The sequence below is a fragment of the Parasteatoda tepidariorum genome, chromosome 11 (assembly GCF_982258835.1).
Source record: "Parasteatoda tepidariorum strain Cologne lab strain chromosome 11, Ptep-v5.0, whole genome shotgun sequence".
Lineage (NCBI taxonomy): Eukaryota > Metazoa > Arthropoda > Arachnida > Araneae > Theridiidae > Parasteatoda > Parasteatoda tepidariorum.
The window spans coordinates 15,145,861-15,412,649 of NC_141765.1; the positions used below are offsets into that span (position 1 = coordinate 15,145,861).

General features: G+C 29.3%; 5 protein-coding genes across 18 annotated transcripts; 4 read left to right on the forward strand and 1 right to left on the reverse strand.

Moving 5' to 3' along the window:
- The first annotated feature begins 428 nt into the window (after positions 1 to 428).
- Positions 429 to 15,776, forward strand: LOC107453840 (flavin-containing monooxygenase 5). 2 transcript variants are annotated; one of them, XM_043040683.3, is made up of 4 exons: positions 429 to 559; positions 7,847 to 8,168; positions 10,448 to 10,760; positions 14,642 to 15,776. In XM_043040683.3, the coding sequence occupies exons 2-4, from the start codon at positions 7,849 to 7,851 to the stop codon at positions 15,638 to 15,640; spliced, it is 1,632 nt and encodes a 543-aa protein (XP_042896617.2). In that variant the 5' UTR covers positions 429 to 559; positions 7,847 to 7,848; the 3' UTR covers positions 15,641 to 15,776. The 2 variants fall into 2 exon arrangements, with proteins under 2 accessions (XP_042896617.2, XP_071043921.1); XM_071187820.2 differs by having other exon boundaries at positions 539 to 834.
- Positions 15,777 to 29,873: 14,097 nt separating this feature from the next.
- Positions 29,874 to 72,937, forward strand: LOC107453844 (mesoderm induction early response protein 1). Of its 7 annotated transcripts, none has more exons than XM_016070812.4 (13): positions 29,874 to 29,988; positions 33,120 to 33,144; positions 34,429 to 34,559; positions 38,448 to 38,733; positions 39,436 to 39,509; positions 40,935 to 40,967; positions 45,708 to 45,777; positions 49,780 to 49,836; positions 51,808 to 51,905; positions 51,979 to 52,060; positions 60,049 to 60,161; positions 68,174 to 68,301; positions 71,049 to 72,937. In XM_016070812.4, exons 1-13 carry the CDS (start codon positions 29,980 to 29,982, stop codon positions 71,596 to 71,598), a joined length of 1,656 nt encoding a protein of 551 aa, XP_015926298.1. In that variant the 5' UTR covers positions 29,874 to 29,979; the 3' UTR covers positions 71,599 to 72,937. The 7 variants fall into 7 exon arrangements, with proteins under 7 accessions (XP_015926298.1, XP_015926300.1, XP_015926301.1 ...); XM_016070814.4 differs by having other exon boundaries at positions 60,067 to 60,161; XM_016070817.4 differs by lacking the exon at positions 29,874 to 29,988 and adding an exon at positions 30,094 to 30,118.
- A 36,436-nt stretch (positions 72,938 to 109,373) lies between these two features.
- On the forward strand, positions 109,374 to 212,096 carry LOC107453838 (rho GTPase-activating protein 100F). Its single transcript, XM_016070801.4, has 12 exons — positions 109,374 to 109,675; positions 143,381 to 143,497; positions 155,142 to 155,594; positions 166,969 to 167,274; positions 168,322 to 168,486; positions 169,581 to 169,858; positions 184,600 to 184,970; positions 185,761 to 185,927; positions 189,894 to 190,824; positions 206,188 to 206,348; positions 207,460 to 207,658; positions 211,043 to 212,096. The coding sequence occupies exons 2-12, from the start codon at positions 143,408 to 143,410 to the stop codon at positions 211,165 to 211,167; spliced, it is 3,246 nt and encodes a 1,081-aa protein (XP_015926287.1). The 5' UTR covers positions 109,374 to 109,675; positions 143,381 to 143,407; the 3' UTR covers positions 211,168 to 212,096.
- Positions 203,824 to 229,811, reverse strand: LOC122269098 (ETS domain-containing protein Elk-4-like). 7 transcript variants are annotated; one of them, XM_087155070.1, is made up of 4 exons: positions 229,579 to 229,811; positions 226,698 to 226,887; positions 218,465 to 218,580; positions 203,824 to 208,479 (listed from the first exon to the last, which is right to left on the reverse strand). In XM_087155070.1, exons 2-4 carry the CDS (start codon positions 226,757 to 226,759, stop codon positions 208,418 to 208,420), a joined length of 240 nt encoding a protein of 79 aa, XP_087011196.1. In that variant the 5' UTR covers positions 226,760 to 226,887; positions 229,579 to 229,811; the 3' UTR covers positions 203,824 to 208,417. The 7 variants fall into 7 exon arrangements, with proteins under 7 accessions (XP_087011196.1, XP_087011193.1, XP_087011195.1 ...); XM_087155067.1 differs by having other exon boundaries at positions 229,504 to 229,811; XM_087155069.1 differs by having other exon boundaries at positions 229,331 to 229,811.
- Positions 229,812 to 251,753: 21,942 nt separating this feature from the next.
- On the forward strand, positions 251,754 to 253,607 carry LOC139424845 (dermonecrotic toxin StSicTox-betaIB1i). Its single transcript, XM_071187818.2, has one exon. It carries the CDS (start codon positions 252,162 to 252,164, stop codon positions 253,332 to 253,334), a length of 1,173 nt encoding a protein of 390 aa, XP_071043919.2. The 5' UTR covers positions 251,754 to 252,161; the 3' UTR covers positions 253,335 to 253,607.
- The last annotated feature ends 13,182 nt before the right edge of the window (positions 253,608 to 266,789 follow it).

A 266,789-nucleotide genomic window follows, 5' to 3' on the forward strand; every position in this document is an offset into this window, starting at 1 on the left:
GATTTCATTTTAATAAAAAAGCTAAATTAAATACAAAATTAATGCAAAAATATAAATAAAGAATATGTGAATTTTATCAGTTTTTGCAGGGTGGAGTGATTGATAGTTGTCAGATCAAACGTAGTCCTCAAGCCACATTTTTTGCTTTTCAGCTCGAAAAAAAATTCAGTATTTTCAATAATATCAGAAATATTTTCTAAATTCTCTTTACAATAAAAAACGAACCTAATAAAAACTATCGCTTAAATCAACATTTATCCTTAACAACCCAATATATTTTCACTCAAAATGAGCAAAAAAAAATATTATCAAAACACGCTTTTCTTCCATTATTGAATTTGCCAATTTTAATTTTGTGTTGATATTTATCTTAGGTAACCAAAGTCCCTTTTTTTTTCTTTGACAAGTAAATATCTTTTGATCAGATATTTCATTTCAGAGATAAACTGCTTGCGATAAACGGAAAAATTATATTATCTTTGGTTTAGAGTTTCCAGTGCAAATCTTTCTTTGATTAAAGTTACACAGACATCACTCTCTCCTATTGAAAAGCTATTTGGTGAGTCAGATTTTTTAATGCACATATAATGTTACTTTATCATTTCAGTTTTTTTATATCCCATTTTAACTGCTCTTCAGCATAACACATTTTTATTTATTTTACATATTTTTATTAAACTCTTAAGTGAAGAAACAAGATAGGGTAACTTAGTGCATGATAAATGTTGTTTCTATAATAAACTGCGGAACCATCTCTATTTTGAGAGGTCTTCTAAGCTGTGTCTGTACGTGGAAAATGATTAGGAACTTCCGATTTTCTCCTATATAGTTGATGTAAATATAATTTTTCATTTTTAAATTTTCTTCCTAAAAAGACAGATCATAATATTTTTTCTATTGAATTTTTCTTCAATTTTTTAATTTTCATACTTTTTGTACCCAACATTAGCGGCCCTTAGAAGTCAGTAATTTTGAGTTAAAAAGCCCCACATAAATAATCATCCAAAACTGTTTAAAAATGAAACTTAATTTCAAAGATTTCTTACATTCTATTCTCGGAAGATTACTTTGCAATTGTCGTTCAGCAAAAAATAACAGGGAGAGTTATAAAAACCTCTCTAGATTAATAATTTATATAAGAATTAATATCAATTTCCCTTGTTAAAACAATTTAAAAAATTTAATAAAAGCTGACAGTTTGACAAAAATAACGAAGAAAAAAATATGAATTTGTCGTTGACCTTTGAGAGAGGAGTATCGAAGGTAATAGTGCTAGTAAATTATACATGGAGAATTATAAAAATCTCTCTAGATTAATTTATGTAAGTATTTATATTAATTCCCCTTGTTAAAACAATTAAAAACATTTTTTTTCAAAAAATAAAAGCTGACAGTTAGACAAAAAGAACGAGGGGAAATATGAATTTGTCGTTGACCTTTGAGAGAGGAGCATCGTAGGTAATAGTGCCAGTAAATTTGACAGGGAGAATTATTAAAATCTCTCCAGATTAATTTCTGTAAGTATTAATATCGAGTTCCCTTGTTAAAGCAATTGAAAACATTTTTTTTAAATAAAAGCTGACAGTCAGACAAAAAGAACGAGGGGACATATGAATTCGTCATTAACCTATGAGGGTGGAGTATCGAAGGTAATAGTGGAAGTAAATTTTACAGGGAAGGGAGAATTATAAAAATCTCTCTAGATTAATTTATGTAAGTATTAATAACGAGTCTCCTTGTTAAAACAATTAAAAAAAAATTTTAATGAAAGCTGACTGTTAGACAAAAAGAACAAGGGAAAATACGAATTCGTCGTTAACCTTTGGGAGAGAAGTATCGAGGGTAATTGTGCTGGTAAATTTTAAAGTAAAATTTTCGATGAAAAGGCATTTATTAAATTATCATATTGAAATTAAATGCTGTACAGTACTATATTATAAAAGCTATTTTCAAAGTGTTTGAATAGAAATTTTCTTGATTAGAAACGAATAGATTAGAAAATGATGTTATTCTCTAAGGTTCGTGATCATACCACCCACAGTTCACTTCGCCTACATGGTAATTTCGCTTACACGATCATATCCGCTGAATGATAGCTGATAAAATCGTGTCCTGTCTTTATCTATTTAAGTTTTCTAATCTGAAAATTAGTTTGGTATTTTTTGCTTAGATTTTAAAAGCATTATTTGAATTATTAAAAAGGATGCAATTAAATAACTTACATATTCAATATTGATGAGTCATACGCACAATTATTTTTATTTACTCAGTAGATGTCCTAAGTTCAAAATAAAATACATGTCAATTTTAATTCTTAATTAATTTTTGATGTTTAGAATACCATTGTTTTTCGGAAATTAATTCGAAGTTCTATTCGGAAAAAAATTATTATTTAAAAAAATAACGTTTAAAATATCTAAAAAAGTTTACAAAATAATTTTACTAACGGTTTTGGGATGGTCCGCTGTTTAACATTACATCTGGCTCCCTGCTTACGGTCCTACATCTAATTTTTTCTGTAGTCCTCTGTTTCATTTATTATTTCGTTATTTATTTTTACGTTGTTCATTTAAAATTCTGTCTTTGCAATCATATTTTTGTGAAACACCTCTTTACACCTCATAAGCCACTAGAAGTTCACGCAACACTGGTTTGAAAAAAAATGATTAATAGATAAATAGTTATCTACGCAATGCTGCACAGAAACAAAATATTTAAGCTGATACAGGTTTTTATATCGGTTATACTACAACAAACATATATTAATTCTAAATACTTGAGTAGCAGTAACAACATATGAGATTCGTAAATAATGAAGCTATTCACTTCATTTTTATAAAAGTTTTTTTTAACACAAGACATACAAATGTAGGGCCATGAATGTTATCACATTCAGTTACATTAAAAATAAACAAACAAACAAACGATATTTTATAAATCAAACATTAAATAAAATAAGTGGCATTTCGAACTTGCGAAATTTCTGCAGTTTTAATACAGTGCTCTTACTTGATATTTGGTTTTTCAATTTGTGGGTTGTTTGGCATCTTTGTCAGAGTCCCCACTTCACTCTAAAAAGAAATCTATCTCTAGAAAAGCCTTCCACATGAAAATGTTTCCGAGAGCGGATTATAGGTTTCTTCATAAATAACACTAAGTTTCTATCTTTATTAACATTTAGGAAACTTGTAAATTTAACTAAAACATTCTAACATATATAAAACTTAACCACTTTAATATTGAAGCAGCATAGAAAAAAACTGCGAAAAGGTAACCGGCGAGAACATGCCGGACTGCTAGCTAGAGCCGACGAGGAGAGAGAGCAAGCTGTGGGGAGGCGGCCAAGTTATATCCAAAACATACTGTGCGCGTTTTGCTGATTTCGCCCTTCACGCATATCTCCATTTAGGTATGACGTTTACCTCAATTATCGGCTGCAAGTGACGTAGTCCAACGTCAGAGATTCGTAGTTCGGACTTTACATTTCAGACCGCAACGCCACAAGTTTTCATCAATATTCATATTTTGGATAGCATATTTATTTGAAAGAATATTTTAAATCACCGCAGAATTATGCAAGAAATTTTTAAATCCTTCTCTTTAGAAAAAAACTTAAACAATTAATGAAGAATATTTTCAGGAATAAAACAAGAAATAGACTTAAGAGAAAAGATTTAAATATCAAAAATGAAAATAATCTTGAATTTTCTAATATTCTTGAGACTGATTGCGATAATGTCGGGCCTCATTGTCAAAATCATGTTGACAGAATTATGCGAATTCAAGATAATGAAGGGGGAAAAAAAAGATTCCAAACTTCAGGAAATTTTAGACTATTTTTCAGATATTTTTGCTAAAAATAGATATGATATAGAGACAATAAGAATTAAACCTAAAAAGGTAAGATTAACATCAGACTTACCAGTGTCATTTATTTCATTGAAATAAAAATACTGAGGTCTTAAACTTCAGATTAACGACCATTGTGTCAATTTTTTTTACAGTTTATTTTCAAAGTATGCAATCCTGAATATAAGTTTAAGATTGAAATTTTTTCTGACAAAAAGTGTCAATTTGTATTTTAATTGTGTTAGTATGAGGAATAACTTTATTTATTGTGATTATCAAGAAGGACTGAAAAAACTTATATCACAAGAACTATTGTAAATGAAGATCTAACACTTCAATTTGATGGTAGCGCTACTTCAAATTTTCTTTTTCTTCCTCGAATGCTTTATGAAAAATTTTTACATTGTGTGCAAATGTGTACTTTTTATAATTCATGTTGCTTTATATCTTGTTGATATCACAAGTATTACTATTTTTTTTTCATTTTAATTGTGTCATCATAGGGAAAGTTTTGCAAAGGGTTGATTTTTAAAATTTGTTGATATTAGTTAAACTTTTTCGGCGAGGTGGGATGTAACATAAAAAGCTTCTATTAATCTTTTTATGCTAGTTCTTCACTATAAAACTTAATCCTAATTAATTATTCAAATCGAAATGCTTTCTCACACTTCTAAAAGCCACATCCTGTTCTTAAATCTATTTTTGGCCCAAGTATGCATAAATTTAAGTAAAGACATTTTTCCCTTTAATCTTCGTGGTAATCACTCGACCTATTTCATAAACCAATAGTAATTTCTAATATTTCCCTCTTTTCCCTAAATAGAGACATTTTCGGATTTTTTGCAAGATTTTCCCTACAAGAAAGACTGATTGTCGATGGAGTGAACTACACTTTTTGCTCGCCACTAAACAAAGAATGATATAATAAAATTCTTTTGCTTTCATTAAAATCATGTGTCTGTTTTCCTGCTCCGTACGACTGCATCATTTTATATATATATATATATATATATATATATATATATATATATATATATATATATATATATATATATATATATATATATATATATATATATATATATATATATATATATATATATATATATATATATATATATATATGTGTGTGTGTGTGTGTGTGTGTGTGTGTGTGTGTGTGTGTGTGTGTGTGTGTGTGTGCGTGCGTGCGTGCGTGCGTGCGTGCGTGCGTGCGTGTGTGTTACCGGCAAGTATGAAATCCGGCATTGTATAGAATGTCTAAAATTAGCCGGCAAAGTATGAAATGATTTATATTTCACACATATCCTAAGCATTCTATAGATTGCCAAATAAGAAACCGACAAAGTATAAAATACATCTCCCATTCGTTTCAAATATCACTTGGCAAGGCTCGTGACTTTTAACGTGTGACTTTCAACGCGTGACTCGTGACTTTTGACTAATAACAGAAATTATTTTTTTACTGTGCTACATGGAAATGGAGGAATTTAATGAAATTTACATGGAAAAATTTAATGAAATGTAATTCAAAATATCATTCAAGCCTACCATGTGGCAACAAGTAGGTCAATTTCATATTTTTTACATGAAAATTTTGTTTCCCTTAATAAGAAAGGCTTAAATTTTGTTTTGCATAACTTTTTAATTTCCTTTCCACATTTTGAATAAATGTTTTTTAATGGCACTCTCAGTATTTTTTCAGAATAACATTTTCATTTTTGACAAATACATGTTACTGTGAATGACCGAAATCGGTAGTTTTACATTTATTCGGTATTTTGATACTTACTGACGACAGATTAGAAGAAACATCAGTGTAGGGTATACCGGGCAAATGTATACCGGGCAGTGGCACTTGACCTTAAAAAAACATCTGTGTAGGGTATACCGTGCAAATGTATGCCGGGCAATGGCACTTAACTAGAACTAGTGTGACTGGATCTTTGGTAAATGTCCGAAATTTGAGATCAAGTGCCATTGCCCGGTATACATTTGCCCGGTATACCCTACATTGATGTTTTTTAAGGTCAAGTGCCATTGCCCGGTATACCCTACACTGTTTTTTGAGGTCAAGAGTCACTGCCCGGTATACATTTGCCCGATACTCCAAACACTGATGTTTCTTCTAGTCTATCGTCAGTAAGTATTAAAATATCGAATAAATGTAATTATATCCACGAATAAATTAATATCAAATCGGATGTAATAAATATTTCGGACACTCACCAAAGCGACTATGTGATTGTCAACATTCACCGGTGAAAGTCAACAACCACCATTTTCTCTCATTCACAGTAACATGCGCATCATTTACATAATGACCTCATCAGGACGTTTATTTCATACTTTGCTTAAATAGCATCCGGCATTGTATAGAATACCTAGGCATTCTACACAATGCCTAGGCAAAGTATGTAATACTTCTCACATTTCATACTTTGCCTGAAAACGTCAGGCATTCTATATAATGCCTATTCATTCTATACAATGCCGGCGTTTCATACTTTGCCGGTAACATATATACAATCAAACATTTTTAACGTGAATTTAAAAATGTTTGAACGTGTAACATCGGGAAAAATGACATGTGTTTCTATGCTCCTCTTACATTACTACAATTGTTTTCCGCTGGTATTTATTGTATTTTCTACATTTTTTTTATTTGCTTGAAAATAATATACTTAATTTAAATATAATATTCCTCTGAATTCAGATTTCCCTCGTGACCATTCACATGTGACGTTTCTCATGATCTGATGACACTGATCATGACCACTATAATAAGATTTACAGAATTTCCTTATTCCAAAGAGGAAAACAGTAAAAACTAGAAAAAAAAACTGGTCCCAAAATTATTGAATTGTGATAGTTATCGTTATTCATTACTATCGCTTATGATAATTGTATTAACTGCAAAGAAAACAACCTTAATTCAAAGTTTTTCCGTTCATATTAACTATAAAGAATGAACAAAAACGTCGGAATAAGAGGTCACTGTGTCCTTCCAAAAATTTTTACTTTACTGGAATTTGGGATACTTTGTTTGACATTTTACTTATTTAATTTTGTCAGCTGTTTAGTTTATCAAACGCATCGCAAATGTAACGAGAAATTCTCTGTGATTTAAGCAATACAAATACGTAAGAAAATTACTTTTAAGCAAATGAACTGCCGTTTGACAAAAACTGTTTCTGCTACTATTGTCAATGACCAGTGTTCCTTTATTAAATTGTAATGAGACGATATTGATTTAACCACGAAAATGATAGAATGATTACATTATTACATTCCGTGAATAAGGAATTCCACCTCCCAAAAATATGATCTCGCGGTACCCAAGAGCAGCTGTTCCCAAATGGTGTTCCGGGGTATCCTATAGTTCCGTGGAAGAGTCAAAAGAGCTCCGGGAGTTAAGACTTTTTTTTTTAAATTTTCTTTAAAAAAAAATTTCTGAAATCTGTAATTACAAATTTTTAGCTTGACTAGATTCGTCTCCAAGACTGCGAATCCAACTGTCAAACATAAAACCTAATTGAAGATTATTAATGATGAAACGATGAATAAATTTCATTCATCTTCTTATAAATATAAAAAAGTCTATAAGTCAAAAATAAAGTAGTCTTTTATTGGTTAATAAGTGCAAAGTTGTCTTTATTCACCTTAATTATGAAGTCAGAGTTCCGCCGGAAAAAGCTCGATTATTTAGGGTTCGTATCCGAAAAAAATTACGTGCCGCTGCCCAAGAGAACGAGCAAAGATTTTAATTTTCTACAATAGTTTTCTTTAGATTCTGTTTTTTTTAATGTATTTTTATCTCCTTTGGTAATAATTTAGGAAAGTATTTGGCACGCATTATGACATACATGGCAAATCCTTTCGGAAATCCTATACAAATCCGAAAGGAATTGCTTTTTTTCAATTGCCAATTATAAAAAATCGATGTGTAATGTTTTTCTTTTATTATTGAAATCAATATTATTTTCCCCCTGCACAGGTATGTCAGAACGAAAGAAAATAGCTGTGATTGGGGCAGGACCCAGTGGGTTAACTGCTATGAAATGCTGTAAAGAAAAAGGCTTTATACCTGTTTGTTACGAGAGGAATAACGACGCAGGAGGCCTCTGGAGGTACCATGAAGAGGATATCGAAGGAGTTGCATCTGTAATGCGTACAACCATCATCAACACTAGTAAAGAAGCTGGTGCATTTAGCGATTTTCCTCCACCAAAATCCTTTCCAAATTACATGCACAATAGCAAGATGTTCAATTACTTTATGCGTTATGCGGAAAATTTTGACCTTTTAAGACATATCAAGTAAGACATCAAAATTATTTATAAATTTAAAGAAAGCAATGTGATACTAGGTTAAGGAGAACGTCGGATGAAATAATTTAGTACAATTTCAATTTGGTCTCTTATAACTTGTACACATTACATTAAAATCATCCAATGTTGTATAGCTTTCATTTGTACGCAGACTACTATATTTAACGCAAATTGTAGCCTTCTATAACTTTTTTCAGCGATTTCTTGATTTTTCATGCATTCAGTTCCGGTTGTCAGTAGCAGTTTGCATATTTTGGGAAAATAATACTGATGGTCCCAAACTTGTGGGGCTTTTTCCTTTATGATCCCCTGACCCACAATGAGCTGCCGAGTTAGTGAATTTTTTAGGAATTTTTTTTTTAATAAGTTTTGTATATTTAACTACATTGAATGGGAGGGGATTCGTATAATTTTAATTGCACCGCAATCAGTTTAATTTTTGAAAACATTCATTATGATGATTATTAATTAATAGAAATTAGATGTATACAAATAAAACAATGTTTAATCTGACATTTGACGAATTTTGCGTTTTTATTAAATAAAGCCACATAAATTTATATATTTCTTGCACCATTCAGTACACTTGATGAAATTAGTTAATTTATTTGCAAATTTCAGTTATCCAAATTACTATTTTTGTAACAGTTCTAAAAACTATGTAATTTTTGTAATAAAATTGCACTATATTTTAATTACTTAAAGATTTCAAGATTTTTTACACAGTTCTGTAAGGTTTTGAAAGATCTGTTAGCCATTTGTCGTTCTAGACAGAAAAACTTTCGAACTTCCTCATTAAGTACAACCATATATTATTTTGCAATATGAAAAAATTATAATAAGCAATATATATTTTGTATGACATTATATTTAGGTAATCGAGTTCCATAAATAAGAGCAGAAATTACTGAATTAGTTCTATAAAGTTTCTTTCCAAAGATACAAAAAAGACACAATAAGTAAAAGCATCATTAAAGGGAGTAAAACCACTAATTTACTGATTAAACTATCGTTGCAATATTTTTGAGATGGTAACTACATCCCATATTTTAAAGGACAAGAATCTAAATCCTTTGAGTTTGATCTTATATCTTAATTAAGCATCAGCGCTAATTAATAAGCATATCTTGCGGTGCTCAAACTATTAACATTGTGCCAATATTTTACTACTAGACCACTATTAGAGTGACTATTAACTCAAAAATTATTAAAAAGTAAACTTTTTTGCACTTCTACTATCATAAAACTGTTTTTTTTTTTGTTTATTTTTTTATTTATTTTTATTTATTTATTTTTTTAAAATATGTTGTTCCTACAAGTGATTAAAATATTTATTAGGATAAATGTAAGGAGGATTAATTAACTTAAATCCTTTTCCTAATCATCATCCTGATTTTTTATGTGCATTAAAAAATCTTTAGTATGTATCCCACTTTATGCAACTTGCATTGTAAAATGAAGCATATTTTCAACTCGTCTATTTGATTGGACTCTATAAGCAACTTTGAAACTTAGTTTCAAACCAACTAATTCAATTTTTATTTTATTTTATAACCGTCGTTGAACAGCCGACCCGATTTTTTTGGGTTTACGACTACTAATGTTCAACTCCGTAGCCTTGTAATTTTGAACCTAATCAGAAGACAAGGGAGCTCCTGGATCAAGAAGTGGGACAAATTTGCCTACGTGGAGGACTTTTTGATGGAACTAACCCGCATTTGTGTTACATGGAAAGGAAGATCACGAGAACCTCCCACTGTTAGCCTGATGGCAAAGGGACTCTAACCCATGATCTGTGTACCACGGAGGATATTTCACGTCAGCACTGTGGTCGGTGACAGCCGGAAAAAGAATCGTTCCAACCAGCCATCGCAGGGAATTCCAACCCTGCTCACCTGATTGGAAGGAGAACGCTATTCAATTTTTAGAAAAAATAGCATCGGGATGAATGGCGGTCAGGGAGCTGATTCCATTTCAGAAATGTCCCTGGTTTGAATCCCGTAGAAGGCATGGGTGTCTTATCTGTCCTTCTTACTGTGGGGACAACATTAGTCCAAGTAATGTGATGCCCCTGAAAAAGTGGTCAACAAATCTGCCTTTCTGATAACCGATTGAGCAATAACAAAAAGAAAGAAAAATTCTGGAAGAAACTGTGTTTTCTATCTCATTGTTAATATATTCATTTCAACTGATTTGAATCTATATTTTTTTCTCAAATTTTGTTTCATAAGGAATTTCTCATCGAATGGTCTTATACTCTTTTCAAGGTTTAATTTAGAGGTAGTTAAAGTGGAACCTACACCAGACTTTGAGAGGACAGGTCGGTGGATAGTATCAGTAAAGAGTACTCAAACAGAAGCAGTTACTAAAGAAACGTTTGATGGAATTATGGTATGCATTGGCCATCATGTATTTCCAAATATCCCCACTTTTCCAAATCAAGCCAAGTTTAAAGGATCGATTACACACACACATAGCCTCAAGTCTTGTGATCATTATAAGGGAAAAACCGTCGTTGTTGTTGGAATAGGAAATTCTGGAGTTGATGCTGCAGTTGATTCAACGTTTGTTGCAAAGCAGGTGAGTATTTGAAGTTATAAGCATTAAATTATAGTCACACTCTGCACACCTAAAAGAAGTTTCAAAATGAAGGCTGTAAGAATTCTGCAACAAAACTGTAGGAGTCAGTATTGGATAAGAAACATTGCTCAATGCAATATTAATTTTCATAAAAATTAAAACAGCCAACCTCTTTGAGAAAATGAGTAATGAGATCATTTAAGCATCATATGAGATCATTTAAGCTCTTATTCTTTAATTATTTCATAGTTACCATAATTTAGAAAACATGATCCTAAGGATATAATAATTTCGATTTTCATTTTATTTTATTTCAAGCTAAACTACAGCTGAAAATCGTGACGTTAAAGCATTATAAAACATATATTCTTAGAAAATAACATGTGTGTAACAAAAAATGAGTAATGATAAAAAATACCCCTAAGAGTATTAACTAAGAAATGCAAGATCATTCTAGCTCTTATTCTTCAACAGTTTCATAGTTTCAATAATTTAGCAAACATGATCTTAATGTGTAAATAATTTCGATCTTCATTGTATTTTGTTTCAAGATAAACCACTGCTGAAAGTCGAGAAGTTAACTACTCGGTAATTAAATATTACTTTAAGTAATATTAATAAAGTTAAAGTAAAGTTCATATATTCTTAGAAAATAACATGTATGCAACGAAAAATGAGTAATGAGAAAAAATACTTCTGAGAGCATTAAAAAATAGAAGATCAATTAAGCTCTGATTCTTTAAATTACACTCCTCAAAAGTGAAATTGCAACACCAAGAAATAATGCACGTAGCGTCATGCAAATTTCAGGAGCGATAGTAGTGAGGTGGATATGCAAATGATTAAATTTGCGCACGCATCTGATCACGTGGTGCGCATATTCGGGCTATAAAGGCCAGCAACTTTCCCTTCTCATAAACGGCATCTGAGGTTTTGCGTAGCATTTGCGACTTTCGAAAAAGCGTAGAAAATGCCTCTGAGACGTCGGCGAACTCAATACCATCAGTTAACGACCGGGGAACGTGACCGTATTATCGAACTCCATGAACTTGGTTTCTCGCTGCGCGCAATAGCAACTCGTGTTGGGCACAACGTGAGTACCATCCAACGTTGTGTCACACGATGGATTCAGGAAGGTCTACGTGCACGCCGAAGAGGAAGTGGTGCGCACAGATCGGCGTATTCGCCAGTTGACTATTCGAGACCCTTTCTCCACGGCACGTGCCATCCGAAGACGGTTGCCTTCAGGAGCAGGTGGATCTGTGTCCACCCAAACCATACTCAACAGATTGCATGAAGTACAGTTACGTGCACGGGTACCAGCAGCAGGGGTACCGTTGACCGCTTTACACAGGGCTAGACGCCTAGCGTGGTGTCATCGTACCTGGACCATCCAATGGCATCGGGTATTGTTCAGGGATGAATCTCGTTTCTGTCTGTGGAGAAATGACGGCCGTCTACGGGTATGGCGGCGACCCGGAGAACGCTACGAACCAGCCCATTACACCGAGCGTCACAACGGTCCTACACCGGGCATCATGGTTTGGGGTGGCATAATGTTTGATCGCAGAACGCCCCTGGTACACATTCACGGCAGTTTGACAGCGGACCGCTACGTCACACAAGTTGTGTATCCCGTTGTTCTGCCCTTGTTGCAGGGCGCACCCAACACGGTATTCCAGCAAGACAATGCCAGGCCGCATGTCGCACGGCGAGCTTTTAACAGCCTGACTGGATTTGACATCCTTCCCTGGCCGGCAGCCTCTCCAGATCTGAATCCCATAGAACACCTATGGGATCTCATTGGACGTGGCATGAACAGAGGACCAATGGCGCAAACCATCGATGATCTGCGCACAGCAGTGGATGTGGCTTGGCAAAGGTTACCTCAGGCAACCATCAATGGAGTCATTGATAGCATGCCTCGCCGGATTGAGGCCTGTATAGTTGCCCGAGGTGGCCACATTAGATATTGAATAAATTGCTTTATAACGGTTTTATTAGTCTGTTTTTTTAATCATTTGCATATCCATCTCACTACTATCGCTCCTGAAATTTGCATGACGCTACGTGCATTATTTCTTGGTGTTGCAATTTCACTTTTGAGGAGTGTGTTTCATAGTTACAATAATCTAGCAAAGATGATCATAAGGGTATAATAGATTCTATTTTCATTGTATTTTGTTCCAGGGTATACTACAGTTGTAAGTCCTTTAGTTTAAGAAATAAAAAACGTATTTTTAGGAAATAGAGTGATTCAAATATGACAATAGTATAAGCCTCATTTGACTTCAAATGTATCTTTTCATTAAATTTTATTATTCCAGAGTAATTTTCTCTAACTAATTAAAGGATTTACAATACATTTATTTTTTTTCAATTGCATTTTCAATTTTTTTTTATTTTCAAAAACCTTTTCTTATACAGATTGACGCCTTCAGCATAAAACTACTGTAGGCATGTAACGACCCTCCTAAAAACATGCTGAACGTTTAGTTAATTTAAGATAGAGACATACATAGATACAAGAGTACATACAAGCACGTACGTAGATACAAGAGTACATACAGACACGTACATGGATGCAATAGTACATACGGATACGTACATAGATACAATAGTACATACAGACACGTACATAGTTACAATACTACATACAGGCACGTACATAGATACAATAGTACATGCGAAATAGATTACGTTCATGGATACAATAGTTTATACACAATAGAGGCATGCAGAGATACAAGCATAATAAGCATGCCCATGCATTTTTGCATGAGTGGGCCACTATACTTATAAACGTTTTCCCATTTCAATGAGGTTTTAATACTTAATACTGTTGAATTGACAGTTAATGTTAATTCATAACAAAACGCAGAATTTTACTACATTTTGACCCTTATTCATATCAAGAAGAGAGCCTCCCTCACTCATTTTAAGAGAAATTAAGTGTATAGTATGTGAAAAATTAAATAAAATAAAAAAAGAAAGAGTCAACGAGATACATGTATACATTGGACAATACCCGAGTAGTTTCTTGAAGCCAGTAATTATTAAGTCTTTCATTTATAATTTATTATCCCTTTATATAAGAGGCATTTTATCTTTAATAAGTACGAAAAAATAATATAAATAAACCAAACTAAGTTAAAAAAAAAATACAAAGTGAGAAAAGAATTGAATTTAAAAAATGAGCTAAATGATAGCAAAATAATGTTTTTTTTAATTTTTATTGTTATCTCCATTTTAGCAAAATTTATCTAAAAATTAAAAATCTGGGAATTTTAAGGTTTCGAAAAAATGCACTTGGGTGGGCCTTGCCCATCCCGTAGACATATCTGTGTTTAAAAGTTTTATACAAAAGTGTAGCATAAAAAAGTGCTAAATTTCAAGAAGCACTCCATATATTGAAGATTTTTAATCTGCATTTCCAGCTTAGTCAAAAAAGAAATATTGCTTATTTGGTAGTAATCTGAACAGTATGCGGAACTAAAAATTAAAGAAATTTTAAAAAAAATTACTTGCTAAAAATTCTAACGAACACTATATAGATGGGTTACATTCATTTCACCTTATGGATATATAAGTCCAATGAGATAGGTGAAAGGTTTTCAAACAAAGAACTGACAGTTTTGAAGTTCTTTTTAAGACCCGAAACCCAGCAATTACAAATATATACTAAAAAGTAATGAATCATTAATAATTTAAGTTATTTGAAGAAATACATGGCTTCATTCTGGCGGTAAAAAAGAAACTTCTAAATAATTTTTAGAATACTTTCTATAGTTATAAAATTATAAATCATTGTTAAATTCATTTATATTCTACACTGCAACCACTTCTGAAAACATAATGGATTATAAATAATTATCTTTCAGGTTTATCTAAGCACTCGAAGAGGTTCTTGGATATTATCCAGGGTCGGAACTAAAGGCTCACCATTTGATATGGAATTCAACACTCGAGTAAAAAACTTACTCTTTAGCTATTTGCCATATGATTTAGTCTGTGACAAGGTAGAACAGGATCTTAATTCGAAATTTGATCATGAAACTTATAATTTGAAACCCAAGCACAGAGTCTTTAGTGCACATCCTACGATGAATGATGGCATACCAAATGCTATTCTCAGTGGAAAAGTCATAGTTAAAGGTGATATTGAAAGATTTGAAGAAAATGGTATTGTATTTTCTGGAGAAAATGAGGTAACTGAATGTGATGCAGTTGTTCTGGCAACCGGATATCATATTAAATTCCCTTTTCTTGATAGTAAAATACTTTCAACAGATGGGAATAGAGTTCATTTATATAAATATTCTATCCCACCTCACTTAAAACATCCTACATTGGGCATTATTGGTTTATGTCAACCTTTAGGACCAATTTTTCCACTCTCAGAGATGCAAAGTCGTTGGTTTATGGAAATTCAAGGAGGAAAACTTAAATTACCATCACTAAAAGAAATGGAAGAGGATATTGCTCGTAAAAACGAAGCAAATGCAAAGCGTTATGTTGGCTCAGCAAGGCACACTATTCAAGTAGACTTCATACCATTTATGGATGAACTGGCCGAAATAATCGGTGCAAAACCAAATTTTGTGAAGATGGCAATCACAGATCCCAAATTATTCTGGTATTGCATGAATGGTCCTTGTTTGCCATATCAATTTCGATTAGTTGGGCCGCATGCTTGGCCAGGGGCAAGAGATGCAATTTTAAGTCTGGATGAAAGAGTATACGCTCCTTTAAATAAGGATGCAAAAAAGCCATCTGATAACATATTCTGGAAAAAACCAGCTCTATATTTTGGAGCAGTAGCTGCAATAGGTGCTGCAATTTGCAGTAACTATGAAGTTATCACTCAAAGTTTATACTAATAAAAACCAATTATCTATTATTTTGCGAATAATTATATAGTGCAAAATCAGAACATTTCTATGACATTATGTAACAAAAAAATTTATATTAAATGTATTATGCTTGCTTACACAACAAGATTCAAATATTTGAGAAGTTCATGATATTTTTCTTTCATTCATATAGTTATCTATAAATTAGGGAGTTCTTATCTGCAAAACTGATTTATGTATCTGAGAACTTGATTTTATGTGTCAAGAGAATTTTTTTTTTGTCGAAAAAAAAACTTCTTATAGCAGGGAAAATACCACTACATAATCTCCATTTTATTTAATTAACATCATTTAGTTAGTTTGTATTGCACAAAATGAACTATTTTCCCTTTAGTCCTGCTATAACTCGTTCACCAGGAGTTGGCACCTGTATCATGTGGTATGAGACGATACTATTTCGCTATTTTTGGAAGACGGTTGTAAGCAATCCTGAACAAGGTTGCTTTTTGGCGATCGTATGGCAAAAATATTTCTTTCGCGAACTTTATCTGTATTTGTTTAACATTAAATATTTCATAAATTTGATGATATTTCACACCATTTTTATGATATTTCTCTCTTTTGAGTGAATAATTTATCCTTTTGGAGGAATTTTGCTGGGAAAACAGCAGTTTTTAAATTTAAAATATATTTAATTAGCTAGATAAACGAAAGGTATAATAGCAGATGATAAACGAAGTAAGCGAATGAAAAAAAGTCACTGTTTGTGCTTGGCGAGCATTAAGGGTTGTCTCAATTTCAAGCGCGGAGATGCTTCTCTTCTTACTCCCGAGCTGAAATGAACTCTGCGTCCGAGGAGGTGGAACCAAGTGCCAGCTCCTGGTGAATGAACTATAGTTGCACAAGCTACTTACACATTGTTGATGTTGATATAATTGATTAAATTATATGAATAATGGAAAATAATACTAATAAATACAATTTTGCAAAATGATTTACTAAATGAATTTTCTCGGGCTCAGCCATCCTCCATTACACTGAAAATCAGCTGATGAAAGTGGTCAGTCCTAAAATAATCAACACTAGATTGCGGAAACAAATTACATGTTTAAAAACTTAATATATCTTGTATTAATAAATAAATAAAATATTTTTTTTTGTTAACTTAACAAATATTTCGTAATGTTATTTATTAACTAAAGCACATTACAAGTTATCTTTCACCTTATTTCAAGAACTTAGCTCTTCATCGTGCAAAATTGCCTTTATTAAGGTTTCCTCAAAACTAAAAATATCCTCTTCAGCTACCCTTAAATTTAATTTATAGGGGGTGATTTGATCACTTCTTCAGTATATTAAATGTAGAAAAAAAAACTTATTTCTAAAATATATGAAAACTTCTAGCATGCAAGAATTTTAAAAGATTCTGCATTTAGGGAAGTAAATAATGGAGATGCATAATATTGGGGCTCAGGGCCCAAATGCTATCATAGTAAAAACTACTTATATCTAAATATAAATTTTAAAGAAATTGCAATTTTTTTAATAATATATTGTGAGAGCCGAGGTGGCTCAGGTAATACAGCGTTCACTTCCCAATAGGGTACCCGGGTTCGAATACCAGCGATGGCTGGGATTCTCTGGTCTATACGAATTCCGCGCCCGTCTTGTACTGACCACAGTGCTGGCGTAAAGTATCCTCAGAAGTTGATGGATCATGGGTTGAAATCCCCTTGGAATCGGACTAACAGTGGGAGGTTTTCGTGATTTTTCTCTCCATGCAACGTACAGGTATAGGACAAAATAATAGGAACACCTGTGCATAGCGGTACTATGTACGGGTGTTCCTATTATTTTGTCCTATACCTGTAGATGCGGGTTAGTTCCATCAGGAAGTCCTCCACGAACGCAAATTTCTCCCAATACTTGATCCAAGAGTTCCCTTGTCTTCTGGATTGGTCTAGACAGGGCTACGAAGTTGAACATTGATTGTCGTAAACTCAAATTTGGGACAGCTGTTTAACGACGGTTATAAAATTAAATAGTTATTCCGAAAAGGATTTTAAAAAAAGGAGTGATAAGGTTTTTTCACCGGAAGAAATTCCTCTCCTTACTGAAAAAAGCTATAATTCTTTCCTTACAATGTTTTAGAAGTCTTCCAGGCACCTGCAATTAAAACTAAAAAGCATCTTGCATATTTTATTTGTCTAGGTTACTCATTAGTGGCCCCCTCACCTTCCCAAAATACAACAAAAGGGATATGATCATTTATGTTTGCATGTGCTATTTTTTACCCTTGAAGTTATAAATGCTTTAGGGTACAACTTTTAAATTTCCTTATTCTTCTTGAAATAAATAGTTTCATAGAGTTAGGCGCCTACTGTAATATTTCGTTATAATACCAGCTTTTTTATTATGCATGGTTTCTCAGAAAAAGGCTTACTCAGAAAAGTAGGGTTCATGAACAGAAAGAAGAAATCCGGGAATTCTTTGTTTAAATCTAGAGTAGATTAGGAACAATGGATATGACAATAAACTATGCTGTGGAAATAAACTATGATATGTTGAAAATTTATATTGAATCAATCCAAGTTAGTTAACAAGAAAGAAAGAAAAAATTTTCGTGAAATAATTATTTTTTGTAATAAATCATATTTCGCAAGGAAAAGTCTTTTTCAAAGCATTATAATTTTAATATTGAGAACTAAACATTGACCTACATTCTCTATAAAATAAAACAATCCTTTTATTATTTATCTCATGACTTATCTTTAAAAGAAAATTTTAAGAGTTAGTGGATTCTTCAGTATGCAATTTTTCTTGACACGTAAGTAATTTGAGAAAAAAGTGCTTGATACAAATCTATAATAAAACATATGATTGTTTTTATTACTTAATTTTACCGGGTTGCTTTCATTTCAGCAACAATCACTTCATTGACAGACCGTTTCATCAACAGGCAGTTTTGGTCATTTTTTCGACAGGCCATTTTGACGACCGAGTCGTTTCGTCGACAGTGTAATTTCGCAGATAAGGTAATTTCGTTTACAGGAGAGTTTTCTCGACAGTACATTTCGTAGACTGGGTCGTTTGAAGGATATGATTATTTCGTCGACAGGGACATTTCGCCGACATGGTCATACGTAATTTTAAAACCATTTTTAGGGTTTGTTCATTTAAACGTGACATCACTTGCATTTCTTCGTAATTTAGTGCATTTATGACGAATTTTTTTAAACCTAGCCTGAATCATAATTTTTATGCTATATTATAAAGACCGAAACGAAGCTTTTTTTTTCTTTTTAAGTTTAAAATTGCCTACTCTTTTTGCTTTCAAAACAAAAACGTTTCAAAAACAAAACCTTTGTAAACTTGATGTTTTAGTTTTTTACACATATTTCTAAGATTGTTTGTTATTTTTCTAAACAGAATAAGGCTTATATTGATTGAGATTTCAATGACTGATGAGTTTCAATAATAAATAATCCACTATCATCTTTTTCGATGAGCATGTCAGACATTTAATTAGATTGTGTCTGCTGATCTTAAACACTTACACTTGCGACTCTAATGGAATAAAACATTTTATTTTTAAGCTAATTTCGAAATGAATGACTAAAAAAGTCCACTGTCATTTTTTCGATGTGCATGTTTAACATTCATTTAGGATTGCACCGACTGATCTTTCACACTTTTCACTTCAGACGCGTTTAAAATATTTTATTTATTAGTTAAATTCGAGATGAATTAATAAAATAAATATTAGTTTCGAAATTTAAAGAATTGTAATTTAAAGATGGTATTTTAAAGTTATTTTAATGCTTATATTTAAAAAAACTAAATGTTTTTTTAAAAACCTTTTAAATTGAAACCACTATATTAAATTTATTATTATAGTAAGTGAAATTTTGGTACAGAAAGAAAAATATATTTCCTTTTATTTTTGATTTCTTTTGTCAAATTTTAATAATTTTTTTTAAAACGAATTACAAATTCCAACTATTTTGCTTTAGTTAAGGTCATTAAAAAATTTTATTACAAAGGGTCGATTTAAAGAAATCTCGTACTTAACTTAATGCCGATTGAATAGGGGGATTTTGATTTTCCTTTCTCAAACATAGTTTAAAATCTTTAATAATACCTTGATACTTTTGTAATTAGATATTATGTTCTCTGATATTCAAAATAGCATACTTTGTAAATCGCGAAAAAAAGCGCGGAAAAAAAGCATTGATAAAAAGCACTGAAAAAAAACAACCCAGAAAAAGAGCATCTCTTTAACATTTGTAAAAACTTAATATCCGATTTTAGTCATGCTGTTGTACCTGAATTTAAAAAGAATCAATTAGTCAATCTTAATTATTTTTAAAAAATTACTACTTATACAATGTTTTATTTAAATTTCAAAGGAACTTCTAAGAATTTATAAATTTTTAATACAATTATACGATATACTATTTTAGTATTATCATAAATAATGGGTTCATTAACTATTGTCTCTCAATTCCTTAATTTTTTGAAAAGTTAAAAATACTAAAACTGAGAGGATGTCAATTAAATTTTCTTTAAAATAAAGGTAGTTATAAAAAGTGTAATTTGTATTTCATTAAATCACAGTACAATAATTATAATTGTAGAAGTTTTGAACATTTTTAGAACTGCCTAAATGTCTTAATTTTGCTGAATAATCTGAAGTTGGGAAAATTTATAAATGTTTTTTTTTCGGAATACCTTGCAAAATCTTGGAAAATATTTATTTTCTATGAAAAGTTTTGGAAAAAAATATTGTTAGTTTAAAAAAATTTTTCAAAAAATGAACAAGCTAACGATAAAGATTGCTGTAATATTAACGTAAAAATGTATTCGTTGTACAAAGAGTAGAATCAGTAGAGCCCGGATTTTGATGACCTAAAAAATCCCAATTAATGCCCTTAAAAAGTGCAAAAAAATGCCCTTCAAGAGTGCAAAAAATGCCCTTAAAAAGTGCGAAAAATGCCCTTAAAAATGCGAAAATTGCGCTAAAAATGCCTTATGACATGACTTAAATAAAGTAAAAATATTGAACCAAAACAATGTTTTACTCTTTAAAATTATTATGAGTCATTTCAAAAAGTATAAAGCAATGGAATGCTTGTTCTACGTTCATTAAAGTTTGAAAAATATGTTTTATATCCTAAAATAACAAAAAAAAGGAAAATATATTGACTCCAAAACATTTTCATTTTGTATAGAAACTTTAATGAATATAACAACTTCCATCTCATAATATTACTAAATATCAGAATTACATTGGAATATTAAATTTTTTTTGTTGATATTTTGAAATGTAAACGAGGGTCTCTTGTCTGAAAGTGAATTTTTATATCTGGAGAAGCTTCTTTCAACAACTACTGATATTATTGGTGCGTACTTGAAAAAGATGGTCTCACTTACTGACAATTCTTCTTCAATTTGGAAAGATGTTGCTTCACCTGTTAATATCCTAGAGATTTTCTTCACTGTTTGGAAGCCAGTGTAATAATAAAAAATGATAAAAAAATAATAAAAATTGGAAAAAATTAACAAAAAGTTTAAAAAATGTTTTAAAATGGAAAATAAGCCAAAAAATTTAATGAAAAATGCCCTATAAATCTAAAAAAATGCTCTAAAGGACAAAAAATGTCCAAAAATGCAAAAAATGCAAAAAAATGCAAATGTCATCAAAATCCGGGCCTTAGTGATCAGTAACTTAAATTATGACAATTTTTTAGTAAGTGACAATTGGGTATCAAAACGTGCCGAACTGAAATGCATCTTTTTTTATAACGAAATGAAAAGAAAAAAAAAGAGGGGGCGAGACAGGATTTCAGAACTCAAATGGTTTTGTCATTGTTAGAGTGAAAAAAATATTTTGTTTGGAAAAGTTGCAGAACAAAGAGCAAATCACCGGTACTTCCGACATTGAAAGACTGACCATAAAAAATTCTAAATAAGTTGCCGTCGCAATTCCTAGGTTAGCTTTGCTAATTTATTATCTTCACGACAATTTATGAGTATTCAACTCATCCCATTCTCTCAATACTTTGTTCAAGAAGCGAAAGTGGGTAAAAATTGTAAAATATCATAGGTCCAGTTTTATTTCCTTTATGAGAAAATGAGCTTTCTTTTTAATTATAAACTTTTTTTTAAATATACTTTGATTTTATCAGTTTGTAAGTTTGTTGCTTAAATATTTCTAACATTGATAATTTATATAAATTCAAATTATACTCATCAAAATATAGCCGATTTGAGTACCTTTAAAAAAATGCTGGGTTCTAATACCGTTAAAAGATAGTGGGTTCGAGAACCAACCAAATGATTGTTGGTTCGAATATATCTATGAAAACATCGTAGGTTCTAGTATTGATTAAAAAAATATGCGTCTTCTAAGAATGATCAGATGATAGTAAGTTCGAGTTTCAATAAAAAACTTTTAAAAAAAAATAGTTTGTTCAAATACTAAGAAAATAATAACAGGTTTGAATACCGATGATAAGATAGTGTGAACAAGAACTGTCCAAATACTAGCGTGATCGAGTTCCGAGTACCTATTGTGGGTAAGAGTAGTAGTAGTAGTAGTTAATTTACGTCGCACTAGAGCTGCACAATGGGCTTTTGGCGACGATCTGGGAAACATCCCTGAGGATGATCCAAAGACAAGCCATCGCAATTTTGATCCTCTGAAGAGGTGATGGCACCCATGCTTCGGTAGCCCAACGATCTGCACGTGAAGTCGAGCAATTTACGGTAGAACAGTTTAACGAGGACCAATACCGCACACTCTCGGTCCCTACGCAGACTGAACCAAGTGGTCACCCCCCCCCCGCACACTGGCCGAACCAGTGATGCTTGACTTCGGTGATCTGCTGGGAACCGTGTCTTAACGATCAGTCCACTGCGGGACCGTGGGTAAGAGTACTGTTCAATAAAATGTGTGGTTCCTGAAAACTGATCAAGGATTAAATGTAGTGAAGATGATTTTTGATAAAAAAAAAATAAAAAATAAAAAAAAAGACAGTAAGTTCGAGTAACGATAGGGAGCTAGTGAGTTCGAACTTTAAAAAACATGAATGGATTTGAAAGAAAGTAGATTGAGTGTTAATCAAATGATTGCGTGTTCGAGTTCAGATAAAAATAGTGGGTCTGAGCTTTAAAAAAAAAAAAAAAAAAAGAGTTTCTTCGAGTACTCATAAAAAAGATTGTGGGTTCAATTTTTGAACGGAATAGCGTTGTTTGGAAAATAAACAAAATATAGTGGGTTCAAGTAATGATCAAATTATAGTAGGTTCAAGAACAGATAAAATGACAGCGAGTATGAGCATTCGTAAGAAATGGAAGTTCGAGTACCGTTACAAATAGAGTGAGTTCAAAATTCAACAAAAGAGAGTGATATCGATGATTAATCGCATAATAGTAGGTTCAAGTGCCGATTTAAAGATAATTGTCTTAAATACCAATATAAAAAAATAATAATTAGTTCGAATACCTATAAGTAGACGGTGGGTTCAAGTACTGATCAAATGATAACTGGGACAAGTACCGATAATAAGATTGGCGATCAAAATGAGGTACAAGTAGCGCAGAGCAAAACTCTCTACCTATGGCAAATTTTGCACGCTTTCACTATTCTTCTTCTTGGGCACTACAGCCCATGACAGGCCAAGGCCGTCCCAATAAGTTTTTGCGATCTTGATCTATTCTTTCACCAATAGCTTGTAGATAGTCATAGGCAACTCCGGACGATACTGAAAGCAGAGTTGGCCGTTGATTACAGTAATCGATTACAACTGTAATTGATTACAGATAATTACAGCTATGTAATCAATTACTTGTAATCACGATTACAAGTAATCAATTACTTGTAATCGTGATTACAACTTTCAAAAAATTTTAATTACAGCTGTAATCATGATTACAATTCTGATTACAGTAATCAATTACTTGTAATCACGATTACAAGTAATCAATTACTTGTAATCGTGATTACAACTTTCAAAAAATTTTGATTACAGCTGTAATCATGATTACAATTTTGATTACAGTAATCAATTACTTGTAATCATGATTCCAAGTAATTGCGATTACAAGTAATCACAACAAAAACGATTACGAGTAATTATGATTACAAGTAATCAAAATATATGATTACATGTAATCATAATTACATGTAATTTGATTACATGTAATTGTGATTACTCGTAATCAAACTATACGATTACAAGTTGTTACGATTGTATACTATAGTCAAATTTTTTATGTAAGTATTCATGTGCATTACATTCATTGGACATGCATTGCACCATATGCATAGATGGGGATAGCATGCATGTACACATGTAAAATTTGTGCGAAAGAATTATGCTCAATATATTTATGCACATATGTACTGTATATGTACACACATATGTACATTATATGAACATTATATGTTCATTTCATCATATGTACATTATATGAATATACATCTGTACGCTATATGTATATACATCTGTACAATATATGCATCTCAAATGTGTGTATGTACGTACGTTATGCATGTCGAATGTATGTATGAATATATGTAAAATATAAATACTCCCAATGTACGTACAATCGTACACAAATGTATTGTTTATATTTGGATACATACATTGAGCATGAACATATTATGTATATGTACATAAATACACTGGACATGCATATCATGTACATGTATACATACATATATTATACTGTTCATAAATAAATTGCACATGCATGCATGGGACATACATTTTACAAACAATGTATGTATATTCGTTCAAACACAAGTACTTGTATATACATGCGTACATGAACATAGATATACATTTTACATACACAAATATTTGCATAAAATGAATATATTCATTGTGTATAAATGTACATGTCTACATTGTTTGCACATACATACGTAATCATTATCCATATACATACGTACATATATTTTATACCTACAATATAAGTGTATGTACAAGTGCGTGAAACTAAAATGTCTGCACATATGCGCTAGATAAAATCATATGCACATACATTTTAGTTACATTCATTTATACGTATACAAATACGTACAAAATGCAGTACATGTTAATACGTACAAAATGTATCATTATAAAATACATTCTACTATCTACTGTAAAATATAATCATTTATAAGAATACAAAAGTCTTGTAATCGTGTATCTAGATTACATGTAATCATAATTACTCGTAATCGTTTTTGTTGTGATTACTTGTAATCGCAATTACTTGGAATCATGATTACAAGTAATTGATTACTGTAATCAAAATTGTAATCATGATTACAGCTGTAATCAAAATTTTTTGAAAGTTGTAATCATGATTACAAGTAATTGATTACTGTAATCGACTATGTAATCATGATTACAGCTGTAATCAAACTTTGTAATCACGATTACAAGTAATTGATTACTGTAATCAATATTGTAATCATGATTACAGCTGTAATCGAAATTTTTGAAAATTGTAATCATGATTACAAGTAATTGATTACTGTAATCAATATTGTAATCATGATTACAGCTGTAATCGAAATTTTTGAAAATTGTAATCATGATTACAAGTAATTGATTACGGTAATCAAAAAATGTAATCGATTACATTTTTGGCCCACTCTGACTGAAAGCAGCGCCCTTAACTTCATTTTGGAGAAGGAAGCTAAATTTTAAAAAATAACTTCTCTTCCTTTAATTGTCTCACTGGTGTAATCACAACGGTGTAGAAAATTGCTTTTTATATTTTAAATGAGAATACAATTTCCACCAGAAAAGTATAAAATCTATGTCAACCATAAATGTTGATTTGAGAAGCATATGAACAAGATAAATAACAATTGAGAAATTCAAGGTAAAAAGAGAAAGTCGTTAGTTTAATTAATGAAAATATCTAGAATAAATATTTATTATAGGTAATATTCATAATGTGCATAATCTTTTATGACATCCAAATACAAAAGTTTAAATATTAAAATTATTTTTGTTCGTTCTTTAGCAGACGCAAACAGTTTCAGATTTTTTTAAATGAACTGTTTTTGTAGTTTCCTTTTCGATAGAAATTAGTGACAAGGAATTTAGTCTCTCTGTCATAGTAAACTTATAAATTATGAAGATGGTTTTTAAACTTTGGGATGTTTTAACATTTTTGAGCAATAATTTTACCCACATATTTCTTCATCATTGTTAGAAGATCAATTCCCTGCCCCAGTCTGAAATCTGAAAAGTCAAATACTACACATTTATTTAGTTTTATATTATTTACAGAGAGCCAGATATTGTGAAATTCATTAAAATAAATCGAATGAACTGGGCAGCTCACATTTTCAGAGGAAATGATGACTCAAATTTAAAGAAAATCCTATTACACAAACCCCTAACGAACAGGAAAAGAGGTAGATCCAGGCTGAGATGGCTGGATTTAGTTGAGACTGATTTCCTTACTCTAAAGGAGAAAAACTGGCGAACAAGTGTCAAAAGTAGAGAGAAGTGGATTCGAATTCAAAGGAAGGCACTGGCCCACCCTGGGCTGTCTAGCCAGATATGATGATGATGATGATTATTTTCTGACAATTTTTAAAAATTAAATGACAAATGTTATGAAAACTTGAATTAAAGTCTAGCTGTATGCTCGTATAAACCGAAACTAAAGAACTAAAATTCTAACTAAAAAGAAAATTTAATTATTTTGATAGAAAAAGTTCAATTAGCATGACCGCGCTTGGAAAAAAAACAGTTATATTAGTCTCAAATACACTTGACAATATTGAAAAGTGCATTTCTTAAATTGAAAATGAGATTTTCTTCTTCTTTTTTTTGATATTTGAAAATAATTATTTTTAATTTTCATAAAATAATTACCAGCGACCAGTTGGTCCGCCTTTTTAAAAAATTAGATTTTCACGTATTTCGAGATTTTAAATCATACAATCAAAAATTATGACAACATGTAAGTAAAATAATCTCATATTGCTCAAGTGGGATTGGATTTAATTTGTGTTTCTTTTAATTTTTTACATGATCTTATGGTTTGGTGGTAAATTTGTTATTAAACTGTCTAGTACAACATATGCGAACATAAAAAGAAAATGCTAATAATCTCAATAGTTTCTTTTTTAATATTAAATCTAATTAGTAACCTTGTCAAAATCAAGCTCTGCACTTATTTGCAATTGTTAATTCTAAGCCAATGAAATTCAGTTGTAAGGATTTTTCGCCAAAGCGAAAATAACTTTAACTTTTATAAATTTCTTTTAGTTAAAAGAATACGCGCATCTAAGACAGCAAACCATACATTAAAAAAAAAATTAGTTTAATGGCACTGTTCAAGAACTGAAAAAAAAAGCGTAACCAAGTAAATGAGCCTTTACGATGAGAAGTTAAAATCAGCCTTAACATTTTTTCGAATCAGCAATTAAATTACAATATATATTGAATTAGTAATTTAAATAGCATGTCGATCAGTTATATTTAATTTAAGTTCATACGAAAGATTTTAGCTATTAAAAAGTTTTCTTTTCTTCATATTGAGAACCAGGAGTTAAGACTTAACTGACATAGGTCTTAAATGTGTGTACTCAAATATATTATTTATATACAGGGAACAAAAAAATAAATGGACCACCCAAAATAACTTTTGATCAAATGATCAAATCTTATAAGTTCTAGGACTGAATCTTAATGGCTCAAGGGGGTGACTTCAAATATGCCAATTAATTCGTGAGGACGATATTTTAAGTAACGAAATCAAACACAAAAACATACTTTCTCTGAATAAACATACCTTTTTATTTCGAAAGATGCAGATTTTTGGCCCCAAAATACAGGGGATAACCGCAATTTGGGAAATATATCGAATTTTAAAAATACGACTTTTTTAAAATTTAATTTCTCAGGTACTCTTCGGCTGATTTCGCTTAAATTTCATATTTTGCCTTGTAAAATTATATTCTTTAAAATGATGTCAAAAATTGTGTACTTAAATTTTTTTTTTTTTACTCTTATTAGCTAATATAATAAAAAATATTTATTAAAACTTATATTTTGTATGGAATTCTCTTTGGATAGACGAATTTTTTTAATTATGTACAAAAATTTCTCAAGTCGCTCAAACAGTTATCGGGATATGGCGAAATACGCAAAAAAATAAAACTAACATTAAGGGGTTCAAACTTTGGACAACTCTCCTGACCAAACTATTGGGGCCATATTTCCCAGATAGCGGCTATCCCCTATATTTTTGGTATCCAAAATAAGAATCTATAGTAAGAAGATCTGTCTAATCAGAAAAAGTACGTTTTTGTGCTTGATTTCGAAACTTAAAATATTGTCAGCACTAATTAATTACACATTTGAGGACAATTTTTTTATGAATTTATAAATTTATTTACTCGCCCATAAATAAATTCACTGCTGTGAATATAGTTACTCGATGCTTATTCGCAGATCTTAATGCAATGCTGAAACTTATTACCTTCTTCACGAATTCCATTCTCACCCCTTGCTTGTTAAATGGTTTAGAGAAGAGATGGGGAACTAGGAAATGCCTGGAAAATGGGAAACAAAATGGTCAAAAGATAACTTTTCTGCTCTCTCTCTGCAAACTAACTTATATGTAACTTATATGTAAAGAACTCTAACTGCAAAGAAAGTTAAACTAAGAATATCTGATTCAAAAAATCTATGAATATATTTTTCAAACAAATAATATTTTTTGAAAAGGAAAAATTTATAATTTGCAAAGCATAAATTTAGGTCTCGTTCGGCTCCCTTCGTTTATTTCATGTTCAAGGAGACTTAGCTTGATATATACTGTGCTCAAAATAAAAAGCGAACACTCAGAATAACTTTTGAACTAATCTAATGAACAGATTTTCACGTTCTCAATCTTAATAGTTCGAGGAGTTAACATATATGTTAATAAATAATGCTGACGATGTTTTAAGTTATGAAATCAGATACAAAAAAGTACTTTCTCTCAGAATAAACATACTTTTTTCGTAACATTTTGATCCTTGAAATGTGGGGGAAGGAAAATATGGTCCCAATAATTTATATAGAAGATCCATTAAAAGTATTGACTCCTTCAAATAAATTTCAATTTTTACGTGTTCTGCTTTATCTCTGGATATTGCTAAGCGAATCAAAAAGTTTTATTACACAATTATCGAATTCATTTATCCGAATATAATTACATGTTAAATAATAATTACTATTAGTTATTTTATCTAGTGAAAGGAATTTGAATTGTAAAGTATTACATTGTTGTGCATGTAATTTCTAACGACAAAATACAAAAATCAAATGAAATTGGTTGAATAGTTCTCGATAAATAAAGTTTGTAATTTGTTAACTTGGAAACAATTTAATCTACCTCGTTCAAATTTTTTGTACTTTAAAATAACATAATTTAAAATGATGTAAAAATTTGTGCATATTGCAACTCAAATATGTTTCGACAACTTTCAGATAAAATAATTAATAATTATAATTTCTTTAAATAAAATTAACCTTAGATTAACGAATTTTATAATTGTGTAAAAATTTTTTTTGATTCTCTTAAAAATTTCTCCTGGATTAGCGAAACGAGCATAAGGTGAAATTAACATATTAAGGTCCAAACTTTGGACTGCCCTCTGGCCTAAACTATTGCGACCGTATTTTCCAGATTGCGGCTAACCAACATCCATGTTTTGAGAATCAGAATTTCAAATCTGCGGAAAAAAGAAGATATGTTTATTTAGAGAAAATTTGTTTTTGTGTCTTATTTCACAGCTTATTATATCATTAAATTATCGCTTGTATTGATTAGCGCACTTAAGATTTGACTTTTGAATACATTAAGATTGAGTCCCAGTTCCTGAAAAACCTATAATTTAATGAAAAGTTACTCAGGGCGTTCCTTTTTTTATTTCGCTCACACCCGTTTTCTGAAAATATTGAATCAATTTTCAAAAACTTTATTTTTTCCCATTCATGCTATGATGCACATTTTAAAAGTTTCGATATTAAAAATATATTTGCTCACCAAAAATATATTAGCTCGCAAAAACTTACCAATTTCTCGGTCGCATCTTCCAATTCATATTTGCGATTTTTTCTGTGCAGTGAGAATGGCCCATCAGTTATGAATGATTGACCCTTTTTGTTGCTTTTTATGTTTCACAAACGTTTATAACTTTGCACAAAGTCCTTAAAACTTTAAAGTTCAATCCTTTCCTTAAAGCAAAATAATTTTTTAATGTATTACGAATTTTAAACGACAAATCGGCGCAAAATTTATCTTTACGTTTTGGCAATAATATTCTGTAATGAACTGATACGGAGATATCAACAATGGCGGAGGTAATGTTAAATTATATGACATTTAAATATAAATTTATGTTATTATTAGAAAAAAAAAGTTTTTAAAATTCAAGTAGTATTAAATTAGAGATATGATTTTACAACTATATTAAAATATATTTAAACAAATGTGAATAACTACTACTGTATAAAATTAAGTTTTTGTATTTATAGTTTTGCCGCTTAACTTTTTAATGGTTTTATTATTAAAATTATCTATTTTTCATTGTATATATGTCTAATGGTATACTTCAAATATTATTAATTAAATTGTAGAAGCATTTATGATGCTTATAAATCTTTATAAGTTTATTTTGTTTAAAATATAATTTAATATGTTTTGTTTTATGATGAATCTCATTGATGACAAACGCTTAAGTTGTTTTCCCCCCTTTAAATCTTATAATTTTTCCAAATGTATATTATGTTATCAATTTAAATTGTGGAATTGTCATTGGTGATTATTTTTTTATGCGATGTATCGATACTGTTTAAAACAAGCTCTTAGTTAATTTAGAGGGGAAAAAACAATTTTGCTTTCATATAGTTTTATTTCTATATTTGTATATTGGTTAATCTTAAGTATACCATCAAAGAGTTTAGTGGTAATTAGAAAATAAATTTTCATAAGATGTACTTGACAAACATTGTTAATACCAAACATATAATTCAACTTTAAAGAAACCAATGAAAAACTAATGTTTTTGTTTACATTCTAAATAATTTTTTAACTTTTTTTTGTTAATGGTTTTATAGTTACATAGCTTTTCTTTTAATACATGTATTACTAGCAATTAACAATAGTGGTTGCGGGGAGATTTCCGTATCCTGATCTGTAGGAGAATAATCGCAAAGTCTTGGCAACTTCTGTGCACCCGCCGGCCAGAAACTAGACACCCATCTCAGAAGGAGACTAATTTGTAGAGTATAACTCCTAGCCACCCGTGAGCAAACCTCTACATGTTTTTTTTTCCTTAAATTTTCTCGTTTAAAATCAACTTGGCACCTTGGTGATTGTAGTTGACTTGGCAGAACAGGATATGGGAATATCCCCTTGGTTACCTTTAAATTTTCCCTTTTTGGCATTTTTAATAAACTTCAACTTGTCCAACAAGCTACCATATCTGGTAATATCTAATAAAGGAAAAAACTTAGAAAAATATTTAATTAACTCGAGATCTGTATCTTAAGAATGTTTCAGGATACTTTTGTGATGTGATCATGTCGTAGTGTCTCATGTTGTGACGTTGCAAAAAACCTTGAGAATCAGTACTATAGAATTTATATATAAATTCTTATAATTATATTTATTGAAAAAAAACTATATTTTATTCCACCTTTTTCCTTGGTACCAATTCTCTTCTCAACAGTATTAATTAACTTATTGTGGCAGTCAGTCATCAATGGCACCTAAATAGTTTTATTTTAAATGGTTCAGATAGGCGTAATTTTAAAGTTATATTCTTAACTTTATCTTTATTTTACTTTTTATACAATATTCATTTTCTTATCATAATAGTAAAAAAGCTTTTTCTAAGGATTATGTTGAAAATGTATACACAAACATTTTAACTTGTATGTATATTTTTAAAAAAATATACATACAAGTATACAACACCTAAATCTAAACTAGATATCTTAAAAACAAAATTTAAGTACAAACTTTTCTCCACATTTAAGGATGCTGATTTTGAGTAATTCTCTGTTAATATATATAAAACATATTTACTGCATGCTTAATCAAATTTAGCCAATAAAAACTTAAAATATATGAAATATTTAGATGAAGCAAATCATATCAGTACACTCCAACTTCAAAAATAAAACAGCTAAAATTACTTTCAATAATTTACTTGGTAAAAGAACTAGCTTGACAAATAAAAAGAAATGCATGATTGAAATATGATAAACTATCTCTTCCTTAATGCATTTATTACTTTAAAAATCAAATTTGAAGATGTAAACTTAGATATTTTTTTTGTCTAAGTTTACATCTTCTAATTTGATTTATTTATTTTATTTCAGCTTTATCATGGCAAAAGGTTGCAAAGCCTTTTGGAGGCAATAATTATACTTTCATTTGCAGCATAAACCATCATTTGAGCTACTTCTATGTTCTTCCACGTTTTGAAATGGCTAGTTTTAATCTTTTATTATCCTTTCTTAGCAAACAATGGCACCATTTTCTTATCCAATTAAACTACTTTCAGTCTTAGCCTACTCTGCCTTCATTTCATAATTTTTAAATATGGTGAATTCGAATTACAAGGTTTACAATTACAATATGAGTCGAGATGTGTGAACTTTAAATCATATGAAAATGAATCGCAATGTGATTTTTAAAGCATATGGATATGAATTAAGTTGACTCTATTCTAGACAAACGAAATGAGAAATGCCATTTTCAGGGTGAACAAAACTCAAGGACAGAGACTCAAGCTTATGACCTCATACTCTTATTATAAATAGTTTCATAAATTACATATAATAAATATTCAATTGTAGTTTTAAAAAAGTCATCTGTTAAGTTTAAAATCTAAAATAAGGCATTGGCATTAAATAAAAAATGCTTTTGTCTGATATTTTATTTCACTTTGCAATTTTAGTATATATATTTTTATTTAACTATGAATACACTCTTTTTTATATTGGAAGGTAGGGTTGGGATTTCCTCTGGAAGAAACCGTTTTCTTTTAGCACATCATAAGAAATAAAAAAAAAAAAAAAACATAAAATGGAAGCTAAAAAATGACCAATATAATTTAAAAATTACTGTTAAATGAATAGTTCAAATTTAATTGAGGTTTTACATTTCCATATTATTAAAATTAACTATTTTTGTATTTATTTTAGTTGTATTTATAAATTTTTTTAAAAACCATATGAATTACTATTGCATTATTGTTATGATTTTGAATTTAAGTTATCTTGATTTTCTTAAAACAAGGACGGCTAGTTTCATTTTCTATATCACATCTTCATTAATATATTAAAAATCAATCAATATTTATGTATAAAAAAAAATCTGTTAAATTTTTAAAATGAAGAAAAAATAAAGGAAGATAAAATAAGTATTTATTTGATTAACTTGTTTTCTTAAATAGTTTTTCATGTTATTCTTTTTGTTTCAGCCTAGTGCAAGTGAATCAAGTGCAGGTATGTATATTTTTATGCTAATTTTTTTAAAAGATTTTATGATATGAATCTAGTTATTCATGTCACAAGAATTTCCTTAATTTGATACCTAATTGGAAAAGTAAAAGAGGCAGATCAAAACATCTAGAGAATTTTTTAGGCATGGCCTAACTGGGGTAATGCATTTATTAACAGCTCTTGAGATAACTTTACTGTTGAGGTAACTTAACATCCCCAGCTTTTAAAAGTAGTTTACAAAATATTAGTATTATGATTCAATTATTATAATTTTGAAATTTTTGATTCAGTCAGCTAACTTGATTACTTTTTACATCACAAAGGTTTTATTTTAAGCTATTAGCACTGGATCCCAAGGCACCTACTGAACATTCCACTTTATGTTTTATTTCCTCTTTTTTTTTTCACTTAGTTTATAACAATGTTTGATACACCTTGAGTATGTAATATTTGAGTTAGGTGCAGTATAATTAGGTGCAAATTTTTATACACATTCAAAAATGTTGCTCTGTGCAAGCATTTGAAAATTGGGATGTTATAAAAAAATTACGTACACATGAAAAAAAAACCAAAATCATAATTATACTAATTTTGTACTATGTTCTGGAAATATTTTATGATAACAGAATTTTCAGTTTGTTATAGCTTTTCATGCATGAAGATATTTTTGAAAAGAGCAAATGACTGGTGGCTGAGTAGTTAAATTTTATGCTCTTGTGCCACAGGTCTAAGGTTCTATCCTTGGACCTGGCAAAGGTTGACTCAGTCTTTCATCCCATCAGTGAAATGAGTATGGAGCATGCTTGGGGACTAAACACTGGGGGCTCCATGTTTGGCTGACCACCCAACTGGAACATCTGTTAGTGCACCATAGAGCATAGGAGCAAGAAAATTGGGATAAACATAGTACAACTTGGTCCTCCATGGGCTGTTGTGTCACTGAGTTTAGTTTTTAGCTTATTTTATTTGTGGAAAATTCATTATTAAAGCATATTAGTAACTTTTTCTCTAAAATTTTTTATGAATTCTTTAAAAATGAGGTGGAGTACTGTAGCAATGTTGTGGAGAAATCAATTTTTTTCTTATAAACAAGTCACTAAAAAGAAGTTTTTTTTTTTACATCAAATTGATCTATATTTTTTTTTATAAAATCGACAAATTCCATGTACATTTTTGGTTCTTCCTTTGTTAGAGAAATGTAAATTTGTTGAAATAATGAAGTGGAGGAAAAAAAATTTGAAACTTGGCTACATGAAAAAACGAAATGTTTTTTTTTTTAAATTTCAGACAGCGATCAAGACTTTGATCCCACTGCAGAAATGTTAGTTAATGATTTTGATGATGAGCATACTTTAGATGAAGAAGAAGCTATGGAAAGTGCAGAAAGTGTTACTAATGAACTTGATGATTTGCAACGTGTGAGCATATTTTCAATTTTATTTTTAAAGTTTTCATATGAATGGAGACATGTTACACCAAACATGGTTCTGAAGGTTGTTTAATTTGCTTGCAGAATCTTTTTTTAAAATTATGAATCTATTTTCTTTAAAATTATCATAAAAGTTTTAAATCAGAGGCTTTCTAATATTTTAGAATAATTTTGTTTGTAAGTAAATAGTTTCAATTTTCTGTAAATCCATATATTCAGTCGCTATCAATAATTTACTTATCTGAACGTTTTACCGATGGAGATTTTTGATCAGGCTAACATGTATATAAACCAGGTTTTCCATAGAAGTTTTTTTTCTCTCTCTTTTTCTGAAAAGCCTTTTCTTTTAGTAATGATCATAAAAAGACAAATCCTTACATTACTATTGCAGGAATTAATGTGCTTTAAAAAAAGTTTAGCATGCCAGATTTTTTTCCAGAATTCTAGATCAGGCAGTCTGCTATCCTGGAGCTTAAAAATTATATTTCTATTGCTGAGATTGTATAGTTTTGGAATTTGTCTTTTCCTTCTAATCAAATTATAGAACTTGTGAGCAATAGAACACTTCTTATCTTTCTGTCTGTGTTGAAAAATGGAAATGGGCAAGTAATAGATTTCTTTTTGTTAAATAATTTACAAGAAATGGGTTGTTGTTATGGGGGGGGGGGGATGAGAGTTCTAAACTTGACCTTCATCTTTGGAGATGGTAAACTTTCAGTAGATGATTGATGGTTAAGGAGTATGCTATTTTCTAAAAAAAATCCTGGCGGCAGCAGGTATACTTGATGAGAATAAGGCAATTTTAATTTGGACAATTTTAAGTTTTTTCTTTATTTTTATTTTTTTAAAAAAAAGCTTGAAATTGTGTTGCTGTTCTTCACTGTAGAAAAATTTCTTTTCCTTTGTTAGCTTTAAAATCTTCATATATAATCAATATTTATAATAAAATAATTTTTCTTGAAAAAAGAAAAGTAGAAATTTTACGTTAGCACTTTTTGTTTGGTTAAGAATTATTTTTCCAAAGTGGGTAATTTTTTCGTGATGTTAGCTTTTTTTCTCTGGAAGGTTCTTGCTGTATCTTAGTGTGGCAAACTGCCATGAAAAATAACCAGACTTTCATTTTTTTTAATTTCAACTTCTACTTCTAAAATATCACTTATTAATAACTTGTTTTTCATTCTTTCTTTTTTGCAAATGATTTTTTTTTAAATTTTATTTTTCGGTTTCTCAACCCTCAAATGGTTACATTAAAGTTTGTTGATATTTTTTAGGTATGTGTTTCTATTTACATACTTTCCTTAAACGGATTTCTTTATTTAAATTGGGCTTTCAGTTCTAAAACCAAATTTGCGTTTTTCCTTTTTTATATTTGGTCTTCAAAAATTTTTTTTCTCTTTCCATAATTAGATTTTATTTTGCAAATTTAGTGTTCATCCACATTTCTATTTTATTGACTCTTTATTTTATTGTTTTAATCCATTTAACTTAATCAAAAATTTATTCATGATACAATAGGGCATTATAAAAAAGATAAACTAAATCTATTTACATCAGAAACTTATTTTTTAATAAAAAATTTCGATTTAAAATTTTTATTATTACTTTTCGTAACATTATTCAAAAATGTGAAGAAAATTTTTTTTTCTTCTAAAAAGTGACATTTTATTTATTGTTATTTTTCAACATAAGTTTTTTTTTGGTATGATTGCTACCTTAGCTGTTTGGTTAATTAGACAGTGTTTTCACTACAGCGCGAGAATCTCGCATATTTTTTTCTTTTCTCGCATTAAAAAATTATTACCGCGAGAAATTCGTGCATTCTATAAACCAATTTCAAAATTCGCGAATTTCTCGCATTTTGAAAAAAATTTCTCATTGTGCCATTTAGAATAAAATGCGTTTCACTTTTCTTCCTGGATCTTTCATTATTTTCAACATCTGCCCCATTATCTAGCTTCCCTATTTACCAGTATTGTTCAGAACCTTTAAGAACAACAGAATATCATCCCTCCGAACCACGGAACCTCTTTCAGAACGCATTTCTCTGCAACCACATGTTTACCGTAGGTAAGGTTTCTCCATGTAAGAAATTCAAATTTTTTGCGCATTAATGTAAGATGGACAAATACCTTGAAAAGGCAAGATCTTCTACTCCGAAACGGACAAATGAAAATGAAACAAATGTGGGTAGAAACGATCAGAACGAAACAAACACGCATTTGATCAACCTAATGAGAACAGCTGTTGAAAAAGTAGATGTAGAACATTTTCCATATGATGATGCAACAAAAATATTAAATGCTTTAAAAATTAGAAGATGTTAAAAACGTATTATAATTAAAGAAATGATTTTTTTTTCAAGTCTCTTTGTGTTTTTTTTTTTTTTTTTTTTTACTTTTTAGAAATCTCACTTAACTTTTTGAAATCTCACCCTGTTTTTGAGAAAGGGTGAGAAGTTCTCACCCATTTTTTTTCTGCGATGAAAGCACTGTTAGATCTATTTACATAAGAAACTTTTTTTTCATCAATTAATAACTGATTTCAATTTGAATTTTTTATTTAGTACAAACACAATCACTGTGAAGTGGAACAACTCTATTATGCATTGTCTATTATGCTTTTCTTTACTACTATACTTTTCTAAAAGAAAGAAAAGAAAACCTGGGTAATCTAATGAAATATTTAAATCAACTAGAATTATTAAATATTCGATTTTTCATTTGATTAAATTCAGTTTTTAAAGATATTTGTGGTAAATTTTTTGGTTATTTTAATATATTGTTATATTTGAGTAGGGTAGGTTCTTCAATATCAAAAAGAAGTTTTTGACTCTGGTAAAAGCTTTAAAAAAAAAATTACATTTTTCCTAATGTTATGGTACATTAGACAGTGAATTTCAATTTATAAAATGTATTGATTTTTAAAATTAATAATGGAATTTATATAATGAAATAAGACCTATAAAGGTAGGCAATTTTTATAAATATCATATTTATGTTACTTAAGATTTATGAAATTTTGATGCAAAAATATATTAGAACCTTATACATTGTCATATTTTTATCAACTTTCTTAAATAAATTTTTGTCTAGTATTTTGTCTTTTACTTTAATATATATATATATATATATATATATATATATATATATATATATATATATATATATATATATATATATATATATATGCTTTAAGATTTACGATAACTTTTTATAAGTTAAAATAAAATGAAAATTCAATATCACCTAAGTTCTGGATTTTGAAGAAAGATTTTTGACTTGTCTGTAAAAATTTGGTAATAACTGTTAAGCATCAGAAACTTGCCAACCCTGTATTTAAGTTTATATATTGCATTTTATATTGTGACTATATACTGTGACTCTTAACTATATTATTGGGTAATAAATCTTCAGCCATATGTGTATATATTTCATTTTTTCAACATTTAAATTACTGCTATTCGTAATCAGTAACAAGCATACTGCTTAATTTTAACATAGTATTATAGCAATAGCAAAATGTGTTTTCTTAAGTATTCTGAAAGTTATATTTACTTTTCAGAAATTTCAAAAATTAAATCTTAAGTTTTTCTTAGGGTGACTTTCTTTTCATAAATGATATTTATAGCTTCAATTTTGCATTTAAATAAATTGACTTCAAAAGAAAGTATTATGACTTGAAATTTTGTTTCTTTTCAGGCTTTACTTTTTTTTTTTCATTCTCTATCTTTATTAAAGTTTATGATTAATTTATGGGGTATGATAATTATATTGAAATTTATCATTGTTTCTTTACTTGGAATCTTATTTTTTTTAATTAGGCATTTTAGATGGCATGACACAATAATTTTTTAAATGTTTTACTTATAAATTTTTAGGAAGGTGAAATGCCTTTAAATGAAGTGCTTGCCATGTATGGATATGAATCAGGTTTAGACTTCGAGGAAGGTGGACAAGACGCAACTGAACATGAAAGTGATTCTTCACCAATCGATTCGCCAGAACATACATTAGAAAATCATGACTCTCCACACAGTCTTACTACTCATAGTCTTCCTTCACCAGAATCTGAAAGTAATCCATCTGATGAAAAGATAGAGGACTTTATGAACTTAGTGTTTCAAGAAAATGCAACAATAAGCTGTTCTAGACCTCTTTTAAGATGTAAGCTTTCTAATCTGTTCACTATGTATTATTTTAATCACCTATATTTATGACGTTATTATCTTTTTAGGAGAATAACATGTGTTTGATTGATAATAAAAGTATCAATTACAGTGAAGTATTTCCAATTATACTGTTACAATCTATCTAGAATTACACTTAACAGTATTAACAGGTTAAAATTACTGAAAGATATATGTATCCTGATTATTTTATGACAAATCATATCTTTCTCTCTCCACCAAAATAATTTTTATTTTTTACTGATTAGTTTATATCTTATATAAAACATTCAAAAATAATGAAGAAAATTTTAGAATCATGTTTTATGGATTTTTGATTTGTACCTATTTAAAGCTTCTCCCCAAGAAACATCATTGCCATTGATAGTTGGCATCTTGATATGTTTTTACGTATGTACTTTGCTATGTTTTTTTCTTTCAAAAAATGGCAACCTTGTAGAGTTTTTCTTCTTTTTTTACATTAAAATTTGCTATATAAGAAACAAATACTTATTGCATGTTATGTCTTATATAAACTTTTTGTGTGGGATGTTATAAGAAAATATTTAAAGTATTGAAATTGGTTTACATTAATTTCTTTATACTATCCTGCTGCTTTATAGGATATACAGTGTATCAGAAATTATAATTGCTGATTTTAAATTTATTGTAATGAACTTATTTGATTAAATATTTACAGCTGTTCATCAAGCGAGTGAGTCTTCTGATACTGGGACAGATTACGACTACTCTCCAGATGATGATTGGAGGAAGGTAATTCATTTATGAATAAAATACGTCTATGTAATTTAGTGTAACTGAAATTAGTTATATGCTTTTTTACGTACAATATACTTGAGTTACGTTCAAAATATATTGTGTTAGACAATTTTTTTTTGTAATTTTAAATTTCTTTTCCACAAAATTATTTTATGATAAGAATAAAAAATTAATCTAGATAGTAATAAAGTAACAATATTTTAAATTAATAAGCTTAAGAACTTAATTTTAACCAATATAGTGGCACAAACAAATCTGTGGTTGACACCGCAGAGAATGCTGTATTATAAAGCTGTATTGGTTATATTGGAATATTGTTTGGAAATTAGGCTGTATTATTTTAATTATCACCCAATGAATTTAAAGATTGCATTCTCAAAAGGTTATCTATAATTGTTATACTTTCTAATTTATTTGAAACTTTCTACTTTGAAAAAAAAGAATGTTTTTGCAAATATATTTTAGTGATTTTCAGTAATTATGTGGTTTTAAAATAAAAGATAGCCTCTTGTTTTTAATGATCTTTTTGTAAGCATAAATTACATAACTGATATTTAACTCATGAGGCTATTAATATTATTATTACACAATATACACCTTAAATTGGTTGTGGGTGTGCTACATTCTACATTTAGAGTTGCATACCACACCTAGCTTTTAAATTATTTCTGCAGTTTTAGACGTAAAATAATTGACTATTGTTTTAATGATATAAGAAGATTATATAAAAAGAGATGGCTAAATTAATTTTATGAAATGAACTTTTCACAACTATAAAAAAAAACATCAGTTAATATATTTAAAAATTTTAATTAATCTATAATGGTTGTTACAAGTTAGTGTAGTTTTATAAATGAAACAGTGAAATTAAATTAGAGTTAATTTAAAACCTAATTATACTCCTCTCTAAGATTTAGAGGTGAACAGTTATGAACGATCATGGCTGCAATCCTTTAGTTTTAATTTCTTTTTTTTTTTTGTCTCGTCTGTTAACAGCATTTAAACTAAAAAAAAATCTTTTTGAAATAAGGATATAAACCATGGGCAATCAATCTTTTCCATTTCTCTTTGCTTCTATTTATTGTTGAATTTTCTCCCCACTTACCAGTTTCATTATAGCTTAATTTAGCATGACTGCACAGCGGTAGCATATTTTTAGTGAAGGTTTAATAAAAATGAATAGTTAAATTTATCTCCTTATATAATTCACTTAAAAAAAAATATGGAATCACTACACTACCCTAAACTTTTTGATATAGTCTATTTTTTTGTAATAATTCTAAGTTATGTACAAGGCACTTTCCAAAGACGTTTCAGTTTTGCCTTTAAAATTTCCATTAATTGTCAAGTCTTTATAATTAATAAAATTTTTTTGCAGGATTTTTCGCTATTGTAATTTTTTGGTTTTATTCCTTGTAGCATTCGCGGACGAGCGGTGTGTTTCGCTCTTGTGTATGTACATAAATATTATCTTTGTATTCTTCTCGCTTTTCTTTTTTTTTTTTGTTCTGTGACATTTGCTTGTTTGTATTTTGTATGAGAGAATGTATATTTGCATGCATATCTTTTAAAGTTTTGAATGATTTTTTTTTTTAAGTGTCTAGTTTTGTCCTGTTATGTATTTTTTTGGATTAAATTTAAATGTTGGAGTAATGTATTATTATTTGATATTGTAATACAATTTATTTTAAGATATAATTGCTGTTGAATTTATTTTAAGATATATTTGATGTATGTCTATATCAATTTTTGAAATTATCAAATAGCTAACTTTAAAAATGAGATTTTGTTTTTTTGCTATATATCTGTTTTGTTATCAATGATTTTATCTTTCTTCAGGGAAAACCTGGAATTGTCAGGACATTTTATTATGTTTCTAAAAAGCAGAGAATAGTCGGGTAAAGTTAAAATTTTTCTAAAAAAAAAACTTGGAAAATTCCTGTATAATAGCTGGAAAATGACCAGTCTTGGAATTGTCAGTATCAGTAATCAGTTAGTGATATTTGATTTAAATAATCCTAGCACCTATTAGAATTATTTGTTTTAAAATTTTCATATTTTAGTGAAACTTTCATGTTTCCCTTCTCATTTAATGATGTTTTTTTTATTACAAAATCTAATATTTGACATTACAAATAAAATCAAAGTTTTCTGATGAAAAATTACATGGTATAGATAAATATGATCTGTATTTTCATTGCAATTTTCCTGATATACGTGGAAAAGTCGGGGGATTTTTTTCATGAAATATGGTGGAACCCTATTCTTTAAACAAAATGCTCATGTAATTGTAATTTATTTATTGGAGAAAAGATGATTGACGATGTAAAATGTGCTGGAAAAACAATGATTTCAAAAGGGAATTGTCACCAAACAATTTGGTTAAAAAGAGGTTAATACTTCAGTTCAAAATTCGCTGATCGTAAGAACCTTGTATTAAAAACAAATCGGAATTTGAAAAACCATGTGGAAAGAAACAAAAAATGATAGAAAAACCAGACCAGAAAAGTGTTACTTGCGGTTGTGTTTTTCAGTAACTGGTATTTGATTCTTTTTAACCAGTATTTTGATGCTTGATAATCATGAAATCCCAAGCTGGTGTTAAGTATCATTTTGTAATTATTGTTAAAATATTGTGAAGTTTCTTATAAGATTAAATAAAATTAATTTTATTCATTCAATTTTTATATTGTATAACTGTTAAATAACTAATCCAAACTCTTAGTTTTCTTTAAAAAGTATAAAGTACAAAACAGATAGTGTAATTTTCTGTAAATGAGTCATACTAAAACTATATTCATAGTGAATTAAAGTCCTTATTAAAATCTTTTTTTAATATGTTCATTCGAGAAATATGAAGAAGTACCTGCTTTTTTAAGCTTATCATTTTGTGTTTCTCTTTAATAGTTTTCGATTTGTCTTCAGTTATTCAGAAAAAAGGCTTTTTTTTTTTTTTTTTTTTGTTGATGTTTTTTCTTTACCAGTTGTCATTTTAATATTTTCTAATGTGATTTAGTCCTATCAACATTTTGCACAGTTCAACTTGGTTTTGTACATTGATGACATTTTGTTTTTGCATGTGTTCTATTTAAAACAATATCTAGTTTTTTTATTGGTTGATTTTCCTTTTATATTTCATTGTTGTCACGATAATGAAACTATAGAAATAAAAAAAATAAAATTTGATTGTTTAAAAAACATCACTGTCTTTTGGTACAGAAACTTTTTTCATTGCAAATTTGTGCTTTTTGCAATTTCAGTGTTGCCACAGACAGCTAAAATGCAACTATTTTTGGCATGAGGTGATCTTTGCCTGAAAAGGCTAAAAAAGCAACTATTTTGAGGATGAGGAGACTATTGGGAGACTTTTTTTTTCTTAAAAATAAAAAATGTTGAAAATTTTGAATTGCAAATTTGAGTATTCACTTTTTAATTCATTCTATCTGCAGATTCCTTTGTAAGTCTATTTAATTTTTTCGGTCACCTTTTCAATAGTTATTGCTTCGAAATTTCGCTTGATTTAAAAATAAAAACAATTTTTAATACGATATTACGATGCATGAATTTTGAATTTGAGTAATCACTTTTCAGAATATGTGTGTGTGTATATATATATATATACAGTCAAACCCCGCTATAGTGAACCTTCAAGGGACTGAAATTTCTGTTCACTATAACCGGGAGTTCACTATATCCGTTACGCAGGCAATTTAACTAATGGTTCCCGAACTCCTCCCTTTTATTACACAATATTCAAATAAATGACTGAAAAATATTATGTAGTAGCAAAATAAATGTTTTTTTTTCATTACTCTTTGTCTTGCGTACAAAAAAAAATTAGTAATCTTTAGCTGATGAGCAATCCTCAACATCAGATAAGGAAAAACTTCCCGAATCTGTGATAATTTTTCCTGACTTTCTGTTATTCCGCTTTTTAATCCTGTCTAACTTGCCATTCAAGCACATAAAAGTAGTCTCATAAAATCGCTTAGCAAATTCGGCGACATTTGTCCAGATACTTCGATTGGTGAACCACTTTAGTAATGCTTCTTCAACATCCTTGTGATCTGCTTTTCTCAACTTCTTTCTGCCATCTAAATTTCTTTCATGAGCAGAAATTATTAATTGCCTATTTTTCCATATGTTACAAACTGCAGATTTGGATAATTTATGTTCCCTGCAAATATCAGCTTAAATGCATCCATATTCAATTTTTCTGATTATGCCCATTTTATCATCAATGGAGAACGTTTTACCTTTACTGCTCGCCATAGTTAAATTTGAGACACTTGTTTGCAGGATTTTTTAAACTGAACTGAGAGCAAAAAGGAGTTGAAATAAGGGCCTTATCAGCACATATTAGTGTCCAACCCTTTGACCAATAATGAATAATTGCCCATTCCCTCTGTCAGAAAATGCTTATTGATCCGACTGACACCTTTATAGGGGCATCGTCTGCCTGGGTTGGAAACATCTGCTTTGTTTGTCTAGGGAGGGGAAAGTGAGATAAAAGAAGCAAACAAGAAAAAATGCTTATCGCTGCATTCCCCTCTATAGATGGTTTTGAAAATTGGTATATGTATTTTTTTTAAGTTGAAATTTCAAAATTATTACAAAAAAGATCAGTTGAAGACAGAAAAAAGTTCATTATATCCAACCTCCTCACTTTTTTGGTTCTCTATATCCACAAAAAATAACATTATCTATGTATAGCAAGGCATGGGACCGAACATTTTGTTCACTATATCTGGGAGTTCACTATAAACCGTGTTCGCTATTGCGGGGTGTGACTGTAGATATTTCCTAGATAAATTATTGATTAAAGGGAAAATTGTGTTAGAACCTTAACGTTTATATAAAAATTATCATATTTGCCTCCTATTTGACTAAATGGATCATGGTATATGACAATTAAGTCATTAACAAAATTTAAGTAATATTTTTGATGAATTTTTGTTCTTATTTAGGCAGCTATTTTCATGCTTTAGGCTACTAAAAGCAACAATTTCGTCCATTTTTTTTCTGTGGCAACCCTGCAATTTTCAAAAAAATTATTATAAGTATTTTTTTAAATGAATATATCTTTTAGCTATTTTATAATCAAAATGTTTTAAATATATGCCTTGAACAATTTTGTTTATTTCAAGTTTTACTGCTTTTATTTCTGTATTCAATTTTTGTTTCTAATTTGCTCTTGGAAAGGAAAGATATATTTATTTGTTATTGTTGATGAAAGAGTGATCCTGTTGCACTCTTTTCTGATTTCAAGCCAGCTTAAAATTTGACTAGGTCATTAAAATAGAAAGGTGAGAATACAGAGAATATTTTCAAATAACAATACTTTATCATAAAGTAAAATAGTTAAATTTCAACAAGTATTACTTTCATTTATTTGTAAATATTTTACTTATTTTTTGGACATCAATTTGACAGTTTGCTATAATTATAGATTTAAATCTATTATAGCAAAATTTATTATATTTAGCTTTTATAAAACCCTAATTAATTATGGATGGAATTTATGAAAGGTAAAATTGACAAACATTTAAAATGGCATCTCACCTAATATTCATAAATGTAATACCTGTGTTTCTGAGACAGTTTCCTTTTCATCAAAAACAACAATTCTATATTGACTGCTGTACCAAATTTTTCTAAATTTGGAAATAATTTCTTTTTATTTTTACTCTCAATTTAATATTGTTACTTTTTAACTATACGTTTATCTCTATAGTGTGATGTAACCTTTGTTTATTTATATAGTTTCCTTTTACTATCACTTGCATTTGTCCTATCCATGAAGGTGTACCTTTGTGACATCAAAATTTGTTTAGATTTTGAATGAATTTTACTATTTGTGACTTTAAATATTTCTTGTCAGTATCAATTTTGTTGCTAAGAATTACTCTCATTATTTTAATAACTTTATAAAAACCATTTGCTTTCTTGCCTTGCAAGCATGGTTTTCACAATGCATTGCAGTTAACTATATAAGATTTTGTAGACATGAAAATTTCAATAAGAAATTAAATCAACTGAAAATGCAAGCATGGTTGCCCTTTGCTTCACTGAAACAAAATAATGCATAATTTATTTGTTATTTTTCTCAGTTGTATCATTCTTATCAATATCAGAAATTATACTAATAAAGAATGTGATTAACAAATGCTTTATATTCAATTTTATTTTTAGACAATCCAAGTTGGCTCAGATTATCAAGCTGTTGTTCCTGAAGGTCTTTCAAAATATGATGATGCTCCAGGTATTTGCCACAAAATATATTTTTACAATAATTTTATATCTTTCAACTTGTATAGTTTGACTGTACGTGTTTGTTTTCAATTTTCGTTGCTATTTTTAAAACAACTTTTCAATTGAAAGAAGAAAAAAAAATATTGCATTGAGTAATTAAATTTGAATCCCTCTTTTACTGGACAAATGAAAAAGATGTTAAGTTTCGTTTTCCTAACTGACTTGTATTGATGAGCAAAAGGATCCGAGTTTTATTACTATGAATTTAGAGATTTTATTATTATGGATATGTAACTGAAATTCAATTAAAAATACTTTTATTTCACACAATTATTTAATACTTTTATTCTACACAATGATCAAGGGGATTATGCTAATATCATTCTCATCCATATTTTTAATCTATCTTTTTTTTCTTCGTAACCAGGGATGTGATTCTTCTGCGGATTTCAGATTTTTCCATATTTTCCGCTCTTTTTTCATAAATTTCCACACAAAATTTTTTTTTATGCAGTAAGTGATATTTTGTTGAAATATTTTTTTTCGCGGAGCGAAAGTATTGAAGCCCCCAATAAACCTTTCTTCACAGGTCAATCTGTAGGCTGGGGTAAAAGTGGTTGACCTTGGTAAAACAATGCCGTCTCCTACTCCAGTACTCTTTTATCTTTTGATGACTAATTCCAAATGCCTGCGTGTTTTGCTCTTTCTTCTTTCCCCCCCTCGTCTATTCAATTGACCAATTCCCTACCATTGCAAATCTGTCTCTCCAAACTTCATTTGAAGCTCTGAGAAGTTGCGTTTCGCACGTGTTCTTGAAAAATCATCATTTTTTTTCCCTCAATAATTTTCTGAAGAATTTTTTTCATACTTAAAATTTTATCTGTTGTAGAAGTATGGCCAGCGTTCGTACCAACACTGATGATCAAAAGTCTGCAAAACGCAGTCTACAGATCAGTCATGTTAATGAAAGACCATCAAAAAAATAAAGAACTGATGAGAAAGTCCGCAAAGGTCCTTTGACCATTAAAGAAATTTTTTTAAAAATGATGTGATACATAAAATCGTGCCTATGCATGATTACTCAAAGTTATCTAAATTATTAAAAAAAATTATTTTAATCAAGATTTCATTTAAGAACATAAGTACCATTTATTTATATTTATTTGAATAGATAATTATGTAATCATTATCAGATTGGCTATTGAATTCATATCATTTTTTCTTTTGCACGTTTAGTGCTACAGTTATAAACTTCCTCTTTTTTGTCTTTTTGTCAACCACATCCTTGCATAACATATTATCGATAACTTAAACCATTGAGAAGAATTTTCTTTTTTAAAAATTTTAAATTAAATTGTATAAAATAAGCTACTAAGCTCAGATAAGCATAAATCAACACATTCATATTATTCAGAAGTTATAAATGACTATTATTGTGCTGCCATCTGCCGATGATAGAGAGAATTGCCGTCGGAGATATAGTGAATGAGATAAAAGAAATTTTAAAGGAAAATTTTATAATGGGAGCAAATATTCCAAAACTTTTAAAATTTAAGAAAAGTCATGCCTTTAAAAATTTAATTATTTAGATAATTGTAAATGGGAATTTATCAGTTGTATATATGCCCCATATGTCATAAAGTAGTCAGGTTATATATTAAAAATGACAACTGAAGACTGGCATTTTAACTTCATGTAGTTTTAACAAGGCTGATGGTGCTCCGGCAAAAATCCGGATTTCCGGAATTTTCGCCAACAGTGATCTGGAAGTTTCCGGAGATCGAAGTTTCAGACGTTTCAAAAAATCATTGATCACAAAAGTTTCCGGAAATCAAATTTTCAAAGGTGGAACTTAAAAACAGAGTTTATTTTATTTGTTTGTAACAGAGAGCCAGATACTTTATAATCTTATATTCAAGATTAATATTCATTTTTTATCAGTAAATAGTTATTATAATCATAAACTCAAAAAAGAAAGACATATTTGTAAATTTCAATTACTTCTCCAGGTCATCATAGGTATGTGTAAATGATATAGGTATGTGTAAAATTTTAAATATATTTTAGGTAAACTAAGAAATATTGAGAAAAAGGAAAAAAAAACTTGTTTAAATTATTTTTAAATTTTTTGATTTGAACCTTTTTTTTTATTTAAGAAATTTTCCGAAATTTTGACTTGGACTCGCAATCACCCCTGATGTAGTAAAAGAATTGATCTCATTGAACTTTTAAAAAAAGCAACCGAACATTAAAAGTGTTATTTAATTTTCATTTTATTAATTAGCACTTAATTGATATAAATAAATTATAGTTAAATCTAGTAAAAAAATTGACCTCATTGAATATAAAAAAAGCAACTGACCATCAAAAGTGTTATTTTTGAAAACATAAATAAATAAAAAATCTCCTTCTTTGCATCCGCGGTTGCTCAAACCAGGGAAATCTTCAGGTTAAAAATACAAAAAAAGAATCGAAATTCAAAACAATTAAAATTTAGAAACAAAAAAGAACAGAAATATACAAAATACAGACAAGGAAAACGAAGTAAATAAACAAACACTAGTTTACTGCGCATGCGTGGTTACTCTAACCGAAAATATCTTTAGGTTGAAGTTAGTGAACTCTGGGTTAAAGTAACTCGCAGTTACGTACACGGTGAAATTAAATTTCGGAATCTAACCTGGAGTTGCTCTCATAAAAGCTGTTTTGAACTGTGACTGAGGGTTAGGGTCAATGGTGAATACGGGCGTTAGTCATTTATCTAATTTAAAATTACTGTAATTTTATATTTTAAAATTATTGTTATTTCATAATTTGAAATTGTTTGCATTTCGAAATCATGCTTTTAAGTAGTTAAAATTTTTATGGCTTTTAAATTAAAATAATTGAAATAATGAAGTAGTTAGTGCCAGAATGAAATGCAATGTATTTGAGTCAAGGTATGTAAAGGTAAATTATCATGAACACCTAACCTCTCTTATTAACATAATCACCAATTATTACAATTACACCAGATATTACAATTAAGTAGGTGCTAATAATTAAGTAAATTATATTAGGAAATTTAATATTGTCAGATATTGCTAGAACAATAAATAAATTCAATTTTAAAGGTTATGAACAAAGAAGAATTTAACGACTGAAGGATTTTAAAGGAAATTAATAAAAATTGAAGGGTAGTGTGATAGTTTAGGAAATGTGATTGCACATAAGGTATGTAAACCCAATAGGTTCAGTAGTCAAATTATGTGAGGCTGACAATGAGCAGATTGTTAGCATGAAAATTTAAAAATAAGGTGGAACAAAATAAATTAAAAGTTAATGAATTGTGATAATTAATTAAATGACTGACCATATATAGACAGAAACCATATATAAACAGAAACATTTAAATCAGTAACTGAATGTGTCCAACTGAAATTACTCATGCCTTTAAATAACAAAATATATTCATTAGTTTATTGCAGATATAAAGAAAATGAAAGCATAAATGATGAAATTTTTTTGGACATATTTTATTTAAATTTATTCTTGTATATATTTTTTTTTTATGTCATAACATGTGAACGAAGATATAACACATACTTGAGTCAATTGAAGAGAGTCAAATTTAGGTATGATCCCTAAAAGTGAAGGAGAGTTATAAAATAAGTTAAGATTCTTTTCCAAAAGAGGAGTGAAATTTGGATAGGTAAAAATATTTTATTTTCATTAAAATTTTGTAAAAAATATCACTTGAATATATTGGACAAAAGGATATAAATATCTTAAAATTAAAGATAAATAAAAGGTTAAATAACTAAATGAAGAGATTTAAATAAATAATAATTATAACATTATACAAACTGTAATTATGTCTATTTTCAAATTCTATAAATATTGAACTTTCATTTATCCATGCTTGACTTTCATATATACGAGCTTGATTACTATAGGATTGGCTGTCTTGAGTGAGCAAGAGTCTATTTACTTTATTGCAGTCAATTTTACTGAAGTTGAATTTATTTTTCAGCTTATGAGAATGAAGACAGATTACTATGGGATCCTACAGCTCTTCCGGATGAAGAAGGTAGGTAGAAAATATAAGTTGTTTTAGGGTCATATGGTAAGGTTTATTTTCTTTTTTCGGAAATTTTATTTAAAAATTGCGAAAGAGTTATGTAAGAAAAGATAGATACATTGTTGCTAGGATATATATATATATATAGAGAGAGAGATACATGCTTACAGAGAGAGGGGGGGGGGCTTTTTTAACCGCTTAGATTAAAATATACCATTTGTATGACAATTTTTATAGATGAAAACTTTTAATAAGTTATAAAATAAGGTTATTATTTTGGCTCCTATATTATTCATAACTATATGCATGCCTACTCCAGATCCAAACTATTCAGAGCAATTATAGATTTTTATGTGTGGTTGTAATGCGCTTGGAACAGCTCTCTTTATTGGTCTTGCAATGTTATAACAAATCATTACAGTGTTGTTTTACAGAATAAAAAGTTGTAGTATAATTTGAAATTTTTTTTTTTTGTCATCATTCTCTTTTCATGCCCAGTAATACCCCCACATAAGGTCCTCAGTCTTATTCTCCACTCTTTCCTGCTAGCTGAAGTTACTCTTACTTTTTTCCAACTGATCCATCCAACCTCATTTCTCACTTTTTTCCATCATCCTAGGCCAAATTAGTTTTGACATGTCCTCTTTGTCGTGTTCCCTCTAATGTACAGTTGAAGGTGACACTAGGAATTCTATCTCTATCCAATCTTAATATGTAGCCGTTAAAGCTCCTTTTTCTAATTTTAATTTCTTTATTTATGTGTTTTATTTGTATTGTTATTGGTAATATTTTGTAATTTTCACATGATTTGTTATATTTCTTTTCCGTTGTGTCTTAACTTTTTCTTTGTACACTTTATATTCTAATAAAGTATTCCAATAGAATACTGAAAAACAGTATGTCCAGAATAATGTTACAACCCACTAAAGCGAGGAAATAGTTCCATGGTGAGCAGAAATCTCTCAGAAAGGGAGAGCTATTGCATATGCACATTTTTTCATTTGTGAGTTGCCGAAGAGAATGTAACATAGCATCGCGACACTTTCTATTGAGCTTACTTTCTGAATGACTAATTGTAATTATCATTCACTATACAGCAAAAATTAGATGACACTGCAAACAAAAAGTTTCTATCAATTTCCAATTTAGCATGATTCAGATATATTTTTTTTAATAATTTACAACAATGAAGAAGATGTTTTATTAAACCATGCAAAGATTAAGCTTTAAGAAATAAAATGTAAAAGATATTTTCTGATTTGTTTTTTGATAAATTTGAATTAAAATGTCAGTAATATTGAAACTTATCACAAAAATTACAATTAAAAAATAAATGAATATAAATTACTTGAAGTGTGAACAAAATGAAAAAGCAATAACAAAAAAACTTAAAAAATAAGGTTGAAATGGAGTTTTGCTCAACTCTGAAAAATATTAAAAAAATAGAAATTGGGAGGCCAAACATGTAAATTAAATTATAACATAATAAAAAATTTCTTGGAAAAAATCATTTAATTTTTTTTGCACTATTACTTAAATAAAGGGGAAGATCAATATATCTAAAATCTATACATAAAAGTGCTTAACAAGTTTATAAATGTAATAATATAATTTACCATCTGAAATTTTTGTAACAAAAGTTTGATTTCTTTTCAATATAAAACCAAATGAAGCTTGAAACTTTATTTTATTCTACATAAAATAAACTTCGTTGTGGCATTGTTAAAGAAACTTACAAACCTTTTTCTCTAAGTTAGCAATCATTGAGAAATATTGCTTTTTTTAAAAACTTTCTTTGTGAAAAGCTATTTAAACTGTAGAAAAAAAACATGAAGGTGATGTATAAATCACTAAGCAAATCTATTAGCGAACAATGGGGAATAGTGTTTAAATTTTTAACTAACACATATGTATTTTAATATGATGTTTATTTTAATAAAAATTGAAATGTATATTTTTGATTGTAATTCTAACCTGTAGTTGAAGATTATTTGCGTCAGTGCCGTCAACCCAAAGGGACCAATGGAAGTAATATAGGTACTGTGCCTACAGGAGGCCATGTTCGAGATGATGAGCAGGTATGCATGTTAATTTAAATCTAAAAAGAATTTTTGTTCTTACATTCTCTTATAATAAAAATATTTTTATTAGGCATTATTTCTATTGTTACAATGTGGGCATAACAAAGAGGAAGCTTTAAGAAGGCGGCGTATGCAGCCCTGCCCTGTTCCTGGTAAGCTTTTTTTTTCTTTATAGGACTCGTAATTATTATTTTTGTAAACAGTACAAGTAAGTGTAATTATAGTGGCTGCCCCCCCCCCCTCATGGCAGAAACGCGGTGATATTATCGTAGAGCGTTGCAGAGTTCTTGCAGAAAGATTTTTCTTTTAAAAAGAAAAGAAAATTCCTTTTCTTTTCTACAGAAGTTTACACGTAATATTTGAATCATGCATTTAGACAATCACTTTTTGACGCGCTTAATTTACGCTGATAGTATTGTAAATCGATCATCGATGTAATATTTCGATTGTATTTTTGCCAGTTATTCATATTGATTTTCACGTGGTTTTTAAATTTCTTGATATATTTCGATCAATATGGAAAGTTCAAATCGTGCATTTAAGTATTTATTTTTTAAGGCAATTATTTTATCCATTTTTTGGAAGTTATTGCTATTGATTTCTCAATAGTTTTTAAATCCGATTTTTTTTATACAATATTACAATTATTTATTATGCATTTAAGTTTTTTTTGTAAACGCAGAGCTTTTGTTAATTATTTATTAAATTAAATTAGTAATTATTCATTGTTAATTAGTAGTTAAAAATTAAATTAGTACCATATATGTTAGTTACTATTAAAAGTATATTGCAGAAACATTTTAGTGCTTGCAAGTTTTCGTCGCAGATAGCTTGAAAAATTCTGCCACAGGGGTGGCTGCTATTTTATTAAATTCGCTGATAAGAAAAATATGAAAAATCAAAATGATGATTTGTCAAAATGCTTTAGATTTTTTAAGATTTTACTGCTACTGATTTATGAAATGCTTTTTTAACAAAATTCTATCCTCTTTTGAATGTTAATGTCATTTATGCTAGTGGGAAAAACCTTTTCTATCTATTCTTTAGGCACTATTTAAAACTTTTATTAAAGTGGACCTTATAATTTTTTTCCTCTTACTCCTTTTTTTTACCATGCAAACCTTGATATCACAAACTTTGATAACCTAAATTTTTCGATATCACTAAAAAAAGTGATTTCCCAATACATTGTCTATGTTAGTAATAAAATGGCTTTTTTAGTCAAGTCTTGATGCACTTTTGATTTCGCTAAATATTTTTTGGTCACTTTTTCTTTTTTTTTCTTCCAAATTTCTGAAGAATTTAAAATGTGTTCTTGAACTCCAGTTTTTCAAGGCTGTTTTTGAATAAATTTTAAATCATTTCTTGAACCCTAATTAAATTTGCCTCATATGTTCCACAAGAAGTTATTTGAATCATCAATCAGTAATGAAGTAGACATGCAAGATATATGTGCCTAGATAATAATATCTGCTCATAAGATTAAAAAGAATTTAATGTAATGAATTCAAAAGAAATTAACATTTATGAGGAAGTAGTTATTGTGGGCTGCAAAGTAGTCGTATGTTGTGATTGGAAGAATTGTAAATATTAAACTAAGTTAAAATATTAAAAGATCATTAGAAAAAAAGATGAAACAGAATTTTTGCAAAATATAAAATCAGACAAAGAAGCAAAGATATTGACATCGTTTGAAGTAATTATTTTAAAAGTAAATACTCGTTATACAGTTATTATTATGTTAACTAAAATCTTAAAATTATTTAAAATTCAACTAAAATATTCAATTTTGAGAGTCTCAGACTTTTTGATTTTTCCCTTTGAGTATGTGATATCCTGATTTGACTGTATTTTAAAAAAAAATGCTTTAATTTTATAAAATATGAAAACAAAACAACTTATTCCTTATGTAATTCCTTATTCTAAGGATTGTTTATTTTGCATATATACATTGATTTTATTATAAAAATAAGGTTGCAACAATATAATTGGACATAATATGTACTATGGCTATAATACCTAAAACAAATATGGCTATAATACCTATGCCAAAAGTCAAAAGAGCATATATGCGCTTTTGGCATAGTGACCTGAAATTTTTTGTGCATATCTGTAAGTATATTGCTAATGTATGAGTTAATAATTTAGTGCAGCAGTTCCCAACCTTCTTAGTTATGCAGACCGCATGCACTGTTTTATCATAATTTAATGATTTGATGACTAACTGGACAAGCTAGCCTAATCATTAAATTACTATAAAACAGCATTTTTGAGCCTATTTTAATTGAGCTCTTGACAATAACTAATTGCAACTAATAACTAAGGCCTGGTTGGGCCCATGTCAAAGAGATTGTGGGTTCGATCCCTGCCGGCCGAAGACTTCCGTGTAGTAAATGGTGACTGGCGCACGTCACAATATGTCGGGTCACTAAGCCCTCCATATCCCATAACATATCAAAACCTCTGGGGGTACTGATCTTGGAACTCCTTTGTCTTCTGAATTGGGATCAAAATTACAAGGCTACGGAGTTATACTTTAGTAGTCGTAAACCCAGAATTGGGTCGGCTGTTCAACGACCATTATAAAATAAAATTGAAATAATAGTAACATGGAGCCATGATGACTCAGGGGATAGAATGTTTGCATTCCGATGAGGTGAACCCAGGTTCGAATTCCAACAATAGCTGGTCGATAAGAATTCTGTGTCCGGCTCGCGCTGACCACAGTGCTGACTTAAAATATCCTCAGTAGTAGACGGAACATGGGTTTAGAGTCTCCTTGCCATCAGGCTAACCGTTGGTTTCCCTTTACATGTAACGCAAATGTGGGTCAGTTCCATCAAAAAGTCCTCCACGAAGGCAAATTTCTCCTAATACTTAGTCCAGGTATTCTTTTGACTTTTGGATTGGGTTCAAAATTGCAAGGCTATGGAGTTAAACTTTAGAAGTCGTAAACCCAAAAAATAGGGTTGGCTGTTCAACGACAGTTATAAAATAAAATATATAGTAACATAAAATGAAAATATTTTTGAAAAATAGTCCAAGTTTAAAGGCACACGGACAACATGTCAACAATAGGAAATCACCCCTAGCAGCGTGAGATCACATTTCTGGTCATGGTTTCCTAGGAAATTCTTATGACATGCCCTATCCTCAAAGAAGTTTGTCGCGACATTTACGGGACACCCTGTATATATATATGTGTATAATGTGCACACATCAGCAATTGGAAAAAGATTCTGTGCTAGAAGAACTTTTAAGATAATAACTTTATCGTATTCACTTAGTAGTTCAAACTATAAGAAAACTCAAAAGTGTTTTAAAAAAAACCTTTATGAATGCGGCCTTCCACTAGAAGGTTAATGCACCAGTTTGTATATAATATATATAATATATAACCAGTTATATATATAATATATATATATATATATATATATATATATATATATATATATATATATATATGTATATATGTATGTATACATATATGTATATATAAATATATATACTGTCCAGCTATTGTCTGGTGGAACTAATAAATCTTTCTTTTTTCACTTAAATTTTTGATTTAAGGAAATCAAAAACTAAAACTTGAAAACAAAATTTAACGTTTTATTCTTAAAATTATTTCAGGATTTTTTAAGTTAGTAGTCAAATGCAAATAAAATCAACAGTATGTCAAATGCAAATAAAATCAACTCAATCATTCTTAATTTTTTTGTTAAATTGATTGTGTGTCGAATTCAGAATGAATTAACTGACACAACCAAATCAAATCCTACAGTGCATGTGAGATTAGATTTGAAGCCAAATTATTTATTTTTTACGTATTTATCAATATGATACATTAAATACATAATAAGATGGTGCAAAATTATCTATAATTGTACATTTAGTCAGATCAGGCAGAATTGTCTCTGATATTTAAAGATTAAATAAGAAAGAAAATAGATCACGGCTGTAGTTTTAACATTTTCTGCTTAAAGAAGTTTATCAAAAATAAATAAATATTATAATTATAAATAAATTTCGATTTTTTAATTTATTTATTTATTTTTTGCATTGGAATTTACTGAAGAAATATAATTTATGTTTTCATTTAGGAATTTTTACACAGTCCGATTTTTGAAGATGTTTTTTATTTCGGAATTTGTAAATTATATTATTTTTATTATTTCAAAGTTGATTTAGTCAAAAATTATTATACTTATTATATTGGACAAATTTTGCAAAAATATAATTTAGTCTGTCTTCAACTCAAACAGTTATGTTAATTTTAAAACTAAAAATATTTTGTGGTATATTTATTTTCTTGTTTTTAGAAATTCAAGTGACACAAGACTCTAGAATAATTGATCTGTCATTGAGTATGCCACAATACACTACAGAACACAATCGATGATTATCAATAAATACAAAATAAATTGCCCTGAATAATCCGGAGCATTACTGATATTTAATAATGTTGCAAACTTTCCTCAACTTTTTTCGAAAACTGAGTCACAATCAAATGTATTATTTGATATGTATTCCTATTTTCATAAAGAATTATTTGAATCTTGTTGGAGATTTCATTAGTGTTTCTGAAATTTCATTATTTTCAAATATCAGAATTATGTTTTATTGTATTTATAACAGTTTATGGTATGTAATATTTTCTTTTTTATTTGTTTTATCCTTTTGAGTATTAAAATAAAACTCCCCCTTCAGAAAAAAAAAATTCACAAATGTCCAAGCATTGTTTTAGGACAGCATCTGATTCAAGATGATTTACGAAAATTTTTATAATTTACAAACATGATTTTTAAAGCAAATATTAATTTTTTTAATGGGTTGCAATGCATTATTCTTTTAATTTTATTTTATAAAGTATTTTATCTTAATTTTCTGATATTACATTTTTTACTTTGCACTTTCAGTTATAATTTTGAAGCACATCCTGTTTAATTATTTTTTTTATGAAATACTTTTTTGGCTGTTAAAAATTCAAAAAATCGTAATCTGGGAGACTTAGGTTACTTGATTAACTATTGGCAGTTATTAAAAATTTGACCAGCAAAAAATTAAATTCATTTTTTTTAAAGTTATTATTTATTTATTTATTTTACAATAACAGCAATAAGAATCTCACAAGGCTTGAAAGGTTGACAATTTGATTGCAGGCAGTTGCAAAATACTTATATTAGCTTCCACTTTCATATTAAAATTTGAAAACTAAAATTGTTGCTTTATTTTGTATAGATGTAGTAGAAATAAAGTATTTTTGTATTACTATAAGTAAATGATAAAGCTAAAAAAGCATGGCAAAGTTAAGAAAGTAATTTTTTTTTCATTAATCAGATATGGGTTTAAAAAACTAAATCTACGGCTCCATTTTAATATTCATTTCATATTTACGTTATGATCCATCTTTGACTTAATTACATTTTTAAAAATAAATCTATAATTTTTATTTTATATTGGTTGCTTTTATTAAAACTTGTTATTATCAAGTTTATCATTTCATACCTGCCAAGTCTATTGTTTTTTAAGGAAGACTTCTGTATTTTACGACTATCTCCTGTTTACTTGTATATTCTCAAATTTATTATGCATAATATGCATAAATTATAGCTAGACAATTAGATTATGCTAACTTTTTTTTAATACGAGATGAATTTTCTATACGAGATCTTAGAATGTTATTATTTTAAATGTAGTCGCTAAAATTTTATGAAATTCATTTCTTTGATTTATAATAAATCCCTATCAAATTTTTAAAAAATCCCCTTCTCCAAAAAATTTTTTAAAAAAATATGTAAATATTTTTCTATATAATAAATTCTATTTTTATTACTTTTAATTTTGGGTATCACTTTAAACATAGCTGTAAATGTCAAATAGAGTGCATATAAATGAAATACAATTGTGTACATACTGCAATTTTTGCTAAAATCTAAACAAATTAAATTTTTTCTGTAAATTGGGACATAATCTGTATAGTTGAAAAAATAAAGTCATGATGTATCATTACTACTTAACAACTTTTTTTTTATTTCTTTTAAACAAATTCAATTTTTATTGTATTATTTGATAGCTTCAATACCATTGTGTGCACAGAATAAGTTTTAAAAAAAAAGTGGAATTAGACAAAAATAATTTTTAAAATAAATATGATAAATAATTCATGCTTTAAAGAATCTGTTTACCTCCATCATTCACTTTAGTAATTATCTTGTATTTTAGTAATTATCTCTCTTCTTCCTCTCACTCGCAACATTTTTATATGATCCTTAATACTTATTCCCAAATAATTCACCATAAACCAAGATATTTTTTAGCTAACTGTCTTTATACTGAAGTAAATTTTTGGTCTACAGTGGAGGTTATTATTTTTTAGTGCTTAAAATTTTCAGTTTTTTGGATTACTTAGAAATTACTTTTATTTTAAAAATTCTCCCTTTTGTGTTTTCGTTAATTTGTTTTAACCCTCTTTTCTGATGCATGAACTTCAAGTTTAATGAAGGAAAGTAGAGCAGTTCACTTTTATAACATTTCTTTAAATACAAGGGGAGAAAAACAAACTGTAGAGAATCAAACCTTTCTTACTGATTTCTATTCTCTGTAGTACTAACATTTCCTTATTTTGTTTTTTTCATTTCAAATTGCTTACTAATCTTTTTTTTTTCTGTAAATAAATGCTTTTCTTTTTTGATTCTTAACTTTACATAAGTATTGCATGTTTTTCTTTAGGAGATTGAAAGTAGACTTAATCTCATTTTTTCCTTTCCAAAATACTAAGCTGTCTATTTTTTATGTATTTGTTCCTTTTGTGCTATGAGTATTATCCCCTATATTTAAGACAAAGTTTTATAAAATTTTTAACTGAAGTTTTTATTGTAAGTATTAATAAATATATGATAAGTATATATAAAAAGAAATACTATATAATAATAAGTAATATACAATAATAAGTAATATGTACTAAGAAAGTATAAATAAATGTACCACATCAATCAATTCACTTTCCACATCCAGTAAAACACACATACTTACTCATATTCATGGTATATCTCACTCAGTTTTCGATTAAAAAAAATTATTTTATTTGAAACACATTGGAAAATTAATAATATTAAAGACTTCAATTTAAAATTTTTGTGATTATGGATATTTTCTACATATATAATTTTTTCTTTAATTGCTTTTTCAGATATTTTATTTATCACTATCAGAGTTAGTAATTAGTGTTTGCTGTTCATATTTTACCACCCGAAATCCTATTTTCAGTTGTGTTTTTAACATCATCATCTGTGGATTAAAAAAAATTTTTTTTTAATCTTTTTACTAATTAGTGTTAAAAAAAACTATTTAAGGGGTTACATATTTAATATTACAATCTGCCAATACTTTTTTTCCGAAGTTTTTAATCAATCCCAGTCAAAATTCTAGGCGAGAGCTTTTGGAAACTTTCATCACTAGGCTCAACCAGCCAGGAATGATAATAGAAAAATAGTTTTTTAAAATACTCTATTTTCAATGTAAGTAAATACAACATTTCAAAAACTAACACACTAATATATAATGAAATATTTCATTTTTGAGCTCAACGAATTTTACAAGGTTTTTTTATTTTATCCAAAATATATGTTTACATGCAACTTTGCCAAAATGTACACTTTTTTCTTCAAATTTGTCAATCTAGAAAAAGTGTAAAATTTCAATATGAGCCGTGCTTAGGTTTAGAAAAATTGCATCATCCCTAAAAGTTCTTTTAAAATTCAGTTCCTAATGGATAAATTAAAATAAGCTAAAAGTTTTATAAAATGATGCTCAAACTTACGCTTTAAATTAAATAATTCCTTAGTTACAGTAAAGGAAATTTTTTCTATAAAAATCATGCCCTTTTTTCCTTTTAACAATCACAATTCCCTAACTGCTTTTTTCTTTTTTCAATCCACTTTAGATTAGATAAAAAAAAAAAAGACTTTTTTTAATTTGAAAATTTGACACCCAGATTGATCATGTCTCCTTTTACTTTTTTATTTTTTTAATATCTCTGATCATGACATTTAATATAAAATTTATGCTTATCTCTGATATTTGTTTTTGTTGAAATATTCTATTATACTTTGTTTCTAAGAATGTGTTTTTCTCTTAGTTTGTATTTCTTTTAAAGATACCATGAGTTTATGGTCTGAAGATGAATGTAGAAGCTTTGAAGCTGGAATAAAGCTCTACGGAAAAGACTTTCATTTAATACAGCTTAATAAAGTATGATATTTTTAAAGCATCCCTTCTTTAGTGTTCTGTTACATTTTTATACTGCTAAATCTATGAATAATTAATTGTTTTTGATAATATTGACATTAACAATAAAGTTTGAAATAAATAATCTTAACGTCTGTTAAAATTATTTTTAAGTTAAATTAATTTTTAATAAAATCAGAATATAATTTTTTAATATTACCTTTTAGCATATTTAATTCAAACAGCTTATTGCTGATATATTTAAATTATATGAAAGAAATTGGTTTCCTAATAAGTAATTGCCACATTTGTTATATGACAAAACATTTTATTTACATTTTGAGAAAACGAAGGTAATTTTTTTTCCAAATTAAATGAGAATCTTATGGGAAACTCCTAAAAAATCTCTAAGGAGTCATTGCATTTCAAATTAGTCACCATCATGACAAAAAAATTTTTCTAAAATTTGGTATGAAGTCATGGTTAGCATGGTTTATGAAGTCATGGTTAGCATCTGTGCTAATTTTTAAATTTTTATTATAAAAATCACTCAGATAAAAACATAATAGATCAATTTTTAAAAAAAATGACAAACATGCATAGAAATGGCTACAAATTTTTCTATGAATGTAGTGGTGTGAAAATTCAAAATTTGTTGTAAAACTTAGGCCTTTTTATTCATCCCTTTGTATGAGTTTCAAGATCATTTATAATTTGGTCTTGAATATTACAAAGCATGCCTTTTTTAAAAATTATTGAACAAAAAAAAAATTTTTTTCTCAAATATTTTACACACCTAATATGCTAATTATTTAATTTTAACTCTTAATCAAGCTGCAAACATAAAAAGGTACTTTCTTTGAACTAATATACTTATAAAAAAAAAAAAAAAAAAAACTTAATTATTGACAATGTAGGGGTTAATCATAATCTGGAAATTGTGGATCCCAATGGTTTAGTATGAAGAAAAAATGAAATTTTATGTACTTTAAGGTTTTACTTTTTTTATAAAATTACTTTTATCTTAAAGCTAATTATCTCAATCAAAATATTTTGCAGCCATTTATAAAACTCATACAGTGCACAAAATAAAAAGAAAGAAAAACTCTAAATAATTTATATTCTGTTGATCAGAATTTTTCGAATTACTTACCAATCTTAATGGTTCAAAGCGATGACCTCAAATGTGCTATTAATTAATTCAGGTTATATTTTGTTACGAAATCTGACACAAAAAATTTTTCTCTCTAAATAAACATATTTTTTTTGTTGGATTTTTGACCATAAGAATGTGAGAGGAGGGGCGGCTGCAGTCAGAAAAATATCAATGAAATTTTTGGCTCCTTAATCCTTACTTTATTTTTTGAATATTTTGCTATATCTAGGGATGTTTTTAGGCAAATCTAAAAACTTTTTACTCAAAATTATGAAATTAATTTCAGATAATTCCACGCATAAAATAATTTTCAATAATTGTTTTTTATTTTAATAATGGTTGAAAAAAAATTTGCTCCACTTTAAACTGTACTTATAAATTACAAAATATGGATGAAATTGATCAAATGGTTCTTGAGAAATAAAAGTTACTTCTTTTAGAAGTAATGTCTTTTTAAAATTTTATTGCACCAATTTCATTCAAATTTTATGTTTTGTCACTTAAATTATAGTTTAAAATAGCATGATATGGTATCCTATAATTTGGAAAATTTTCGATCATTTTTATATCAAGTAATTTTTAAAAAGATTATTTTTAATACAAAATTATCTTTAAATAACATGCAAAAAGTGAAATCAACATTAAGGGTGCAAAACTTATCTCAGTTCTCCTGACCAACTCTGGGGACTATTATTTTCCAGATGCAAGCTACCTCCTGCAGCTTTTTGATGTTCAAAATTCCAAATCCTTGAAAAAATGGAGCTTTTAATGTATTATGTGATATTTTGTATCAAAAAATTAATTTCTATGTGAAAACACAGAAGAAAAAACTCAAAATAGTTACTTTTGGATTAGTCAGAAGTTCCATCTATGAAGATTTACCCATAATTATTTAAATTTCCTTATCAAAATTATAGTCTTGCTGTTGAGTAATGAAAATTATGGTTTTTGAGAATTTTCATAATAGCCTGTTTAAAATAAGACCTTTTTACCCTTAACCACTGAGAGTTACGGAATTTGGATCTTTGCAGCTAATCTACAATTTTTTTTCTTCTACTAAAGCAATTCTATAAATAAAAAATGAAAAGCATTTGGTACAAATGAAAGTAAAAATAAAAAAAAGCAAAGAAATGTGCTTTTGATTTCCTCCAACTAATTTATTTTAGATTAATAAAGGTTAAGGGGCAAGGATACAACTAGCATCTGTTTCAGAAGAATGGTTGTGGTTTTATTTTCGTCTTTTCTAAGCGAAGGTTTTGTTTGTTTGTATAATAAGTTTTTTTTTCTTTTAATGCATGGATAAATATTAAAAAAACTTTGAGAATGCTTACCAAGTATGTTAAAAGAATCTTTAATAGCAAAAACGCAAAAAGTTTGTGAGTGGGATTCATTGTCCATGTATTTCTAGGTTGCAACCATTCAAAATAGAGCAGTGGTATAGCTAGAGAGGGCAAGAGGGGACATTTCCCCCCAAGGGCGGTCTCAGAGGGGCCTCAAACTTATGTGGCATAATTGAAGAGAAATTTCTAAACAAATACACTTCTTTCTAATTACAGACCCCAAAGACACTTTAAACGCTTCAGCATTCTTAACCGAAATGCTTTCTCTAACGTTTTACCCGATATACCTAAAAAATTGAATCGAGTAAACCACCAGCCAATTATAGTAGTTTTCGTTGTGCCTAGTTTTTTTAAAAACAAAATGAGATATTGAGAAAATGTATTTAGAATTACAGTTTCTCATATTTATAAAAACCCTAAGTGTAATAAAAACTAAATTGGAAAGATACCCGCTATTAAAAATTCAAACAAAACATATGAAAATTTTTGTAGTTATTACTAACTATGTTTTAAAAAACACCTTTAAGTTTGTAAAGTATGATTCATTTATAATTCTCATTATTCATTTATAGTGGTCATTTTATAATCCAATGCACATTACAGTGAGTTTCAGTTTTTATATGCTATGCAATTTAAAATGGCCTCAAAGAGCATAATCCTAATTTGATGTCACATTGTAAGGGGGTGCAACATCCCTGAAGGATAGTTACAAATATTTGAAACTTAAAAAATGTATATATACATGAAATTCCATGAAAGAGAAGAATTATTGAAGAATATATTGCCTCTTATTATTGAAGAATTTATTGCCTCTTTTCTTGAGTTGTAATACTTTTTTTCAACTGGAAAAAAATATATGTATATAGAATTCACATTGTTTAAGGCAATTGAAGATTTACTAATGAGAAATGTTAAAAGTTTGATTGAACAAACATATAGCAATAGTGCATCTAAGAGTTATTAATTAGGTGAGAAAAAATCATACAGATGTTTGCCCAACTCTTGAACTGAGATTTAATCTTCTCTTTTTTTAACTTAATAAACAATGTTTTTTATCACACCTGTGTCAAGATGAAATTGAGAGGTCAATGCCTCATGGGAAAATAAAGACAAAACGAAGAGATTTATACCAGGGTGCATAGCGTTTTTAAAAAGTGCTTAAAGGTGCTTATTTCCGTTTTTAAAAGCCCTTAAAGGTGCTTTTTCATTGGGTGTTTTTAAAAAGTGCTTAATTTTCCCTTTTTCAAAATGAGATTTTTCCTTTACTATGTTGATTTTCGCTTCGAATTAAGCAAAAAGACAGTTCACATTGTTCTATTCAATGTTTTCACAATTAATTCAACCTCATTCTATATCGCCGTATTGTCAGTCTGTAGCGTATGAAACGCCATTCGTTTTACATGGTTGAAAATTTCATGATTTTTGACAATTGTCAAAATCAATGCCAAAAGTTTTTTTTTTTTTGACATGACTGATAAAACAAGATAAACCGTTAATTGTCAAAAACGTTCCAACCCTGCCTAAAGTCCTTAAAAATATTTTTTGAGTGCTTAAAAGGTGCTTATTTTTAGTTGAATAATTTGGCTATGTACGCTGTATAAAGATGCCTCCCTGCAACCATCTTATCACATTAAAAAAAAAAGCATAACATACATTTAAATATAAAATTACATGAGGAAGTATTTTTAGTGATTCAAATGAAAGATGCTAAAAAGGCAATATGGCCTAATTTTAATTTAACCAAACATTTAATTTTATCATTTTATGATGAAATTTCAGTGCTGTATAATTTTTAATTTAGTACCTTTACCTAAGTGTTACTTTTTGTTAGTATGCTTAATGCTATTAATACAAGCTAATTATGCTTGTATTATAAACTTATCTAGAATTAAGTAATGTATACACCTTGAATTTACTGTAATTTCAATTTCATAAGCACTCGTATATTTCTGTGTTATTGTACTTCTAATTACTAGTATAGCATATTGGCACCTCTGGTTTCTCAAAGGGAGACAAATATTTTATTGTATTATATTTAACAAGTGCCCCTATTCTTAATGCATGCCTTTATTAATTTATCTTCTGCAATTTCTAACTAATTTGGATGAGCCAATAAATGTCTCTTTTACTACCTTTTCTTCTAAACAGCCATTTTTTTAAATCAAAACTGTGTCAAGGTGAGATTAAAAGGTCAATGCCTCAGGAGATAATAAAAAAATAGCAGAAGATAGGTAATGGGCTTTGCTTTTCTTAGAATTATTCACGGTTTGAGGAAAAACTGGTTAAGTGCTAGGAGGCATAGTTCTCTTTTTCTGTGAAGCGAAGAAGGCTTGTTTCTTTACTTATATGTGACATAAGAGAGTATTATTACTTTTATTATATAGAACAGTATTTTGTCATCATATTTCTAAAATTTATTTAAACTATTTTAATTTTATACATATTAAGCATGTTGATGTTGTAATTTTACTACCGAGTTTTGTACCGATTGTAATAAGTACTTTACTATTTGTACTGTTCAACCAACTCCTTAAAATTCCCCAGTTTTCATTAAAATTTATGGGACTTAGTTGGTATTTTATGGTATTCAAGAACCTTTTGTTCAAAATAGTTTGGAAGGGTCATAATATTTTGAAAAAGACTTACTTTAGGGTTATGATTACTTAAGTTTAACTGATATTATTTTATATTTTCTACTTCATGAAGAAAAAAAAAGAAAACTGCAAATAATGATTTTAAACTGAACTCTGCAATTAGGACAGGTGAATTGAAGTTTAAAAATATTTTTTAAAAATTTTATACACATTCAATTAAGAAAAAAGCAAGACAATTAAATCTTGTTTTACCATAAAATGATTTTAGTATTGTTTGAATTCACTTTCTTTTGAAATAGTTTAAAAACCCATTGAATAATAATTAAAAAATAAACTAATTGAGCCCAAAACTGTCTTTTTTAGTTTATTATTATTTATTTAGTTTTGCAATAGGGAATAAGTTATAAATAAAAAGTCTACAATTTTCAAAACATCTGGGTATTAATATTAGGGCTCAAAAATATTATAGACTAAATATTTTTAAGTAACATATTTAGCCTTTCAAAAGAGGTCCAAAATGTGCTATGACATTTTTTGAATTTTAAATTTAGCTCCCACACTAAACAAGCTTCTTTACTTACAATCACTTTAGCTCCCACACTAATGGCCCTTAAAAATTAACTACTTGATATCAGAATTGTGACTTTTTTGTGTAATTTTATACAAAGCCAGATGAAAGTAATTTTCCACTGTATTTTGGATTTATTTACGTATGATAACAATAGAGCAAAAATAACCAAAATAGCCATTTTGGAAAAAGGAAAGATATAGAGTCATTCGTATGTTTAGTAAATTTGTCATTTTATTATAAAATTTTTAGCTTGGGCAATTTTAAAATATAAATCTAAATTTCTTAAAAAGAATTATATGCATACCTGTCATTCTAAATTTCATCAAAACTAGGTCAGATAAGTTTTAACTCTCTTTTAGCACTACCTGAAAAGACACTCTTCTTTCATTCTCTGAAAGAGTGCAAATTCACCGCAACAGAAAAAATCGTCTTGTTTTCTTATTAGATTATTCACTATTATATTCTGCTATTAGTACTATTCTCTATTGTTTATATTGTGTATGTCACTTTAGCAATCTAAAAGGTATAGACTAAGGAATAGGGTGAGCATAAATCTGCATTTCTAAAGTTTTTTTTTATTTTTGAAAACTATTCACTTTTTTTTTGTTACGTAAAAGAATAAAAATAAATTTAAATGATTAATCAATTATTAAAATATGGAAAAAAATTTAGTTTTAAAATATGCAAAAAACATTTGTTACTTAGTTAAATGGAATTTATTTGAAATACGAAAGTAAATTATCCTTTAAATATTATAGTAGTTAAAATTGTGATTAACAGGTTGAATGTGCTTTATGTAAAATAAAACCTAAATGCCTGTAAAATACTTTCCTTATTATGCACAAAAATTTTTGATTTATAATGGAACTTACAAAAGATACTAAAAAAATAAAGGTTGTTAATAAGTGAAATAGAAAAAAAATTTAGTTTCAATTTAGAGATTTTATTTGTCATTCCAACTTAATGAAGATTTAAAAACAATTAATGACCTTTTTTACAGTGACAAAGTATTGAAACTTGAGTTACCTTAAGGTATTGATAAAAAATGACTTGCTGATGAAGATAATATGATGAGCATTAAAAAGAAATGTTCATCAGCATTTTAGTAATATCATGAGAGTTTGCAAGTCATGAATCTTCATAGGATATTTCCTTTTCCAAACAGAATGCAGAAATTCAGAAGAGTAGTCAAATGTGACAGTCCACTATATGTTTTGAATTATAGTAGGAAACATTTTTATTCCACAAAATTAGTAGCAGCTTTAGGTAAAAGTTAATTGCATATGAGATACTCTGCTGCATGCAACAATCAAAACCCTTGAATGTAATATTGACTTTCACATAACGAAATAAGATATGCTCCAGAGTCAATGAACATAAAAAAAATAAACAAAATTTTATTATAGTAATTTTTCATAAAATTAAAAACTTATAAGATGTACCAAAATATTGGAAAATACGTCTGGTAAACATTAGCTACATGCTATCTAGAATAATGGAATTGGTGCACTGGAGAAACCTGTTGTGACAACAATTAGAACTTCTCTGACCATTAATATCAGCTTTATCAATAGTATAATCAAATACCTGTAATTAGGATATATCACTTCTGATGATTGAAGCTCATATTTTTAGTTTATATAACACTTTTCTGAAAAATCGGCACAAATAAAACTAATTTTCAGTGTCTCAAGTGTTGATATTTAGAAAAATATGTACTAAGTAATCGAGGTAGAGGAAAGGAAAAAGTGAATACTTCATTTCACGAGAACAACCACAGATAATCACTGATATTATCATAATATAAATTTTTCAGTAGACAAGTTTTGGCATTCCGTTTATATATTTATATTTTTTTTTCAAATCTTGAATATGAGCAGAAATTCAAATTACCCAAACAAAATTTATCTCCAAAAAATAGTTAAGTAAATTTTTGAAGTAGTTTTTAATAACTATATAAAAAAATCGTAGTCAACTGCATTTGTAATAAAGTAATCACAGTTAACAATCGAAATGTAGTTTTTCGAGCACTGACCAATTGTAATATCCTTTAATAGTATATGGATTATAATGTTGAAATATAAAGAATACCCTAATATTCATACTGTTGAAAAATGTTATGCCTTTTGGTTTTAAAGAGCTAAATGAAATACTTTTATCAGCTGTTGTAAGTTAGGTTCCTTGCTATCGAAAAAAAAACATTTTGTGTTTTTCTTGCTGATTTGCTAGTATGAATTCTAAATTGTTTATGAACTTAACTACAATTGAGGTTAAATTTTCTTTGAGTTGGAATATTTTCCTGTATCAGTTCCATGATTTATTCAAAAGTTTTAATTTCACTTGGAATTTTTAAAATATGTTAATTATCTATTTAGGTTCGAACAAGAGCTGTGAGTGAACTTGTCCAATTTTACTATTTGTGGAAGAAAACAGAAAGACATGATGTATTTGCTAGTAAAAATAGAATTGAAAAGAAAAAATATGCTTTACATCCGGGAACAACGTAAGTTAGCTTTTCTAATTAGATAACCTGCATTGTATTTATGTTTAAATTACTTCACTGTATAACATTTTTGCTGTTTGATAAGAGGTATTTATGCAAATTATTCTAAAGGATAATAGTACAAATGAGGCAAAAAAAAAAATTTTAGATGGAGTTTTGTAGTTTCACTTGTTCATACTTTTGCTTGTAAGTTTCTCCCACTCTCTCGTGTTATTCCTGGTTTTAATGTTTTACCAAATTTCCTAAAATTGTGGGGGGGGGGAAGCATAATTTTTTTTTTCATTTTACTCTATTAGTTATATAATTCAGAATTTAATCAAGTAATATTGCTAGTAATAAATGAGACTTGAGTATGAAGTAAATTTTAAAAAAATTTTCTTTTTTCATTTAAAGTATTATCAGTTGGAAATTTTCTTTTTTGAACTCCCAATTTTTTTTTCATTGTATTATTGAGAACTTTCCCTTTTGAAATAACTTTAAAAATATCTTTTATTAAGAAATTTTTTTAAAGATTACATGTTATTTAAAATTTTGTTACAACTGTCTAAAATGAGTTTAATATATTTTGCTATTGTGAATGTTACCTTTAATGTCTAATAACACTGCTAATGTCTTACAAGTTATCTAATTTCTTAACACCATTGACAAGCACAAAGTGTTGCATTCAATTGCAATTTGTATGTAGTTATTAGTGTAATATTTTTTTTTGTATTTTGTTTTAAAGGAAATTTTGATATTCCCTGTGCATGGTATAATATATATATATATATATATTCATTGCTGCACAATGGTTCTCACATTTACTGAATTTTTTCCTTTGCTTGCTGGGAGTTATGTTTATGCACTGCCTTTGACTATTTTTAGGTACAAATAGAATCAATATCAGAAGCAAAAATTCGTAATAAATTTCAATATCTGGTTTTAAACTATCTTTTCCCTTAACCCTTGGCTGGGCTGAAAAATTTATTCAAAAAAGCCATTATGGTTAAGAAAAGCCATACAAATTGTGGTCATTATATATATGTCCATACTAAAGCCATCTGCTTTATACTTTGAATAGTTTAAAGTGTTAATGCTTATGGTTTTTAAAATTTTTTTATCACCACTATATAAAAATAAATCAAGCATGTCTGGATCATTTTCAGAAAAGTGGTCATTTAATATCCCAGGAGTCCTGAAAACATAATTTTGGAAAAGCAAAATGTAGTCGAAACTATCAATATTATTTAGTTACACATATGAACTGTTACTATTTGCTTATTGGAATTCAAATATATCTTTGATATTTTTTTAAGCAAAATATCATTCCCTCACTGCGTCCTCATTCACTCATGTAAATAAATAAAAATATTTATTTTTGAAATCACTTCATGTATATTTAAATAATTTGTAAATAAAATTTATTAAATATACTTAAATAAAATTTTATCCATCATAGTAACTTTATTTTCTATCCATCTAAAAAAAATTAGAACATTTTTAATTCTGTCTCTGGCAATAGGCATTATTTCCTCACAAAATAATTAATCTGTTTTTATATAATCAGTAAATAGCAGCACATGGCTTATTCTAGTCAAATCTAGTTTGTATAGTAACAAAGAAAAGAGGTCATTTTGTTTTTAATTGGAGTACATTCTATTGTGAATAGAGCATGACTTACAAGTATTTGATTAATGTAAATATTTTTATTGCATGTCATTCCCTCTTTTATTATAAAATTAATGAAAAGAAATAATATTTTTGTTATATTTATAAAAATATGTCTATAAGTATCTATATATTTAGTGTTTGAAAATGCAACTAAGTGTAATAATTTTTTAATAAAATGGTTTATGGTAGACATATATTCTTTCCTCAATTAGGGTTGCCAATCCACAGGGAAAACCTGGAGAATACAGGGAATTTAGAAATCACCTGAAATAATAGGGAAAATGCAGGGAATTTGGAGTTTTTCTTTAGAAACTGGGAAAATACAGGGAATATTGTTTATTTTTGTCTTTTAAAAAATGGTGACCTCTCAAAGCCCAATCTATGGAATATATAAGGATGATATTTCAGCTATACTAAACTATTTCATTTACTATAACATTATTTAAGTATGTTCAGCTGTTCCTTTTTTAGTCTATGTGTTTCGAGCAATTAAAACTAGTATAGTTAGCCCAATATAGCTCATACACGAGTACAGTAATTCGTTCTTCTTAATACGTTGTGTATAATACTTACAGGGAAAACACAGGGAATTTTTTTTCCAGATTTGAGTGGCAACCCTGTACTTTTCTAATTATTAGAAATAATTATTTTCCCAAGAAACTATCTGTTACAGTGTAGTGTTTGCTGTTTTTTATTAAATGTGGTATGTATGGGGAAAATGTTAAAGTTATTATTTTTTTTTAATTAATTTTTTATGAACTATTTTTTTCTGAAAATGAGCCATATATACATGTAAGTATATTTAATCATAGTTTTTTTTTTTTTTTTTTTTTTTGTGCCTTTGGCAAATTAGATTTTTTTTTATCTATTTCAATTATCCTTTTTTCACTACCACTTTGGAAATTTATCCTAAGGACAAGAAACAGTTGGCAGGTAAGTAACATGTGCAATGAATGTATAGGCAAACCAGTTAAGTTAGGAAAAATGTTGAATTTATTTTAAGTTAACAGTTTTAATCTCTTGAATGAATTAGAAGAATGACAATGTATTTTTACTATCGTTTTAATGAATTCTGCTTTTTCAAAATGATTGTTTAGGGATTTTATGGATCGATTTTTGGATGAGCAAGAAAATCCCTCCAGCAACAGAGATAGATCTTCAAGCCCAAGTTCAAGAATTCCCATTTATGATGAAAATAAAAAACTTACTCCTGTCACCAGTCCAGAAACAAATGCTGACAGTTCTACCCCTGAGCTGAGTATGCAAAGTCTTGATAATCTTGATGGACCTTCCAGCACAAGTACATTTAGTACTGGTACAATAAGTAATAGTGCAGAATGTGAAAACTCTCCAAATAAAAACCAATCTGCTAATCCTAGTGACTCAAGCAGAGATTATATAAATGGTGATGATAAGGTATCTAGTACGACACCAGCATTGCCAAAAGAAGGCAATTCAATTTGTCTAAATTTAGAAACTTTAGCTGTTAATGAAAACATACCACAACAAGTTGAGTCTGAGAAAACTAGACAAGTCACGCCGCCCAGTAATGTCAGTTGTTCTCATGTTTTGAATGATGTGTCAAGATTTCATGAGGATTGCAATTTCAGGTTTGACATTGAAAAAGATAATGAGTCTCTTGACTAGAGAAATAGGTTTTGATGCATCATTGAACATTGATTCATTTATAACTAAAATTGTTTCTGTGTACATAATGCTGAAATATTTCACGTTCATCATTGAGATTTTTATACATTGACTTATATAATGCATTTATATATAAAAAAAATGTATATTTAAGAACCTTTTCTGTAAGTAAAATGCAAAGTACATTTTCTATATTGTATAGACATATAAAGAGAAACTAAATCTATAAAGTTTGAAAGAGTATGTGAATGGAGTGGCAAGCCAGCTGAGCATTAACATGCAATAATTGCATCTGTGGTAGAAAATGTATGCTTATATTCTAAAGCTTCAAATCAAACTAAAAACAATGTGCATTAACAAAACCATGCTTATTACTATTGTTGGTTTACATGATATTTTTTCATCTTTAATTATCACAAATAATTTTTTTGTTTTGTTGAATCTACAGAATTATAACTGCAGAGTTTTATTATTTTATTTTAAGCTTTGTATCATTTCACATCACTTAAAGTATAATTTAAAGCATCACTAATTTTATTTTTAATATAATGAAATTAAGAAATACATCAAAGTTTGATTTACACCAAGGTTTGATTTTCACTGCATCTTTTGTTTATGTGAACTATTTGTGTGTTTTAGATTATAACACTTAGATTTATATTATTTTTATACACATTATCATAGTCAGGACTATTTTTAAATCTTAAAAGAAATTTTGTTTTCTTTTTACTGACATTATCTTCCAGGGGTGATTGTATTTCGTAGGTATCCCGGAATTCTGGGTTTTTCATATTATCCTTTCAGGTCTAAAAATTAGGAACAGGACATATGATTTTTCTGGGAATATCGCATTTCTCAAGACCATTGGTTCTTGAACTTTCGCTAATCAAAAACTTTTAATCTGACAAAATTTTCGCTAATTTCCTCTAACAAGACACTTCCATACTTGCGATTCTTTTAGTTTGGTGGATTTTTGCCATTTTGAATATTTTAAACTGCGCCAGAATACGCTAATATCACAATTCCTTTCATGCGGTTTAAATATCAAGCATCAATTTTCGTATTTACCTCATTTAAGTTACACGTTGGGATTTGTATTCACATAGCTAAAAAATCTTACATAGCGATTCGTATTCATGCAATTTAAAAAATTCAACATTGCGATTCATACTCATTCGATTATTAAAATCCAATGTTGCAATACTTGTAAGCCCTGGGGCAAAATGTTTTCGGCCTTTATGCGACAGATCTCTCTAGACCCGATATCTTTCTGCAAGGTACTTATAATAATAATTATTCTAATTAAAAGTGATAAAAACATTGTGTTAACGAAGAAAAATATTCTATTTTTATAAAATTAATTTTACATCTTTGAGGGGGGGAACACACTAATTATTCCCTTTTTTGTGAATCATCACATTAAAGAAAAATTTGTTATAATTCCTCAATTCCGCTGCAGTAACTACCGAAAAAAAAAGATTGACAACGAAATCATGTAAATCGGAACTTTTGAAAAGGGTTACTCATGCATGTTTCGTTTCGAGATTCGGTTGTTGTAATAAATATTGGATTTTAAAAACAAAATGAAAATCAATTTCAACTCTAAAATACAATTAAAACTATGAATTTACGATATTATTTGCATAAATTGTGATTTGCATCAGAAAATAATTATTTAAATGCGTGATTACATGCAGAAATAATATACACTAAGAAATAACTAGAATTTTAAAAAACCTGTAGAAATTGGTATAGCTAGCAATAACTGCTGAAAAAATTTTGAAATCGTCGCATTAAAAGAGCAAATTATCAAATAGGCGATAATGAGTTTCACATGTAATAAAATTGTTTTAAAAAAACGTTGAGGATCTTTTTTAAATGTGGAAATTCGTAGCAATAACTATCGAAAGAACGATTGAAATACCTTATGGATCAACGATGATATTGGGCATGTTAAAAAGTGATTTCTTGCATCCGGGATTCGAACCTTGCATGCCGTAATAATATTGCCATTTTTCAACAAAAAAATAACAAGAATATCAATAATAGTATCCGAGCAATAAAAACCGCAGATTTTATTAAATAAATAAATAAAAAATAGAGAATATAAATTTTTAGCAATAATTGCCAAGGAAAAAAGGGATCAAAACACTACATATATTATTTCTTAAATGAGAATAGAAAAATCATGAGCATTTCTGTCCCCTCTGATACGTGAGAAAGTCACCTTTTGAATGTAATTCTGCAGAGGAAAAAAAAATTCTTTCTACAATTTTTGCAGAAAAGAAAATCATAATTTTTTACTTCACAAAAGAAAAATCTTCCTGCAAGAACTAAGTAACATTCTGCCACACAGCTTGTAACAACCAAGATTTTTCTTAATTAGTTACTATTAATGTGTGATTTTTATCATTGGTAGGTAATTTAATTATAGATTTTATTTTTTTTTTAAAATAAATAAATAAATATGGAAGGTATATAAATTGATATGTATGGTATATAAATTTATATTGATATTTTGCACAGAAAATTTTCAGGGTTTTTCACTTTGTGTCACCAATCACCCCTGATCTTCTTTAAAATAACTTTCTACCTTAACAGGATATGTCTGATTAGATTAGTCACAGTTGAATTAATTTGAGAATCAAGTTTATTTTTTAGAAATTATTTCTAAATCTATAAAAAACAAAATGCTAATGATTTGTTTACACATTTTAAAATTAATAAATGCTATTTTTTTGTGAATGTGTTCAAAAATTGATAAATATAAACAGTGTTAAATTTCCTATTTTCAATATATACTTATATTTAGTTCATAATCATTTTATTATCTTATTCAAATCAACATACTTCATTTTATTATTATATTCAATATTTTTTTACATTTAATTGATTATTATATTCAATATTTATTATATTTAATTTTCATTATATTCAATATTTATTATATTCTATTTATTATGTTCAATTTATTATATTTGATTCATTATACTTTTCAATTATACTTCATCTTACTTTTACCTCATATTATAAAATTTTCCTCATATCTTATTTTTAAAAAACCTTATGCTTTTTAAAAGAGTCTTATATTTAATTTTGATTTGTTGTATTTATTTTTAAGGCCTTAGCGTGCTTTTGAAATACTGTAAAATCTAAGGAAATATGTAACTGATTCATTAATAAAAGTCATATTATTGTTTGTTGTAATAAAATGAATAAACTCTTTGTTATTATATGAATCAACTTTTGTTATTAAATTAATCAGCTTTTTGTTATTAAATTAATCAACTTTTTGTTAGTAAATAATTCCACTTCTGTTATTGGATAAATTTAATTTTTGTTATTTAAGTAATTTACTTATATTCATTAAATGGGTTGTTAAATTGAATGAGCTAAAAACTCGACTGCCTGATGTAAAAATTTGCAGAATTATTAGTACTTGAGTTTATGGAAAAAATTTGATTTCAAAACAATGCTCAATATAATATCCCTTGTGATCTGTGCTATAACAGACATAACTTGAGGTCATTATATTATGAGTGCACTAGAACACTGTAAATATTAACTAATAGCTAAGAAATAAATAAAATTAACAATTGACTAATTTTTAAAAAACATTTCTTTACTTAGGTTTTAATTTGGTTTCTAATAGAAAAGTTGGTAATAATTGAACTTTTCTCTTTCGAATTTTATGTATCTTTTTATAATTTCTCGGATACTGATAAACTTAACAAAATTTTTAAATTTTTTCTGATATTAATGATAAATTATTTTGCATTGTATTGGGGAAACTTTTGTCCTTCAATGATTCTATTGCTTTGAATTTTGCTATTGATACTATTTAATTTTTTTTAATATGTTAATTTTGTTAATGTTATAAAATATATTTAAGTTATTTTTACATCTTGAGTGTCTTAGTGCTAATAAGCCAAGCTCTAAAGATTGTTTTGATCTATGTATAATTTTATTTATTTATTTATTTTTTAAATTGCAAATATTATTTAAAAAATGGTTTTGCCTAATTTCATTAAGCATTCAGGTTTTCCAGTTTTTTGTTGTTGTTGTTGTTCGTTTAGTATTCTTAGACATAGTCTTTTTTTAATTTCTTTTTTATCTATGTAGAGATAATTCAGACAACTAAATGTTTCTGCGTTATCAATTTCTTTAATACTATTAAATATTAAAAAAAATTAATGAAAATAATTAGATTGATAATTTAAAATTATTTATTGACGATTATAAAGGTCACAAATATTTTGCATTGCTTAGAAAAATTATTACCTAACTTTTTACAAAATGTATCCTCTGTATCTTTCTGTTTGAAAAGAATGTCATATTTTGGCATTTATAGTTTATGCTTTTTTTAATGTGTGTTTTCAAATGTTTTTTTTTTAAAGCTTTTTTTATCCAATAAGAATTACTTTTGATGCTTTTAAAATTATTCTAAATTATCAGAGTTGTGTTTTTTTTCCCATGTTTTAAAACATGTTTAGAAATTTTCTGAATTCTGTGTTTGTTTCATTGTTTCTTTCCCCTTTTTTTAATCCATCATTGAAGTATCATACTTTTTTTAATAAAATACAATACATTATTCGTAGCCAAATATAAAATTTGGTTAGCAGATTTCTGTATGAAGAAAAATTTTAACTTTTGACATTGAAAGTTACTTTCTGTTTACTTTTATGGTTTCTAGCTTTGTTTTCATGAAGTACATTTTTTTAAAATGAGTTTAACATATTAGGCTGGTGCAAAAGTTATTGTTGCTTTTCGTTTTACTCATACTTTCTTTCGCATTACGTGTGTAAATCATCATTATCTTGTAAGGAAAATTAAATTCTTATCTCAAAATGCTGGGTGTCTCATTCAGTTAAACATTTGATTCAGATTTATGTGATAAGAAACTACAACATAAAACTAAAAGTTAAAAAAAAAAATTAAAAAAATCTAACTGTGCACCTGAAGTAGATAAATAAAGTGTTTCTTTTATTTAACATTCTTATGCATAAATTATATTTTGTAGTCTTCTGATTACTACCCTTAAAGGTGACAAAATTGAAAGAACCAACAACTCTCCCTCCACACTTATTTGTTCTTTTATAATAATGCTTCATGAGTGAAAAATGTAAATACTACAATATTTAATTATTATTTTTTTTTAAAAAAAAAAGACATGTTTGTTTTTTATAATTAAGTTTTTGCAATGTTTTGATTTTGAAATTAAAAAATTTTCAGAAAAATTTCTGTCAAGACAGTGAAGAAAAAAATAAAAATTGTTTTTGAATTCTGTTCTAATTCAACTCTCAAGAAATTTATAAAGAAAAAAAAATATGTCGTGTGACCTGAAGTAAGGTTTCACGTACATCTATTTTAAGAGAGCATTTTAGACCTTAGATTTTGAGTTCTGACCAAATTTTTTTAATGAAATTATAGTTAACTTATTTAGGCCATAAATTAATATCTGTACAAATTCACACAGCTCTTTTAAAATCATATAACAAGCAGTTGAGAGTAACCAACTATTTTTGCACAAACCTACTAAGTGATTTCCCCTAGTCACTGCTTTTATTCATGTCTTAAACTATTGCTTTCTGTTATAGTTATACTTTCAGTTCATAAAGAAAAAATTTGTTTTCAAGTTTTTGTTAAGCCAAAGAATGCTTTTACCTTACTGATCTGCTTTTAAAGGTATTAATAGATCATCATAATAGGAGTGAAAATGTATTAATAAGACATAATAGAAGTGAAAAGTACTTTACTCATTGTTAATTGTGTGTTGTTATTAATTACATTTTTAGTTCTCATTTAACAGTTCCACTTTTTTTGTCTGGTTTCAGTTACTCTTATTTCCCATGCTATTTAAGTTTCAAATTGCTTTTATGTTTTTCCACTATCAACAAAGCTATCAAAATTATGTCAAATTTTTGGTCTCTTTACTTGCATTTATTATGTACATTTACTGTTATAACCTGCATCATAAAAAAAAGATCACAAATAATCTGTGATTTTATTGTGTTAAAATCTTTGGCCTATTACTTTAAAAGTTAGTTATTGAAAGTTAATTTTACATTTTTAGCACCCCATTACTATTGTTTAGGTTATGGGCGTGCTTATGCCATTTTTTGCCATCATAACTGCTCTTGATAGCGATTAACTCACGGACATCACTGATTCTGTTCTACTGGATAAGAATAAAGGAACCTTGTGTTCGATTATATTTATTATATATAGCAAATTTTATAAATTTAATATTTATTTATTATTATTATTATTTTTTTTGCATACTATTTTTCCCTTACCAAAGCCATATAATGTCATTTGAACTATAAATGCAGATTCAATAGACATCAAAGAGAATTCTAATCATACAAAAATTTGAATGAAATTGTTCAAAAATTTGATACTTAGTAATTATTGAACTACCTAATATCAATTTAGTTTGCTATAGATTTCCAATTCTAATTAATGACAAAATTGTTAGTTAAAACTCCAATTTCAATGTGAACAAAATAATTTACCTCCAAAGTGGAAAAGCAAGGCACTTAATTCAGGCTATAAGTTTTATTTTCTTAGTTCATATTTTTTTTATATATATATATATATATATATATATATATATATATATATATATATATATATATATATAATATTCAGTTGGTAATAAATGTATTCATTAAGATTTAAAAAGGAAATAGCTCATTGTATTTACTAATTCCAACATACATCTTTAAACAGTGTTTTTCAGTTCTCTAATAGAAATATTTCAGCTTTAAGTTTCATATAATTTTTACTATTTACTGTAATGAAGACAGTCTTGTCAAAGAGCATTAAAATTGCTTATGTATACTCTATCCATACATTTGTAAAAATATTTAACCCAGGTTCTTTAATTTTCACTTCGACATATTAATTTAAATATTGTCTTGTGCACATACACTTTTTAATTTAAATTTTTATTCTGTCTCTTAGCAAGAGGGAATAAAATATCTTTTATATTCCCTTGTATCTAGATTAATTTCTGTATCTTTCCTCAAGTTTTGTTTATAACATTAAAACATGATCATATTAATTACTTTATTAGGGTAGTTGATACTTCTATAAAAATAAATAGTATTGATCAATTTATTAGCAATACTATTAGATATCTTTTAGCTTTGCAGTTGATTTCTCACATTTTGTTCATTGAGGGTTATTGATCTAAACAATTGTTTCAAATATTGATAAAATGTGATAGTTAAAAATATGTTATTCCTCATAATAACATAGTGATATCAAGATTTTTTTTAATATTTCTAATTCAACATATGCTTAATGATTCAACATGTGCAACTTGTTAATTATTAAATGGAAGTTGAGATTTTATGTGCTCTGCAGTAAAAAAGTAGATTTTAAATTTTTCCAAATCTTTCTTTTGGAGAGTGTAATATATTTTTTATATATAAAATATATTAATTTTCTTTTAAAACGTGTAATGAAGTTTACCCTCTACTAGACATCAGCCAGTTTTGTGAATGAATGAGATTTTCTTCTGCATTACTTTATAAAAAAAAATTAATAATTTTATTTCATATTTGGATAGTTTGAGATAGCCCACAAAGTAAGTGAAGTTGAAGGTTATGCACAAATTTATTTTAATTTAAAGTAATCTCTTAAGCAAAGCCACTAATGAATAAAATTCTGTGGGTAAAATAAAAATAAAAACCCATTTTTCTTTAATGTCATATATTTGTTTTAGCCTTAATTTTTGCTTCAGTTGCATCTAGTTGACTATAACTTTTCTTATACTAATATTTGTATACACATTCACATTTTTTCTCTTTTGCAATAAATAAGTTGCTGATACAATTTCAGTTGCATCTAGTTGACTATAAATTTTCTTGTACTAATATGTGTATATACATAGTATACACATTTATATTTTTTCTCTTTTGCAATAAATAAGTTGCTGATACAATTTCAGTTATCATCTGAGCTTCATGTGTACCTAATTTATGTATTATTATAATCATTATTATATTGAAGTTTTTTTTATGTTTTCTTGTCTCCCTGATCCGTCATGTTTTTGTCATAACAGCATATTTTAAATGCTAATAAAAATATATTTTCAAATATGGATTGCAACTTTATTGTAGTTTACTTTACTTTGCCAAAATATCTAAACATTTTATTACAGGGATGATAATAATACCGTGTATTATACCAATAAGTCAGAGTTATAAATAACCTGGGTGTTAGTGGTGTGCCGAATGAGCCTATGTGTGTGTGATGAGTATCCAATCAAAAAGGGCATCTAATCAATGATTTAAGACCCTGAAACTTTAATTATATTAATGTATATATGATTTTCAAACAACTTCAAAGTATTAAAATTTATATGTATAGTTTATTTCTTAAAAATAATAAATAAATAAAATTAAAAATATTCCGTTAGAAATAAATTTTTTTTTATACCAAAGAATGATATCTGAATATATTGACAAAAATTATCAGTATAAATTTTCCCTTTTACAAGATTTCTATTCCCTAATTAGAGATTTGCTAAAAATATATCAGGAAACTGTCGGAAATATATTTATATAATAAATTTTCGAATAAAAGGTCACACAATTTTTCTGGAGTGGTTCTTAAATGCGTTCTAAGAAAGAGTTAAAAGGGGTTCCGCGAGTTAATACTTTTTATAACCAAAGATGAGTGCGTATGTAATCTCTAGTAAGTGTTTTTATAATGATTATATTATGATCCAACCAATAATTTATATCTTATTTAATCTTTTGGTTTCTTATAATTTATATCTTATTTAATCTTTGTGAAATTATTATTCAAGTAAAATGCCAATGAATTAGAAATGGCATTTTTTAAATGAAAATATATTTCTAATAATACATTGAAAAAATTATGAAAAGAACAAGCACTTATAAAATATTGCATTAGTATTTCATATTGCACTTTTCAAATCAAAATAACAATTCTTTTAAATTCATTTCGAAGTAAACCATAATTTGGTTTATTTTATTCATTTTCAACTTATGCAAAAACAAGTTCATAACTAGACCAGGAATAACACAAGTATTGAAAATTTAACTGTCCGATATAAAACTGAATTTAAGATTATTGATGATAAAACGAAAAATCTTCATTCCTTTAATTAAAATTTCAAAAATAGTCTTTTATAGGTTAAAAGGTTCACAATTACCTTAATAAACTTTATTTATAAACTCAGGGTTCAAACGAAAGAAAGTTGATTATTTAGGGTTCCGTACCCGAAAAGACACTGTTTTAATTAAATTTACCATTAAGGAAAACTGGTTTCAGTCTAGAAGTCAAGAGATCTACAAGGGCCCTAAAAAAAATTTTTTTTTTTTTGTTAATCACCCAATTTTTTGTGTCTTTTGTTAGTTAGTCATTTTTTGTAACGTTTTTCGCAGATTGTAAATAGCCATTAACGATGACAATTTACAGTGTGTATCTTTGTGTTAAGCTTTTATTTGGTAATTATGCCATTTTACTTTAAACCAGCAATAGCTACAAAAGCTGTACAGACCAAGGGGTTTAGGAGTTCCAATCTCTCTCGGCAGCCAAAAAACTAACGTAACTTCAAAACTAACAGTTGTAATGTTTGAGCAATAATTCAGTATACTTTATTGCTTAATCTGACCTCGCAGTTGTACTTTATTTCCTATATTTTTGAAGGGAAAAAATGCCATAATTTGTAGTACATTTTAAAAAAAATAATAAGTTTTTCCCCTACAGGAATCTTGCTTACGAAAAGCATCCAATATATCTCAGATATGTCTCAGACCCAGAATGGACAAGTGACAAACATATTGTCTCAAAATGCAGAAAACGATTAAACTTACTTAAATATATTGCGGGCAAAGATTGGGGAGCCGATGCAGTCACGTTGAGAGATACCTATTGGACTCTCATTAGACCCATCCTGGAATATGGTTTTCCTGTGTACTGCTGTGCTTCTGCCACTAATCTGGATAAATTGGAAAGGGTCCAACTAAGTGCTGCAAGAATAATTACTGGACTCAGACGTAGTTGTCCTAAAGAAATAGTCCTCTTTGAGGCTGATCTTTAACCTCTCCAAACTAGAAGAAAGGCTAATCTCACAAATTACTTCAACAAACTTTCTAGCTATGGTCAGCACAATAGAACTTCTCTTTACCTTAACAATTGGCACAACAATCAGCGACTGAAGAAAAACAGTCCATTCAGTCATGTAGAACTTCTGTATTTGCCTTCTGAAGACGTTGGGGCCCACTCCTTAAAATCTTGCCTAAATCCTTCAGAGGGAATCCCCAGAGTCCACTTCGGCTTTTCTGCTCCGGTCACAAAGAAAGATCATATTCCAGCTGAACTTAGGCAGCTAGCTTTGGAAATTTTAGGCGAGATTCCCAGTGACGCCGTAAAAATTTACACAGACGGTAGTGGACTGGGAGACCTAGCTGGTAGCGACGTCTTCATTGAAAAATCTGGGCAAAATTACACTATCTGTCTCCGTAATCCTGATTTCACTTCAGTCTTTAGAAGTGAACTAATCGCAATTGAGCAGGGCATCGATGCTATAATCAACGAGAGTGACTTTGGAGATCTTTGGATCCTGTCGGACAGTCGTAGCTCCCTTCAACACTTACACAATTGGACTAAAGTTGGAGACAAAACAAGCATCTCCATTCTCCATTCTTCTTAAACTTCAACTATTTCAAAGTACCACGACATTCATCTTCAGTGGATACCATCCCGCGTTGACATCTTTGGCAATGAGCAAGCTGTTCGGTAGTTATTCAACACCTTCGTCCTCAGCCCTTAGCTACTCAGAGAATCAGTCCAAAATCAAAAGCCATCTATCAAAAAAGTGGAGGATCCCCCCCTCTCATAACTGGTATGCGGCCAAGGAACCGGGCTCTTCACTTGTTCATATAGGTGATAGAGCGTCTCAAACAGCAATTGCCAGATTGGCAAGTGGACACACGAATAGTCTCTGGTACTTCGAAGGAAGAAAGACTTATGCAGTCTGCTCCAAATGTGAAACCCAGCAGGCCTCTGCCGAACATATCCTTGACTGCTTGGGCCTTTCCAAGGAGGACTTATACGCTACTCCACTTCTTGTCATCGACTTTTTGAGGGTCAACAATGTATTGGATCTTGTCTGACTCCGTCAGACAATTGGAGGATAAGGAACAACAACAATAATATGACTAATAATATATAAATATACATAAATAATAAATATATTTTTCTTTGCTGGAATTGCTGATCATTATATGGTGCAATTAAAAAAATTGCACCCAATAAGCATTTGATGATCAATTATTCATATTATCTGAGATAGCTGGTTAATTATTTTTCAATCAACAGTAAATCTATACTTTAGCCCTGGAAGACAGTTGTGTTAACATATTTTCTGTTATCAACAAAAGAAGTAGACTTTCCAATGAATATTTGGAATATTATTCTCATTTTTCCATTTCCACTAACGTGAATCGATAATTTTATTCATTGAATTTTTTTAAACTATTTTAATAAACTGGACATTAAGTTTACAGTATTTTTTTAACAAAGATTTTTCTATTTACAAATCTGATTTATTCAAATGCAAATAATTTTATTTATTGTATATCTTTTGTTGCTAGATATTAATTGACATTTAAATTACAGTAATATATCAATCTTTTTATAAGATAATAATAAAAATTGAAATATTTACTAACAGAGACTTTATTAATAATAATTTACACATTAAAATAGCACAGACAACAGCTCTTCGTCATTTTCCTAGTGAATTTTTTGAAAATACTAAGATATGATTTTTACGCCTCTTAACTTTCAGAAATCTGTTTGAACTTAACTGAAGTATGTTTTCTGCAAATTAACTTTGAAAACGTCAGTTATATTAAGAACCATTTTTTTTAATTGTGCAAAATACAAATGATTTTTTTCATAATTATAATCCAGATTATTGTGCGTAAAAAATGTGTAACAAAATTAATTATTGAAAAGCTTTTTTATTATTATAAGCAGGCACTGTTTATAAATATAATTTTAACCATTATTATTTTATTGAAAGATAAAATTATTTCCGCTATTCAATGTCAGGAAACTTGCACTAATTAAAAAATAAAAGTATATTTAAAGCAATATTATTCGTAAACAGAAAAAAAAAGTCTAATAATGAAAAGGAAAGTTAGCCACTTCGATAATCCAACTAAAGTGTCTCGTAGTTGTGTAAGTACAAGGCAGTTGCGTCTTTAACCCTTTATTAAACATATTTTTCATGCTTTTTCCTCCTATTTTGTATTCAATTATGTTCAAAATAGGTGAAAAATATTATATTCAACATTTTAATAATTTATGGTTATGAAATACTGCATGAAACACTGGCGTCTTTTTTTGCGATAAAAGCAAACTTGTCCAAAAACGGCCGGCTTACTTCTGAACAATAATTGTTCAATTTAGCAGATAGGTACAGCTATTTAGATCTAAGAGAAACAGTTATCACTCATTTGAATTTCTTTAATTTATAAAATCAATTATTGATACATTTTTGAATATGAAGGAAAAAAATCAAATTACTTTTTATACATTTAATATTTCAGTACAAAAACAATTCTGATTATGTCATCAGATTTTCTTAGTAACTATTAGACTGTTCTTTATAGTTAAAAAATATTAAAATATATGCTTTTGCTTGTAATTACAGCTATATATATATATATATATATTATATGACAGATTTTCTTGGGACAAACAAATTATTGACAGAAAAAATTATTTTAAACGAAGTTTTTGTAAATAATACCATCTGCTTATATTCTAGAAATGCTTACACCGGTTGAGATTAAAAAAATTAGATATTGAAAAATTTATGGGAAGTTTAGAAGCTAGTTATTATTGGAAACCTTGTTTGGGACATGCCAGGAAAATGACATTTTGAAGTTCAATTAAACTTTTTAACTATACAAAACAGCCAATGCTTGTGCAAGTCATTTTAAATTGCTAACAGCAATGTAATTTATTAATTTTTTTTAAAAAAAGTTCTTTTAGTATTATTGTATTAGATCTTGGAGCAAGGGGCAGTGAATTGTCATATTTCGTGAGAATCACCCATATATATATATATATATATATATATATATATATATATATATATATATATATATATATATATATATATATATATATATATATATATATATATATATATATATATATATATATATATATATATATATATATATATATATATATATATATATATATGTAATAACAGGTCTCCAACCCTGTTATCAGTGTTGTATTTAGCTTGAAATAATTGCAGTCTTAACAGTCCGCAGTCCGGAACAGCTTATTTGGATCACATCATGATGAAAAGGACACGCAAAACTGAGCGCTCTTACGTTTTATACCAACACAGATTTGAGGTAAAAAAGCACACTTCGTACATTTCTTGTAACCTTACGCATTAAGGAAAATCATTTCTGCTTCCTTATATGGAAGTGAAAAAGGGAACGATTCCAAAAATAACTCTTCCCTTGAAATATAAATCTATTTATATTTCAATGGTATGTTTTCAGCCTTGAATTCCCAAAATAGAATCTCTCTACGCTTATTCTTTAACAAAGACATTTTATGAAAACGAAAGAGTTTTAATTCTTTTATTAATACAAAAGTATTTAATGTTTGTATTACATCCCCTCCAAAAAAATTTTTGGTAAGCCGAAATAAAAAAATTTTAGAATACTTTACATTTAAAATTTTTAGGTTGGTACGAGTGTTTCTTTTTCCCTACTACAAACAACATCTTTTCAATTATGAGAAGAAAAAATATTATTTACAATGACACAAATATGAAAAACATGATTATGCAATTTATCTATTTAGTAACTAAACAGAAAGAAAAATTAAACATTTATATAACTAATCTACTAAAATTTTCAAAAATTTTTCACACAAAATATACAAAATGTTTATGCAAATGAACTGGAAAACAAGTGTCATTTAATCAGAATTTAAGATTCTGTGTGGTTAAATGATTATTTACTTGGTGAAATATAAATATTCTACTAAAATTTTCAAAAATTTTTCACACAAAAATATACAAAATTTTTATGCAAATGAACTGGACAACATGTGTCATTTAATCAGAATTTAAGATTCTGTGTGGTTAAATGATTATGTACTTGATGAAATATAACTATTCTACTAAAATTTTCAAAAAATTTTTTTCACACAAAAATATACAAAATTTTTATGGAAACGAACTGGACAACAAGTGTCATTTATTCAGAATTTAATTTCAACATTTGTGGTTTGTGATATTTCCTAAGCTTTGATACATGAACTTTTTCAAAATTTTGTTTACTTAAATTTCTTTTTATTTATTTTGTTTTTGTAATCAGTTTCTTGGTCATTCTTTCTTTTTCCTATTTTTCCTTTTATTTTTTGTTTTTGTTATTGTTACCCTTTACATATTTTTTCGTCGATATTAACCTGATAATGAACGCATCCATTACCTAGTTCTATCTTCGAATCATTTGAACTTTTTGGACATTCTTTCTTTCTATTTTTTGATGTTTACTTTAACTGAAACATCCTTAACATTCATTTTTTCGATGCTTACTTTTACTGAAACATCATTCTTTTCTTTTTTCGATGTTTACTTTTTTGAAACATCTTTTTCACCATTTTTAACCTTAACATTTTGAGAATTCTGTTGTTTAATATGCAAAGATAAGTTGTCACTTTTAGTATTAGCAGGGATGATCAGTCTCTTACCAAATAGAATAACAACTGGCCCGACACAATCAATAAACAAACAAAAATCCCTGCAAGTCTACAACCCTACTAAAGCATATGGTAAATCAGTATCAAGTATAAAAACTTAGCTGAGTTAAAAATTTCGCCTATCGTAATAAGGGAGACTCACAAATTTTGTTAAGTGTTAATTGTCCGTTTGTTTGGGTTTCACATTTTTTTAAAATAGGAATATTTAGTTTTGACCAAGTCCGAAAAAGTAAAAGAATTGCAAATTTCTTTCATTTTGTTTGAAAACTCTTCATTGTTAGGTTCAAAAGATAGTTTTGAAAAATTTAATTTTTAATGTGGTTAGATCTAGAAAAATCACTTGGAAACAAAAGTTTAAAAACTTAATTTAGTTTGCCGTCACTAGTTTAATTGACGTTTGAACCATATTTTTTTTCTTCCAAAAAAAACATTTTAAATGCACTAAAGAACAATATTATATCATAATTTAAAAAAAACAAAACAATATAAACACTAGAAATGCAATCTAATCATTAATAATATACTATTCCATTATTCAAAATAAAATATTTAGATTACTACTCATATCTAATATTACTAAAATATTTAATCATAACATTGAGAAAGAAACAAAAATGAGAGAGAAAAAAAAATATATCTACAGTAAATCCTTTCCATTTGTCACACTTTTCTTTTGACCTTCCTCTATTTCGTTGAAGAGAGAAAAAAATATATCACTTTTTTTTTCCTTTCGCGCACTTAAATCGTAGCAAACCTCAGCAAGCAACTATGCTGCCGACTTGTAATATTCATGATTAAGATTCGCGCACATTCACTTTTTATTTCACAACTTGAGTAGTAAGAATTGTAGGATCACTCGGTGTCGAATCACTACCATGGATGATGTTTCTTCCAACTTAGAGGCACTATGGACTTGTAGGGTCAGGGGACAATCTCCAGCCATCGTCCTTCCTTCCATCTACATCAGCATTTCAGGCGCGACGAGGTACAAGTAGTACGGGTGGAAAATCGCCCTTCCTTCCTTCCTTCAACGTTTTTTTCACTGCCGATTTTTTTCTCCTCCGGGGGTGATGGAAAATTTCCACGAAGCAGTCAGCCTCCGTTACGCTTAGTTTCTGCGAGATAAGAATGGGTAAACTTCCTCCAAAGGTTTCCTCAGCAAGCAACTATGCTGCCGACTTGTAATAACAGGGCTACAACCCTGTTATCAATGTTGTATTTAGCCCGAAATAATTGCAGTCTTATGCCATCAGACGTTCTAAACAGGTTTAAAATGTAGGCTGGTATTGCTAACAGTCCACGTCCCCACTCCTGCAAAGGAGGGGGAGTGGACAAGACTTCGGACAATTCCGGAACAGCTTATTTGGATCACATCATGATGAAAAGGACACGCAAAACTGAGCGTTCTTACGTTTTATACCAACACAGATTTGAAGTAAAAAAGCACACTTCGTACATTCCTTGTAACCTTACGCATTAAGGAAAATCATTTCTGCTTCCTTATATGGAAGTGAAAAAGGGAACGATTCTAAAAATAACTCTTCCCTTGAAATATAAATCTATTTATATTTCAATGGTATGTTTTCAGCCTTGAATTCCCAAAATAGAATCTCTCTACGCTTATTCTTTAACAAAGACATTTTATGAAAACGAAAGAGTTTTAATTCTTTTATTAATACAAAAGTATTTAATGTTTGTATTACATATATATATATATATATATATATATATAAAAGAGACACCGGTGCAACATCTGCGTCAAAGGGTCAATGAAGTAAGTATTTAAACTAGTATTTAGTATTTGTAACTGGTATTTTTAATCATCATCATATCTGGCTAGACAGTGCAGGGTGGGCCAATGCCTTCTTTTGAATTCGAATCCACTTCTCTCTACTTTTGACACTTGTTCGCCAGTTTTTCTCCTTTAGAGTAAGGAAATCAATCAGAACTAAATCCAGCCATCTCAGCCTGGGTCTACCTCTTTTCCTGTTTGTTGGCGGTTTGTGTAATAGGATTTTCTTTAAATTTGAGTCATCATTCCTTCTGAAAATGTCAGCTGCCCAGTTCATTCGATTTATTTTTATGGATTTCACAATATCTGGCTCTCTGTGGATTTTATACAGTTCAGTATTATATCGTCTTCTCCAGGAATTATTTATTTTATCCCACCAAGGATGGGCCTCAAAACTTTTCTCTCAAAAATGGCAATTTTGTTTTCACCAGCTTGAGTTAGATTCCAGGTCTCAGAGCCATAGGTAAGTATTGGCATAATTAATGTTTTATAGAGTAAAAGTTTTTTTTTTTTTTGATAAAAGAGAGGATTTGAAAAAACGTTTTAAACCATAAAAAGCTTTATTTGAACAAGTTAGACGACTCAATCTTTAATTTTTTCAGATAAAGATCCCAAAAGTTTGACTCTGCATACGGTGTTTGACATGCTTGCTGCTACAAGTCTAATTAGTTTTGGTGGTACTTGAATCTCAACCAGGGCTTCATACAAGCGATTTCTATTAATACTGTCAAAGGCTTCTTTGAAATCAATAAAAAGACGATGTGTGGTAATACCAAATTCCCTGGTCTTCTCTAAAATTTGTCTAAGTGCAAATATTTGATCTTTAGTCGATTTTCCCTTGCGAAAACCACATTGGTAATTTCCAATTTGAGGGTCTATATATTGTATAAGTCTCTCAAATAAAATGTTTGACAAGATTTTAAAGGTGATACATAGCAAACTTATACCTCTGTAGTTAGAACAAACCATGGTATCACCTTTTTTATATATTGGGCAAATAATGGCAGTGTTCCAGTCAGAAGGTAAAATTTCAGCATTCCAAATATCAGTAATAAGATTATAAATTAGTTTTAGAAATACTGGACCATGACATTTTAACAGCTCAGCTGCTATCCTGTCACGCCCAGTTGCTTTGTTGTTTTTTAACTTTTTTATAGCAATATCAACCTCGCCCAGTTCAGGTGGAGGTATATCTTCATTATTCTGATTTTCAAAAACGCCCCCAGAGCAATAGGATTGATCATGTTTACTGAACATTTCTTGGAAATGTTCACTCTATCTGCTGAGGACAGCCTGTTTGTCTGTCAGAATCAAACCATCTTTACTTTTACAGAGGTTAAATGTTTGTTTAAAGTCCATTCGACTTCTATTAATTCGTCTGTAGAAAGCTCGACTTTCATTTATTGTCTTCAGGGACTCAATATCTCTTAGGTTTTCCTCTTCAAAAGCTTTTTTCTTGCTCTTATGTATTCACTTTTCCTCTCGCCTTAATCGTCTATATTCATCAGCATTAAATCTTGTATTCTTTTGAATCATTTTCCTATAAGCAATGTTTTTAGTATTGGATGCTGCAGCACACTCATCATCAAACCAATCTTTATTTGAATTCTTTTCCTTCTTACCAATAATGTTGTCAGCAGCATTACAAATTTTTTCCTTCAACTGTAGCCATTTTGACACAACAGAATCATTTTTAAAGCGTGGTTAAATTTTAAATTGCATTTTTCTCGGAATTTTCTAGCTAGTTCATTTTATTATTTTAAGGAATGAATATCTTAATACCCTTATGGTATACTTATAATATACCAGTTTATACTCGAACGGAATTTTCCAAATTATGCTCTCCTTAAGAATACTTGTGACAGTCCCGAGAATTCATTTTGCATTATACTTGAAAAATTACAAATATGATTACTTTAAAAAGAAAATTTAAAATACTCCAACTGAAAAATACTCAAATTTAGTTTTTCTATTGGAAATTGATTCTACTTAAACTGAAAAAGTTAGTTACAAGCAAAGATCCTGCGATTGAGTTAACGAGCTCTCAGATTCTGAAGATTCAAACTGAAAATTTTAATAAAATGTGAAGCAAATTTCTAAATTTATTTCAGTGCATTCAACAGGACATGTGAGACAATGCAAAAAAGGCTACTATCTCATAAGTTTCTTAGAGAATTCGAAACAGCAAGTATATTATCGAAGTGCTTAAGATGTTGCATCAGTGTCTTTTCAGGATGTTTACAAAATATTCTTTTAAATCGAATTTCAGTCATTTAATTACTATTTCATTATATAGTAGACAATAGTGAACAGCGCTGCTTAGTAAATACTGAATATTTTATTATATTTAATGAGTGTGTCAAACCTTCATGCGCAGTCACGGACTCAATGTTCTGTTGTTCATGTTGATCAATCTTAGAACGTAAATTTAAAAAAAAAGAAAGTAAGTAAGTAAAAGAAAAGTTAAAAAAAGCTCTCTCTTTTTCTCTTTCTAAATAAATAAATGAAAAAAGTCATCTATTGCGCGAATTCTATTATAGGCTTCCTGTTAATAAATATCATAAAAGAATAAATAAAGTATGCCACCAATCGCATCTCGATTTTGAATTTGGAAGTCAAGGAGGACGCCATACTACGGGAGAAACATTTTGTTCCCAAATTCTCTTTCACTTCTATTATTAATTAAAAATTTAAAATATAGAAAAAGTGTGTTCAAGCAAAGGTGAGTAGGCCAGTTTCAGTTGCTGAAAAAAAAAATTCAAAATATCAAAATGCGAACAAATTATTGGAAGAGAACTTCTCCATTGAGTAATCATAAGTTACGTTCTCATAATTTATTTTCATTTACAGATTATAAAGATTTCTTTCTTTGAAACTTCATGGCTTAACTTTCGCAATCCGCATGTGACCATTTTCGTAAATCTGCATTTCGAGTTATGTCTATTTTCGTAACCACGCGTTTTGACCTGTGTTCATTTTCTTAAACAAACATTTCGAGCTGTGTCCAAATTTGGTTTTGGAATTGATGAATCGAAATATAATTTATTAATAAAATACGTAACCAAATAATTTATAATTGTATTGCATTTTCAGGAAAAGGCGTAAGTTTTTCTCTTAGTAGTACTATCCATTTTTTCTTAATACTAAATTAATTCATGTACAAGAAAACTATTACAAATACAGTGATACCTCGAGATACGAGTTTAATTCGTTCCGAAACCTTGCTCGTATGTCAATTTACTCGTATCTCAAAGCAATTTTCCCCATTGAAATCAATTGAAATGCCATTAATCCGTTCCAGCCCCAAAAATACTACCCAAATTGCTTTTGTTACTTGTTTTTGAATAAGAAAAAATTATTTATTAACGACAAATATTGTATAAAATCATAATTAAACATAATAAAACACATAATAAACATAAAACATAATAAATAAAAAAAACTGGTTTTACAAAGTGGACAAACATATTTGTATTCTGGTCACTGAAATGCAACTTACACACAACTTAAATGCTACTGTATGCTTAGTTTTAGTCACTGCTTTTCTCTTCACTGGTCTTTGCTTTTTTCGCCGGATTAAAAAAAAAACTGTCCAAAGAGGTTTGTTTCGTCCTCTTTTTGATAATGTTGCGGAAATGTGCTAGACAAGTGTCATTAAACAGCTCCGATGCACGACCAGTTGCAACTTTTTCGGGATGTTTCTTTTCCACGAACTGTGAAACTCTCTCCCACATTCCCAAGATCTCTTTTATCTCACTTGTAGAGATAGCCTCCTCCACCTCTGGCTCTTCCTCGAAACCAATTTCTTGCAGAACCGCCGAATTCTGCTGCGACTGTAAATCTTGTAATTCCTCGGTCGTCAGCTTCTGAGAGTGCTCCTCGACGAGCTCGTTTACGTCTCTCTCATCCATCACCAGGCCCATGGATTTTCCCAGAGACACAATTTCCTCCTCCACTGGCACTTCGGGTTCGAATCCTTCGAAGGTACTTTCAGCTACAGACTCAGGCCACAGCTTCTTCCACGCAGAGTTCAAGGTTCTCGTTGTAACACCCAACCAGGCCTGATCAATAATTCTGAGGCATATCACGATGTTAAAGTGATCCTTCCAGTACTCTCGAAGGGTGAGGTTTGTGTTCTCAGTCACTTCAAAGCAGCGCCGGAATAGGTACTTAGTGTACAGCTTTTTAAAATTAGAAATCACCTGCTGATCCATGGGCTGCAGGATAGGAGTGGTGTTAGGTGGTAGATAAAGAACCTTTATAAACTTGAACTCTTCGAGGATGTCATCTTCGAGGTTCGGTGGGTGAGCAGGAGCATTGTCGAGGACGAGAAGAGCTTGCATGGGTAGGTTGTTTTCCTGTAGATATTTCTTAACAGAAGGACCAAAAACCAGGTTTACCCACTGCACAAAGAACTGCCTAGTGACCCATGCCTTCGGGTTTGCCCTCCACATAACTTGCAGTTTTTCTTTTAAAACCTTATGTGACTTAAAGGCTCTGGGATTTTCCGAATGGTAAACAAGCAGAGGCTTTATCTTGAAGTCTCCACTCGCATTGGCGCACAGTGCGAGAGTTAGTCTATCCTTCATGGGTTTGTGGCCTGGCATTGCCTTCTCCTCTGCCGTTATGTATGTCCTATTCGGCATCTTCTTCCAGAAAAGCCCTGTTTCGTCACAGTTGAAGACTTGCTGGGGGATGTATCCATTGGCTTCTATTAGTTCGGAAAAAGTTTTGAGGTAATCCTCAGCTGCCTTCACATCCGAACTTGCTGCCTCACCATGCCTGACAACGGAATGAATGCCGGTCCTTTTCTTAAAGTTGTCAAACCAGCCTCGACTAGCTTTAAACGAGTCTTCTGATGCCTCGTCCGTGGAAGTGTGAGGGGTCTGATGCAGCAAATCACCGTAAATCATACGTGCCTTCTCGCATATGATGCCCTGTGTTAAGGTATCGCCTTTAAGCTGCTTCTCCGTCACCCAAACCATCAGCAGTTTCTCCATCTTTTCATGAAGAGAGCTCCGGAGCTTAGAAATTATTGTAACTCCCTTAGCTGTCGTTATACCCTTTATCGACTCCTTCTGTTTAAGCACAGTGCATATCGTTGAAGTACTACGCCCGTACTGCCTCGCCAAGTCAGCTACTCGTACACCTTGCTCATTTTTTTCTATGATTTCACGCTTTAATTCAATAGAAATCATCTTCTTCTGAGCACTGACCTTTCCACTCACTTTCTTCGGACCCATGGTTATAAAAAGAAATGTGATAAAGTATGTAAATGCACAAAAAGCGCAAAGCCCTAGAAAAACTTAACAAAGATGCTTCAACAGCGAGATAAACAAGCACTCCGGGGGAAAAATGTACGTGTGATAATGCGCGATACGCAGGTTGTCGCCGGTGGGTGCTGTTAAAGCGCATGCGCAACTGAAATGCCCTTCCACCCTTTTCAGTTATTTCATCGGCTGGAGAGAGGTGAAGGAGGGTTGCGAGGCGCAGACTAGACTGGTGGGCCGTGTGCAGAGTCACAGCTGGCCGTTCCTCGTATCTCAAATTTCGCTCGTATTTCAAAGCAAAATTTCACTCGCTCGACAGCTCGTATCTCAAATAACTCGTATGTTGGGGCACTCGTATCTCGAGGTACCACTGTAATACATAATTAGTTTTGACTTTTAGCTTAATAAATTTAGTTTTGGAATTTATGAATCAAAATAAAATGTATTTATCTTTTCTAATGCATGCACAGTGTCAATACTAATAATTCTGTTATTAGTATTAATTTATTTATCTTTTCTCGTACATGCAAAGTGTCAATATTAATAATTCTGTAATTAGTATTAATTTATTTATCTTTTCTCGTACATGCAAAGTGTCAATATTAATAATTCTGTTATTAGTATATATATTTTAACAATTTTTATTCGTTCTTTTTCAATCGCTTAGCCAAATATTGGTTCGAAATAAAACTATATATTATAAGTCATAATTTAAATAATTACCGTGATATTTAATCAAGTAATATTTTTGCTCACTTAAATAGGAATATTTGTCTAAATTTTCACAATTTCTATGACTTCCTTTTCTCTTTTAACCTATAGGACCGAACTTTTAACTAACTGGAGTCGAGAAAGTTTTTCCGACTCCTGCGAAATTGTCTTGGGATTCGAATACCCGACTCCAAAACCCTGGTTAGGTCTTTATTTGGTTATAAATTACAACGTGAGGTTTAACTAAAAGAGCGTATAACTCACAAGGAATAATCCCCCCTTAAAATCTCATTTTTTTTCTAACTAAAGGATTTAATGCAAGGGAACATTTTCGGAGAGCTTCGAAAGAAAGAGGGATATCGGTGGTCTCTTAAATGAGGGCGCATCGATTTTGTTGAAGTCCATTTCAGGAGAAGATATTCCCTGCGCTTCTAGTAGAATCGACCGCTCAGTGAATCGCCATTTTATTCTCCTCATCAATATACGCTACTCGAGACAAATAGTTTGGAGAGAATTTCAATTAACATTTTCCCGAACTATTTATAATAAAAAGTCACCCTTCTAATCCACTTTGTTAAGATTTAAGAAGCGATAAAAGTCCACACTAACTTTGAAACGATCTGACGTCCTCCTCAATAACTTACTGATTTGCATTACTATTTCAGTCTGCAAAGTAATAATTAATTCTTATGATCGAAATTGTAATTTAAATAGCTTTATTATAAGCAATAATTTAACTGCGTTTTGATGGTTTATTGGAGCATTTATATCATAAGACTTCAAGTAGAGAAGATACGGTTTAATTGTTAGCTTTTACAAGCAATAATTTTATATCTTTTCGATGTTTTATTAGAGCATTTATATTAAAAAATTTATATTAAAATATTTATATTAAAGCATTTATATTAAAACATTTATATTAAAACATTTATATTAAAACTATTATGCTTTTCGCTGTAGGTATTAAATAGATGAAAATGGTTTAATTGTTAGTTTTAATACAGGCAATAATTTTTCTTCTTTTCGATGGTTTATTAGAATATTTATATTAAAACTATAACACTTTTCACTGTAAGTACTAAGTTGAAGAGAAAACTGTTTAATTGTTTGTTAATTATAATACAAGCAATAATTTTTCTTCCTTTCGATGGTTTAGTAGAACATTTATATTAAAACTATAATACTTTTCGCTGTAAGTACTAAATAGAAGAGAAAATGGTTTATTGTTAGTTATAATGCGAGCAATATTTTAATTTTTTTTCGATTGTTTATTAGAACATTAATATTAAAACTGCAATAGTTTTTTCTGTAAGTACTAAATGGGTGATTCTTTGGAAACATGACAACTCCGAACAAAAAATTTCTTCAAATTTAAAGTCTTCAAAATAATCTAATTTTTTTGTGTATATTTATTTAGTTACATTTATTAATATCTTACAGACAGCAGTGTAGTTTATTGACATTTGTACAAGAAAAAAAAATAAAATAGAAATTCACCAAATTTTGAATGCCAGGAAAATGACATATTAGCTTAGAAATTAAGAAAACAGTCATTTTTAGCTAATAGTAAGTAACTCAACTTAAGCCTTAGCGTTAGATGGACCATGAATTGCTTAAATTAATTCTTTTATCCACTGTAGGAAGAATCAAAAATTTTTTTGTCGCTGCTACGTACAGAATAAAATTGTGAATAATCAATCATTAAATGAAATAAAAAAATAACTTTGATTACATTCAAGCATATTACTATCTTACATAAACTCGGTATTAGGTTAATATTTGCTTTCTCCCTTTACATTCAACTGTTCAAAAATTTTCTGTTAACTGTTTCAATGTCCTGGCATTCATAAGCCAGGAAAATGACAGCCAGGTTAATGACAATTTGCCATTATATAGCATTTAACTTTACTTTAGCTTAACATTTCGGCCAAAGATTTTTATATTCCGCAGAAAACAACAGGATTTCTTGAAATAACTCAAGTAAATCTATGTAGTTTATGTTATTAATGATTTCAATAAGACAGGAAAATGGCAACATAAAAACCTACACACCTAGACAAATTTTTTGAAATAGGTTTTGAACCAGAAAGTTGGTACTTTTTTTCATGCAATAAGACATGTTCAGATAGGATGGTATTCTAATTAATCTATTAACATAAGATATTGATTGCTGGCTCTATCTATTTTGGTTATAAATCACTAAATAAAAGTAGCCAAGAAAATGACAGATTTTCTTGTGACAAACAAATTATTGACAGAAAAAATTATTTTCAACAAAGTTTTTGTAAATAATACTCCCGCATATATTCTAGAAATGCTTACAACGGTTGAGATAGAAAAAATTAGTTATTGAAAAATGTATGCGAAGTTTTGAAGCTAGTTATTATTGGAAATATTGTTTGTGGCATACCAGAAACATGACATTTTGAAATTCAATTACATTTTATAAATATACAAAACAGTCGATGCTAGTACAAGGTCATTTTAAAATGTTAACAGCAACGCTATTTATTAAATTTCTTTTAAAAAAAGTTCTTTTAGTAGTATAGTATTAGATCTTGGGGCAAGAGACTGTAAATTGTCATATTTCGTGAGAATCACCCAAATATAGGAGAAAATGATTTAATTGTTAGTTAATTATAATGCAAGAAATAATTTTTCTTCTTTTCGTTAGTTTATTAGAACATTTAAATTAATATAAGACTTCTCGCTGTAATTACCAAGTAAAGGGAAAAACTGTTTAATTGTAAATTTTTTTATAAGCAATAATTTTACTTCTTTTCAATGGTTTATTTGATTTATTAAAACTATAAGGTTTTACGCTGTGATTGCCAAAAGAGGAAATCTGGATTAGTTTTTAGTTTTTTTTTTCTTTTATGAAAAATTTTAATCTCCTTTATGATGGTTTATTAGAACTTTCAAAACCATACAAGGCTGTGTCTAGTAGAGGAGAACCGGGTTAGTTTGGTTTCTCTATTACATTTTTTTTACTTCCAAATTTTTTTTCTTTTTTCAATTAATGTAAGTATTAAAATTAAAAGACTTATCGTTGTAAGTACCCAATAAAATAGACAATGACTAGCTGTTTAAAATATTATTCTCTTTAATTTTAGGTATTCCCTAACTAAAAATTATATTGCACCATTCAACAATATTTAATTTACTATGCATTTTTTGCACTGTAGATTGCCGACCAAATTCTGAGTTGCGACTATTAATGTTTAACTAGACCGGGTTATCCTGGTCGGTAGGGTGCTGGGCCCATGTGCGAGAGTTCGTGGGTTTGAACCCCGCCGGCCGAAGAATCCCCGTGTAGTAAATGGAGACTGATGCACGCTAAATCTGTCAAGTCGCAAAGTCCTCCATGTTCCCATAACAAATCAATACCTTTGGGGCGGTGGGGTGCCGGGCCCATGTCCAAGTATTCGTGGGTTCGGTCCCCGCCTGTCGAAGACTCCCCGTGTAGTAAATGGTGACTGATGCACGTTAAATCTGTCGAGTCTCAAAGTCCTCCATGTTCCCATAACAAATCAATACCTCTGTGGGTACTGATCCAGGAGTTTCCTTGTCTTCTGGATTGGTTCAAAATTACAAGGCTACGGCGTTGAGCATTAGTAGTCGTAAACCCAAAAATTGGGTCGGCTGTTCAACGGCGGTCATAAAATAAAAATAAATACCTCTGGGGGTACTGGACTGGAGATCGATCGTTCTCTGATTCAGGTCAAAATTACGATCTTTGGATGAATGAATGGATGTATGAATGGGTTCGCGCTATAAACGGGTGTGACGCATGGGTGTGGCAGTAGTCGAATTCTTGGCCATAGATGGCGCCACTGGAAAACAAGAACAATCGCACCTCTCTGCCTAAACAGGCATACGCAACAACAATTTTCAACTCCGTAGCCTGGTAATTTGGAGCCCAACCCATAAGACAAGAGAACTCCTAGATTGAGCAATGGAGGAAAACAAACCTTCAGGACTTTTTGATGAAACTAACCAGCATTTGCGCTGCATGGGGAGGAAAACCACGAAAACGTCCTACAGACAGCCCGGTGGCAAGGGAATTTTAACCTATGATCCGTCTACCACTGAGGATGTTTCATATCAGCACTGTGGTCGGTGCGAGTGATCAGAATTCGTATCAGTCAACCACCGCTAGTATTCGAACCTGGGTTACTTCTTTGGAAGGCGAACACGCGAATTTCATCAGGGGTAGAATCCGCAGATCCCTAATTCAAAATTTAAACAAAAATTTAAATGTTCAAATCTTTGTTATCTATTCTTTCTCAGAAAATACTTTGTGTCATTCCTTAATCACACAATGAAGTGTACTATGTATTAAATAAAAAAGATATCAACCTGATTAACTTTTGTTCTAATGATGGGATTTTAACGAACTAATTGTGGGGGACAGCATTTCAACCTCAAAACCTATATTAGTGCTAATTATTTATTACTTAAGAATAAGAAACAAAACATACTCTCTCTGAATAAACAGACTTTTTTTTTGTGTTGGAATTGGTTTTGAGTTTCAAAATATTGGGGTGGGAGTTAACCATAATCAGGAAAATATGACCCTGATAGTATATAAATATAAATAAGTCCTATATAGTATATAAATAAGTCCTAAGAGCGATCGAATGTTTGAGTCTCTTATTGTAAATTTCGCATTTTTTAAGAATTTCGTCAGATCTTGGACATTTTTTTAACGAATCGAAAACGTTTTGTGCATAATTATAAATTTAGTCCAAAGATAATCAATTCCATGTGAAAAAAAAATCATTTTTAATGGTTTTTATTATTTTTTATTAGTTTTTAATAAGGGTTTAGAAACTTGGAATTGCAAGGTATAAAAATTTTTACATCTTTTTAAATTACATAATTTAAAATGACAAATTCAAAATTTGAATAAAATTGGTTGAATTGAAATCTTCAGGAAACGAATTTTAAACGAATTTTTCAGAAACTATCTAACCAATTTCGTTTAAATTTAGTATTTTGTCATTAAAAATTGCATAGTTTAAAATGATGTAATAAATTTGTATACCGCACAATGCACTATTTTTTTCACCCCTTATTAAATAAAATAATAAACGTGAGATTTTTTTTTACATGGAATGATTCTTGGATTAATGAATTTTATAACTGTATAAGAAAATTTTTCAAGTCGCTTAAGAACTGCCTGAGTTATGACTAAATGCTCAAGAACGGGAAATTAACATTAATGGACCCAAACGGTTGACTGTCTTGTCGAAACCATTTGAACAGTATTTCCCAATCTATATATATATTTCTCCTACACGGCGACAAAAAAAAAACCTCATTACAACTCCCCGAATGGCAGCGCTAGAAAATCCACCAATGATTGCCGCTAAAAATGTCGCATGCCAAATCTAGTTGAGGTGGCTCAACATATAGCGCTTTTAAAAACGGAAACTGAAATAACCAGAGAGAGAATGTGATCTCTTCCGTAATTCACCCTATCATCTGCGACAATCTCATACTATTAAGCTAGGCAGAAGTGAGAAGTCTTTGTCGATAGATCTCTATTTTAGTATTTTGTCGAGAGCGTTTTTTTCACGAATTTATATATTACGAATTTATTTGACGATTCTTGATTTAGATCACGAATTTATTTTTTTTATTATTGTTATTAGTTATTCATTGAAAAATGAGTCTCAGTCGTGCTGCTGCGCTTTAAGATTTTATACTATAGCACATTTCTAATAGGTTTAACGAATTACATATCATTTATTTGAATTCAAATTTATTTTAATGACTTAGCATTTACTAAAAAGATGTAATTTTTTTTTAAAGAAAATTTTGAATGATTGTTTCGAATTCTTAGAATTTTGTGCATTTGTAATGTACACAAGTTAGTAGCGAGCGAAGCGAGCTTGGTTTGCGAAGCAAACCATATAAGATTGTGTAGCAATTTTCGGGAGTTGGCGAGCGTTAGCGAGCAGGGGGCGCAGCCCACTAGTTTACATTTATTCCCATATTTAAATGGTCATGTATCCCGATCCATTAAAAAAATTTATAATTTTCAGGAACAAGTACCTTTTGTTTTTCTTTCTGTAACTGTTAGCACTCAATTACCACATTTCAATTTATTGAACCGATTATGAATCTGATCATTAGAGCAAACGTTATTAAACGTGAATTCTTTTTTCATTCTGCGTATTGCTCATCTCATTTTTAATGCTTATAAGACGATTTGCATTTATTACTTTATTTGATTTGATTTACTACCGACCTAGTTTTGGGTTTGCAACTATTAATATATATTTTTGCAATCCTAACCAAAAATGAAGTAAAAAAGCTTACATATGTGAGGTCATAAATTTATATTTAAACGGGTAAACACAACCGAGAAAGTCCTGTTAAAGTGAAGAGAGGTATACTGCCGTGCAAAAGAAAAATCAACGTAAGCTACAAAAAATTCAAAATTGAGATTTATACATATTTGGCATCCCTGTATGATAAATTATATGCTGTATAAAAAAAAAAAAAATTCGAAAAAAAATTTTGCTTTATCAGTTTTTTGAAATTCCATTTTAGCGTTCATAGTGTTAGCAATAGAAAGAAAAAAGGAATCGATAGAGAAGTACTTTTTCTGAATCGATCGAGAAGTACTTACGTTGTTTTTTTCAATTGTACGGCAGTATAAGACTACAAGAACTTGGAATGTAAAATAGAAAGGTACTTTATTTTTATTTACGTCGCACTAGAGCTGCACAATGAGACGGTCTGGGAAACATCTCTGAGGATGATCCGAAGACATACCATCGCAATTTTGATCCTTTGCAGCGGGAAAGGGTTCCTTGCTTTGGTAGACTGGCAATTTGCGCGCGAAGTCGAGCACGTTATGGTAGAACAGTTTAATGAGGATTGATATTACGCAGGCCTTACGCAGGCTGATCACCCATTCGTTTACTGACAGCAGCCAGTGATGCTTGATGTTTGACTTGATGCTTGACGATGTTCTATTGGGAATCGTGTCTTCACGATCAGTCAAATGTGGGACAACTTGAAATGTAAAGAATGAATAGTTCTCAAACGTTTGGAAATTAAGAAATGCTGAAAAAGCCATTAACAAATTTTTAGAATATGAAATGAATTTAATCCCGTATCTAAATATGAGTTTTGGCATTTTTCAAAATATGGAAGGATTCCTAGAAATCCAGGTAAACAGGAGAGCATTAAATTACATATATTTATTTATTTTTTAAATCAAACAAGCAACCTAAGTCTCAGTAATTTATTATGCGTATCGCTTGCATTCGTGTAAATATTATTAAAATCTTTCTCATTGTTAAATACTTCCAGCTTTGCAAACATCTTGATTAGTTTTATACTTCTGTCTTTCTCTTGATTCTCTAATTAGAGACTGGTGCTAATGCATGTGTATGCTACAGAAAAAGCTGTATTTTTCTTATTGCTGTCCAATATTTATAAATGGTTTTCTACTTCTTTAATATTCATCTGTATATTAAAATAGAAAGCAAAGTAGAATATTTGGCTATCACAAAAATAACCCCATCAGTTTCTTTGGATTTCCAGTTGTATTCTGATTATTTATTTTAAATGCAAAGCTAACTTGATCGGAATTATCTAATTATTTTAAATATTTTTATTACTTTGAAAACTAGTACAGTAGTACAGCAATAAATACAACTTCAGATATCTGAGCAGATATTAGACAGATGAGACAGACATCAAGCAGACACAGGGTCTGAAACAAGTAGGAGGGCACAATTGCATTGGAGTCTATGACTTTCGAGGGCCCTGACATGGTTAATACGCTTTCTTTTTTAATGATACATTTCAAAAATAATCTTTACAACACGATTAATATTATGATTTTTAAAATTTTTTTATAAATTTTCTTGTTAGAAATGACTTGAGTGGTTAATACAAATTTCAGAAATCGTAGATCCTATTTTTCAACGACTAGCAGGCTGTGCTTTATCTTTGATCATCGATTTTAACAAATATCAAAATAACAATTGATTAACGCAGTAGAAATCAAGCAAAGGTAAGAAGCTCCGATAATCTGAGCCCTTGGATAGATATACAGTTAAAAAAAGATTTTGGCATAAATTGGTTACAGTTAAAAGGGAACTTTTATTATTTTAAGCAGTTTTTAATAGCTGTTTTAAAACTATTTCGATAAGTAAGAGCTCATATTTAAAAGCTAGAATATAAAATTAGCTACATGTTTACATTATTAGCCGACATTATAAAACATCAAAGATTATATTCTTTAGGTCTTTATGTACTTGTAAACAAATGTAAACATATATTTTCATAACTAATTTGGATTGTAGTTTTAAAGTCATGAATTATAAGAATGAAAGGTGAGATTATTCAAATGCTGTAGTAAATATTTGCTGGTAGCATTTACTACAAGCCTTGAAATTATGAAACATTAAAAAAATTATACTCTTTAAGTATTTATGCATCTCTAAACGTATGCAAAAAGAAATGTAAATATCTATTTTCACAACTGATTTGAATTTCAGTTTTAAAGTTATGAATTGATAAAACACATGAAGAGATTATTTTAATACTGTAGTAAATATTTGCTGGTAGCATTTATTACAAGCCTTGACAACATGAAACATTAAAAAATTATATTTCTGAAATATTTATGTATCTTTAAACGTATGCAATAAAAAATGTAAACATTTCTTTCCATAACTGATTTGAAATACAATTTTGAAGTTATGAATTGCAAGAATAAGCGGTGAGATTATTTAAATGCTGTAGTAAATGTTTGCAGGTAGTATTCTAATAGATCAACATCGTCCTCCACCATTCTCGTAGGTGCGCTGACGTCACGTAAAATCCCAAACGATCCAGGAGTAAAACGTCACTTGAGCGGGAAAACGGGAGCCAATAATTTTCCAGGAGATTCAAAGCCGAACTGAAAGGACTATGCGCACAAATGACGTCATAGTGAAGCTCTTTTTCTTTTAAGATATATTACCTGGATTGCCAAAGTTGGCGATAAAGCTATTACTTCCTTTGACCTCTTAATGGATTTTTAAACGATTTAATATTCATAATAAAAAAGAGTTCAATTGAAATTAAAAATTAGTTTGAATTGAAATTAGTTTGAATTCACACTTAAATTTTTAAAGAAAATTAGTGATATATTTTTTAAATGTACTTTGGAGTTCTTTTAAAAATGAAGAGTAAAGAAGAGTTTTAAATTCACAGTTTAGGCCCTAAACTTTTAAAAATTATATTTATAAAATTATATTTTACTCGATGTTGGGTGTAATTTGCAGAAATAATTAAATTTTCTTCAATTTAAAATTGGAAATAAATGTAATGAAAAAAAGTATCTGAAATATAATTTTAGTATAAAAGAAAATTACCCAATGCAGTGTTTCTATAATGATTTCTATTTGCCATTTAGAAGTTTCAATTTCTAAAACCTTTAGCTATTTTCATTTCTCAATAAGTTCTAACATCTGTTGACCTAACTCATATTTGACTAGTTTTAAAAGCTTTACTGCAACATTAGTTACTTTGTAACTTGAAAAGAACTTTTAGTTGAAAATTCCACAATTTAATAGTTGTTTAAACAATGTCTATCTCCTAAAAGTTAAAAAATTGGGAGCAAAACTAATCTAAGTTGAAGCTTACTAGAGGAAATAATTTCTTGAATTTGGGGATACCAATCTATTGTCGAAAGATCCTTTAACACTTAACAAATTTCAGATTATATCAAAAAAATCAGATTAAAGCTATATATTTCAGTACTTGTTGATTAACCACACCACTGGGAAAGTCTTAAAATTGAAACATTTGAGTAATTAACAAGTTTACAGAATTTCTACAAGCAAACAGCACTATACATAGATATATTTTACTGGTCAGTTAAGAAACAGATTTGAATAATTACTTAAAATTTTTTATTATTTTATTTAATAAGGGCCGAAAAAAGTTTTGAATTATAAGTTATGCAAACGTTTACTTCATTTTAAACTGAGTAATTTTCAATAACAAAATACAAAATTTAAATGAAATTGGTCGCATAGTTCTTTAGAAACGAAGATTTTTAAAAAAAGTTTTTTGAAATTTTATCACTCAAAAACTATTTGACCGATTTCACTTAAATTTTGCATTTTGTTGTTTAAAATTTCATCGATTTAACCGGCGAAAAAAATTTTACCTTACAATTTAATTTTTTTCAAAAATATTAAAATAGCATGATAAAAATTAATTAATATTTATAGAAAATAGTTTTTTTATTACTCTCAAATTTTGCATTTTGACTTAAAAAATTACATTCTTTAAAATGATGTATAAATTCATATACATTAAAAAATTTTCGGCTATTATTAAATAAAATAAAAAGTAATAAACAATTATTATAATTATTTTCTGCATAGCATATCTTTGGATTTTATAATCATGTGCATAGATTTTTCGATTTGCTTAACGACATATACATAAAAAGTGAAATTTAAATTAAAAGGATCAAACTTTCAACCACTCCGCTAATTTAACTAACATATTACGATGGTTTCCATATTACTTCCTTCCATATTACGATAGTCAAAACTCCGTCGTAATAAAAGGTATGTTTATGCAGAGAAAGTACGTCTTAGTGCCAGATTCCGTAATATAATTAATACCAAGTACTAATTAACTAGCATATTTGAGTTCGCCCATTTGAGTCATCAAAATTGACTTTTTGTAAAATTTTTAGAACAAAGGTTATTTAGGGTGATATCTTTTATTCTGCACACTGTACCAAGCTCTTTGAATTTCCTTTGTTAAAATCTCATTTTATGACATTATTTAATTTTACGTTCTCAGTTTTTTCTATTCTCCAATCCTTTTGTCTTATAATTTAGAATAAATTTTCTTGAATTAACTTTTCATTTAGAGGAATGGGAAATTTTTTTTTCTTATAGAAATTTTATCTGCACATCAATTTCATTTTATCAAAGATTTTACACCTTATTCAGGGATAAATTCGGCTCTCTTTTTCTGCAATGTTGAAAAAAAATGGAAGAAAGATTTTGAAGGAAGTCTGGGACACATTTTTGAAACATCTTTGCAAATTTTCGTATTGTTTTAAGTATGTATACTATTGTATCATACAAAAAATATGCATGAAACACGCAAAGATGAATAATTTTAAATGTTTATAAAAAATTCTACTTCTTAAAGTAATTCAAGAAATATTACGCTTCGATATTTGAAGATTTCGTTTAATTTTGAATAAAAATGACAATATTTTAATTTTTCTTATGCGTTTTTTAACAATTAGAAGTTCAATTTTTTTTTAAAATTACAAAATAGAATAAAATTTTTTTTTTAATTTCTTGGAAACAAACTGAAGCTAAATAACTAAAATCTAGGCATTCCAAATTTTAATGCAATTATCTTTATTCGATTTAGATAATTTGTCTTCGTGGAGGACTTTTTGATGGAACTAACCCACATTTGCGTTACATGGAGAAGAAAACCTCCCACTGTTAGCATGTCGAAAAGGGGACTCTAATCCACGATCCACTGAGGATATTTTTAGTCAGTACTGTGATCGGTGAGAGCCGGGAGTTCGTATCGACCAGCCATTGCTGGAATTCAAACCGTGTCAACTCACTGCAAAGCGAGCACTCTACCCCCTGAGTCACTACGTCTCAAAATCATGAGTTAAAAAATATCACTTCGTACAATAAGCTGTAGTAAACAGTTACCCGTGAAAAGATTGATCCCAGACAAACGGGACAAGGTGCTTGGCTATCGTTGGGTGGTGTGTGTGTGCCCCACTTGGCTAATCTAAAAAGTAGATGCCACAATGGAATTTTTACGTTCTCGAACTTCTTTTTCGATTGTATATTAATAAAACACATAAATCTACCCATTATAAATCTGTCTATAAAATGGCATTGACAACAATATATCAACAGTTTATTTTAGGTACAAATTTTAGGTATTTAGTATAATTGGCGATGTAGTATGATGTAAATACGAAATATCATAATTTATAGATCAAAAATGTCTTAATCGAGAATTATCGGCGAAAAATTGCTCTTTATCATGTTACTTTAAAACGATGCTATAAGTTTCAAATTTATTATTTTCTTATGCAAAGTGATGAGGGTAAACAATTTTGATAATAAAGCAAGCATGACCAGGAGAAAAAAGAATTAACTAACTTTAGTGCTTTTATAATTAAATTCTTATTTATATAATTAAGTTTTTATTTATATAATTAAATTCAGCAATATTTAAGACTTATCAAATATAATCGATTTTTTTTTTCCTGCTCATAAGTGTTAAAACCTTCCTTTACAAAAGAGTAAGATCCCGGCAATCCGGAGCGAGTGGCAAATTTCCAAGACTGCCGGGTCACAACGCAACCAGAGGCAACACATTGATTGTAAATACTCAATGTAAATATGTATTTATTATTTTTAATTTTAATTTTTGATTTTTGATTTTAATTTTTTATTATTTGATTTTTAACCTTTATGTTTTGCTAATTCTGTTATTATATTATTATTCTGTTATTATATATACAAATAGATGTTTATTTTATTATCACAATATCTTCACTTATAAAACTTTTGACTGTCCCCCTTACTTACCAGGTGATTTTAACTTTTTTCAGGACTTTTAATGCAAGATTTAAAGCATAATGCCAACGTGTCGAGATTTTTTAAATTTCCAGCGAAACCTTACAGCCAGGTCAGAGGACACTTCAGATTATCACACCATCGGCAAATTATATTTTAAATCTCATATATCAATAAATTAATTAATTAAATAATAATAAACTGCTAGCAAGAAGCTGTCCAATTTTTTCATTTTTAAAGCAAATAAAATTGTTCTATAAAATAGAGATCTTGTAAAAAAGTAAAGATTTATCTTTTCTATTCTTATTGAAGAACTACAAGGAATCATCTCCTCCATTTTTGAAATCTGACACTTAACACAATTATAGGCTGATTCAGCTTGCATGCACTGCTTCGATAATACAGTCACAGAAACACAAGTTTTTATAATAAGCCCTGGTAAAATTTTATTTGCTAAAATATTCCTTATAAGGGGTAAGACTTTTATGACAAAAAAAGAATAAAGTTATAAAGCTTTCATGACTAAAAAAAATATATAAAATATAATCAACATGGCTAACAGATGTTATTATGGATTGGGAAACCAGTTCAAGTTTAAATGCAGAAGTAGTGAAACAAAAATACAGTAGTACGAGGCATCAGTGAGACCAATAGTTCAATATGGCGATGAATGCTGGACAATTAACAAAGCAAATGAAAAGAAACTAATGACTTTCGAGAGAAAAACATTAAAAAAATTTTTGGTGCAGTACGAGAAAACGGAGCCTGGAGAATTCGTTGCAACCATGAATTACAATCAAAATACAAAGAACATAACATAATAAAAGTTATCAAGGTTTCTCAAATAAGGTGACCAGGGCATGTATTTTGATATAACGATGAAAATTCTGTTAAAAATAACATTCCAAACGCCAGAGGGAAAAAGAAAACGAGGAAGACCTAGAACAAGATGGTTAGATAGAGTAGAGAAGTGGTTAAAGGACTTGGGAGTTAATAGATGAAGAAATATAGCATCGAATAGATCTAGATGGAGTAAACTGACTGAGACGGCCTTGGCCGGTAATCAGCTGTAGTGTCTAAGTAGAACAAGAAGAAAATGTAAAAAAATATTCACTCGGAATTTGATTAAAAATAATACAATTCAATGAAGAATTTAAAAACTTAACAAAAGAATTTGTTTTCAAATACTATGAGGACCACACCACAGCCACTACTAGCACCACAGCTAAGAAAAGGTTTAATTCTTCACGCAGACTTCATATGCACTTTAAATTGTTTTTTGTTCAGCCACCCGTTCATTCGGCTACAATAGGGGAGTTGCATATTTGGCATCTTTTCTTTATCTTGACAACTATCATATGAAACTTATTTATCCAAAGATAATTCCATGAACAAAATTATTTTTAATAATTAAATTTATTTATTGTCGCAGAAATTGAATAGCAAGGTATATAATTCTAATACAAGTTTAATCTACACAATTTTAAATGATTAAAATCCAAAATTTAAAGAGGATTTTTCAGATAGTACGAGAAGCAAAAACTTAAAAATTCGACTTCTTTGAAGTAATGAAATGCGCAAAAAGGGAAATTAACATTAAGGTGTCCAAAATTTCGACCATTTTATGACCTGAACTAGAGGGATCAGATTTTTGAGGCAATCCCCTTATTTTTAAGGGACCACAGTCCAAATCCGACAAATATATGTATGTTTATCCAGAGAAAGTATAACTGATTTTGTATTTCAAAATATCATCTCCTCTAATTAATTAATATATTTAAGGTCAGGGTATTCACTTTTTTTGGCACACTGCGCATAGATACATTATTTTAAACGTTGCATTTGCATGATAAATAAAATGTAGCTAATTCAGTAATTGTGTTCAGCCCAATTATTGAATCGTACGATGATTAATTCCTAATGAATATAGTCAATTCATTAAGAATTAACTTGGACGCTAGAACTTTTGAAAATATTTTATTTAGCGTTATGATATCACTATGTTTAAAATGCTTTTGCATAATATTTTTATCATCCTCTTTACATTCTTGAAATTCACTTCGATTATTTTCTTTGACCGGGGGCCGAAATTGAAATCCAGACGAAAATCCGGGAGAGCCTCAAATGTTCCAGGGCACCTGATAAATCTATTAATATCCCACAATTATTTTGCGGTTCTCGAATCCCACTTCTTTTCTCAATAATATAATATGATGATAATTCAGAAATAATTTAATTAAAAATAATATACAAAGAAAGTTTCTTACAGAGAGTAAATACTATTCTTTATACGAATAATCAACATGGAGCTTAATAATCGTTTTTCCGAACCGTTTGAATCATTATTTGTTACACTAGAGATAAAATCAATTGAACAGGATTGATGAAAATCAAACTTGCCCAGGGAAGCCAAGGGGCGGGCAAAAAAGAACATACACCCCAGGAATTTCAGTAAAAGAAGTGAGTTTTCCAATACCCCACTCCTAAGTAAGATTTTTTTTTTATTCTGTTTGATGTTTGACGGGAAAAGCAAAGTGCCCGGATTTTTCCCGCTGCTTTCCCAGCAAATTCCTTTTTTGGCGGAGTAATTGGCGAGAGGGAATAAGATTGGCAACCCCCTCTCAGTGGAGTCGGCCGATCCAAACGCGACGGGCATGGGCTCGACCCGGTCCCACTAGGCCTGCGCCCTCCATCCCTCTAAATATATCTCCTCTACACAATATCTTCTTCCACATTACTAATGAATACTCCCGCTTTATTCGAGTGCCTTTTCAAAAATACGGATTATCAGCGTTTTTCTTTTGATTGTGATTCTAATTGTTTGTGCGACTGACTATGCTTAGATTATCCTTTAGCCTATCATTAAAGAGGTCTCTTTAGACTTGCGTTGAAGGATTGAATTATTTGAACTAGTAAGTATTGGACTTTATTTAAATAATATTTGGGTCTGATTAACTTGGTACATTTAAATCGCTTTCATTTTAAATAATATTTGTCTTTCGTTTCAAAGTTGAATTAGTTTCTCATTTCCTTCAAAAATTTTATTCTGCCTCTAAATAACGAATTCTGTTGAAATTGTGTTTCGTTCATCTTTATGAAAACGAATCAATGCTTTAATTTAAATCGTTCGCAAAGTATTATTTAAACTTTTAATAATATTTTCAGTCATTTAGAAGAAAATATTTGTAATTACCGTTCTTAGTTTCAAGAGTTGACTAATTGTATTATCTTGTTCCAGTTTTATGTGAGCAATTATCCATCATTCCCTATAATTGGTGGATATTTTCTGGTCAATTTAGTCTAGATATATGGATTTTATTTTGAATTAAAAAACATTTGATATCTATTCTAATTTAAATCTCATTTCTCTTTCCCTCAAAGTTTCTACTCTAATTACATATTTTGTTGAAACGGCGTTTCTTTCATCTTTGAAAAAAAAGGAAACGATTCACTTTTAGTTTAAACTGTTTAAAAAGTCATATATGATTTTTTTAGCAATTTTACTCATTTCAAAAAGATAGACTTTGTTCTAAGTTTCAAGAGTTGATTAGTTGTTGTCTCTTAATCATGTTTTACAAGAGCTCTTATTCATCAAAATAGATTTAATCTAAATTTAAAAAAGTCTAGAGTTTTTTTTTTAATGAATAAATGTACTCCTTGGTTCCTTATTAATCTATATCTAAATAGTGATTTCAAATGTTTTCCTTTGATGAAAATTATTCTAAATATTTAGCTCAGGTATTTGAGAAGTGATAAACATTATAATTGGTTTTGAAGCAAAATCATGATTTTTGATAATTTAACTTGCTTACATTTTTTCAAGTATTTGTTAGTAATAAATTGTTTCAAAGTTTTTCTTGTTCAAAAAAATATACTGCTTTTATTGTAATAATAATATACTTTGAAAAAATGTGTAAATATATCAGTTCTTTCAGATATAGCTTTATTGATTTTAAACACTATGTCAAATGCATTAAAGAAAATGCGGAATGTTAAAATTTAAAAAAAATGGGAGGAGCTTAGTTGCCAATTTAATTGTTTGAATGGATGGTTTGGTTAATTAAAGTATTTTAATTATAAGCCATACTCATTTCAAGGTTTTCTCCTTTTATGGGATTTACACTTGCCAAGAAAATATGGGTTCGAAGAACTTGTGGTGTTTTAATAATATTTCTTCTTCTTATTTATATTTTGAGCCAGATTTAGTTTATAGCGTCTTTTGTAAAAAAAAATTATGTTTGTTATAATATAGCTCTTTCCTACACTTGTGCCGTTAAACTAATCACACAACTATTTTTCACATTAGATTATTTTTCAGTAATAAAATGAAAATCACTGTGAGAAGAAAGTAATACTTGAATTCTGAATTAAAATTTTTTTTCCTTGGGGGAATGTTAAACTCTTAAATATCTTAAATGATTCCTGGTTTTACTTTCTTTTTCAAAAGAAAAATTTTGAAGAAATTAACTTCTGTTAATTGATAAAGGTATGCAAATTTTTCACTGTTTCGAATTTCATTTTCTTGAAGCAAAAAAAAAAAAAAAAAAAAAAAAATTTTAATGCTAGTTACATTTTTTTCATCAAATGAACTTTTTAAATCATTCGACATTTTTGAAAGAACCTAAAGAAAATTTTATTTTGTTTCATAACTATTACCAGACTATTAAATTATTGTTTTTTCTATTTGGGAAAATAACCTAATTAAAGTGCTAAAGGTAAACTAATATGGTAAAATAATGTGTTTAAAGTGCTAAATAATAGAGTTAAAGTGTAAAATATGTAGAAACTTTCAGTCTGTGAAGTAAGTAAGCACTTAAAGTCAGTTACTTTAGTTTCTCTGACAACATAGTATGCTTGCAGTGAATACCTATTTACAGATTTCCTACGTGCGTCAATAAGATAGAGAATAGTAGCTTTTAACAAGTACTTATTCCTGCCGGGCGATAGCTTATTGAGAATTTTTTCTACAATTATTATTTTTTTAAGTTCAAATGCAGATTATGATGAAAATCTGAATTATCTTCGTTGATTCCTTAAACTAATCAAAAGACAAACCTATTTCTACTAATTATTAGTTACTTTTTTTCGGAGTTGATCTAATAGCGAGAAATTGCTTACTGTCTTAACGGAACATTTTATATTCATTTTCTACAAAGGAAACTATGTAAAAAATGAATATAATAAGGTGCTTTATAAAGATCGCCTTTATATAATTCCTTATCAAAAATGAAAAGTAGAAACATTGGGCTCACAAATTAATATTTAACTGAGGAATTAACAAAAATAGACTTGAAATTTGAAAAAGTACATTAAAGAATGGGCTATGTAGGGTTAACACCAGTAATGCAAATTTAGTTGTCCAAAAAATTTATAAGGTAGACAAACTTGAGGGAAAGAAATTGAATTTTACAATTGTATAATCAATGTTAATGCACACATCAAAAATTAGTAATTGCCATCTACTTCACTCTAAAACTAATTAGGTCCATCACCCCATAATGATTAAAGACTATAAGCGATTAGTAAAGATTATGATTAAAGATTAAGATATTTATTATTAATAAAGATTATAATTAACGATTAGAGCAAAAACATTTTTTTTTATTGATGAGCAATTATACTGTCAGTGCATGGATACAAAGCACAGTACAACATGTAGATTAGAAATATCAATTTTTAAATTTCAAATTTTTTGCACCAGACACTCTCAGTTATTCCATTGGAAAAATTTTAAAACTGAAATTTAACCTACTAGTAGAACAATAAAATTAGTACAACATTTTTTTTTTTTTAATTCATGGCATTCGCTGCAACAAACTATTTTTCGTTACAGTTTTGTAACTTCGAAACATATTTCAAGACGACAATTTTGTCGCCTACGCGAATGATTTTAGTGGCATTTGTCAAACATTTTTATCAAGACAATTATTGCCATACTGGCGTGAACCCTAGGCATGTGTAATAAATAACAAAACAGGTTCGATTGAAGATATAAACTTGAAAGGGTTTTTAATTAGCATTTTCAATTTCTTCAGTAATAAAAGAAGAGGCGATTGAAGAGTGATTTGTGAGACTTTGACTATTTTTTTTCTTTCGCTCGTAGAGATAGGTTCCCCAAATGAAAAAGTAAAGGTCATAGTAGTCCCATGACCCTCTCCCTTGTAATTATCCATTTTATTTTATAACTGGCGTTGAACAGCTGACACAGTTTTGAGATTACGATTATCAATATTCAACTCCGTTGCCTTGTAATTTTGAACCCAATCCAGAAGATAAGCGAACTCTTGAATCAAGCATTGTGACAAACTAGCCTTCGTGAAGGGCTTCACTTGGAGAGGAAAACCATGAAAAGCTCTCTCAATTAGCGTGATGGCAAAGGGATTCTAAACCATGATCTTTTACCACTGAGGATACTTTTATTTCAGCATTGTGGTCGGTGCGAGCAGGGAGCACTGGGATTCAAATTCTGGTCATCTCATTGGGAGGCAAGCTCTCTATCCCTTGAACAATCGTGGTTCAAAATAAATAAATAGAGCCTAACTTTTTTTGAAGTTATATCCATTGAAGGAAACCAATAACAATCTAACTTAAAACCCAGTGAGGTTTGGATGAAATGAAGCTTTTGGGTATCAAACAGGTTACAAAATACTAAGAGAGCCCATAAAGAATAGGTTAGATAGTATTCCTCGAGTTCTCCAACACTTTTTTTTTGTTCAAGTTAAACTCCTTAATTCACATAGCATGTTATGAACACTTCCCTTCAATAACGGAGGAGATATTCCTTTAAATTTCTCAAAAAAAAATACTAACATTTTTATATCTTTAGATGTGTTTAGACCATGCAATTTTCAATAAATTTGCATGTTCCACGCATACTTTTCAATACTTATTGCAAGAACATGCATACTTATCAATAAATTTTTAAGCTTTCAGAGATTTAAAGGGCCGGCAATAAATTACAATCAAAAACAAGTATTTTTAAGCATCCTATGTCCCAAAATAAAACAATAAACTTGACATGTATCGATTACTTGGATTATTATTTCCAATAATTGAGTATAATTTCGTAAATCTAGTTTAAATATTTAAGGAATATGGACATTTTTATAAAAAAACAAATTTTTGTCTTACGTTTCTTTGTCATAACTTTTTATCCAATAAAAATAAGCAATATTTTTGGAGTAATTTGTTATGTATATCAAAGTTATTATTTTGAAATTTGAAGAAGAAATTTTTAAATTTGAAAACAAATTATGTGAGATATGTGCCTATAAAATAGTTCTTTTACACTGCGCATGCGTGGAAAAAATTTAAAAAAAATTTTCATAGTTTTGTAGTGAATCTTATTTAGTAATTAATGAAAACAATCCGTTTCGAATATTTTGAAAATTTAAAAAAAAATTTCCAGAAATTTTCTAAATAGTTTTTGTACTTTTTTAAAAGAAAGCTCTCATTGATAAGGGGTTTTTCACAAATTTCATTTTGTATCATAGGAAAAATTAAACGACAAATAATAATACCTTGAAATAATCATCCGTACACCAAAATGAAATGATATAGAAAGAAAGCGTACTTTAATGCGGGATGATCCCCAGCAAGGCCGATGTCAATTATTAATAATTGTTGCTTAAAAATACAAAATAAAATTTCTGAGAAAAGCGCTTATCATTCAGAACTTTTTTTTTAAAAAAAGAGCAAAAATTACTTAGAAAAGTTTTAGAAACTTTTTAAATTTTCATATATTATAATCTGATTTTTTTCATTAGTTAAGAAGCACGCGTCGCTACAAAAGTATAAGAAAAAGTTCTTGATATTTATCCACACATGCAAAGTTTGAAAGACCTACTTTAAATGCTGATATCTTGACGAATTTTCAACGAATTTTCTTTTAAATCTTAAAATAATAAATTTGTAATTAATTTAAATTTGCATCAAAGATTTTGGTTGATTTTATTGAATATTTTTAAATTAATATAGAAGTATATTATATTTTTGAATAATATAAGCATAAAACAAAATGACTACTTTTTTATAAAAATGTCTACATCTCCATAAATATTTTACATACGAAATAATATATTTCATACAAAATTTCGTGCAATTATTGCAAATATCAAACAAAGTAATCGATACAAGTTACAAACTTATTGCTATACTTTCTGGCATAAGGTGTTCAAAAATACTGGTTTTCGTTCGTAATTTATTACCGGTCCTTTGAACCTCTTAAAGTTATAAACTTAAATTGATTTTCTTTTCTTGATCTAGATTTGGAATATATTTTTATTTCTACTAATTTAAAATTAAAAAATAATTTCTTTCTGAGTCATATATTTTATATAACTGACTTTTCTCAATACATATATAAAAACTGACACTTAAATGTTTTCCATTATTTAGAAAACTCATTTTCTTTTCTGTTCCTGATATTTTTAAATGTGGTGGTTTTAATTTTACTTCTTAAATTTTATAAATCTGTACAATTTGAAGCAAAGAAATATATCTTTTTAAAATTTTAACAGCAATTATTTAGATTTAATTTTAAGAAATATTAGTATCAGCAAGCTGACCAGCGTCCTCCCAAAACTACGAAACTGGTAGAAAAATTTCTATGAGGTTATTTAAAGAACTAATTCTTTTACCTTTCTTAATTTAATATTCAGAGAAAACAAATTATTTGCACAGATTCTCAAACTGAAGGAATTTAATTGTAAGGGTAAAGAGGTGATTTTTCGAATGTTCTATTAGAAATTTTTCTCCTAGTTTTTTAGTTTTGGCGAGACTCTGGTCAGCTTAGTATTGGTAGTGTTTTGATAAACTGTAGAAATAAACCTCTTGTTTTAAATACTTTTTTCTTAGTTACTTTTATTGATTTTATAGTAATAATATATCCAAATAAATCTATCCCATTCAAAAACGCTAAAAATTAAAATAAATTTCTTATTGATATTATTTTGAAACTAATAATAATAAAATATAAAATATTTTTTTATATAAAATATATATGTTTTAGATAAATATAAAAATATATAATAAATATATGTTTTGTGTTTTATATAAAATATAAAACACAAATTATGGGCTCAAAAAAAATCGTAGTTAGATTTCAGGATTCAATATCGCAAATATAATGTAATATTAAAAAAAACTAATCTAATCGTTTTTAATTCTCATTGTATACTACTGTAAATGTATTTTTGTTTGTAGTGAATGTTTTGTTTTTAAAAAGATAAATAGATTTTATATCGCTTCCTTTCAATTGTCTTTAGAAATATATTGAAAGCAAATTTCATCTCATTTTTTTTTATTATTAGATTTTTTTGTAATTTTTTTGAACAATAATAACAAAAATGTTCAAAAATCAATTTTTAAAATTTTTTAAATTTTAAAATTATTTAAAAATGACTTAGAAACTTAGAGGCGTTTGCTATATATTTTTTGCATGATATAACAAAATAAAAGTTCGAAACAATGCAAGCATTTTTAAGAAAATTCCAAAAAGTACCTTTGACCTATTTTATATTATGAAGGCACTTGAAGTACAGTAAATTGATCGGGTACCTTAAGGTTACCTTTACTTAAAAGAATGAGAGAGTTAGTAAACTTTATGCACTTAAAGAAAATACCTCCTGAAATTTACACGACGTTACAGTATATTATGGTTATATTGTTTAAAATTTGTTAGAAAAAAAAATTTAAATTATGCACTTCTGATCAAACTTACAATCTGAGTTTATGATTATGTTATATCTTTAAAAAAATATAATTATCCTAAAATACGAATTTTGCTTAGCTTCGTTGCTGTATAATGTTATAAATACATTTTAAAGAGCAGCAATCTTCTCGGGTGCCTTAAAGTAGTAACTTCAGAGAATGATATAGTAAAGATATTATACGCTTCGAACAGATTTTACGTAATGATTTAGAAATGCATTATCATCCAAAAAACACCAATAGTAAGTAACATTGTTGTTGTTTTAAATTATAGATGCATTTTAAAGTGCGAAATCTTCCTGGCAACATAAAGTTACTTCTAACTTAGAAATATATAATAATTAAACTTTTTACACTTAAAGATAATCTCTCCTAAAATTTTATTTGGAGTTTCGGAAGATTATGATCAGCTTGTTTAACAGCTAATAATGAAAAGCATGAAAGAAAATGGCCGATTACGCTCCTCTCACAGATTTTACACTCTATCTCATCAGTTTATGATTATGTTATGATTTAGAAAAGCATAATCATCCAAAAAACACCAACTGTGCCTGCTAACTTTGTTGTTGTTTAAAATTATAGATGCATTTAAAAGTGCGGAAATATCCCGAGCAATCTTAAAGTTACACTAACTTAGAATGGTATAATTAAACTTTTTACACTTAAAAGAAAATCCATCCTTAAATTTTATATGGAGTCTCGGGAGACCTTGTTTAACAGCTAATAATGAAAAGCGTGAAAGAAAACGACCCATTTGAAGAAAAATTATGCGCCTCTGACAGAGTTTATGATTTATCAATGAAATAACGATAATCTCTAGAAAGTGAGGCAGGTTTCGTTACGCTATTGATTGCCATCTCAGTCCACCTTCTATCGACAAGAGTGTGTCAATGAACCTTGCTTCACTACGAGAACGAACGAAAAATCAATGCAATCTGAAAAATTAGATGGCTCTTTTTCGTTTAAGCCACATTTCTTTTCGAATCTTTTTAGTTCTTTTAATTTCGTTTTTTATTGAAAAACAACGAATCTCTGATTTCCAGAGGCTAAATCACTTTTAAGAAATAGATAAATCATAGTGTTTTCGACAGATGTTCTGATATTGATAAGGTTTGGTGTAATAACTGGCCATAATAGTTCGCGCTCCCTTATGATCCTACTATTATATTTTTATTTATTTATTCATATTGCTTATTGTATTTTTTATGTGGTTTGTTAGAAGATAGCGAATATGGTTAGAGTTTTAATTGCATTTTATGTTGTGAGCTTTTCAGCGTTTTATTTTAACTATAATTTAATTCACCTGTTATTTTTGAGGAAAAAATGAAGCAAACTTTATGAAAAAAATGTAAAATGTTTTCAAAAGTTAAAAATTATTATCGTTCTTCTTGCGATGTATTTTCTTGCTTCAACATTTATTTTGAACTCTCTGATATGTTTCACAGTTTTTTAAATGAAATATGCTTATAATAATAAGTTTTTACATTTCTTAATAATCTTATTTTGAATTCACTCATATTATACATAAAATAGATTAAAAAAAATCAATTCATCTCTCAATCTTAATTTAATTTCAAAAAATTTTATCTAAATATCAAAATATTTTTTGACGCAAATAATAAATTTACAATACTTGAGGCATCGGTATATGATATTCTATCATTTTCAAAAATGTAGAAACAGAAATATTATCTAATATGGTATTTATAGTTTAGTTATAAAATCTGCTGCTAGTTTGAGCATAATAAACCTGAAAATAAAGACTGGTAAACGTGACGAGTCAACAAAAAAAAAGAAGAAAAAAAAGGTTGAGGTTTATATTAAAGAAACAACTTATCATTTTTTCCTATTGCTTTTTTTTCGAAAATAGTTTAATGAAAAAGTACATCAATGCAGAAAGGCTCCGGAAGACAAATTTTTTGTAAATGACCAGTGTCTCCATTCAAAATTTTTATCCTTCAGATTCCATCAATTTGTGATATAATGGCAAGAGAGTTCTTTAACAACTGATATATTTCAAAGCAGTAATGTATATACTAAATTTATTTCCTCTCGAAATGTTTTTTGAATAATGCCATTAAATGAAAAGGTACTATCGATGTCGGTTACCGGTTCATTAGGGTTTATGTAACCGTCGTAGGACAGTCGAACCAATTTTGGGTTTACGACTACCAATGTACAACTCGGCACCTTGTAATTTTGGATCCAATCCAGAAGGCAAGGGAACTCCTGGATCAAGTCTTGGGAGAAATTTGCCTTCATGGAGGACTTTTTGATGAAACTAACCAATATTTGCTTTACTTGGACACGAAAACCTCCCACGGTCAGACGGACGGCAAGGGAACTCTAACCCCTGATGCGACTTTACACATTCACATTCCATTCGCCAAGTCGGGTTTCAAATTTTCTCGCGAAAATCTTCGAATACTAGTTCGCGCATGTTTTACTTGCAACATACGATTTAAAAAACGTATGAGTGAACATGAGGTGTGAATAAATTTAGCTGCTTTAAAAGTTTTTGTGTATTATCAGTCTTTTTTTATTCGGACTTCCTGAAGCACCTATTTATTTCTTAATTTTTTGCATCCTTTTTAGGATAAAGCTTTGTTGTGGGTGTAGGATATATGAGTAGAATATAGCTTTTTAATTATTTTTATAAATTTATTTCAAATAATTTATGGTGTCTTTACCAAGTATGTGGACGCAATATTCAATAATGCTGCAGGGTTTTGTACCTTATTGATTAGTTTTTAAAACCTTTAATTTAAGTAACTACACAATTTATGAGTTTTAAGCATTTCCTTTTTATATGTGTGTACTGATGAGGAGATTGTTGCTGTCAGCTTTATATATAAATTTATTCTTCTTTACTTTTCTGACACTGATATCTATGATTAAATTTGATGTAATGATTCCCATTTGCAGTATTTGTGCCAATAATATTTGCGTCCAAACAATCATACTTAGATTCGACACTTTTTTGTAAATGTTATGTCCCAAACGATAAATTCCTTTATATGTATTAGCCAATTCCACAGCTTTGGTCGCCAAGACTTAAAAATTTGTAGCAGTTAAAGTTTATTTATGAGGTGAACACAATTTTGATTAAAGAAAACTTTTTATGATTTGTAAAATAAAAATATAATGTAAACAGTAAGCATCAACTTTGACATTCTCATATCATAACTGTATAGTAATTTAAGGACAATCTGTTTATTTATTTCTGATTCATTAAAGACAAGATATTGAATCAAATAAGAGAATCTTAACAATTTTTAAATTCAACAATTTACTTTAAATAAAGAAAGTAGTTTTAAAGCAATTGAGCTGAAAGGCTGAGGACTTACACTTTTCTCTAAAACAATTAATCAATGTTATGATAATAAAACAAAACTCTTGCGATCAGTTATCTCAGCAAAAGGATTCTTATTACCGAATAAGAAACAATTATTACCATTCTGAAAGGGACAGATGAAATAAAATAGGTCATACAGTTTTCGGACACACAGAATGCATGACAATCTAGGAATAAATGTTTGAACTTTTAAAGCAAATTACAAACAATAAAAGCTATTGTGTAAAAAAAATTAAAAAACAAGTTGTTACAAATGAGACTATTATATGATTCGAGCAACTAAAAAACTCGTTTGAAATTTTAAAGACTAATGAATACTATTAAATAATAACAGAAAAGTTTTCTGTGTCTCATTTTTGAAGCAGAATTTAAATTAAAATACGCATCTTACTTTCTCTGATCCTGCTTTTCTCTGAATCGTTCCTATTAAAATAGATGAATCGTGTTAAATTACGTTGCCTTAAGTTAGTAAATGTGTTTAGGAGGAAAAAAAGGCCCCATTTTAGAGTGACAATAAATGTAATAATTTTCATAGTATTTTTTCCATATCTTATTTAGAAGCCCAAAAATTAAATAAAAAAATTATAAAATATATAGACCAATTATTGAGTTACAGAATCTAATAAGCTTAAGTTGTTATAAAATTATGAATAAAAAGTTACAAGATGGATAAGTTACGAAATTAATGAAGCAAAGAATGAAAGGATAAATATATATATAGCAAAATATATGATAAATTAATTAGGAAACAATTAAAAGCAGGTGAGTAATTTCAGATATACACAAATAATAGTGATAGAAGCAAGAATAATGGAAAATATCCGAATTTTCCCTGACAAATTTAAGAAACATTAAAAAAAGTTAAGCAGCCACAATTTTAAATTTCTATAAATATGATTTGATGTTATGAAAAATAAATTAACTGTACGAAAATAGTTGTGAATATGTCATAGATTTGTTTCTTTATGTCATGGCTTTACTAAAAATATTTTTTCCCCTTGTTTTCATAATAGCACGCATTTTACAGAAAATATTTAAACAAATTTAATGAAAATATTTTCAAATTTTTTTAAAGATTCTCTTATGAAGAAAATATTGTCAATCAAAAGTTGTTCAGTATAAAATATATGCAATTTTTTTTCAAGATATTGTAAGCATTTTGAAGAATACATACTTTTTCTAAAATAGAAATAATTGAAAAAACCTGGTAAAAATGAGAGAAATGAAAAGAATTATTTCTCAAACTAAAAAATTTGTGATACTTTTTTTTTAAAAAATATGAACACTTAATAATGTGATGATTTATATAGGGGATTATTTTTTTAAACTTAGTTTATTAATTAAGGTATTCAAAAGAAATTGATTATTCTGAAGATATAAATATTTTATTACTCCAAATTTTTATGTAATTTACAGGAATAGTGTCTATTTGAAAATTTATTTTAACCGAAATATTTATGTAATTAACTGAAATAATTGTGTGTATGTAAATTTTTCTTCCTCTTTCTTTATTGAAGGACGAAGTATTTTTTCTCGTTGTTTGAATTTTTCTAGTCTTAAGCGAGAATAAAATCTTCACTTAATTCAACAAGCAACTTTTAAAAATATCCATGAGAGCGAAGATTCGTTTACGAATTTTGCGAGTGCTGTATTGAGTTGGTATTGAGGCGAGCCTAGGGTTGCCTCTCAGTGAGGGTTACTAGATAAGGCGATGAAACAGTTGTCAAATAAAACCGCGGCGAGTGGAGGTGCCCGGGAGTCGACATTAGGGAAAATCGCACCCCTGATCCATCTACCACTGAGGATACTTTACGGTAGCACTGCGGTCGCGTGTGAACCGGGTGAGGAATTCGTATCGACTAATCATCACTGGGATTCTAACTCGGTTCACCTCATAGGGAGGCGAACGCTCTTATCCCGAAAGCCACCACTGCTCGACTCATTAGGTTTTATGAAAAAGTGGCTGCTAAGTTATTAAAGTCTATAGACCATTGGCTACTAACTGAAAATTAAAATTTGTCCACTTGAAGTGGCACCACTGGATAACAAAAAGTGCACCCCTCTGCTTTAAAGTAGACTTGTTAGAATTGACAAGTGGCATAAGACAACAACAACAACATTACTGCGTGAAATTCAAAGCAATTGATATATTTGACTCTCCGAATCGTCTTCGTTAGTAGCAGCCATCATATATATAGGTTAAAAATAGTAGCTTTTTTTTTTTAAATTTTTGTATATAAAATTTTGTAAGATAAACTCTTTCCCATTGGGAAATTAGAAATGTTATTTTATCAGTGTCTTAGGTTAGAGGTTTTATATTAATGAGTTTTAAGCCAAAGGTTATCGCTTTTATCTCTCAAATATGATATATTTATCTCGTTAACTTTTTAAAAAAATACTTTCTATTGGATTCTTGAAGGATTGGACATTTGATTGGAGTTTTTAAAAGTAAAATAACTGCAATATTAACCCCAATCAGTAAGAGTTATTAATAACTGCAAGCTTAGTATTAAGGTTCTATTATGAAATATTTTTTCATGGATTTTTCGCAATTTAAGTAAAAGTGGTGAGGTAAAAAAATTTCAAGTTAAATGTTGGAGTTAATTTTCAGTTTTTCGCAATTAATAAGTTTTGTTGGCAATAGATATCGGTGGAACTTAGTGTACAATGATCGCTATTAGCTTCAAAATTTTATTCATTTCAATATTAGATAATGTTCTTTTAATTAAAATCATCAAAAAGAATTAAAATTAAAAGACAGGCATGTTTTTGTCTATTTTTCAAATTTTGAATTAAGCCAACCAATTTTGAAATAATAGCATAGGATATGCAAATCAATGGCTTAAAAAAGCATGTTTTTTTTCATGCATAATAAATAACTTTTTAATAAGCACTGGCTTTGAAAATAAAATTTAAGCTCATCTTTAAAACTTACACATAACTTTTTTTTAATGTGTAATATAATTAAAAAAGGACAATTTTAATTTTTGAACCAGTTTTGAGTACAATTTTGAAAGAAAATGTAGGAATTTTGAGTAAGATGACCACTTGTGGTGAAATACTCAAATGGTCAACTTAGATGGTAAATTTAAGGAAGTCAATAAATCCCTTTTTTATTATTTCTTGTATCATGCTATTTTTATATACTTATTACAAATTAAAGTATAGAAGTGATAAATTTTTTCTACATTTTCTTAGATAATACTTTAAATATCTTAAACAACGAAGTTAGCTACCAGGATAAGATACAATTGGCAACATAAAAGTGATATTAAAAAATCTTTTTACTAGTTATCATTTCAGTTAATAGATATTTTTTAAAATATCACTACAAAAAACTTAAGCGATTAGAAAATTTAACATAATCCTTTCAACTCTTTTAAAAAAAATTTTTTTTTAAGTATTATTTCGAAGCTGTTATATTTGAAAATGAATTTGCACATTCCTTTCATACAAAAGTTTATCATAGTTTCTTTAAATGGTCAATTTAGAAAGTGGTTTCCTTTAGCTTTCAATGCTAGGGCAGTGAAACTAATACATAACACAGTAGCAAAAAATTTCCTGACAAAGATTTTTTTTTTAATTCGCGGTTATTTTAAAAAGGGTTTCGAAAAGCTTTTAATACACTTCTATAGAAATTTTATTTATTCAGAGCTCTCTCTTCAAAATGAAGTCACTCAGGTTGAAATCCTAGCGATGACTGCTTGATAAGGATTCTGCTGAAAGTTCGCACCGACCATAGAGCTAGCGTAAAATATCCTCAGTGATAGATGGACAAACAATCAAAAAAGTTTTGATGTTTTTACAACCGCCTTCTTTAATAGGGGTTTCTCAGATTTCATTAGTGTTTTTATTTTTTCATTTCTTAAATATAATTTTGCAACTCCCAATTTGCATATTTGTTTCCCTAATCTTTAACAAGGTTCGTGAAAATAAACATTACGGGTAGTTAGTGCAAGAAACCCTGTATTTATTGCTATGTACCTTTCCTCAGTAAGTTATATAATTGAATTATGCATCATCACAGAAAGTTTTTAGATAATAGGTAACCCATCACAAAAGAAATGCAATAAAAATTTATTTCAAAGAGATGCGACTGACTAGTGAATAGTTATTTAAAAAATGCATTGTTTTGTCTATTTTATAAAACATATACAATAGAAAGAAATATTAACTCTTAAAGATACCCTTCGTAAACTTTTTTTGTTTCAAACTTAAATTTCTTATATAAAAGTATTTCTTTGAATGTCTGTTAAAGGAAGGTAAAGAATTGCCAATATTTATACAATCTAATATTTCGTAAAGTCTTTCTAAAGTTCTTTCTCTCCCACTCAAATGCTAATGTAATAAAGAAAGAAGATAAGACTAAAGAGGATTTATATCTTACTTTTATAACCATGGCAACAACTCTCCTAGACGCATCTTGATAAATGTGAGAACATATTGTCGAACATTTATACACACATACGTGTACGTGTCCTTCAAGAGTTAAGAGATTACAATCTGTCTGAGAAAAACAGCTCAAGACTAAGCTTGAGATATTTTATTATTTCAAAGTAAATAAATGAATGGAACTCAGAAATTCAAGATATTTTCTATATCAAAATACTTATATGTTATTCGACAATTCATTATTGTGTCTGATTTTTCAGAAAGTTATGAGAAATTTATTATTTTCTTAAATTTATTTTTTTAAAAAAATAAATGAAATGTTGAGAAAATATAAAAGGCTTAAAACTTTAGTCAAAAAAATAGTTGTAAAAGTAATGAATTTTATCGAAATTTCAAATTGAATATTATTTAATCAGGAGCGACATATTAAAGTTATTCAACGCCATCACCTACTTATATGATATAGAAATCTCTTTTTTTTTTCTGAACTTAGGAGAAAATTCCTGACATAAAACTTAATATTAATTCATTCAATTTAGTGTTTAGGTTTACGTTAAAGTTTCTGGAAACTTTCCCATTGGTTATACTGAAAAAAAAATTTTTTTTTAATTCCTAGAAGAAAAATAATAGATGAGAAACGTTTAGAAAACATGGCATTTTTTAAACCTTCCTTTAAACATTTGTCACTACCGCTGTCTAATTTAGGAAAACAAAATTACTGGAGTATTAGACCGTTTCTTTTTTCAGGTTAGAGTCTGTTAAAAAATGAAAGAAGCAACTTATTTTCAATTATTAAATTTGAAATTTTTGCAGGGCAGTAAAAGTGAAATGTAGATTTCAGGGTAAGGAAACGCAAAACCCCATTACAAATTACGAGTTATTTTTTAATAAAAATTCATACAAATTTACTGAAACAACTGATATTTCACTTTTTTTTAAGTAATAGAAAATAAGGAATAGAATGTAAAAAGAAATTTAATCATGAGAGATTAAACAAATTTAAGCATTTTTCTTTGTTTACTATTTTCGAAATATTTTTTAAAGAACCATTCCTCTCAATAGCATGCTGAGTTGATATGGTTATTAATTAACGTATAAAAACATTTTATTTATTCAATTAAACATTCAAAATTAGAAAAATCTTGAAAGCCAGCAAAAATTTCAGGCAGCCAATAAAATTATTCGTATTTTTTTGTCTTCTAATTTTTTTTCCTTCCAAATTTAAAATTTTGGTGAATATATCCATGTATGGTAAAAATATAAATAAACTGCTTATATTTGGAATGCTTATTACAAATAAATGAAATACTTATTATAGAATATTGCAGAATACTTATTAAAATCTTATAAAATTTATTAAAGAAACTGCAAAATATTTAAAATTATGAGAAGTATCAAAGTATTACTTTTTTGCAACTAAATATGTTCATCATCTAAAAATATCCGATTACGAGTAATAAGGCTCATAATAGCAGGTTTTTTTTACTCAAACTTATAAATTGGGGAGCAACTTCATCAAAACTTCCAAACTTCCAGTCCCCGAAAAATTTCGATGGAAAATTCCAAAATCACTAACTCGCACAAAAATGACGCAATGCAGGGAATAAAAACACTTGTAATGCTAAAATAAAATTGTATCGAAAACTTTTTATTTATTTTTTAATTTTTTAAAGAACGAATTTCAAATGGTGCATCTGGCATTAAGTGATCATCTTTTCACGAGATCGATTCTGCTCTGATTTCATCATGAATTTGCGTGGTTTTTCAACAATTATGTTACGGATATTTTCATGGTTCTCTGAAATCCCGATATTTTTAATAGGATATTGTCACGACAAGAGAATTTCGAATCCCGCATTCGAATAATAGCTTTTTGATGCTTCCGTACGGTTTGCGATGATTTTGTCATGAATTCACATTGTTTTCGAAAGCAACTTTTTTTGACTTATGAATTTCATATGTAATTTTAAAATTCTGATATTTTTAAGTCAAAACTATTACGACTAAGAAAAAAAAATCTTGCATCATCGAGGCTAAAACCCACTTTTTTTTAAAGACAAAAAATACCCTTTTTAAGTTTCTCTTTTGTGATGAAAAGTATGATATTTGACATTTTGAGAAGAAAAAAAATGAGACGATAAGAGTTTTTACTTAAACATTTCAATAATTTTTCTTAAAATTCAATAGTCAATATTCAATAAAATTATTATTATTTAATAAATTTTTTAAAAACTTATATAAATATTTTCAGCATTTTAAAAGCTTTAATGACACCAAAATCAAGAAAATTAGTTCTTAAATATATATATATATATATATATATATATATATATATATATATATATATATATATATATATATATATATATATATATATATATATATATATATATATATATATATATATATATATATATATATATATATATATATATATATATATATATATATATATATATATATATATATATATATATATATATATATATATATATATATATATATATATATATATATATATATATATATATATATATATATATATATATATATATATATATATATGGGTGATTCTTTTTAAACATGACATTCGGATCAAAAAAATTCTTCAAATTTAAAGTCTTCAAAATAATCTAAATTTTTTTTTGTATACTTCTTTAGTTACACTTATTAATATCTCACAGATAGCAGTGTAGTTTATTGGCATTTGCTCGAGAAAAAAAATAAAATAGAAATTCACCAAAGCTTGAATGCCAGGAAAATGACATATTAGCTTAGAAGTTTAAAAAACAGTCATTTTAAGTTAATGGTAAGTAACTCAACTTAAGCCTTTATGTTAGATGAACCATAAATTGCTTAAAGTAATTCTTTTTATCCACTATAGAAAGAATCTAATTTTTTTTGTTGCTGATGTGTACAGAATAAAATTGTGCATAATAATCAATCATTAAATAAATAAATAACTTTGATTACTTCCAACCATATTATAATCATACATAAACTTGGTATTAGGTTAATATTTGCCTTTCCTCCTTAGAGTATTAGCAGTTAAAAAAATATTTTTGCAACACTTCAATGTCCTGGAATTCATAACCCAGGAAAATGACAGCCAGGATAGTGACAAATTCGCCATTTTATAGCATATAACCTTACTTTAATTTAATATTTCGGCCTAAGACGTTTACATTCTGCAGAAAACAACAGGATTTCCTAAAATAACTCAGATAAATCTGTGCAGTTTATGTTATTAATGATTTCAAGAAGACAGGAAAATGACAACACAAAAACCTACTCATATTGAAAAAATTTTTGAAATAGATTTTGAACCAGAAAATTAGTCCTTTATTCATGCAACAAGACATGTTCATCTAGGAGTGTATCTAATCAATCTATTAGCATAAGATATTGATTGCTGGCTCTATCTATTTTGGTTATAAACCACTAAATAAAAGTAGCCAGGAAAATGACTGATTTTCTTGGAACAAACATATTATTGACAGAAAAAATATTTTAAACGAAGTTTTTGTAAATAATACCCTCCGTGTACATTCTAGAAATGCTTACACTGGTTGAGATAAAAAAAATTAGATATTGAAAAATTTATGGGAAGTTTTGAAGCTAGTATTGAAGCTAGGAAACATTGTTTGGGACATGGGAGGAAAATGACATTTTGAAGTTCAATAAAAATTTTTAAGTATACAAAAGAGTCAATGCTAGTGCAAAGTCATTTTAAAATGCTAACAGCACTGCAATTTATTAATTTTTTTAAGAAAAAGTTCTTTTAGTATTATAGTATTAGATCTTGGAGCAAGGGACAGTGAACTCTCCTATTTCGTGAGAATCACCCCGCCCCCCCCCACACACACATATATATATATATATATATATATATATATGAACCAATTTTCTAGTTTTCGTAGTTTGGGTCCAAGCATTTTCAAAGAATTATTTTAGTCTTTTTTTAGCAACCTCTTTTATACAAAAAATATTCATGAAAATCTGTAACATGAATGCAACTGTCATTGGTCGATTTCACTTGGAATAATCTAACAGTAAAAACAAATAAACCAGCTCCCATGTCGATATCTGTCTAGTTTAATTACATGTACATATTGGGATATTTATTTTTCGCTATATAAAGGAAAACGGAACAAAATCAGTTCCTTGAGGTTTTTATTTTTCGCAAGCAGAATAAAATTACTAAAATTTTTATTTGTATGATGAGTCAGACCATTAGCTTTAAAAATAAAACTTTTTTAGTGTAAAAGATGAATATTTTTTGTGGAAAATAAATTATATTTGAAAGTATGCTAATATCGAGTTTCACTTAACTTAATTGAATAAAACCGGGTATATAGAGAGATAATGAAAAAGAAAGTATTTTTCCTACTGAAATATATATTTCTTCTTATGAGACCTTTCTACTCTCAGAAACTTACATGTGTTTAAAAGAATTACAATGAATATTTTTAGGATTTATATTGCAGGAAAAAGTAAAATTTTTATTCGATCATTTTCAAATTTTAATAGAATATTGGTAGCAATTGTAAAAATCTGCGTACAAAAAAAAGTTTTAAAAAAATAATAATTAGTTTTAAAGTTATAGCTGAAAGTATGGTTTTTAGCTGTTGGTAATTAAAAAGTTTCTTGGCAATTAAAAATTTTTGAAAGGAGGGCACTAATGATGTGGTGGAATTCAGGCAAACGGCTCATGAAGAAGAGGAATCAACTCAAATATAAAGCCTTAAAGTAATTTAATAGTTAGTAAATTCGTAATTTTGCAAGCATTTAATAATTTCATACTAAGCAGTTACTGAATTCCAAAATAGTTTGTAGTCACTACATTCAAAAAAAGTAGTTGTATTTAACTGCATTTGTAACAAAGTAGTTTTAGTTATAGTAAACTACAAAAATAATGTAGTTTTTCCGACCACTGATATATATATATTACATATATCATGTTATATATATATATATATATATATATATATATATATATATATATATATATATATATATATATATATATATATATTTATATATATATATATATATATATATATATATATATATATATAAGCTTTTTGCATAATTCGAAGGGCTATATTTACTCCTAACACGTGATTAAAAACTGAATACAATTTTCTAAAAATCATTGCTCAAAGAAAAAGCTTTTATCTTGATAGAAAATGTTATTTGTGCACGTGAGTAAAATATCTTTATCTTAAAAGAGAAAATGGTTTAAAAACTGGTCTTTTTGTCTATAAATTATAATTTTAGATTGTAGCTAACAAAAAATGAGCTTAATTAGTTACAGAAATATAAAACAATAAATTGGAAAAATTCTGATTTATTAACACATTTCCGTTACTTAATTTTGAATTTTTACAATTGAAGAGGAAATTTCAACAGAAAATAATATAAAAATATCCTGAGAGAAATTTTAAAAACAAATGTTAATTAGTTTTTATAGACTTTTTGTTTATCGCAAGACTATATTCACTTCGATCATGTGATCAAAAACTCAATACAATTTTCAACAAAAATCATTGTTTAAAGAAAAAGCTTTTATTTTGATAAAGAATGTTATTTGTATACGTGAGTAAAAATATCTATATTTTGAAAGAGAAATTGGTTTGAAAAAATAGGTTTGAGAACTTTTTATGTGTAAATTATCTTTCTAAACTATGGTTAAAAAAATGAGGTTAATTAACTAAAGAAGCATATTACAAAATGAAAAAAGTTGAATTATTTTTATAATTAATTTTGCATTTTTAATCGACGAAGAAATCGCAAAGGAAAATGAGGTAAAAATATAAAGAGTTAAATGTCTAAAATAAAATTTGAGTTAGTTTTTATAGACTTTTTGCATAGTTGGCAGGGCTATATTTGCTCCTATCACGTGATCAAAAACTCAATACAATTTTTTAAATTGAGAAATTGTATAGAGCTTTTAAGAACGTCATCGTGAATAAATGAATAAAAATTACTTATACTTTTTAAACATCATATTTTAAAGGTTTCTTTATTCTTGACTTTAAAGATTTCTCTCATCTTCATTTTAATTAATTTTATCTATTCCTAATTTAATTAGTTCCGTTCCACTAATTATCAATTGATTAGTTTTATTTTTATCATGGTTAATGTACATTCAAGCCCATTATGTGATATTCAATATAAGAGCAATAAATGATTCAACAATTTTAAGCAGGATTTTGTGTTTGAATACTCTCAATTAAATTAGATATCTAATTTCCCCATCTAATTACAACATTTTCAATGTCATTAATTTATTTTTCTCAAGTAATAAAGCCATTTTTTCCTGAAAAATAAAATTCTTGATTAGTTTTATTTCTAATCCTTTTTCTAATTGGTTTAAAAGATACACACACCATATAAAAATTTCGAAAATGTATTCATTTTAATTTCTGCACAATTCAACGCCATTTCCATAAAAATATAAGAAAACATAAGTTGAAATAAAATATGAATAAAATAATATAAAAGAAAGTAGATGTTTAAATATTTACGCAATACATATAGTGTATTAAATATTTACGCGACGTTATGTAGTTAAAATCCAGCCAATTATTTGTGTCAGTATAATAGGTTTGAAATAATTTAATACATTTTATTAAAATTTATATATCTTATTTCTAATTAACTGACTTTCACTCTAAGATTCAAAAATATTAATAATTAAAAACCGGCTATTAATTTGTATTAGTATAATATATTTGAAATAATTTATTGCATTTTATTAAAATTTATATTTCTTTTTTCTAATTTACCGACTTTCTAAAAGTCATCACTCTAAATTTCAAAAATAAAAGTTCCTAAAATCCGGAAATTAATTTTTATTAGTATAATATATTTTAAATAGTTTAATGCATTTTATTAAAATTTATAATATCTTATTTCTAATTTATTGACTTCCAAAAAGTCGTCACTCTTAAGAAGAGAATGAGGGCAAAGGGGTTATAAAGCGTGTATCAATAATATCCAACATTACAGAACTCTGCCCGATTAATGAAAGAAAGAAGATCCATTATTATAGACCTCATAGAGAAGCTCGATCAATAAAATAGTTTCGGGGATAGGTTAGAATCGATAAGAAGACTGAACTGAATCTTCTCCCATCTTTTTTCTTTTTCTTTTTTTTTTTTTTTTTTTTAATATTCTTTCCGTATCGGTTGAGTAAAGGGAAGGAGTATTCTGCAAAACATTCCTAAATGCAGAAGTATTTGGAGCGAGTTTTATTGCTTCTGCAAAGAGATTTTAAATTTTTATACTAGGGAAAGGAAATTTAGGAGGTCTGTATGAAGGTTTTGAGTAGCGTAGTATTATTTGGAGCCGTTTTTGCCTCCTTAGTTGCTTGCTGGGATGATTTTTTTTTAAATTCTAAGTTCCTTTTAATATTTTCTTCAAAATAGGGTTTGCCGGTTAAACTAATATCGAAAGCAGCATGTAATTTTTTTCTGAAATGTTTCTTATATTTTACAGAAAGATTGTAACGATTTAGATAGTTTGACGGATTCTTTTTTTCTTCTTTTTTTTCACTATGGGTGTTGCTCTCAGCTTTTGGTGCGAATTTGTAATCAGATTTAAGAGTCAAAACATTTTGAGTTCGATTTTTATAAAATCGTGAAATATATATGAATTTATGGCATAGAATTTCGATACATATTTTTAAAGTGATCAGTAATATTTTCATTGTAATCATAATAACAACAAAAATTGTATTAAGCAGTCTTTTTAGGTATTTAATATCGAAATTGTTCAAGCATGCATAAAGCCCTTTCAAGTTTTTAATTCATTTTAAGCCCGAAACTAAGCTTTTAGATAAAATATTAATACTGAAAAATTAATAATTATTATTTTCTAACAAAATACAAATTATTATGATGGTAAACCCCATAAGAAGAAGAATAATGAACTGAAATTGTGAAAGTTTCCGGAAGCTTTTTTATTTAATAAACTTTCAAAACTACCTATTTCCGTACGTAATATCTTCAAAAAATTAAATTAATAAAATGGAAAGCATAATCGTTTAATTTTGAGCACCTATTAATTCTAATTTTAACCCTTTCGAACCTGGCGGGTCATATATGACACATTAAACGTTCCATGCAGACTGTTGGGCCAAATATATCCCACATAAGATTTGCACATTGCAGTCTTTGGAACCTCCTTCTTTTTGAATGATTAACAGCACTTGTAAAACTGCCGTGACTGCATCGCTTTGAAGAAATCAGATATTTGTAAAGAATTATGCATAATTTCGAGAGAAAAATAACAGAAATAGTTCTAAGAAAAAGTGAGTGTCACAAAATAAACATTATTTATATCATTTTTGAATGATGTTTTCCTGTTTGGAATCGTAATTTGCATGATTTTTGAAAGTTTACCCTTTAAATCTCATCCGTTACAGTTGGCTATTGGTGGTACATCATATGTTCCACTCAAAAAGACTGATGGAACATCAATATTTCTGGGCCTAACTGCAAGAAGTAAGTTCAAATTTTGAGAAAACTGGTTTGTAATATTGTCAATGGTAAAAAAAATTCAAAAAAAATAAATAATAAAGTTTAAAAAAAACGTGCTTTCAAAAGAAAAAAGCTTATAAATTAGAAATCAGTCTTGAAAAGGTTAACTCACTTTTTCATTCATTCTTTAATTATATTTTAAATGTATTACCGAAATAGTTTTTTTTAAATAGTTAAAGCGACACATTTTATGCATATTTTATTTAAACAATTTTGCTAAATTCAAAATCAATTACTCCACTATCATTTTCAGATACAAGGTATATTATTTAAAATAAATTTCTTCAACTACATTTAAGTTACGCATTTTCCACTATGCATTTCAATAAACCTTAAAGCCTTAAAACTTATTTAATGAATCATTCAAAATAATTTTTGCCCATTTTTATCAATTCCCTCTACGCACAACAATAAAAGAGGTGATGGAGAAAAAGAGAGAGTCATGCATGTTTCAAAAAAATTTCATCGTAAATAAATAAATAAAAAGATTACTAATACTTTTCATATAACATTATTTTAAAGGCTTCTTTATTTACCTCTTCCTTATTTTAATAAATTTTTTTAATTAATTTTAATGTGACAAACGTCAATATATAGGGGTTTAAATTGGAAAAAAAACAATGTTAATTAATTTAACTTATTCCTATTTAATTAGGTTGCAGGGCAGAAAGTTTTAATCCAAAAATTTAGTCAAAAAAAAGAAATACTTCTTCAAATTTAGTCAAAGAATTTAACGTCAAAATTTAGTCAAGATATGTGGACATTGCATGCTTGCTCGCATTCAAGCAATTAGCTATATCTTTACATTTTTCAAATGAAAAAGTGTTTGATTAAAAACCACGTTATTTAAGAAATAAAAACAATTACAGTTTTAGTGGTTTATATTATTTTCAAAAATAAATGGGATAGTTCTTATTCCGCCATCCCTGAAAGGGTTAAAGAAAATTTAAGCGTATTGTATGCTGATCAATGCAAAAACTATAAATGAGTGCAAGAACAATAATTTTAAGTAGCATTTTGTGTCAAAATATTCACATTAAAATACTATACTATAAATTAATAATAAATTAAATATATAATTTCTTTAATATCTAAATTGTCTATGTCCATTATTTTATTTTTCTCCAGTAATAAAATCATTTTTTTCGTAAAATAAGTTTCTGATTGATTAGTGTTGTTATTTCTAAACCCTTTTCCGATTGGTTTAAAAAAGAAAACCTTATTAAAATTTTCAAAAAAAGTATTCTACTCTATTTTCACACAATTCGACTGTATTTCCGGAATGTATAAGTTGGAATAAAATACATTTGAAACTAAACTATCTGGTTCTATTTTTACACAATTTGAATGTATTTCCGGAGTGTATAAGTTGAAATGAAATACATTTGAAACTAAACTTTCTGATTTCGAATAACAGAATCTATTAGAAATCTGTAAATATCAGAATCTATAACAAATAACCGAAAAATCCACGTTTTTCTTCTTTGGAAGGTGGATTATTAAACATTTTAAGTTGCTTTCCAATGCAGTATAATTACAATACGGTTTTTATTTTTATATATTTATGTTAGCTAATACTTCGGATTAAATTTTTGAACAAAAATTGAACACGTACATAAAAAAGTTAAATAAATTTTTTTTTAAAAATAGGACGAGTTTGGCAGTTTGTTCATGCTTTCATTGTTTTTCTCAAACCTTGATCTCTTTTTAAAAGACTTTATAATTAAGTAGGGTTTGCGAGATCAATATTGGAGAATATATATCGGTAAATAATTGACATCGAATTTGATTGCAGCTTGATCCAAGCTGCATAAATATCAGACCTATGATATGATAACCAATTAGAACTATTTTCTGAAGAAATTACAAAATTAAACTCAAAACCATTTTCTTTAAATATGCAATAGGAGTATAATGAAAAAGCCAGACTATCTTATAACGGTAGTTGGATAAGTTGTGAACAGCCATCATTAAGAAATTTGCAAAATCTTATAGTTTCAAGATTTTGCATATTTCTTAATTATGGGTGTCTGAATAAATATACTTCTTACTTTGCTCCAGAATTTATATTTTTGGCTCCTAAATAGACCAAAAAGTATGAAAATGAGATTAAAATTGCTTAAAATTCAAGAAAAAACTATTTTAAAAAATCAAAAATTTTGTTGCGGTAAAGCTTAAAAGTTACCATTTCTTAAGGACAAATTTAAGAACAGAGCTTAACATGAAGTGAATGCTCTGAATAATTTTTGTACTAATTTTTGTATTTTCACATACTTAAACTCAATCTAATGGCTTAAGGATTTAATTTTAAATATGCTAATTAATAAGAGCGGACAATATTTTATATTTTAAGCTGCGAAATCAGACACAAAATGCATTTTCTCTGAATAAACATACCGCTTTTTTAGGGATTTATATTTCTAATCAAAAAGAAGAAAATAATTAAGGGGGATAGCCACAATTTCGGAAATATGGTCCCATGCTAAAAATAATTTAATGCTGAAAATAATTTTTAATAATGAACTAATATTTTCTATAATTTTATTTAAAAATAATAGAAATATTAAATAATAGGAATATAAAAGTTAAACAATAATAGTTGAAAAAGTTTTTAATTGTAAGTTATATGAATTTTGATATAATAAATGATTTAGTTTTTTTGATATAATAAATTATTTCGATTATAAATGTTAAACCAACCAATCAAACTATTGGACTAATTTTATTCAAATTTTGGATTTCGTCAGTTAAAATTACATAAATTTTTAGACCTTACAACTTAAAATTTTTTCCGACTATTATTAAATAATATAATAAATAAAGATAAATTATTATTTTTTACACGAATAAACAATTTTCGATAACCAAATTTTATAATTTAAAATGCTAAATTTTTTTTTTTGAAAGAGATATTTCTGCTCAGATAGTCACGACTACAACCTTCCCCAAATTTTTTCAACAATCTTTGTGAATTATAGATTCTGGTGATTCAGCTGAATTCCCACAATTGATCAGCATCTGATCTAAAACGTTCGATAGCGGATCTTTGTACCATGTAAGTTTATGTACAAGGTGTAAGTTTTTTGCTATAACCACACTAAACATAATTTTTCGATAACCAAATTTTATAATTTAAAATGCTAAATTTTTTTTTGGTTTACTTAAGAGATATTTCTGCTCAGATAGTCACGACTACAACCTTCCCCAAATTTTTTCAACAATGTTTGTGAATTATAGATTCTGGTGATTCAGCTGAATTCCCACAATTGATCAGCATCTGATCTAAAACGTTCGATAGCGGATCTTTGTACCATGTAAGTTTATTTACAAGGTGTAAGTTTTTTGCAATAACCACACTAAACATAATTTTTAGAATCTTTCACAAAAACGAAGAAAAAAGTATGCACATAGAAGGTTGCAAATTATTATTTATGCACGAAAAAAATATCTCACAAAACTCCGTTGAAGAGGTAGGCATACTAAACATCAAAACTTCTGGGGGGGGGAACAGAAAAGAGTTGAAAGGGGAATGAGCTGACTCACCTTCAAATTTCAACTGAAACAAGTTTTGACGGTTAGAGCACCCTTCTTTCGTCTTTACGAGACACCCATTAGAGATACTTTACGAGATAGATTTCTTTTATCTTTGGTTATTATAACTATTAAATGTTTTTCTCCAAGTGCAACTATGACTAAACTAGATGTTTGGCCATATGTTGACCTAGCTGATGGCTCTATTTTTAAGGCTCTATCTCTTGGTAAAACTGTCATATAATTTTGACCACTGTCAGATGACGTAAGTATTGCCTTAGCTGGTACCCATCTATCTGAACTTCCACAACCAGTTAGAGGATTTTCAGCCACGACTGATTTTGCGAGTACCTTGCTCCGCATCCATGCCGGTTGTTCAGTCGACAGCCAGGATCAAACTCACGACACCCAGCTACCTACCAGCAAAGTGAGCTACGCCTTTGCCTATTGAATCACAATTGTAAGCGTAATAGACATACAAAACTTTGTTTAATATTTAAAATTATGTATATATAAGTATGGGAATACATTTTTTTAAGTTATACAAAATATTTTTAACTATTTTTCCGAAATTATTGAAAAATTATTAATTGGAAACAATCAGAAAAAAAACGAAAAAATAAAGCTATTTTTTTATTTTAATTTCGGGACAAAACAATTGTAAAAATTTCCTGGCAAAATATCGACGTATATCGGAATAAAGTTTCTTCAAAATTATTATTTAATGTTTTTGAAATGCGAGTTTTACTAAAGCTATGTTAAAATTTTATTACAGACCGAATAAGCACAAGTCAATAACCGATTTTTTTTAAAATACAATTTTATTAAAATATATATTACATAAATTTTGCAAGCATAGCTATTGTATGTGTTAGTACAGTTTGTGTTAGTGCAGTTTGCAACTTCTGTACAAACTCGCTTTTATTTCTGTAAGATTGCCTGTAGTTGTGGCCTTAGTTTGACTAGTTTTGAGAATTTAGTTTGGCATGCCTGATTTCAATAGTGGAAAAATATTCTTTTAGTGCAGCTGAAATATCTCAAATATAGACAAAAACCGTCATAAAAAAAGTTGCCAGCGTTGTTAGGTATAAAAAGTACCGTTTCTTACCTATACTTATTTACATTTTTCTTTCCAGCAACTTTATCCTATCGATTCGTATTTCGTCTCATACTATTCATTGAACATAAATGAAATAATGCCTCATACACAAGAAAAAATACCTTATCTGTCTTGTAGACAGCAAAGAAAGCAATGCCTACTAGACAGCAATGCTTAAAGTGTAAAAATCATTCTTATATAAATAAAAACCCATGCAACTTCGGAAATATTAATCCAATTGACTGACATTTCATCTCATTCATTTTATTGTAAAAGTAAACAAGGGAAATAGTAAATCACTTGTCCAGATAGCAATGACAAATGAGTAAATAAAGTACGAGTCAAACATTTTACTTTTTGTGCATAAAATTAAAATAATTTAGAATCTATTAGTCCCGTTACCATGTACTTGCTCTCATTCGCTTCAGCGTGGAAAAAAGGGAAACGATGGGTCACTAATCTGAGAGTTTTAAGTTTATTCCTCATTTACCGAAATCTCACCAAAACCGGACAGGCAAGTTAATGCAACTTTTTACCACTTACTAAGAGGAGTGTACTTGTCAATTTTTCACTGGTTTGAACTTCTCATTTCATATTTAAACCGTGTTTTTACTGTACTACCACTAGTTTTAAAACAATTCAACTACATCAAGGACTAATAGAAGCTTTTACAAATGTTATGGAAAATTAAAATTTCAATGTAATTCACTAAAGATAGAAAACAATCTTCATCAAAATTTAATTAAAAATAATTCTCAAAAGAAATAATTCGTGAGATTATAATATTGATAGTTATTCTTAGATTTTTTAAGTTTTTTTTCTTTTTTTTTTCATTTAAGAATATATATCAATAAGTATTTATTTCACCCATTTTGGCCATTTGGACTTTTAACTAATAACGACTAATTTATAACGAACTTTAGTGATACTCAATTTATTTTTTGATAACATTATTAAGTTTTTTAAATAGCCTAATTTGCCTAAAATTATGAGTGATTGAAATTTTTCATAGTTGGTCTTAACCATGTCATTTTAGATAAGAGCAACTAACTTGGTTTTTAATATGCATGATGATAACTTAAGTCCGTATCCACCTTCTTAACTCATTAACGATCAACTTCTCAGTTTCCACCAGGTGGCGCTTTAAGCTGTCTCTTCTTTGTAATTCATAGTCACTTTAATTTATTTAGACACCACTTTTATATATCAATAACAATCTGTTCGAGAGTTAAGAGGGTGGTTTCGGACTTAACAGGTCAGCTTGTTATTTAATGTTTTCTCACGAAATGGTTAATGGAGATTAATATTTTCTTTTTTATAAATATTATAAGAAAACATTTTGCGCAAATAAGACTTCCCATATAAAAGAAAGCTATTTCCCATTCTCTTTGAAGAGAAGTAGATTGGAAATTTGAAAATGTCTTCTGTTTTATTGTTATTTATTTTATAGCGACACAGATCTTATCTGAAAAACAAAAGAGACACTTTAAACGCATTTTATTTTCGTGAGTAAATTTGAAAACATCTCAATTCTTATTTTTTATTTTTAACATTTATCACGTAAACGTAATAAAATTTTCTAGTAATTACATTTATGCCAAGAAGTGCCAAACGGGTAAAAGGAAACGATGTTTTCTTGGAATGATGCCAAGTTTGGCAATAGTGGTATTATTTTCGCATTCACTTCATTAAATACTATTTCGTTGATTCAAAAATTGGTGAAGAAAAGATTCCATTAAGATTGTTAGATAACATCATATGATTTCATTGAAAGTACTAAATGTATAGATTACTAAACGAACGAAAATAAAAAGGTTCGAATGTAAGAATACTACCCTGAAGCATTTACAGTTAGGGGCGCTCTTGCTTTATCGATCGCTGTTTCTGTTATGCCGAGCTGTGGATCATACTAAAGAATGGAGCTAGAGTAAATTATAATGCATGGGGTATTAAATTATATTGAAAAATGCAACTAATTTTCAAAAGTTATTTATTACATTATGCACTTAGTGTAATGATAGATTTTGACACGATTAATTTTTTCATTCTGTAAAGCTCCATATGTAGATATGAGATCTATGTCAGTGTTTAAACTTAGGGTCTAAAATGCATCATTATGCATGTATTGTGCATTTTTTGAAAAATCATTACAAACATTGCATTTCAACAAAGCTATTAAGTATCATTACAATAATGATTAATAACTATTTGGTGAACAATATAAAAAATAATTGTTTTTTATTTATACAATAGATTAATTTTTTTCATTGAGCAAAGTTCTGTGTGAATGTGAGATAATGCAATGGTTAAAATCTGAATAAGTCTAAATGCATAAAATTATGCATAAAAAGTATTTTAAAAAATTGTTGTAAACAATGCATTTTAACAAAACCGTGGGTAGTCCTGAAAAGTATCCTTATATTAATAATTAAGAACCATTTGAAGAACTAAGTTAAAGAATTTTTGTTAATTTCTACAGGGAACTAATTTCTTCTTTGTACTCATGTGAATGTGAGATTAAGATCAATGGTAGTGGTTAAAAATTGATGAATCTGAATGCATAATTAAACATGCCAGGTATCTTTTTTAAAATAAAAATATATTATAAATAATGCATTTCAACAAAGCTGCGTATAGTTTCTTAGAGTAACAATATGTTAAAGATTAAGAGCCATTTCAAGAATAACGTTAAAAGGATTTTTTTAACATATGCAGTGTTCAAAAATTCAATAAATGCTTTTTTTAGGAAACACTTGTTTTCAATCATAGATTGCGTTCTTTTTATTGATTCATAAAATATACTGCATGTATGAAATAGCCTCGTGGCTTTGCTGGCATATATTCTTTTATCGAAATTTTCAATGGCCATTTTACGTAAATGTGATACAATTTCATGATACAATACTTAATTTCACCTACAAACTACCTTCAAGTCGTAGGTAGTTCGCAAGCTTGTTAACAGGAAAAAAAAGAAGAAGAAAAAGGTTTCCTGGCGAGAATTAAGATCTGGATTTCAGCTAAAAGAGAAATTAAATTACCAGCATATGTCTTATCATTGCTTGATAACGGAAATGAAATGTTTTTGCTTCCTTTTTATTGATAGCCTGTATGAAATATCCTTCGTGGTTTTGCTGGCATATACTCTGCCATTGAAATTCTCAATGACCATTTCACGTAAATGTAATAGAATTTCGTAATATCATGCCCAATTTCAAATAAAAACTAATTTCAAGACATAAGTAGTTTGTAGGAAAAGTAGTAAGAAAAAGGGTTTCCTGGTGAGAATTAAGATATGGATTTCAGCAAAAGGGTAAATTAAATTACTAGGAAATGACTCATCATTGCTTGACAATGGAAATGAATTATTTTTTCGTGTAGTGCTTCATTTGCTATAAACCTGAACTACCAGTTGTTCCTCTGTTTTTTTCTTTCTCTTTTTCGTCGGCAGTATTGTATTGCCCGATTGGAGCAAAATTCACATTTTGCATGAAATTTGTGACACTGATTACAAAATTATTTGTCTATACGAGAATAAGAAATTGGAAAAAGTTTCAAATTTGTCCTCGCGTCGTTTGTACAATTTGATAAATTTTAATGTCTCCAAATGATGCTATTTTCATTTAAAGCAACTTAAATAATTTTCTGAAAGTTTTTAAGAATAAATCCAGGTCGTTGGGCAGAGTGAACTCACGTGCAATAAAAAAAAGATGCAAAGAGTTCCTTTTTTTCGCTTCAACAAAGTAATATTGAACATTTCTAGCAAAAACATTTCTTTACATTTTTAAAAAAAATAGCAAAATCTGCTTTTACTAGATATCGAAAATTATTTTCGAAACTCACGTAGACTTACTTCTCGTGTTATTTTTTAAATTTTCATGTGTTATTTCCGAAATGACTGTTAAAAGAAATTTAACTCTCAGAACTACAGGTATTTGGGAGCATGACTTACTATTTTGATTTTAATACGATTAAATTAAATAGTTCAAACTACTATAGTTACTTCAATAATTTATTTAATTTTTTGGTCTGTTGTACAGTGTATACAGTTCACGTTCTAGGACTCTGATTTAAAGGTTTTAAGGGGTGACCTCAAATATGCTTTTTAAATAGTGTAGACGATGTTTTGAATTTCTAAATCAGACACAAAAACGTACTTTCTCTAAATAATCATACCTTTTTTGCGATGGATTCGGATTTCTAACCCCAAAATGTAGGGGGTTGCCACAATCTGGGAAATATTATCCCAATAATTTGGTCAAGAGAGCACTCCTAAGTTTGGACCCCTAAATGCTGATTTTACTTTTTACCTGTTCCACCATATATCGAGACCTTTTTAAGCGAATTGAAAAATTTATGCAAAAAATTATAAAATTTAATAGTAGTCGGAAAATTTTAAATTGTAAGTATGCAATATTTTATACCATTTTAAAAAATGTAATTTTATGTGGCAAAATACAAAATTTGAGCGAAATCGGTCGAATAGTTCATGAGAAATCGAATTTTAAAAAAAAGTTGACTTAGGGAATTTTAAAAATACAACTTTTTTAAAGTTAGATTTCATATGAGCTATTCAATCGACTTCGCTTGAATTCTGTATTTTGCCTTGTAAAATTACTTTTGATGAAATGATGTAAAAAATTGAATACCTTATAATTTAAAATTGCTTCGACTATTTTTAAATAAAATATTAACAAAATAAATATTCACTAAAAGTTATTTTTTTAATGGAATTATTTTTGAATAAACGAATTTTTTTATTGCGTGGAAAGATTTTTTAATTCATTTGAAAAGTTCTCGAGATTGGCTAAATATGAAGAAAAAAAAAATTAACATTAAGGGGTCCAAACTTTCGACCACTCTCTTGACCAAACTGGTGTGACCATGTCTCCCAGATTTTGGGGCTCAGAAATGTAAGTCTGTTGCGATAAAATTGCACTGCTTACAACGATTCTACTGTGAATCTCGTCTACTTGTAAATTGATTAATATTTTAGTAAAAAAGTCAATCTGCAGAGAAATATCTATGCCTTAGTTGTATTTGTATTAAATTTGAATACTTAAATTAAGTTTTATTCATATTTATGAAAATAAAATCTTAAGATGTATGACAAAGTGTAATGCGTGATTATACCGTACATATGAGGGGTGCAATTCATTTATAACTTTCTAACTATTTATGAATGTAGACATTTTTTACAAGACCTTGAGTCAATATAGTTAGACACTTTTTTAAAGGTGATATTTTTGCTCTAAATATTTTCTATAGTATTGTTTCCAGATGGTTACTTAACAAGTTTCTCGAATTTTCATTAGATAACTGCACAATACGCAAAAACTTCTTATTGCCTACAAGAAAATTGTTGATTTTTTCTTTTACCAAAAACCTTTTCCTGAGCAGTTTTAAAATGTGGTCAATATATTATCACAATACAAACTCTTGACAATGCTTTACAGCTTTAAATACTGTCTAAATTTCAGCTCGATTGGTAATTGAGATTTAGGGTATAATCGTTATGCTGTCGATATATCGGATCGGTATATCAATATGTACGATATATCGGATTACTGAAGAATATAACAAATGCTAATGTGGTGTTTAGTTTTGATTCTCAAGAGTTCAAAGTGTTGCAAAATCAACAGAGAATATTAAACATATGTTTGTTTCTTTCTAAAAAGAATTTTCATGTAAGACATGTTACAATTGTTGGTATAAAAATACGTTGAAAATCTTATGTTTCCTTTAAAAAAACGTTATAAAATGATATTGTTAATTTGAAATTGTGTAGCAAAATACAATTTTTCATTTAAAAATGCGTATTGTGTGGGATATGGGCCTTCTGTGCGGCCCAGGTGCCCAATTTTTAATAAAGAAAGAAAGAAAAAATGCGTAGCAAAACGCAGTTGTTAATTTAGAAATATGTTACAAAGTTCAATTGCTAATTTAAAATATGATTTTTGCTCATTTAAAATTTTGTTTGTTACAGGCTTTGTTCTGCTACCAGACTGCCCACATGTCCACCTCGATTGGTCATCCCCCGCGTCTACGATACAAGGTGAAGCATATACTGAGCTCAACCATGTTCTGCTGTGGACGAAAGAAAGTATGTTATTTTGATTTTCATTTATATAATAAGAGAAGATTTTCAAAGAACAAATAAAAAAGCAGGTGAAATCATGGTTAGGCATTAAAACATTAAGGGTATTAGAAATTTTAAAAAACCATGTCGCTTCACAGTTAAAACTATGTAAGTTGAGAGTGAATATTTTTTGCTCCAGCGCAGTTATGATTCATTATGATTTAATGAAAGCTACCTCATCAATTAAAATTGAAATTTGCTGCAACTCACGAGATGGAATAATACAAAAGCTTAAAGATTCTTTTCTCATTGCATAATCTTGTCAAATCACACACACAAAGGATTATGACAAAACATCAGGAATTGGAACTTCTTTATCATCCTTCATACACATTAGTCCTGGCTCCTACTGACCACCACTTCTTTCTTAATTTGGACAACTTCTTAATAGGAGAATAATTTAGTTCAGAAAAGGCAGAAAACAGGCTTTGCAGGATTTTTCTTCTATTCGATTCAATCCACCTATAATTATTGCACATAATAACCAAAATAATTTCTATAAGTTACAAATATAATTTATTGTCGGTCCTTCAAACCTCTAAAAGCTTTGAATTTCATTGATAAGTATGAGAAATCACGTGGTCTGAACATTTCAGAAGTCATAAAATTATTTCTTTAAGTATTTCTTGAGAAATTTCAAAAAAATATTACTATACAAGTGTTTTAATTATTTTGTCCATGATATATCCACGATTTTGTCCACGCTTCCTAAATTAGCACTATAGTATGAGTTCTTTTAGGAGAAGCTTTGTGAAGGATGCGATAACGGACCCTTCACAAAGTTTTTATCTGTAAATTGAACTCTTCAGAAAATATTATACCGCAAAAATGAACACTTGACAACTTGTTTTATCGCAAAAACTAAAATTTTGTAAAATATTTTATTTACTGAAAAGGCTCTTCATTATATTTTTCAATTTAAAAATGAACCCTTTCATCCTTTTGAAAAATAGAGTCGATGATAATTAATTTAATTTATAAATTAGGAATTGCAATTCTTCAAGAGATATGGCTTTTTATATCATCGTTAACAGGCCATTAATATCATCGTTTAGAGAAAAAAAGATTTAGACGGAATGATTCTTCGATAATTTTAGATTTAGAAAAATATTGATAGATTACGCAAATTCCCAAAACATTTGATCGGACCACCGATGTGATTTTTCACAAAAACACAATTTAAATATAAGTAAAAAAACGCTTTTCCTGAGATTCTGCAATGAAAAATAAGAAATAAAATATTGGGTTCAACTTATAAGAATCGAGTTGACATAGACTGAGTTAATTTTCATTATATTAGGATCATTTTATATAAAGTTAGTTTTAAAATGTGTTGCAAGAATTTCGTATTAATGCTTTAAGGAAAACAGGTGAACTGTCGTCAGTTTTCAAATAACAATAATATAAAATATATCACGTGACATTTCATCTACTCTTTTCAAAAACTTACACGAAATTCTCGCTACTCATTTAATAAAAACTTTATGTGAACTTAATATCTGAAAAATTATTTAAGATTATATCAACTCGATACCTTTAAGTTACACCCAATATTTCATTTCTTACTTTTTCGTGCAAAATCAGAGAAAAGTTGGGTTTTTTTTTTAAATTTTATCATTTGTGTTATTTCTTACTTTTTTGTGTGAGAATTCGTTAAATCTTGTAAAAAAAATTCGCTTTTTTCCGATATATATCGCTGGTTCAAAGTTAAAACGACACTTCTGCACTCACTTCTCATGTTATCTGAATGAGAAGTGAGTGTAGAAGTGTCATTTTAACTTTGAACCAGCGATATGTACAGACAGTAAACCTCGTTTTGAGGTCAGATGTTAGCCTATAACTAGAGAAGAAAACTTATATGAATCTGCTTATCTACATAATTATTAATATTAATTATTTAAGTCATCACTAAAATAATGCATAGATGATCTACAACAACGAATACTGTCTGAAATAATGAACTGAGATTAAAATTGTAATGTATGGGGGAATCGAACCCACGACCTTTGCGTTATTAGTGTAACGCTGTTATAAACCGAGATAATGCCGAACGTTTGCAACTGGGTGATATTAATATAAAATAATGCTTCTGTCGTTCCTACTTTGTGGACAGGCAAGAAAACTGAGAAAGAAAAACCGAAAAGAACGGGACACCATTTTCACAAAATTATGAAAATATTTTTCGCAACCTCACAATAACGGATTTTTTACGAAGTCTAGAATAATTCCTGAGTATGTTTTAACATTGAATCGAATTTTCTAAGAAAGTATATATTTTCCCATAGCCCTACTTTGAATCTTTATTCACTTAGAGCTGGTGTAGACGAAATATAGTGTCCAATTACTTTTTTTGACTTAAAGTTTATATTAACCAAAAAGGTTTTAATGAAAAGAAAAGAATGATTGGGTAAAATTAATTAAGATTAATTTCAACGAGTTCGAGAGACTAAACCTTAACCTTGAGTAAAAATAAACTTGTTATAATAAATAAATAAAGTACTCCCCTGTCTTGTAGCTTAATAATAATACATATAAAAAAAAAGTTTTCCAGAATCTAACGACATTTTTTTCGTACTTGTTGAGTGACATTACTTCAAATTGATCTTTGCTGACTTCTATGTGTTTGTTGAATAAAATATCTTTTGTCATAAATATCTACACTCTAGTCTCCAATCCGATTGCATTGACGCACAAATAAGTAATTTTCTGTCATGACATTCGGTAAACAAGTGATCGCTCCCTTAGGAGCACTTGTTTCACTCACACAATCACCTACAATTGAATATTTTATTTCAGACTAGCCACTATCATTTAATCTCAACACAATAATCTCGTCGGTCGACATATTTATTTTAGCTGCAGATTGTTATAATAATCTGGACGACAGCAGTTATTTTTATACTTTATGTTCGTGATGAAATGATGTTGTGTGTATGTATGTATATATATATATATATATATATATATATATATATATATATATATATATATATATATATATATATATATATATATATATATATATATATATATATATATATATATATATATATATATATATATATATATATATATATATATATATATATATATATATAACAAATAAATGATCAGTTGTCGTGACATTGAGTAATAATCCCCAGCATTGAAATAAAAAGTTAGCCATTACATTTATTATTGAGAAAAATATTTGCATTCGGTTTTTATAGAATTGAAAGGGGCGAGGGTAGCCTGATTGGTAGGGAGGTAAATCCATTGCCAAGCGGTTGTGAGTTCGATCCCCATCGGCCAAAGACTCCCCGTGTAGTAAATGGTAACTGGTGCACGTTAAATCTGTCGGATCAGGAAGTCTTCTAAGTTCCCATAAAAAATCAATACCTCTGGGGATACTGAATTGGAGATAGATCGTTTTCTGTTTCAGGTCAAAATTACGATCTGCGAATGAATGGATGTATGAATAGGTCCACCCTTTAAAATAAGCTGTGTCGTATGTGTGGCTGAAGTTGTATTCTTGACCATATATGGAGCCACTGAAAAACAAGAAACGCATCCTTTGCCTTAAATTCACTCAGTTTTACCATGAAGGCTTTCTGGTATGGCAAGTGGAATTAAAAACAACAACAACATAAAATTGAATTAAAATTAATTGACTGATTTATTTATTTAAAGAGGGATTAGGAATGATTAAATTTATGAAATAATGGAAATTTTAAAGGTAGAAAATATGTAATTTCTATAATATCATCACAATAACTTTAAAAATATTATCAAGACTTATTGTTCTTTTTTTTTCAAATAAATCACGTTTTGTTGCATTTATGAATTTACTTTCCTCTAAAATATACATTTTTTTAAGTAAAAACCACATTTTTTGTCATTTAAAACTCAGTTTAGAAGAGATTATTAGAATTTTCTTTTCCCGCATAATTAAATTTTTATAAGTTTTAAATTTCTATACTTTTAATTTGTAAACTTTTTTGTACTTAAAAATAAAGCAGATAGGATATTTGTGTAGTTTAAAAATACTTAAAAAGTTTATAAGAGCCTCATCATAAGCTCGCGTATGAAAACTAAAGCTAGTGAGTCAGACTCAGACTTACGCACCCTGACTTAGCCCTACAGATCAATCTTTAACGTTCATTCCTTTAAATTCTGGAAACGAATCGTAAAAATATTTTTGGTATCTAAATGAAAAACAATGAAATATGAAATGTTTTTAGATATGAAAAAGTTTAAGGATGATAAGAGACATAAATAATGAAATTTATATTTTTAATATTACTTTCATGATAATGGCTATAATAAATTGTCGTAGCTCCTACGCGTGAGTATTTTTTTATTTGCACTGGTCGTAGTAAAACATTTTTGTTTAGTAAAAGCAAAAACTCTTTTTGTATTATAGTTAAGAACAGGAACTCTGTGCACGCTCGTATATTTCAATCAACTACCTCGTTTTAGAAAATGCGTTAAAAGCTGTTGTACCACATAAGGACAAGTCACGCAACCTATTCATGGTTTCGGATTAGAGTTATTCATTCATAAAGCGCAAAACCCCTGAAGTTAGTTAGAATTTAATTTTGAACAAGTAAAGAGTGTTCTTTTATGAAAGTGGTGACTCTCTCTCTTTCAACGGGTTTTAATAGCTTTTAATGATTTAATGTTATTTAATTATGAGTATGAGTAAATATTATTGCTAAAATAAAAAAAAATTTCACTATAATCATAACGTATGCCTTAATATTTATTTTGAAAACTGAATGTTTGTGCGAGAATATTAATGCTTTTTGCAATGGAATTTTCCATACATTGGTAAAGAAAAAATTACATTTCCTTTATTCCTTTTATTCGCATATTCACTTACAATTTAAGAGAGGTTATACTTATTTCCAAAGCTCATTTTCATGAAATTAACAGTAAAAAAAGGAGGGAAAGGAAAGCAAAGAAAAATGCTTTTTTATATAATAATTCTTTTCGTAAAATTTTCTGATACATTTTTGTACTAATATAATTTTTTCTATTAATATAATTCCTTGTGTATGAATTTCGTCATACATTTCAAAAAAAAAATTTTAAATAATAAAATTTGGCATGAAATACAGCATTGTATTGAACCTTAGGCCATTAAAGTAAAATTCTTTTTTAGTTCTTTTCTTTTAGATTTGCAAGCTCATTAAATGTGTACATTCATGCAATAGAAACTTATTTTTCATGTAGTCTGTATAAACTGAAAAAAAAAATTTTATCATAAATGCAATGCATATATTATTGGAATATTTCACAAATTTATAGATTTACTAGGAACATAAAAATGTTTACCAATTGTGAGTGTTTACATGTAGTTCCTGAGAAACTAATTTCAAAAAAGTCAGATACTTAAAATTCAATTTCTCAGGAACTATTCGACCGATTTTGCTCAAATTTTGTATTTTGCCATGTAAAATTATATTCTTCAAAATGATGGAAAAATATGTATACCTTGCAATTCAAATTTTTCCTACCATTATTAGATAAAATAATTAAGAATGAAAAATATTTAATAAAGGTTTTTTTTGGCATGGAATTATCTTTGCACAAGCGAATTTTATAATTGAGTGTAAAAAAATTTCAATTCGCTTTAAAAGTTTTCGAGATATAGCGAAATACGCAAAAATTAAAATTAATATCATGGGGTTCAAACTTTGGAGTGCTCTTCTGACCAAACTATTGGGACTTTATTTCCCAGATTGTGGCTAACGCCTATATTTTGGAGGTCAGAAGTCCGAAACCTTAGGAAAAAAAAGTTATGCTTATTTAGAAATAGTACGTTTTTGTGTCTGTTTTCATAACTTAAAATATCGCCTGCATTCATTAATTAGCATATTCGATGCCACCCTCTTGAGCACCATTTAATATTGAGTCCTAGAAGATCCGATCATTAGATCGAAAATTATTCTGGGTCATCTGTTTTGTTTTCGCGCACTGTACATGAGATCTATACCCTTTTGTTCCCTTTTACCCATTTTTTCCCTTTTAGATTTTCTCTTATACCTTTCCTCTACGTACGAAGACGCTAATTTCCATGATTAAATGAGTCCGTTTAAAACTTCTTGTAAAAGTTCCGTTTTTGTGATATTCTGAAAAACATGTTCATGGTTTTGTAAATTTGTGAAAATGGGCATTTGATTTTGTGAAAAATCAGAAAACCAATCGTCAGTTCTGACTTTTTGTGAAATAGTGAAAAATTTACTTATAATTTTGTGAGTATGTGAAAATAAAGTGCTGCTTTAGTGAGGAAAACCAAAATTCAAAAGGAAATTTTTTTTAAACAATTTCTGTTTATGAATAAATGCAACAATGACTGAATTTTCCGAAAGAAAAATTTTGTGAATATTCTTTGTTTTTGAGATAAAATATTTTTGAAGAATCCGTCTGAACGATAGAAAACTTTATGAAGAGTCTGTTAAAGAACTTTTTTTTTTACCCAGTGTTAAACGAAATAAATTTACGTGACAAAATCCAATATGTGAAGTGTGTGAAAAACAAAATGTGAAAAAATTTAAATCTGAAGATTGTTTTAGTTTACAAATAAAGGTATCATTGACTCCATTTTTAGAAGGAAAAAAATTCCTGATTATTCTTAATTTCCGCGATAAAATACTTTATAAAGGGTCCGTCTAAGCCAGTGTTTCCCAAAGTGTGGTACGCGTACCCCCAGGGGTACGGGTACAGTTTAGCGGGGGTACGCGTTCTTATGCGAAATATCTTGTAACAAACAAAAATTTCAAAAACTTTTATTTAAAAACAAAGCCAGCCATGAAAATTTACGATTGCATATTCTTCTCTTGCTATTTTTTGCAGAGTTAACAGTAAATAATTAGTGGTGTCAACAGTTAGTTGTGATTTTTAAATTTTGTGCAATTTTTTTATAGTGAAGGCTTGTAATAAATTCCATTTATTTCGATTATTTTAATAAAATATAATTTTTATCCTTAACATAGAATTTTTTACCAAAATGTAAGAATTTTTCACCGAAAATTTTGTATTAAAAATGAAAAGTAAACATATTTTTAAAAAAATACATTCATTTTTTTATTAGTGGTACACAGCATAACGAAAAATTTAGAAAGGGTACACAAAAGTCATAAGTTTCGGAAACACTGGTCTAAGCGATAAAAAACTTCATGAGCAATCCTTCAACGAACCTTAATTTCTCCTAAAATGACTCTAATTAAGACATACTAATAAATTATCGAAGATGAGTGAATAAAGTGCGAAAGGGGACACAAAAATATCATAGACATACTTTTCACCAAAGAAAAGGTTCAAGCAAAAATGTAAAAATTATTTAATATTTCTAATTATTTATTTTAATAATATTTGTTAATTCTTGAATTACAAATTAAAATTTTTTTATCCCATGTTGGATGAAATGCGTTTACGTGACAAAATCCAAAATTTGAAGTATATGATTCGATTTTTGAAATTAAAAAATAGCTTACTAATTTTCATTTTAGTTATATATTTACAGTTATTAATAGTTTTGTAACAGTTTATTAACATTTTTTTAAAAAAAAGTTTGATAATGTTTATTCTAAAGGCATTTTACTTTAAATTGTTATTGCTCAGAAACTGTAAAATTAAAGTAGATAAAAAAAAATCATATTCCTTTTAAGCGTATGATTTTTCTGCTTACTTAGCTAATAATCTTATACTTTATATCAGCGTTTAAAGTAGGTTTCCTGTGTAAATGTACTATAAATGGGATAATTCAATATTTGTAATGGTAATAAGTGGGAGATTATTTAACTCCCACGCATGTAGGAGAAATAAACACCCACGCGATTTATTATTTCTTTCGTTTCTTAGAAAATAATCTATCCACTATGACTCTTTGCAGATATTTAATATTACGAATGAATGTTATGTAAGATATAAATTAAAACATCGATTACAGTTAACATATTTTATACTAAACCATAGAATAATTTTGTTACAGAAATTATACTCTAAGAAGTTTAATAGCTTAACTAAATTACTTTAACTACAACTATAAATAAATAAAAAGACATTTTTGTTCTACCATGATATTTAAAACTGTTGGCTAATTAAAGCTATATTTTTGAAATTCTACATCCACCAAAAAATGAATTTCAGTGTAATTAATTGAAATATAGAATGAAAGGTTCATATTTTTAAATATTTATTTTAATAATACTTGTTGACCGGGATTGTCTGGTCTGCAGGGCGCTGGACTCACGATTGTGAGAACGGGAGTTCGAATCTTGCCGGCCGAAGACTCCCCGTGTAGTAAAGGGTGACTGGTGCTCGTTAAATCGGTCGAATCACGAAGTCCTCCATATTCCCATAACAAATCAATGCCTCTGGGGGTTCTGAATTGGAGATTGATCATTCTCTGGTTCAAAATTACGATCTGTGGACGAATGGATGGATGTATGAATGGGTCCACCCTATAAACGGGTGTGACGTATGGGCGTGGCAGAAGTATAATTCTTGGCCATAAATGGAAAACAAGCGCTGTCACACACCCTCTGCCTCAATGGCCGACGACAACAAGAACAATAATATTTGTTATCTCTTGAATAATTATTTTTAACTATTTTTCCCCATGTTAAACGAAATACATTTACGAGACAAAATCCAGAATTTGAAGTATATGAATCAATTTGAGAAATAAAAATAGTTTACTAATTTTTAATTTTAATTATATATTAATAGTTATTAATATTTTTAATACTTAGTTTATTAATAGTTTTTTTTAAGAATACTTTATAGTTCTTGTTGTAAAGGCTTTTTACTTTAAATTGTTATAACTCGGAAACTGCAAAATTGAAGACAACTTTAAAAAAATCATATTCCTTTTAAGCGTATGATTTTTTGCTTACATGGCTAATAATCTTAGGCTTTAATAAGTGGGATATTACACTGTGGGATTTATTATTTCTTTTGTCATTTTTTTTATTGTTTCTTTATCTTACAAAATAAGCTACCCACTATAACTCTTTGCAGATATTTTGATTGTAGTTCTTAATCGTGACAAGAAAGTGTTGTAAGATCTAAATTAAAACATCAATTAACGGTAACAGATTTTAAACTAAACCATAATATAACTTTATTATAGAAATTAGGCTCTAAGAAGTTTAATAACTTAATTACTTTTACTTAAACTATAGAAAAGCAATTTTTTTGTTCCACCATAATTTTTAAAACAGTTATGACTAATTAAAGCTATATTTCTGAAATCCTATATCTAGCAGAAATCGAATTTCAGTGTAATTAATTGAAATGGGGAATGAAAATTTCACCAAGAGAACTATTCCGAAATGCTCATACTCAAAAATTACTTTGGACCCATGACTTGCGTATGGTAAAGTTGAGCACAGAAATTAAAGTTATTTTTTGTGCCTCATTTTTCTGAAAATACATATTTGTAGATCAAAATACATATTTATATTAGAAATATTTAAAACTTATTCTCTCCTTTTTTATTATCATTTATAACAAAATTACTTTTAGAATTGAAATAGTCATAATGTGTAAAATAAAGGTCCCAGTTAAAAACGGTGCCCAAGTCCTGAGCTCCATAGGCCGATGTGATAGTCTAATGTTCTAAAAAGGTATTGCTCAAAAATTTTGCCCACACCTTTTTCAAGACATTTGTTCAAATGTCCATATGAATAATTGAAATGAAGTAGTAAGTTTTGTATGCGTAGTATATTCTATTGAAACTATACACCCGTGAACAAATAAACGGACCATCCTTAATAACTTTTGATCTACTGATTGGATCTTCACGTTCTAGGACTTAATCTTATTGTTTGGAGGGAGTGACCTCAAACATGCTAAATAATTAATGCAAACGATATTTTAAGTTACGAAATCTGACACAAACCCGTAGTTTCTCTGAATAAACATACCTTTTTTTAGCACATGCGGATTTTTGACCCCCAAAATATGGGGGATAGTTTGGTCTTGGGAGCGGTCCAAAGTTTGAACATCTTAAGGTTAATTTTAATTTTACATTTTGCTTCAGCATGTCTTATGATCTTTTACGCGAATTAAAAATTTTTTACACATAATTGTGGTGTTCGTTTATTTAAAGACATTTCCATTCAAAAAATAACTTCTAGTAAATAATATCCTTTTTTATTATTTTATTTAATTATAATCGAAAGCATTTTGTACTGCCAAGTAAGCAATTTTTTTGATCATTTTAACGAATGTAATTTTGCATGGCAAAACACGAAATATAAGTAAAATCTACAGAATAGTTCCTTAGAAATCGAATTTTAAAACTACATTTTTTTTAAAATTCTATAACTCAGAAATTCTTTGACCAATTTCCCTCAAATTTTGTATTTTACCATATAAAATTACATTATTTAGAAAGAGTAGAAAGAAAGAAAAAAAGGAAATTAAAAAGAAGAAAAGGACCTTAAAATTAAAAAAAAAATCTACCGGTTATTAAATAGAATAATAAAAAAATAATCAAGATTTACTAAAAAATTACTTACTACTTGGAATTATTTTTGAATAAACAAACTTCATAATTGCGTGCAAAAATTTTTGAATTCGCTTAAAAAGATCTTGAGATACAGCGAAGAAAGCAAAAAGTAAAACTAACATTAAAGGGTACAAACTTTCGCCCGTTCTCCTGCTCTACATTTTGGGGGTCCGAAATCTGAATCCGTGGGGAAAAAAAAGTATGTTCATTTAAAGAGAGTCCATTTTACTGTCTGATTTCATAATTTAAGATTCTGTCTGCACTAATTAATTAGCATATTTGAGGTTACCCCAGCAAATTATTAAGATTGAGTTCTGGAATGTGAGATGCAGTCATTAGATGAAAAACTATTCAGGGTGATCTTTTTTTTTCTTTTTTTTTGCGCATTGTACATACAAATTTTGTCTTCCTTCGAAATCTGCACATTTTTGCTTGGAGAATTTTTAACCAGTCTGTGAGGGTGATTCCAAAAAATAAACCAAAAAGAGGTCTTATGTAAGCACCGTATAAATTAATTCCTATATCTAGAAAGTAGAAACGATTACAATGATCAGACACATGGTGTCGTAAAACTCAGAATAAGATTTAAGTTGACGAAAAGTTAAACAACATTAATAGAGCACAAGAAATTCCCTATAAACAGACATACTATGGTTTAGGTTCTATAATGAAGAAACTTCTTCAGTGTAGCACAGAATTAGAGAAGGAAGTACAGGGATCGAGAAGAAAATTACTAGGAAATTACAAGGAGAAAAGGGTTTAACCCGGGGGGGGGGACAACGTTGCAAAATATAATCAAACAAAAGAAGAGAGATAAGAAACAGATGTGGTAGGGTAGGGTGAGATCCCCAAATCTTGCAAGGCAAAGAAGTTAGAAAAAGATAACTTTCCAAATATAAAAATAAAATGGGATACAAAAAAGGTTCTTAACTAAATTATTGAAACTTATCAAAATATGAAATAGTTCTAAGACGAAATGAAAAATGTGTTAATCTAATTCGCGTATGCGATAAATGAGTTGTGGACAAAACATTTAAATACTTTTGACCCATTTCAAAATGTATGATCTAATTATTATTTTGAAAAAAATGATTTTGTTTTTTGTAGGAGACGAGGGAAATTGAATCGATGTGTGAAGACAGACGTTTGATTGGAGCCCCCTCACGCCCCATGTTGAGAGGATCACGCTTGATGCCAGAAATGGTAGTGCAAAGTGATTTCAGAAAAGTAAGCGGTATATCGACCGAGATATTTCGCCAAATAGAAGCTGTTGAGAAAGACTTCGATCCAAGAGCTGCTGAGGCAGTGGAAAAAAGAGGAGAAATGATAATTCGGTTGTTGGACCCTGCTTCGCTTGGTCGTGTTGGTGCAGAAGCCTGTCGCCGGTATCTTCGCTCAGCAGACGCAAGCCACGTGGTCCAATTTGTTGAGATTATTAAGCGGCCAGGTCAAACTCTGGGGCTTTATATACGAGAAGGAGATCTCATAACTCAGAGTGATGGTGTATTCATTTCTAGAATCGCCTTGGAAAGTGCAGTTTACAGCAGCGGTTTACTCAAGGTAATTAATAATATTGAACTACAGTAGTGATTAAACTTGAAAATGACCATTCGCCATGTGGCGAGACAACAAAAAGAGTGGCGACTTAAATTAAATAAGCAACCATTCCTTTTTCCAATCTTTTTCTTTTAATAAAAAAATAGTTCAATGATAAAAGTTCATCAATGTAGAAAGAGGCTGTGAAAAACAGAAATTTCATTAAAATGTCCAGCTTCCAAAATTTTGGATTCTTTAGAATCCATCAACTTGTGGTGGAAAGATTCACGTAAAAGAAGAGTTCTTTTACAGTTCAAATATTTTAAAGTTGTAATGTATACATTAAATGGGTTTTGCCTCCTCAAATATTTTTACATAAAAATATTTATGTAAAAATATTAGAGGAGGCAACAACATTTTATGTAAAAACATTTGAGGAGGTTTAACTAAATTTTGTTTATATTATTTTTTATACTCTCAGCTAATTTCAACTAATATTTTTTATGAAATTTAATCGAAAAAAAAGTTTGCAAAAAGTGTTTATAAAAGGAAAAGGACCTATCGATATCGGTCAGCGACATATTAAGTTCGAGGAAAAAGTGACTAAGTTATTAAAGTTTACCGGGCTACTAATGTACTACCATTGGCTACTAATTGATCAATAAAAATAGGATAATCATATTTTTTTGTATATATTGACATAACGAACCAGATTGTGGACTCAGAGTTTAAATAAATTTTGAAAAAGTAAAAATTGAAAAAATTCCTTTGATTTCGATTCAAGTTAGTAAAAAGATGTTTGGTCCTTAGATTAAAAGAAAAAAAGAGTTTTTTTTATCTTATGAAAATTATTTAGACGATGATTAATAATTATGTGAACAGAAATATTACTCAAATGAATATAATGGCAATAACTTAAATTATAACTTATTACAATTATTATTGAATCGCTTCTGTAAGTGTAAATCATCTGTTCCTTAATCACGACTATTTACTTGATGAATTAGCAGGATGAGAAATAAAAACATTGCAAATTTAAAATGCTTCTAAATAGAGATCTGTTTGTGCTTTTAATCATTTACTTCAATTTGAGTTTTTAAATCTTACTTTTTATTTCGGTTGATTAAATTTTGCAAAACTAAATATGTATTCATAAATTTACCTTTTAAATTTCATACCCAAATGATTTTGAAAGTATAAGGAAAATTAATTCTATTAAATTAGAAATATAATTTGCATTTTTTTTCCAATGCCCACCTGGAGAATGACTTTTTGTCATACAGGCGTCTGAAGGGCAGATTTGTTGATCACTCTTTCAGGGGCACCATATTAGATGGGCCAACGTTGCTCCCACTGTATGGACAGATAGTACAGAGATAGAAAGATTCACTACTAGATTAAGATCAGTAGCAAAAAGAGTTCAAATCACTGACCGTATTTATGCCCGTAGTGCTACCATGATCATAAAAATACAAGTCTATCTATAAATTCTTTGTCGTAAATATATGTCTACTGATCGTAAATTAAAGTTATACTCGTAAAAGCTATCTTCAATTCGAGCCTTGACGTTTGAGACACAGGTGATTAGTTTGTTGAATCAAAATGAACCAAGGCAAAAAATTGTAGCGTTACCATTTGCAGAGGAATAATAAAGTTGCGAGTTCGTTGTCCGTGGTCACCAATATCGAGTGACTGCGAGAGAGATGTTCTTTGGCAGGGTTCAAAAACTCCTTCTAGAAGAGAGATGGCTTCCACGCGGGTTACCATAAACGAGAAATCTGATTCTTTAGTGATATTTTTTCCTTAATGGGCAATTTAGTAACCCGAACGTAGTTATATCGTCCTTATTTTTTCCAGTATATGTGCCTTGCGTTGGACTACTAAATTTATCCGTGCGGAGGCCTTCTCTCTTCTATGAGGTGTTATTTGAACTCGGGATTTTCGAGTTCGTAAATATGATGCTGTAATCACCCTGGAGAAAGGGTACACCATCCAATCAATTAAGATTGTTTTATGCAATAACTGTATAAATTAACTATTAACTCTACTAATTTTGATGAAGTTCGTTACGATTAGGAATACTGATTGTATAAAGCAACGGCCATATCTCCGAATTTTACGAAAATTTCTTAAAATGTTATTCTGGCTTTAAAGTTATATTGGCTTTAAAGTTTTTTATCACCTGACTCGAAAATAGACTAGTAAGTGTTTTAAATAAAATATTAGAAAGACGATTAACCAAAAAAAAATTCTTAAAATGTACCTGGGTCTGTATATGGTCAATAAAGTGCTAAAATTATTTCTTAATAGACCATAGAAAAAAATTATGGCCCTGAAGTTAAAGCTTTGAATTACGGCTCCTTTTTTTTATCGCTTACTTTCGTAATACTCTTTCATACCCTTTTCTCCGTTTCTCAACAAAACGTATAGAGGATCCCTTAGTAAATAGTTAGTTAAAAAGGGTCATTACTTTACTCTAAAATAAATGAGACACGCTCAAGAAAGTGAGTTTCTTTCAATTGTTAAACATTGCAGGCAATTTAATTAATTTTATTTTAACTACTCTCAATTTAATTTAACTATTTAACTATGCCATTATGTTCGGTTAAAAAAAATTTGAGTTTTTGTTTTTAATTTTTTTTTCTGGATTTTTTATTTCTGGCTCAGTAGCTCATTAATAAAAAATGTTGCAGGCAATTAAGATTGAATTATAACCATCTTACTTAAAAGCAAAAAAATTAGTTTTGGTATTAAAAAAAATAATCTTGCATTTGCAAACACTAAATGACATTTTCTCAGCTCGCTGTTTCAGATGTGATAATTTCGTCAACTTTCAACTGATTTGACCACAAGTAAATTTAAATCACATGTATTATATTATTGATATAGAATCCATTTCGCATAAACTTTGTAGGATTATGCTTATAGCTTTTGATTGCCGTTAATCAACTGTTTTGTGTTTCTCATAAAAAAATCAATAAATGCATAAGAAACCAAAACTATTGAAGCGCTAAAACTTATTGATTTACCTCTTTATAATTTTTTTTTTTAGTCTATGAGGGAAAAAATTCTTATTTTCTTTATTTTTGCATGTTTTCCATTTCCGACACTTTCTTTCAACATTTTTTCCATTGTTTAAAGTACATTTAATCATATAGTAACGTTAAGCTAAAAAATCAATAAAACACGGTGTATATAAAATTTATATTTAAAAAACATCTAATCGATACGCTTGAATAATCGTTATTTGAATGCAAACCATTTCAAACAAAAAAGCGTCCGTGACCTTTTTTTTTACTTTATTTATTTATTTTTAATTGTATTTTCTTACAAGAGTTGAATAGCCGACCCATTTTTGTGTATGCGGCTTTCAATGTTCTACTCCAAAGTCTTATAATTTTGATCCCAATCCAGAAAACAAGAAAACTCCTTGATCAAGCTTTGGTACAAACGGGGGGGGGGAGGACTTTTCAATGGAACTAATCCGTATTTGCATTACATGGAGATGAAAATCACGAAAAATCTACCATGGTTTTCCCTACTGCAAAGGGGCTCTAACCCATAATCCGTCTACCACTGAAAGTGTTTTTTACGTCAGCACAGTGGTCGAAGCGAGCCGGGAGCAAGTTTGTATCGACCAGCCATTGCTGGGATTCGAAACTGGGTCACCTCATTCGGAGGTGAGCACTTTATCCCCTGAGTTACCACAGCTCTGTATAGTTTAATTTTATATTTTATTTTATAACTGGCGTTGAAAAGCTAACCTATTTCTCAGTTTACGATTATCACTATTCAACTTGTTAATCTTGTAATTTTGAACTCAACCCAGAAGATAAGGGAATTCTAAGATCACGCATAAGAACAAACTATTTTTGATGAAAGTAACATGCTTTTGTGTCTGAAAAGGAAGACCACGAGAACCTTCCATGGTTAGCCCGTCGACAAGGGGATTTTAACCCATGATTCGTATACCACTGAGCATATTTTCCGTCAGTACTGTGGCTGGTGTGAGCCTGCTCTTATGCATGTCCGGTATGTCTACTTTCCTGCACTATGATTTGTCATTTCATTTCATTTTGTTTCCATTTTTGATAAGGATTCCAAAAGATGCTTATTAAGAGTGGTCTTTACGGAACCTTCTGATTTAAAACGCAATTTAAAGGAAGTGTAACTTTTTCAAGTGAAACAGTAAATATTTCTATTTGCAGTTATCGATATTTAAAAGTGTAAATTACTCAAATCTTAATTTAAATTGAACAACTAGTATATCTAAACTAGAGAAAAAATATTCGATACCAATAAATTCGATATCAATATATTTTAAATTAGGTGTGTGGTGCATATTCCTTTAGATCAAAACCATTAGCCATACTATAGTTTTAAAGATTTTCTATTCATAATTTTCTTTAAAAAGTGATTTTTATTATTGTATTGTAAAACATCTTTATAATAAATAGATACATATAAAATCCACTTTGAAGTATTGCATGCGGGTAACTTTAAAAAAAACTATAATTCAACTATTGTAGATAAAAATGTAAAGTAAGTAATCTAAGGAAGAATCTAAGGAAGTGGTAGATTTAAGCTTAAAACAAAGCTGGCTCAGACTGGTCTCGATACTTACAACTAGACCTGAATATATCCAGTCGCCACTTGGCGAGTCAACAAAAAAAAGTGGCGACTTAAATGAAGTAAACAATTGGTCACTTTTTCCCTTCATTTTTTTTTTGTTTTTTGAACATTGTTTAATGATAAAAGTACATTAATTCCGAAAGACTGGAAAACAGAATTTCTATTAAAATGCCCAATGTCACTATTCAAATTTATTCAAAATTTTGATCTTTCAGAATCAATTTGTGATGGAAAGATTCAAGTGGAAGAAAAGTTTCGCATAATTTAAAATTGTTGTGTATACATTAAATGTATTTCGCCTCCCCAAACATTTTAAAGTAAAGTTCTTTAAAGTCACTATGTTTAACTATATTTTGTCACATATTTATTTTATTTTTATTGTTGAATTAACTTTTGACAGCCGAAGACGATTTTTAATATGAATTTTCTTCAAAAAATATAATTTAATCCAAGTAAAAAAATGCTTTGCTAAAAGTAGTTATTAAATGATAAGGACCAATTGATATCGGTCACCGATATTCATCGATATTTGAGGAAAAAGTGGCTACTAAATTATTCAAGTCTATTGGCAACTGGCTACTAAATGAAAATTTAAACTTTCAGGTCTAGCGACACCTTCAATTTTAAAAAAAATTACAGCAAGAAATTGTAGTATTAAATACTTATCTATTGAATCATTCATATTTGTGGTAATATAATGAATGTGTTATATCTTTGAATACAGGAAACGAAACAGTTATGCTACAACTTTTTAAGCTATTGTATGATTTTCAGAATTGCAGGAATTTCAGAAATACATGAACCGCAAGTATTGTGTTCATTTTATCTTTTTGTGGTAAAAATAAGCCTATGAAAAAGTTTTGCAGTTAAGTTTCTTTATTAAGTCTTGTATATTACTTTTGAAATAAAATCTTCCATTTCTAAGACATTAAATTTTTCGTAATTTGTAATTTTTTAAATCTTTTCAGATACGGTAACGTATTTTGGAAAATACTGTAACAAATATATTTTTATTTTTAAAAATCTTTCTTAAAATAAAATTAAAAAAAATAATATAAATATACAGAAGTTTCTTGGTCGCTTGAATTGATTAAACAGTTACATTTAAAAGATATAATGTTATTGCCTGCTTATTTTTAAGGCTTCAAAGTTCTTTGTACGAATAAATTTGATAAGTTATGTTTTTAATTATTAAAATACGATAGTTAAATTTAGATTTCGGGATTAGCCAAATGTTTGCTTCTATATAAAAATCACAGACCATACTAATGAAGATGATGGTTTAATTTGAATTGAATGTACTCTATATTTATCTACTTTTCATATTTCAACGGTGAAAAAGACTAATTAAATTAAACTGTAATATTTAAAAAATATAAACTTACTGCCTGTTTATTTTTAATGCTTCTTAGTTCTTTGTCCGAATAAACTTATTACATTATGTTCTTAATTATAAAAAAAACGAATTTTAAATTACAATTTCGGGAATATATAAACCCAAGACCATACTAATGAATATGATGCTTTGAATTAAATGACATTTCATACTTTTCATATTTAAACGTTGAAAAATTAAATGAATTAATTAAATGAAACCGTTATATTTAAAATATATAAAAAATGCTACCTCTTTACTCTTAATGCTTCTAAGTTTATTGTTCGAATAAATTTGATAAGAAATATTTTTAATTTTTAAAATATGGTTTTTAAATTCCAATTTCGTGATCAGAAAAACTTTTTTATATATAAAATCTAGACCTTACCAATAAAGATAATGATTTGAATTGAATGACTTCAACATTTAACTACTTTTCATATCTCAACGTTAAAAATTCAACTCTCTTTTGAAAGCTCTGAGATAAATTCAACGAAAAGTGAAAACAATATAACTTTCAACTCTTCAAGGTCTGTAAAAAGTTTTTAGGCTTTTAGTTACCGCTCATGAATATTCATTAGCTGAAACACCGTTTCCACGTGACATTGAATGAAAGAGGAAAATTATTATTTTTTTTTTCAGTCTTTCATTTCAGGAAAACTTCCGTTTGGTCCTTTGCATTTATCATTTTGAATACAGTATTTTGCATATCAAAACTTAAAAGGAAATATAAAATAGCATCTTTTCTTAACAAGAAAGTAACTGAAATTTTCTAATTTTAGCGAGTCAGATTTTACATACTTTCATTAGAAAGTAAATGGAATGTTTTGAGAGAAGAAAGGGGGAAATATTTGTTTAATAGGTGCAAATATTTTCGTTTCATAAGAAGACGATCTTAGAAAATTGTTTTAATTAAAATTAATTGAAAGTAATGTATTTGTTAACGAAAAGAGTCATTAAAAAATTTCGAAAATGAATTAGTTTCAGTGAATAAAATTAATTCAGATATTAGATTAATTTAAAACACTACTAATTATATTTCAATGAAGACGAGATAGATAATAAATTCATGATAATAAAAATTGAAGTAAATATTTGTGTTATAAGTAATCAAGGTAATTCACTTGATTGATTTTTCTGACTAAAAGCTAAGTTTATAATAGGCGACATTTACACTTTTTCTTAAAATTTATTTTTTGTTCATCAGGACCATTTTTTACAAAAAAATAAAAAAAAGACTGTCAGGGAATAGAGCGTTCGCCTCCCAATGATTGACAAGGGGGATTGAATCCCAGCGATGGCACGGCCTCCTCAGCGGTAGACGGATTATTGGTTAGAGACCCCATGCCGTTTGTCTAACAGTGAAAGGTTTTCGTGGTTTTCCTCTCCATGTAACGCGAGAGGGGAATAGTTCCATCAAAAAGTCCTCCACAAGAATAAAATTCTTCCAATACTTGATCCAGGAGTTCCCTTGTTTTCTGGGTTGGGTTCAAAATTACAAGGCTACGGAGTTGAACATTGGTAGTCGTAAACTCTAAATTTGGTCGGCTGTTCTGCCGTTATGAAAATAATATAATGTATAGTATAGCCCGAGCCGCTATATTATATATTATGAAATAATATAGCCCGAGCCGCTGGAGCTCCGAGCATAAAGCATTCACCTCCCAATAAGGTGACCCAATTTCTAATACGAATTCTGCTCGTGGCTCGCACCGACCACAGTGCTGACGTAAACTATCCTCAATGGTAGAAGGATCAAGGATTAGAATCCTCTTGCTGTCGATCTAACCATGGGAGTTTTTCGTGGTTTTTCTCCCCATATAACGCAAAAGGGGGTTAGTTTCACTAAAAAGTCTTCTCCGAAGGCTAGTTTGACTCAGTGCTTCATCCAGGATATCCCTTGTCTCCTGTGTTTAGTTCAAAATTACAAGGATACAATAGTTGAACATTAATAGTAACTGACAATTGGGAAAGATTGTTCTACACCAGTTATATAATAAAAATAAAATACAAATCTCAATTGTATTTTTATTTATAGCTTCTTCATTCGTCTAAAAGAATAAATAGCATTGAGAATAAAATAGTGAAGAGTGTATAGCACAAAAAAATTAGTGAGGTATTTTCGGTCGGGTGAAAAAAAAATCGCAAATCTATTATTGACTCTAATGGTGTTTAATTAATTGTGGTAATAGAATTACTAGTAACTGTGGTAACTATTACAGCAGTTCGCGTCTTAGGGGATTGAACGCTCGCTTCCAATGAGGTGAACCGGGTTCGAATCCGAGCGATGGATGCTCGATGATTCGAATTCCGCGCAGACCACAGTGCTGACGTGAAATATCTTCAATGGTAGACGGATCATGGGTTAGAGTCCCTTGTCGTCAGGCTAACCGTTGAAGGTTTTCGCGATTTTCCTCTCCATAAAACGCAAATGCGGGTTAGTTCCATCAGAAAGTCCTCCACGAAGGCAAATTTCTCCCAATACTTGATCCAGAAGCTCTCTTGTCTACTGGATTGGGTACAAAATTACAAGGCTACGAAGTTGAACATTAGTAGCCGTAAACCCTAAATTGGGTAGGGTGTTGAACGTCGGTATATATATATATATATATATATATATATATATATATATATATATATAAATATATATATATATATATATATATATATATATATATATATATATATATATATTACCGCAGTACCTATTACTATTAATAGGAAATGTGGTATTTGTTGTCTAATATGCTAATATACACTGGCGAGCAAAAAATTTTGGTCAACCTATGAAAGGCATTTTGTCCTTCTTGTGCGTTTTGTTGTTCCTATTGTTCTTAATAGAGCTAACATATTTTGAACAGAACATATTTTGATAAAGAATTTAGCCATCTTCGGATAAAATGTGAATCTTTGTGCGCAGCTCAGCTGAATAGAAACATTTTTTTTTAATGTTTAATTTTTGAGTCATGTAAGAACAATTCGACAATAATTTCTTAATTGATTGTTTATTTTTAAGCTATTTTAAAAAATCAACAATTTTAATAAATAAAAAAATACCTCGACTTACTGTTTTCAAAATGTTATTCAAACATTTTTGGAACAGTAAAAATGTTAAAGAATATCTTATAATGAATTTACACTTTTCAAAAACTCAACCTTAATATAAATTTAATATTTTTTTCACTTTAAAACTTCTTATTTTGTAATTTATTTGTAAAAGAATGTCTTCAAAAGGCAAATACTATAAAAAGGATCATGGCAGAAAAATTGTTATAATGTTGAAAACATATTGCTGATGAAATAAATTTCTAATAAAGTGATTGCAACAGTAATATGAGCTGTTGGCGCTGTCTGTTTGGAATGATTAGAAAGCAATTTGAGAAACCCCCAAGTTATATTTTATCTCATTAAAGGAAGTGCGATATTAATTTTACGAAAGAACTAAAATAATTGAAAAGAAAACAGTATTAAAAAAGAGAAGAAGATTAAAATGGTAAAAAAAAATTTCTTCACGATCCAATGATATTTTAATCATTTATTAATTTAAATGACAATAAGAAACTATGTTTGAGTAAACGAGTTAAGTAAATGGGTTCTACTAATGATGAAATTCGTAACCTTATAATCATGAATCTGAGCCAGAAAACAAGGGAAATCTTATTAAAACAAGCCAAAAGAAAACATGTCACGTTTAGTCCAACGGCAAAAGGGTTCTAACCTCTGATCCACCTGGAAGACTTTGGGTGAAATATTCATTGTGAACGGCGCTTCCAAACTGTTTCGCTTTGATTCTTTATGTTTGCCTCATAAGGTGATTTCCGAAGTAAGGTAAGGGTTTCAACCGGTTCAATTACGTAGCAAGCTCTGCTTTGTTTATGTTCGAGAAAGTTGTTGTTGTTGTAGTTCATTTACGTCGCACTAGAGCTGCACAATGGGCTATTGGCGACGGTCTGGGAAACATCCCTGAGGATGATCCGAAGACATGCCATCACAATTTTGATCCTCTGCAGAGGGGATGGCATTATGCTTTGACTTTATGATCGGTTAACAGTTAAATAGCTATGTCACAAAATGAAAATTTGACTAGTTGTCTATTACCCCGTATGTGTGCTAGAAATAGCCACGAAAACCTCCAACGGCTAATGACCATCTAGTTCATTTTCTGACGTAGTTATGTTAACTTTTAACTGAACTTAATGCCGAAACGTAAATATTTTCCTCATATTACTGCTTCATCATTTCTCTGAATCTAAACAAAAACCGTCTCTGTAGTATACGAAGAGGTTTTCTCTTTCTCAAACGTACACAAAAGAGGTTATTACATAATAGAACCGGTTAAACTTCTTTTCTTTCTCTGGAGATCACCGTACTTAGGCAAACATAAACATTTAAAACAAAACAGTTAAAAGACTCCGCCCTATTCGCGTTGTGTATTCTGATACAATATCCACCTAAGATCGGCATAGCCTGGTTGGTAGGGCAATGGGCCTATGTCCGAAAGGTCGCGAATTCGATCCCCGCTGACCGAAGACTCCCCGTGTAGTAAATTGTGACTGGTACACGTTAAATCTGTTGGGTCACGAAGTTCTCCATGTTCCCATAACAAATCATACCTCTGGGAGTACTGAATTGGAGGTTTATTGTTTCCTGGTTCCGGTCAAAATTGCGATCTGTGGATGAATGCATGGATATATGAAAGTGTCCGCCCTATACGTGTGACCTGCTGTGACACGTGTGTGGCAGAAGTTGTATTCTTGGCCATAGATGGCGCCACTGAAAAACAAGAAACGCACCCTCTGCCTTAAATTCGCTCGGTTTCACCAAGCAGGCTTGCTGGCGTTGGCAAGTGGCATTAGGAACAAAAACATATCCATCTAAGGGGCCGTTCAAAAAGTACGTACACAAAAATGGAGAAATTTTAAACCCTTCCCCCCCCCTTCGTACATTACCGTACACAAGGTCTTTCTCCCCCCCCTTAGAGTACGTACATTTTATTAGTCTACCCCCCTTTTTCATAAAAATTAAAATATTTATGTTTTAAATAAAATTAAATATTTATTTAATATAATTTATTCATTTAAATCATTTTAACAATAACACCCAACTGTATGTACGTACTTCGTATAATACCTCCCCCCCTCCCCATCATACAAAACCGTACAAAATAGCAAATCCCCTCCCCCCCCCCTTCGGGATGTACGTACTTTTTGAACGGCCCCTAATATTAGGGATATAATAACGCTGCTTCGGGACGAACCGGTGGATGCATGCAGTTTGAAAGTAATCTTTAGTACATATTATGCGCGTTTTATATTATTTCTGTTTGCACTGTGTGAATAAAGTCAAGAAAATGTTTTTAATTCGTTGTATTTTTTTTTATTTTTAAAATAGGTTGAAGATGAAATATTGGCCGTTAATCTGGTGGACGTTCGTCATGTAAGCTTAGATGATGTTGTCATCATTATGTCTATTCCTCGCCGTTTAGTGTTAACCATTCGGTCACGAATAAGTGATAGAATGACTACTGCACGACCAGCAATAGACAAAGTGCGACCACCAGTAGTTGTAGTAAAAAAAGAGTTTCTCGAAGAAGCTAATGATGATTATCCTGGAAATAATGATTGGGTACGAGGTCCACCTGGAAGGACGCAAGTTCTGTTGGAGCAACATCATCCTGCAGCTAATCAAAGACCCGATGTAAGTACAATCTTCACGCTTTTCTGCTCTCTTCAAATTTACTCTTTTTACAAAATCCAGACTATAAAAACGGTGAAATAATATTTGTAGTCAATTTGTTATTTACTGAGAAATATGTGTTTCACTAACGCTTACATTATCATCTAAATTTATGTTCCTTTTATAAGAGTTGCTTTAAATATTAAAGTGCAGTTTTTATAGTTATATTATAGTTTGTAAGTATTGAGTGTGGTGAGCTTCTATGGCTGAGCGGCCATTTCGTCAAACGCTCTGTAGCGTGGAGGTAGAGGGTTCATATCCCGCCATGCATTGTTGTGGAGCAAATAATAATTAAATGATAAGTAATGATAATCCTGTGATGTTATTTAATTTTATTTCGTAGAATAAAATTTTTCTCTTCTCTTTATCGGTTTCTATTCATTCCATCTCTGTCCATCTTGTTTCTCATCATTTCGGTCCCGCAGTGGACTGATCGTTAAGACACGGTTCCCAGCAGATCACCGAAGTCACTTGGATCAGCCTGCGTAGGGACCGAGGGTGTGCGGTATTGGTCTTCGTTAAACTCTTCTACCGTAAAGTGCTCGATTTCTCGATCAGGTCGTCGGGCTACCGAAGCGGGGGTGCCATCCCCTCAGCAGAGGATCAAAATTGTGAAGGCATGTCTTCGGATCATCCTCAGGGATGCTTCCCAGACCGTCGCCAATAGCCCATTGTGCAGCTCTAGTGCGACGTAAATGTACAACAACAACAACTTCTCATCATTTCGTGTCACAGCATCTTTCTTCTCTAGCATTCCGACTATGAATTGTATGGTGATTTACTCTTGTCTAGTTGTCTTCTATCACCCCTAACGTATGCACCATGAGTTTTAGGACATTCTCCATATAACGCCAAAATAGCACTAATAGTGTTTTAAAAAGAAACAAATTTATTTTTGTAGCAACATTTCTGCTTTATTCCCATATTTTAACTTTAATATGTTTTAAAATTCGAATAATAAAATTCTTATTAGTAGCATTGTAAAAAAAAAAAAATCTTTTACTTTAGGTTGCTCCATACTATTACAATGTACAAGGTCCCCCGAAATCAAAAGAAGAAGCTAGAATGATGTGGGATGAACAAAGAGGCTCAGTACTTACCAGACAACCGAAACCTCAACCTAGTTTCCCAACAACATTACAGTCATTAGCAGAACAAGTTGGAACTCATAACGTAGGTTTATTAAATATAACGAATTTGGATTTGTTTATTTAGATTTTATTTATCTTCGATTTAAAAAATTTCACTATTGTTTTATTTTAGTCGACTTAAAAATGTCTTTTATTACCGTTAAAATGAAATTAAAATTTTTGATTTCTAATTTAAACGCCTTGTCTTTAGTTCTCAGCAATTTTGGGAATGATATTTTTCAGCGTATTAGATATTCTTGTACGGTATTGAGTCAGTGGATAAACTAGCATGGTTGATCTTTTGCATGTTTTTTATCCAAACTAATGAAATTGAAAGTGCTTTCATTCCAAAGTGTAGTTTTACCAAAAAAATGCCATTTTTTAAGCATTGTAGAATTGCTGCCTCTTGCTTTATTTGAATGAGTATAATGCTAAAGAAGAAAAACAGAATCACTCTAAGTAATTTTTGATCTAATGATAGGATTTTCACGTAGAAGGGCTCATTCTTCAGTTCGATGGGTGGGACTTCAGATATGCTAATTAGTAAGAACAGACAATATTTAAAGTTACGAAATCGGACTCAGAAGGACAATATTTCTCAGATAGCGAATTGATATTTTGAGGGTAAAGAATCCATATCCGACTGAAAAGAGGTATGTTCTTTCAGTACGTACGTTCTTCAGTGCGTTCTTTCAGTATGTACGTTTCTTTTTTATTGCGTGCAAAGATTTTTCAATTCATTTAAAAAGTTCTCGAGATTGGCGAAGTGCGAAAAAAAATTCACATTAAGGGGTCCAAACTTTGGACGACTCTCTTGACCTAACTACTGTGACCCATATCTCCCAGATTGCGGCTATGCTCCATATTTTGGGGGTCAGAAATGGGGGTCCAAATTCATCAAAAAAAAATTACGTTTATTCAAAGAGAGTTCGTTCTTGTGTCTAATTTCAAACTTAAAATATCGCATGCACTAACTAATTAGCATATTTGCGATTACCCCTCTGAACTATTAAAATAGTCCAAATACGTGAAAAGCCATCAGATCAAAAGCTATTCAGGGTGTTTCGTTTATTTTTTGCTCACTATACAACTATTAAATAAAATATAAATGTAAACAAAACCTTATTAATATTGCAGGTTCACACATTTCATGCAGAACCAAGTGATCCCCGTCGATTATTCTTTCCACCCCATCAGCAACAAATCCATCCCCGAAGTGAGCGCAGTTTGCCTGATAGATATCGATATCTAGATGACCCGAATTTAAAAACCAGGCTTTTGCGAACAGAAAGTGAGCAACGAATTTCAACTTTAGGATCTGATTCCTTTGATCGATATTATTCTCTTGGAAGACCTCTTAGGCGATCTGGATCTGGACTTTCTGTAACTATGCAAAGAAGAGGCAGGCCTAGAAGGTATAATAGAAAATTTTAATATTTTTATAGTATTTTAGAAAATTACATACTTAACTTTCTTAAAATAGCCGATCAGCCTGGGTAGGGGACAGGGAACTGGTCTTGCATCAGAAAGGTTATAGGTTCAAATCCCGGGCAAAGCATGGATATTCTTTCATTCACTGTACATCTGTCCTTACAGTGGGAGCAACGTTGGCCCACCTAATATGGTGCCCATGGAAAAGTGGCCAAAAATCTGCCCTTCAGATTCCCCCGACGGGCATTGGAAAAAAAACTTTATAAACAACATACTTATTTAAAAACTTTATTTCGATCTGAAAGGTGGAAATAAAAATAAATAAAATTAAAATGAAATAAAAATCCATCGAAATGAGTAAAATATAAAAAATACCTTTTTTCAATTTAAAACTCAACTTCTATCATAACGTGTGTCCATTTTTTTCCATCTAAAATCATAATCTTAAAAGCAGAAATACCCATAATGCACCATGCTTTTTTTATTCGCGAAATCGATGGTTCCCTTTAATAAGGATTCGATTCAACGTTGGTTTGTAATATCTGTATCTTGAGTCACAAATACGAATAAGGTTTAATTGAACAAAATTGTTGGATATTGGACAATATCTATTTTTGTTTTGTTGGAAAAGCAGAGTTAAGAAAATGAATTATATTTCACTCATTTTTGAACTACGAGTACTGTAGTAAATACATAGATGATATTGCTATTGAAAAAAAGGAAAAAAAGAAAGAAAAACGATAGTAAGGTGAGAAAAAAGATATTTTATTGATACAATTTAGTTCTTCTCAAAATGTTGGCATAGCTAGAAAAAATTAATTCACTTATACCAAAGTCAGAGTTTTTCAGATATATTTTGTTTAGTAATCTCGCACTGGATTAAATATCTCGTGAATAAACTGAAAAAATTCTGAAAAATTTTTTAATGAAAATTTTTTGTTTTGTTTGAAAAAAATTTAAAAAATATCCTGAAACTTTGAGACTTTATTATAAGTGTTAAAAAACACATCAAATTCTTAAATCGCATGTGATTTTAATAAAAAGTATTTGCTAAATATAATATTGCGTACTTATTTAACCTTCTGAGACCCAGAGCAATCAATATGTTGGACAACATTCGGTTTAATCTCAGACCTTAAAAATAATATTTAATGACTTTCTCTGTTTGTATGCCTTTAGTGTTCTATGTAAAAATAAAATTGGCTTTACTGTCGTTAATTAAAATTTTTAATAGCAATGAAAAATTATAAGAAAGGTAAGGAATTTGATTCAAGTAACATTTTGGACAGTTAAAGGACAAATAAATCTCTTATCATTTGAGTCTAGTGGATTTTGTTCCATCACCAAAATTTTAAAAAGACACAATATGAAAGTATTCTAAAATATGCACAAAAAAAATTAAAATTGAAATTTAGAAATGCTTGCGTGATTAAAAATAGCTAAAATAGTTAGTTTAGTTTAATTAATTGAATTTTTTTAAATATTTTATTGCATTTTTGAGTTGACTCTCTTTTAAGTTACATATTTCTCAATAAAAACTGCATTTTTTGCCATAATTTAAAGCTAGAAACTGAGAGAGAGATATAGGAACAGAATATATATTGAATATAAATTAATTGCTAAATGTAAATTAAGTGCTAAATGTAAATTAATTGCTAAATGTAAATTAATTGCTGAATGTAAATTAATTGTTAAATATAAATTAATTCCTGAATATGAATTAATTGCTAAACATAAATCAGTTGCTGAATATAAATTAGTTGCTGGATATAAATTAATCTGAATATAAATTAATTACTGAATATAAATTAATTGCTAAATATTCGTTAATTGCTAAGTATAAATTAATTGTTGAATATAAATTAATTGCTAAATATAAATTAATTGAGTAACATATAATTAAACAGACTTTAGACTTCTTTTCTTGACAATACGAAAAAATATATTCGAGTCGTACTTAAAAAGACTTGATTATCAACCAGAAGTTTGATAGAGGGTGTTTCAATAATCGAGAAAGATTTTAATTTCGGGCTATTGCTGCACTAAAATATTGCCTAAAAAAAGTGACGCAGTTTTGACAGCTTATGATTACTAAGAATAATGTGTTACCCGAAAAAATGACGCGTTTTCTTGTTGAGAAAATTCCTGATTAAATAATTTTTCCTTTTGGTGATCAGAATTAGCAGCCCAGATGATGTCATTTATAGTTGTAGAATCTCAGTTTTTTAGGTCAATAAGCCCTTGAAAAACCAGCAGTTTAAAAGAGGAAAATAAGTTCTGTATCAACGAAATTAAGCTATATTTAGGCAAAATGGTCATTGAAAATTTTGTCATGCGTTTGCGTATGTGCCTGGAAAACCGCGGAGGCAATTTACTCCACATGCAATTCAATATATAATCTATACTGCATATTTCTGATAAATCAATAAAAAATCATTTTTAATTTTTTGTTAAAAATCTGTTAAATACAAAAATTATTTCGTGCAGGAATTTTACTACAGAGTATATGTTACCTTTTATGGTATTTCAGAGGAAGGAATACTTAAAAATAATTTATCTCAAGTTTATGTCAAAAATTAATTCCTGTTTCGCATTTTGAGAAATGTTTTTAAAAAGGGATCACAAAATTTATGTTGGTGCGGGGTAACAAAAGGGGGATAATTTATCCATGAATCTTCACTTCTAATTAGCGTGGACTGTAATATCGCTGGTAAGACCTAAACATAGTAATTTTTCTAAATCTGGTAAATGCTAGCATTGGAATACGACAAGAAAAAGAGCACCACCACAACCTTTTAGCAGCTTGTTTATTGCGACTCTGACTGTTACAAAACGTTATTGTAGATGGCGCTGGAGTAAAGATACAACAAGGGCATTAATGCAGCGTTTTCCAAACTGGGAGGCGCGCCTCCCTAGGGAGGCGCGGACTAGTCTAAAGGGAGCCGCGAAAATTAGTCACAGTGAACAATTTTCCAAATTACTGCTAAAGTTTTCTATGTAAAACCTGAGAGAATAAATGAAAAAATATCATCGTGCTTTATCGCGCATAGTTCAACTAAACATTTCGTAACTTAGCATCCATATACCTAGACCGTCGTTAATTTGGCGACACTAATTTGGCGACCGACACAACTTAACAAAAGCCAGATGAGCGCGCACTGACGCCACTGGATGCCACACATGCAGAAAAGATCGACGCACGTTTAGCTCACTAACTTGTTTCGTGTCACAGCTAATATTTAATTGGTTCAGCAGTGCTAGGTTGTGTTTCTATTGTTATTGACGTGATTGCCCACTGATCATAATAGTAAGTAATTTAATAGTTTTATTGAAGTGAAACTTCTAATGCGACTTCCAACAAGGTTGCGTTAAACGTTTAACGCTACCGTTGTCATGGAAACTAGATTTCTCTTTACGTTCGTTGAGCGCACGAAGTGAGAGAAAAACATAGTAGGTAATATTGGCGTTAAAGAAAACAAAGCGATATTTTTTTTAAATTCGCCAAGAATACCTTACTGAAATTTAGAGCATTTAGAAATAAGCTGACCTTATTATAATTTTTTTTAAAAAAATATATTTTATTATTAATATTTTTTAACTAAGCGAAAAAATTTTAAAATGAAACAAAGTATTGTATTTAAAAAGTTAATAATTATATATTTTTATTAAATACAATTAAAAAATACTTTGATGCACATAGATACTCTGCTTTAGATACTTATTTTTCTATGTTTTTTATTTTTATTTTTGCCGGTTTTTATTTTATAAGTGAAACTTCTAATGCGACTTTCAACAAGGTTGCGTTAAACGTTTAACGCTACCGTGGAGGGGGTATTATACCTGTCAACTCCACCGGATTTTCCGGAAGATATTATTTTCATATTTAAAGTGGTAGTAATTATATACTATTTTTTTTTTTATAATCTTAATTTTTAAATGATATTGATCACCTTTATTCTTACAAAAATTAAGCACATATATTAATATGCGTTACTATCATGGTTGTCAAAGTAAGTTTTCTCAAATAATACGTATTTGTTTGCTTAAAATTGAAGTTTTAATTCCATTTTAATACCACTGGGAAAAATGATAATGGAAGGGATTAAAAGTTGGCAGGTATGGGGTATGAAAGCACTGTTGTGTTAAACGTTCGACGCTCGTGGGGAGGGGGAATAGAAAGAGACAGAGCGAGAGTGAATGCGTGGCACTTGAACGCATGCGTGTAGAAAATGATAATTAAAAGATGCGATCAATTGTAAATTGTAAGCAATGCTAATAAAGTTTGTCTTAAAGAAACAATATGATTTCACTAAAAATCTATTTCAACCCCTTCCTATTTTCATTTCCACATTACGACGCTTCACTTCTTCCGCGCGGAGCGACTCCACGCACTATTTTTTTTTTTTTAAATATTTAATAGTTTTATTTTTTTAGAATAATATAATATTATTCCTAATATTTCCAGACAAATGGATAAGTTTTTGATAGGATATAAGCGAAAATCCACTAATAATGAAGATTCTGATGTTGGCACAAGTAGTGGGAATACAAGCCACAAGGAACAGGAAGGAAGAACTCCCAAGACAAGGAAATACGACTTATCCTATTTATCGTTTGGATTTACTAATATTATTCACGATAATGTGGAAAAACCAATGTGTTTGTTGTGTTCAAAAGTTTTGGCTGCTGATAGTATGAGACCCGGCAAATTGAAACGGCACCTTGAAACTATTCATTCTGAATACGTTGGTAAGCCCCAAGAATTTTTTCAAAGAAAATTGGATGAGTTATCTTAAAACAAGCAAAATTTCAAAAAAATTGTTCATATTCCATCAAATGCATTACTAGCATCATACCTAGTGTCTTACAGAATCGCGCAATGTAAAAAACCCCACACAATAGCAGAAACCTTAGTTTTGCCAGCAGCTATTGATATGGTCAAGACAATGTTTGGTCAATCTTATGCGAATCAGCTGCGACAAATACCGCTTGCTGATAATACAATTGGAAGAAGAATTGATGATATATCTGAAGATCTTTGTGACCAATTAGTTTCTCGAATGCGTACTTCTAAATTCGCCATACAAGTAGATGAAGCTACTGATGTAGCTAAAGACGCACATTTAATTGCATATGTTCGATATGTTGACGATACTAATATAATTGAAGATATCTTATTTTGCAAACCAATTCCTGACAGAGCCACATCCAATGAAATTTTCAAAATAATAGACAGATTTTTTAATGAGAACGACATATTGTGGAATAATTGCATTGGACTCTGTACTGACGGTGCACAATCAATGGCGGGACACAAAACTGGTCTTCAAACGCTAGTTAAAATGAAAGCTCCTGAGGTTCTCTGGACGCACTGCATGCTCCACAGAGCAGCTCTCGTATCAAAAACTATAAGCGAGGAACTTAACAATGTTTTTGTAAAAGTAACGAAAGTTATAAATTACATAAAAAACAGTCCATTAAAAGCAAGGTTGTTCGCAAAACTGTGTGAAGATATGCGAGCTAATTACACGTCACTTCTGTATTATTGTGAAGTGCGCTGGCTATCTCGTGCAAAAGTGATTCAAAGGGTACTTGAACTCAAAGAAGAAATTGCTATGTTTCTCGAGGAAAATCATAATGAGGACGGCCATATGTTTAGGGATGATAATTTTATCGTTAAACTTACATATTTGGTTGACATTTTTGAAAAACTGAGTGTTCTTAATAAATCAATGCAAGGACCGCAAATGCATTTGCTTATACAAAAAGACAAAGTGAAAGCATTTATTAAAAAAGTGGAGCTATGGAAATCAAATTTGCAAAAAAATAAGATTGACATGTTTCCACGTTTAAATTTATGCCCCCGAGATAACATAGAAGCAAACAAAAATCTCTTTGTGGAACACTTGAATGGTTTGTTGCTTCAATTTTCGAATTATTTTGGTGATTTTGATTTTAAAAAGTTTGCGTGGATACAGAATCCATTTATCGACGAAGAAGATGATGAATTTGGATTGACAAGTATTGAAAAAGAAAAATTGATTGAATTATCTTGTGATACTACATTAAAACATAAATTTCAGACTGTATCTCTGGTTCAATTCTGGTTGAATCTTCAAACAGAATATAACACTTTGTCAAACAAAGCTTTGAAAGTACTGCTGCCGTTCGCAACATCATATTTATGCGAAACGGGATTTTCTGCCTTGGCTGCAATGAAATCCAAATATCGAGCTCGTTTACTTGTAGAAAAAGAGCTACGAGTAGCTATATCGTCACAAACACCAAGATTTGATAAACTTTGTGCTAATAGACAAGCACATCCATCTCATTAAAAACAATATTAAAATATCGTTTTAATGTTTGTGTTTTTATTTTATGAAATCTTCAGGGGGGGGGGGCGCCAAATGATTAAATATTTTTAAGGGAGGCGTAGTAACATCAAGTTTGGAAACCACTGCATTAATGAGTTAACATAGTATTCTGGCCAAATTCACCAAAACTATAAAATTCACCAAAACTATAAAATTCACCTAAACTTATTGGTGGTGGCGTGATTTATTGTTATAGAAAGAATTGGATTAACCATAGAGTTAATCCAAGAAAATTATTTATTAACTCTTCGTTTAATCTAATTCTTCAATCCAAATCCGTTTAATCCAAATCCAAAATTAAGCTAGATTTATGCAAATGGTTTGCTAACGCAGACATTGAAAAATTGTTATAGAGAGAACTTAATTGATATGCGTATGAAAATGGGATATTTTTAGTATGTTGGCCAATGCAGTTGTAACTGTGAAAGTTGTATATTGTAAAGCTATTACAACTGCATAAACTTTCGCGATATCAGATGAATTGTGAGCAAAAGAAAAATTGTCAAAGTAGGAAAAAAATCGAATAAGCTCCTATTCCCCTATTGGAAAAAAATTCGAAATACCAGTATTAAAAACTAGTTAAAATGATACAAGATCCAGTATAAGCACACTGGAAATTTAAAACCTAGTATGAAATCATACCGGAAACTTTAAAGCCTGGAATGACACCTTACTGCAAACTTTGATACCTCCTTTTTAATAAATTGGAAAGTTTGAAACCAGTATGAAATCGTATGAGAAATTTTAATATCAATTTTCAAGCATATTGGAAATTTTGAAGCCAGTTTTCCATACTGGAAATTTTGAAGTAGTTTTAAAATAAAGAAGGGAGCATTTAAGCAGTATATTCTACTTTAATAAGTAAACTCTCTGCCGGTAATCAAACATGGTTCAATGTGTTCAAACTCGCTTTCCTCATTAATAAATCATTATTATTTCATAACTTTTTGTTTTTATTTTTTCTTCGTTAGATATTAATTTTCGATAATTAATTTCTTAGATTTTGATTAGGATTCTAAAATATATATCAAGTACGGTGATAACATACAATTAATAATATATATATATTAATTTAAAAAAATACAAATTTGTTAGTATTGGATTTACTGATAATTTTAGAGCATTCATAGTGCTTTAACATTGTGCACTTAGTTTTGGTTAAAAGAAAAATCTTCATTTTTAAAAAAATATTATCAGGATTTTCATAAATTAACTCAGAAATACGGTAACTAAAAAATGTTATTTTTTCCTTACCCCAAATACATCAAAATGAAGAAAACAATACCACAAAACATTTAAAACCACATCATAAACCAAAAGGCTTTTGTTTCATTTCCTTCCCTGCTTCATATAAGTGAAGAAAAAAGTAACAAAAAACTTTTTTATTAACTAAATAATAAGATTAAATTAATAGTTTAAAGCTTCCTTGCGTGTGACATTTTATCTTATTCAAAGTGTGTAAAATCGATTACGAGTAATTTATCTGTTTGTAATGAGTTATGGAACTTCTAAATATCCTTTTAAAACGACTAAACAGGCAGATTTAATAAAAGTTTTGGCGTCGAGCCAAAATTCTCTGTTAAAAGAAATCGATTTTTTAGAATGCGAATAAAGCACGTGATAAATTTCCATTTTTAATCTTTTCAGATCTTTCAGAAACGAAAGCAATATAACTATCAAAACAATACCATTCCAAATGGAAAATGAAGAAAGGCTCTTTTTTTTCTTTTTACAAATTCCAATAAATGTCGAAAACTCCTTATCTCGTATTTTATTTAAACTTCGACATTTGCTGAAGGAAAATATCTAAGCTATAGTGCATAGTTAACTTTGACATTTCAAGTTACAGAAAATCAAAATTTACGAAACAATTTTTCTAAAGTTAACAATCATTGTAAAAATTGGAAACGAAGCGAAAATTAAATGTCGTGTTTTAATGAAAAAAATAATATGAAAAATAAAAATATGAATATTTATTAGCGTTGTAAAAAATTAGTACTTATTAAATAAAAACAGACGTGTCGTAAATAAAAAAATACGTTGTAAATAAAATGAAAATAGACTTGCTGCAAATAAAAATAGGATGTTGTAAGTAAAAATAAGGCGTTGTAAATTAAAATAAACGCGTCGTAAATTAAAATAGACGCGTTGTAAATAATCTATGGTAAATAAAAGAGGTATGTTGTATATTAAATTAGATGTTATGTAAATAAAAACAGAATGTTGTAAATACCAATCTACGCACTGTGAATGAAAATAAATCGGTTGTAAATGAAAATACACGTGTTGTAAATGAAACTAGACGCGATGTAAATAATGCACGATAAATAAAAAAGTTATGTCGTAAATAAAAAATAGTATGTAATAAATATAAACAGGACTTGTAAATAACAATAAATACACTGCAAATAAAAATAGATGCGTTGTAAAAGAAAATATACTCGTTGTAAATATAAAAAACCATACATTGTAAATGAAAAAAGATGCGATGTAAGGCAATTGACAAATATCGCGTTATAAAAATAGGGCATTGTACATGCAGGATGCTTTGTAAATAAAAATAGGAAAAAAATTAGATAATGTTGCATGTGTATCACATTTGTGAAAGTTTGAGAAAGCGCTCAATGTACTCAATGTTGCGCACTGAATGTTAAAGACAACGCAGGATTTCTCGAAATATTGGATTTTTCTAATAATTCAATTTAAGTGCTCTAAAGTGTTATAAGTGTAACTATAATTATTTTCTCGAATAATAAAATAACTTTTCAAAACCATTTTCAAAAATTTTTTGAACGAGTAAGCATATTGTCATAGTAAATATTTTTGAGAGTTCCTTTATTTTAGCGATCTTATTTCTTCTCTTAGCTAAGGTAATTAAATAATACAAAGCGATTATCATTATTGAAAGGATCCGATGACGAATTTTAATGAGCGTAAAATGTCTCGGAAAAAGTTATTTTTAAGATCTTTAGAGGCTTTAGTTACAGGAGATGATGTTCATAGTAACTGAATATCGTCCATCTTATATTTCGTGAGTAATGACAAATCTGTTGAGTAACTACGATTTTCTGGTACAAATATCTCAGAAAGTTAGTCATTAAATTTAATGGGACTTTTTGTATTCGATGAAAAGAAATACGATCTTGTAATGATATAATCTTTCTAAAAAGAAAGGGCAATATTTCTTATAAATTAGAGATTTACTAAACCTCTGAATTATCCGCAACGCCACAATATATTTAACTTACTTCAATATTACACTTACGTCCTTATTTTTCTCTGGAAAAAATGAATCCAAACTCAAAATTCACACTTTTCTGCACAAGGAGTTCCAAGATTCTCATAATTTTGATAGAAAACACAAAATTGTAATTTTAAAAAAAATTTCCTACAGTATGCACACAAAAATTTTAAAAAAAATTTTCCTCTAGTATACATTTTAAAAAAATTTCCTCTAGTATACAGAAACAATTTTAACAATTTTTTTTCCTATAGTATGCATAGGATTATGTATAAAATAATATACAGAGGAAATGGACTCCATTGTTTTGCTGGCATTTACGCACTCCTGAGTCAACAGTTTTACTAATTGTTTTCAGAAATATTGCTGAATTTCATTGTTAGCGCTTAATTTTTTTAAACCCTTAAGAATTAGATGTACAACAGTCATAATTTTTTTTTTCGTTGACAACATTGAACTAATGGCTAAAACTTCAAATTATGTGAGAATTTTTGTACACTCTTTACAATAAATTCACGAATTACTCCATAGACTTAGCATTAGCCGCAAAATTCACTATGATGTTCCGTGGGTATGAAATATTTTACAGTCAATAGTTTGTTTTCTTTTTGTTACAACGAAAATACATTTGAAAATACTTTCATGTTTGACATTTGTAAGCTAAATACATCATATGATCAATTATTCTAAAATAACTATTAACCAATAGTTTTTTTTAAAAAAATAATTAAATTTTTTTACATACCGAACGTCTGAAGTCAAATACTGTGGAATGAAACTGTGGTCTATAAAGATTTTCTAAGTTTTACAAACGATGCACGAGTTGTGATGGTAATGTTGCGAAGAATGGAGGTTCTATCCCTAGTCCTTCCTACTCAGTTTCTGATAGTCTTGGAAGTAAAAGTGGTTAGTGCGCGATGTTGGCTTCATTGCTACACTATAATAATATCATTATTTTAGAAATTGTGAAGCTTTAACCTCACTGACTTCAATATACAACTAGCTGAAGCGGAATTACTTTATCTAAATGCATGTAAAATTTGCATACCTTATTTACTCTAAAAGTATTGAAATGCGTGAATCCGATTGAATTAAATTTTAAAATCTTGTTATTTTCGAATAAACAAATTATCAAATTTTATAGAAATAAATGATTTATTTCGTATTAAATTTAGGTCCAATCTAATTAAACTAAAATATTTTTATAATAAGAAAATTAAATTGATTTTAATATGCCTTTCAGAGCATTTACAATAATAAATATCAAAAACCTGTTATTTTTGAATAAAAAATTATAACATTTAACAGAAATAACCTATTTAATTTGAAGTCAATTAGGATCAAATCAAATCGAACTAGAATACTTTAATTATGGGAAAATGAAATTGATTTTGATAAGTCGCTTAGAGCTCTTACAGTATTAAATTTTAAGGACTTTATATTTTTGAATAAGAAATTACAACATTTTACAGAAACAACTGCAATCAATTTATATCAAACCTAATTGAAATAGAATATTTTAGTTATGATAAAACTAAATTGATTTTGATTAGTCTTTTAGAGATTTTATAACATTTCTAAACTTTACTTAAGTAAATGTTGTTTCCAAACTTTTATACAGTTTATAAATCTTAAGTGAAAGAGCAGGTTTACTAAGCAATTGTTAAAAACTCTTAACAACGAAGAAAGGAGGGAAATGTGAAAACAGTAGATACCAAACACGTAGCTAGTTTCAATTGCGTCTAGACAAACTTTAAATATTTCTCTCTCTTTACAATTGAAGCATATTGAATTTAATTAATTGTTTCACTCTGGGCGACTAAGATAACCATGTTTGTCTATGAGCATTAGACTCTTCAGAATAAAGAGTTCCCTGACATTACGTAACTTTAAAGTTTAGAACATGTTAATGACCACTTTCAATGTTATGTTTAGGTGAATAATGAACAATGCATTAGCTTTTTATATTTGCAGGTCTAGAATTACTGCTTATTTGTTACGTATCGCATGATCTTAAACTAAGCAATTACATAAATGAAAACTTAGTAGTCATAGATTTTATTTATTTCTAGTTAATAACTATAATAAATTCTCATTGTAAGCTTATTTTTATAGCTAATTGTTACATCAAAGAATGAAACTTGATAAGTTAGCTTCAAAAACAATTATTCATTGCTATCATGTCTATTTATTTTGAGCAACGGTGGCTCTAAGGATAGGACGCTCACTTTCAAACTAGGTGCCCAGGTTCAAATTCCAGCAATTACTGGTAGATACAAATTCTGCTCTCCGCTCGCATCGACTTCACAGCTAACGTTAAAAATATCCTCAGTGGTAAACCGATCCCTTTGCCGTCGAGCTAACAGTAGGCGATTTTTCGTAATTTCCCTCTCTCTCTAACGCAAATGCAGGTTTGTTTAATCAAACAGACCTCCACGAAGGCTAGTTTGTTCCAATACTTGATTCAAGAATGCCCTTGTCTTCTGGGTTCTTCTGAAAATTAAAAGGCTACGGAGTTGAACATTGATAGCTGTATACCCAGAACTGGGTCAGCTGCTTAACACCAGTTATAAAATAAAAAATAAAATTAAAATGAGCATAGCCGCGGTGGCTAAAGGAATAGAACGCTTGCCTCCCAATTAGGTGTATAAGATTCGAATCCCTCGCAATGGCTGGTGGATGCAAATTTTGCTCCTGGCTCGCACCGACCACGGTACTGATGTTAAAAATAACCTTAGTGGTAGACGGATCATGATTTAGAACCCTCCATGAAGGCTAGTTTGTTCCAATACTTAATCCAGGAATTCCCTTGTCTTCTAGGTTGGGTTCAAAATAAAAAGGCTGCGTAGTTGAACATTGATTGTCGTTAAAACAAAATTGGATCGATTGTTCAGCTTCGATTTTAAAATGAAATAAGGAGGATAAAGCATTTAATTCTTTAAAAGATTTAATGACATCTTTTTAGTAAGAATCATTCTGAGTCATTATTTGTTTAAGGACGAGATTTTTTGGTGACATTTTGTCAGAGCTGAAGTAGTACATTAACAGTAATAGGCATATTACGTGATGGAGTACAAACGTCATCGGCACTGGATTAACAATAAAAATTTTGACTCATACGAATTTTTACTCTTAAAAAAATCTTATGGAGATTAGTTGGCCATGATATTTCATTCAGTGCTGTGGTCTTCTGAGGTGTTTTTTTAGCGTAATTTTTGAAATTCCACTTGCAGAAAAACAAATATAGACTTTTTAGATAAATATGATGGGTCCAATTCTACATTTCACCTCATTAAAAAGAAATTTTGTGAGCTTTGAATCGATTCTCTGCTTCTTCTCTTTCGATGTGAAAGTATTTTTTATCATTTCTTGAATCTTTTTTCGTAAAATTTTGTAAATACTATTAACGATAAAATAAGAATTTTTAAACTGATAAACTTTTTAAAACTGAAAAAAAAAATTTTTTAATTTGCAACAAGTAGCTTATCATGCAAAAATGAGAAATATATATATAAGTCTCAATATTTATTTTTATTTATTTATTTATTTCGTCACTGACGTTGATTTTTCTATTGCACAAGTGAATACAGGACGATTCAGCACGGCACTTTAAATTTTGGAAGGATGGTACAGCAGTTCACAAAGATTAAGAATTGCATAGCAACCCATGTGCGGAAATGCAATCATGCACCATTAGGGGTGCTTCCCCGTTATGGACTGGCTGTTCATGCACATTTGAAATGGCACTTTTATTTTTCCAAATTACCTAATTTTGTGATAATTTTACATTCCCTTGTAATTATTGTTAAAAAAATGCATTCAAATGGCTGTTTTATCGTAATTCTAAACTGGCATGGCGACTAACGCTCCAAATTGGCTACCAACTGAAGATGTTAGCCGCCAAATCACTAAATTACGTTAAATAGGTATCTTTTTGCCTATAGGAATGCAATTTTCGACATTAATTCCTAGAAAAAGTCAAGTTTATATTAAATGAAGACAATTAAGGTAAATAAAAGTAGCGTTTCAAATGCAAGAGAAAAACCGGTTCTTAGTAGCGTACGATAACAATCCCGATCATGAGTTGCTATGCAATTCTCAAACCATATTATATGTTCTATTCCTCTTCTAAGCTTATCACCACTGTGGTGAATCACCTTTCATATCACTAATAAAAATACTGTTTATGCTTATCCCATACCTATCTTCGTTAATTTGTCTATCAAACTTTAAGAGATAAGTTGAATTTCGATTCATCCTTCTCACATCTTTCGTTTTTACGTTTGCCTTGCTTTACTTTATCGATCTTGTAACAAATGCTGTTTTTATAATGTTAATAATGCTCGTTAAGATCGTTTTTGAATCTAGAATATTCCCACGTCTGTCATACGGAAATTTTACTGACATTTAAAAACAAATTAAGTTATTACGTTTTAAGAAGATTAATAGTTACTCTTGGTGCCAATGATGAAGAATAAAATAAGGGTTTGTTATGATTTGGGTAAAACAGCTCATGTTTGATGTTTGCGTATCAGTTGATGAAAATTTTGCAATGTTAATTGAAAAAAATGGTTGCATAAACTGAAGAAGCAAATAATACCAATGAAAATGGTCAAACAGAATCCCATATTACTCTTTCCAAAACGCCTCGAAGCCCTAAGAACAATGAGAAAATTTTTGTATTCACAATAATCTACAGAAAGAACCGTAATGTGTGACAAATGTTGAATATTTATTGTTTGCTTTAAGAAGAAAAAAGTGTGTTCGAAATAATGTTTTTATATACTATTTTCAATAAATATGTTTATTCATCTTCTTTTCCATCGTAAATATTTGTAAGCAAGTACATAATTTTTTCAATTAAAATATTTTATAATTATTGTCAATTTATTACTCCGTTATTATTTGCATAAATGAATTGCTTTTCATAATTTTCCAAATTATTATTGGATATTTTACGATAACCCGCATTTGTCGTTCTCCCGTAACTATCATTCGCAATAAATGGTCAATTGAGAAACGATTAATAGGGGTTTATGCTGCGTCTTCATATTTTTTGGTCAAGAACTACCGATTATGATACAACTATATTTCTTTTTTTTATATTTAGAGCGGCTGATGAAATTACTCAACCTCTTCAACAGCAACCTCTTGTACCACTGACCAATCGGCGACGGCCGACAATAGACGATAGTGCTTCAGATACTGAAGCAACAGATAGTACTAAAAACGCTATGGTGCAACGTCAACGAGGAGTTGCAAGACCCGCTTTCGCATTCCCTAGGGCGTATGGTGCTGGTGCAAATCGTAGCAATTCACTGCCAAGAGTTCGAATGTCTGAAATGGATTTCCGCCGTTTTCAACAAATAACGCAACAACAACCACCTACTAATGTCCGATTGTATGATTCACAGTCAGATAGTGATGGAGCACTTTCAGCTCCTGAGCTACCAGCAGCAAGCAGAGCAAGAAGAGACCGAGGTAACGAAATGTTTTTTGCCTCATCAATTTCATATATTTATTGCCTTTTTTTTAATTCTAACTTTTGTGCAAAGTTGAATAATTGGCTGGGTTACAAGATTTGCAAATCCAATAATTAAATTAAAAGTTAGACAAAATGGCTTTTTTTTTTCAAAAACTTAATTCCAGTAATTACTCGAAAAGTAGTGAATAGGACTAAAACTCTTTCTTCGTGCTGTTATTATAATGACATTAAAATTCTAATAGCGTGTAATGCGAAACAACAAGAACATGAATAGGCTGTTGACCACCGAATTGTAATGAGAGCAAAAATAATTTGTGTCTTTCTGTTACGCTGATAATTCACAGAATGCTTAGCTTTTTTTTTGTACTGGAAATAAAAAATCATAGACGTAATCTGACATAAAAATGTACATTCTACAACATCAAAAAAACGTACTTTTGAAAACAAAACTGACATTAAAAAAAAATTTATGAGAAATTTTGAAACTCCTTGAAGAAACTTTTTCCAATTTTTTATATCCTCAAATGAAACTTTTAAAAAATTTTAAAGTGTAATTTTTCGCTCATATTTGATAAATCTTTTCTGCATTAAAAAAATTTAAAATAAGAGAATTTTAGTGCCTTACGTAAGCGTTATTCATACCCTTCTTACTGAGCAAAACTGAGCAAATCACAAGCCCAATCCTCCCTTTTGATACTTTCATAATATTTGAACAGTCCCCTCCTTATTTGAATGTTTGTTTAATAACTGTGTGTTTTGTGTTAAATGCAATATTTGTTTGTTTAGCTCGTCGAATGACATCGCCGATCTTTACGTCTGCCGAATACAGTCGATGGTTAACAAGAGCCCCTTCCACTTCAGCTTTATATGATCGTAGTAGAGCACCAACAGTCCGACCACAGTTACCCAGAAGCGCCCATAGTGCTGAGTCTCTCTTAGATAGACTGAAACAAGTAATTATTTTATTATATTAATGTAGCATGTCGAAACATTAATGATACTATCAATCGGCTATTTAAGTTATGATTAAGGATGCAAGTTTGCTTTTATGCAAATTTCCTTAAATGCCCTTGTTTTCGAAATCATGCAAAAATTATTTAAAATTTCAGATTTTTTTTTAATTTGTTACTTACATTTACAGCTATTAGTGCTATTATTATTACGGCAGTTAGTATTAAGCAGAGAGATGAGCAGAAGAGGAGTAAACATGACATCTAAAGTGAACGAATGGCATTGAAGCCATTTAAAATTTGAGATTTTTTTTAAATTTATTACTTGCATTTACGGCAATTTGTGCTATTATTATTACGGCAGTTAGTATTAAGCAGAGAGATGAGCAGAAGAGGAGTAAACATGACATCTAAAGTGCCAGAATGTACAAAATTTTGAACCAAAATTCTATTCAATTGAATAAAATCGTTAAAATTGCATAAAATATAAAACAGAAATTGCATGAAATATAAAACAATTTTTCATCTCTTAATATGCTTTTTATTATTCGCATAATTGTTAAATCAATAATGAAAAATATTATTCGATTTTCTGCTTAGTTTTCGTTCTAAATTTAAAAAAACTGGTTAGGAAGCATACACTAAATTAACGCAATAACATTTATGTATCGATTTAAATATCACGATATTTTGAAAAGTATTCTTACAATAAATCGTGAATGTCATGTTGTACAATAAATATAAATACGCGATAATTATCGACTACGATAAATATCACAAGCATTATAGATACGATAATTATCGAATCCTAATATACTTTAAATATTATCAATAACTTATTGAATACGATATTATCGTGAGTATTGATAAATTGTATTTAGGTAACGAAAAAGATTCTCAAATGCACATTTTTTATATTGTGAAAATATCGTGATTTATCGTAACACATAGTGATTTTTCCTGAAAATATATCGCAACTTTGAAATCCAGATATTGTCAACACTACTGAATGTTACTGTTCTACTTATACCATCTTTATATAATTTTAACAAATAAACTAAGGTTGGATATTTACTGTATAAGACAGTATCATTCGAATTATCCTAAAATGCAAGGTTATTGCCCGAATAAAATAGGAGAAATATATAGTTTGATTATTTCAATATTTAAACGAACTTTTTCTGGAAAAAATTGGGCTAAAACAATACTGCAATTTGTATTTTTTGAAAGGTAATTTATTTTAATACAGTTATCTGTTTCAAAATTTTGATAAATATGTTTGTTTCCGCACTACGGAAATTTTTCAGCATTATTCAAATCAGCTTAGCAGTAAAAATAAATTTTAAAAACAGACAAATTTGCTGTATTAAATTATCTATCCAAAATTACAAACAGCATTATTTCATTGCTTTATGTTAAAAAAATTCAAACATTTTCTTGAAGTTAACAAGTGCTATTTCTCCTAAAACTCCTTTATTTTCCATCATTTTTGGAAGGTATAGTACAATCGAATGATACTTTTTTTTATCAAAATTTTGTTACGAACAGTGAGGAAATAAACGAGAAAATGAAAATCAAAAATTTATCCTAAAATTAAAGATGGCGTCTGTTTTATATTTTGTTTCTGTAAATAGGTATTCACTACAATCGTAGTAAACTAGTGGGGAAACTTGAATGAAGGAAAATTCCCAGCGTGTAAACTACGTTATAAGATCTATGTAAATACATTTATTTCTATTTTCGGCAATGTTAATTTTTTGGCAATGTTAATAGGGTGATGCAACGTGAAAGATTGATATTTGAATTACTTTTAATTTTTCAGGAACGATGTATGGAAATAATTTATCACGATGTATCGTGAAAGTACTTTTTCTAATTTCACAATAACGATATTTTTAAATGTATTCTCGCGATATATCGGTATCTTTCTATTTTAAAACAAATTTTCACGACATATCAGGAAACATTGAAATTTAATTTTAATTTACGGAAACGATATTTTAAAATATATTCCTACAATAGGTCATAAGAAATATATTTATTTTAATTTTGTAATGACGATTTTTCAAAATGTATTTCTACTATATAATATCGACGTTTTTTTAAATCTTGAAATAAAATCTTTAAAATGCACTCCCACTGTACACCGTGTAATATCAATATTTTTTTCTAATTTTGAAATAACGATATTTTATAATGTATTGTTACAATATTCTATTTTACCATTTCTTACAAGAAATATAGAATTCATAATATTGTTTAAAATATAGTTTCAAAAATAATAATATCGCGAATGTGCAAATATCAATGCTAGTTTTTTTTTTTTAAGTAATTATATTTAACAGTGTTTGATTATCAAAATTAGTATGCTATTTGTATCTTACACTCAACTTTTTGTAATTAGAATATTTATGTTCACTATAAGATTTGATCATTTAGTTGTATTAATAAAATTTTATTTCGATATTTCAACAGTTCCTTACATAATTATAAAATAAGGTTTTACTATACTTATTTACATAAAGTAGTGGAATAGTTATTTTAATTTCATAAGAAATTCCCTAAATTTATTTTTCCTTCCAATTGCTATTAAGTTTTCACATATTTAAAAATGATATATTAAAATGTCTTAGAAATTAATACTATCATTTAAAATAGACTGCAATAATAGGCTGTTTAAAAAATTGTTTTAAAATTTGACATTTCTTTACCAAAAAAGAGGTTTTTTTCCATTTCTGCCATTTGAATAGGAAGAAACCTATTTCTTCTAGGGCGATTTTTTTTCTGCGGTTTTTTCCATTGCGAACGAAATTTGTCATCCCTGTTCAGATTTCATTAACTTTGAGAACAAAAACAACTCTAAAATCAATCGAATTTTTTGAACTAAATTATCTTTTCATTATATTATTCTAAAATTAATTTTAAGTTAAACTGAGACATTTAACACTTTATTTTCATTAGTATGCGTGAAAAAGACAGACAACACTGGGGAAATTTTTTTTTTTTTTTTTTTTTTTTTTGCACGAAATATTTTTAATCCGATATTAGATAATATAATAGATACTTATCACTGATTTCGATTCCGAAATCTGTTTCTCTTTTCAAGCAACAGTTTTAATATGACATTTTTAATTTATTTTTGTTGAAATGTTCAAGTTTAAAAATGTTATATATATAAGGGGGGGGGGGTCACCTAAATGTTGCGATAAGTTTCTGCGCACCATCAGTATTGAAATTGCTAAGAAAAACATGCTCGGAAATGTCGTCAAACGACGCAAGGGGCGCTTCCCTATTATGAACTCTGTTTTTTGGTGTAGAACAGTTATATACAAGTGAGAATACCCTTGTATACCCACGTCAAAATTCTTGATGGTCTCATCAAATAATATTGATGGTTTATGTTGGTTTCAGTGAGATTCATGATGGTCTTCATCATCCAATATTTACCATAATGCGTTCATGGTTTTCGATATGCCAGCAAACTTCCATCATCCCATGATGAAAAATGCTACTTTAATACATTATAATGGCTAATCATCAAGAAAACTTTGATTTCCATGGACAAACAATCGACGATGATTCGTGATAGTCCATGAGGGTTCTATCTATACATTTCCATGATGGTTTAATGAGAATTCTTGTTGGTTTTCAGGAATAAAATATCAAAAAAAAAATTTTTTTTATGTTGGCCCATCATAAATTAATCCAAATTCGAGGTTCATGATCGCTCCAACATTTGAATTTAGGAAACTACGATGGAAATTTCTGATGGTTTAACATGAACAAACCATCAAATCAAGTTGATATTCTTATGTTGGACCACCATAAATCATTCCGAATTCCTACATTGAGGTGATTATATATATATATAGAGAGAGAGAGATTATTGTAAAATTGCTGTGCATTATATAAAAAGTGCATTGTATCTATTTATTTAATGTAAATGTACATGAATATTTTTAATTTTAGGAAGAGCTGAGGGGAATGGGGCTCCCTACGTCTGTATCTACATTATACACTCGAAGACCGATGCTAAGGTCAGCAACAGATTTGGCATCCGAGCTTGGAAGAATATCTCATCAACCACCAAATCATCAAACTCTCCTAGGTCATCCTTACATTTTAGAATACCTCAGACAAATTCCAAATCCTACACCAGTGAAAGCATCAGAAGAACGATTACATCTTCTTACTCTAAATCCCCGCGAATTCCTCAAATATCGTCCAGAGAAAGATTCTGAAACAGTACTAGGTGGAGATGGATTCAGTGGATTACTCTGGGTTCATCTACTAGCTGGGCGAGGTTTAAGATCAACTAGCCATAGCGATCATTTTCGTGATTTATACTGTGTGATTGAATGCGATAGAGTGCACAAAGCAAGAACTGTCGTAAGAACAGGAGAACACAGTTTTGATTGGGATGAAGTATTCGAGTTGGAACTTGTAGACAACATAGAAATTGCTTTTCTTCTGTACAGTTGGGATCCGCAACTACGACACAAACTTTGTTATAAAGGTTCTGTTCATTTATTAACCATCCTACGTGAGTCTCCATCCCATAGCCTGGCACTGAAAATGGAACCCCGTGGCACTTTATATCTTAAATTAAGGTACAGAGATCCTAGGCAAACATTTCAAAGACTGCCATCCCAAGTACCGAATGGTGTGTTTGGCGTTGATTTGGAATCATTGGTGATTCGAGAAAATTCTGGATTTTCTGTACCATTAATTGTAAAACGATGTGCAGAAGAAGTTGAAAAGAGGGGCTTGGACATTGTAGGCATTTATAGACTATGTGGATCCGCTGTTCGGAAAAAAACTCTTCGAGATGCTTTCGAAAGAAATTCTCTTCTAGTTGATCTATCTATAGATCATGTACCTGATATAAATGTTATTACCAGTAAGTAATTAATTTTTACTTAAACGTATTTTGCTTTTATTTATCAATAAGCAATTTATCTGCTGTTTCATATAAACTGGTGTTCAAAATAAAGAGAGTTTTTATATTTGGTCGATTATCCGCTAAACTACAGGACATATTTTAATAAAATTTGGCATGAACTTATGTTGATATAATACAAAAATAATAAGCATCGAACAGTTGTAATACACACGCTTGACCGTACGTGACTCATCAGAGTAGCTTGATATCAAAAAGTGATTAAAGAATTGAATAAAAAAGGATTTAATGGGGGGTATGGCCCCCTCGCACAGATATATAGGCCTCAGGCCGTGATTTCAATTTAATATTGAAAATAAGGCAGTTTATGAATTTCTATAAGTTTGTTACCACTCGCTCAGTAATTCTATTTTCAGACACTAGATGGTTCTCAGAGTTACTTGCTGTAATTGTCCTCCCCACAGCGTTCCAGACATGCTCTATAGAGGGTTGCTGTTTGGAGATTTGGATGGCCAATCCATCCGGCAAATATCTTCATTTTTCAGAAAATGGGCGACTAGATGTACTCTGTGTGGTCTTCGGCTCGACAGATCTGGAAATCTTAAACAGTAAATTGTTTCCATAAATTACATCCAACGCTGGACGTTAAATTGAATTCTCTATATATCTGGATTTCAGAACGGCCTGCTTCACGTCGTCCCACAATTCGCCACCTTATTTCAACAAAACGTAGATGGCTACTAATTTTTGCTGCTTGAAATTAAAAGAATCGGTTAAGATTGCTGCAAAAACCACCAAGTAAATCAGCAAAAAATGCAAATTTTGTCGTGCGCGCTAAGTTCATTCCTCTACTAGTTCCACCCACACACACGTATACGCTTGCGTATTCGACGCACAAGGTTTACATCCTTGTTTCGAAGCAGTAGTATTATATTTCACTCAGTTAATTTTAGAAAATTCAACAAAATATGAAAATTCTCTGAATTTTGAACACCAGTGTAGCTCCCTGAGTTTTTCGTAAAAAGGACAGTTCTTAAATGATGTCACACTTATTTTCAATATTTTTGACCTACTCCTCTTTGCCCTTAAGTATCACTTCCCCATACCCTTCCTTGTCACGCTACGTTACATAAACATAGCTAGCAGTTCTGAAACAAAGCACGTGTAATAGAGCGGTGGTTCCCAAATGGTGTTTAATAAAGCCCCAGGATTCCATGAAAGGGTCATAGAGGTTTCGAGAGTTAGGAAACATTTTTTAACCATTTAAGATTTTTAAAACCTGTAATTGAGTTAAAACCAAATTAATAATCCATTATTAAATTTAATATTTCCGTTATTTTATGAAATTTTTTAATTTCAATGCTTGTAACGAAAGATATTTCAAAACAATGTTTTTTAACAACTATATAATGATTGAAATAGGAAAAGGATATATGCATTTATAAAAAATTCTATTAGTTTTTCTCATCGAATAAAAACATCCAAATTCAACAGTGAAGAGGTATGTTACTCTGATAACCATTTCCAGCGTTTATTTTCTTTCATTTTCGCTTCTATTTTAATGGAAACCATATTTTAGCTCATTCATTATGAGTTTATGCATACACTAAAATAAAATTAAGCACTAAACTATAAATGCCGCTTCAGACGTGTGAATTCAAATATCAGACATATAACCAAATCTTAAGACTGATACTCATTATGATGAAAAAATGTCCCTTATATAATTCACTAAATGTTTTCAAATTAATGAAATTAAGTTTATTATACATATTTTCAAAATATTTAATAATCTTTTGTTCATTAATTTGTTAACAATTATTAATAAAATTTATTCATCAAGTCTCGGGCTCGGGGTTCCATCACAAGGGTTGATAATTTTTGGTTCCATAGCCGAGAAAAATTGGGAACCGCTGTAGTAGATCATATTTTAAATTTTATTTTCAAACTTTAACTATGCGATTTAATGGCATTAGTAGGCATAACAAGAATAAGGGTAAGATGATTTTATTTATTTTGATGAAAAATATGAAGGAAAAAAGCTAATTATATCAAACATTTTATAGGTTGATTTGAAATGTTGTAATTTTAGCCAAAATATGTGATGTCACAGTTCTTGGCATCTATCTCCCCTCCCACCTCTCAAAAATGTGATATCATTTATACACAACCCCTAAGATAGAAAAACGAGATTTGAGATTTTTTTTTTATTGAATCTTTGACAATATCTTAAAACACTTATATGTATAACAGATATTATCCCTCAGTGATCAAAAAACCCTCAGGTGGCTCGGCATCTTCGGCGAAACAAGTCCAACAACTCCAAGGACAATTTTTCGCCAGACCTTAATTTATAGCTGTTCGTAAAGCATACCAATACCTAATACCTTTTCAAATAAAGCCGATTCCGGCAATTGTGTCTTTTTTATATTTATTTGTAGATTTTTAATATATATTTGTTTATTATAAGTGATCGAGAATACACGTAGAAATGTTACATGCGACAATAAGAATTAAACAGTTTCTTGCAGGCAAATTTGAAGCAGAAAAAATATGGATTCAAAACCTTAAACGATACATGCCTATAAAATGTATAACAGTTTAGACTTTTCATTAGAAAAAATTATATCAACACTATTTTATCTTTTAAATTGTGCAAGTGACAAATAATGATGCTAGAGCCATGCTCCCGACCACACAGCTGACGTAGAATATCCTCAGTGCTAGACTGATTATGAATAAGAATACCCTTGCCCAACTTTCTTAAAATATTAGTTTTATGTTCCTTAGAGCAATTTTTTCACAGAAAAATAGTTAAATAATAGAGCCCGAGCCGCAGTGGCTCAGGAGAAAGAGCGCTCGCCTCTCAATAAGCTGACCCAGGTTTGAATCCAAGCGATGTCTGGTCGATATGAATTCCAAACCAGGCTCGCACCAACCACAGCACTTACGTAAAATAACCCCTTGCCTATGGGCTAACCGTGGGAGATTTTCGTTTTTTTTTCTTTTTTTTCCTCTTTATGTAACGCAAATGTGGGTCAGCTCCATCAAAAAGTCCTCCAAGGCTAGTTTGTCCCAATGTTTGATGCAGGAGATTCCTGGTCTTCTGGGTTGGGAGAAAAATTACACGGCTACGGAATTGAACATTGATAGTCGTTAACTCAGAATTGGATCGACTGTTCAAAGCCGGTTATAAAATGAAATAATGATGCTACTATTAGCTTTTAAATATTTTAAAACAAATTTTGTTTATTCAACCTTACGTTTAAAGAATTTCCATTGAAAAATTCAATAGTTTTTAAATATATTTAGTTATCTTAAATATATTTAAAAAATTATATTAAAATAAATCTTGACAATCACTTGAACGCAAAATTGCCAGATCGATATTTTGCCCATATACCATTAGACGTAATCTTGTTTTTGGTAATGAAAGATATCTATTTTTATAGTACTTTTATATTTTCGCTCATGTAAAAATTATATATTGCTGAAAATATGATTGATGAATGACATATTTTTTCTATGCTAGACTGAGCGAAATTTTGACCAGATACCATTAAATGCTATCGGTATTTTGTTATTGGTAATAAAGATATATATTTTGTTGTATTTTCATATTTTTGCTCTCGTAAAAATTATTTATTGCTAAAAAAATTATTAAATGACTTATTTTTTCCACGCTAGATTTTACGCAGATACTATTAACTTAAAACGTAGTTAGTCTTGTTATTAGCATAAAAAATATTTATTTTAAAAATATTTTTAGGAATATGCTCATGTAAAAAATATTTATTGCTCAAAAATAAAACCGATTAACGACATATTTTTTATACTATTGGGCAAAATTTTGTCGCATCTCGAGATTTTACCCTGAACTTATTAAACTTAATTGTTTCTTTTTTTCGGTAACACTTCTACAGTTGTAACGAATGCGGAATATTACAAGAAGTCCGCTATAACGACCAGTTTCCGAGTCTTTGACTGTAAAATCCTAATGTTAATGCAAAAATTGTTCTTTATAACGAGCTGAAAATTACTAGATTCCACGCTATTGCCACGACTTTTATTTTTAAAAAATACATTTTTCTCCTGTTTTAATGAGACATACGAAATGGTAGACTTATTTATTCATTCCTTATACTATTACAGAAAAAGAAGAAGAAGAAACGAACATCACTTTACTTTCACGTTTTGAGGTAGAAGTGTGAGCGACCATAAGCATTATTCTTCCAAACAGAAAACTTTTGCAAGTTTTAAGAATCTTGCTACATATTTCAAAAGAATGAGCCTTTTCTTTTGACCATATATCAACGTGTTTTGTTGACCACAAAAATATGTGCTTGCTTATAACAACAAGCTCACAATAAAAATTCCGTCTGTTATAGTATATGGTCTTTATAAAGGACTCTTGCTGCGTTTTTATCGTTTTGCTCAATACTTACGGTTTAAAAAGAATTTTATTAATAGATAGAGTTGTCCTTAGTATCTGAAAAACAAGGGTATAAAACTGCACGTCGTTTTCAAAACATGGAAATAAATCTCCTATTATTTGAGATTTTGGTATTAAAACTAGTTCAATTCGTGATTTTTTTAATCAAAATTCATTATTTTTTTAGCAAAAATTTTGAGTATTCTTTCATTTTCGTGAGCGATTTCAATCAAATCTTTTTTACTTGCAATCTTTTATTTATTTCTTAAACTGAATCATTTTTAGTTATGCTTTTATGCCGTTTGTCGTGAAAGAAAAATTCCTCCCTAAGTGTAAGTTTAAATTTGCAAAAAAAGTAGCGTTTGTAGAAAAATAAAACGTTAAACGAAAGGTTATCTGAAATCCTGAAGTAAGAAAGAGTTCAAAGAATTCATTTCAATTTAATTATTTTTCAATTCTACATTTATTATAATATTGAATATATTAAAATGAAGTAAAAATCATATTTCATATTACTTTGTTAAAAGTGATATGCGTAAAATTGATCTAGTCTTCGATTGGAAATCTTAAGTTTTAAGAAACGTTTGATTCCATTAAAAATTATTGGTTCTTTAAATCCCACAGTACTAATTCTCATTGAGAAGTATTGATGCTATGAGTTACAGAGAAAGTCATTTAGTATTTTTTAAGAAATTTAAAAAAAATGTCGAGATTTGTGATTGTTAGGCAAGACTAAGTGGAACATTGGCCAAATTGGATTATTAAAAGAATAAGTGGTAAGCGTGTCCAATAGCTATTGAACCAGAGGTGACCAAATTTTTGTGCATACCATGCGTCAATTCTTTGAGACAGGTAATCTCAGATGCACCTTTTATGTGTGTATATATCTATGCACCGAGTGTTACTAAATTATTATGACCGTACAAAATGAGCTATTGGGTCACAGTGTTGCCACTATAGGGCGAGATAGCTACAAAAAGGGGAATGCAAAGCAACCACCAATTGCACTGCCGCGGAAATATGGATGACGAGACTTAACTAAGTTTGAACTCGGGATGATTGTATGAAGCGTCGAACTGAATGAGATGATTGTAGGATGCTCGAAGCGTCGGAACTGAATGAACTGTGGGCCGCACATTATTGTACACTGTATTGGCTATGGAGGCCGACGACCTGTTCGAAAGCCTCTGCTGTCAGCCTTGGACAAAAGCAGACGTCCCCAGTTTGAAAAAGGAGCATAAGGATTGGACAGTAGATGACTGGAAAAGGGTCATGAATCGCGAATTATATATATATATATATATATATATATATATATATATATATATATATATATATATATATATATATGACCACCCACATGATATAATGAAAAGTACAGACAAGAAACGAAAGGGATAGTCATCAGTTGCCTTTTTAATTCAGAAAAAGATTTTTTCATGCTTTTTCAAAAGCTAAAAAATTAAAAGGTAATAATATAAGACAATAACACCTAAAAATACATAAAATGAAAGAAAACAAAGTCATATATAAAGCAATAGTTATTCAAAATATAAATACTGTGATAAAAATAGACTAACATGCAGTTAACTGCCGGAAATCAAATAAATATGATCAAGATTACAGTTAAAAAAGAGAGAAAAGATAAACAGATAAGAATTAAAACCTTTTTTTTTTTTTTTACTGGAGCTTCAAATTCATGAAATACCTAAAATAACTGCAATCACTATAACCGAAATATTGATTATTATTTGTAAAATATTTTTTTCTTCATATTTTTAAAATTATAGATGAATATTTTTGAATTTAATGTCATATACATCAATGTTTGAAAAATGTGTGTTGGCATGACAACAGCAAAATAATTTTTATTTCGTTTTTCATATATTACTTAAAAAAAGGCAATGTAATGCAATGTGATATGAATATTCTTTCCTCCTTTTATTCTTTTCAACGTATTTCTGTTAAGTTTCAATTTATAAAGTCCATTTAGAACCGTTAACAGTCGATAATAAAAGAAAATTCCAATATTACTTGCACAGAAATATTTGCATCTGAAACAGTGTTTAAACACTTAAGAAGGGACGGCCAAGGAGGTCATGCGGGTTAAGGTTTCACAATTTTGTGGCCAACGACATGATAAATACCATCAGCATTGCGGCTTTACTTTCGGCCGCCTTTACTTTCATTCAAATTTGTTACCAATCGATTTGAAGCTATGTGGACTTAAACCACCATCGTTGCAGGGCTAAAGAGAATACAAGGGCTAGTTCACTCCGCTCTTAGAGCTGAAGCTACGATTTCCCTCCTCATGACGTCACTGTGTCCACAGATCTCGGAGATCGCAAGCAAAGATATGATAACTTTGCATCTTTCTCTTTGTAAAAATAAGTTAGACTTTTTCTGGTTATTAGCTTTCAAACTTTACGTAATTAACACATTATTTCCGTTCATAAACATAGTTCAAAAAACACTTTCTTGGTTATTATATTTAAAAAAATACCATTTTAAACTTATAAAAATGTTTTGCTAGTTGGTGAAAATGACACGATAAATACTTTATTTTAAAAAGTTCAGTTTTAACTTTAACTATTAAGAAAAATGAAGGCATATATCGACACTTCTATTATCTACATATTCTTTTATAAGGATAAGTTAAGTTAAATTTAGAATCCCTGATTTTAAAATATGTCGTAAATAGCAATTTGTTCATACTTAATCATTAGGAAACATCAACCTTAAACGCTAATTACTGAAACAAAATAATAATTTAGGTTCATAATGACATTAGAAATTTTACAATTGTTTATAGACATTTAAATTTACGATGATATAATTTATAGATATTTAAATTGAAGAGAATATAATTTTTAAAAAAATCATAAATATTTAGAATAACTACATTAAAAAATATGTTATGAAATTAGGAGAATTTCAACTATATACTATATATTTTATTTATACTTTTTACTGACATTTTAATTTTTTTTGACTTTATCCATTTTTTAATTCTTTTCACCTGCCTTTCTTTATGAAGTAACGAGGCGGTTTCTATTTAGATAATGAATTTTTATAAAAGTTCTTTACGACAGAATAAACGTATTGCTGTTTTATATTAACTGTGTCATTTCGGAATCCATTCTTTACATAGTTGTTCATTTACTTTAAGGAACACGCGAAAAATTATACTTTTTCCTTTTGTTTTTGTATCAGAATTTTTGCAAGTTGCAATCGCGCAAACTGGCGTTTCGATAATAGTTTTAAATTCTTGTAAATTCACTTCAAAAACTGAGGAAAGTAATTATAGAAAATAACAAATGTCTTAGAATATCTCGCAAAAAGAAATGATCCAATATTAGTTAGAGCTAGTAAGGCCAAACGCTCCGTTCTTGAAATAAAAGTGCGAGCTTTGCGCCAAAGTGACGTCACTAGAGTGACGTCGGAGGATCGGCGCGGCGAGAGATATTTCAAAGGAGTGAACCAGCCCTTCTATTCTTTTTAGCCCTGCCATCGTTGACACAATCCCAGGTCCTCTAAATAACTCAGTGCTTTAATCACTGTGCCATTGCGGCTCGAAATAATGGTTTAAGTGCCTTAAAAAAACTAAAGAATATTAAGAATAATGGATGAGCCGAAAAATACTCCCCTTCCTTCTTTGAACGTATCAAAAAAACACAGAATACCTAAGGTTTATGTCAACAAACTGACGTCACCCACGCTTTGAAAGATTAAATTGAATCCCGTGTACTAAAGAAATTTAGCCCCATTTAAGCAAATTGGTCATTAAATATTTTGACTAAGTTGTACGTCTTCCATCACCCTAATTTTCCGATATGCTGCACAACCCACTTTAAACTGTACACTTTATGAATTAATAAAAAACTAATTAAGTGAAGAAAAAAAAAACGTATTTTCTATAAATATAAGTACTTTAGTGAATTTTGGTATTCTCTGTATAACCAAATTCCTAGAACTGATCCTAATATTCAACAGAAAAAAGTAGTAAACTGTAGGTTTTAAAAAATGTCAGTTGTGTATACAGTGATCGAAGTGCTACAAAAAGATTGCAAGAACAATATACAATAGTGAGAATAAAAAATTTACCAGCTTTACACTCAAAATGTGAATGCTACACAAAATCTAAATATTTTGTTCCATAAAAATGTTTCAACCCTACGTCTCGAAAACTTTAAAGAACTCTTTAAATAAATCATCATGCATCGCTGAATACTAATTTACTGAAGTAAACCAACCACGAATGATGGAAAGCCATTTGCTTAATTCGAAGCTCTACATATTTTTCTAAAATCTTGGCGCTACGCGAATTTTGCAGCTAGCTTTTAATTTGAGTTATTTATTATTTTTATAGCTTCTCTAAAAGTTTTCCCTACCATTTAGTAGAAGTTTAAATACTCTACCCCGAGTTGTAGTTTTCTTAAATTATGACCATTATTTATAATAAGTACAAGTATTTAGAAGTGTTAACTTTTTTTTCAGTTCAAAGAAGTTAACGCAATCCTTGAAATGATATTTTTTTAAAAAATCATCTGGCTTCTCACAAAAGTAATATTTTCTAGTCATTTATATTTTTAATAAAATCTCCAGAAATTTTATCCTATTTTAACCATTTTTCCGTACACGGATATGCTAGAAAAGAATAGTATAAATTGCTGGTTGTTTGTAAAACAAATCACGCGCCTTTTGTTCATTTTTAAGGCAAATTTCAAGTTTCTCTTTAAAGTGAGAAATTTAAGTTTGAAATATAGAATAAATATAAAATAATAAAATGTCCAGAAATTTTATCCTATATTAGCCATTTTTCTGTATATGGATATGTTAGAAAAGAATGATATATAGTTGCTGGTTGCTTGCAGAAAAATCCCGCATCTTTTGTTCATTTTTAAGGCAAATTGCAAGCTTCTCTTTAAAGTGAGAAATTTAAGTTTGAAATATAGAATAAATATGAAATAATAAAATGTCCAGAAATTTTATCCTATTTTTCTGTACACGAATATATTAGAAAAGAATGATATATAGGTTCTGAATGTTTGCAGAAAAATCACGCCCCCTTTCGCTATTGTTTAGGGCAAATAGCAAGCTTCCCGTTTAAGTGAGCAATTTAAGTTTGAAATATCACAGCAAAAAATTTAAAAAAATTGAGGCTATTAGAGATAGAAAATTAATATTCAAATGATCAGGTTAAAATTATGATCATCGCAAATCAATCTTAAGTAAGAAAAAAAAACACTAACGTTATTAGATTCTGAATATCAAGACAGATCAGAACAAAGGATGGATTGAAAGCATCAAAAACTAAATGTAATAAAATCTACCAAAATCTAAGTCACAGCTTCTTTTTAGTATGCGCCAAGCAAATGAAAAATTTATGGCATTTTGTATCCCAACTGCATTTAAAATTTATGCTAGAAATTCTCAGATTGTATATTATAAATTTCATTTATTTGTTTTCAAATAACCAACTTTTTTTAAGTACTTATATTATTTTTAAACAATTATTAAAATGCAATTTAAGATACGTTCGAAGAAAAGTTTTGGATTATTACAAATTGTAAAAACCAGATACCTTCTCCCAGTACCCTATTTTCCATTTTCGTTAACTCCATGCTTAACCAACTTTTAATTACAATTTATAATAACAGATCACAATATATTTTAAAAGTTGATAAATAGCGATATCATTTTATTAGATTGGGAAAAGTAGTGCTTGATAACTTTAAGAAATTTTATAGATATTTAAACAAAAAAAAAATACAGCAATAAAATTTTGAGTTAAATAGTTTTTGATAGGTAAATCAATACTATATGTACAGTGCTCAATGCATATAGATAATATATATTACCCCGAATTACTTTTGTTCAAATGATTAAATTTTAACAAAATAATTGTCAATCTTAGTGGTTTAAGGGCCTAACCATAAATATGCTAATTAAGTAGTGCAGACGATATTTTAAGTTACGTTATCAGACATAAAAACGTACTTTCGTAGAATAAATATGCTTTTTTTTCCGACGAATACGGATTTTTGACATAGGAGATGTCGTACTCGTTTTGTCAAGAGAGCGGTCAGAATTTTGAACCCCTTAATGTTAATTTTACTTTTTGCAAAGGTCGCTATAGTTCGGGAACTTATAAGACGAATTTAAACAATCTGGTACACAATTATGAAATTCGTTTATCCGAAAATAACTCCAAACAAAAAATAATTTTTAACTCTTTATAATTAATATATTTCATTAATAGACGAAAAAATTTTGAATTGTATGTAACATAAATTTAATATCAGCTTAAAGTATGTAATTTTAAAAGACAAAATTTGAGTGAAGTCTATGGAAGAGTTTATGAGATACAAAATTTTAGAAAAGCCTCATTTTTAAAATTCTATTTCTCATAAACTATTCGTCCAATTTTGTCACTTAAAATTACACAGTTTAAAGTAATGTAAAAATTCGTATATACCGAAAAGTTCATAATTTTTCGAACCTTACTATTTAAAATAATAAAAATAATTATTAAAAATTACTTTTTAAATTAAATTATCTTTGGATAAACTAAATTTATAATTGTATGCAACAAATTTTCGACTCGCTTGAAAATTTCCAGAGAGATGGCGAAATACGCCAAAACTTGACATTAACGAATATTAACTTTTGATCGCTCTCCTGATTAAACAATTGAACTATATTTTCTAGCTTGCTGCTCATTCTCCTAATTTTGCAGTTACAAATTCAAATCCGTCAACAACAAAAAAAAGGTATATTTACAAAGAGAAAGTAAGTTTTCGTGTCTGCGATTCTATATTATAGTTAGTAATAATTAATTAGCACATTGGAGGTGTGGAACTTAGTTGATAAAAATCTGATTAGAGTGAAGCTGAAATTTTTTTTTTTTTTTGTAAATTACGAGCAAACCAAGACATTTTTTAAAAATTTAAAAAGGAATCTAAGGTACTATACTAAAGAACCTTTCTAGAAATATTGATTGCAGAAATGATTTGTATAATTTTGGGGAAAAAATTCCATTGAGATTCTAAAATATCACGCGCTTCATTTCTCAAATTGGACGAAAACTCAGTATTTTACAAGTTTCAAAAGATACTTCAGAGTAGAAATTAAATATCAATAATTAAGCATTTAAATTTTCCTGCTTACACCCCATAAAAGGTTGAGTTCGTTAGAAAGGAAAGAAGCTTGTGAAAAGAAAAATATAGAAAATACACTGTTAACTCTGACGCAAAAGGGACACCGGTGTCCCTTTTAAATATTTTTTTCTGACGCTCTAATTATAAGTAAACATATATTTTTGTATTCTTTAAGGATAAAAAACAGATTAAAAGTTACTAAAGAAACCTGTTAGTTTATCGGAATTATATTTGTACTGAAATATAAAATCCAAAACAAGTAGTTAGAAAAAACTTACCAATAATTGATTTTGAAAATTAAAGTAATTTCAATGATGAATAATTGTTTCTCTTAGATCTAAACTGCAAAATTGAAAAATAATTGTTTGGAAGTGAGTCGTGTTTTGAAGATTTTACTTTTAACACAGAAAAGGACACCGGTGTATCATGCTGCATTTCATAGCCATAAATTATTAAAATGCTAAATATAACATTTTTCACTTATTCTGTCCCAAACTAATACAAAATAATGAAAAAATTTTAATAAAAATTCTGCGTCAAAAGATTAAGTAATTTGTCTTATTATTCAGTCAAATTCGAAGCCGATGTTAAATAATTCAAGTTCTAAAGATTAAATTTAAATTTTGATTAAAAAATCAATAATATTTATAAAATTGAAGCACTACTTGTTAAATTCCACACATAGCAATCATTTTTGCGTATTTATAAATTATATTTTCATAAAACTTTATTTATGGGTAATCGTAGCGTTATCTATAAAACATACAGTTGTATGGTAATAAAAATGTATGAAGTCAACTTTTTATCTGAACAACCGAACCTTTTAAAACTATAGTTTAATAAAATATTTTTCCTATCAAATATTTAACTGAAGCTCTATTTTCTATAATTTTCTTTCATAACTTTATTTGGTTCGCAAGTCTTATAATAATGAGCTTATATCTTAATTCAATATTTAAAGCAAATGCGTAAAACTTTTACAAATGCCAAGGGTTTATTTATTGTTAAATCATGCAACTAATTTATATTTTTATTCACTTGCTAATTTATTCTAATTATGCCTTAACAAAGTTGTTTTTATTTCTCTGTAGACGTCACTGTTAACTTATTCGCATTCGACAGTTATGAGATAATTTAATGCAAAATGAACACCACTGTAATATTATTCGCATTTTACAGTTGTTAGAGAGATCTGCGCTGAGCAATAACTACAAATAGATCTTAGTTCTCAATTAAGCGCGTGTAAAATACACGTACGTAACCTTGCGATATTAACAGTTGCTATAATGAAACAGCTAAATTTCTTTATTATAGGATTTTAACCAATTTCCCTCTGAATTTTTAATAGGTTTTTCTGCTCCATTCAATTTTTTGATTGTGACAATTTTTGAAAAGTTTTATTAAAAAAAAAAAAAAAAACATTTAAAAATCAAGCCGTAAGGTTAATATATAAAATGATCTACCTCAAAACGATAATTTCTCAAAATTTTTTTACTTGTAAACGCACAATGAGGAAAACATTAAAAAAGAGTTACAGTGTTATACACAGGGGTAAGTGGGATAAGAATGGATAGGCTAAAATTCGAGTGCCTGTTGAAGCTGAACTGTTCGACCTGGAAACTGTCGGATTTAATCAAGACATTCATTTTTTAATTGCATACAATATATCACTCCTAAAAAATCATAGATGTACTTTTTCTGTAAAAAAAAAATTTCTAGATAAAGTCAAATCACTCGATCTTACCCTACTAGTAACGTAAGACCCGATACACATGTTAACTCTATGAGAAAAACTGGAATTTCAGAGAAAAAATAGCATATATTTCTATTTTATATGAAAATTTAAGATCACATGCATGTAATTTTCATGTGATCAAGGCCGTACTCAAGGGGGGGGGGATGTAATGACCAAAAAGTAAGGATGGATTAAAAACTAAAGAACATAGTAAAACAAACTTGTGACTCTTCTTGACTAGTAAAGTAGTGTAATTCAGAGTTAGTCAGCAAGAAAGAACTAATTTCGACATAATTGAAGTACTCGGGATCCTATCACATAAGATATAAAAAATAGTATTCGAATGAGCATTTGTTCTTCGGTCGCATCAATTGATTAAACCACTCAAATCTAGGTCTCCAGTCTCGATCTCACATAGAGGTAGAGAAATACAAATTCCTGTAATACTGAACTACAGATATCCCGGATCTAAAAAACTAGCCTAATCCGAATACATGATGGAAATTGAATTAAATACCCGGCCGACTCTAGAGCCCTTGCAAAAATTACTTATCATCCTACCGGGTTGTTACACAGTGAAACCTCTCGGAAGCGTCCACTCAGTTCCACAGTAAAATGGTCGTTCTTTGGGGTCACCTCCCTCGTTAGCTTCAAAATGTTATCGAAGGTACACGGATTTAACAAACGATTTGAATTTTAATCAATGTCATTTTCTTGGTGCAGAAATGCTACTTATGTTAGCGTCAATAAAAATGATCCCTACTGATATAATTATGAGTAAAAATAGATTTATGAATTATTAGTAATACAAATATTTTAAATAAATTAAAAATTACGTTTTTAGTTTAAGTTAAGCAGTTAGTTTTATATCATAAAAATTAGTTAGATAAAAAAAATTGATAAGAGGTTTGTTTGTTTAAGATGCTTTGTTTTTTTCTACTTTCAGTTTCAGCTCTAAAAATAAGTTATTGATAGCATTGTCTTTAGTACACTCTGACTGCAATTAGACCACTCTTTTTTTTAGGTATTAATCGTAGATCCATTTTATGATAAAATGCAGTTTAAATTAAAGATGCAAAACAGTGTAAAATATGAACATTTTGATATATTAAGGGCCTGTCTCAGTTCCGTTCGTCGTCATACTTTAATCAATCATCAAATCGGAAATCACGTAAGAGAATGATTCTTCATACTTAATCCGTCCTTCGCTTTAACAGTAAGATGTTCTCTTTTAATAAACATAACCTCACCATAATATTGTCCTTAATCTTAAGATTTTACTATAAGGATAATTTTGATATTTTTTGGATTGACACAAGAGTAAGATGAAATAAATTTTCTCAAAGCTCGTGCTCGCAGACAACCCTTTCAAGATTCTACCAATTGGCTATAACTTAAACAACACATATTTAACTAATGTAGGTTCAATTGAGGGTACGATGTTTTACAATGTTGTAAAATGTGCATATGTTAAGATTAAGTGGAAAAAAATTTTCTCGTTAAACTCTAGAGCTGATACCATTTTATGGTGCCGTTATTTGTTGTGGAATAAGATACTGTATGGATAAGAATAAGATAAGACGCTCTGTAACCTTTGTCCTTGTTTCTTTTTTATTGAATTTTTGTCAAAAAATATATTATAAAACCCTACACACTTAGAAGAGCATATTAATAATTAAGAAAAATACAAAAACCGTAATCAAAGACTGTCATTAACTGTTTTGTACTAGAGGACCAAGCAACGTAAAATTTGGTATGAAGATAGGTTGATAAATGCAAACAAAATAACTATTTGACAGTTATAATGCACATGCATGTTCATGTGTAACAAACCATCCGAGTTTTAAGGAATTAATATACAGTTAAACTGTACGACAAAAATATTTTGAAACAAAGATTAGCATTTTCAGACAGCTAAAATCTGCATCATAAATCTCAAATTAATCACATTCGAGAACAGCAAAACCCTAAATAAAATAAATTAATATAAAATTAAAAAAAAGTTGCTTTATTTATGAAATGAATATTTCTTTTAGGTGTACTAAAAGACTACCTTAGAGAATTACCAGAACCCTTATTCACCAAAGGTTTATTCGATATGCTTGTGGATGGCTTCAGTGTCTGTCTACCTGAAGATCCTGAAGGAAATGCAAAGCTTATGTTTAGTATCCTAGATTGTCTACCCAAAGTCAATAGAGTAAGTGTTCGTCTTGGCAAATCATATTTCTGATTATATACCATATGTAATCATTCTCATTTTACTCCAGTTTTAAATTAATCTTACAAGTTTTTAATCAACAGTTTTCAAAAAAGGAAAATACATTCCTTGAAGAATCAGATTTTAAGATTAAGCAATGCCAAATTAAATTTTATTACTGAAATATATATATATTTTATTTTCAAATATTTAAAAGCAGTTAGCTGAAACTAATGTTATGCTATTATTTGAAAAGAGATTAATTCTTTGACCAAGAGATAAACTTTTAGAAAATTAGCTCAAAATTTCAGGTAGAAGATATCTTTCTGACACAGCTGATCATTAAAAGTTTCATTTTATTCAAAATTAATTTCTCTAAGATTCAGGATAAATAATAAAAATTTGATAGAGTGTACAGTGAACTAGGATAAAAAATTAACCCTAATAAATATAATGATCAGATTTTATGTACTTAGAATGCCATCTTAATCATTTCAGAGAAACATATTGAATATGATAAATAACTAGTTCCACATAATAACTAAATTAAGAAAAATATACACAAATATGTATTTTCTCTTGATAAATGTATCCTTCATTCAACAGGCTTGAGTTTTTGAAACTCAAAATATAGAATGGGATAGCAGCAAAGTGGAAAATAAAGTTCCCAATAATTCAGTCAGTTGAAAATTGGTCAATAAATATGTATTTATTATTATTTTTTTGCCCTTTTTGACAGATTTCTGTAACCGATTGGGCTAATCAAAAATTTTTGTAGCGAGTTTGAAACTTTGTTTGACTGTAAAAAAAATTAATAAACTTTAATAGATTATTTAATTTAAAAATAATAAATCAAAAAGTATATAACATTATGCATCCTCTTAAACTAAATATTTCTAAAAGGACAAGCTATTAAATAAATTGGTCAAAATATTTTTGAGAAATAGAAAATAAATATACATCTAATAGTTGTTGTTGCTTTGTTTATTTGTCTGCTAGTAAAAACTGTATGTATAGAACAATTTCTTAAACATTTCTCCAGTAGAGTAGTGTTTAGGCTATGTATGATTTCAACTGAATAAAATTATTCACATAGAGTCTGTTTTTTTAGTGTACAGTGCTGTATCTGATGGATCACTTAAAGCTAGTTACTAGCCACAGTGACCGCAACAAAATGAGCAGTCAAAGTTTGGCAATATGTTTTGGCCCTGTTGTCATGTGTCATACAGAAACTGGAGCTCCAGTAGCTGATCTGCGAAAACCAATTGAAATTTTCAAGTATCTGCTAGAAATTTGGCCTGCTAAACGAGGTATCTGACTTTTAATGGCTTATAACTCAAATATAGCATTAGATAAAACTTATCCAGAAATAATGAACATTTGTATACAATTAATGAACTCTTAAAGTAGCTTTTAAAAATTTGAAAAACTTTCATAATTTGCCATTAGTAAAAAAAAAAAGTCAGAAAGTAAGCCTAAAATTTGATACCTTGATTTTTATTTATTTACTTTTGTGGTTTAAAAGTTATATCTAAAGCTATATGCCTGATGCAAATAAGAGTTGCCTCTTTTTATCAAACCTGCTTACTCAAGGTCAGTTTCATGCAAAAATAATTTTTAATATTTTTTCATTAATGTTTATGATTTTACCTTATAATGGTTGAAACTTTTTGTATAAAAAGACATAAAAATTTACATTTTCTTTAACAGTTAAAATTGCAGTTAAATGATATAACAGTTAAATGACAAACAAATTTGAAAAAAAAATTGGAAAATATTAATTAAGAAATAAGTTTTTTTTAAAAAAAATTCTATCCATTTAAAATTTAGGCATTTGACCATTTTTAACAAAGATTCATAATCATTATCAGATGAAATATAATGAATTACTTCTGCACATTAAAATCTATAATAAGAATAAGGACAATACATTCTATAAGAGATAGTAAATAATGTTATTCTTTTTGAAAAAAATACTTTTTAAATAACTTTAAACCTTCAAAACTTTTTAAAAAATTTAACCATTTTTCAGCTACCAGTTTTTTAAATTCCCATGAAGGCTAGTCAGCTTAGGTATTTAGTATCTGAAGGGTATACAGCTGGCCCTTAGCTCTTTCAAGAGAACAACAGTCTGAAAAAGGAAAAGAAATACTTTAAATCGTAATTTTTGATCATATTAATAGATTTTATTAACAATTTCTTACTTTTTATGGTTTAAAGGGCACACATGGAAATACATACGCAATAATTAGTGCCGACATTTTAATATCAGACACAAGAATCTGCAATCTGAGAATTAAAGTCTCAATAGTTGGCCCCATTTAATGTTACTTTTACTTCTAGTATGCTGTTACACGTAAAGAATAGTGGCGGGTGATATTGCAGTTTTTAAAATCACGATATATTTTGTCAGAAAATATCGAAATTTTACAACATATCGCGATGTTTTCAAATAATATTATTTACCTGTCTTTATATTTGATAATATTTTCTTGTCCAAATGAAGGGAAATTTTTTTTTTCTAAATTACTTTCGAAAATCATAATTTTAAAGATAACAGATTAATTATTAAAGTTAAAAATATATAAAGTAAGAGAGAGAAAAAATATAGTTTTTGTAATGAGTAAAACCACACATTCTTATACATTAAATTAATACTTTTTAAGTCAATCTTGATTGCTGATCTATATCCAAAAAAACAAGATAAAAAAAATATAATTTGAAAATCTAAATATTAGTTATATTATACCCAATAATATTGAACTAAAATATATAATTTTTTACCTAATGTTTATAGCTGTTAATCGATTTAATGTTCTAAGCTAATTGTGACTGAAATTATATATAATTAGCATAATTCCAGATGGGGGACGTTAAATCCTTAAGCATATTTTAAGCAAATTGAAACAAGCTTTTCTTCAGAATAATTAACAAATAATTTGTAAATTCTAAACTTTTATAATTCTAACGATATATCCTAATTATCAATCTTTTGCAATGCAAATAAAATGACTATTTTTCTTCACTCATTGAGAAATCTTAAATATCAACTACCAAATATTGAAAATAAACATTCAATAATGTTTATGAGTATGCAACATTCTACAAAATATACATTATTGATTTTAAGTTATTTTCCTTTTATAAGTTCCTTTTTCTTAATTTTTCAGGGAGAATAACATTTAATGAGAAACTATAAAAAAACAAATAATTTTCTTTTCACAAATTATACATTCTTGTAACAAACAATAATTAATTAAAAAATAAATTAATATACTTTTGCAACTTATAAATCGAAATTTCTGACATAATCATGGCAGAAAAATGTTAATTTTTATGAGGCTTTTCTATGATCTATAAAAAAAAATTTAATGAGTAAGGTTAATTTTTCAACAAAAAAAAAATCAACATTTATTATTATTAATTTCTAAAATCCAAGATAAAACACTAAAATAGTGCCAAATAAAACAAAGCTCTGTGGCCACTGTCCTTGAAGCGCGACACACTGTAGAAAAAGGTTTTCTTTTTTCTTCCTCCACTAAGTAGACATTACTCATTGAGCCACAATATAGTATCGGTAGTTTCAAGTATTGGTATTTATGGAATGACAGTATTTTCGCCTCTCGGTATTTTAGGTGCTTATTGAGTGCTCATATTTTTCAATGTTTATTGTGGATCTATATATTCAACATACTCACGATATACGGTGATAACATATTTTTCCTGTCGAGGTTTTAAAAAATATTGATATTTCATGATATATCATCCAACTCTAGTTAGGAACTATTTGCAAAAATTATAAAATTTTTCGCATTTTTATAAAATTTGTAAATCAAAAATAATTCAATGCACAAAATATGTTTTCTGAGATAAATACCTCGAAGTAGTAAAATAATTATAGCATTTATTTATTTATTTGATTTCTTGAGAGCACAGTTTAAATGCTTTATCCAGAACTTTTTTTTTAAATAATGGCAGGCACGGAACTTTCTTCACCTTAGAAGATGCTGTAACTGTTGCTCTTTTATTGTTACCTGGTGGGCACCTGTGAACCTAAGTTATGGAGGAGAGCAACATTACCCCCGCCACACATATCCGTTCATAGGGTGGGTCACATTCACACAACAGAGGACAACACACAGAAAAACATTCATGCCGGGATTTGAACCCTCAGTCAATGCCTTCGCAATCAGGCACTCTAACCACTCGGTCACCTTTCCAGAACTTTAAACTTGTGTTCCGTAGTAAATAAGAAAACGTGCTTTTAATAATAGCAAGACCACCTGTTGCAAGATTTTTAATCAGCTATGTAAAGCAAAATATCTATCATTAATAACTTCATAAAATTGGTAATAACGTTAGTAGAATGCCTCTATGGAATTTCAAAAAAAAAAAAAATCAGAAAGCTTATAGTGTGTCAAATAATATGTTAAAATAATTTTTCAATATTTGAATTTTAAAGAAGTTGCTGTGACCAATATAAAGTTGTTAAACAATCATCACCTATAAATATTCTTAGTTCAATTATGTTTATCAAAAAACTATATTATCAAGCCTTTTCTGATGGATATATCAGAAACTTTTTGTGATTTAAATGGTTGTCTTGAAAAGATTTTTTTTCATTTTATCCAAAAAAAATTTAAAATGTGCCATTATTTTAAAAATATGTTTTAATAATAAATTATGTTTTTTAGCACCACCTCCTGGGAGTGGAAGTAGTAACTCAAGCGGCTCAAATGGAGTTAACGAGGTTCAATCAAACCGTGGAACTCAAGCAAAAAAGCCCATTCCCTGGGTAGTCCCTGAATCATCTTGCTGACGAAGAGCTCAAAACTAATTTATGATCAATCCTAGATAACAAAAATATATATATAAAAAAAAAACCTGAAAAGTTAAATTGCAAATATGTTTAAAGAACATTGAGAAGAACATAGTTTGATTCAAGTTCATGGTACAGAAGAGAACTTGAAAGCTTCCATTCAAAACATGGGAAAACCTCATTTATGTCCAGAAACTTAGTATAGAAATGCACAAACTAGAAACAAAATTATTTGGGGGATAAATCAATATTATACTTATTTTGTTTCAAAATTTTATTTACAGATTGTTACACATGCTACTGCTTTGCGTTGTTTAAGGTGCAGAATAAATATTTTTGTGACTAGCTTGTGAAAAGGAAAGGTATAAAAGCAGTAAGCCTGTGGCAAAAAATCACATTTTGAATATAAAAGTAGATTAGGTTTCGTTTACAAAAGAATCTATGCAAATAACTTTTCTTCTTGAATCCTAAACATAATGTTTTATGAAAATGTTTATTGTAATCAAAATAATACAGAATGGACAGCCTTGATGTATCTTTTTCCAGAACTGATGGAACATATCACGTGTAGAAAGTTTCACTAATCCAAAGAAAAAAAGAAAACTTATTAAATAGACTCTATGGAATGTCTCACTTAGATTGCAGACTTATATGGTGCTGACATCTTTTTTGTAAAGCTAAAAAAGATGTGCTCCATGGACTTAGTGCTCTGTTCTTCTCACGGGTAGTACTCATCAATTTTGACGGTGAAAGCTGATCGTATCATAAATTCCTTTTTAGTTCTGTCTAGCAGCAAATTTCCTGAGAGATTATGTTGGTGTTAACTTCCCTACCCTCTACTGCAATGTGCAAGAGCAGAAAACTTTGTTTTTATTGTATGAACGTAAATAAAGTATTCATATGTCCTCTATGGTGCTAGATGGAACCCATATTTGCCTGTTCTTTTCTTACTGGTTATTGCTAACTTTAAAAAAAAAACTTTTTTCAATAAGTGAATTAAGAAATTGATTTTTTAGCCATAATAACTCAAAAATGGTATTAGATAAAAAGCTGATAAATATAATCTATTTTTGAATTTACCATTTGAAAGAGAGTTAATGTAGAATTACATTAAGATTACGTAAAAAATAAGTTTAAATTTGGCTCAAATCACATGAAATAAAACAAGATAAAGTAGATAACAAAACTTCAAGTTTAAAAAAATAATAATTACAATCAAAAGCTTTGTGGAAAAAAAGTTAAATTAAAACTTTTGTAAACATCAGCTACAGCAAGATCTTTAAGGAACCTATTTTCACATTTAAAATACTCTTATTTAATGGTGTGGCAGGAAAAAATGTTCTATTCATACAGTTGAACATATGCTTTTAAACCCAAAATTTTACTCTTAACCTTTTTTGATAAGACTTTTTAGTTTACTTTGGTATCATTTGCATATTTAAAATAAATTTATGATACAAGCAAGTATCTTTAAGTTTGAATTATTATGATAAAATAACCAGATACAAAATTAGATTTATTATTTTTTGGGATGTTTTGCATCGTCTTATTGAGTAAACTAATCATTCTCAAAATATTTTTACCTCATGTTAGTTTTCATTGTAAAAATTATCCGGTTCTGCATCCATTAATTTAAGTCATGAAAGATGCTATTTTTAATAACTATACTTTAAAAAAAATTAAAAATACATGATACAAGTAAATATGTGCAAATTGACTGAAATTACCCAACACAATTTATAGCACAAATGACTTCATATAAGCAGTAAAAAAGATTATCTACACTAAAGATCTATGACATGGGTTGGTAAACTGTAACTATTTTTGCGAATTGAGATTGCCTTCGATTTGGACTTAAAGTGAGCAAACAACGTTATAGAACAATTTGCAGACTATTGGCCTACATAAAGTAAAGTAAAAATCTGAACAATGTGTAGCTTTATATAAGATCGCAGTATAGGTAGAACAAACCTAAAATAATAAGTTTAATTCAGCTTTGTAGCTTATTTATATCATGACATCATTTAAAGAATTTGCGTAAAACAAGCAAAATAGTAACAAAAACATTTAGGAGGAATATAAGGGATACAGCTGCACAGCTACCTTTTCTTTGAATTAAACTGCTTTACTTCTTAAACTTTTGCTAAACCAAATAGATTTATTGAGATTAAAATATTCTTAAAAGAAATTGTATCACCATTAAGTAAAAATAAATAGGAATAGAAAATTAATCATTCTTATTTAAAACTGAACACATGATTGTCTGAAGTCATGCTTATTTAAAATAAAAGACAATGATTTAAAAATAAAAACAAAAGATTTTATTAAAAATTCTAAGTCAATCACAGAACTTTACAATATAAAAAAATAAAGAAACTTACCAAAAAGTTTAGAAAAAAAAAAAGAATTTCTCCAAGATCCTAGTTTGAAAAGATATTTCAAAACTCGCATTTTTTAATCACAACCTTTTATTTTTGCAAAGTAAAACATAATTATTGAGTGAATTATAAAAAATATAAAAAAACAGAACAAAATATTTTAATTATTATTTAAAACATTTAAAAAAGTAAAAAAGGCCAAAATAACAAAAATTATAAATTATTTAATAATTCTCCAAACCAAACATTGGAAAATACAATTCTAAACTTTTAAGTAAAATTATTAAATTAACAATCAACTGAATTGATATTTAGAAAAATAATCTAATATTGTTTTAAAATAAGAATTGCTATTACTTTTCAATTATCATTAATAATTTTATGCATTTCCTAAAAATAGTTAATATAAACAAAAAATATTTATTTATATATAAAGAATGCAAATCTATGTTACACAACGAACTTGTAATTTAGAAAAACATTATCCCATTGGAAATAAAGCTAAGACATAAATTAAGTCACAAAACAGACATACTTCAGTCAAAACCTTTTGTCAGGGAGGTATAGAAGGAATATTACTAACAAGTTTCAACAAGGAAAAAATGGTTGAATTAATAGAAGACTGAAGACAAGTTTGAACAAGAGAATCAAGCAAAAGGAAGAATGATAAGAAACAGGTATGGTGGGGATATGAGGAGAACCTCCAGTATACAAGAAGTGGAAAATAAAAAGGTCATTAACCAATTAATTAGAATTTTTTTAAACATAGTAAAACCTCGCTACAACAATATTTTGGGAACAAAATAAATATATTGTTGTAGAGATATATATTGTTATATCGAGGGCTTACATAATTTGGGGACACAATAAGATTTTTTTTTAAATTTTAATGTTATATATGTATTAACAATGAATGTATTTATATATTATGCAAAAAATTAATTTGCAGAGTGTTAATTATGGTTAATTATTAAAAAACAATTGAAATAAATTCAGAAAATTGCAAACATACCTGAAAACAATTTTAATTGAAAATAATCTGATATTTTTGTTGGTTCATTCATTTTTTTGACTGTCAAATCAACCAATAAAGTATGCATCGAGTCCAAAACACGAAAATATTTTTGACTTGTAAATGATGCTCCACCCACCCTCTACAGAGCAAACTCTCTTTCAGGTGTTAATGTGATACTTGTGGTCATTTGTGACTCATGATCAGCTTTTAACATCAAGGAAATGAATTCAGATAGAATTCAGGTTTATATCTGTGACTTCTTAAGAGATAAGGGAGGCAATGCCAAGAATGGAAGCTCTTGGGATGGTCAGAAGTAAGTCTTCTCTTGGCAGAAAAGATGGAAAAAATGGCAAAAGATTATAAATAAGATTTTTCACATTATTTGAAAAGCAATAATAATTTTGAAAAAAAATAGTTTTACAGAGGTTTATTGCTTCAGAGAATATTGTAATATTGAGAGGAGCATGAAATTAATTCATATGCAAGTTAGTCGAGACCACAAAACACTATCGCAATAAAGGGAGTTGTTGTATTGGATATCGTAGTAGCAAGAGTTCACTGTATAAAATGCTTCCCAGATATCAATGTCAGTGATTCAAAAGCAGTGTTGAATAATTTTAAGAGAAGAAAACTTAAACCTATGATTAGAATTCCAGCTATCTGGGGAGATTGTTTAATATATAAATTTTGAAAATGTCTGTAATTTTCTTTAAATTAAAGTTTAAGGGATAGTTCAGTTTGTTCAACATACACAAGACCATACTGACAAGAAATTCCATAAATACCCTACCTATAAATATCGGCTATAGGTTTTGAGGTTAGAGAAATTCAATTTGTTTACATGGTTTTCTAACTCCAAATGAGCAACATGTGTAAATTAAAATAAAATGAATTTCGAAACATTAGAAAAGAATGTAAAGATAGAAGTGTAATTAACTAAATAATTAGAAGTTCTGCTACCACCGCACTCACTTCCCATCCCCTATTGGTAAAACCACTTTTTTGTAGCAACTTGTTTGTTAATCTGCACTTCTCTTTTTACCCTTTTTTTTAGGTTAACTTATAAAAGTCTTAGAAAAACACTCCTTGACAAATCTGATTTTCAGTGGTGAACATATAAGACAGATGGAATAAATTATAAAGATTTTGCACCATTTTATTACAATAGGATAAATTTGGTTCTTGATAATGGAGGTCAACATACAAATGTGGTCAATGTGACAGGTTTTACTATATTAAAGTTTAGAACTGCTACTAATCCAAAAAAAGATGAAAAACTGATATGAACATTTCATTTCCACCTTTCTTTCAGGAGAAGTAAACTCACTGTGGGTACCACTAATTATTAACAAGTAAAACATGTATATCATCTATATGTGCATCAACAGTGTAAATAAGTAGTGGTAATTTCAAATAGCTTACTTTTCCCAAAAAATAAGGACTGAGGAAATGTTCTTACTACCAGTTTATTTCTTTAAAAACTTTTCCAGAAAAGTAACAACCCTGTAAATTATATAATTAATCAATACACAATATGGCTAAAATTTTCTTTGATTTTGACAAAATAAAAATTGATCAATGAACAATCAGTAAAAGTTAATTTTAAATTTGAAAAACCACTGAGTTTAACAATTTGGACATTATGTATATTTCAATAAGTGAAAACAACATATGATTATGTTTTAGGAGATAACTAGCTTATAATTGTTAAAATATGTATATATTTTGGTATTAAAATATTATAAAAGAATAACAACAACAATAGAAAAGCAGTAAAGTGTTGCATTTAAAGGAAAATAATATAGCATTTTAGAAAAAATTTAAATGAAACATTTAAGATGAATTATATATATTGCACTGCTACTAGATGATATATATCAAAATAAACTTTTAATTGACATTCAATGATGACCACACAACTTTTGCAATACAAGAACAAGCTTATTGTTTCAGTAATAAAATAAAAAATGCAAAAAGAAGGAGAGCTCAAACTTGTAACTAACATGAAATCAAAACCATTGTATCACTCTTTAAAAATGTTATATTAAACTTCAATTAAGAAAAATATGAGAGATTTAAAGTAATAATATCATAGTTAAAATATCTAGTATTTAAATGCACATGGCACTAATAATATTTAATTTTCATACATATCTTCATCAATTTACTTGAATTTTTAGAAGGCAAAGGGGAGTTGATGTGAACAGCTGTGCTATTTCCGATATTCATTGCTCAAAATTTCTCCAAACATTTTTGTGGGTATGTAAAACTGTATTACAATTTTATCATGACATGCTTGATTGTTTAGAAAAAAAATTAAAAAAAAAAGCAAGGTTTCTATTTTTTAAAGAATAACTCTTTATTAAAGAGAGTGAGAAAAGAACAAAAAGTCTGAAAATACTCATCAACTCAACCATGAAAAAATAAATAAATAATGTGAAAATAATTGCACAAAAAGAAAACATTTAAATTATTTACATCCTTACTTAAAAGTTTTTTTTAACTACATATGTACATTGACAGTCCAACAAATTGTTAAGCTTTATATATAAATTATGATTATTAAAGAGAATGAAATAATAAAAATATAAAACAACAAAATAATGTAGAAATATTAAGACAAAAGTAGACATTTAACACAGCATTTTTTTTTTCACTATTTTCTCTCTGGAAAATTTCATTGCACTTTTTAATATTTGTATACAAATGCTGTAATCGACAAATAAGTTCAGAAAGTTGGAAATTCTGCCAAAAATTGGAAGAATTTCATGTGTGTATAAAAAAAAAATTTGTAAGAAATTTCAAGAAAAAACTGAACATAATATTACTGAAACTTCATTAGTAATACATATGCCGTTATATTTTCAATCAAATATGTTAAAAAATAAAGATGTAGCTATTTTTGTGTGAGCATAAAAATGCCATCAAATGTTTGTCAAAGCATATTTCACCCATTTAATTAATATTTTCATATTTTATAAATGTTTAGCAAAAGCATGTGTTTGAAAAAACAATTCCAAAAGAAATTTTGCTGCAACTACTACTGATGAATACTAAAAAAATAGGAACTTTAACTATTCTACCAAATTTATAAATATAATAATAAATATTAATAAATATAAATAAACTAAATATTGAAGAAATCAAAGACAGAAACAGTTCATTTTGGAAACAGTTGAAACTATTAAGGTCAGGGATGATACAAGCACCCAATAGTAAGGAAGGACAAAAATGTTTTTAAAAAAAATCATTAGAAATTACTGCTTAATTTTACTAGATTTAAAGGGCAATGGAGATGAGTGTTCACAGTCTGACAAAGGATACTCTAAAGATATAAATTCTGTTTCCTCAATAATGTTTGGGGCCTCAATAATAATCTATTAAAAAAATTATCACAATCAAAAATATCATTCACCGGGCATTTAAGTCAATTCAGTAGTTGAAAATTAATGATAAAAAAAGATTTTATTGTTTCAGTAACTTGTTCGACTCTAAAAATAAGGAAAGACAGTTCATCATTAAAATGTTAAATAATATAATTCTTTCAAAACCATATTTTTGGGCCAATTTCATTACTTTCTTGTGTTTCACAACAAGCATTGAAATTCTCTTTTTTTTATTATTATTTTTCTTTTAAATAATTTGAATATCCATTAAATTTCTACATATACTGATTTATTTAGGCTTTGTAAGTTATAATTCCCAATATAATAAAATATAATAATGTGTATATGCAAGATATAATAATAATATCTTGCATACACATAAGGTACTTTGAGCAAATACTAAGTTAACCGAGCAGTTAAGCATGAAATATATTTGGATTTTTATTACTCTTTCTAATTAATAGCTGGATGGTTACACAATGTTTGATTGTAAAGAAAATACAGTCGTCAGTGCTTACTTTCTTTTTCAATCTTACTAATGTTAACAGGAAAGTTATTTTGCAATGATGGAAGAAATTGATACACTAATTGTTGACCTTGAACTTTTGCTATTATACCTTGCCGATAATAATACCTGCAAAATTCCTATTTAATTACTACAAATTGAAAGGTAAGATACTTAAAAAATATAACATAACATATGAGTTTTATCAACAACATATATCTAATTAAATATTCAACATGAAATTTTAAGACAAATATTATTCAAAATTAATATATTTAAATACTGAACAAAACACAGTTCAATTTTAAAGAAGGTGAAATAAAGCAGTTTTTACAGATTTTGTAATATTTTTACTTATTAATTCAAATAATAACATGTAACACACATAGAATAAAATATAAGTATGATATGAATAGCCGTTGTAAGTTGTAGTGTGTTAAATAAAATAAGAAAAAATTAATTAATAAAAAATTTGCAACGTTCTACTTCAAACAGTGGCTCAACAATAGGGGCCCTTAAAAGGGTACATGAATCTCAGGCAATAATCAATTGACTCTTTTGAAAAAAAAGTAGCTGTTTATTTTTTTTTACCATATGATGAACAGAAATATGTAACAAAAAAATACCGCATAACCTTGAATATCTGGATATTTTGGAAGGTCTGAATTACTGAAAATTCAGCATTTTAGATTTTCTAATTTTAAGCTCCCAGAGTTGAAGTTACAGGCCCAAAAGTATAAAAAAAGAATTTGGTTTTTGTTCATTCTTTTAACAGAAAGTCTACAATTTTCCACATGATCTTGACAACCTTGATATTTCAATACTATATAACTACAAACAAATTTTGAGTCGCTATAGAGAAATTTTTTAATACTCTCCAATCCAGAATTTAGAAATTTACGTAGTCTTCAGAGATGCCAACTTACTCCGGACAGCAAATAAGTATTTTAAAGTGGTAGTTTATCAATTGTTATTGTTGGTTTAATAAATTTAATTTAGAAGATTTTTATCCACCACTATTTCTAAATAATTTGTAGGCTTATATAATTCACCACTTTTTATAGTTTTGTCATGCTATAACTCTTAAAAAGCACGCGAAAATAGTCATATATTTGCAAAATTTACTTTGTAGTTATTTACCGTTTTTTTTAATTATATTGGTGTGTCCGGAGCAGTTGGCATGTCAGAGTCTTGTCGTTTGGTTTTTCGGCAGCTATGATGATGCATTTCTTTATGGTACTTAAATCTTTCTATTTTTAATATTATATTATTGTTGCACATGATTTCAAATCACTAATGGGATTAACTTTTTGACTTGCAATTTGTGATGATTTACTATTGTTTTTTCGGCAATTATTGCTTAGATTTCACATAGTTTTTAAAATTGATTTTTTTACATAATTATATTAGAACTCACAAATTAGAATAAATGCAATCAGAATCAGATACCTAATCAGAACTTTTACATAACCCAGGTATGTTGAACATTGGAATTTTTTAGCGAGGAGAAATATGCTGTAACATTTCAAAAATCAAGCTTTTTATAAAATATTAAATTTTTTAAACCGTCTCAGTATTATAATTTACTACACCAATACAATGATTCCTTTTAAATTGCGTGAAAGCACATAGTGTGAATAGGAATTCCTATGTATTGATGAAAAGAAATTATTTAATCACATAATTCGTGTGAAACAATTCAAAAGCATGGAAAAAGCAATAGTTTCAAAGAATATCACCCTAACTGTTCAATAGTGATCTTACATAATCAAAGTCTACTACAATGGTTCCCAAATAGAGGGGACATCCCCATTAGATAAGAATTTCATATTTTCAAGAATGGAATGAGTTTAGTCTGATTACACTTGATTTTTGCAGCAACACACAAAATAAATTTAGGGTATGATTTTCTGAACTCTGATATGAATTTAAAATTAAATCTAATCCATCTAGTTAGTCTGTTGAAAAAGTTCCAGAAGTAAAGTTTGATAAATTTCTTGCACTGAAAAATAATCCCCCAGCAGTAGACACATTCAAAGAGAAATCAGTCACTAAAAGTTGGTCAAAAAGCTATCAAAACATTGTTTCCACTTTTATTGACTTATCTTTGTGCACCAGGCTGCTTGATTATATTACAAATAAAAATGACTTAAAGAAATAGATTAATAGTGAAACCTTAAGTGCTAATCCCTGCATTGTCCGATATAAGGATTAGAAAACAAAAAAGTTACAGGCATCCTACTAAACAAAAATAGGCTAATAACACATTGGTTCGTTATACTAATAATATTTTCTAATAATTGAATTGTTATTTTTCATACTTAAATTATTTTTTTGTTAACATAAAAACAAAACTATGGAAACATTGGTATATCAAAACAGGGTTATCAAATTTTTAAAAGGAGTTATGAAATAATCAAAATCTGAAGGAATGTAATAAATATGTTTTCAGATTTAGAACAGGAAAATGAGTTTATAGTAATAGTGAAAAGGTGAGAATGAATCAAAATAGAACACTGGTCTATTGTATGCATTAATCCTTATTTCTTGTTTTAGCACACTGTTTTTTTAAACTTTGAAGCACTTCTTAAAAAAAGTTTAAATGGGTGTATTATTAACAAAATAGTAAAAATTTACGTAAAAAAAACTTTTTAAGTAAGCATTGAATTTTTTTAAAAAAAATATTCAAATGCAACATTTTAACTGGGAATTGCGTCTAATCTTCAAGGAACCCTTAAAAAGTGAATAACAGACATTAAAATAGAAAAATACAAAATTCTTTAAATCCAAAATACATTTACCTTTGATTTCAAAAAAATTTTAATGTCTACAATCAATGTTTAGTTGTTAATTATGACCATTTGCTTTTAGAGTAAAATACTTTTGCATTGCTTCCATTTTAACTTGTTGCAGTATAGGAATGTTTCAGATGGGAATTAGGTGAGAAGACATTGCTATCTATTCAAAAACTTGAATATTTTAAATGACAGTCAGTATTTTGTTGATTTAGCAGTGTACCTTATATTTCTGCAAACTTATGATCTATATTGGAAACTGAGGGTAATGAGAAAAATTTGTAATATTTTAATATACTTTAAGCTCTTCTTTGTTTCTTGTCAAGCACGTAGGTATAACTTTTCCATGGGGCTGTTCAGAAATTCAAAATTATTAAATTGAAGTAAGGTTAAATTTAAAATTGTGGTCTAATACTAATGCTCTCTCGACATATTTTAAATATACATTGGTTGCCCTTGAATATTTAAAATTTAGTAGTGCATTAATAAATTTAAAACTAAACTTCAACCTTACAGCCCAGTAATGTTAGACTTTTTCGTTATAGAAAAATAATAACTAAGCTTTTTTTCCATAGAAAGCTTTGTTATATAATTATAAATGATACTCAAAAAACTCCCCAACTTTCCTCTGTACACTTTTCCTTTTTAATGGGCGAATAAAATATTTTCTTGACACGCAGGTGAGGCATATTTTCTAACATATGTTTTTCCACTGAATTGCATGAGACCAGACCAATCCTGAGACAATTGAAATAATAGTTTAGAAGTTATAAGGATTTCATGTATATAAAGCACAAATTTGTACTTATACCTATTTACGCACCTGATCTTGCTATTTAAGCAAGACATTGTTTCTTATGTATTCAATTGCTATGTATTACATTATTACTATGTACACTTTTACAGAAATGAGACTATGCACGAGTTAATAGAACAAGAACTTCAAAAGGTGCAAGAGTTTTTATGAATAAGCAGTACTTCTTTTAACATGACTTATGCATACAATTTAAATTAATATCAAATAATTATCTGAACATGTAATGTAAATTTTCCAATGTTATTTACCACGCTAAATTATATAAGATCAATTACAAGACGATCAGATATATAGTTTAAAAGTTTTAAGCACTTTATGTACAAAAAAATAAAATTTTGTACTTGCACTTATTTACATATCTTACATAGCTATACAGACAAGTGAGGTATTGCTTCCTATGCATTTTTTTTTGTTCAATCGAATAAGACCAAAAAAGAATCAAAAAGGCATATATTTCAAAAGTTAAAAGGATTTTTTTATGCATACAAAATGTATTACCTTTGAATGGCACTTATTATGAAGAAAATCTCGTAACTACAAAACAACTTATTTAAATTCGAATTATATCTCATTCAATTTTGTAAAAAAATTTCATCGGAAAATGTACCTTACATGTTAATATAGTCCCTAGATAGCAAAGTAAAAAGTGTGAACCATGACAAATATAGCTCTTTTTATGCATAAAACGACTTGCAACTCTTAAACTATTCGTCTCATTGACTCATGTACAGTCTCATTAGATCCAACTTAAAATAATACAAAAGTAACTTTAGTCTGAAATTTGTATTTTAATAAAGCAAGCAGGCTTTTATTAATTTTTTATTATTGAACTGAATTGACTATGGAAGCCAGTGTGTGTTCTAATCATTCCTTGGATGCCTTCTTGAAAAATTTCACAGTCAAAAATTTTGCTTTTGTAAGTCCTTTGACACGAATTAAGCATGAGATTTATTTTATGCTTTATTGTCCCCTCCAAAAAAAAAAGAATTTATGTTTACTTTGAGCCAATTCAACGACGATATCCTTTTAACAATAATTCGCCTCCTCCCCGTGGATATTAATGGAATCTATTTCTAACAATACTAACTTCACAGAGTATTTTGTATTGAATCATGGTAAAGTTTCTATCCCGAGCTATTTACAACTTCTTCAATCTTAAAAAACACTTTTGAATCGATAAAAAATGTTCAAACACGATTCTAAAGAAGATGACATGTGGGTTTTTTAAGGGACAGCCTCCAGACATGGACACGCACCTAGATTAAGAAAATCCCTGTAAAATATCATTGATATTTTTACTTATGTACAAAGAAACTGAAGTAGGAACAAAATATGAGATAAAAACAATAATTTTATTTAACGCCAATCTTCCTAATTCACTTGATTACTTTACGATAAAGTAAGGTATATTGATTTTAAAGCTGCATGAATAATAAAAGAGTATTATTTAAAATAAGTATGAAAGTGAATAAAAAATTTTTCTAATAGTCCACACTTTTAATAAAAATTTGTATGAAAAATGCTTTTTTAATTTTGTTAGCAATTACAATTACTAAATTATAGTTGTGTGAGATATAAAAACAAATGTTGAGAACTAAATTATTGTGTTAAGAAAACAATAAAAGTTAAAGATAAAATATAGTAAAAGAACATTTTAATGATGTTATTTCAAACGCCATCTACTGAAGCACTTTTGTCCATCGTAGGGTTTACCTTTTTCAGATAGTTATGTGTCCCACGAGCAATTAACATTAGCTACTTTCTTCTTTTTATTTCGCTTGATTTCTCCATTATTTTAATACTGGACATAGTTTATAACTCCTTTTGATTGCTTTTCTTTGAATACGTAATGAAAGTTGCATTTAGAGCAGTATAGACACTTTCATCTCTAGTGATATTCTTTACATTTAGCAAAAGCATGATTGCTGTAATCTAGACATCAATGTATGAAAATTTTACAAGAATTTTAAAGAGGATGAATATATTGTAGGTTTCAGATTTGCATATTTCTTTCTCTCTCTTCATAATTTACAGATTTAATTCGTCTGAAGAACATAATTTTCAGAAAGAGTAATACTGATAATAATACTGTTTTAAATTTGAAAAATTGGATTTTTTATAAAACAACTTTTGCTTCTTTATAAGTTTCCAATATAAATTAAAAATAGATGTTATATAAAAGGTGCTTATTTTAAGCACTGTTTTTCAATATCTTACATCTCTTTTTTTTTCTTCCTTTCGTCTACTTTTCTTAATATGACTATATTAGAAATAAGAAAAAATAATCAATTGTGACTAATTAAATCTTTCTTTACAATCAATCTTCAGTTCAAAATCCGATATTCAAGTTCAAATTTAAAATGCTTAAAATGCAGGAATGTATTTATATATAAAAAAAAAAAAAAAAAAAAAAAAACACTTCACTTCTAAGCTTTATCCTAATCTTAAATTTCATTGCAACTCAATTTCAATGACCATAAAACTGACTTTAAAATAACTTATTTCCTTTAATTTATTAACTTCCTTCTTACTTTTTTAAATAACTCAAATGGTTTTATTTCATATATATTATGTAAAAGTATTTAAATTGGAGCAGATTTTCAGTTGTCAACCTGAAACTAATTGTTGTATATTTATGACTTAATTGATCGAAAACAAATTTGTTTCATTTTCTTAATCATATGTTTAGAGTTACTGCTTTTATAAAATTTAAGTACCTTTTATTAATAATAGTTATTTTCGAATAAATATAACAGTGTAACGATTATAAAAACCAAAGTTAGAACTAATTTCTAAAATAAATTGGCATTTGAAAAATCCAATCCAATTTTATCCGTTACATACACTACTTAATTTAATAAGTTATAAACTATTTTCATAACTAGTGTCATGATTTAAATGTAGGTATGGAAATTATTAATAAAAATTTAATAAAATGTTAATGAAAGGTTATGAAGAAAAAAAAAGAAATATTCCACTAAATTAAAATAAAAATATATTTAATAAATATACGATAAGTTCTGAAGACAGCCATAAAGATTGAACAAAACTTGAGCACATCTTAGTAAACATTGCATGACTAAATGTCAAGAAAGAGTTCGATTTGAGAGTCACCCCCTTTTTAAACTTACCTATTAGTTAGAACCACACTTGTAGCATCCTCCATCCACTGTTTACAGCTTTTTTCAATCCCAAAAATGCTCCCACAAAATTCTAGGAAATATTCCCTATGAAGCATTTATAACCACATTCAAACAAACAAGTTATCTTCTCTTACAACCTACACCCATAAATATCAAGATATGAATAGATAAGCAGGGTAATTTGAAGCTGTGGACATTTTTCCATACTGAAGAATGGGTACAAGGAGGGGTGAATTGGTTTTGTCATGTGGTAAAATGAATTTTAAGATGGCATTTTCTAACTAATAAAAACTTTAAAGGAGGCAGAAATTTTTTTAAAAAATATTTTTTTTTAAAAAATGAGTAAATTGAGAAAATGTTAAAAATTGCCTTTTTTACAATGGGGGTTGAACCCCCTAAACCCCTCCCTTACCTTCGTCCTTGTTTCTTGTACAGAGGCAAGATAAGATTTTTCCAATCAAAGAAAGCTCATCCCAAACTGTCCTCTGACGTTCTTGCAACTAAATAGAGTTATTTGCTGACTTTTGTAGGTGCTTTTTAAAGCTTTATTTGATTATATGGATAATTTATATAAAATTTTTACATTGCTTGAAACCACAATATTTTTCAGTAGCTAAATTGAAAACCATTGAAAAAGAACTGGGAACTTAAATTAACTAACACCAGAGTATTATAGCATAAATACTGAATAATTAAAATTAAAAAAATTACCCACACTATTGTGAAATCGAAATGTTTGAGACGTATGAATGCAAAAAACGTAATTAGAGAGACTATGTATTTTGTTTCATATAAAAAAAAATAGATTTAAAAATCTAATTTTGAAAACATTTAAAATCAATTTATTGAAATAAAATTTTTCAAAAAGTATGCTTAATAAAGGAAATATAGGTAGTAAATAAACTCTGCGCATTCTAATGCTTAAGTATAGGAATTAGTTACTTGTGTGCCTCTTTCTTACCGCTTGCTTTCTCAGTGTGTGTGGCCTGCCTAAGAAATGAAATTAAGAACATGTTCAAGAGATACATTTGAAGGATACTTTGAAAATCACAACTGAAATTAATTTACAACATATATTTATTCCTTCATTAAACAGAAACAATGTTAAACTACACATTTAGTTTGAAATGCTAATGTACCTGTACTATGCTTAGTGTCTCAGAATCAATCAGCAAATTTATACTGAGTTTTTTGTTTACGTAAAAACACTAGTGAAGGTATTAAGTCAAAACCTTTGCTCATCCCAATCTCCCGATCATTATATCACAATTATTATCTGTGTGAAAATAAGTACAACTCAAACACCACTTTTGTAGTTATTGCGGATGATGGAAAGAAAAAACCATTCCTCAAAGAATGCAGCAGAGTAGAAAACAAATAAATTCCATACATACTATAAAATAATGTGATATAAACATTGAAAAAAATAGGTATTATTTAAAAACCACTTATGGAATATTCAATATGAATACATGGAAATATATATCTTACCTAAGTGCTCTTGACATATTATCATAAGTCATATATGGATTATTTTTATGAAGACCCCACATTTTTGAGACAGCTTTTGAATCTACAATTTTAAACTTGCCTTCTTCTTTATGGACCCATTTAATTAAGTGAGGATACTTTTCATCTTTTAACAGTAGTGATAAAAATTCCCATAAATATGTAATATTTCCTAAAAAGAAATCTTAATCAATATTTCAAAATTATTGACAAAGGTAATTAAAACAGTCAGTAAGATCGAAATATATATACATATATATCTAAAGATAATGAATGCAATTACTAATAAGTACAAAACTAAAAGTAAAATAGCTCTAAAAATAAAAAACATAAACAAAATAATTTAAATATATTAAGCAGTAATATAAATTAGTTAAAACAAACAATAACAAAAAAAATAATAATTTTGAAATACCCTATTTTCTCAAATAGGGTACTTACCAGTTATAAAATTAAACAGTTTCTTTAAATTTAGGTCATACCTTAGCAATAAATAAAGCATAAAATACAGACAGCCTAGACAGATATAAAAAATATTGGGTTTGCAACTAAGCTTCCACATGTTAATTTGCAGATCATTAAAATCAAATGTCAAGTTAAGAAATATGAGCATTTTTGATACTTCCTTCTTCAAGCTTTTAATCAAGATTTGAAGGCCACAAAAGTCGATTTGACACTTATTCTGTGTATGGAGAGATGTGATATGGTGATAGCTTAAAGAACAGCTTGTGATTTGTATGCAAAGTTGAAAAAGAAAAATTGTGACCTTAAAGATGCACCTTGTTCTTATTTTATAGTTAAATTCCAGGAAGTGCAATTAAACCAACTTTTGCAGAAAAATTTGTATCAAACGTCAAGTGAAACTGCCAGATAAAATGCTTAAATTTTAACTCCTTTAAAGTTGCTAAAAACCCCTGAATTTCAAACATTTAAAAAAAATGGTAGAAACTTAGTTGTTCACCTAATACATGAATAATAAAATTTAAAACACATTTTAATAACATCTTACTTTACATAAAAATGATACTTTACAAATCACACAAAAGTAATAAACATAATTCTAAAAATTAGGTTTTAATAAGAAAACTAAATTACTTTAAAAAATTGCTACAAAATTTTCAATCCAAAATATGAAATCTATAATTTGAAGATAATAAAACATAAAAAGACTATAAATGTAAGATCATAAAAATACAATTCTGATATAATAGCCACCTAATAAAACCTTTTTACTTCAATATTTGAAAAGGTATTTCAACATTATAGAAGCATGTTTCAGTTTAATATCAAGGAGAAAAAAAATTGTGTAAAGTTTTTAAACATTTAAAGACTTCATAAATGTATTTCTCAATTCATAAACTAATATAATAATTTACTTGAAAAAGTCTGAACATTTTCAGATAATTGTTTTCCCAGTTGATCAAATTTTATTTACTTGATTTCTGAGGAATGAATAACTTACTTTTATTTTACGAAAGAATATTTTATGAAGCCATTAATCTTAAAAACCTGAAAAGATATACTTAAAAAAAAGGGGGGAAATTTCTGTGTCCCGATTTACGTCAAAATAATTGCCAAATCCTTGTGACTTCTAGGCAATGTTTTGCAAGAAACTAAAAACAGAAAAACATCACAGAAGAAGACCAACTTGAAGGGTATAACTTGCAGTCAGTTTGAAGCAAACCTCTACAGATTTTTTATCTTAAATTTACAAGTTCAAAATACTTTTGGTGCTTTGCCCTTTATGCTTGGTTTGACAGATCAAAATACCACATTATCCCAAAAAAATCTTCAGTAGCTTTACTGTAAAATCTATTTCTATAAGGGTACCTATTTATGTCAACTGAAATCGCCAAGTGTTATTGCTCAGTTGCTGTAAATACAGTGGCTTGCTTAAAAATGACTACAAGTTTTCTTACAAATTTGCCCTACGCTCTGAAGTTTTTTGTTAGTTTCTACTGTGCCCCAAAAACTTATCGATTATATTAGCACAGACATCCATACAAAAATCTCCTATTATTTAAACCTTTGAAAACACAATTAAATTATTTTCAAATTGCTTGCCTCTTCAAGGGATGGTGCTCACCCCTACTTTACGCAGCAAAATGAACAAAACATTTCTCACACTATTTAAAAATTCACTGAATAAGCATACCAAAAGTAATAGTAACGGACTACTCATTTCTCTATAAGCAAATTTTAAAACAATTTACATCTTTATTGAAATCTCTCTTATTTCTTTTAATAAAACTCCATGATTTTTGTAATTTTAAAATGTTCATTGTTTCTAACATTTTATTTAATAAGCTCTTTTAACCTTCTATATGTGAGTCTTTTTTTTTTCTGTAAGTAAGGGAGATTTCAGTATCGTGATCCGTGGCAGAATTCTGCCAAGTCTTGGCAACTTCGGGCAGTGGCCCGCGAGAAACTGAAAAACATCACAGAAAGGGATCAATTCGAAATTTATGACTCATAGCCACCCCCGGGTAAACAATAACTTCTTTTTTTTTAAATTTGCAAGTACAAAATCTATTTGGCACATTGGCGATTGTAGTTAGCGCCACAGATCATGATACGGAAATATCCCCCAGTTGTATAAGATTATTTTAAATTACGTATTTAAAGGATTTCATATGCACTTCCTGTTTTCATGAAAAAAAGTTAATACAAAATTTATGGGCAACATATGTAAGAAAGAAATCTCGTTTTCTTAAATATGCGAAAAAAACTTAAGAAGAGGTTTTAAACTATTCCAAAAAGGTGATATTCAATCTTTAGCAAATTTTACATAAAAGAAAAACTTCAACTCAGATTAACAACTTCTTCCTAACACTTAGGAATAATTCAACAAAAATAATTGAACTTCATATCAATTTTTTGTCCTCAAATCAAAAAATAATTATAGCTTTAGTGGCTATATAAACATTATTTGTTGGTAAATTAAATGCCAACAAACAAGCGAAATATTAAATTTGATGATGCAAGAATTTGCGGTATTAACATGCATAACAATATGAAGTTAGTAGTTCGAAAAGATAGTTCGTGTCGGGGTCGTGTTGCTAAAGGTTAACACATTTCAAAGTTTAATGCGACAGTTTTAATATAGCTTGTAGCTTACTTTAAATCGCAAAATTCGAACGCGCCATCTGGGAAAATAATGATAACAACACTCAAATTAGCTAACTGGGGAGAAAAACTAGTTCAGTTACATGTAAGATTTTGTTAACGCAAGCTGTTTCAAATTGATATTAGTCTGTCATCAATTTTCATAGTTAATTAAATAGCTATTTCATTTGTGATTTGTTACTTGAAAAGTAAAAAATTTTAATTAAGTACGTATAGAAAGTTTTCCTTTTTTTTTTCTTCTTAATTTGGCTTTCTTTAATATTAACTGGTAACTGAGGGCAAAATTGGTGAATTGAGAATCTGTTACTGTAATTATGGTTCAAGTTTTATAAGTGAATCTTTCTAGGAAAATCAGTAGGCATATTTCCACAGCAAAGTTGAGGCATCTGTCAACGAAATAGACATTCTGATCATCTGGTTGTTCTGCTCTAGGGTTTCGTTATTTTTAATGCGGGTTAATGATAATTCCCTTCACCATAAAAACATAACAAGGACTGAATGGTTTTTTGAATGAGAATGGGAAGCAAATTACATTAGTAATTTGCATACAAATGTGATACTAAAAATTATTATTACATCGATAATTAAATTATATTGCATTAGTATAAAAACTTAAAGTATAATTTATTTCAAATTGTTTATCACCTTGAATAAACTCATAAATTAAAACAAAGCCCTGGGTAATCGTCTAATTCCCAGAGCCTGACTAAGGCAGGGGTGTACAGGGCAGTTGTCCCGATATCGAGCCTCCTAATCGAAGGCGAGGCCCCAAATCGAATAGATAGTTTATTTCATGTTTCCTTCCTTAATGAGCTTTTTTTAAAACAAAATATCAGTACTGTGTAAAATCAGTCAGTTTTATGTTAGTTTCTTCATTAATCTATCATATGGACACAATCTATATTTTGTAAATCCATGGTTTTCTAGGGCAGAATTGAGCTAAATTTTCGCAATTACGATGGATAAATTTGGCCGATCAAAAGCATGTATTTTTACTTATCACAAAATAAGATATGTTTACAAAAATACAGGTTTCTGATTCGCTTAATTGAGCCATCGTAATTGCGTAAATTTAGCTGAATTCCACCCTAATATCAGCAAGGATATGAATGTTTATCAGCTAGATGACAAAGATAACAATCAGAAAACTGCACTCGGCATGATGGACGTAGAACTCTCAGAAAATCAATGAAATTAACAGAACGATATTTCGTCTTAGCATTGGAGGGGGAGGGACTTTATAGCTACTTTAGGTTTCAATCCATTTTCTTGTTATCTATAATGAGGTGAAAAATTTAAATATCTCCATAAAGTTCGGTTCTTTATTAATGAAGTAGTGAAGCAGAGGGGGCCCCCAAAAAAGTTTTTGCCCCGGGCCCCAGTTAGGCTAAATCGGTCTTAGCCAATTCCCCGTCTTCTAATTAGTCTGAAGTACACAAACGACTTATTGAATAGAGAAAAAAATAAAATCACTATTAAAATCTGACAAAAAAAAAACTATCACTTTTAATTAAAATCCATTTTTTTCTAGTGGATTGCAAGCAGGAAAATATTTTTAACCTAACTTTCGTAATTTTGAAATAAAATTCTAATAATTTAAATAATAATAATGTTACAATAATTTGGGATCGCAATGCTGGAATACGCAATCTGAGGAGAATACCAGTTCCTTTGTCCTGAATCTCCCCCTTTTCTCTTCTGGTTGACTGAATGTAAACAACAACAAGCTTCCTAAAACCGGAAGAAATTTAGAAAACTTCCGGTGTATCCCTCCACGTATGTTATGCTTACGAGGCCAGGCATAAGAGTTTTCAGAGCCTTAAACAAATTTAACAAAAAAAATCACAGCATTAAAAAAAAAATGTAAGGTTAGCCATGTTTTGAATTGTTATCCTTATTTGGCTATGGATGGTGTTTTCAGTAGAAATGTAAACAATAACAATCTCGAGCTCGGCACCTACTCTAGTTCCGGTTAAAAAGTTTGCAGCTGCTTACTACATGTTATTCTGATAGGCGATGTTTTCAAACGGATAATTTTGTTTTCAATGAAAGAAATAAATTAGATAATTTCTGAGCTCAAATCTGCCGTATTTCATAAGATATTAATGTTATTATGTAATTCTGGGGAGTTTGGAGTGAAAATTTGTTTTAGTTATTTTGTTATTTATTATTAAAAAAGGTGACATGGTTGCTAGATTTTGAATAACTCGCTTTTTTGGCAGTCTTGATTTGGCCTCTTTCCATAAGTTTATTACTGTTTGTTCTTGTTGCAAGCTGTGCACCATCTTATTTTAGTGTTAACACTTTTAGTATTGTAAACACAAGCATTGTTAGCATTGTAAACACAAGTAATAAGTAATCAAATAAGAATCTCAAAACACAACGATGCCAAACGGCTTTAAAATACAACGGAAACAGTAACCCGGAAATTTAGGCGGTACCGAGCTTACAGCGTTATCTAGTGTAGAAAACAACATCCACATTTGTGTAAAATTGCACAGTTTGTTATTTTTTGGGTAGCATCATAGAAAGCTTGCGAAGTCTTCCGAATTGATTTGTTCTTTGTTTCGTTGAAAGTTAAATTGAAAAAACGCGTCATATTGAAAATACTACGAGTATAATAATATGGGATGATGCGTTTTTTCTATCTTAGACGTAAAAATCAGTTGGAAGTAGTAACCCACAAATCTTTACGAAGAATTTTAACCCCTAGCACCATATGCGTTTAACTTTACACGGTCAACCATCCATGGGAACGTATGTTTTCCATTTCTATTAAACCTTTCGTACTTAAATTGGAAAAATATTTTTTGAAATTTCCACGACACTTAATTTAAGCACTATGTTCAACGCAGTTTTGAATTGAATATGCATGATTAACCGTGTAAAGCCAAGTGCAGATGGTGCTCGGAGAGTGTCAAAATTCGCAGTAAGACTTCCGGGTTACTACTTTCGACTGTTAGTTAGTTATAGTTTTATTTACGTCACACTAGAGCTGCACAATGGGCTATTGGCGACGGTCTGGGAAACATCCATGAGAATGATCCGAAGACATGCCATCACAATTTTGATCCTCTGCAGAGAGGATTGCACCCCCGCTTCGGTAACCAGATGACCTGCACGTGACGTCGAACACTTTACGATAGAAAAATTTAACGATGACCAATACCGCATACCCTCGGTCCCTCCGTTGACTGATCCAAGTGGTCACCCACCCGCACACTGACCACAGCCAGTGATGCTTGATTTCGGTGTTCAGGGAACCGTGCCTTAACGATCAGTCCACTGCTGGACGAATTGAATATGCCTGGTTGATCGTGTAAAGCTAAGCACAGATGACTCTCGGGGAACGTCAAAATTCGTAGTAAGACTTCCGGGTTACTACTTTCAATTGATTTTTACGCCTAAGCTTTAAAAAAAACGTGCTTTCCAATTTTATTATACTTGTAGTGTTTTCAATTTAACTTTCAACGAAACAAAGAACAAATGAATTCGGAAGACTCCGCAAGCTTGCTATGATGCTACCCAAAATATAACAAATATAACCAAATAAGTGATAACACTCAAAATATGGCAAACCTTAGACTTTATTTATGCTGTGATATGAATTTTTCTAAATTTGTTTTAGGCTACTAAACCTGCTAGAAAAATAAATTTCAAGAAAATCTTTATGAATGGTAAAATTACACGCAAATTTAAATACAAATTACAATAATAAAACTTCCTATAATATTAAACCTTCTCAGACTTCACCTCGTAAGCATAGCACAAGCGGAGGGATACACCGAAAGTTTTCTAAATTTTTTCTGGTTTTAGGAAGCTTGATATTATTTACGTCAACCATCTATATTTCACGAAGTTAAATTTTTTTAATTGTTTTGAAAATCGAGACTAAAACTTACGTATTTTCTACTCCTACGACTATCCACACGTTAAAGTGATGAAAGCATGCGAAGTGTTTCCTTTAGTAGAGTTCTGCTATGCGCAACATGTGGCCTATTTCGATCGCCAATTCCAACTGTCACTATAGTAGCTCTCTTGGGCCAGACTAGTGCAAGCCGATGAGATATCTGATGCAATATTCGTTAACTGAGGTCTAAAATCAGGCTATTTTGTTAATACGGATTTTAATATATAATTTTTGAGTCTTTGCAGAAACTGTATAAAAATATGCTATGATCAGAGATCACAACTTAGTATTTAAGAGGGAGGATACAAAAAAAAAAACTGTGTCAATTCATTATAAAGGATAATAAGAGTAAATGCACAGTATTAAAATAGTCAAAAAGCGGCTTATTTTACAAAATGCAGCTTGAAACCTATAAGAAATTAAAGGAGCAGTGTTTAGATGGCCACCATAAATTATTATTATTTTTTAAATGATTGCAATAGATAGTATAAACAATTTGTGCTAATTTTCAAAAACAAGAATGACTTCCTTATAATTATTTTCTATTACATTTTATTTTTTCATTGTTGAATGATTCTTATCACTGAATAAGCTCTATATCACTTGTCAACTTCTAGAACTCTAAAACTGTCCCTCTAGCTTTTACTTAACTTTCTTTCATAATTTAATTTAAATTTATGAGAGGTTCGCCTCCTACTCTCTGTCGCTTTATAACACTCAGAACTGTTTCTGTTATTCTCAGATAGTTTAGCGATTTAAGCTCATTTTTCTTGCAAACGTAATCAATGTCTTCCACAGTTAAACAGATAACGGATAAAGCAAAAAATAAAGTCTAGTTATCTCGTAAAAAAAATAAAATCTTACGAATTATAAATCCTTAAATAATTAGCGAGTTATTCGCTTTTATGTATTTATATTTTAAACAGTTAAGCAGTTCTTTTTAGAAGCTATTAGTATTTAGATAAAATCAGAAAGTCAGTTCATTCTCATCAGAAACAAAAAGGTTAGCAAAAAATAAATTTAAAAATCTCTCCATATTAATATCAATAGTATCTTCGATTTCTTTTAGAAAAATAATTGAAAAAATTATTTTTTCTTTTTCTTTTTTTAAATAAAATCAGGCTATTTGGGCATGTCTCCTTAAGGATTTAAAAAAAAAAGAAAAGAAAAACGCGTTCAATTTCTTGTAAGCCCTTTGGGGGCTTGCATAATTCAATTTAATCGAGGGGGAAAATTTTAAAATTCCATAACTCCAAAAATAATTTGAAATTTAATATAAATAAATAAATGATTATTGCAAATAAATAAATAAATAAGATAGGATTTTGTAGCTGCAAAAAATTTCAATGCGATTAGTTTTCATTTTGCACAGATTAATCCGAAAAGAAGTAGAAGGAAAGAAAGTAGAAAAAAAGAACAATTTAATTACTCCAAAACTAATTCAAAATCATAGCAAAAAACTCATAAGTCTCATACTAATAAATGTCTTCGCTAAACACAATTACGAAAAAAAAGAAAGAAAAAAAATTTCAACTTCGGTATTAAATAGTTCAATAGCTAATGAACACTGCAATTACGTTTAAAATATTTCCCTAAAAAGGTGTGAAATTTAATATTTTTTCATAGAACATTTTTTGCGTTATAAGAGTGGTATAAAATGAATTTTGTGAAACTTTGGCGTCGACATTAAGGGCACGTAATCAGTATTCGATTTCATTTTCGATTGAATATTTACATGTTCAGACGAGCAAAAAATATATTCCTTAAGAACTTTTCGAGTATTATATCTTTTTAGGCCCTGAATATACATTACTCCCCTATAATTGAAGAGACACTTTTAGTTTTTTTAATTATTTGTCTTTAAATTTCTCAAATACTTAAGAGTATTATTTCATAACTTTAGTGGTGTTTAGGTAATGCGATTTCTCACACTTATCAATAAAAAAAGTGCTTTTGAATAGCCTATGTTAGAAAATATAACAGTAAATTTGCAAATGGTATCGATTAATCTGGATATTATATGCAATAATTGCAAGAAATTTCGTAAGCCTAGCTTAAATAATTAAGGAGATATACGGACATTTTTATAAAAAAAACTTTTTTTTTGTCTTACGTTTTTATTTGTTCCTTTCTTTTTCTTTTTTCTTGCGATAACTTTACAAATATTTATTGAAGTTAAATAGCATTTTGGATTTTTAATTTATAACAAAATTATTTTTCCGAAATCTGAAGAAAAAAAAAACTCTTTAAAAAATTGTGTAAAATATGAACATTTATTACAGTTCTTTCACACTACGCATGCGCAGAAAACATGATTTTTTTCTTCTTCATAGTTTTGTAGTTAATTGTGTTTAGTAACTAATGAAAAAAGTCCGATTTTCTAAGTAGTTTTTAATGAAAGCTCTGAATAATAGGGATTTTTCGATAAATGTCATTTTGTACTATTAAATACGATTTATTAAAAATGACACCGGCATTATGGTGGAGATCATCCCCCAGTTAATTTATTCAACGTAAGGAAACATTCTCTTATTTAATAAATAAATTTAAAAAAAAAATATTGCAATATATCGTGAAATATCGATATTTCCAAGCGGTATATTGTGAAATTGAAATCCCAGCACTTCTGAAAACCCATTTTGGAACAAATAAAGATGAAGTGAAAATAACATGATTAATAAGTTGAACGTGTTTTTCATACAAAATATTCATTTATTTGCCATCATTGGTCATCAGATAAGATAATTCTTTATCCCTAATTAAACCAAGACATTAGGATTTGAGAAAAATAAAGACGATAAAAACAATTTCATTTGTTTTAAATTACTTCTTTCTTGAACTCTTCTGAGAACATTTTCAAATGAAAGATATTAAACTAATATGTGACCGGAATCAAGCTAAGTGTATCTAATCTCATATAAAGCATTTAAACAATCTATGAACTGGAACATTTTTTCCCCCAACAGCGCGTGGCTTTATATTTAGTCAATTATAGTTTAAATTACTTTTAATTCAAAAAACCTATTTTTTCTACCTCGATAATGCACTTTCTATATTCGTAAAAGAGTGTAAAAAACGAACAAATAAAATAAAATGTAAAAATATTTAAATTTTTAGTCGGTTTTTAATTTAAAATTCCTGCAAACTTTATTTTAAGTTCAATTCTTGCTTGCAAGGAGTTGAAAGAGATATAAAGGTAGAAAGAATTCGAAGGTAATAGTAAAGTGTATAATAAAACATTATTGAGAATTGTATGACACCTAAATATATTTCGCTAAATGTATTCATATCTAGGATTCATGTTTTTTCTTAGTTACTTTGAACATTCGATCTATATAAAAAAAAAATTGAGACAATTTTCAGATCTTCTTAAAAGTTTAACCATATTCCTAATGTTCCGTTCTAATTATAATAAACAATAAATACAGTTCATTAGCGTCTACCTTTAAAGTAGATATTTTACATTACAAATACTGTACTAATAACAGCGAGTTTCAATTTACTTTTCTAATTCTTTCTAATATATATATTCTCATTTTCTAAATCTCATCCTATAACTAAAACTGCACTTGTTTGAATTCTTTTAAAGATATAGAAGACATACTTTTGAATGGCCTTCGCAAGGAAAGATTAATAGTAATTGCTCGATGTTACTATTGTTTCTTGACACGCTAAAACAACACTTAATCCCATAATAAACGGAAATGTTTCTTCGAAATTCAACTCTACAATTTTATAAAGTCCAGTTTTTGACAAATAAAAGTCGATCGTCTCAATACTGAAAATATTAATCGTTAATGGGGCGTACCATTGTAATTTTCTTTTAAAAAAGCCGGCATTTTGTATTATATGTATATATATATATACATATCTATATATATATATATATATATATATATATATATATATATATATATATATATATATATATATATATATATATATATATATATTGTTATGCCAGTCTATATGCTTTAAGAAATATTTAAAAAAAATTAATTAAATTAATAAATCGAGAAATAAAAGTGAATAGTAAATACTGTTAAGTTCTTCGAAGGTAAAATACAATTGCTTGTACTTACCAGCTTAACTTCAAATTTTACAGTGATTTTGAATAACTTTTGATCTACTGATCGAATCCTCTACTAACAAGCAATATTACTGTTTCATATAAACCTTAAATATGCAATTAGTACAGGCAACAGTATCAGACAAAAAAAATTTTTCTTTAATAAATTTTTTTTTTTAGCGGATTCGAAGTTTTTAACCTTAAATTAATGGAGAGGGTATCCATATTCCGGGAAACATAATCTCCCTATTTTTTTAATTTTTAATTTATTCATTTATTTATTTTTGTCAATTTGAGAAACACTTAACCAGGGGAACGAGTGCAAGTTTAGACCTATTATTGTTGTTTTTATATTTCATGTAACCTATTATGCAAATCAAAAACTTTTTGTACCCACTCACAAAAATCTTTTTTAAAGGAATAAAATCGTTCAAGGAATAAAAGCTCTTACTTCGTTTTAAAATATGTAATTTAAATTGATGAAATCAAAATTAGTCAAATAGAGTCTGAGCAATAAAACTTCAAAAAAGTCCAATTTTAATTTTTATTTCTCGAAAATTCTGGGTAATCGTAATTCAGTTTTAATTCTGGATTTTAAAATTACATACGAGTTATATAAAATTACATACCTCGTAATTTGAAATGATTACATTGAATTAAACAGTAATTAACAATTATTACAAAATATTTATGGATGCATGCGCTTTTAAATGAAAACGTTTCATAATTCTGATCAAAAAGTTTCTTATTCACTTAAATTGCTCGGAAAGTAAGAAAAGTAAAATTACGTCTCAAATTTTTTACCGCTTCCCCCCTGACTTAAACTTAGAATTATTTTTCTACATTGTCGTTACTCCCCCTAATATGAAAGTGAAAAAACCAAATTCACGGAGGAATAAAGTGCTATGCTTATTCTGAGAAAGTACTTATTTTGTCTAATTTTATACCCTAAATATTATCTACTCTGTAGCATTAGAATGGTCACTTAATTAATAAAAATCTAACCATTAAGTCAAAAGATATTCAGATTATTCTGTTTCTTTCTTCTTTTTTTTACACTCTGTATAATTGATGTAGTTTCCATTTTCCATAGAAGCTTCACTTAAAACTCTTTTTAACAAAAAGTAAGCGTAACGAACAAAAATTGTAATAAAAATCGGAGTTTAATATTTAATTATTCAAAAATTAAAAACTCATTGAAAATATCTACTCTTAACGAAAGTGCATTTTGTTCATCAGTGCATTTTGTTAAATTTTAAATAAGATAAAAATTACAAACGTTCTTGAGCCTGCGGAAAAGTAAAACATCATTTTGATCATAATAACAAGCTTTGTTTTACTTTTCATTTATAAATTAGTTTAAATTTTTTTACTGTCAGAGTAATGTTCACAACTCTGCCACTGTTTTGTTAATTAAAAAATAATTAAACCTTTATTTTAAAAATGTTACACTGGTGTTCCTCTTTAAACTAGTCATTCTGGGGGGGGGAGAGACACTTAGGTCCCTTTTCAATTTACAAATGTTATTAAAGAATTTAAATATTATCAAATCCTGTAATAAATCCTATAAATCTAGAATAGGACATTTACTTTGTCAAAATTTTTTTTTAAAAAATTCTAGATAATATACTTAGATTTTTATAGAATGTTTAAAAAATTTCTAGTAAATTATGAACATCAAATTACATAAAAACGAAATCTGTAACAGTTTTATCCAAATATCATTTATTTAAATATTATCCAAATATTTTTGCAGTAAATATGTTTCCTCATGACAATAACAAATACAATAACGTGACAATAATATAGTGTTGACAAAGATTTATCCTTATATTACTACTGCTCTAATCTAAGAAGTTAGCCTCAAATCAAAAATTAATTCAATCTATTCCTATTTCTTTCCCTCAGTGACGACAAAAAATATTTACTTTTTTTATCCTCTGTCCCGTTCCATTGCTCCTTTACTACTTCCCAACTAAAAAATGACTCTTGATTTGAATTTGCATTTTATAAAATAATTCAATTTATTTTAAATTTGTATTTGGTTTTGAAGTTTTCCATGTTAAAAATTCAAACATAAAGAAATAGTTAAAATTAGCCTTTGGCTAAAAATTTTGAAATTTAGATAAGATTTTTGATATTTGGCTAATTTACTGACCAATAATTTTGAGTTCTTAGCGCTGGCCCAGTAATAAGTAAGGCTTTTAAGATAAAAACAGTTTAAGATTTTTCTTTATACTGAGAGTCTTGAGTTGCGACTGCTTTTGCTCAGTGGACAGAGAGCTAGCCTTCCAAGGAGGTGGCCGAGGTTCGAATCCAAGCGTTGGCTGGTTGCACGAGTGCTACTTTCGGTTCACGCCGACCACAATACTGACATAGTTATTTCACATAATTTTTCGTTAAAATAACAGAGTTCGTTTGTTAAAATAAAGGATTTTTTGTTAAAATAGCAGTTCTTTGCTTAAAATACCGGCATTTTAAATAACAGAATTTTTCTGCGAAATAAACGGCTTTATACAGCCACACCGCCGGCCAAGTGGCCGAGAGGTTAGCGCGCCTGACTGCGAAGCCATTGGCTGTGAGTTCGAATCCCGCTCTGGGCATGGATGTTTCTCTCTCTCTTTGTGCTGTACTCTGTTGTGTGAATGGGGCCCACCGTATAAACGGGTTTGTGGTGTGGGCAACGATGCTCGCCGCCGTGACTTTGGTTCACAAGTGCCCACTGGGTAACGCTAAATGTGTAACAATTCCGGCATCTTCATAGGCAAAGATTCAAATTCAGGGCCTGGCATTGGGGAAAAAAATTGCTGCCACGCCAGCTTATAGTTTTCTCCCCGTAAATTTAACAGATTTTTTTTAGTGTAAGACTCGAGCTTTAAATAATGGGAGAAAATGCGATTTTTTCCCCTTATAAATCTGTAGCTTAGAAGAAAGTAAACTCCCACCCTGTTATAAAATTCACTATAAAAATTTGAGCTAACTAAACTTATTTTTTTGAGTTTCTTTTAACTATTACATAAAAATTAAAAATTTTATTTTTCAGCATTTTTGGAATTTTATGTTTACTGTAGGATATTTTTAAGGTCTACTTTTTTTTCTTCACATTTTCGATATGAAAAAAAATCACTGGACTCCAATAATAAGATATTTATACACCGTAAACTTTTTTGAAGGTTACTTGAATGGAATTTCTTATCTTTTCATGATTTTTCATTGATTGTAATTAGAAATCCGACCAACGAATCTAAGTCCTATTATTTTTGCATAGACGATCGCTTTGTAAAAACGTACATTGCAAAAAATTCCGGGTCAAATTACGGTAAAAAGTACCACGAGTGTTGGTACTTTTTACAATTAAACCATTTTTATCGGAGCATGCAATGGGACAAAAAATCTGAAATATCGTAAAATAACTGAATCACGCTAACTAAATAAATATTAGCGTAAAAATTACAATATAATATTTTACGGTAAAAATGAATTTTAGGGATGATGCACCCAAAGTGCTGGTACTTTACAACCTAATTTGATTTGGAATTTTTAACAATGAACAAACAGAAAAGATAATACAAAAATATTATTTTTGGACGAAAAAATTGTACCAAATATTGTCCAATGCATTGGACGCTGGGATGTCAGAGGTTAAAGGGATGACCTCAAATATAATAATCAATTAGTGAGTGATTTTCAAATTTCAGACTCTTCTTAAGACTGAAATGGCTTTAAAAACAAAATGGAAATTGATTTGTTGATTAACATTGACTCCTGTATAGGTCTTGAACATGTTTTAATAGTCAGATCAGCCAACCGTGGTCAAGTACCTAACTCCATTTTCAGGGTTCAATCTTTTAACAGCCATGATAAAAATGTCATGCAATTTTCATGTCATGATGGTCATGCCATGACCATGGCCGAAAGGTTAAAAAAATCTTTGATAAGGCCAGAAGCTGTATTTTTGAATTTTCATTTCTTTAGAACTATTCGAATAATTTTTTCAACCATTAAAGAATAAAATTATTGAAAATAACTACTATTATAAATAATTCTTGCCTAGAATTAATGGGGGATAAACGATAGGGATAATAATTGTGTGCAAAAATGTTTTCAATTTGTTTAAAAAGTTCTCGAGAGATAGCGAAATATGCAAAAGTAAAATTAACATTAAGGGGTCCAAATTATGGATCGTTCTCTTGACCAAAATGTTCTCTGCAAAAAAGCTTCCTGCCTAATCTATAGGGGATGTATTTGTTACGGCGTATGACCGAAATAGGTGGTTGTTGACTTTCACCGGTGAATGTCGACAAACACCAAATACGTAGGTGAAAGATTTCATTACATTCTTGTACATTCGGACCCTCACCGGTGTCTGTCAACAATCACATAGTCGCTTTGATGAATGTCCGAAATATTTGTTATATCCAATTTTATATTAATTTATTCGTTGATATTATTATATTTATTTGATATATTTATATTTATTTGATATATTTATATTTATTCTTTAATACTTACTGACGATAGATTAGAAGAAACATCAGTGTTTGGAGTATCGGGCAAATATATACCGGGCAATGGCACTTGACCTTAAGAAAGCATCAGTGTAGGGTATACCGGGCAAATGAATACCGGGCAGTGGCACTTAACCTTAAAAAAACATCAGTGTAGGGTATACCGAGCAAATGTATACCGGGCAAATGTAAATGTATGGTCCGATACTCCAAACACTGATGTTTCTTCTGATCTATCGTCAGTAAGTATTAAAATATCGAATAAATGTAATTATATCCACGAATAAATTCATACCAAATCGAATGTAATAAATATTTCGGACATTCACCAAAGCGACTATGTGATTGTTGACATTCACCGGTGAAAGTCAGAAATAAGGGTATTTAGCAAATATTTCGGACATACACAAAGCGACTACGTGAATGTCGACATTTTCGAGACTTCGGTCATTCACCGTAACATATTCATTAGATTGCTTGAAATCCGTCGATAGAATGGTATGTTTATTCGGAGAAGGTAAGGTTTCTGTGTCTGATTCCGTAACTTAATAAATAGTTTGCACTAATTAATCACCGTAGAGTCATTTCTGTTAGTCATTAATATTGACACTTAGTTTGTGAAAATGTAATCATTAGAACAAAAGTTATTCAGGTTATCCTAAAAGTTATTCTTCATTTTTTTGCTTACTTAAAACGTGAGCATTAAAGAAGAAGAAAAAATACTGGAGTGTACTTCGTTTCCTTTCTGAAGCATAAACATTAAGAAACAAAAAAAATTAGTGTTCCAATTTATTTAAATCAGAATGTTTAAGTTCTTGCGCTACAATTTCCTTCGGAAAGTCAAGCATTTATTGTTTAGTGATTATAGTTTTAAAAATCTAATGATGAGTGTACCGAAAAACTAATTTAGGTTCAAAGGATGAATGAGTATCTCAACCGAAGCATCCCATTTCTTACGCTTCAAAACGCGCAATCGACATTTAATCATCTCTTACCAATTTCCTCAGCTTGTTTTCATTTCACGGAAAATCTTTCAGGATGTTTCAAAAAAGATTAAAATGATATCTTATTACTGTAACATTGGTATCGCTTTAAATGTAACGAAACGAAGCCTACTAACATAATTTTATATCTTTTTGTACTTGTCTTCATTTTAAATTTCATTTTTTTAATCATAATTTTCTTTAGAATGTAAAAAGAAACATGCGTTTTTAAATTTTTTTTTATAAAAACGTTTTTATTGAAAAATTTAGTTTTTAGTAAAAGTTGTGTAAAAGTTAAGGGATAAGAAACAATTTTTCTTAACCAGGACTTCTATTCAATAATCAAATATCAGTAAACAAAATTGATAAATGTGTTCTTTTTTACCTTACTGAAATATAGCTTTCCACAATAGTGCCAGTGTTTGATTTCTTTTAAAGTATTTTGACAATAAAATAACCCTTCGACTCAGATGGGACACCGACAGCTAATTTACAATCCAACTGCCTTTAATGACTCGCTTTCTCTTTTGTATATTTTAATCTTGGCTGTAGTTGGTCCCATTTATGAAACAAGACATTTAATTCCTTTTAAAATTTGTTACCTGTAATAAAACAGTGTCAGAAATCAAGTTTTTTTTCTATTTAATAAAATGCTAAACTGAGGAGCGGGACGTTAAACGCCGCTGGATTGGGAAAATTACACACCGGAGTTCTTTTTTTAATATTTTTTCTGACGCTCTAACTACAAATAAAAATATATTTCGGTATTTTTTAATTATAAAATCAGTCTAATAGTTAATAAAAAATTTTCTCTTTTCATTCATATTCAAAAATTTATCCATAATTAATTTTGTACATTAAAGTAACTTAAATGATGAATATCTGTTTCTCTTAGATCTGAATATATATACTATTTGCACTAATTTGCAAATAAGTGCAAATTTGAAAAAAATGTTGTTTGGAAGTAAGCCGTGTCAAAAAATTTTTACTTTTAACGCAGAAAAAAACAAAAAAACGCCGGTGCTTCATGCTGTATTTCATAACCATGAATTATTAAAATATCAAATACAATATTTTTCGCTCATTTTGACCTAAATTAATACAAAATAATGAAAAAGTATTAAAAATATATTTATAAAAAATTCTGCATTAAAAGAGTGAACAATTGTGATCATTCTTAAGAGAGGAAAAATTGTTTTTTACCCACCGAAGAATATAATATTCCACAATATAAAGTGCTTGGCTCTCTGAAAAATTCTGAACCAAACGGCAGAGAAGAAATTATCAAACATCTTTTTTAAAAAAGAAAAACTTGGCGAAGTTGGATTTAGTAAATTTTTTTTTACCATTCTAATGTATAACGTTCCGTGGAAAAGGGCGGTATATTTAAAATTAGTATTTTTCACTTCTTTTTTAAACTTGAGTTACGCGCGTTGTTTAACTAATAGTTTAAAGCAGCAGTTTCTAAATTTTTCAGTATATAAAAACAATTGCAAACATTTTAACTGATAAAAGACTACTTTATTTTGAAAATATTTATAACACACACACACACACACACACACACACACACACACACACACACACACACACACACACACACACACACACACACATATATATATATATATATATATATATATATATAATAAAATTTTTCTTATTTTTTTTTTTTTCATTAGTAATCCTAAATTAGATTTTATATGCTACAGTTGAATTCGTACTTCTGGAACTGTGTCTAGTTTAGTTTTAGATTAGTTTTTGGTGTAAATACTTAAGCTTCAAACGAAATAAATAAATATGAGTGATTAAATAAATTTTCGTTGATATGAAAGCTAAAAGAACTTCTATAAACATTGAAAATGGTTACCAGGGAAACATATTTCTTTATTAACGAATATTAGCTATTTTTGATTTGAAAAGCGCGATGGTAAATACAAATCCAGTTTTTCATAAATTCAGGACCTTCTTCATAATTTATTCAATGTTATTGGAAAAAGAATAATTTTGAAAAAAAAAATGCTGTTTTTTTTTACTGGCCTTTTACTTTAAATAACTTCATAAAGAGAACCGAAATTTTAAATAACTCATAGATAATTAATTCGATAGAATTATAAATGCAGGTTTCAAAAATCAATTCTGTAAGATAAAAACAGGAAGCACTTTCATCGAAACACTATTTGAGAACCGCTGGTCTCAATTAATGTCAAAAGCATCTTTTCGTTATAGATAGGTAAACCCTTCATCACATTTTTTGATGAATGTAGAACACTTTACTTTTTAACTATGTACACAAAACTTAAATAAACTTTGTTCACAAAATAGAAATAAAACTAAGTAAAAATGAGTTTTAAAGAACTTTATCAAATTATGACAAGCATAAATAATTAGCCCCACTTACTCTCATAGTCTATAAAGTGGGGTTATTTTGTCTACTATGGAATGACTTTAATATCAATTGAATTCGGAAAATTATTATAATGGAGTTACCTCTTAATATTCGAGATGATTAGTTAAAAGCTAATTTTTGCGAATTCTGGTAATGATGGACACCAAACTTTTTTAAAACTTTAATATCCCACTCATAATATTTTCCCCCAGTATACTTATACACAGACTATGTATATTTCATACGAGTAAGATTATGAAACAGAACTACGGTTGGTCATAACATCAAAAAACAAATCTTCTAAAAAACAATTATCAAATAACAAATTATTTTTAAAATCCACTTAAATACTTTATTTGAAATTAAAAAGAAGGTATTAACTATGATGTATTATGCTAGAGGGGGTGGCTCAGGGGATAGAGTATTTACCTCCCAAAGTGGGGAACCGGGTTCGAATCCCAGCGATGCCTGTTCGAAACGAATTACACACCCAACTCGCACCGACGACAGTGCTGACGTAAAATATCCTCAGTGGTAGACGGATCAGGTTAGAGTTCCCTTGCTGTCAGACTAACCGTGGTAGGTTTTGTGCTTTTCCTCTCTGTATAACGCTAATGCGAGTTAGTTCCATCAAAAAGTCCTCCACGAAGGCAAATTTCTCCCAATACTTGATCCAGGAGTTTCCTTTCCTCTGGATTGGGTTCAAAATTAGAAGACTACAGATTTGAACCATGGTAGTCGTAAACCCAAAATTGGGTTTGTTGTTTAATAAAAGTTATATAACAGCTCTCTCTTTTATGGTTACTTATTGGTCTTTGCATAATTTAAGTGGATGGGAAACAGCTGTCGCTTAAATTTACTATTTGAAGAACATTAACGAAAGGCACACGAATTTAACGTACAAGTTTCAACCTCCAATTAAACCTGTTTTAATATTTACTACACACAGTAATTTGCTATACATCGAAAGCATTTTTGTTTTTTTTACTTGGTTAATTATTAATTTGTGACCCTCAATGTATGTACTTTTCTGTTTCAACTTTTAGTAAGGATTCTAAAAATAGTTATTAAAGATAGTCTTTACGGAACATCCATTATACATGCAATTATCAAAACAATCCGAATTTCTTTTTACCCTATTGATTTGAACTATTATTATTGCGAATATTCTTGTAATGCGTTATTATTATTTTTTTTTAACTTTGAGTTACCCAAATAAAATATTTTAACTAAAGCAGATTGGCTATTTTAACTACTTGCTGAGCACAAAAAAAAAGAAAAAAAATATTTTGAAAAATGTGTGATTTTATATAAAGATTTTCACGTTCTATGACTCAATGTTAATGGTTGGAGAGGGGTCACCATTTGGTCTAAACTCGTGGCCTACTGATCGTTGCAAAGCTTTTCCATTCGTGGAATGAAGGTAAATGTAGCTATTTATTTTTCAATATTTACTTTCAATCGATATTTACTCTTTAGAACAGTAACTGTTGAAAATTCGCACAAGTATGAAGTGTCAAATGAAATGAGGACCATTATAGTTAAATCACTTAAGGCAGGATACTTACTTCTTACCGAAATCCAAAAATCAATAATTCTTCATTAAAACTTTTTCTTTTTGAAAGGCATCTGAATAAAGGGGAAAATGGTTTTTGTCCATTTTCCCAAAAAAATGGCGAGTGGATAGACATCTGTTGTATTTTGAGGACTACAAGGTTTTGAAAAAAACAATAAAGTAAAAAATTGGTTCTCTTCGAGAGTTATTACACAGTGAAAATTGGCCGTACTGTGGAAAAACCTTTCGCTTCCTCTCGGAAAATAGTCTTTTCTCCGAAATAATTTTCATGGACATAAACCACTCTTCCTCTTTAGTTTTAAACAATGAAATAATTTATAATAGACTTAAAGCAACAAACACCTCACTTCACTCTTCGTCTTATTCGGCAGCACTCATTCTGGGGACCCTCGATACAAACTTAGTTTATACATAATTTTTGATGGCTTTTTGTTCGTTAATGATGCATTTTTTTTATAACCGGTGCTGAACAGCCAACCCAATTCTGACTTTAAAACTATCTATGTGCAACTTCGCAGTCTTGTAATTTTAAACCCAACCCAGAAAACAAGGGAACTCCTAGATTGAGACAAAATAGCCTTCATGGAGGATTTTAAGATGGAACTAACCCGCGTTTGCGTTACAGGAGAGAAAAACCACGAAAACCTCCACTGTTAGCTAGGGGACTCTAAACCATGATCCGTCTACCACAGGGGATATTTTAGGTCAGCACTGTGGTCTGGGTGAGCCGGGTGCACAATTCATACCGACCACCCATCGCTGGTATTCGAACCTGGGTCACCTAATTGGGAGGCGAACACTCTATCTCTTGAGTCAGTATTGCTCAATTTTAGAGAACCGTGATTCACCTTTAACTTCCCATTAATATAAATTTTATCTTGTTCTTAATTTCAGAACTTTAATTCTGTATTCCTTATGCTTTACGCTATTAGAAGGCAAACCTAATTCTGTTTTTTTTCCTATTATCAAATTTAAAAAAAAAAGAAGAAGAAGAAAAAAGCCGACCAGGTGGCCGAGTGGTTAGCGTGCCTGACTGCGGAGCCGATGGTTGCGGGTTCGAATCCTGCTCAGGGCATGGATGTTTCTTTCTCTCTGTGTTCTATGTCCTTTCTCCATTGTGTGAATGTGACCCGTCCTATAAACGGGTTTGTGGTTGTGTGACGTGGGCGACGCTGCTCCACCGCCGTGGTTACGCCACAGGTGCCCACTGGGTAACGAGTAGAGAGTAGCAGTTCTGGCATTAAGAGGCCAATGGGACAATACATTGGGGCCGAGCGGTTTTGCCGGTCCAAACGCTCTGTTAAGCGTGGAGGTAGCGGGTTCGAATCCCGCCGTAACCCTGGATGTATTCTTTGTGATGTCTTTCTCTGAATTGTTCTATCTGTATTTTCTACTTGACAATGACTTATAAGCCTATATTGAGCACACAAGTCAGCAAATGTATGTACTTTCAATAAAATCAAAATAACAATACATCCCAAGTGCCCATCAATAAAAAAAATTAAAAAAATAATAAGTTTTAAGTTCTTTTTTCTCCACGGCAATATTGTTTTGTTCATATTCTTTTTAAACTTTAAAAAAAAATAACTCTTCAAATCTTGGAATGGGCAAACAAATTTTTATTTTATTTTGAATTGGAATTTTTCATTTTTTACTTATTTATTTATTTAATATTTATTTTTTTGAAGTACTAGTATCAACAAGAGGGTTTTATGATAGTAGGTTCGAGAACTGGTTGAATGTTTGCGGTTTCGAGTACTAAGCAAATGATAAGAGGTTCGTGTACTGATCATAAGAGTTCTGGTTCAAGTGCTAATCAAATAGTAAGAGGTTAGAGTACTGATTTTATGATAGTGTGATGCTTTTATGTGCTAACCTTGATTTTTACATTAAAATAAATTATCCTACTAACAAAGTTACAATAAGAAATTTATTTACAGGACAATGTAGACTTTTTTTTCTTTAACTACAGAAAATTAATAAGACTTATTATAATATTTTTTAGAAAAGAGTTATATAAAGAAATTGACTCTCAGAACAATATTAGTCGACTTTTTTTCATTAATTACGAAAGATTTACAAGACACATTATAATTTTTACAATTGGAATCCTTTCTAGAGCATTATAATACTCTTGACATTGTTCCCTTTTAATGCAGGTTAAAGAGAAGATTAAATGCTTCCGATGATTGACGAGTAGAAAGAAAAAAGAAATTAAGAAAAAGAAATAACTTCTCAAACAGCTATATTATTCCTTTTCTATACTTATTCTTATAACAGTTTCTTTTTATGCACGAATAAATATTTAAATCAGTTAATGGAATTTAGATTTCGTACTTTGTGTAACAGAAAATACCTTGTGTTTCTATAATACACATAACTGAAATTTATGGAGTAATTTTTTGAATGACGTATACGCAAAGTAAGATATGACTTTTGTTAGAGCCAAATATTAGAATCAATTATTATAAATTGAGTTACGGAACAGTTTCGTGAGTCTATTCTTAAGTTCTTTTATTTATATTTTTAGTTTTAATATTTCTAAAAACAAAATTTAAAAAAAAATTACATGAAAAACGGAATGTATATACTGGCAATTGATGAAGCTTAAATATGCTAATAAATTAGTGATACCGAGTATATTAAAAAACCAGGCACAAAAAAGTACTTTAATGCAATACAATTTTTGAACGAACGCTATTTAAAATTATTTAGATTAAGGACTTGTTTTTCAAATTAGTGTTTTATTTTGCTTATAGATTTTCATGTTACTAACCACATTTCACATTTTATGCGGCTCCTGTCGGGGACCTTTGGTTATCCTGGGTCCCAGCCTGTACCCCCCCCCCCAATTCGGTATTGCTTGTTTGAGCGCTTTCAGTGACTTCAAGAAACTTTGGTCCCGCAGTGGACTGATCGTTAAGACACGGTTCCCAGCAGATCACCGAAGTCAAGCATCACGGGCTACGGTCAGTGTGCGGGTGGGTGACCACTTGGATCAGTCTGCGTAGGGACCGAGGGTGTGCGGTATTGGTCCTCGTTAAACTGTGCTACCGTAAAGTGCTCGACTTCGCGCGCAGGTCGTCGGGCTACCGAAGCGGGGGTGCCATCCCTTCCGCAGAGGATCAAAATTGTGATGGCATGTCTTCGGATCATCCTCCGGGATGTTTCCCAGACCGTCGCCAATAGCCCATTGTGCAGCTCTAGTGCGACGTAAAGTAACAACAACAACAACAACATCAAGAAACTTTGTACTGATTTTCTTTTAATCTGTAAAGGACTCAAGTCATGCAATCACCCTGATTAGAGCCGCGGTGGCTCAGGGAATAGAGCGTTCATTGCCCAATAAGGTGACCCAGGATCGAATCCCAGTGGTGACTGGTTGATACGAATTCTGCTTCCGGATCGCACTGACCACAGTAGTGACGTAATATATTCTCAGTGGTAGACGGATCATGGGTTACAATCCCCTTGCCGTGAACCGCGGTGGCTCAAGAGACAGAGCATTCGCCTCCCAATGAGGTGAACCGGGTTCGAATCCCAGCTATGGCTAGTCGATACGAATTCCACAATCAGTTCGCACCAACCACAATGCTGACGTAAAATATCCTCAGTGATTGACGGATCATGTGTTAGAATCCCCTTGCCGTTAGGCTAATCGTGTGAGGCTTCCGTGGTTTTCCTTTCCATGTAATGCAAATGTGGGTTGGTTCCATCAGAAAGTCTTCCACGAAGGCTACTTTATCCCAGTGCTGGATTCAATTGTTCCCTTGTCTTCTGGGTTGGGTTCAAAATTACAATGCTACGGATTTGAACACTGGTAGTCGTAAACTTAGAACTGGATTGACTGTTAAATGCTGGATGTAAAACAAAATATAACATCTTCCTGATTAATGAATTTTTAATTTATCGAATTCTTCTGCGCAATGGTATCCAATTGATGGGAAAAAATACTTCAATATATTTTATAAATATTGTGTTTTAAAAGTAGAAAATTTTAAAAGAATTGAATCATATTATGAAGTATACATTTCTTATGTTAACTCATAAAGAATGTAATAAGTTCAGAACTTAATTTTGCTATTTCACTTATTAAAACCATTTTAAGAGCATATGAATTAAAATGAGTTGATAATTATAATTTCAATTTTAAGAACAAATATATTGAACTTCATTATTTACAATTTGTATGTTGTAAATATTTTACTGTTGTTTTCGTTGAAAAAAAATCCCAAGTTTATTGAACTGCAAAAGTATGTTTGCTTTCTCAATCATTTTAAGGAAAATTTGAGTGGAAGTAATCTTTCAGTCTCAACAATTTTCCGCTATGCTTTGCTGATTACAAAACGCTTCAGTAGCCCCACGCAGGTTAAGTTTAATATAAATATTATTTTTTCAGATTACTTTTTTATAATAACAATTTCTCTCTCTTTTTGTGCAAACAGGACTTAAAGAAGGTAGAATTTTAACCATGCATGATGTAAATAAATATGACCTCAACCTTTTACCCCCCGTGGCTTTTGATCTGGTTCTTTCACATCAATGAAAATGTAAAAATACTTCCCCTTGCTTGGAAGTTTAAATCAGGTCAGATATCATCGCCAATCTAGATTCCACCGTTTCCAAATCCGGATCAACCTACCTATCTGGCGTTCAAGATGCGATTATTGGCGATTTGATGTGATCTCCTGTGTTTCTTGAAAAATTCTCATTATCTTCTTAAGCTTCACTTACTACAACTCTCCTCTGTTCCGCGAGGATAGATTTATTTTTCTTTTTTACTCTTCAGTAGTTTATGCCGGGAAAATGGCAACTTATTCGCATTTTTGAACCATCACCAAAGGACGCGTTGTTTTTGTTTGAAGTTCTCACAGATTGATTCGTTATGTGTGCATTTCTTTTTCGAAAAAATATTTGTAATTTTTGCTTCTTAAATCATTTTATATTCGTCTATTTCTGTTTGGTTCAAAATCAAGTCTCAGCGGACGATAGAAGACCCATATATATTGTGGCTCACATGGTGAATTCAATTTATGAAATGGAGGAGCATTTAGCGAGGGGTGCAAATGCAATTGAAGCAGATCTTACCTTTTTTTCGAATGGATCGGTAAAGCAAATTTATCATGGATACCCTTGTGATTGCTATAGAGTATGTGATGAAAAAGAAAACTTTGCGAAGTACTTAAATCATATTCGGGACTTAGTAAATCCAGATCATTCGGATCGTAAGAGAAGTTTAACATTTTTATTTTTAGATTTGAAGCTTGGTGATGTAGTAAGATCGGAAAAATATAAGACAGGAGAAGAAATAGCAAAATATTTAATCACTCATCTCTGGAGTAACGATTTAACAGAACCGCATATCCACGTATTACTGTCAATACCTCATGTTTCAGATGCCGAAACTATAAGAGGTGTTAGAGATACATTCACCAATTCAAAACGCGAATCAACGATGCAAAAGTTAGGATTCGATGTTGGATTAAACGATGATTTAAACAATATTCGACGCATGTGGGTCAAATTAGGAGTTACTGAAAATCGTTGGCAAGGTGATGGTATTACTAACTGCTTAAGAGCATTTCGTGATGATAACAGACTTCGACATGCAATTCGAATAAGAGATTCAGGAACAGCGTTTATTGATAAAGTTTACGACTGGACATTAGATACTACTGCTCAAATTCGAAGATCGTTAAGAGCTGGAGTAGATGCTATTTTAACTAACTTCCCAGAACGAGTTGTGTCAGTGCTCCAAGAAAAGGAATTCAAAGATAAGTATCGATTAGCATCAACTGATGACAACCCTTTTTCACGAGTTTTAACAACACCTTTCAAAAGTATTGCACCACCAGACAATATGAATACGTACGTGTCATCTTTACGAGAAATGACCATAGCTCTCATGGGATATGCATGGGATTTTTATAAGCTTCGATTACAGCGGCCAGTAACTTTATTTCCGTTGCTCCAAGAAATACTTAGCCGTGCCGTGCCTGTGTTGAGGGCATACACTAGAGCTCTAAGGAAAATGTCTCGTAAATCTCTAAAGCAATAAAACTGGAAAAAGTTCATTGTCCTGGTGCGTGCATATTTTACCGATTTATTTAAAAAAGTGTGTTTAATAGTTTCATTGTAAATTAATTTATTATATTTATTAGCTAGACTTATAACCAATAAGAACTTTGTTGATGCTGGTCATCAAATTATCAACTTTTTATTTATTCATTGCTGTTTGCAAAGATCTAACTGATGTTACGCGAAAAATTTAAACTGTGTTATTTTTGTAATATATTTCTGAAGATAGCGACAGTAAATACTATAAAATCTATGACTTAGTGCAGTTGATTTATTTCATCTACACTTTAAGAATAAATGCAAGGAGACAGGGGTAAGTTATGATTTGTTTTTTAAAAAATTTAAAATTGTAAGTATTTTAGTTATAAACAAGTTGAAAAGAAAACAAACTACTTCCCAATAATTGTTACTATAATAGTAAGATTAGTCTCGACATACTTGAAATTCGCATGGATCTATTTGATCATTTAATCCAAGCATATTTATATTGTTGCTTTTGTGGTACAATTAATTGTCTGATAGTAGAAAATAACATGCTTCACTTTTTATGCTCACTTTTCTTAAAGATGTCTGGCCATTCTGTTATACAGAATAAAGCATATCAGTGTCAAAGCTAGCTAAACCTTTTTTGAATGCGTGTTTTAAAAAAAAGCACGCTTTAAGAAATGAATGCGTATAATTTCAAGTTCTTGTCTGTCGGAGGTTTTTTACAAATCAAATTATTAATCGCATAATAAGTAAATATATATCTTTATTTTTTACTGTTCTACGTATAATGAATTCTGCTTAAAGTAATTAATAACTATTATGAAAACTAAACGATGGTCGATGACATACGAGTTCTTATTAGAAATATCTGTTATGGACAGTTTTCGAAATAAAAAAAAATGAATAATATGAATAACTTGTGATTTATGATTGGATTTTTACTTTATATAATTATATGCCTCATATCCTTAAATATGCCAATTAATACGTGCAGACGATATTTTAGGATGCGAAATCAGACATTAAAACATACTTTCTCAGAATAAGCATATCTTTTTTTCCTCGACGGATTCAGATTCTTGAAAATATGGGGTATATCCGCAATATGGAGCATATGGTTCAAATAGTTTGGTCAGGAGAATGGTCGAAAGTAAGGTTAGGTAAAGTTAGGTTTCATTAAAAACAGTCGAACATTTTTTAAATTGTAAGGATACAAATTTTAGCATCATTTTAAGGAATAAAGTTTTAAACGGCAAAATTCAAAATTTGAATGAAATTGGTCAATGGGTCTTGAAAAACTTAAATTTTAACTATACGATTTTACACTGCATTTCTTTTGTACACTTCCGTGAATAATTTTTAGGTCTCTTCTTTTTTATCCAATTTGTAATCTAAACTTTTGTATATTGTTCATTTTTTCCAAGACACAACAATTTTCAATTAACTTTAATTTTCGTGAACAACGCTGCTTCCATGCGCTAAGAAGCGTCTGCTTCATGCATATTTCTGATCCAAATTTTAAGTAAGGTAATGGATGATTCACCTAGCTATTTGAATGAACCTTGTGTAAATCCAACATGAAAAGTGCTACAAAATGTACAAAGCTTCAAAAGAAAAATAAATAAATAAAATTAATATCGAGAATAAGTCTATCTAATGATCTTTCGCGCACTAGGATTCGATTTTAATGGTTTGAGGGCCTAATATTTAATATTCTAATTTATTTGTGCAGACGATTTTTTAAGTTACGAAGTCAGATTCGTAAACTTGCTTTTTCTAAAACAAACATACCTTTTTTTCTACCGATTTGTCCCGTAGTGGACTGATCGTTAAGACACGATTCCCAGCAGATCACCGAAGTCAAGCATCACTGGCTGCGGTCAGTGTGAGGATGGGTGACCACTTGGATCAGTCTGCGTAGGGACCGAGAGTGTGCGGTATTGGTCCTCGTTAAACTGTTCTACCGTAAAGTGCTCGACTTCGTGCGCAGGTCGTCGGGTTACCGAAGCGGGGGTGCTATCCCCTCTACGGAGGATCAAAATTGTGATGGCATGCCATCGGATCATCCTCAGGGATGTTTCCCAGACAGTCGCCAATAGCCCATTGTGCAGCTCTAGTGCGACATAAATGAACAAATAAAATTTTCTACCGATTTGGATTTTTCACTCTCAAAATGAGGGGGGGGGATAAGATCTGCAATTTGGAAAATATGGTCAAATAGATATTTTCGTTGCTGATCACATGATATCGCGTGACGAACTTCTTCCTTAGAGTTTGAGTCAATAAAACAGATCAAGTGGTAGCATTAGCAAGAGTCATATTAGCATTTAACTTTTGTTGCAGAAAATATGTTTTTCAAAATAACAATAATGCATAGTTTATTAAAATAAACTTATTGTGAAATTTAAAAACTAAAATATGTATGAAAATTTAACTTAAAAGATATATGAAAATTAACTTTTATCTATATAGATTACCACTTTTCAATGATATAGTACTACAAGCATGTATAGTGACAACGAACATGTTAAGTCAGTAGAGCAGTTGAAATTTCAGGTCCGTATAACGTTAATTTCCCCGCCCCCCTTCCACAACTAAAAAAGTGGTAGGAAAATTTCTAAGCGAGCAATCGAAAACTCACTTCATTACATTTCCAATTATGCATTTGAAAATAAAATTTTGTCAGGAATCTCTTGGCGAGGGATTTCTATGTCCAGAATATTAAATGGGAAAGGCAAACAGTGAGTTTTCAACCATCCGTTTAGTACTATTCTTTTTAGTTTTGGGAGGAGGTTAGGTTTTTATTATTTTTTTTACGAATTTTGCCATATCTCAAAGTTTTTAGGCGAATCGAAAAGTTTTTGCACACAATTATGAAATTTGTTTATTCAAAGATAATTCCATGCAAAAGAAACATTAATATATATTTTTTTAGAAAATTTTTATTATTCATAATAATTTATCATTTCTTATTCCTTGTTAAATGACGATCGAAACATTTGTGGATTTTTTAACATCGTTCCACAATTTTTACATCGTTTTAAGCTTATGTAATTTTAAAGAAAAAATACCAAAATTTGAATGAAGTCGATCCATTATTTTTTGAGTAACAAAATTTGAAAAGTAGTACTTTTAATTTATTTTTCAAGAACTATTCCGCCGATTTCCTTCGAAGTTTTGAATTTCGTCATTTATTACGCAGATTAAATTGGTGTAAAAATTTGTATACATTAGAATTCAAATTGTTCGTCAATAAAATAATTAAAAATAATTTTTATACAGAATTATTTTTGTGTAAACAAGTTTTATAATTGTTATTATAATTTTTTTTTAATCGCTTCATTAGTTCCATAAGAATTTTATTAATCATAGTGGGACTATATTTTCTAATGTGTCTTGCCCCTTCCCATGTTTCGGGGGTCAAGAATCCGAATCCGTTGGGGGAAAAAAAGATATGCTATTTACTCATAGAAAATACGTTTTTGAGTCTGGAGTTAATAACTTAAAATATCGTCTGCACAGATTAATTTGCAAATTTAATGTCAGATCCTCGAACCATTAATATTGAGCCCTAATCCGTGAAAATACGATTATTAAATCAAAAGTTATTTCGGGTGTTCACTTCTTTTTAACTTGCGCATTTTGAACGACTTCAAATCTAAAAATGTCCCGCAGTGGACTGATCATTAAGACACGGCTCCCAGCAGATCACCGAAGTCAAGCATCACTGGCTGCGGTCAGTGTGCGGGTGGGTGACCACTTGGATCAGTCTGCGTAGGGACCGAGGGTGTGCGGTATTGGTCCTCGTTAAACTGTTCTACCGTAAAGTGCTCGACTTCGCGTGCAGGTCGTCGGGCTACCGAAGCGGGGGTGCCATCCCCTCTGCGGAGGATCAAAATTGTGATGGCATGTCTTCGGATCATCTTCAGGGATGTTTCCCAGACCGTCGCCAATAGCCCATTGTGCAGCTCTAGTGCGACGTATATGAACAAATCAAAATAATCAATCAAATCTAAAAATAGCTATTTAAAATTATATAATTTCAAGGTACAGTCGGGATGGTTTTTGCCTACTTACGAAAATAGACACAATTCGAAATGCGCATTTACGAAAATGGACTTGGCTCAAAATGAGTTTTTAAGAAAATGGACACAGCAAAAAATGCACCTTTCCAATGTTCAAGTCAACTTTAACAACTAAACGAGGTATTTCTTCGTAACTTTACTTATTTAAATACTAAGCATAATCTTTACGGAGCAAAGTCCTTAATTTCGGGGTGATACGGTATATAACAGGTGTTAATTTTCAAGTGATGTGTTCGTATTCAGAACCCTGAACGATAAAGTAAGTTTTAAAACTCTAAATTCCAACAACGTAAATTTACTACCACTATTATAAATTTATAGGACCCATAGCAACTTTGTAAAAATAACAGTTTACATATAAAGTCTTCTTAAGAAAAGTCTATGCATCAAGGGATTTATTCAAATGGACGATATCACACTACAAATTATTTGGATTCTTAAGTTTATTCTTTAAAAGAAAAGAACAATAATATAAAAAGAAGCTTAAAAAACGGAGATTCTATATCCATTTTCTTAAACACGCATTTTTCGAGCTGTGTCCATTTTCGTAAGCACGCATTTTAACCTGTACATATTTGTAAACACGCATTTTGAGCTCTGTCCGGTGAGCTTGTAACTCCTTACACAACTTTTCAAGACGTAGATTAAAGCACGATATTCTAGACGTTTCGATATTTATTTTAGAGAGAAATTTCCTCTTTAAAACAGCTGTATAGCTAAATACCAATCTTCGCCCAACTATGATAAAGCAAAGAAAATGAGAACCTTCCTAATTTTTCCAGTCAGGACCGGATGCTGTAATATATCGGCGTTAAGCTTTTTATTCTGGTTCCAGCTCAGAATGCGTGCTTACAAAATTGAACATAGCTCAAAATGAGTGTTTATGCATATGGACATAGCTCAAAATGCGCGTAAGGAGAGGATGGTAATTTCACTTTATAAGTATTATGAACATAAAAGAAAATATAAATGTTATTAATACACTATTGTTATGAAATGAATGTTTAGTATAAGTTTCATTAAACAAGTTCCCACAACTTATTTCTGCACTTCATAGTCGTAGACGCATAAAACTTTTCATCGATTGATTGATTTGTTCATTTACGTTGCACTAGAGCTGCACAATGGGCTATTGGCGACGGTCTGGGAAACATCCCTGAGGATGATCCGAAGACATGCCATCACAATTTTGATCCTCCGCAGAGGGGATGGCACCCCCGCTTCGGTAGCCCGACGACCTGCACGCGAAGTCGAGCACTTTACGGTAGAACAGTTTAACGAGGACCAATACCGCACACCCTCGGTCCCTACGCAGACTGATCGAAGTGGTCACCCACCCGCACACTGACCGCAGCCAGTGATGCTTGACTTCGGTGATCTGCAGGGAACCGTGTCTTAACGATCAGTCCACTGCGGGACTAAAACTTTTCATAAAGCATTACATGAGAGGGTTGTCATGGAACAATTTTCATAATGAACTGAAACTCGGAAAAGATATTTTACTTATTTGTTTTATAATCATTTTTTTACTCTTTACCAATAATGTTTGTGACATTAAGTCACAGCCTAATTTCTAAATATCCCGTTTTATTAATCAAAATACTAATTTTTCGGCTTAATTTATATTTTTAGATACAGTTTTTATTGTCTTCATCTTTTTTCTTCTCGCCCCTTAACGCGTTAGCGCAATGAGGACTCTTTCCCCAGGAGGCTCCTTGCACATTCTTCAGACACTCCTTTTTCTTGGAAAGAAGGCTGTCGGCGACCTTTGATGTCAACACATGTTTGTGGTTACGGTACGGTCGCCGTTAGTATTTAATTATGCTTAAATTTAAGGAGTTAGTTAACTCAGTTCAGTTCGCTCCTTAAGCTCGATTTTTTTGGCTTTTTAGGAAGTTTAACTTCCACTTCTAGCTATTTCTTTAAATACCGCCCATTTTCTGGGAGCGGACACATTCGAAATTTAGTTGTCAACACCATCTTACGATCCCTTAACAGGGGTTTTTCATTTTCACCCCCTCCTCTCTTTGGAGAGACGGAGTTTTATTTTTGTTTTAAATATATGGCGGTCATATTTCTCCGACCCTCTGTGGTTCCCCTCTGCGGGCTGTGATTGTTTTGTTTTTGTTTCCTCGCCATGAACATTTAAGTGATTATTCGATACTTTGATTTTTCTCAGTCACCTCGCTCGCGTACTGAGCGTTTATTTTGCTTCGGTTTTCTCTCTGTTTGAGGGAAGGAACTTCACTCCCTTTTTAATGGCGTAATACCTGCCCGCCGACTCCCCAAGGATGCGGTTTTTTTCGACAAGAACGAAAATCAACCTTCACCATCGTAATTTTTTGGATCGCCCTTCCAGAAGCCAAATGTTATATGTGGTCTGCTGGGTATCAAAAATTAAAGAAGGTTAATTAATTAAAAGCAATTTACACTAAAAGGAAGAAGACACATGATATCTTGTAGTGGAAATACATCTTGGAAAGGCGCCGCAATATCCCATCAAAAGAAAGAACATAAAAAATCATACCTTCCTATCAATCCATTGGAGAAAAGGAGACATCTAAAAATTTACGGTTCAGCTGCAAAAGTTTAAAAAAACACAAGGAAAAGTCCAGAGTTCATTTTTTTTCCAAATGTTATATGTGGTCTGCTGGGTATCAAAAATTAAAGAAGGTTAATTAATTAAAAGCAATTTACACTAAAAGGAAGAAGACACATGATATCTTGTAGTGGAAATACATCTTGGAAAGGCGCCGCAATATCCCATCAAAAGAAAGAACATAAAAAATCATACCTTCCTATCAATCCATTGGAGAAAAGGAGACATCTAAAAATTTACGGTTCAGCTGCAAAAGTTTAAAAAAACACAAGGAAAAGTCCAGAGTTCATTTTTTTTGTTGTAGTTTATTACTGCAGATCACTTCTTATCAATAAAATCGTTGGGGCATCAGAATCACAAGTATGTCCAGTCAGGGGTCACAAGGCATATTTTTCAACATTGATCATCTTTTCATCTCCTAGTAGCATCAGTGGCGGCTGGCAGTTGTCGCAGTCGACACATAAACATTTCGCTTCTGGAAGGGCGATCCAAAAAATTACGATGGTGAAGGTTGATTTTCGTTCTTGTCGAAAAAAACCGCATCCTTGGGGAGTCGGCGGGCAGGTATTACGCCATTAAAAAGGGAGTGAAGTTCCTTCCCTCAAACAGAGAGAAAACCGAAGCAAAATAAACGCTCAGTACGCGAGCGAGGTGACTGAGAAAAATCAAAGTATCGAATAATCACTTAAATGTTCATGGCGAGGAAACAAAAACAAAACAATCACAGCCCGCAGAGGGGAACCACAGAGGGTCGGAGAAATATGACCGCCATATATTTAAAACAAAAATAAAACTCCGTCTCTCCAAAGAGAGGAGGGGGTGAAAATGAAAAACCCCTGTTAAGGGATCGTAAGATGGTGTTGACAACTAAATTTCGAATGTGTCCGCTCCCAGAAAATGGGCGGTATTTAAAGAAATAGCTAGAAGTGGAAGTTAAACTTCCTAAAAAGCCAAAAAAATCGAGCTTAAGGAGCGAACTGAACTGAGTTAACTAACTCCTTAAATTTAAGCATAATTAAATACTAACGGCGACCGTACCGTAACCACAAACATGTGTTGACATCAAAGGTCGCCGACAGCCTTCTTTCCAAGAAAAAGGAGTGTCTGAAGAATGTGCAAGGAGCCTCCTGGGGAAAGAGTCCTCATTGCGCTAACGCGTTAAGGGGCGAGAAGAAAAAAGATGAAGACAATAAAAACTGTATCTAAAAATATAAATTAAGCCGAAAAATTAGTATTTTGATTAATAAAACGGGATATTTAGAAATTAGGCTGTGACTTAATGTCACATTATACCCACAGCCGGTGAAAAAAATTTTGAAGAAATGAAAATTTTTTTTTTTTTTTTTTTTTTTAAAAATTAAAATTAAAAAATTAGCAGAAAGGCCTAAAGTATTCGTAACCGAAAAGCATTAAAATTAACAATTTAACAACCTGCCACTCCAGTCCACCACATCAGCCTTAACAGAACATTCAGATGTTACATAACATTCGATCTCAAAAATTTTGACAGTAAATTGGCCTCAAGTAGAAATGCTGTGCCCCAACATAGTTACAATAGCAATCAACAACACACAAACAGACAGTAACAGCTGTATATAGCTGATCTTGATTATAACAAAGTAAACAATCTTAATTGTTTGCTAAAAACTTTTGACCTACCCGATAGTCAAAATAAAGTGCACTTGACATTAAAAAAATTATCTCCACAGAAAATAAAATTACAGAGATAAAATGTGACTCAATGAGTATATAGATAACTCACTCAATAAATGTGAAAAAAAATATGAGGTAATTCATTAACTCAAATGGTTCCTTATAAAAAGGAATGAAAAAAAATTGATTTTGTTTGCTGAATTATGCTTATTAAAAAAATTGAGAATTGCAAACAAATGAAAACAAATCAGGCTCACATTGTAGACTGATGGTATTCCGAGTTTAAACGAATGAAAAAAAAATTTGTACAACAAAGTTTTGTACAATTCAATTATTGAAAAAACTTAAGACCAATCAAATACGACTGATAATTTAGTATTCCGAGTTAAAACGACAAAAAATTAGTATACAACCTATGAATTATGCATGGGTTCAGAAATCAAAGTGATTAGTGAGATCAATTAAGTGCACAAAAATTAACAAGTTAAAACTTAGAGAGATTAAAATAAAAAAACTTAAATTAATAGAAACGCCTAGGCAAAAACATTTAACTTAAAAAAATTGAACTTAAACTTAAAACTTACACCTTAAAAAAATCACAGACATATTTCTCACTAAAAAAATTGATCACCTAAGTATGTTGAAATCATAGTCTACACACAACTATGTATAACAAACACACACCAAAAACAAAATTTATCTATAGACAAAATTTTTAAACAAGGATCAAAAACGCTGCTTACCAATACTGGTAACTAATGATTACTTAAAATGTCCATAAACAATGCCTATAAAGTATGCTTAAAAATGAAAATTCATGAATTCACATATTATGAATAAATATAAAAATGCTTGATGAACATAAAAATAAAAAATTGATGAACATAAGAATAAAACCAGTTTGATGAACATAAAATAACAAAAAGTGCTTGCAAGCAGACATAAACAAAATTAAAATCATCAACACTATAGATACACAAAAAATTTTGTATCTAAAACACAGAGCTGTAGCCGTTTACTACGTTCTGAGAATCCAAAAGTTATGTAATAAAACTTTATTCATTACCTAAGAAAAGAAAAAAAATACTGTACAGGAGCAAGGATCAAAAAAATGAAAAAAAATTGGCATTCGAAATTTGTGTCATCCTCAAAGTTAAATTAAGTGTTTACTAATGTTAAAAATGTCTAAAACATGACCTAACAATCATTAGAAAAAATTGTAAAAGTTAGACAAGAACCAACTTTGTATCACTTGTTCGTTTATAAAATTAGTGATTACTTAATCAATGTATTATTGATAATGAAAGATTTGATGATTATTACATATTATTCCAACACAAATGAAAGAATGTTCTCAAACAAAGCAAAAAAATGTTTAACCTCAAAAGAGACTTAATTATTAGTTTAACATTAGCAATGAAGGTAACATTGTAAAAGTTATGTACTTTAGTAATTATTAACATATGGATATTCAAAGGTTACGCAAAAGATTTTCTTCAAAGAGCATCAAAACAATTCAATTATCTAATAATTGACTCGAATCATCTTTTTTTTTTTTTAGTATTTATTTACTTAAAATTATTATTATATATATATGTCATATATATCATCCGGTTCTTTGACCAGGGTATCATAATTGATCTTCTGGTTTCTTTGACCAGGAATACCTTCTGATTCATTTTTGATCAGGAAACTAAAATTAATAATTAACGTCTGGCTCTATTATGGCCAGGGAAAAGTAAAAAAATTCTGGTTTAATTTACCAGCAAAAATCGTTGAGCTCAGGTATTACCCAGAGCAATCGGGACATATTTTTCCCAATTAGATTAATAAATTAATCCCAAAAAATTTTGATGCATCTGTATTACCAGACACGATTCAGGAAATTCACTATCCCAAATATTTTAAATTTTTTTTTTTTTTTTTTTTTTTTTTTTGTAATAATTCAAGTAAATATTAAATTATCAGATACACCAGAAAGAAAATCGTAACACATTCAAACATATAAGCTTGGCAAATCTTACATCAAAACATTGATTCACTACAATTGAGAACATGACATAATAAAAAAATTGGGAGAGAGCCAAATTTGAGAACATTAGATAATAAAAAATTTGGAAAGAGAATTTTTTGTTTAAAAAATGATAAAAATTGACCAAAAGAAAATCTAAAAGGAAACTGCTCATCCTCCATCATTAGAAAAACCCTTCATTTTTGAATACATCATTCAATTAAAAGCAAATTAGTAAAATTAGAAACATTAAAAAGTTACAAGAAATAAATTTATAAAATGCAAAAGTCATTGATATTGTATAACAACTACTACAAGACCCCGCTGTTCCACGGATATGTAATGACCAGCATCACACACAACGATGCCCAAATAACACTCGTCACACATATATCAATAAGTTAATTACAAAAATTATTATCAAAAAATTATTTGTTAAACCATAAGGATAAACCTTAGGGCTAGTGATATTGTTAAAATTATCAGGCATAATTGCCAAATTAAAATTAGTCCTACTGCAGGTTTGAATTGGGGTCATCTACCAAAAATATTGTGTATTGATAGTATCATTAAAAAACACTTACATAATAATATAGTATAAAATTACCATTACTAGAAAAATACCATATATTTTAAAATTAAATTTTTAAGAAAGATTGTATGCAACAAATCACAATTAAAAATTTACCATAATTAAAAGGAACATATTATATGACTCAAATGATTACCTTGAATTACCTATCCATATGAAATATCTTGAAAAACAAGTATTAAATAATACTGACAATTAAATATTTAAAGAAGCATTAGAAATAAAACATTCATAAACCTGACTCATTTAACCTGTGACCATGAATTTTATCATGAATTTATGTGAACTAGTTAAATATTGAAAAAATAACATTTTAAAGACTGATATAAATACAAATTACTTATTATTACAATGATTAGCATCAACAAATTACAACACTTTAAAATTAATATACGCATTACTGCTATTCAAAATGAAATTATTCAATAAGTGAACCTTAAGTTTAAATCAACAAAATTAAAATTATAATCATTCAAATACATAAGAGCTGTGCGATTCTTACTCAACCAATATGGCATTTGTGTAAACATCAATAACATTGAACATCAATTTTAAATACTAAAATCAAATCCTATTTTAGATGATTTATGAAGAAATCGTTAACTGCATTTTCTCACTTAAAGTTATACTATTAATTAAAATAGTTATCCTGATCAATATCACAAAACAATTGCATGAATCAATTTACAGCATATAGTAATTATTATTATTTTAAATCAACTCAAAAATCATACTTAACTTAATATATAAACACCAGCTTGAAGTCAAAATTAATCATATATTTATTTATTATTTGCAGCAATTGAGCCCAACAATGTAGGTAATAAATGAAAACCTACTTTTTACATAAAGCATTACAGTACTGATTATTTTTTAGAAAAAAAAAACATGTAGGTAGCTAGAAATTTTGGTCAAAAATCAAAATCTTCAATCATTTAATGATTAAAACAACAAAATGCCAGGAATTAATTTCTTAAATCTTCAATTACTGTTAATCAAAAGAATTATTATATTAAACAAAATTAAAATTATATATATTAATTATAATTAAACCTTAAATCATTTTTAGAAAACAAAAAAAATTTGATAAACAAGTACCACAGCAATGTGGCTGGTCAACGGCGCCATATGTTATAATATTTTTTGGCTCGATATTGGAATGTTATAATTTAAAGGATGGCCGAAACTAAAAATAGTGAGCAATAACCCTTAAAAATAAAAAAACATAGAAGAAAACACACTAGAAATCAAGATGTCTTTGCAATGATTTTTCACATACCTGTTGCAGGTGGGAGACGACACACAATTTGGCTTAGCTGCAATAATTTAAAGAAAAAACACAAGGAAAAGTCCAGAGTTCATTTTTTTTGTTGTAGTTTATTACTGCAGATCACTTCTTATCAATAAAATCGTTGGGGCATCAGAATCACAAGTATGTCCAGTCAGGGGTCACAAGGCATATTTTTCAACATTGATCATCTTTTCATCTCCTAGTAGCATCAGTGGCGGCTGGCAGTTGTCGCAGTCGACACATAAACATTTCGCTTCTGGAAGGGCGATCCAAAAAATTACGATGGTGAAGGTTGATTTTCGTTCTTGTCGAAAAAAACCGCATCCTTGGGGAGTCGGCGGGCAGGTATTACGCCATTAAAAAGGGAGTGAAGTTCCTTCCCTCAAACAGAGAGAAAACCGAAGCAAAATAAACGCTCAGTACGCGAGCGAGGTGACTGAGAAAAATCAAAGTATCGAATAATCACTTAAATGTTCATGGCGAGGAAACAAAAACAAAACAATCACAGCCCGCAGAGGGGAACCACAGAGGGTCGGAGAAATATGACCGCCATATATTTAAAACAAAAATAAAACTCCGTCTCTCCAAAGAGAGGAGGGGGTGAAAATGAAAAACCCCTGTTAAGGGATCGTAAGATGGTGTTGACAACTAAATTTCGAATGTGTCCGCTCCCAGAAAATGGGCGGTATTTAAAGAAATAGCTAGAAGTGGAAGTTAAACTTCCTAAAAAGCCAAAAAAATCGAGCTTAAGGAGCGAACTGAACTGAGTTAACTAACTCCTTAAATTTAAGCATAATTAAATACTAACGGCGACCGTACCGTAACCACAAACATGTGTTGACATCAAAGGTCGCCGACAGCCTTCTTTCCAAGAAAAAGGAGTGTCTGAAGAATGTGCAAGGAGCCTCCTGGGGAAAGAGTCCTCATTGCGCTAACGCGTTAAGGGGCGAGAAGAAAAAAGATGAAGACAATAAAAACTGTATCTAAAAATATAAATTAAGCCGAAAAATTAGTATTTTGATTAATAAAACGGGATATTTAGAAATTAGGCTGTGACTTAATGTCACAATGTTAGTAGAATAAGTTATTGCGAAAAAAAATAGCTTTGTTTAAAGACAGAAATTTTCAGGCTACATAGTTTTCTGCATGGTATGATTTCGTTTACAAATCATTTAAATTACTAATTTTCTCTAAAAAAATAGTTATTTGGCATGAA

Coding starts and splice junctions, on each gene's coding strand:
- LOC107453840 (XM_043040683.3), top strand. CDS start 7,849: ATGTCAGAACGAAAGAAAATAGCTGTGATTGGGGCAGGACCCAGTGGG. Junction 8,169..10,447: donor GACCTTTTAAGACATATCAA/GTAAGACATCAA, acceptor ACTCTTTTCAAG/GTTTAATTTAGAGGTAGTTA. Junction 10,761..14,641: donor CAACGTTTGTTGCAAAGCAG/GTGAGTATTTGA, acceptor ATTATCTTTCAG/GTTTATCTAAGCACTCGAAG.
- LOC107453844 (XM_016070812.4), top strand. Junction 49,837..51,807: donor AGCTCTTCCGGATGAAGAAG/GTAGGTAGAAAA, acceptor TCTAACCTGTAG/TTGAAGATTATTTGCGTCAG. Junction 51,906..51,978: donor ATGTTCGAGATGATGAGCAG/GTATGCATGTTA, acceptor TATTTTTATTAG/GCATTATTTCTATTGTTACA.
- LOC107453838 (XM_016070801.4), top strand. CDS start 143,408: ATGTCCACCTCGATTGGTCATCCCCCGCGTCTACGATACAAGGTGAAG. Junction 184,971..185,760: donor CAGAGCAAGAAGAGACCGAG/GTAACGAAATGT, acceptor TTGTTTGTTTAG/CTCGTCGAATGACATCGCCG. Junction 207,659..211,042: donor AATTTGGCCTGCTAAACGAG/GTATCTGACTTT, acceptor TATGTTTTTTAG/CACCACCTCCTGGGAGTGGA.
- LOC122269098 (XM_087155070.1), bottom strand. CDS start 226,759: ATGTGGGGTCTTCATAAAAATAATCCATATATGACTTATGATAATATG. Junction 218,581..226,697: donor AATATGTCAAGAGCACTTAG/GTAAGATATATA, acceptor GGAATTTTGCAG/GTATTATTATCGGCAAGGTA. Junction 208,480..218,464: donor TAGTAAGATTGAAAAAGAAA/GTAAGCACTGAC, acceptor TTCCTTTTTCAG/ACTGTTGTTCTCTTGAAAGA.
- LOC139424845 (XM_071187818.2), top strand. CDS start 252,162: ATGTGTGCATTTCTTTTTCGAAAAAATATTTGTAATTTTTGCTTCTTA.